This window comes from Nerophis lumbriciformis, linkage group LG17, assembly GCF_033978685.3.
Source record: "Nerophis lumbriciformis linkage group LG17, RoL_Nlum_v2.1, whole genome shotgun sequence".
In the NCBI taxonomy this organism is placed as follows: Eukaryota; Metazoa; Chordata; class Actinopteri; order Syngnathiformes; family Syngnathidae; genus Nerophis; species Nerophis lumbriciformis.
In genome coordinates, this window is record NC_084564.2 from 23,341,216 (window position 1) to 23,629,573 (window position 288,358).

Below are 288,358 nucleotides of genomic sequence, written 5' to 3' on the forward strand. Positions count from 1 at the left end.
GCGTTGTATGTGTTCCTTATGTCAGATGTATTCATGAACCCTAAGGGGGTCCACAGGGGTGTTGTAAGGAGGTTTGGGAAATTTTGGGTGATTAGACTTTTTTTAATACATTTTTCAATTTCCCCTACAATTTTTCCACAAATTCAAATGTCTTTAGATACATATTAACATTAATCCAACACACTGTAGTGTAGTTAGAAATGGCGATGTAATGGTCCCCCTACTCAATATATTTAGCAGGATTAAAATAAACATGTGAATAAATAATTATGTTCATGTTAGCATTTAAGATAGCTAGCGATTAGCGTCCCAGCTGCCAGCTGGCGATTAGGGCACTATTTGCCAGCTAGTGATTTGCATGCTAGTTGCCAGTTAGCTAAATTAGCACACTCGTTGCTGGCCAGCTATATACTGTAGTATTTGAATATTTTTGTATTGCACAAAAACAAGATATCTTTAGGACCAGTTTAGTTAAAAACATAATTTTATAAAATATATTTAAGTTGGAGGTCCCTGCTCCATCTCTATCAGTTTGAGGGGCCTTGGCCTGGAAAACATTGAAAAGACCCCTACCTTATATGATATTGTGGAGCTGTGCGATCGATGAGACAGGAGTCGAAAGAAAAAGTTCATCAATCCTTTACTTTCCATTTTGACAGTTACAACAGGAAGATATCAGTGGCCCGACTCAGGGTTAACCAAATGTGAGTGCGGTATTGAAGGTCTGTAACTTCAGTGGATTGGTCCCTTTGGGTAAAAACACATGGAAAATTCTGTCCCCCTCAATAACCAGAGCCCGGTAATGTTTGGTTGAACAGAGAGGAGTGTTGGCTAGCGTGGTGCGCACTGCTGCCGGAAGCTGACGCAAGAAGATATGCACAAACAGGAACTGCACAAAAACAGGGTACCTGGAGGACCAGTTTGATTTAAAACATAATTTAACCCGTCCCCACCCACCCACCACAGAGAATCCACCAAGATTAACAGAGAGAAGCAGACCCCCACAGAAATCTACATATTAAAAAGGTTGAGAAGGCTTTATATGACAGAACCTTTGCCGCATTAACTCTGGCTGAGACAGCTGTGCAGTGGTCCCCTTGGGTAAAAAGGTATGGAAAATCCTGTCTGCCTCCATAGCCAGAGCCCAGTAATCTTTGGTTGAACAGAGAGGAGAGTTGGCTAGCATGGTGCGCACCGTTGCCGGAAGCTGACGCAAGAAGATATGCACAAACAGGAACGAGGGATCATCAGAGCCCAGCACAGTCAGCATTCTTTCCATCAACTCAGAAGGTTTGCTATCGCCGAGGCCATTCAGGGACAGCAGGCGGTCTGCCTTCTCGCTCTCCGACAGCTCAAAAATCTGCAAAAGGAACGCCATGAGCGCGTCGTACTTGCCGTCCTCTGGAGGATCCACCAACAGCGCCATTGCTTTAGACGTCGTAGATGCATCCAGCACGGCCACAACATGGAAGTATTTTGTCACATCCTGTGTAATCCCTCCCAGCTGGAACTGGGCTTCGATATGTTGAAACCACGAGCGTGGATGATCCTGCCAAAATTCGGGCAACTTGATTGCATTTATGGCGCCGACATTAGCCGCACCGCCAGCATCGGGCGGTGCACGTCCAGCTGCGTTGTACCCGCTGTTGTCGTTTGGCATCGCTCACGTCAGTGTCACCAATGTGGAGCTGTGCGATCAGTGAGGCAGGAGTTGAAGATAAAGTGTATCAATCCTTTACTTTCCACTTTAACAGTTACAACAAGAACATATCAACGCTCGACTGGCAACTTCCTTGTCACGCCCTGACCCGAAATAGGTGTTGTGCCAAAAAGTGACTCACTGCCAAAAATGCATTCCTGCCGTGGGAGCACAGACCTCTTGTAAAGCTGCACAACCAGTTATTTGTCTGTAATAAAAAGTGATTAAGAATAATATTTCTTTCACTCTAGGAAAAAAAAAAAAAGAAGAAATAAAAAGTAAAAAAGTAATACTTTGAATAACTTTGGGCCTGCTCAGTGCCCTTGTGGTTAGAGTGTCCGCCCTGAGATCAGTAGGTCGTGAGTTCAAACCCCGGCCGAGTCATACCAAAGACTATAAAAATGGGACCCATTACCTCCCTGCTTGGCACTCAGCATCAAGGGTTGGAATTGGGGGTTAAATCACAAAAATGATTCCCGAGCGCGGCCACCACTGCTGCTCACTGCTCCCCTCACCTCCCAGGGGGTAGAACAAGGGGATGGGGTCAAATGCAGAGGGTAATTTCACCACACCTAGTGTGTGTGTGACTCTCAGTGGTACTTTTTGGCATGCACCATGTTGTGGTTTAAGGAGGATTTCAACTTTTTAAAGGGTACTTCAACAAGTAAACAGTACAATATGTACTTTATGCTCAGAAAATATGTCAATATTAAATCATTGCTATTTTTCAATCTGGTGAAACCAGATGGAAAATACTAATACTAATCCTGGTGTATTACTATGTTGTTTTCGTGAAAACCGAATCCATCTTATTTTTGGCCGATTGACAAACAATTATTTATTGTTTTGGTGTAATTATGCTCCTTAACCACCAAATAGCGCTAGAAAACAAGCATAATTCTTGAAGCTTTTATGAGCGTAACTGAGTTGAATTGCAATTAAACGTCTGAAATGCAATGGAAATGATTTAGGACAATTGGATACGACATGGCAGATATGTATATATAAATATATACTTGTGTGAATTAAATAAACTCAACTAACTCAACAGCCACAGACAGTAGTGGACTTTACGCCCCCCCCAACGGTCCCTTCACCCATATAATGTTAACACAATACATTTGCAACACAACAATCGCAAGAAAAAATATAAGCTATTTAAATTATTTCCCTGAGAAAACAATAACTAAAACTTCTAAATGTAGTGCAATTGACCATTGGTTGCTAGAAACTACCAAGCGAGCGGCATATATTATTCATTTGGGGTTTTTTCTGTCACTAATCCCAACGTTAATTGTAATTCAGAGAAATCAGCTAATAAAGTGCAAACATTTTTCGAAAAACATTTTTTGCTTTGCATAGTTGGACCGGATATAATGTGTAGCGTTATTGTTGTGATGGCTGGAAGTGGCAGTGTGTAAAAAAAGAGCTCTTGAGGGTGATCATGTAGGAACAAGACTCTTCTAGACAAGGCTGTTGACAACAAAAAAGTGCCTCTCAAGTTTTTGCTTAGTTTCCACTACATGTTGCAATACTTTACTATTTGGATGGCTTTAATACCTACTTAACCTACGACACAGGAAGTCCTTCACACCGACAGCCAGTAGACTGTATAATGCATATGTTCCTTTTTGACTGTACTTAAATGTATAATAGACTGTATTTATAGTATTCACATGTGAATAATGCTGTATAATAGACTGTATTTATAGTATTCACATGTGAATAATGCTGTATAATAGACTGTATTTATATTATTCACATGTAAAAAAATACCTAAGTGTTTATTGTTTATTGTGAGTGAACTGTGGTGCTGAATTTCCCCCAGGGATCAATAAAGTACTTTCTATTCTATTCTATTCTGATTGCGATGAAAAGTCTCACTCTCCAGTACAGCTCTGCATGTACAGGCAGCAATGCTGCTGCTGTTGTAAAACACCTAATTCGCTGTTACTGAGAAAAAGCTTGAGAGTTGACACACAAGTTAGTTCTTATACAACTGTTTTCTTCTTGTCGTCACCTCTTCTGCGCTTTATTTTGTTGTAAAAACTCTTAAAAACGTGCCACTAGGTGTTTCGGAACGTTTTCCGCAATCAAGTCTGCGCATGCGCAGGAACATAGTTTGCAGCGTGAGAAGGGAGGGCGAGCTGTCGAAACAATCAGGACTGATTGAGCATTTTGATGGATTTTTAAGCCCACAAATTAAGACAAAAATGAATAAGGTCACGTCTATGCAGAAGTTGAGGTAATCCGTGAGTCAGCCCATCAATGTCCTCACCATGTGGAAGCAGCACATCCCAGTCTGTGGTGTTGTAGCAGTCCCTGAGGGCATCTTCCATTTCAGGGGACCACCTCCCCACAGAGCAAGTGTTAACAGGTTGTCTTTGGACCACGGGGGTGTATTTTGGCTGCAAATGAACAAGATTGTGGTCAGACTTCCCTAGTTGGGCGGGGGGGGTGACCTTCTATGCATCCCTGACATTAGCATACAGCAGGTCTAGTGTCCTGTTGTTTCTCGTGGATGGGCAGCATGGCGTAGTGGGTAGAGCAACCGTGCCAGAAACCTAGGGGTTGCAGGTTCGCTCCCCGCCTCTCACCATCCAAAAATCGCTGCCGTTGTGTCCTTGGGCGGGACACTTCACCCTTTGCCCCCGGTGCCACTCACACCGGTGAAATGAATGATGAATAATAGGTGGTGGTCGGAGAGGCCGTTGGCGCAAATTGCAGCCACGCTTCCGTCAGTCTACCCCAGGGCAGCTGTGGCTATGAAAGTAGCTTACCACCACCAGGTGTGAATGATTGATGGGTTCTACATGTAAAGCGACTTTGGGTACTTAGAAAAGCGCTATATAAATCCCAGGTATTATTATTATTATTATGGTGAAAGCCCTAATTTCCTTGCAATAGCTCGTTGAGGAATGTTGTTCTTAAACTGTTGGACAATTTGCTCACGCATTTGTTCACAAAGTGGTGACCCTCGCCCCATCCTTGTTTGTGAATGACTGAGCATTTCATGGAAGCTGCTTTTATACCCAATCATGGCACCCACCTGTTCCCAATTAGCCTGTTCACCAGTGGGATGTTCCAAATAAGTGTTTGATGAGCATTCCTCAACTTTCTAAGTCTTTTTTTGCCACTTACGCCAGCTTTTTCGAAACATGTTGCAGGCATCAAATTCCAAATGAGCTAATATTTGGACATCGATAAATTACCATGTCTGTGTTTGTTTTCTTTGTTTCTTGCTTTCAATCAGGGTGCAAGAGGGTTCACTCTGTACATCACCCTCAGCACCTGAACGCGTTTATCCATGAGCAGAATTAAATGAACAGAGTAAACCCTCTTGTCAGTCACCCACAATCTTTGTCTCTGTGAGTGGAGGCGGGACTGCAAGGTAACAAAAATCAGGGGAAAAAAAGATGATTGCAAACCCAAATGTCTCGTTGTGGGAATATTTTGGTTTAAAAAACGAATGAGAAAGATTCAGCAGGCAGAAAACGTTAAAACAACATTGAGAACTTGTTGAATTCGGTCCTGACATTGAGCAACTCAATATTTAACGTTCAAACAAAATGCTTTTTGACAACGTTTATTCAATGTCAGGTTGTGACGTTGATTTGACCGTTGAAATTTAGTCATTTTCCCAACCAACAACGTGAATCCAACATTGGACATCAACATTGTCTCCATTTACACATACAACTATTTTGTTTCAAAGTCACTTTTAAAGGACACGTGTGTACAATCAATGTTGTATCAATGTCTTGTGCCTGTTAATGTTAGCCTTTCAACACAGACATTGTTACTTTCCGTCGGTCTTGAACCCAAAGATGCGGGGACGGCTGGCATAGTGCAGGTGAACATATTTGTTGTCAAAAATACAAATGAATAGTGCAGCTCGGAAGTGCACAGGAAATCTAAACCCGAGCAAAACAATGATCTAGCCCTGTCTGCAGGCTGATGCCTGATTGGCAAACCGGTCAGATGGTAGAGCGGCCGACCAGAAACTTAAGAGGTCCTGGTTCGAACCCATGCAGCTTTCATCATTGCCCTTGTGTCCATGGGCAATACACTTCACCACCTTTCTCCCATTTCCACTCACACTGGTGTAATTGTAAGCTTAAATGTAGATAATGGATTTCTTAATGCAAAGTGCTTTGAGTCACTAGAGAAAATAAATAAATACTAGAATCATTCCACATGACAGTCATGACAAGTATGGGGCGGTATAGCTCGGGTTGGTAGAGTGGCCGTGCCAGCAACTTGAGGGTTCCAGGTTCGATCCCCGCTTCTGCCATCCTAGTCACTGCCGTTGTGTCCTTGGGCAAGACACTTTACCCACCTGCTCCCAGTGCCACCCACACTGGTTTAAAAATGTAACTTAGATATTGGGCTTCACTATGTAAAGCGCGTTGAGTCACTAGAGAAAAGCGCTATATAAATATAATTCACTTCACTTATGCTGAAAGTGATGGCAACAAAAAAAGCACCCTACTCAGTTTTCTCACTGTGGTTAAAAAAAATACTGTACTTCAAGGTGCAAATTTTGCTAACAGATTTAAAGTCAATTTTATTTTTTTTTGTTTACCTATTTAAGATAATCTAAAGTTATTGACTTTCAATTTACAATGGCAAAAAATGTAAATGAGAAATGTTAAAAGGGTTACTTGCATTATTATTATTATATATTGTATGATTACTTTAATGATCAAATTGGACTCAAAATAATGCTGACAATAATATAAATTTTTGGCAATAATTTGTGGGACAATTTTTCACGTTATTATTGTGCACGTCATATTTTACTATATTGATATACAGTGTTGGGACTAACGCATTACAAAGTAACGCTTTACTGTAACGCCGTTACTTTTGGCGGTAACTAGTAATCTAACGCGTTATGTTATATATTCAGTAGCTCAGTTACCGTTACTACATGATGCGTTATATTACGTTATTTTTTATGTAGTATCGGCTAGAAACTGAGAAGATCTGAGTGTGTTTTATTGGAGCGCTGCGGAAGAGGTGCGCTGTGTGTGTGTGTGTATGTGTGTGTGTGGGAGGGGTTGTGTTTACAAACAAGACATGGCGAAGCCCGAAGCCGAGTTTCTTAACATGGAGGTATTCTTACTACTTTTCTTTTGTCGACCACAAAGGAAATAACATTTTAGTTAAATGTAAGTTGTGTCTTGGATCAAAGATCCTATCCTAGCAATTCAAATCTGCTGAAACAGCTACAAAAGCAACATGCTTCGACAAAGCTAGTAAAGAGAGACACACTTCACCTTCTAAGCAACAGCGGCTGGATTTTAACGAGGCACTGCGCACTGAAGGTACACACACTCTGTCAATTCTCTTATATACTGTTGCGCTTTCATTCTAGACTTTTAGAGTGTTTGATTATCACATCACTCTAAATGTATAGACTATAAAGTTCACATACATAAAGAGGGATGCTAATGGGCCAGGCCAATCTTTCCTTATCTCTAAACTAAAACTGGGGAAATGTGTAGAGTGTTCTGGGCTTCAGACATGATTTTATTTCAGAATTCCTTGAGAGAGAAAAAACGCCTGGTTAGGCTTTGTGAATGTAGTGTGTGCTTTCCTTGGTTTACAGCTATGTTGTTATTATGCTGTTTGTTACTTATGTATGTTATGTTGCAGCTATTTAAAATAGTTGTGTCAATTTGTTCTGGCCTGAAACAAATTGGCCCTTTGAAACATATCTTTGTCTTTGTATGTTGTATGTAGACCACGGTGATCAACAGATTGTATTATGCAATAACAGTACTGAAATGAAGGCTAAAAGGGCATTAAAGGGGGCCTTAAAAAAAAATATATATAAAAATAAGTAACTAAATAGTTACTTTTCACAGTAACGCATTACTTTTTGGTGTAAGTAACTGAGTTAGTAACTGAGTTACTTTTTTAATAAAGTAACTAGTAACTGTAACTAGTTACTGGTTTTCAGTAACTAACCCAACACTGTTGATATATAATGTGCAACCAAGTCAGCTGTGGTTTGTGTGTAACGATAACGATAGTACTGAAAGAAATTTAAAAAAAAGACTGCATTGAGGATTTTCCTTCATGACGTCTTTAAAACTGGTATCTCTCCCGCAGTCTGCAAAGATTGGCCCAAGGTGGCGGCCCTCCTCCCGACACGACCCCGTCTGTTGCCAAACCTGAAGGCCAATAAACTCCCAACGGATGTCAGGTTGAAGAAGAAGAGGAAGAAGCTGCAGGCGGTCACTGCGATGTCTTACCAGCAGTCTGAGAGCTCCACCAAACCAGGAGAGGAGGACGAGGGACGTTTACTTAACTGGAGGGTTTACATGCGGTACTTTATGTGCTGTTCAGTGTGTGTGTAAGTTATTGGCCTACTAACTTCGAAGTGGTTTTAAATGTCTGTTGACAAGCTGTCGTCCAAATGGAAGGAAATGGAAACAAAGTGAGGAAAGGGAGGTGAGAGGTCAGGGTGAAAAACAAAAACAGGGGTCATTATTACTCATGGCATCTAGTCTTCATTGTCATGACTGAATCGTGTGTGTGTGTGTGCGTGTGCGTATGTGTGTGAGGTAAATGAAGTGTAACAATCAATTAAAGTCACTTCATCTTTCTTTTTCAAGCTTTTTATTTCCCTTTTTTCCTTCACGTCTTGCAATTTGACCATGAACAAATATGTTTAATTGTAGTTACGAAGAAAATCATTGATGTGTTTTCTTATGAGGAATTGGAAGAGCAGGTGCCTTTTCTTACTGTGTATGATGGTAATAATAACTCTTGTCGCTAATGATAAAGATTGCTGCCCCTCCTCATAAGGAACCACCTCCCTTGTATTAGCCATGCACTTTTATATACCTGTATGATGCCTTTGTGGTGACATGACAATGGCTATCTTGTAAGTAAATATCACTTTTAGATTGAATAAACATTGTTCAGGATAGTTTCCCAATAAGTACAAGTCTTGTTTTAGTTTGCAATATGACAAACTGACATATTTAGCTGCTATTGCAGTATAGTAAAAATGTGAACACATATTAATAGTATAATTCTTGATTAATCAAATTAACATCCCATATGCTTAAAGGTAGAGAAACTTTGAAAATGGGATTCATCTTGACCCTAATTTTATATATTAAAAACACAAACTACAATTGTGTATAATGAAATGTTTGTCATTTGGCCATTTACTGCACTAAAAAGTGTCACCCAATCAGAAAATAAAGAATAAAAAAATATTCTAAATAAATGAATAATTTACTAAATTGCATGAGTACAGTTTCAGTTAAAACGTTTTCACAATAATTTCAAAGATATATACATACAATAAAATACATTTGCTAATAGATATAATATTATACATATTAAACTGAGGATAGTATATTTTAGTTCGATTTTTAGAAAGTGGTACAGTGCAATATTTTTTTGTTTTCTTCAAAAACAAGTTTTGCTTTTATTTGATCAAAAACTAATAGTTTGAAATGACTGCGCATACACAGCATATTTTTGTTAGCAAAGTTCAAATTTGTATAATGTTATTTAAAACAAACCCAAAAAAACATTTGCTTATTGAAATTTTGATATATACAGTCCAGAAATACAATAAAGCACATGGAGTATTTTTTGGAGATATAAACATGAAAACTAGCACTTCTACGTTTCAGCCACAAGATGGCGACAAAAGTCCTATGCAGTGGTCTTGTTATTCGTGTTAAGTTAAAGTTAAAGTACCAATGATTGTCACACACACAGGTGTGGTGAAATTTGTCCTCTGCATTTGACCCATTCCCTTGCCTGGGAGGTGAGGGGAGCAGTGGGCAGCAGCAGTGGCCGCGCCCGGGAATCATTGTTAGTTATTTAACCCCCAATTCCAACTCTTGATGCTGAGTGCCAAGCAGGGTCCCATTTAAATAGTCTTTGGTATGACTTGATTACCGGTTAAATAACTCCAATAAAAATGGGTATTGAATTTAAAACATGTAGTTCATAAAATATTAGTTTACTAATACATCATTGTAAATTTTAGATTATTGTTTAAAGACTGTTCCTATTCTAAATGTGGTATTTTGCTTAAACATGCCACTATCAGTGATTAAGCAGTTCTCATGTTTAACCACTAGAGGACGACAAAGGTTCAGTATCAACACGCCAAGCAAGGTCGTCATTGATAAAACTGACTTCAAAACTTGCAACGACAGGAAGAGGAAGTTGATCCATATATATTTTTTTTGTATTTAAAATTTAAAGTAGTTCAGAGGGATTTCGAATCTAATCTAGAGCACGTTCAAAACGGTCATTCGAGACGTTCCTGCGCGCACAGGCCTGCGTCGAAACAATCAAGATGTCAGTTGGATATTAGCATTGGCAACACACCAGCAAACAATGGTGGCCTATCACAAAATGTTCTGTACTTCTTTACCACTCTTGCTGCGATTTAATAACAGTGATTGAAAACGTGACTTCTTCCACGACCCTTGCACTGCACGGCATCGGCTAAGTGGGCGGGGCTTAGCCCGGTGTAAAGGCAGGCCTGGCCCCGCCCCCTTATAGTATACAGACCCCCGGTTTGCGTCGGCATTTATTGAACAGAGACGGTTTAGCTTCAAAAAATATCGAATAAGTAACTTTTTAAAAGGAACCAAGTTGCTTTCAGCGGTTCTCATGGTGGAGTTTGGGTGTAGTGGAAGAGCTGGCTGATGAATTGAATGCCACCCACAAGTCTCCATGGATTACCCAGCAAGGACCACCACCATGGCCCCACCAGTGCCGCCGCACAAAGCCCAGCCAGGCCGGCCGGGGCAGGGGCAAGAGCGGCTACTGAAGTGCGTGCTGCTCGGAGACGGAGCGGTGGGCAAGACGAGCCTGGTGGTGAGCTACACCACCAATGGCTACCCTACCAAATATGTCCCCACTGCTTTTGACGACTTTTCCGGTAAGCCAAACACATGAAATGAATGGAAACACTACGATAAAGTGAACTTGTTTTGTATTATTAACATGGGTATGCTAAGCTAATATTACCTAAAAGCAGCGGTGTCCAAAGTGTGGCTTGGGGGCCATTTTTTACCCCCAGCTCGTTTTTAATGGCACTGGCTTATTGTAAAAAAAAAATACATTCATTATTAATTACAAATACAGCTGAGATAGGCTCCAGCGAACCCCCGCGACCCCGAAAGGGACAAGCGGTAGAAATGGATGGATGGATGGATTATATATACTGTATGATTACATAACACCCTAGTTTGTTGATCACCTACAACACAAACTAACTTACACTGAGACAAACTTTAATGATCCACAAGGGAAATTGTTGTAAACTAAGATGTATTGACCTACATTAGGTTGCTTTAGAATCTTTAAAGTCCAAAAGTATTCAAAACATTTATATATACTGCACATTGAATATTGTTGTGGGTTTTGTATTTTTTGTTTGTTTTGATTTATTATGCTGCTTGTATTGCTTTTATGTGTGTTATTGTTGTTGTAGGTGTTGTGCTGTTTTTTCTGTGCTATGAATTTCCCTGGGTTTGAAATAAATGACTAATGTATATGTATGTATGTGTATATGAATGTATGTATATATGTGTATGCATTTATGTATATACATGTGTATGAATGTGTGTGTGTGTATATATATATATATATATATATATATATATATATATATATATATATATATATATATATATATATATATAGGGCTGCAACTAACGATTAATTTGATAATCGATTAATCTGTCGATTAATCGATTAATAATCGGATAAAAGAGACAAACTACATTTCTATCCTTTCCAGTATTTTTTGGGAAAAAAAACAGCATACTGGCGCCATGTTCTTTGAACTTGCCAAATAAAACAAGGAAAATGTTACAAAAATGCACACTTTTGACACCCCTGCTATAGATAATAAAAAGTTAAATCTGATAAATGTATCGATAAAAAGCAGAGCCTGACGACGCATGCGCGTTTATCACAACTCTCTCGCTCTCTCTGTCTCTGCCCCTCCCTCACGAATGCTGCTGCACGCACAATTTGTTGTGTTTTTAACCCTCTTAACCCTGAACGTACATTGAAAATACACGCAACCCTAACTCAAAATGCCGGACATCCTCTTTTGCTAGTATGCTAGCAGCTAACGGGCTACGATAGACTGACCATACGTCCTCTTTTCACCGGACATGTCCTCTTTTGCGGAGCTGTCAGGGCAGAGTTTCATAAATGCCTCAAATGTCCGGCATTTTGAGTATTGTTTACACAACGTCCAGTACGCTACTTAATATGTCCGTGTGGAAACTTGTTCCGTACACTTCCGCACCAAAACGAAACCCCCGTACCGAAACGTTTCGATACAAATACACATACTGTTACACCCCTATTATTTTGATTATTGTTTCTCAGCTGTTTGTAAATGTTGCAGTTTATAAATAAAGGTTAAAAAAAAAAAAAAAACACGTAGCCTCTGCGCATGCGCATAGCATAGATCCAACGAATCGATGACTAAATTAATCGCCAACTATTTTTATAATCGATTTTAATCGATTTAATCGATTAGTTGTTGCAGCCCTATGTATGTATGTGTGTGTGTGTGTGTGTGTGTGTGTGTGTGTGTGTGTGTGTGTGTGTGTGTGTGTGTGTGTGTGTGTGTGTGTGTGTGTGTGTGTGTGTGTGTGTGTGTGTGTGTGCAAGTAAGTAAAGGTAAGACCATAATAACGTTTTTTTTTATTAAATGTGCTTTTTTGTGTGCTACAGTTTGTATGTGTAAAGTTAAAGTTAAGTTAAAGTACCAATGATTGTCACACTAGGTGTAATGAAATTTGTCCTCTGCATTTGACCCATCCCCTTGTTCACCCCCTGGGAGGTGAGGGGAGCAGTGGGCAGCAGCGGCGCCGCGCCCGGGAATCATTTTTGGTGATTTAACCCCCAATTCCAACCCTTGATGCTGAGTGCCAAGCAGGGAAGAATGCTGGTATGAGCTTTTAAACATAACCCGTTAACTGCTGCCAATCAAATGGTGAATAAGATACTCTTTAAGGTTCATATGTTTGTAAATCTGACTGTGATGAAGTCAGTGCCTCACCAGCCATCAACCTCACCGCACGTCACTGATATATATATATATATATATATATATATATATATATATATATATATATATATGTGTGTGTATACAGTATGTGTGTGTGTGTGTGTTTGTTTATATATCAGGGTTGTCCCGATACTAATATTTTGGTCATGTATTTCGATACTTTTGAAAATAAAGCGGACGACAACATTTTTTTGTAAATTTTTGGCTTCTGTGTTTATAGCATCATCATTGATTGATACCTCCATATTGCACTTCATGCACCCTCTTTATTAACCAGTAGAATTGTGTTTATTTGCCATTTCTCTTCTCCACACTGTTTCTCCTTGTGTGCTTTGTGAGTGTTCGCGCGCAGACACACTAAACATGCTCCTCAGCTTTGTACGTATATATATATATATATATATATATATATATATATATATATATATATATATATATAAATATATACGGTACAGGCCAAAAGTTTGTCACTGAAGGCATCAAAACTATGACACCTGTGAAGTGAAAACCCTTTCAGGTGACTACCTCTTGAAGCTCATCGAGAGAATGCCAAGAGTGTGCGAAAAAGTAATCAGAGCTAAGGGTGGCTATTTTGAATAAACTAGAATATAAAACATGTTTTCAGTTATTTCACCTTTTTTTTTTATATACATAACTCCACATGTGTTCATTCATAGTTCTGATGCCTTCAGTGACAATCTACAATGTAAAGAGTCATGAAAATAAAGAAAACGCATTGAATGAGAAGGTGTGTCCAAACTTTGTGCCTGTTCTATATATGTGGCCATCAATGGAAAAGGTTTGGGCATACATACTTTAAGATCCACTTTTTAGAGATTGTGGTGCAATAAAGCTCCCAAAAGAATGTTCCTCCATCTCATTGAGGTTAATGAATGTGTTTGTACCTGTCTGACGCCATCAGAGCACCCACCCATTTTTGTTCCCTGTCCCATAACAACAACATTATAATAACATTAGTAATAAGGTGTGTTTGTCCTCCCTGATGTGGTTGCCTTGTTTCTAATTAGAATCTACTTTTCCATCCTCAATCAGTTGATTTTGGCTTACTTTGCCAAAAACGGGGCCCACTTTTTCTTATAGGTAAGGTGTAGAAAAGAAAACAATCTGTTTCAGAGTCCAGCTGTTGACTCTAATAATTGTCATGCAAGTGTAAAAAGAAGTGAACCACTGTAAAACTGTAATAGCACTGCAATAAGGGTAGGGAATAAGCTAAAAAAAAATCTAAACTAAATCTACATTTGCAAAAGTAATAAGAAGTAAGAAAAGCAGTTGAATAAATGTGGCAAGAAACCTAAAGAAAAAGTATGCCTGTGGGATTACGGCAATAAAAGCATCAAGAAAGCAGGAAAAAAGCAAAAAGTATGCACATCGTTAATTAGACTTCTTATATTACATTTTTAAAACTGCAATACACCATTAACTTTGATCACTTGTGGTGAAGCACATGGTGACACTTACTTTCTGTGTATTTTCTTCTATTTAGGAATATGTGTCTACAAAAAGCCAAATCATTTAATTTATTTTTTTGTCCTGTCCAGCTACTCGGACAAATCATATAGTTGATGTAGATGCCCGTATCGGCTGTACAAATTTACTTTACGAAAGAGAAGTGTGGGATACTTCTCTTGTTGCCTTATTTATATTTGACTTTATTAAATGTATTTATATTATTATTTGGTGCAGCCGGGCTGGAGCAAGAGGGGATAGAAAGAGAAAAAAAAGGAAGACAGAGGGGGACAAGAGTGGGATAAGACAGAGAGACAACAACAGCAAACACAACAATAATAACAATAACAACAATAGGCATCAGCAAATAGGATATGTACAAATATGATAATAAAAGTGATAGCAAATAAGCAGTTAGTGAAATAAATAATACAGAAATGACAATGAACATTATTACACTACAAATGGAGCAATACAAATACCAATATAAATAGCACTATTGATAATGAATAACAACAATAATTACCTCTATTATCAACAATACAATTGTTCAAATGCAACAATACATATGTGTAATGAAAGCATTGAATTTATTGAATGCAAGTTTTTTATGACTTAAGAAAGTTAGTATATTCTTCCAGAAACGTACATCCCCTGCAGTTGATGTTTGTGTTTTGCATTTGTTTGACTCTTTTACACAAAACAGACGTGTCCATAAATGTGTGTCGCCATGCAAATGGGCTTTCAAACCAACAAATCCCATAAAGAACACTAAAGTGTGGGAACGTACACCACAAAGACACTCTGTGGTTTCCCTCTCAGCCTGGTTTGGCTCGCACAACTCGGCCTTGTTGTTGTCAGCCATGACACAGTGGGCTCTCTCCTCCTCTGCATCTGTCCCACAAGCACATTTTGTCTTTCTTTGACGTTCCGTCTGACAGAGAGGGTTTGTGCACTTGGTGGTGATGTCACTTCGCGCAATGAATGGGAGTAACTTTTTTTTCCCCCTGAAGTTGAGAGGAGTTACGCAACACCACAGGTGGCAGAAAGGCAAGGAAGCGCTAAAGCGGGAGATGGAGATGAGAAGAAGAAGCAGTTTTTCAAAGAGTATCAGATGTCGACGGTTAGGAAATAATGACACAATAGAAGCATTACTGTGGGGCATCGTGGTACCGTTTCTATCCAATATCTGTCTTGTTTAGGCATGATGTTTGTTTGTAATCTTCCAACCAGTTTATGTGTGGTGTTCGGGTCTGTTAGACCCGTTTACATTTTTTATTAAAAGAAAAATTATACAATTAATACATTTTTCAAACTGAGACTCACTGACTTTGGCTCATTTTCTGTGAAGAACATATATCAGAATACATATTTAATGACCACACACCATACACCCCCCCTACACATTTCTATTACATATAAGATGTCCGGGTCCACTGGACCTGGGGCTAATAGAAGTGTGGAAATTGATGTTCTCTGTACCGCACGCACCCACCCACACACGCACACACACACAGCAGGCCTAGACAGGAGGAGGACAGAGTGAAGGTACACAGAACATCAGAGGGTCAAATGTGCGAGAAAATGAGAGCAGACAGTGTTGACAAACAATGTTGCAACCTTGTGTGGGAACCGCAGGTGCAGAAACACAAAAGAAGAATCCCTGTGGGATGCAGAAACTGGCAGAGAAATTTTCCGTGCAACGTTCATATTGTAGTTACTAAGCCAGCGTTTGTGGGTCTGATGGACCCGTTGCATTTTGTGGCTTTTATTGCCTCACAATCAAACACTTTTATGTTAAAATACTGAACAGATGTTTATTGGGATAAGGTAATCATCTGTTCAGTATTTTTGTGTGTGTGTGTGCAACAAAATGCAACGGGTCCATCAGACCCACAAACGCTGGCTGAGTAACAACAATATGAACATTACACAAGGGTTAATGATAAACAGTAAGAAATGAACAAATACCCTAAACCTACAATAATCCACAAAATAAAAGAAAACCCAGGTGCATGCACTTACTCATTCCCGTTCTATAATTCCTAAATCACTCCTCCCTCCTGTTAATGATAACGGTCACCCTACATCACAGAAATAAATAGAAAGATTCATCATAATCCACAAAGTCAAAGTTTACAGTACCTTTGATAAGGCACAAGCATACCCCACAGGTCATATGATGAATACATTTGCGCTCCTGGTCAGTTGTTAACAACAACCGCCAACTTCCACGATAGCGGTGAATAGAAAGACTCAAAATAATCCACAAAATCAAAGTACACTCTTATTCATGCGCATGATAAATACACTATATATGTTGTATAAGTGCAGCAAATGTAATTGCCCCGTCCGGCCAGTCATACATGATATCCAACACATTGCATAATAGAAATTAATATATTTAAAGCTGTAGGAGGCTACATTGGTGTTGATATCAACGATATCAGAATCAGAGACTGATCTTAAAGCCTCGTATCAGTTTGGAAGGAGATAGGATAGGATACCCTGATCAGCTAAAGTGAAGTAACGACAGTTTGATATTTGATGGCGAGGAGCAGTTTTCGCCGACAGGCTCGGGCCACCATGAATTGGTACTAAAAGGTACTGAGCCATCTAACACTTCAAGATGACATCATCATCATTTCTACCAATTCTGATCAAGATCTGAATTTATGCAGCTGAGTTATTAATGTTGAAAGTTTTGTGGCGAACCACCAATAATAATAATAATAATAATAGATTTTTATTTGTAAAAAGCACTTTCCATTGAGCAAACAACCTCAAAGTGCTACAGTATATTAAAAAATAAATAAAAAGGTAATAAAATAAATAAAAATAAAAACTAGAACTAGCACGCATATATCTAAAAAAAGGCTTTTTTAATAAGAAGGGTTTTTAAGCCTTTTTTAAAAGCATCCACAGTCTGTGGTGCCCTCAGGTGGTCAGGGAGAGCGTTCCACAAACTGGGAGCGGTGGAGCAGAAAGCCCGGTCTCCCATTGTTCGTAGCTTTGTCCTCTGAGGTTGTAGGAGGTTAGTCTGTCCGGAGCGGAGGTGTCATGTGGAGGATTTGGGATCAGATCAAAGTTTGGCGCCATGCCACGCCCACATCCTATGTCGTTCATTCGCAATTTATCATCGACCATCAGTTTAGTATCTGTTATTTTAACCACCGCTCATTTAGTCAAAGTCCCTAGGAGGAGTTTGTTAATGTAGGACGGAGACCAAGATGGCTGACTTCCTGTTAGTTTTTTTAGGAATGGGTCTTTGTGACTTTTACATGCGTCCCAGCACGAGAGATGTCTCTAGCGACTTTTGTGACTATACGGGAATCTGGTAGCAGCGACTAATTTCCTCTAACTTTAAAAGGGGCGCCAGAGAGTCAATTTGGAGATTTCGTGTTCGGGACCTCCAAAATTATGATTATTTGTTTCCAGACTTAATGCACTTACAACATTTTGTGAGTTTTAGTGCATGTTAAGGGCCTCAAAAATGTGATCAGAGTAGGAGAATATCAATATACAAAGCAATTTCAATAGGGCCCTAATAACTCAAAATAATCCGTAAATCAAATCTAACGGTACAACTGCTTGCTCGTGCACACGCACTTGTTCTAAATGATAACCGTCACCTTACATTATTGAAATAAAAATAATTAGGCTCCTAATACTCCACAAAGTCAAAGCCCACGGTGCACAAGCATGGGCATGCAATACATACATGTCATATAATGAATGCAGTCCTTTTTCTGGCCATTTAATAAAGATAACCGACAACTGTCATAATAAAAAGACTTAAAATAATCCCCAAAATCAAAAGCCCACGGTATAGTCTCATTCATGCGCATGATAAATAAATACACTGTGTCATATACAGTAAGTACAGAAAATGCAGTCGCCCCCTCTGGCCAGTTATAAATAATAGCCACATATCTTGCATTATATAAATATATACAACAACTCAAAAATAATCCATGAAGTCAAAAGGACTGCTTGCTCGTAGACATGTCATATAATTAATGGGATCACTCCTTCCTCCTGATAGAAATTATAACTGTCACATATTTGAAACAAAAATAGATACTCATACTTCACAAAGTGAAAGCCCACGGTACGTTTGCTTATGTACAACATACATACATATCATGCAATAAATGCAATCCGATTCCGGCTGAATAACAACAAGTGTAATATTTGTGTAATGTAAATAAACAGTAAGACTCAAAATAATCCGTAGAGTTGACATGCACACTGTAGACGTGTTATATAACTAATGTGATCACGCCACCTGCCAGTGGCAATGGCAGACCTGCATAATGAAAAAAGAAGAATGACTTAAAATAATCCTCAGCGTCAAAGAATCTTTATAAATGTTCTGAACTCCTGTTTGCATGCCGGTTTTGTAGTGGATGGTTTGCGTAGATGTTAACTTCCCATAGCTGCAGAATTAATCAACAGCGCCTCTGCTGTTTGCAGCCAAGTACTGCACTTTATTTGATCTATATTGCTTCAATGATGCAATTAATCAACGATTAATTCCACACAATGGACCGAATTCTTAACCGAAGCAGGAAGTTAACGATGAGTGGTTCTGTGCCAAGGCTTTGATCCGGTTTTGATCTGGCGTTACATGCAAGCACACCCTCTATGGTTATGGACACATGCTAAATATTTCCATATGCATGTTGATCTTTGCACTGCGCTCCCTTCCTTCCTCCTCTCCAAAAAGAACAAACAACCCCATCGTGCAACTCTGGTGACTCATGCACTTTTTCCAATGTGAAAAAACGAGGCCCGGTCAGTGGAAGAGTCGGTGAAAACACAAAAATCTGCTTTTGTTTTGAACCTTTACTGCACGACTAAGGAATGGCCTCTGTCAAAACATGGCGGAGGAGAACAAAGTGATCCCAGCCACCGACACAACAGTCGTAACTTGCAAGCTGGGTGGGCGAGACGCTGCTATTTTTTAACTGGCAGCCTTTTGTTTACACCAGAGAATATTCTCCTGTGTGTGTTTGAAACAGGTGGGGCTTAGTCTAATTTATGTTCCCTTTTTATTCCCGCAGCTGTGGTTCAAGTGGACGGAAGCCCGGTTCGACTACAGTTGTGCGACACCGCAGGACAAGTGAGTTTGATGGCTGGAATACACTCACTGACCACTTCATTAAGGATGTATAATTAAAGCAAAAACTTATGGAACTTTGGGAAAACGTCTGCAGCTACTGTGACTGAGTCATGCAGCATCAGTGCTTCCCTTTAATGGCTCTTCTTCATCTGCATCATCAGCATCCTGGCTTGTCATTGTGAAGATTATTCACGTATACAGCCCCTTTCATACAGTAACGCTTCCATACTGTACATAAAAGAGCAAAATAAGAAAATACAAAGAATTGATCCTCTCCCAAAGTACAATCGGGACCTCCCCTACTCACCAAAAACTCAAAATCACACAAAATAGAGTCATTAATAACCATATATATAATAACTATAACTATATATATATATATATATATATATATATATATATATACATACATACATATATATATATATATATATATATATATATATATATATATATATATATATATATATATATATATATGATAAATAGTAAATAGAGATTTATTCTAATCAACCATACATTTGTATATGTGTATTGAGAAGGAGTATTGTCAAATGTAAATACATTTTTTTACATTTGTTTTAAAAAATGCAATTGAAGAATGTAAAGTTAACTTTTTTTCTAGTGGGATTATATTAGTATAATGAATTAGTGTATGAATATATTACTAGATATATATGTATACATATTTATTTAAATATATATATATATATATATATATATATATATATATATATATATATATATATATATATATATAAATATATATATATATTATAAACAATATATATACTATATATTTATATTATATATATATATGATAGAGATGTATTCTAATCAACTATACATTTACATATTTTGTATGTGTATTGAGAAGGAGGAGTATTGTCAAATGTAAATAAAGAAAAATAACTTCTTTTTTAATGCATTAATAATTGCAGAATTTAAAGAGGTTTTTTTTCTAGTGGGATTATTTTTAGTTTAATGAATTAAAAACGACAAAATGTTTTACTGTTGACATTTGTATGTCTTTTCCAGAAAAAAAAACCCATTCATTCAAAAATGTGTCCAGATTTAGAATAATTTTGTGGTTAACTGCATAGATGTAACTGTATATTAAATATTAGATTTAATGACATTTGAGGTACAATTCTGAGCTATAAGTGCTAGTTTGATATGTCATAATTTCACACATCTTTGTGTCAGTCTAAACGTTGCGCCACAAATATGGAAAAATTCTCTGCGTCATCATGCCACCATACCACAATCTAGCAATCATGCTTGTGATTTTTATGTTCTCAGGAACAAACAGGCTTGTTTCATAATCCAACTTCAACGAACCCTGCCCTGGGAGCAGCATTTGATATTCACAAAGCCTGCCAGGCATCGTCAGTTGTGTATTGAGCCGCTAATGCGCCCCCAAAGCTCACAACACAAGCTGCAACACACACATTGACATGTACGGGCCAATGCCAGAAGATTAAAGTCGACAAACATTTGCTGTCTTTATGCAGTTCCATGCTGTAGGGGTCAGGTGGGGGGAAGTTACCAGAAATGACTCGGAGTGTCTCCATGCACTCTGCAGATCACATCATCTAAACTGCAGCTTGAGACTAAGAAGACTGGGGATGGATTGTAGGAAAAGAGGGATTAGTGAGAGGAGGAGTGGTTTATGTCAAGTTAAAGGAGCTTCTCATAGAGACAGGCAGACTCCTAAGTGCGCATTGTGTGCATTTTTTCTCATGATTCTATTCATTTCTTATCACAGAAAGTGGTTATCATTGATAACTGGTGGAAGGCGCGATTGCAGCAATGGACAAATTAAGTACAGGCTTTTTGCCTGTGTAAATGGTTTCTTGGGTTTATACTAGGGCTGTCAAAGGATTAAACATTCGGTAATCGAGGACTATCAACCAGAATATGTTATACAAGAATATACACTTTGTTTCAATGTGGCAGAAAATGTCCACCACTAGCATTTGTTTAGGTAGAAATATCACAGATTACATTACAAAACTGGCAGCACGGTGGAACATTTGGTACGTGTGCTTCACAATGCGAAGGTTGTGGGTTCGATCCTGGGCTTGGGATCTTTCTGTGTGGAGTTTACATGTTCTCCCCGTGACTGCGTGGGTTCCCTCCGGGTACTGTGGCTTCCTCCCACCTCCAAAGACATGCACCTGGGGGTAAATTGATTGGCAACACTAAAATTGGCCCTCGTGTGTGAATGTGAGTGTGAATGTTGTCTGTCTATCTGTGTTGGCCCTGTGATGAGGTGGCGACTTGTCCAGGGTGTACCTCGCCTTCCGCCCGAATGCAGTTGAGATAGGCTCCAGCACCCCCCGCAACCTCGTAAGGGACAAGCGATGGAAAATGGATGGATGGGTGGACATTACAAAACTTTTTTTGACAAAGCAAGATTGTAATGCAAGACGTTTTTTTCGTTGTTTAAATGTAGTCAGACAGGATGTGACATGCAGCGCTATTATTGTGAAGCCCAAAGTGTGTGATTGGTTTGAGAAGAACTGTCTTGAGCAGTTAAAGTAACAATCTACGTTTTATGTTATCAGTGTGGACTAAACTGTAATCTAAACAAAGACGTTTCTCCAGTGATGACGTCTCGCTGTGATAGTGGATAGCACATTACTCTTGTCTTGTCGGGAGAATAACCTGCCAAAAGAATATTAGCGTTGTTAAAGCGTTATCGTGTTAACTTTGACAGCCCTAATTTATGCTATGCAAGGTGGCGGTTATCATTGATAACTGGTGGAAGGAGTGATGGCAGTCATTATATGCCATGTCTACAATGCCTGAGTGAGCGCACTTCGAGGGATTGTTTCTAGTCTGCTTATTTCTATTATGCAAGGTGGAGGTTATCCCTAATAACTGATGGGAGGAGTTTTTGCGAGTAATTCTATAGCATGTCAACATTGCACGCATGCATGTTCTCGTGTGTGAGTTAGTGGACACAACAGTAGGCTTTGTTGATTGTTTCTAGTCTATTTGTATTATGCAAAGTGGAGGTTATCATTGATAACTGGTGGAAGGAGTGGTGGCAGCAATAATTATGTTGCCTGTGCCCGAGTAAGCATACTGCATGCTTCCACAAGTTATCACTGATAACTGGTGGGAGGAATAACTGCAGCAATATTTATTGCATGTGTGTGGTCATGCCTGAGCGAGTTCACTGTGGGCTTTTTTCACATTGGGGATTAACTTGTAGTGTTCTTTTCTATTCTGCAAGGTGGTGGATATCATTAATAACTGGTGGGAGGAGTAACTGCAGCAATATCTGTTGGATGTGTGTGGTAATGCCTGAGCGAGTTCACTGTGGGCTTTTTTCACATTGGGGATTAACTTGTAGTGTTCTTTTCTATTCTGCAAGGTGCCGGATATCATTAATAACTGGTGGGAGGAGTAACTGCAGCAATATTTGTTGGATGTGTGTGGTCATGCCTGAGCGAGTTCACCGTGGGCTTTTTGTCACTTTGGGGATTAACTTGTAGTGTTCATTTCTATTCTGCAAGGTGGCGGATATCATTAATAACTGGTGGGAGGAGTAACTGCAGCAATATCTGTTGGATGTGTGTGGTCATGCCTGAGCGAGTGGGCTTTTTTCACTTTGGGGATTAACTTGTAGTGTTCTTTTCTATTCTGCAAGGTGGCGGTTATCATTAATAACTGGTGGGAGGAGTAACTGCAGCAATATCTGTTGGATGTGTGTGGTCATGCCTGAGCGAGTTTACTGAGGGCTTTTTGTCACTTTGGGGATTAACTTGTAGTGTTCCTTTCTATTCTGCAAGGTGCCGGATATCATTAATAACTGGTGGGAGGAGTGACTGCAGCAATATCTGTTGGATGTGTGTGGTCATGCCTGAGCGAGTTTACTGAGGGCTTTTTGTCACTTTGGGGATTACCGGTAACTTGTAGTGTTCTTTTCTATTCTGCAAGGTGGCGGTTATCATTAATAACTGGTGGGAGGAGTAACTGCAGCAATATTTGTTACATGTGTGTGGTCATGCCTGAGCGAGTTCACTGTGGGCTTTTTGTCACTTTGGGGGTTAACTTGTAGTTTTCTTTTCTATTCTGCTAGGTGGCGGATATAATTAATAACTGGCGGGAGGAGTAACTGCAGCAATATCTGTTGGATGTGTGTGGTCATGCCTGAGCGAGTTCACTGTGGGCTTTTTTTACTTTGGGGATTAACTTGTAGTGTTCTTTTCTATTCTGCAAGGTGCCGGATATCATTAATAACTGGTGGCAGGAGAGATCGCAGTAATTATACGACACATCTACATTGCATCCATGCATGTGCTTGTGAGCGAGCATGTTGCATTTTAACAAGGTTGTCTATTTCTTCTGTATGCAGTAGATTATGTATGCTATTATGTAAGGTGACGGCTGTCATCAATAACTGGTGGGAGGAGCAATGGCAGTAAATTTATTGACACATTCATGTGCATTTTTTCACGTTTTTTCTGTGCTTTTATTATGCAAGGTAGCAGTTATCATTGATAACTGTCGGGAGGAGCAATTTCATTGATTGATACACCATGTCCAGGTGCAGGGACCCAAGTTATTTAACTGCTATTCATTGCAATACAAGTAAATAAGAATGATAAGAAGTGCGGATGCTTACCTTTTGTCTGTGTCCCCACCAGGACGAGTTTGACAAACTCCGCCACTTCTGCTACAGTCGCACGGACGCCTTGCTGCTGTGCTTCAGCGTGGTCAGCCCCGCGTCCTTCCAAAACGTCTGGGAGAAGTGGGTCCCGGAAATCCGCCGCCGCTGCCCCCTCACCCCTGTCCTCCTGGTGGGCACGCAGTGCGACCTGCGGCAGGACGTCAAGGTCCTCATCGAGCTGGCCAGGCGGAAGGAGAGGCCCGTGGCCGAGGAGGACGCCAGAGCGCTGGCCGAGAAAATGGGGGCGGTGACGTACGTGGAATGTTCGGCCCTGACGCAGAAGAACCTGAAGGAGGTGTTCGACGCCGCCATCGCCGTGGGGTTGAGGAATTCGGATAGGAGAGTGCGGCGGGAGAAGGTGCGGAGTACGGCGGATAAGATGAAGATGCTCTCCAAGTCGTGGTGGAAGAAGTATGTGTGCGTCCAGTAGAACTTCCTGTGGGACAATGGAGCAACTATACGAACAATAACTTGATGATTATGTGGCGCCAAGCTCCTCTGTCGTCACCATGACTTTAACCAGCCTTCAACCAAAAACTATGCAGCTCATCTTATTACACAGTGACTGCATACACAAATGTGAACTGGAGTTGGATGAGGGGACATGAACTCAGACTATATTCCCTTCTTGCAAACTATATCATCTATATGTGGTGTACACTGTAATTCAACTGTAACAGATATATACTGTATATGTATGTGTTTGGCCAAAATCCCAACAGGATTCATGTTGTGTCCTATTGAATGATATACAAAAGCAACATTCACATTGAGCAATGAAAAAACAATCATGAAGATGATGCAAGTTTTTATTTTTCCTAAAAAAAATATATTTCGTACAAAACACCACAACTTTGAAGGTTTTTGATTTTTAAAACCGAAATGAAAGCGTGGTTTAGCATTTTAATGTCATTTTTAGGCTTTAAAAAATGAAGCTATTTCAGGGGTGCACAATACGTCGATCGCATGCCATTAAAAAATAATAGAATTCAGCGTCAGCCCTGACGTCACACCACTGACTGCGCATGCGCAAACAACTATGCGAAACGCGGCAAAACTATTAAGCCAGTTAGCCAGGTGAAGTTAGCCTCCATTTTGTACACTTCGTTTTTTTCTCTCTAAACTTAAGAAAGGGAATACAAATGAGTGGAGGAGCTGGACCAAGCAAAAAGCCAAAAACGTATCACCTTCTTACGGAATGGGAGGACTTTTTTTTTTCACGACGTCATTTTCGAAGTGCATATGCCTTACTACCAAAGAAGGGAAATGTGGAGCGGCATATTCGGACTGTTCATAAAAACTACGACACCGACAAGCTAACTGAGGAGGAGAAAGGTGAAGGAACTAAAATGTCAGTTGTCATTTTTCCTCACAGTTAACTTCGAAAGCGAGAGCCGTCACCTAAGCATCGTTCAGCGTGAGTCATTTCATTCCATGCAGTGCAAGTCATCAGAGTGAGGGAATGACAAAAGAAAGTGACATAGTTAATTGTGTTGTGCAATATGGACTCATCCGGTTTCGCAAGGAACATTAACATAAATTGTACATATAAAGAATTCTCAATATATTCATAAATAAATGTATGTTTTGCATTTTTGGTAGATCATTTTGGCTCGGTCATTTTGTAAGTAGCTCGCATGGTGAAAACGTGTGTGCACCCCTGGTTTAGATATTAAACAAATGACGCAATGAATCTCTAAAAAGTGTCTTAAAAGGCAAATAAATCCGGTGCTCCGGTGTTGCTGTCCAGTTAAAAGCATGTTTCTCCATATTTTGCTTTTTTTTTTTAATTTTGTTTTTCCATTACTTGCTTGATTTGAATCTATTTCAAAAGTGGTAAACATCCATCCATCCATCAATTTTCTACCGCTTGTCCCTTTCGGGAATGCAGCTGATGTATAAATAAATACATGTGTTTTAAAAAGCAAATGCATCCATTAATCAGGTTGCTTTCTGGTGAAAAGCCTTTATCTCAAAACACAATGAAAAGCATTTATTTTCAAAATTTAGTTATTGTACTTTTTTTTTTAAATTTGGAGACATTTATATATATTTAAAAAAACAACTAAAATTATCAAATCAATATTGGATACTGGTAATCAAAAAAATAAAACACAAAATGCTTTTATATAATTGTTTGCACAGAAATATATATTAAAAATCAAATGGTTGCTGTTTGATAAAAAGCATGTATCTGCTAATAATTGATTTAAGGTTGGATGAATAGGACGGTGACATTTATGCTACAAATCCGTGAAATGGCCTTTGGACCAGCCGTGTTTAGCGCACCAGCTATACAAATACCTCTAGCATATTCCTTTAAATATGATGCCAAAAACAGCGAAAGAGGTTGTGTTTGCACTGCAACACAACTCTAGTTTGGATACTAACTTTCACCACACTCTCCTGTAATGAAACCACCAAAGAGACTCGATACATGTTTGCTTCTTATTTTTCAGAAGCCTGTTATTCACGCTCTGTTATCTGTTCCCAACAACTGATGTAACGAATCGCAACAAAGCAGATGCATGAATGTGCCATGTCTTTATGTATGTTACATAGTCCGATATGTCCTCTATGATGTTTGTAATGTCACCATACTTGTTTGTGTGAGTGGCTCAGTCACAAATGGTACAAAACAGTGGGGGTTGAAATGGAGCTAAATAAAATGTGAAACAAAATATGTTTTTGTTTTGCTTATGACTTTGCGTCGATACACCATCACAATGTGTTTGAACTACGACAATCAAGATGTGAATAAAGTGTAGACTTTCAGAGGTTGCACGCAAATATGGCGTGTACCGTTTTGGAAGTACAGAACAGCCATTTTTCGTAGAGAGGGCCCCAAATTTGATACATATTAAGTCAAATAACTTGGATTAGTAGGATAGAAAAGAAATCATTAAAATGTGAAATAATGTATCTCTCCATTGTATTGGGACCTTTTTTTTACTGTATAATTGTGCGAATGCTCCAAAGCGTTTTCTTTATATTCTTCTTCTTCTCCAGATTTTGGCGGGCTCTACCTTTCACATTTTTTTATCCGGTTCCAACTTCAAACTGTTCAGCCTATTCGGTAATCGTGGGCTTTCCCTTGACAAGTTCCAAAAATTCCCAGATTTCCAGGTTTTCCGGGACATTTTTCCCATTCAAAATGAATTGGCCATTTTTCAAACTTTAACCGTTTCCACATTTTTCAACCTATTCAAACCATTCCACCGTCAACATATTACAGCATCCTGGACATTCAAACTATCCTTTTTCCAAGTTCAAAAACTTTCCAGGAATTCCCAGAATTCCCATCTATTTCCACCCTGTTTTTTGTTGACTACGCCTTCGACATTTTTCAACCCACTTCAACCGTTCCACCATCAAATAATTCCTCTTAATCAGGACAAAAAACAAAAATTCCCTGTTTTCCCGAAATTCAAGGAATTCTGTAATACCATCCATCCCATCCATTTTCTAACGCTTGTCCCGTTTGGGGTCGCGGGGGGTGCTGGAGCCTATCTCAGCTACAATCGGGCGGAAGGCGAGGTACACCCTGGACAAGTCGCCGCCTCATCGCAGGGCCAACACGGATAGACAGACAACATTCACACTCACATTCACACACTATGGACCATTTAGTGTTGCCAATCAACCTATCCAATACCATTTTTCAATTAAAAATGTTACTACTTCAACATTTCTCGACCGATTTGAAAACTTCGAACACCAACCATTTAACTCATTCAGAACATTCAAGTTTTTTAGCTTTTTCTAAAAATTCCCACTTTTCCCGAAATTTCAATGAAATTCCCATTGAAAAGATTGGGACATTTTTCAAAGTTCCACAACTCCCACATTTTTCATCCGATTCAAACCGTTCTAACTTCAAAATATTCAGCCTGTTCAGGAATTGTGTGCTCCCTTTCAACAATTATAAAAACAATTCCTGGATTTCCTAGAATTCCCAGTTTTAAGGACATTTTCCCCATTGAAAATGAATTATCAATTTTTCAAACTTCAACATTTAAACCATTCCAACATTCAAACTATCCTTTTCCAAGTTCAAAAACTTTCCAGGAATTCCCAGAATTACCGTTTTTTTCAAACCCTATTTCCACCCTCTGTTTTTGTTGACTACTCCTTCCACATTTTTCAACCCACTTCAACCGTTCCATCGTCAAATAATTCCTCTTAATCAGGACAAAAACCAAAAATTCCCAGTTTTCCCAAAATTCCAGGAATTCTGCAATACCAGTTCTGAATTTAAAATGTTACTACTTCAACATTTCTCGACCGATTTGAAAACTTCCAACACCAACCATAGTTTTTTTTTAGCATTTTCAATAAAATTCCCGCTTTTCCCGAAATTTCAATGAAATTCCCATTGAAAAGAATGGGGCATTTTTCAAAGTTCCACAACTCCCACATTTTTCATCCAATTCAAACTGTTCCAACTTCAAAATATTCAGCCTGTTTAGGAATTGTGTGCTCCTTTCGACAATTATTTAAAAAAAAAAATGACCGGATTTCCTAGAATTCCCAGTTTTTAGGGACATTTTCCCCATTCAAAATGAATGATCAATTTTTCAAACTTCAACATTCAAACCATTCCAACATTCAAACTATTCTTACATTCATACTCCATTCTGTCAGCATTTCAGTTCAACTTCAGCATTGGAGCAATCACACGTAATTCCTTCAGGAATTGCCTCATCTAGTTAGTAATGCATTTATATATTTTGCAGATTTTTAATTACATTTTTGTTTTTTAAGAAAATTATTAAATTATAATTTATTTCAATGACCACAGTATTTATTTCATGAATAATTTATATATTTGGTGGCCATTTTAACATTATGGTTCAACGAGTCAGGTCATCGTCTTTGACGGGTGACTTTGACAGATTTATTCAATGCACTTACGGCATCATGAAATAAAAGGACATTAAACTAAAACATTTGTCATTTATAAATTAAAGATAACTGAATAATAATTGTAAAAATTAAATGAAATATATATACTGTAGATGACAGTAAATAAATATATATGTCATTAAACAGTTAAAAAGTGCTTGAAGTATGTCAATTAAATATGAATTAAATAAATTGGTCATGTAATACATCAGTAGTATGTAGTTTTAGTATAAATATATAATTCTCCACTGAATTAATTAATGGAGACCTTAATTAATTATTTGGCCTTTTAATGAACTATTTAATTTTTTTTAGTCTTATTTTTTTTAATTCTGAGACAAAAAACTCCATATAAAAGTATTTTGGCCGTTTGACATGCCTGTAATTTTATTTGTTTTGTTTTTAGAGCTATATTTTTATTAAAATGGCTCACAACTGCAAATCAGCTCCCATCGTTCACTTAAAAGAGCCATTCAAAAACCTCTACTCGTTCGCGAACGTCACATCTCTATTAAAAGACCTTCTTGCAAAGAAGCCCAAAATGATTAGTTTTCAAACTTAGCTTTAACGTGCACTTTGATTGGTGAATGTGTATCTTTGAACTGGAAATTATTTTGTCAACATGTTAAAAAATAAATACTAATCTGGCCAATACTTAGTCCTGTGAGATACACTAAATTGAAGGCCAGAAATAGAGTCGACGTTGTTTAACGTGAATTAAAAGATTTAGTGGCCAAGGTCTTTCTGGTACTAACACTTGGAACTATGCAAGCTTAAATCGCTTACAAAAGGCTTTACCTGCTATTCCTAACTACAGTATGGGCAAAACATCCAACAATAGGCTGTGATATGTCCTGTATGTAGCCTGTTGTCTTTGTTTATATGACTAAAATAATGTGTGTTCTCTGGCAGACGACGCATTACCACATTGTCTAAAAGTACACGTGTTGCCAAGTGGTCTAATCAAGACGCGGTCACATTCATGGCTCCACTTTCTGGCAGACACACTGTTGTTGTGAAACCATCGTAGCCATAGTGTGTCATTGATCACCTGGGAAGTCTGACTGACAGAGTAGACATGTGTTCATGTCTTCCCGCTAATTTCAAGTAAAGCTGTGAAATAGTGGAAGAATGCCCCATGAAACATTGAATGGCCTTCCAATTCTTTTTATGACAATATAATTGGGGACAAGCTTTGGCAGTCATTAGTATGCACCGTTAAATCTGCGGTTGGTGGTTAAAAGTACACCAAATTTTCCAAAGTTTTAACACATCATCACCTCTGCCAGTTGGATTTATGTTGCCAACATCTTTGTTTTGTCCTCAGCTGGGATAGGCTCCATCAGCCACGATGACCCTAAACGGAATAAATGGTAGACAATGAATGAATGCGTTGCAATGTGATTGTTTTTCTTACCAATGTGCTTGTTTGTACATCAGCAAAATAACAAAAAAAATGCAATAATAAAAACAAAAATCTAATTTCACTGTCGCTTGACTTTCTTGTGATTTAAATTATCATTATCTTAAGATTTGCACAATAAATCCTCATCTGTTGTTTGCTAACAACCCTTGACACACTTTTTTCCCTGAATCTCTTCAGGTCAATGGCGTGTGTGTGAGTGACAGGAAGAAAAGCTCTGAGAAGGCATCTTTTTCAAATTCTTATCTATGGTAAGAAAAAAAATGTATACACACACACACACATATGTATGCATATATACATGTATATATGCATATATATATATATATATATATATATATATATATATGCATATGCATATATATATATATATGCATATATATATATATATATATATATGCATATATATATATGCATATGCATATATATATATATATCAGTGGTGTGCTCTCAGGTCCAGCAAGGCCTTCTCCGCTGGCCGAACATAACCAGAAATCATGATCATAATTAAAGATAAAAACATGGATGGATTTTTTAATTTACTTTCCCTAAATATCTAAAAGTATTCATATTCTCTTCATGTCATATTATGCTCCTTCCAGTGTTGTTGTTTTTAGTTTTAATTTGTATTCAATCCGAATTCAGCTAGCTTATGTTGCCATGCTGTATGAAATCTGCATGAGGCCTTCAGAATCAACAATGCAGGCGTTCGTGCACTGTAAGCGATCAGGGACATACAGTTGATAGACAGTTGCGATAGCCAATCAGATCACGAGTTGTTGTCAGTAAGGCCTTCTAGCTGGCCAAAGATTGAACGTGACATTTACGCGTCCTGTGATTAGATACTCATCGGGACCGTTAGTGGATGAATTTGACAACACATAGAGTTGATAGACAGTTGCGATAGCCAATCAGATCACAAGTTGTTGACAGTAGCCTATCCAAGTAGCCTGATGTTAACGAGACTGTGATTGGATACACACTTGTCATTCCAAAGTGAGTATCCATTCACAAGTTTCAATTTAGCAGGAAGCGGAAAGTGTTGCGCCGTAACCAGACTGGGATAGCAGGGAAGGAGAAGAAAATGTTGAATAGGTGGCAGATTTATATTTGCAAGGCCATTTTCAAGAAGGATATTTAAAGAGAAACTACATCTTGTGAGACGATGTCGGCCAACCCCGTAAGCAAACTCAGCTGTTCTGGCGATGAAATGCTTGCCATTTCCACTCGAATAAGCCGACGACGAGAGGTACCACTGGCTTATACGGCGTTGAATAGGTCCTGTGAATTGTGAGTTCAAATATTTTATTATTTCACTTTTAATATGTTTTTTGCAATTTGTATTTTGACAGTACCACATAAGATATTTTTTAATTGCTGATGCGTTTTAATTGATTTTTAAATGCATCAGAAAATAACCTGTTTTGTACACTGATGAGGTATTTCAATGGACAGTAGTGTGTAAATGTGTTCCTGTATAGTATTTCTCCAGCAATGATCATGTTGTGACATGAATTATGGTATTTTGAGAGGTAATCTTTGAAGTCGGACATCACTGAAGGCCTAGGTGGGAAACGCACGGCCTGCCACTTATAAAGTTAAAGTTAAGTTAAAGTACCAATGATTGTCACACACACACTAGGTGTGGCGAAATTATTCTCTGCATTTGACCCATCACCCTTGATCACCCCCTGGGAGGTGAGGGGAGCACTGGGCAGCAGCGGTGCCGCGCCCGTGAATCATTTTTGGTGATTTAACCCCCAATTCCAACCCTTGATGCTGAGTGCCAAGCAGGGAGGTAATGGGTCCCATTTTTATAGTCTTTGGTATGACTCGGCCGGGGTTTGAACTCACAACCTATTTATATATATAGCGAAAGATAAGTCGCTTTGGCGGAAAATTAGATTTTACTTCCTGAAGTTTAACTCCTAAATATTCAAAATCGTTGGAATGGAGTTTATCGTTCTTTTAATCCATCCATCCATTTCCTACCGCTTATTCCCTTCGGGGTCGCGGGGGGCGCTGGAGCCTATCTCAGCTACAATCGGGCGGAAGGCGGTGTACACCCTGGACAAGTCGCCACCTCATCGCAGGGCCAACACAGATAGACAGACAACATTCACACTCACATTCACACACTAGGGCCAATTTAGTGTTGCCAATCAACCTATACCCAGGTGCATGTCTTTGGAGGTGGGAGGAGGCCGGAGTACCCGGAGGGAACCCACGCAGTCACGGGGAGAACATGCAAACTCTACACAGAAAGATCCCGAGGCCGGGATTAAACTCACGACTACTCAGGACCTTCGTATTGTGAGGCAGACGCACTAACCCTTCTGACACCGTGCTGCCCTCGTTCTTTTAAACTCCTTATAATTAAATTATATACATATACTGTATAATATATATATATATATATATGTATATGTATATATATATATATATAAATAAATGATAAATGGGTTGTACTTGTATAGCGCTTTTCTACCTTCAAGGTACTCAAAGCGCTTTGACACTACTTCCACATTTACCCATTCACACACACATTCACACACTGATGGAGGGAGCTGCCATGCAAGGCGCTAACCAGCACCCATCAGGAGCAAGGGTGAAGTGTCTTGCTCAGGACACAACGGACATGACAAGGTTGGTACTAGGTGGGGATTGAACCAGGGACCCTCGGGTCGCGCACGGCCACTCTTCCACTGCGCCACGCCGTCCCATATATATATATATATATATATATATATATATATATATATATATATATATATATATATATATATATATATATATATATATATATATATATATATATATATATATATATATATATATATATATATATATATATATATATATATATATATATATATATATATATATATATATATATATATATATATATATATATATATATATCAGTTCCGAAAACCAAATTGTACAAAAACTGTTGCAATTAAATGTGGGAAAAAGTAATATGATAGAAAATAAAATAAGGATATATATATTATTTTTTATTTTTTTTATTTTTATGAAAAAAATTGTATTTATAAATTTTTTTGGACATATAGATATAAAGATTTTTGAGCGCCGTGTATAATCTTCTATATTCTCATTGGACCATTTAAAGTTTTTGGTGCTGTTTACTGGCGTCATCTTGCAGTCTACACATATCCTCTGTGTGACTGCCATCTACTGGTCACATTTATCATTACACCATGTATCAAATAAAACTACAACCAGAATTATTCCGTACATTAGGCGCACCGAGTTATAAGGCGCACTGACAATTTTTCAGAAAATGAAAGGATTTTAAGTGCGCATTATAGTCCGAAAAAGACGGTATATATATATATATATATATATATATATGTGGTACATGCATAATACAAAAGCCTCATTTTTACCAAGTACTTAGCTTGAGTTCAGTATCATACACATCATTTAGCATTTTGATTGTAAAAAGTTCAACATGCTTTTGGTAACTTCACGTTACATTGTAAGAATTACACAATATCTCTTATAACAGATTAAGGTTCCATAAGGTTCTGGAAGCGTGTTTGAAATATAGTCAAAGTACTAACAGAACCTTAATTGAAATCCTTAGCGCTCATGATCCTCGATGCTAGCTATGGCTGTTAGCAGTTACTGCTGAACTCTTTCCCCCCATCTGACATAAACCATTGGTTTTACGTAACTTCTGAGAAGGGTTTCAGGGACGACCGTACCTCGACTCTTTGGCATGAAAGAGCTGTTTGGTAATCTGCTTTGACGTTTGAGAGTCGCCGAGGGATTTCTTGCAGAACCCCCCTTAGATAATTGCCAGCATAATGACTCACTGGGTGGGATTATTGAGGGACATGAACTATGTAGACTCAGACTGTAGTCCACTTTGTACATTGTATTTAGAATTAAGGTTTACCCAAGCTCTTTGTAATGCGATGCCATGTGTCTGGGGCTCTGATTAAAGACAGCTACGCAGTGTGAATATTTCATGTAAATAACCTTTCCAATATATTTAGAATATTTGCCTGTCTTTTAGGGAAATTATGCTAATGTAATGTGTTGCTCTACTGTAGTTGTTGTTGACTATTTGCTGCTAGCAAAGCATGGCAATCCTGTCTGTAGAGTGTTGCTAGCAGGATTATGTTTTAATAAGCTTATATAAACACCCCCTACCATTCAGTCTCATTACTGGAAGTGAAGTAAGTCAGCTGGACCTCCTTTACAACAGCTCTTTCTTTCGTTTTTTTTAATTGTTTAGTGTGTTTCCTCTTGTCTTTGGATTTCCTGACTGCTTCATGCTACACTTGCTAACAAAACAGTAGTTGTCCATATAGTTGAAAGGTGTTACACTATCTTATCTTTTAAATGGTAATTAGAAATGTTAGCTTATATGTTTATACTATCTGGAGTCTTTAGTGAGTAATTTTACCCTACCTACCTCCAAGCTGTTCAGTGATAACCAGCAATGTTAGCTTAAACTGCGTTACTACATATGTTTAAGTTCATAAGTTAAGTTAAGTTTAAGTTCATAAGTTCATCGCAGTTAAATAGCAATAAAGTATTTGGGGAGTTTAGAAGAGTACTGTATATAAAAATGTTGGATTCATATTTTGTTTCAATTTTTTGCTCAATCAACTTGAGTCCTAAATAAGAATAGCTATATGTAACTATGTCAGTACTTTTATTTTGAAAGAATTAAATAAAACTATGTATAATTAGTTGTATTACTAATCTTATGTATATTCAGGCCTGATCTTTACCCCAGCAACCCATCCCTTTAACATTTACTGTATGGATAATAACTCATTTTATGCATTTTTTTTTTCAAAATAAAAACATTGACATAATTAGGTAAAATGGGAATTCAAGGGGTTAAAATAATAAACAAAAACAAGACATGTTAGCTGTTTTTTTTTTAGGACTGATGTAAATAATTAATGTTATTTCCCAGTAAGAATCTAAAATCCATCCATCCATCCATCTTCTTCCGCTTATCCGAGGTCAGGTCGCGGGGGCAGCAGCCTAAGCAAGGAAGCCCAGACTTCCCTCTCCCCAGCCACTTCGTCCAGCTCTTCCTGTGGGACCCCGAGGCGTTCCCAGGCCAGCCGAGAGACATAGTCTTCCCAACGTGTCCTGGGTCTTCCCCGCGGCCTCCTACCGGTCGGACGTGCCCTAAACACCTCCCTAGGGAGGCGTTCGGGTGGCATCCTGACCAGATGCCCGAACCACCTCATCTGGCTCCTCTCGATGTGGAGGAGCAGCGGCTTTACTTTGAGCTCCTCCCGGATGGCAGAGCTTCTCACCCTATCTCTAAGGGAGAGCCCCGCCACCCGTCGGAGGAAACTCATTTCGGCCGCTTGTACCCGTGATCTTGTCCTTTCGGTCATAACCCAAAGCTCATGACCATAGTTGAGGATGGGAACGTAGATCGACCGGTAAATTGAGAGCTTTGCCTTCCGGCTCAGCTCCTTCTTCACCACAACGGATCGATACAGCGTCCGCATTACTGAAGACGCCGCACCGATCCGCCTGTCAATCTCACGATCCACTCTTCCCTCACTCGTGAACAAGACTCCGAGGTACTTGAACTCCTCCACTTGGGGCAAGATCTCCTCCCCAACCCGGAGATGGCACTCCACCCTTTTCCGGGCGAGAACCATGGACTCGAACTTGGAGGTGCTGATTCTCATCCCAGTCGCTTCACACTCAGCTGCGAACCGATCCAGTGAGAGCTGAAGATCCTGGCCAGATGAAGCCATCAGGACCACATCATCTGCAAAAAGCAGAGACCTAATCCTGCAGCCACCAAACCAGATACCCTCAACGCCTTGACTGCGCCTAGAAATTCTGTCCATAAAAGTTATGAACAGAATCGGTGACAAAGGGCAGCCTTGGCGGAGTCCAACCCTCACTGGAAACGTGTCCGACTTACTACTGGCAATGCGGACCAGGCTCTGGCACTGATCATACAGGGAGCGGACTGCCACAATCAGACAGTCCGATACCCCGTACTCTCTGAGCACTCCCCACAGGACTTCCCGAGGGACACGGTCGAATGCCTTCTCCAAGTCCACAAAACACATGTAGACTGGTTGGGCAAACTCCCATGCACCCTCAAGGACCCTGCGGAGAGTATAGAGCTGGTCCACAGTTCCACGACCAGGACGAAAACCACACTGTTCCTCCTGAATCCGAGGTTCGACTATCCGGCGTAGCCTCCTCTCCAGTACACCTGAATAGACCTTACCGGGAAGGCTGAGGAGTGTGATCCCACGATAGTTAGAACACACCCTCCGGTTCCCCTTCTTAAAGAGAGGAACCACCACCCCGGTCTGCCAATCCAGTGGCACCGCCCCCGATGTCCACGCGATGCTGCAGAGTCTTGTCAACCAAGACAGCCCCACAGCATCCAGAGCCTTAAGGAACTCCGGGCGGATCTCATCTACCCCCGGGGCCCTGCCACCGAGGAGCTTTTTAACTACCTCAGCAACCTCAGCCCCAGAAATAGGAGAACCCACCACAGACTCCCCAGGCACTGCTTCCTCATAGGAAGACGTGTTGGTGGGATTGAGGAGGTCTTCGAAGTATTCCCTCCACCGATCCACAACATCCGCAGTCGAGGTCAGCAGAACACCATCCTCGCCATACACGGTGTTGATAGTGCACTGCTTCCCCTTCCTGAGGCGGCGGATGGTGGTCCAGAATTGCTTCGAAGCCGTCCGGAAGTCGTTTTCCATGGCCTCACCGAACTCCTCCCATGTCCGAGTTTTTGCCTCTGCGACCGCTGAAGCCGCACACCGCTTGGCCTGTCGGTACCTGTCCGCTGCCTCAGGAGTCCTATGAGCCAAAAGAACCCGATAGGACTCCTTCTTCAGCTTGACGGCATCCCTCACCGCCGGTGTCCACCAACAGGTTCTAGGATTACCGCCACGACAAGCACCAACTACCTTGCGGCCACAGCTCCAATCAGCCGCCTCGACAATAGAGGCGCGGAACATGGTCCATTCGGACTCAATGTCCAGCACCTCCCTCGTGACATGTTCAAAGTTCTTCCGGAGGTGGGAATTGAAACTCTCTCTGACAGGAGACTCTGCCAGACGTTCCCAGCAAACCCTCACAATGCGTTTGGGCCTGCCAGGTCTGTCCGGCATCCTCCCCCACCATCGCAGCCAACTCACCACCAGGTGGTGATCGGTAGAAAGCTCCGCCCCTCTCTTCACCCGAGTGTCCAAAACATGAGGCCGCAAATCCGATGACACAACTACAAAGTCGATCATGGAACTGCGGCCTAGGGTGTCCTGGTGCCAAGTGCACATATGGACACCCTTATGTTTGAACATGGTGTTCGTTATGGACAATCTGTGACGGGCACAAAAGTCCAATAACATAACACCGCTCGGGTTCAGATCCGGGCAGCCATTCTTCCCAATCACTCCTCTCCAGGTTTCACTGTCGCTGCCAACATGAGCATTGAAGTCCCCCAGTAGAACGAGGGAATCACCCGGGGGAGCACTCTCAAGTACTCCCTCGAGTGAATCCAAAAAGGGTGGGTACTCTGAGCTGCGGTTTGGCGCGTAAGCGCAAACCACAGTCAGGACCCGTTCCCCCACCCGAAGGCGGAGGGAAGCTACCCTCTCGTCCACCGGGTTGAACTCCAACGTACAGGCTCTGAGCCGGGGGGCAACAAGAATTGCCACCCCAGCCCGTCGCCTCTCACTGCCGGCAACGCCAGAGTGGAAGAGAGTCCAGCCCCTCTCGAGAGAACTGGTTCCAGAGCCCTTGCTGTGCGTCGAAGTGAGTCCGACTATATCTAGCCGGAACTTCTCCACCTCGCGCACTAGCTCAGGCTCCTTCCCCCCCAGCGAGGTGACGTTCCACGTCCCAAGAGCTAGCTTCTGTAGCCGAGGATCGGACCGCCAAGTGCCCTGCCCTCGGCTTCCGCCCAGCTCACATCGCACCCGACCTCTATGACCCCTGCTATGGGTGGTGAGCCCATTGGAGGGGGGACCCACGTTGCCTCTTCGGGCTGTGCCCGGCCGGGCCCCATGGGGACAGGCCCGGCCACCAGGCGCTCGCCATCGTGCCCCACCTCCGGGCCTGGCTCCAGAGGGGGGCCCCGGTGACCCACGTCCGGGCAAGGGAAATCTGGGTTCCTTGCTTGTTTTCTTCATAGAGGTCTTCGAGCTGCTCTTTGTCTGATCCCTCACCTAGGACCAGTTTGTCTTGGGAGACCCTACCAGGGGGCATAAAGCCCCCGGACAACATAGCTCCTAGGATCAATGGGACACGCAAACTCCTCTACCACGTTAAGGTGGCAGCTCAGAGAGGACAGAAGAATCTAAAGAAGAATCTAAAATTAAAATATTAAAATAGAAAATAATAACCCCTTGTAGGGAAAAAAAAAATAATTAAATAAAGGGTTAACTACTTTAGTTTTAGTAATCTGTTGACCTTTACAAAAGCAATTCTGTAAGAAAAAATAACAATGTAAGACATATATTTACTTAATATAGGTACTATCACTTAAGGTAACTGCCTTCTGGCAGGACGTAGCTCTTCAACGATAAATAGCAAAGTTATCTTAGCTGTTAATAACAACATGTTTTAATTTAGTTGTATTTTCAAATTAGCTTTTGTGATCCCCTGTCCTTTATAAAGCAGATTATGTTGCCTTTATGCATCCATTAAAATAAATATGTGTCAAGGTAGAAAGTGGCTGGCCTCCGGTGAACTTAATTCCTCAATGCTAATTAGCAATGTTAGATTTACTATGTTATTGTTTCCCATTATCAAAATCATGTGAAAACTATCTCTTAGTTGTAGTTTTGATGCGTTATTATATCATACGACAAGTTAAATTAGCAGGGCTTGTTATCAGCAGAAAAAAAGCAGTTGTTTTTATTGCTCCATTCACAAATCACATGTATCCCATATTGTTTATAAAATCAGCGGAAACGAGTGTCATTTCCTCTTCATCTCCCACTCTGACGTGTAATAGAAACTCTCTCTGTTGAGATTATAGTTAATACATAACTTGATTTATGTCAGAATTCTGTCTGTTCTCTTGAAGTTTGGCTGGACATTAACCACACGCTTCTTGATAAGAAAAGTACCGCTGTTTGCAAAGTGCAGTACAGAACTCAGTTTCGGTGTTAAGAGCCACATTGTATATTGGGCATGTTATTCAGCAACCGTATCCAAGGAAAGTGTGAAAAACAAGCCACATTGAACGCCTCTGTCTGAATGAGACATGTAGAGGTGGGCAATACTATGAATTTTTGTATCATTCCGATACCAAGTAAATCTAGGGATGGTATCACTGAAACTGCTATTTTTCAATAACATTTAATGATTTTTGTCTTTATTTTGTTAATCATGATTATAATCAAAATGAATCAACTGACAAATATTTTAGAGTAAAAAAATAAAATTCTGCGTCTTACAAACATTGTGTGTAACAAACTGGTTTTCTACTGGGTATGACTGCAAAATAACCCACCAAGACCAAAGAAAGCTGTAAGTGCCAGCACTTTGATAAAGAAGGTGAGAAACACTGGTGAACTTAGGTTCAAATTTTTACTGTAGAAAAGTACGAAGGTAACTTCCCAATGTGTCTCCCCTCATTGCTGTCTTCACCAATAAGGGACTTCAATGAGGTAATTTATTTATTAGTGATACATTTATATATTTCATTACAACTATGATTATTATCCATTAAATGTGCTTTGTGTTCATATTTTGGGATGTTTGGAACAGATTATTTGAATTTACATTATTTCTTCTCGGAAAAAGTACTTTTATTTTATTTCTTTATTTTTATTTTGTATCATTTTATTTTTTAATCTTTTTTTTTTTTCAAATTTTAATTACAAAAGTTTTCCTACGATTTGGTTTTCGGTTTAACTTTCTGAACTGATTACTAACATAAAATAAGTTACTGTATTGCGCATAATACAGACAAACGAGTTTGTCACTGTTAATTGGTTTAGAGCGGTGGTCAGCAACCCGCGGCTCTCGCATGCGGCTCTTTAGTGCCGCCCTAGTGGCTCCCTGGAGCATTTTTAAAAAAGGATTAAAAATGGAAAAAGATGGGGGAGTAATAATTGTTTTGTTTTAGTATGTTTTTTGTTTGAGGACAAACATGACACAAACCTTCCCAATTGTTAGAAAGCCCAACGTTTAATATGTTTGTGTGTATGCTTCACTGATGAGAGTATTTGGTGAACATCGTTTTGTCCTACTAATTTCGGCGGTTCTTGAACTCACCATAGTGTGGACTGTGACGCAACAGTTTGTTTACATGTGAAATCTTCCACTCCTTCTTTGTCTCATTTTGTCCACCAAACGTTTCAGGCTGTGCGTGATTGCACAAAGGTGTGCTTTGTTGATGTTATTGACTTGTTGGAGTGCTAATCAGGCATATTTGGTCAGTGCATGACTGCAAGTTAATCAATGCTAACATGCTATTTAGGCTAGCTGTATGTATATATTGCATCATTATGCCTCATTTGTAGGTATATTTGAGCTAATTTAATTTTCTTTACTTTTATCCTCTTTGTATATAATTTATATTTGCATTTCTCATGACACATTATCTGTATGGCTGCATTTCAGATAGTTGTTTGTGTGCCATGTTGTTCCAGACCACAGCAAACATTACCTAGCTTGCCAAAGATTGTAATAAATATATTAAAAGAAGACAGCCTGCCGTTTCCTTTAACTTGTACACATACATCTATACCTTTGGCCTACAAAAGCCAGTAATTTCCAGGAGTTATCTCACCTTCTGAGTAGCCTCTGATTTACTAATGGTTTCTACTGTTGTAAAAATGTGTAGAATAAATATTACATTTCAACGTTTCTGTCAACGAAGATTTGCTTCAGCCTGCGACACATAGTCATTTTGATAGTAGGCTATTATAGCTAATATAGACACTTACGTCATGTGTTGCCTTCACTATACCACTTATATATGGCTTTTCTTTTTTTGCGGCTCCAGACAGATTTGTTTTTTGTATTTTTGGTCCAATATGGCTCTTTCAATGTTGTTGGTTCCCGACACCTGGTTTAGGTTCTGACCGTAGTGAATTAATTTCCGTAAAGTAGGAATGATTAATTACAAATCATAGCCCGATAATTTAAAACAAATATTTACGAACTTTTAGATATGGCCATTAACAATATGAGAGCTCTCGAGACATGAAATCAATCAATCAATCAATCAATGTTTATTTATATAGCCCTAAATCACAAGTGTCTCAAAGGGCTGCACAAGCCACAACGACACCCTCGGTACAGAGCCCACATAAGGGCAAGGAAAAACTCACCCCAGTGGGGTGAGTTTTTCCTTGAGAAATGACACACATATAGTGTCACCTTCACGCTCCTCTAATCTAATATAGTAATGCTGCCTGAAATTGAGCCAATCGGTGACCACGATATTGAACAGCGCTGCAGTACAATGTAAACTAAAACAATCAAAGCTAAGGTATTGCAACAGGGTAAGCTAATGTTAGCAGGTGTTAGAAACAGTAATTTTGCCAGCGGGCAAATTGTGTGTTGTTGTTGTCAAGACTAAAAAAGCAAATTTACTTTCTCAGCTTCAAATCAGCTGTATTAGAAAACAGCGTGCATTTCTTGAAATTTCCCAGTGCACCTAAATGTGTCACAGCCAGTCAGGTGACATTGCTCTTTTCTCTTATTGGTCAGCAGTGGGCACAAGTACAGAAACCAGGAAGCAGGTAAAAGTGCTGAACTAAACTAATAAACACAACATGGAGTTGTAGTAGTCCTTTTTTAATAACAATAACGACAATCTAGCAGTACAATCAGCACTGTTAAGCGACGTTACAAGCTATTTGTTTTATTAACATGGTGCTTTTCAGAGCCATACTAACTCATCGGCGGTCACTCGAACGAGTATGACGATCCTCCTGGTAGGGGTGTATCCCTTTTTGGAGGATGCCTGTGCGTGACTTTGTTTAACATTGGGAGACTGGTACACAGACAGTCACCACATAATCGGGTCAGGGTCCAGTGGCATGGGGTCCAAGACAACTGGGGACCCTTTTCTGCTGCAGCCTTCTTCCGCCGTTGTGGTAGTTCTTAAATCTACCGTCTTCCGCCTGCTCCGCCGTTGAGGTCTTCACCGTATCCCTAGCTAAGGGGCAGTCAGGTACTAGGCCTTTGCCAAGGACCACCAGGGGTAACAGTAGTAAAGGGGTTAACCTCCTATGGCCCCAAGACCCCATAGAGGAGCCTCCACTGCCGAATGCACTTAAACGTCATGCCCAGGACTAAATGCTAACTACATACCAAACAAAGGTACCACCGGTAAGCCATCTTTCTACTAGCTGTAAGCATGTCAACATTTGGCTGTTTAGGAATAGTAAGTAGTTGCTGTTTAAGTTTATTTCAAACATGATACAGCTACATTATGGTACATCTAGGGCTGGGCGATATATCGAGTTTGTAAGATATATCGATATATTTTAAAACAAGATATGAATTAAGAAAATATCGTAATATCGATATACCGTAGTTTATTTCACGTTAAAATTCTGTTCTTTGTTCTCTCCCGCTTCCCCTCCATGGGCTACTAAACCCCTCCCCTTCCTCCTTCCAAAACATGCTTGCACGTATAAGAACATCCATGATTTGTTGGTTGTTTACTATGATGAGTCACGATTGGTTACGGACAGGCCAATCAAAGGCAAGATAGGGCGGGTCATCGAACCAGGAAGGGAAATCACAAAGTGCCTGCCTGCAAATGTTTTTTTTTTTATCTGAGTTTGATACATTTTGTATTATTTGTTATTTGTTTACGTAGAAATAATATTTTTCTATTTTATTTATGTTATGTAATCCTGTACTACTTAAACAGTTTATTTTCTGTGCTGTTAATACCCATCCTGACTAACTGGGTTAATAAAAGTGCCACTGACTGTTTACAGTACAGTTGTCATTCACTTCAATTTCACTGAATATCGCTCAAAAATGAATAATGTTATGTATACTTTCACCAAAAAATATATTGAGATACTGTATATATCGAATATCGAGTTTAAGTAAAAATATATCGAGATATACTTTTTCGTCCATATCGCCCAGCCCCAGGTACATCACATATTTCCAATTTTTCATTACAACATGTCTGAAAAAGAGTAGAAAGAAGCAGAGCAATCCTACAACTTTTCCACTTCATCGCAATTACTAACACATTTGTTCACTTCCTGTTCTGAATTTGTAACCCAATTTAAATGAATGACTGATAAATAATACATACAACAGTTATCATAAATAAACAGTTAAAAAAAGCTATGATTCACATAGTCGAGATTATTAAATTTTCAATAAGCTTCAGAATGTTTATCAGGATTGTTCTTCTTTTAACTTTGTAAACACTTTGAGTTTGAACAGTTTCTTAAAGTGGATTGTATTAGTTCTTTGTTTGACTTCTGTGCTTAATCCGTTCCATAATTTAGTTCCATATACAAATATGCTAAATGTGTTGTACATGCATACAAATGTTTTTAGTTAGATTTTTCCCCAAGAATATATTTTATTGAGAAGAATTCTTGTACATTTTTGGGTAGCAGGTTATAGTTTGCTTAATTAGTACATATTTTTAGCTGTTTGCTAATGCACCAACTCATTGATTTTAAATTTTTGAGTCATTACATAAAGTTGTTTACAATAGTGTAAAAGGAGCAGAATAAGCATAAAACATTGTTAGTATTCTGTTATTTTCTTCTTTTAAGCATTAAATAAACTATATTTTGAAGCGAAGTTTGCCTTCCTCGAATGTATCACCTTTTCAATCAAGGACACATTTAGTTTGCATGGCTTTTCTTTATCGCGCTTTCATTTTCTTCGTCCGTCTTTATCAGTTTATTTTCCCTCGCTCTGTTTGATTGCTGGCAGCTTGCTGTGCTTTCATCTCATATGGGACAGATAAGCCGACAAAGAAGTCTGCATGGCGTTGTTTGTGCTGTGGGATCCATACGCATACAGAGACAGCTCTATAAGTCCTCCTTCCCTGTTTGGACACGTCAGATAATTCTAGAGACTCACTCATAGGTCAAGTCACGGCAATCATCAACAAAGAGTGATTTTTATTCAGGGAGTAAACAGATGCCATCGAAATCGGTCCGAGGTTTAGAGGTCGTTGATAATGTCAGAAGTGCATAGCTGATTATTTACTCTGCCGTGTGACTTGTGTGACGACACCGCCGACGGGCCAAAGTACTTCTGCCGCTAGGCGACATCATACGCAAATACGGTGTTAGCTTTCATTGCTATGCTGATGACACCCAACTCTACATGCCCCTAAAGCTGACCAACACGCCGGATTGTAGTCAGCTGGAGGCGTGTCTTAATGAAATTAAACAATGGATGTCTGCTAACTTCTTGCAACTCAACACTAAGAAAACGGAAATGCTGATTATCGGTCCTGCTAAACACCGACATTTATTTGATAATACCACCTTAACATTTGACAACCAAACAATTACACAAAGCGACTCAGTAAAGAATCTGGGTATTATCTTCGACCCAACTCTCTCCTTTGAGTCACACATTAAGAGTGTTACTAAAACGGCCTTCTTTCATCTCCGTAATATCGCTAAAATTCGTTCCATTTTGTCCACTAGCGACGCTGAGATCATTATTCATGCGTTCGTTACGTCTCGTCTCGATTACTGTAACGTATTATTTTCGGGTCTCCCTATGTCTAGCATTAAAAAATTACAGTTGGTACAAAATGCGGCTGCTAGACTTTTGACAAGAACAAGAAAGTTTGATCATATTACGCCTATACTGGCTCACCTGCACTGGCTTCCTGTGCACTTAAGATGCGACTTTAAGGTTTTACTACTTACGTATAAAATACTACACGGTCTAGCTCCAGCCTATCTTACCGATTGTATTGTACCATATGTCCCGGCAAGAAATCTACGTTCAAAGAACTCCGGCTTATTAGTGATTCCCAGAGCCCAAAAAAAGTCTGCGGGCTGTAGAGCGTTTTCTATTCGGGCTCCAGCACTATGGAATGCCCTCCCGGTAACAATTAGAGATGCTACCTCAGTAGAAACATTTAAGTCCCATCTTAAAACTCATTTGTATACTCTAGCCTTTGAATAGCCCCCCTTTTTTTAGACCAGTTGATCTGCCGTTTCTTTTCTTTTCTCCTCTGCTGCCCCCTATCCCTTGTGGAGGGGAAGACACACAGATCCGGTGGCCATGGATGGGGTGCTGGCTGTCCGGGGTCGGGACCCGGGGTGGACCGCTCGCCTGTATATTGGTTGGGAACATCTCTGCGCTGCTGACCCGTCTCCGCTCGGGATGGTTTCCTGCTGACCCCACTGTGGACTGGACTCTTACTGTTATGCTGGATCCACTATGGACTGGACTCTCACAATATTATGTTAGACCCACTCGACATCCATTGCATTCGGTCTCCCTAGAGGGGGGGGGTTACCCACATATGCGGTCCTCTCCAAGGTTTCTCATAGTCATTCACATCGACGTCCCACTGGGGTGAGTTTTTCCTTGCCCTTATGTGGGCTATACCGAGGATGTCGTTGTGGCTTGTGCAGCCCTTTGAGACACTTGTGATTTAGGGCTATATAAATAAACATTGATTGATTGATTGATTGATTGTGCATCGATACAGCCATCTGCTGCCCACCACAACAGGGGCAGCTGATTGCTTGCACCTGCGCTGATTGGAGTGGCGGCAGCCAATCCAGAGGGCGCTTAAAGTCAGCTGACATGTCATCTTTAAAGATGTCATGTGTGATGTAGGTTGCTATTGTGACACTCAGTGGACACATCTAGAACAAGCAGTTTATTTCATTAAAAAAATGCAGCTAATTTTTATATTTAGCAAACTGATCCAGATTAAATTTGTTCATGGGCCGTACGTTTGACATCCCTGGTCTAATGATCTCATTGGTCATATTCCAGGTGCGTTTTGTACCCTAAGGAGACTTATTTCCTTTTAGCGCAGATTAATGTATTGTTTTTCTGGTTGACGTATGCGTCACACCAAAACAAGGCATCTGTTCGGCTCCTCACCAGTCAACAGCCCAGGTCTTGCTGTACCTGATGTCGGCTGTAATATTGGCACAGATAAGAAATATTATGTCTCTAATAGCTATTTGGATGTGAAATAGCAGACAGCATCAAGAAATTAACCTAGGGGGCGCCACAAACATGAAATTACTACCAAGAAGGTCCTTTCAGAGTTGCTGCATGCGGGTCGGAATCAAAGACTGGTGGGAGAGAGTTGTTTTGAAGGAATTTTTGGACGAAGGATGGAAAGAAAATTTTAAATGTCGTGAAGTTCATTCAATTTGATCTGTGGATTAATGGAAGGAGTTTTAAGTCCGAAGGACAAGACCGGTTGGTTGTTCGTGCCCCGATATCGCTTCAAATGAGGGTTGCTATTGTTCTGTACAAGCTTGCCATTTGTGCGGAATACAGAGTTACTGCTAATCAGTTTTGAGTGCACAAATTAAACATGAAGAGTTTTGTGTAGCCTTTTTTCTTTGCCTTGTAAAATACCTGCTTCATTCTCTTCCATCTCACTCATATTTGTTCTGGAGTCCGAATGAGGCCGGCATTCTTTTTTTTCTCCCATCGATGCACTTCAAAACGTTCCGTTCTTTTAATTTGTGAAGCAAATAAGCAGTCCCTTCTTCATCCCAGCCGTTGCCTATGTTTTGATTAAATGGGATTTGCTTCCGGGTTTAAATCCCGCGATATGAAGGGTCCCCCTTAGCACTCACACCCACTCGACAGATCTGGTGTTCTCTGCATAATCTAGGTGTGTTCGAATAATTGAGGCAAAAGGAGCTCCAACCAAGTATTGAGTATTGTACATGCTCATATTTTTCATTTTCATACTTTTCAGTTGGCCAACATTTCTAAAAATCCCTTTTTTGTATTAGCCTTAAGTAATATTCTAATTTTGTGACACACGGAATTTTGGATTTTCATTTGTTGCCACTTCAAATCATCAAAATTAAATGAAATAAACATTTGAAAGCATCAGTCTGTGTGCAATGAATAAATATAATGTACAAGTTACACCTGTTGAATGCAATTACTGAAATAAATCAAGTTTTTCAAAATATTCTAATTTACTGGCTTTTACCTGTATAACGGGACCGCTGAGACTTATTAAATAGAATAATATGGCACTTTAGGATCTATAAAGCTATGGTTCATGTTCAATTTTGTACAATGCACAACAATTCAGTGTAAAGGAGGCCTATCAAGATTAGTATGATTTCTAATGGGTTGTTTTGGCATTGTTGAATTGTTGGGTTAGTTTTGATTGTTTTGTTCTGTTACTGCTGTGTAACGTGTTCATAGGATTATGAATGGAAAAATCCATAAGCCTTTCATATAACGCTATAAGCCAAATGACAGTACTGTAGATGAAGGCAAAAAAAACTGTTGTCCATATACGGTAAACCGACACTGACCATTACATTAATAAGTGACAGAATCCTTTCATCCACAACATTTTAAGGGAGATGGTGTATTAATCATGTGCTTTGTGTAATTTTCTACTTAATTGCCCGTTTTGAACCTGCACTTTTTCCACATCTTTAACCCTTTATCTTGCAATGACGTATTCAAGACACACAGTTTACCTCATGCTGATAAATGGTAATGAGCGGTCACAGTCTCCAAAGTGTTCCATTCCATCATCACTTGTTTAATTCAAACTGTTTGAAATGACTAAGTGGATCAGTGTGAGTGAATGTGGCTTTTTTCTCTCTCCCTCTTGGCCTTGGATCAGAACACAAGTTCAGCATAGGGGAGATTCGTTATGATGGGAAACAGAACCAGTCGTGTCCAGGGTCTCTCAGTCCTTCTCAAGTGCTTACCGACAGACACATGACATCTGGATCGGCACCCAGAGAGGCTTTAGCTCGAACCCCGCCAGCTGTTGGCAGTTTGTGGAGCCAGTTATGTAAGCCTGACCCGCTCTCCTTTCTGCCTCACGCCATGCTGTGCACTTTATCAGTAAGTGAGATAACACCTGCAGAAGTGCTGCACTTCTCTGATCCAGGCACACACACACACACACACACACACACACACACACACACACATAAACACACGTCAACATGATCCAACTTGAATCTTTCAGAACTCTTCAGAACATTTTGTTACAGGCTTGTAACTTTCACGTCTTTGTCTCGCTTCACACTCTTGGCAGCGTACTCTTTTGTTTTGTACACACCCACGCTAAATCTCTTTCTTTTCACAGAGTTGCTCTTTTCTCCCGCTAAATAACTACGTTCACGTTCTCAATGTGGAAGCACCACACAATTACTTATTCTCAGGGCCCGGTGCCAAAAGATTGACCTGAGACACCAATGGGGTGTTTTTGTTTTTGTCATGTACTGCAAAACCAAGTTTTATTACCTGTTGGTACATGTTTTTGAGTATTTGGGATCCCTACCTGTACCGAAATTTTTAAAATCATGTTGGAGATACTTATAAGACAATCTTGCCTTCTTCCAAACTTGCCCCAATTGAGCCGTTTGGAATTTGAGACTTCAGTGATGTATTTTACCTTAGTTATATCAGTGGGTATCTCGCCATGTATGGTTGAGGTTTACCAAAATAACTTTGCACGAGTCCGCCATTTTAAAATGTTGCTAGCATTATTAATTAGTTGGAAACATCCAAGTTGCACCTTAAACATTGGTACTTATTTTATAGTTCTGGACCCAAAAATACGTCTACAAGTAAAATTCCCCTCAAAATAGACACAGTAGTGATTTTGGCGCGTTTCTATTGTATTTTAGCACATTTTAAAAAGCCTACTTTTAGCTCCAAAATGTGGGCGGGCCTGCATCAGCCTGCTGACGTCATCTACAGAAGATGTGTTTTGGTAGAATCTTCATCCGTGATCATGATATTTTCGCATAGAATTTGAAGAAATTATCAAATATTCCTGCCAGATGTATTGTTGCAGGTTGTAGCAATGATGGGAATATGAGGAAAGTATGGACGGTTGGTAGAGCGGCCGTGCCAGCAACTTGAGGGTTACAGGTTCGATCCCCGCTTCCGCCATCCTAGTCACTACTGTTGTGTCCTTGGGCAAGACACTTTACCCACCTGCTCCCAGTGCCACCCACACTGGTTTAAATGTAACTTAGATATTGGGTTTCACTATGTAAAAGCGCTTTGAGTCACTAGAGAAAAGCGCTATATAAATATAATTCACTTCACTTCACCTCTCCAGTCAAAATGACTTGCGCAAAATGGGACGGACCAAGCAAGAGGAGTGTAATTTTAATGATTGTGACTTTGAAGAAAGGTTTTGGTTTGAGTTTGGATTGGAAAAAATGTAAAAGACTCAAACTAAATGTCATCCCAAAAATCAGGAGCACCCTTGATGGGAGAAAGACTGAGTAAGAACCTGTGGCCAAATGGAAAAAGAAGAGCAGGGTTAAAGCTCAAAAACAAGAGAAAAAGAAGGTATTTATTCTGTATTTTGCGTCCTCTTCTACTGATGTCTTTCTCCAGAGCATGAGGAAAAAAGCTATGGTGTCTGTGAAAGAGGAAATAGAGGAGTAGAGAAGTCAGTATCAGTTTTGAGATGATCATTGACATGCAAATAAGTGATCAAAATTCTAGTTTTGCCATGCCTTTATCCACACTTTCTATACTTGGAAAAGGGCTTCAGTTCTGTTGATGACGTTACACGCGCATCTCAAGTCTGCTGATGGAAAAGGTCTACCGATTACTCAAAAACTATTTGATTTTATGGGAAATGACTGCCAGATGCAGTTTCAGGGGCAAAAAATACATAAAGAAAACTTGTTAGGGACATTTCAGTCATCTAACCCTTTAAAGCAGGCGATAAGACAGTCTTATGATTGTTCCTCTGCTATCAATCATTGGTGTTTGATAAAAATAGAACATGACGTGTTAGTTGTTTTCAGTTATAAATGTTTATTGTGGAAAAGCGGATCGTTTGACTTTGAAGTTGATGGTACTCTTTAGAAGCTTGTAAAGCTTTTTTATTATCAGGGAACTGATTACGAAACAATTCCATTACTTTGGTGTGTTTACAGTTGAAGGTGCCTTCAAGGAAATCTTTTTACATTGTTGCATTCAAGCACATCTGTGCAATTCAATAATTTTGACCTAAAAGCTGCAGCATGTCAAGAAAGTACAAAGGCAACTCAAGTAGCTGTTTTTCTGTAATGTGTCAAACTCAGCATTTCATAGCCAGAGTATAGTTGTTTAGCACTGTATTCCTTTTTTTTGGTGTTTGGAAAATGCAGTAATTTATCAGATATGGGTTACTGAAAATGGTAAATGGTCTAAAAGAAATGGTATCTCTCCTGCCTCGCAGGAGCACCGTTCTCAATAGTGGTCCTGTGGTGTTGCCTCCATAAACTACAAGGGCCTTTTCCGCTCCGCCATCCATCTTCCACAGTCAGTTGCACTTCCACAGACACACCCTAACTCACACTCCTCAAGCACTTTTATTCCAGTGAGCTCATACTGAGGTTGTGTTTGTCCACTCAGGCTGAAAAAGCTAAGCTGCCCTCAATTGTTGATTGCCGAGAAAGAAAACATTCTTCGATGTGCTGCACCACACAGCAGGTAAGGAGGCCCTAAAGAAGGGGATTCGATCTTGTGAATGGACATCATCACTGCCCCCCCGACAATCTTCCACTTCAACAAGAGGTTATAACTGCTTCCATTTTTAGTGTTTAATTGCGGAAGCCATTACCGTGATGTGCAACGACACAGCGGCCCTAACTAGAGCTAAACTACCCACAGTAACCCCCACGACCTCGGCCCCCGAGCAAGCTTTGAAACCTGAGAAAGCTGTCCCGACCTTTGACATTCAGGCTCCCGCCTCTCACGGTAAGAGGAGCCCACCGGCCCCTCCCGTTCTCCAACCCTTTCGGACAGGATGTGACCTATGAGGAGGGCTCTGCAGGAGGGCCTTGACCCCAGACACTGTCCAGACTACGTGTCTGGACCCAACCTGGGTCGATCAAACCTGATAACAAGATGTATGAGTTGGAAAAAAATACACACATATATATATATATATATATATATATATATATATATATATATATATATATATATATATATATATATATATATATATATATATATATATATACCGTTTTAGGTCTGTCAAACGATTATTAAAAAAAAATAATAATCTGATTAATCACACTCTAAACCATGATTAATCACAGGTTATTATTTGCTTGCATAAATTAAATTTGCTGACGAAAATACCCTAATATTTGCATACAAATGCAATTGTGTAGTAAGAATGTCAAACAGGAACATTGAAAAAAATATTTTACTGAACTGCAAGTCAAAACTATTAAGCTGTTCTAGTTTTTATTTTAATTTATTTTATTTTATTATCTTTTGCTAAAAAAATTCCAGGATTTCAGTTCATCTTCAGCATTGGAGCATTCACACGCAATTCCTTCAGGAATGGCCTAATCTAGTTTTAAATGTTTAATAAAAAAAAGGAATATAACTACAAAAAAGATACAACAATTTTATTTATTTTTTCCTTTCCTTTCCCTTCTTCTTTCCTTTCTTCCCCTCCCTTTCCCGAGGGGGGGGTGTCTATAAGTTATGATTCAATTTATGTCAGTAAAGGCTTCCAGGTTAGTTCCCATTCGTTCATATTTGTAGAGTTTATAAATGTTATTTTTTCAAGAGTCATTACGTTCACAAGTTAATTTAACCAGTTCCTGAAGTTCGGTGCAGATGGGGTTTTCCACTCTTTGAGATGGAGCCTTTTGGCCAAAACCATCCCGAGAAGCAACACATCTGTAATATATTTTGGAAGTTTATATGTTTGCACTTTGCTTTATTTTGTGAATGCTCCAAACATTCACACATATGGTTTTGTACACCAAAATGCATCTATTTTGTCTTCTTCTTCTTCTTCTTCTTCTTCTTCTCCATCTCCAGATTTTGGCGTGCTCTACCTTCCACATTTTTCACCCGATTCAAACCGGTCCAACTTCAAACTGTTCAGCCTATTCGGGAATTGTGGGCTTTCCCTTGTCAAATTCCAAAAATTTCCAGATTTCCCAGAATTCCAGGTTTTCCTGGACATTTTTCCCATTCAAAAAAGTATTGGCCATTTTTCAAACTTTCACCATTTCCACATTTTTCAACCTATTCAAACCATTCCACCTTCAACACATTCCACTATTCTGGAAATTCAAACTTCCCCTTTTCCAAGTTAAAAAAAAAGTCCAGGATTTTCCAGAATTCCTGCTTTTCCAAAGCCCTATGTCCACCCTTTTTTCTGGCGACTACTCCTCCCACATTTTTCAACGTATTTCAACCGTTCCACCATCAAAACATTCCTCTTAATCAGGACCAAAAACAAAGTTGTTTTTTGAACTGGAAAAATTCTGGGTTTCGTTTCCCTGCAATTCCAGGAATTCCGTAATACTATTTCTCATTTCAACATGTTACTACTTCAACATTTCTCCACCGATTTGAAAAATTTCAACACCAACCATTTCAACTCATTCAGACCATTCAAGTTTTTCACCATTTTCCAAAAAATTCCCGCTCTTCCCGAAATTCCCAAATGTTTTGGAAATGTTAGCATGTTAATGTTTTATGCTAGCTTTTTTACCTAGTTTCGTATTGTTTTACCTAATAAACATATATTTTGTTACTAGCCTCCTTCTTAGAAGTATGTTAGCTCTTCATTTATTTGCATGCTAATGTTAGCAAGCTAATGTTTTTTTTCATGCATTTTGGCTAATATTGTACATTGTAAACCTAATACTCATGGATTTCATTACTTGGCGCCATGTTACAAGTAGGCTCGCTGTTAGTCTGTTAGCATGCTGAGTTTTTATGTCAGCATTTTAGCTAATGTGATACATTTACAACTAAAATATATAGATTATGTTACTTTGATAGATTATGTTACTTTGTAACGTTTTGGAGTATGTTAACTCTCCTAACTATACCAAGATTCATAGCTTCTGCTTTTCACCTCTCAAACCATTTTAACATTCTATTTCAACTTTCAAACTATTTATATATTTCACTAATATTTCAGTTTAGCGTCAGCTTTTCAACATTCAAACAATTTTAATAGAGATAACATCAGCCTGCCGATATTATCGGCCGATAAATGCTTTAAAATGTAATATCGGAAATTATCGGTATCGTTTTTTTTATTATCAGTATCGTTTTTGTTTTTTTTGTTTTTTATTAAATCAACATAAAAAACACAAGATACACTTACAATTAGTGCACCAACCCAAAAAACCTTCCTCCCCCATTTACACTCATTCACACAAAAGGGTTGTTTCTTTCTGTTATTAATATTCTGGTTCCTACATTATATATCAATATATATCAATACAGTCTGCAAGGGATACAGTCCGTAAGCACACATGATTGTGCGTGCTGCTGGTCCACTAATAGTACTAACCTTTAACAGTTAATTTTACTCATTTTCATTAATTACTAGTTTCTATGTAACTGTTTTTATATTATTTTACTTTCTTTTTTATTCAAGAAAATGTTTGATTTATTTATCTTATTTTATTTTATTAACATTTTAAAAAAGGACCTTATCTTCACCATACCTGGTTGTCCAGATTAGGCATAATAATGTGTTAATTCCACGACTATATATATCAGTATCGGTTGATATCGGTATCGGTTCATATCGGTATCGGTAATTAAAGAGTTGGACGATATCGGATATCGGCAAAAAGCCATTATCGGACATCCCTAAATTTTAACATTCAAACCATTTCAGCATTTAAACAATTTCAACATTCAAACCATTTCTACATACATCCTACATTCCATTAGCATGTCAGTTCAGCGTCAGCTCTTCAACATTCAAACCATTCCAACATTCAAACTATTCTTACATTCATACTACATTCTGTCAGCATTTTGGTTCAGTTCAACTTCAGCATTGGACGCGTTGAATGCCACTGGAACTGGCAAGGTGGGCTACCACGGAACGGCCACATTAGTGGCCGACGAGGAGGGGGTCGCGCAGCTGGCGGCGACGATGATGACAGCGTCGTCGGTGGATCCGCTGCCAACCATGAAGATGGCGGCACCGTGCAGAGTCCCGCCGGTGATGCGGAAGATGTCCGCGCCGTGCGAAGGCGCGCCAGAGAAGATGATGGTGGCGGTGCCGTGGGAAGGCCCGCTGGAGACGAAGAAGGTGGCGGCGCCGTGGGAAGAAACGTTGGCGGGGATGACAGCGGTGTGTGCTTGGCTGCACCGCTGCTGGTAGTAGTCCCCCCTCCACTAGTCGGATGCCAGACGCCGTCCACCACTGGGCGAAGGAGTTCCGGGTTGTCGGTGCTCCCCTGTTCAAAAACCCGGGACGGGCGGAAGGGGGCCAGGAGGAGGGACTACGACACGTCCCTCGCCGGACTGGCAGGGTGAGCGGGTGCTGGCAGGAAGAGCAGCCGTGGTGCAGCTGCTGGAAGCCGCCTTGGAGCAGGAACAGGTGCTGGGGGTTCAGCCGGTGTTGGGCGTTGTGGCGCTGCGACCCGTGTAAGACGAGGGGCTGCGACCGGCGTGCGACGCGGTGTGGGAACCGGTGGTCGAGGCGCCGGCACAGGAAGTGGCACAGCAGGCGACGGGGAAGATGGTGGCGGTGGCCGCGCCGGTCGGAGATCCGGACCCGGCGGCCGAGCCGGGAGGAGTGAAGGCGGCGGTGGCCTAGTTGGTCAGAGAGCCGGAACCGGCAGTCGAGGCAGAGGGAGAAAGTCCGAGCCTGCTGTGGGCTGGTACCGCACAAACCTGGCTTTTAAGTCCTTGATGAATTGTGCGGCCCAGAACGTCGGCTGTACATCGTCGAAAGGGGTTCTCGCGAGGTAACAAGAGTCTGGCTCGAAGATCCTGTTAGGAACTCGCAAGGCTGCCGTTTTTGTGACCCCAAGATGCAGGAACCAGGAGAGCAAAGAGGAGGTAAGATGAGTTTTAATCTCATATAACAGAAAAATGAAGCAGTCTTGTATACAAAGGTTCCAAACTTAGAGTGTGATCTTCGAGCACTGAGGAGTGCTCGAGTGAAAACATAAATAGACATATGCTGATTGGCAGCAGTTGTGGACCGGCTGCCAATCAACGGCAGGTCAGTGAACGAACAGTGCTCAGCGGAAGTGGAAACCAAAACAAGAGCATTCAAAAACAAGGAAACAAACAGAAATGAAGTGACCGATCGTCACAATGTCTATTTATCTACCTAACCTATCCATCTAATTTATCTATGCTGTGTTGAAAAGAGCTTAAAAATGTGCACACTAGACCTGAACAACGACAAATGTCAGGTAATTTAACACTATGGTGGCCAAAACATGCAACTTGAAACTCTGAACAATGTCCAAAACACACACAAACAGTTGTAGCTCTTTAATGCTGTTTAAAAGTATGTTAAATATATACCACCTCAATCCCACATACACGTCTTCCTATGAGGAGGCAGTGCCTGGGGAATCTGTGGTGGACTATCCTCTTTCTGGGGCTGAGGTTGCCGAGGTAGTTAAAAAGCTCCTCGGTGGCAGGGCCCCAGAGGTGGATGAGTTCCTTAAGGCTCTAGATGATGTGGGGCTGTCTTGGTTGACAGGACTCTGCAACATTGCGTGGACATTGGGGGCAGTGCCAATTACTTTCTTTAAAAAGGGTTACCGGGTTTGTTCCAACTATCGTGGGATCACACCCTATTCAGGTGTACTGGAGAGGAGGCTACGCCGGATAGCCGAACCTCGGATCCAGGAAGAGCAGTGTTGTTTTTGTCCTGGTCATGGAACTGTGGACGGTTCTGTTTATAACTTTTATGGACAGAATTTCAAGGCGCAGCCAGACCTTTGAGGGGATCGGGTTTGTTGGCTGCAGGATTAGGTCTCCGCTTTTTGCAGATGATTCAGTCCAGCTGGCTTTATCTGGCCAGTATCTTCAGTTTACACTGGATCATTTCGCAGCTGAGTGTGAAGCGACTGGGTTGAGAATCAGTACCTTCAAGTCCCAGTTTATAGTTCTTGCCCGGAAAAGGATGGAGTGTCATATCTGGACTGGGGAGGAGATCCTGCCCCAAGTGGAGGAGTTGACGTACCTTAGGGTTTGGTTCATGAGTGAAGGAAGAGTAGATTGTGAGATCGACAGGCGGATCACTGCAGCAGCTGCAGTGTTGCAGACACTGTAATGATCCGTCGTGGTGTAGAAGGAGCTAGGACGAAAGGCAAAGTTCTCAATTTACGGGTCGATCTACATTCCCATGAGCTTTGGGTTATGACCAAAAAGACAAGATCACGGGTATAAAATGAGTTTCCTCTGTCGGGTGGCAGGGCTCTCCCTTAGAGATAGGGTGAACTCTGTCGAGCTCAGAGTAAAGCCGCTGCTCTTCTACATTGAGAGGAGCCAGATGAGGTGGTTCGGGCATCTAGTCAGAATGCCCCCCGAACGCTTCCCGAGAGAGGTGTTTAGGGCATGTCTGACCGGTAGAAGACCACGGGGAAGACCCAGGACATGTTGGGGGGACTATGTCTCCGAGCTGGCCTGGAAACAACTCAAGAACCCCCGGGAGTAGCTGGACGAAGTAGCTGCGGATAGGGAAGTCTAGGCGGATAGGCTTCTTTGCTTGGGCTGCTGACCTGGCGACCTGATTTTGGATAAGTAGAAGAAAATGGATGGATGGAAATACAAAAAAATTACCTTTTTACTCCAGTTACCGCTCATGTATTTGTACATCCCTCTGATTTCCTACTTGCATGCTAACTACAGAAGGCCAAATGGGACACAATTAAATACAAATAAACAATTTTGAAATAATTACTTAAATGTGTCATTAATTAATTAAATCATGAAATAATTAAATCAATAATTAAAATGATTAAATATATTTTATATTGAATACATTATTGACACACAATACATTATTATATAACACATGTATGTATTTGTACTGTAACGTATTATTTTCGGGTCTCCCTATGTCTAGCATTAAAAGATTACAATTGGTACAAAATGCGGCTGCTAGACTTTTGACAAGAACAAGACAGTTTGATCATATTACGCCTATACTGGCTCACCTGCACTGGCTTCCTGTGCACTTAAGATGTGACTTTAAGGTTTTACTACTTACGTATAAAATACTACACGGTCTAGCTCCGTCCTATCTTGTCGATTGCATTGTACCATATGTCCCGGCAAGAAATTTGCGTTCAAAGAACTCCGGCTTATTAGTGATTCCCAGAGCCCAAAAAAAGTCTGCGGGCTATAGAGCGTTTTCTATTCGGGCTCCAGTACTATGGAATGCCCTCCCGGTAACAATTAGAGATGCTACCTCAGTAGAAGCATTTAAGTCCCATCTTAAAACTCATTTGTATACTCTAGCCTTTAAATAGCCCCCCTGTTAGACCAGTTGATCTGCCGTTTCTTTTCTTTTCTCCTCTGCTCCCCTTTTCCTTGAGAGGGGGGGGGCACAGGTCTGGTGGCCATGGATGAAGTGCTGGCTGTCCAGAGTCGGGACCCGGGGTGGACCGCTCGCCTGTGCATCGGCTGGGAACATCTCTGCGCTGCTGACCCGTCTCCGCTCGGGATGGTGTCCTGCTGGCCCCACTATGGACTGGACTCTTACTATTATGTTGGATCCACTATGGACTGGACTCTCACAATATTATGTCAGACGCACTCGACATCCATTGCTTTCGGTCTCCCCTAGAGGGGGGGGGGGGGTTACCCACATATGCGGTCCTCTCCAAGGTTTCTCATAGTCATTCACATCGACGTCCCACTGGGGTGAGTTTTTCCTTGCCCTTATGTGGGCTTTGTACCGAGGATGTCGTTGTGGCTTGTGCAGCCCTTTGAGAAACTTGTGATTTAGGGCTATATAAATAAACATTGATTGATTGATTGATTGATTTAATTCCAATTATAATCAATTATCCACACATATAAAGGGGTCATATAATGATTTTATTCTACTTTTAAATCCCTTCCTTGTGGTGTACATATAATGGAATGGGGGTTATCTGGTCAAATGTTGCATAGATTATGTTTTACAGACCATCTTCAAGTCGCTTTCTGACTGTCTCTTCAGGATGCGCAATTTTGTGGGCGGTCTTATGTGCCTCAACTTTGACTGTGCCTTCTCCCTGTGAGCCATGTTGTAGTTTTTAGCGCTTCCATATGGAGTTTACTGACAGATATAAGTTAGAACTATGCAGTACTTTGTATTGGAAATGGTGAACAGCGGAGGATGCATGTGCATGTGCGAGCCAGTCAGCCCCACAACAAAAGGATATAAAGAAGGAACTTACTGACTACAATGGCAGACTCATGGGAAAAACGTCACAAATTGGTCAAATTCTACTACTAAACCTCATCATATTATTAATAAAAACTCTTTTAAACCGTTCAATGATTTAGTAGATCAATATAATGTACCCAGAGATCATTTTTAAAATTTTATTTCTTTAAAACACGCTGTAAATAAATGCATATCCTCTGAAAATATGTCTCTAAATAGCCATGAACTGGAAGATGCACTTTTTAATCAAGATACAATTAAGAAATAAATTAAACTATTTTATGGAATAATAAATTAACACCATACTAGAAATGCTAATGATGCATGTGTTCGGAAATGGATGGTGGACTTAAACATTTTAGATGAAAGAGACATATCCATCCATCCATCCATTTTCTACAGCTTGTCCCTTTATGGGGTCGCAGGGGGTGCTGGAGCCTATCTCAGCTGCATCCGGGCGGCAAGCGGGGTACACCCTGGACAAGTCGCCACCTCATCGCAGGGCCAACACAGATAGACAGACAACATTCACACTCACATTCACACACTAGGGCCAATTTAGTGTTGCCAATCAACTTATCCCAGTCTTTGTATCATGGAATGATATTTGGAAAAATGTCAATCAGCCCTTTAGAAGCATTAAAGATAAGCTGACTCAATTTAAGATCTTGAATAGATTGTATTTTACATCTCCTCAGCTGTTTACAATTGGAGTAGTAGATAGCAAGTTATGTATGAAGTGTCTTGTTCATTTATTGTGGGAATGTTAAAGAATAAAAGAGTTATGGTTGAAAACAACAAAAGAAGCAATCACATTCCTTAATATAAATATCCCAATGACACTGCAAACTTGTATTCTTGGGGATCTCCATCAATTTAGTAACGTGTCATCAAAGAGTAAAAATGCATTTCTTTCAATATGCATAATAACAAAAAAGGTCATATTAAAAAAATGGATAGATGTTGATAGTCCAACACATTCTGACTGGTATACACAAGCTATGGAGATGATATCAGTAGAAAAAACTGCAATTAGTTTAGATAATAATGAGTCATATATTGGAATATGGGATCCATTATTTAAATATGTTTTAACTATTAAATGAACCAAAAATATTACTTATTTAATCATTATATTGGACAAAGTGTGTTGTCAAGCTTATGAGATGTGATGCAACTGTAAGCCACTGTAACACTATTGTTCTTTTTCTTTTATTTATTTTTTATTTTTATTTTTTTATAAATGTCTGTAATGATAAGGTCAATGAGGGATTTTTAATCACTGCTATGTTGAAATTGTTACTAATATTGATACTGTTGTTGATAATATTCATTTTTGTTTCACTACTTTCAGATTGTTCTGTGTCATGTTTGTGTCTCCTCTCAATTGCTCTGTTTATTGCTATTCTGAATGTTGCTGGGTCGGGTTTGGTTTTGGAATTGGATTGCATTATTATGGTATTGTTGTGTATTGTTTTGTTGGATTGATTAAAAAAAAAAAATCCAAACGGCTCGTTTGGAGGGCGTATGAAAGAGCATAAATACTGCCATGTCTACATGGTTTGACTTCAATTCTTTTTAGAATTTTGCAGATCCCAAATACACGACAGCAGGTACCCTTTAAGTAATTACCCAAAACAATTTTTTTGTCGTTATTTTGCTCCATTTGGTCTTTTATAGCAAACTTCCGGTTCAATCGTACTTCCATTGTGTTTTCCTCGTGTTGCATGTGATTTAGGGATTTTCGTTTGTTTTGGAAATTTCTGCGCGTTATTCCCGTCGACCATTGTACAACAAACAGCTAAAAATCCATGAAAATCAAAAACTAAATGGCACAAACCGTTAAGGGGTAATAATATTGTGTTGGTAAGAATTACTTTTACTTTCCTCTGTCATTTGTTTTTAGTGCAATTTTTTTGTCTTGTCAACCTCACAAACGAAACAAAGTAAAAGCTGTGTTTTACTCTGCATTGTAAAATTTGGGTTATCACCCAGTGATGTCGATCACTGCGCATAATGAAATATGTACAATCTAATAAAGATACAAATATGACAAATATTTTTGTTCCAGTCCTCCCCTTGACATTATGAATGTGTCCAGTAACTCCCACTCAAGATTACAACAGTCTCTCAAACCGCCTTTCACTTTCTCTGTCGATTGAAAAGAAAAAAGAAGAATTAAAAGCTCGTTTTCAGGTTTGACCATTAACTCCTTTTCAGTAAAGCTGAGCTGTTAAGCATGCCAAAAAGGGTTAGTACCTGTCAGAAACGGGGTCATGACGTCTGCTGTGAGTCAGCGCCAAAGCTGCTTTTCACCACCAGAGAGAACAGGAACAAAGAGCTGCTGGGCAACCTTTTAATACCTAATTAAACCACACAATTTGTCATAAACAACAACAAAGCACTCTTGGACTTTATGAGGTTTCCAGAATAAAATGTTCTCATTAGATGAGTTACAGTTAAATGAGCCAGAACTATGGTACATTCCCTTGTTGAAATGAAAGTTAATAGACACATGCTAGGTGGGGACTGTGTGTGGTTTGTTGCTAAATCCCTATCGTGTTGCCATAACAACAGGACAAACAATAGCTATACTGGGAAATAGGGCTGACACGAAGACACAGTTGGTAGGTAGCCTTGTGGCTTTTGTAGTGTGACTGTTGTATAACAATTAGCCTGACCATAAGATGGCTCTGGTGGGACTCAAACCCACAATCTTTGAATAAGTTCTTATTATTAGTTGAGTCCAAAGCATTAACGATACTGTTCAATTAATTTAATATGACTTTCTTTGTTGCATTTTTTGTTATTTATCCATTGCCGTTCTTGTTTAGTTTACGTGTTTTCAAGTGAAATAACATTCATGACGGCCGTTTGGCGAAGGTGTAGATGGAGAATAATCTGGTGGGACTTGAACCAGCCAAAGTGCTGTCCATTGTGCCACACGTTGTGTGCCATTCACGGCGCCTTTCACTCCAATACAGCCGATTAAAAATGCATTTTTCTGCCTTTTTTCAGTCTTTTTTGGCTTTTCTGCACAAACAGCATAATCAATTATTCAGCCTGTCGGTAACTATAAAGTGACTTAACTACAGTTTCAACTTCCTTGCACATCACATACAAAATGCCAAAGGACTGTTCATGGCAGTGAGTTTGGCTTTCAGACATTTTCTTAAAGAAAACATGGACTGGGGACAAAATTTCCGCTCTCGAGCTAGCATCAGAATCATAACAGAAGTGGGACATAGGCTTTGTGAAAAGGCAAAAGTGACGACTCTGGTGGGACTCGAACCCACAACCTTTGAATTACTTTATCACACTAGAAGTCCAACGCGCTATCCATTGCGCCACAGAGCCATATATTAAACGTGATATTGCTGTTGTGGTGCCAATCAGCTTATTCCAATAGGTCCTTGAACACTGAAAGACAAAGAGAGCAGTGTTTGAATCACGGACACGGCTGAGTCATAAATACAATTTTGTTTCCTTTCCTGCAACAAGTGTGATGCGTTACAACATTTGTATCACAGATTGCGGCGAGTTTAATCCATTTTTACTGCTAATAATGTAACTTTAGTTAATCATATTGTATATAGCCAATTGGTATCAACTGTCATCATATACTGTATAGTGTAAAATACATCTATATTTATCCATAGTATAAAATATATCTGTATTTATCTAATCATGATTTATTTTACCTTGCATGCAGCTCTGTATAAACATATTGCATGTACGTATATTTACTTACTTTTTTCATAAAAATGTCCTTTTTTATTAAGGAAAGGTTTTTTTCTCCTTATTTTCGATTAACAAACTCAAAAACAACAGCCCTCAAACCATGTATAGCAAAGAGAAAATAAAAATAAAAGTTGCATGTTTTGTTATACATATAAAAAATAACACAAAATACAACCTATATACATAGATTTACAACATCCAGTAATATATGTATAAAGTAAATGTACACAAATATACATATTTATAGAGAAAATGTTACATTACACACCATTTACACTATGTATAAAACCAAAGCCGAGTAATTGGGAATTTTTGTGAAAATGGAATAAAACCATGTAATAGGCTTTCAATATAACTTTTGATACAAATTGTATCACTTTTGTAGGCAGCTGTTACCTGAGTGCAAAGTGATAATTCTTAGACAATACTACAATCAAAGTGAGGGCAAAACTAAAACAGCATATGTTTGTTGGATAACTATGGAGCAACACTAAGAAATAGGTTACTTACAAATAAGGCAAAATTGATCAACACAAAGGCTTTTACCTTTCAATTCACAAATGATCGCTTTGGAGGTGGGACAAAAAGTTTGTATTGGTGCTGTAATTAGGCAGCCAAAAGATGGAGTTGGAAATTAACGATGGACCCATTGCGCGATTGGCCACAGAAAGATGCACTTAGCCCGGTAAAAGGTTTAGGAAAGGTGGGCTGGGAAAGACAAAAACGTTTGTATGCACGCTGTGATTGGGCGGCCAAAAGATGGAGCTGGGTTTTTGTTAGGCTTTTGGAAAGATGGACCCGGTTGCGTGATTGGCCACAGAAAGATGGACTCTGCCCGGTGATGAGTTTTGGGAAGATGGACTTGCGGAGATGGTTGGCTGGCACGTACAGACCCCCAGCTGCTGGGTAGCGCGAAAGTGCCATGTCACCGACATAATTCATGGCTGTCATGGCGCCATTCATCTGAACCCTGCAGGTCCTTTTACACTGCCTTTAAAAAAACCCCATCATTTTACTTCCTTTTGTTCCATCCATTTTGTTGTTCTGTACATATGGTTCTCTACAGTTTGTCGGATACTATAAATCTACCCTGGTAGGACTTAACTTGCCCTTATAATTTTACTACAATTTCAAATTGCAATACAATGTGAAACATGCCAAAGAACCGTTCATGGCATTGCTTTAGTTTTTAAGACATTGTTTTGAAGATGCCTCAGGATGAGGGCTAAGTTTCTACCTTCTTGCTTGTATCAGAAACAAATGTAGGACGTGGCCCTTTTGTAAAGGCAAGAAAGACGATTGGTCATACTCAAACCAAAAAAACTAAGTGACTTTTTGCTCTTAATTACCTAAAAGTCCAATGTGCCTCTCATTTTTCAGTACCTCTACTGAATGCTGTGCATTACTATCAAGGCAAAACTCAGTGGGATCTTTTACCCTGTCTGTAGTAACCGGCATTTTCTGCCTTTTGTAGTTCAGTACATCTGTTCATCAGAAAACAGATTTGGGATTTTGTGTGAAATCAAGAAACACAACACTGGTGGGACTTGAACCCACAACCAATAACTGTCCTTTTTATCCCAACTGACTAGAAGTCAAATCTCCTATCCATTGTACCACAGAGCCATTTGACCACTATCATAGGGCAGTTCACCTGAACTCAGAAAGTTATTTTACACTCCCTGGAAAGAACAGCATTTTTCAGTACAGTTTTGGGACATAGCCTTTGCGTGAAGGAAAGGGAATCAACTCTGGTGGGATTCGAACCCACAACCTTGAATGTCTTTATCATGTCAACTGGCTAAAAGTCCAATGTGCTGTCCATTGAACCATAGAGTAAAAGTATCGCTGCTACACATTCATGGTTATCAAGGCACAATCCACCTGAGCTCGATAAGTCATACACTACCTGTAAAAAATGCATTTTTCTTTTATTCCATCGGTTATAGTTAACAAGAAAGAAAGACGCCTGGTGGTACAAGAACCAATAAATTGTGAGGGACTTTTTTCTTTTAATTATCTAGAAATTCAAAGCGCCGCGCAGACCTATTTACTCAATGTCATGCATAGCTATCATGGCACAATTCACCTGAACTCAATAAGTTATTTTTACACTGCTTGTAAAAAACAGCATTTTTCTGCCTTTTGTAGTTGAGTACTTCTGTTTATCAGACAACGTAAACGATTTGGGACATGGCAAAGCAAGAAATTCAACTCTGGTGGGACTCGAACCCACAACCTTTGAATGTCTTTTGTTAATGTGTAATGCCTAGAAGTCCAATGCGCTGTCCATTGCGCCACAGAGCCATGTCACTAAAGCCATTGATGCCTATCATGGTGCCATTCACCTGAACTCAGCAGGTCCTTCGACACTGCATTTTGCTGTCTTTCGTTCCGAGTTTCCATAGTCTTGCTTGTATCAGAAAGGTAACAGAGGTGGGATTATGTCCTTGTGCGAAGGCAAGAAAGACAACTCTGTACTCGAACACAGAAAGTTTGAATGACATTTACTCGTTTACCTAAGAGTCAAATGCACCAGAAAATTACATTCTATCATTGGGCATTTAATCTGAATTGTCCTGAACACCTGTCTGGGGTGAGTTGGCTTTCTATTATTGGTGAAATGCGGTTAAGTATGAGTCTTACATAAATATGCATGTGGTACAAAGGAGGCAGATTATGTGGTAGTTCTTGGTGGCAGCGACCAAATCCCCCGGTCCTACCCGGCACCGATTCACGTAAAACGATTCCATCTTTCGGAATTGTTGGTTGCCAACTCAGGCGGCTCTTTGCACTTTGACACTTGACGATCACTCCAGTAGCACTGACAGCGAACACAGCCAAACTACCTCTAGGTAATGTTGCAATTTCCAATGCCATCGAAGAAATTGACTCAAAAAAACGCTTCAACCTATGTTAAGTAGGGCTCTACCTTTCCAAAAACATGCTAGCTTGATGCTAAGATACATTGGCTTTGCAATTAGCATGCTACTGATTAACATTAATAATTTTACCAGGTGATTTCAACACCTCCAAATGTGTTAGTGAAAATTATAACAAACATGCACATTATAGGGCAGCACGGTGGAACAGGGGTTAGTGCATGTGCCTCACAATACGAAGGTCTTGAGTAGTCCTGAGTTCAATCCCGGGCTTGGGATCTTTCTGTGTGGAGTTTGCATGTTCTCCCGTGACTGTGTGGGTTCCCTCCGGGTACTCCGGCTTTCTCCCACCTCCAAAGACATGCACCTGGGGATAGGTTGATTGGCAACACTAAATTGGCCCTAGTTTGTCTGTCTATCTGTGTTGGCCCTGCGATGAGGTGGCGACTTGTCCAGGGTGTACACCGCCTTCTGCCCGAATGCAGCTGAGATAGGCTCCAGCACCCCTGCGACCCCGAACGGGACAAGCGGTAGAAAATGGATGGATGGATTGATGCATGTTAGAATCAAACAGCTGTTGCATAAGAAATACAATACTTACAGTATTCATATTTTCTAGGGGGCAACAAAAAACGAAACAACACGTTATAAATTACTGTATTCTTCATACATTGGACTCATTTTATAAGTTAGTTTTTACGGCATCCTTTTGTAATGTGCCTTTTAGCAGCCTTCCATAATAATTTAGTAAGCATATTGTATTCATTCACTTCAGTTGGTTTGTTGGTTATTGTGTTCTCTTTTTTATTGGTAAATATTTGCCAATTTGCTTTCCGTAAATTAAATCTTTGTAGATGTTTAGTAGTCATTGGTTTTAGTGCTGGTTGAGATTCTACTAAAATAGGTCTGTGTTGGGATTTTGGAATGTGATCTAGTACTGTCCTTTTGAAAAGGTTTGATCTTTCTGATGATACAAACACAAAGTCTGGATTGTAGCCTCTTTTTCTCTTCTCCTCTTGCCTTGGTTTGCTCTTTGGGTCGTAGAGGAGTGTTAGGGCATTGGCCGAGCTCCAGAGAATGGCCGACTCCCCACTTTGGTCTTCTTGTTCATACCCCCAGAGTGGACTGTGGCTGTTAAAATCTCCTATTTTCTCTCATGAAATAGGGCTTCCATATGTCTGGCAAGGAATGTCCACTGTGAGGTGCATTCCACGGATTGCAGGTGGGCAAGAGTCCCGGTGGGTGTCTTGCAAGCAAATTATGTCTACTTCTAGCTGGGCTTGGATACTTGTGTTCTCCTTTCGGAAGCCTCTTACAGTGGAAACTCAATTTACAGACGCCTCTATTTGCGACCTTTTTCTGTTCTATCATATTGTAAACCGTATTTCTGCTGTACCATTAATAGTGAGCAGTAAAGGGGAAAAAAATATTAGCTTTATACTTATTTATTTATATTTATAATACTTTTGACTGTGAACATTACATGTGGACATTAGGGGTGTAACGGTACGTGTATTTGTATTGAACCGTGTCGGTACAGGGGGGTCGGTTCGGTTCGGAGGTGTACCGAGCGAGTTTCAACACGGACATATTAAGTAGCGTAGCGCACGTTGTGTAAACAATGCACACCGAGGCACAACACACGGCATGCTAGCAGCTAACAGGCTACGATAGACTGACCATACGTCTTCTTTTCACCGGACATGTCCTTTTTTGCGGAGCTGTCAGGGCGGAGTTTCTTAAATGCCTCGAATGTCCGGCATTTTGAGTTAGGGTTGCGTATATTTTCAATGTGCGTTCAGGGTTAAGAAGGGGTTAAAAACAAAACAAATTGTGCGCGCAGCAGCATTCGTGAGGGAGGGGCAGAGACACAGAGAGCGAGAGAGTTATGATAAACGCGCATGCGTCGCCAGGCTCTGCTTTTTATCCATAGATTTATCAGATTTAATTTTTTATTATCTAAAGCAGGGGTGTAAAAAGTGCGGCCCACAGCTAATGTTTTAAAGGCCCACGGCACATTCTAAAAATAATATTAAAATAAACAAAAACATAACAAAAGTGAAATAAAAGAAGCTTAAAGGTTAAATGTAATTTAGAAAAAGGTGCAATGTTGACTAATAAAACAAGGCTGTTTTTTTTTCTTTCAAACTGTCATTGCTCAAAACATAATATTGAATCAAAATCAATGTTATTATGAATTATTATAATGATAATAAATAAATGGGTTATACTTGTATAGCGCTTTTCTACCTTCAAGGTACTCAAAGCGCTTTGACAGTATTTCCACATTCACCCATTGATGGCGGGAGCTGCCATGCAAGGCGCTAACCAGCACCCATCAGGAGCAAGGGTGAAGTGTCTTGCCCAAGGACACAACGGACGTGACTAAGATGGTATAAGGTGGGGATTGAACCCCAGTAACCAGCAACCCTCTGATTGCTGGCACAGCCACTCTACCAACTTCGCCACGCCTATCCAAGGTTCCGATTACTTCACATCAAATATTCCAGTGAGAAAAATATTTTTGGTGGAAGATTTTGCAAATTTGGTAAATAAATAACCCACAAATTTATATTTTGTTGTTTTCTTACTGTACCGAAAATGAACCGAACCGTGACCTCTAAACCGAGGTACGTACCGAACCGAAATTCTTGTGTACCGTTACACCCCTAGTGGACATATAGTTCCCAACCAAGACATGTAGTGTAAAAATGGCGGATTGCATGATTTGCATGCAAATACCTGTAAAACTGAAACATAAAAGTCTATGCAGTTATTGTCATGCCAACAGTAGCCAGTATGTTGACAGCTGGTGTACTTTGATTGACCGTATGTGTTGGAGCCATCTAAAGAGAAACTACAAATGACGCTTTTTTTATTTATTTTGAGGGGTGACGCAATCAATGCAGGCCCGAGCCAATCTGACACAGGTGCGCGAGCTGCACACAAGAGACGCCAGCAGAAATAGTTTTCAACCACTTGGTACAGGTCAGCATTGAACCTTAGTTTTGAAACGAAAAGAAAGTACAAAGCGTTTAAGTGACACTGTTTTGTTTTTGTTTTATTGATTTGGGTTTGAGCCAACAGTTTGATGCATGCATCGGCTTTGAGTTTGTTTGTTTACTTTGACCATACACTCCCAACACATATTTCATTAGTGGCTCATTCAAACACTCACCCACTACAACCTTGCGATCTTCAAGCAAAACGACAACAAGTAAGTGATACCGCAGCGCGTTGAGAATTCCATCCCGATGCGTCCTTCAGGTTTATATTTGTTGAAAACAATCTGAATAATTATTTCCTTGATGGATGTAATATATGGAATATATTGTCGGACATTGATGATGACCGCTGCATGGAACTTCAGAGCAGCTCCCCAAGTTAATGTGCTTTACATTCTGCAAGTGACGTGCGCATATTTGCGCTTTTGAGTTGCCGACAAAATGTCAATTGAATATAAAGACGCCAGTATTGTGGTTGAATATGAAGAACGTGATGCAAATGTGGTTGAATATGAGGAATGTGATGCAGATATGAAAACCTAAAGAAAGAAGCAAGCCAGAAGAAGTTAAACCTAAAAAACAACCTAAATTAACTGAAAAGGGTTTTGCAGCTGAAGTGGAGCAGTTACAGTTTTTTCCATTTGCTTACACACAATCTTACTGTCTTTTTTCAAAAGGATATACTCACTTTTCCAAACACCACATAAAATTTTCTTAATTCCTAGATTATTTGCAAAATGACACTTCGGTCAAAACATATGCCCATTCATCAAAATAGAGCAAGCATTTGTAAAAATGCAGTTTTATTTTCATCTCACTCACACAGACTTCAAATGATAAGACACTATTGGAGTGAGTTACCCAGAACAGTGATAAATACAAAACACATTTGTAAAAACCCTATTTTACTATAAGAAATCACATGTTTGGGGCATTTTGCCTGACCTTTTTAGCATATGTGATGAATGATTACTGTAACTTGACAAAATGTATTGGCAAATCCATAGCAATCGTCATTGTTTACTTTGAAGTGGGCCTACACGTAAGAACATAAAGAGAAAGTAAAAATGTCCTGTAATCTTTTCAAGAACTGCTCAACAATGATGCTGCAAACTGCAAATATCTATTTTTACCTCAGTCAGGTGAAGTAACATATCACAGTAGTCAACAATGACATGCAGCTGTTTAAAATTGGCGTAGTAGATAGCAAGTTATGTATGAAGTGTCGGGCAGCTGAGGGAACTCTTGTTCATTTATTGTGGGAATGTCAGAGAATAAAAGAGTTATGGTTGAAAACAACAAAAGAAGCAATCGCATTCCTTAATATAAACATCCCAATGACACTGCAAACTTGTATTCTTGGGGATCTACATCAATTTAGTAACTTGTCATCAAAGAGTAAAAATGTTTTTCTTTCAATATGCATAATAACAAATAGGGTGATATTTAAAAAATGGATAGATGTTGATAGTCCAACTCATACTGACTGGTATACACAAGCGATGGAGATGATATCAGTAGAACAAACTGCATTTAGTTTAGATAATGAGTCATATATTGGAATATGGGATCCATTATTTAAAATTGTTTCAACTAATAAATGAACCAAAATATGACTTATTATATCTTTGTGGAAAATGTTGGACTTATGGGATGTGATGCAAGTGTAAGCCACTGTGACACACTATTGTTCATTTCTAATTTTTTTAGTATTTTATTATTAATGTTTTTAATTATGATATCAATGAGGGTTTTGTAACCACTGCTATTTTGAAATTGTTACTAATATTGACGCTGTTGTCGATAATGTTCATTTTTGTTTCACTACATTTGGATTTGTGTGTCCTCAATTGCTCTGTTTATTGTTGTTCTTAATGTTGCTGGGACGGGTTTGGTTTTGGAACTGGATTGCATTGTTGTGGTGTATTGTTTTGTTAATTGATTAATAAATTCATTAAAAAAAAAACAATGACATTCAGTACAAATTAAAATCAGAGACAAATAAAAAGGTTTGGAAAAAAATCTGGAGATAAAGATGTGTGTGTGTGTAAAGTGTGAAAATGTGTGTATAACAATAGTTATCTGTGTGCAAGATGTGAAGATGTGTGCATCACAATCCTTATGTGTGCAAGATGGGAAGGTGTGTGTAATGTTTCTCAAAAACTGTGAAGCAGAGTCTATGCCTAATAATAGGCAAATCTGCACAGAGGTTTTGCTTACTGTGTGTAGACTTTTGTTAACTGTGTGAACATTTAAAATTTAGTGTGTAAGCAATTGGAAAAAACTGTAAACCAAAGAGACAACCTAAATTAGTGGAGCAGGTAATTAAGTCAAGAAGTGCTAAATTAAAGCAGCTGACCACAAAAATAAATCAAATTGAATCACTTATGGTGGAATATGACAACCTGGAGGTTATTTCACAAATGTACATTAACTTAAACCTTGTCAAGTGGAAACAAGTGTTATTATTTGACAGAATAATTTAATTTTGAGACAGTGTGTGCAGAGTTTGATTGATTGATTAACTGAAACTTTTATTAGTAGATTGCACTGTACAGTACATATTCCGTACAATTGACCACTAAATGGTAACACCCGAATAAGTTTTTAAACTTGTTTGTCGGGGTCCAAGTAAATCAATTCATGGTAGAAAGATGTGTTCTATTTGAAAATGAAAAATTTGTACATATTTAACAAAATGTGTTTTTGAGAAGAAAATTATCCATTTGGCCAATTGTTTCGTAGGTGTAAGTCTGTGTTAAGAGTTTAGAAAAAATATCTGAAGTATTGGTAAGCACTTGTTAGCGATTGAAAACAACTGTTAATGTTTGGGAAACATTTTACTAAACAAAACCAGTTTTTTTTTTTTCAATAATTTAGAAATTGATCAGAGCTGTTTATCTTTTTTTTTTATGGAGGAATGTAGTAAACCATAGAACTGGCACCTAAATTTGTTAAAGTATAGATTTTGAATCGAAAATCGATTCTGAATCGAATCGTTAACCCTAAGAATCGAATCAAATCAAGCGGTTTCCAAAGATTCACAGTCCTAAAATCTATATTGTTATAAGTTATATGTATACTATGTTACGGTATCAAATGTCACGGTACGATATTGTCACGGTGGTAAGGGCACAGTACCATATTATTCTGTCCAAAGAAATACTTTAAAAAAAGAAGTGGCATGAATGTTTCGGATAAAGTGAACACTAACGGAAGACAAACATAATGCTAAAAAATGTGAATTATATTTACTATTACAAACATGAATTTTTAAGTGCAAATAATTGTGCAGGGACATCCACTGTTTCAAGCATTTTTTTTTTTTTTTTAACTTACAGTTGCGTGTCTTTTAAAGTGACAATGTAAACAGCTAGTTAAAACAATCAAGTTAACTTTAGTGTCTTTCAACTTTTACTTTCTGAGAAGCAGTGTCTTCTGCAGTTGACATATTTATATCAGTCTGGAATATGCTGTTCCTCAGGAAAGTTAACAAACAATTTAACTTACATTAATGTAAATACCTCACAAATTGATATTTGGCTTCACCGGCTTCAAATATATTTCCTGGATTACAGTTCATGAGAAGGCGACGTGTCCAGGGTGTAAAATGCCTTCCGCCCAAGTGCCACTGACTCCAGCCCCCGCACTACATCGAGAGAGACATGGGTGGATAGATTGAGGGTTTATCAAGTAGTTTTTCAATTTCCTCATATTTCCTGCGTTGGAAATTTTTTTGGGGGCGATGTGACGTGACCGTCTGGCACTGTGTTGCCTTGGAAACGCTGGAGACTAAGGCCCCTTCTACACTAAGCCAGCTAAGGTTATCCAGGGTAAATCCCACCTAACCTTATCCTCGTCCACACACACACACACAATGGTCGTTTAAGCTCCCCTCCGTCCACCGGCGCAGCGCAACCTAGTACGCATGCGCGGAAAATGCGCACGTCATAGTCACCTCCAGTGTTGCTTTGTGTGCAAGTTCTTAAATGTAACTTATCTGAACAACATCCAGTGTTGTGGTATTTAAATTACCTGGAATCCAGTGTGCTGTGGGGCCCTATTGTAGTGAATCACACCTGAGCCATCATAAATTAATCAAATCTTTAATGGACACGTGAAAGTAAACAATGTGATAAAGAACATTTTACATCAGTCAGTCTAGAGATCTAGATATCTGGTCAGGACACTCCTCCCTCTTTTGCCTTCACCTTCATTGTCCATTCCTTTTTGGTAACTTTATATACTCTGGACCTAGACGTTGAGTCCGCGACATACATGGCGGAGAATAACTGATACAGTCTGCTTTGCCAGTCCAAATGCATTCGTCGTTTTCCGTAGTCTTCCCTCGACGGCCAGGTAATACAAAGCACACGCTACCTTTTTATCATATTCTCGTTGTCTCTTCGACAAATAGACAAAGTTTTTCGGTAAGTAGAATCACAGCTGACCTGGACATTCGAAAGTTATTTTGCCGTCTGAGAAGTTTTGTATCCGAAATAGCTGCAATCGCTTTTTCTTAAGGTATTCATGTGTGATTTCCACAAGCGTCTGTACGGACGGAAGAAGAAACACGGGCATGTCTGGATGACTCGCCTCCATATTTCCAGTGGTTAGCTCCGAGTTACGAAACCGCTTTATTATGAAGCTGGCTGACGTCACTTCCTGTGTGGGGCGCGGTCTTTCTTGCGTCACAAGAAATAGACGGCGCACTTACCCGTGTAAAAAATTATCCAAGGAGGGGAACCTTAAACGATGATTTAGTGTGGCCGAAACTGGGCTTAGGCTAAATAATTAATCGTTTAAGGGGTTATCCGGCTTCGTGTAGACATAGCCTAAAGTGGCACGCATTGCTTTGCAGAACGCAAGCTTTCTTACCTCCGCCAGGGTTTTTGTCTGTTTGTTGATTTTCAAGATGTTCAAGATCCAATTAAGTTCATAAATCGAGGTTCCACTGTATGTTAAAGGTCACTATCTTGAGGTCTTACTTTAAATGTATTTTGAACGTTGTTGCGATCCAGGCCGAGAGTTGATCCTTTTACCACCCGGATCTTCACTCTGGATGTTGAGTGTCTGATTGATAATGTTGGAATCGGTCTGATCACTATGGCGCAAGTTAGATATTTCATAAGGCATCATTGGAGGCAGGGCAGCCCGGTGTTACAGGGGTTAGTGCATGTGCCTCACAATACGAAGGTCCTGAGTAGTCCTGAGTTCAATCCCGGGCTCGGGCTCTTTCTGTGTGGAGTTTGCATGTTCTCCCCGTGACTGCGTGGGTTCCCTCCGGGTACTCCGGCTTTCTCCCACCTCCAAAGACATGCACCTGGGGATAGGTTGATTGGCAATACTAAATTGGCCCTAGTGTGTGAATGTGAGTGTGAATGTTGTCTGTCTATCGGTGTTGGCCCTGTGATGAGGTGGTGACTTGTCCAGGGAGTACCCTGCCTTTCGCCCAAAAGGGACAAGCAGTAGAAAATGGATGGATGGGATCATTGGAGGCCTACTCGGTTCCAATTAGCTTGTGGTTTGGGTGGTCTTATACGAGTCCGCTCATGGTAGCAACGGGCAGAAAAATTCCCCAGAAGAATGTTTATTGTTGTCAACATTTTTTGCAGATGTTTAAAAAGGACAAAGCGAGGCTTTATCCTTAAAAAAAGAAGATGAAGAATGAGAGAAATTGAATACTCCTCCTTTGCTGCAGCCTCCTAATTGGCCTCATTACGGTCTAACTTCCCCGCTCTGACCTTGGCCTTTGAAATCTAGAAGCGCGGCGTCTCGAAGCTGGAGGTCGAGGAACAAGCGCTCTCTCTGTGCGAATGTTTTTTGTGAGTGTAAAAGAGCGGTATGTATGCTCAGTGGTGCGATTGTGTGTCGACATGCTGGCATTTGAAGGCGTTAGCGGCGAGCCCTCTGACGTAAATCTTGTATGCTATCCCACTTAGTCTCTGTCAGTCCTATTGAATTAGACACACGGCAAAATAAACTTCACATCAAAATCTGCCTGACTGCAAGATCGTCGGCATTCTAATCTGTCTGGTATAGATTGATCTTTGTTTCACTCAACTGTGTGTCTACTTTTATGGAAAGTGGATTGTTGTTGTTAACTTCTTCTGAAGTTGACTGCTTGTGTAAGTGATGGAAAAATGGGACTGACATGTGTTGAAGCAGAGTTGTCATCGCAGTCAGTCTCCCGCCCGGGGGTCTGCACGGATAACAATGCCGTCTTTTTTTGTGCCAAATTGTTTCGTACCATGATGTAATCAACCCAAGTCTGGCACTGAGCGTGGAGACATGGTTATTAGGAGGTGTGCTGCACCATAGAGATTGTTTACATCACCTTAAGTTTGTCTAGTAACTACTCTAACCTACCGTACATTTATATTACTATGCACCTGTGTCTACTTTTGCGGATGTTGCTATCCGTGCAAAAGCATGTACCTACAGATTTTGTGAGTTTTGCAGAAAATTAAAAAATGTTTTAATGCAAAAATAAATACAAAAGTGACTCATAAATTAATAAAGTAATAAACATATGAATGCAAAGTTTATATATTTAAATTGTGTCAGGTTTGAATTTTTATAAATTTATACATAAATTATAAAATATTAGCAACTAACAAAACAAACAAAAAATATAGTATAGATAAATGGAAATACATATCTCAATATTATTTATTTCCAACAATGGAAAAACTAAAATATTAAATAATAAATAAGGAAACTTATTAACACTTAAGATATATATAAATTAGAGATGTCCGATAAATGCTTTAAAATGCAATATCGGAAATTATCGGTATCAGTTTTTTTTTTTTTTGTTTGTTTTTTTGTTGTTTTTTATTAAATCAACATAAAAAACACAAGATACACTTACAATTAGTGCACCAACCCAAAAAACCTCCCTCCCCCATTTACACTCATTCACACTCATTCACACAAAAGGGTTGTTTCTTTGTTATTAATATTCTGGTTCCTACATTATATATCAATATATATCAATACAGTCTGCAAGGGATACAGTCCGTAAGCACACATGTTTGTGCGTGCTGCTGGTCCACTAATAGTACTAACCTTTAACAGTTAATTTTACTCATTTTCATTAATTACTTGTTTCTATGTACGGTAACTGTTTTTATATTGTTTTACTTTTTTTTTATTCAAGAAAATGTTTTTAATTTATTTATCTTATTTTATTTTATAAATTTTTAAAAAAGACTATCTTCACCATACCCGGTTGTCCAAATTAGGCATAATAATGTGTTAATTCCACGACTGTATATATTGGTATCGGTTGATATCGATATTGGTTGATATCGGTATTTAAAGAGTTGGACAATATCGGATATCGGCAAAAAGCCATAATCGGACATCCCTAATATAAATAGAAATATAAAATGTATGCAAAATAAATGCAACAGTAATACATAAACTAGAAAATTTTGATGGGCCTGCTATCTGTGCCCTGGACCTCTGGCCGGGGGTCGCCGGAAGCCGCCGTACTTATCAGATGGTGCCGAGTGTCTGAATCCGGGAGTTTTAGGTGTCACTGTACAAAATGAGCCACAAAGCTAGCCTAAAACAGTAGCATGTTGACACAAAAATGATAACACGTAGCTTGTGTGCTAAAGATAGCATGATAACAGTCGGCATGTTTCATATACCAAGTTATGCGACTCAAAGGTATATGGCTGCAGAAATAGAAAAAAAATTACTATAATTAAAAGAAAAAGTTAGCATGGTTAAGTTAGCTTGCTAGCAAGCTATCGTTTGCATGCTAACAGGTAACAAGTGTCAAATACCAAGTTTAATGACCCTGGGTGAAACAGTTGCAAAACTAGCTAAAAAAGTTAGCATGCTAATGTTAGCAAGCTAACGTGAGCATTAGAATAGTTAGCTTGTATCACATACCAAGTTTTATGACTCTAAGGTGTATAACTGGGGAATTTGAGAAACATTAGTACATTTAGCAAAGAAAGTTAGCACTTGTTAGCATACTTACGTACTTACAGTTTACAAGTGTCACGTACCAAGTTGAATTGATTACGTGGACCCCGACTTCAACAAGTTGAAAAACTTATTGGGGTGTTACCATTTAGTGGTCAATTGTACGGAATATGTACTGTACTGTGCAATCTACTAACAAAAGTTTCAATCAATCAATCAAAGTTATATGACTCCGGGGTAAACGGTGCAAAACTAGCTCAAAAAGTTAGCATGCTAATTATTGCATGTTAGCAAGCTAATGGTAGCATGCTATTATGAATCAACGGTATAACACATGTGAGGGTACGTTGGCCGGTTCGTCTCGTATTAAACAAAATAGGTGTACTTATTCAATTGGCCCATTTTTCCAAAATAAATTTGCTTTTTTTTTTGTTAAATCGTGAATAGCGTCGCCATGGTAACTTCAAAAGATGCGCTTATAGCTGGAAAGTACACCTTTCCGACGGTATAACATATGTGGGGGTTCGTTGACCGATTCGTCTCGTATTAAACCCACGCGAACCTAATCAATTGGCCCATTTTTTTATTTGTTCGTGAATAGCGTTGCCATGGTAACACAAAACGTTCCCAATTGTGATTTCCGCCATCACCGCAAGTGGCACCTTTTCAACGGTATAACATATGTGGTGGTTCGTGGGCTGGTTCGTCTTGTAGTGGCGGTAAGAGAAACGTGCGGAAAAAGAATAATAGTTAAAAAAGTTAAAGTACCAATGATTGTCACACACACACTAGGTGTGGCGAAATTATTCTCTGCATTTGACCCATCACCCTTGATCACCCCCTGGGAGGTGAGGGGAGCAGTGGGCAGCAGCGGTGGCTGCGCCCGGGAATCATTTTGGTGATTTAACCCCCAATTCCAACCCTTGATGCTGAGTGCCAAGCAGGGAGGTAATGGGTCCCATTTTTTAAAGTCTTTGGTATGACTCGGCCGGGATTTGAACTCCCAACCTACCGATCTCAGGACGGACACTCTAACCACTAGGCCACTGAGTAGGTAATAATAATGAAGTTAGAAGTATGAGCAATAACAACATGGGCTGCTTGCATTGCAGCAGGCCCATAATTACTAAAATTGTGTACGTTTTGTTTTTTTATTTACTTTTGCATGGTATATGAATAAATACCAACTAAAAAAACAAACACAACTAAATCAAATATACATGAACAAAAATTAATACCTCAAAATGTTGTGTTATTTATTGCTAATAATTAAACACGTATAAATTAAAAAAATCTAATTCTTGATAAATAAGAGACATAAAAAAGTTAAAGTGCCAATGATTGTCACACAAACACGAGGTGTGGCAAAATTATTCTCTGCATTTGACCCATCCCCTTGTTCACCCCCTGGGAGGTGAGGGGAGCAGTGAGCAGCAGCGGTGGAATCATTTTTGGTGATTTAACCCCCAATTCCAACCCTTGATGCTGAGTGCCAAGCAGGGAGGTAATGGGTCCCATTTTTATAGTCTTTGGTATGACTCGGCCGGGGTTTGAACTCACAACCTACCGATCTCAGCGCGGACACTCTAACCAAAATAGGGATATATTATGTTTGCAATATAAATACAACAGGAATACACAAAGAAATACAATTTTTTTTTTTTTTTTTTTTAATAAAATTAATTTACTTTTGCACACTGAATCACTAATAGATTAATAATAACACAGTAAAATTATTCATACATGAGATAGGTACAAATACATTTATTTTACATTTCTGCAGACTAAATAAAGTACTGTAGCACATACTAATACAATAAAAGTCTTTAAATACATAATTATACTTATCTCCAAAGTTTCTAAGTTTAAATATGTTATTTATTTCTGCGTAAGACATGATTGATACATTAATAAAATAGTCAACTTTAATATGTTGAATTAACACAACTGAGTATATGATCTTTGGCATGTTTTACGGTATATTGGCCAAAATCTAACAGATTATTTTTATTAAGTATGAAAACATTTATTTCAAAATTCCAAATGGGATGAATTGTGTTTTGACCTTTGAAGTTCCATTGGGTCTTTGCCTTACTTTGGTAAATGTTCAAAGTTAAATGTTTTATTGTGTGTGACGAGGGCTTATGTGTTGACGCTGAGCATACAGTCTGTCAAAGAGTTGTATTGATGACTCGTGAAGCCCCGTAGGGACAAACATTCTCCTATGCCAGCATGTCCGAGCACGGAAAAGAGGGTTTACTGTGCTGTAAATTGGCCCTTATGCATTACTCCATCCTTCCATCAGCTGGCTGTTACATAAGCTGCCTCAAATGTAGCTGTTATTCACACTTCAGTGAAACAATCTTAAAAAGCCATATTTTTTTACAGTAATGCCATTAAGAGGATTCGAGCATAATTTAGAAAAAACTCCTCTTGATCATTTTGATTAAACAGACTATATATAAAATGGGGGTTTAAACACACCTGAGCAGCCTATTTAATGTTAAGACATTTTTGGAGAGTTTGAAAAGTAGGGCAAGGTAAACAAAAGAGAGACACCTTGAGTGACGATGAGCTGATGGAAAGTAGGCCGGATGAGTGCTGTTTTATGACCCCATGATTGACGGGAGCCCCTCGGGGGCTGCAGACGGAGAGTGTGACATAATTGGGAGGATGTAGAGGAGGGACGTAATTGGCAGTGTGCTGCAAGGCGAGACGCTCATCTTGAGGGGGGGCAGGAGAAAGATGACATAGTGGAGAATACAGTGTGAGGAAAGCCAACAAGAGGAGGCGAAATTAACTGATAAGGGTGGAAAAAAAACAAAAACTTTAGAACATGGGGGTCATAAATTTACTGCAAGTAATATCAGCTGAAAAGACCGGTTTAGTGTACTCAATGAAGTAGAAGTTGAGTAACGATCCCAAAAGTTGTGACGTGAAAGCTTATCAAGAGAACAGGGTAATTCCTGGAAGCACACACACACACACAAAGATAAAACCATGTGATTAAAACTTGTTTATTTAAGTTAAGTTTACCCACACACAACACTACAGATGTGGTGTGACGCAATGGACTTTGGCTTTAACTGTGTGTGTCGGTGTGCACGCGAGTGTGTTTGTGTGCTCAAGTGTTCATGTGCTGAATGTTTTGGTGATGCGAGAGATAGGCTTGAGTGCTTTTTTTTCATGTATTTGGTTCAGAGTGGGGAATAATGACTTCTTGATTTAAAAAAATGACTTTTTGGTGTAATAGTTTCATTTTATTAGAGATGTCCGATAATATCGGCCTGCCGATAAATGCTTTAAAATGTAATATCGGAAATTATCGGTATCGTTTTTTTTATTATCGGTATCGTTTTTATTTTATTTTTATTTTTTTTTAATTAAATCAACATAAAAAACACAAGACACACTTACAATTAGTGCACCAACCCAAAAAACCTCCCTCCCCCATTTACCCTCATTCACACAAAAGGGTTGTTTCTTTCTGTTATTAATATTCTGGTTCCTACATTATATATCAATATATATCAATACAGTCTGCAGGGATACAGTCCGTAAGCACACATGATTGTGCGTGCTGCTGGTCCATTAATAGTACTAACCTTTAACAGTTAATTTTACTCATTTTCATTAATTACTAGTTTCTATGTAACTGTTTTTATACTGTTTTACTTTCTTTTTTATTCAAGAAAATGTTTTTAATTTATTTATCTTATTTTATTTTATTAATATTTTAAAAAAGGACCTTATCTTCACCATACCTGGTTGTCCAAATTAGGCATAATAATGTGTTAATTCCACGACTGTATATATCAGTATCGGTTGATATCGGTATCGGTTGACATCGGTAATTAAACAGTTGGACCATATCGGAATATCGGATATCGGCAAAAAGCCATTATCGGACATCCCTACATTTTATTAAATGAAAATATAAATGATCATCAAACAAATACAAATTTGGCCTTGAAAAAAGTTTTTATAGTATTATTCCAAAGTATTTTTGAAAACTACAATGACTTCACATAATATAACTATTGTCGGAATGTGACAACTTTTATCTCTTTAAATTACAACAATATTGTCATAACATTACAACTTTCTTATAGGCACTGTAGGACTTTGTTTTTCTAACTTTATGACCTTGTATCGTAACGATATGACTTTGTTCCTGTGAAATTACAACTTTAAATATTACAGTTTTTTTCTAGCAACATTCCAACTTTGTTACTCTTCCATAGCAACTCTTTTTCCTCACAACAATACAACTTTGTTTGTGTGCCATAGCAACCTTTGTTGTTGCAACATTACAATGTTGTTCGCGTTCCATTACAACTTTTTTTTGGTCACATTACCATTTTTGTTCTGTTACAACTTTTTTCTCGCAACAATAGAACTTTGCTTGTCTTCCGTTACAACTTTTTTTCTTGCTACACCACCATTTTGTTCGCTTTCCATTACAACTTTTTTTCTCGCAACATTAAAATTGTGTTTGTGTTCAATGTTTTTTGTTACAGCAATACAACTTTTTCATGTTCCGTCCAACTTTTTTTCTTGCAACAATGCAACTTTGTGTTAAGTAGCAGCTGTTTTTGTCTCAACATCACCATTTTGTTCACGTTCCTTAGCAACTTTATTTTCTCGTAACTTTACGATTTTGTTTGCGTTCCATTACAACCTTTTTTTCTCGCAACAATACTACTTTGTTTGTATTCCATACCAACTTATTCTGTCTCAACATCACCATTTTGTTTACGTTCCATAGCAGCTTTATTTTCTCGTAACGTTACGATTTTGTTTGTGTTCCATTACAATTAAATTTCTCGCAAAAATATAACTTTGTTCCCGTTCCATTGCGACTTTTTTTCTCGCAACAGTATAACTTTCTTCATGTTTTGTGGCAACTTTTTTTTCTCGAACAATTCAACTTTGTTTTGTTTTACCCACAGTATTACCAATTTGTTTGTTTTTTATCGCAACATTACAACTTATTTTGCGTCGATAGCATATTTTTTTTCACAACATTACAACGTTCTTTACAATCTATTTGTCACAGTCGGCTTTGGAGTAGGACCCCAACGCAGAGAAGAAATTATTAGAATTTTAACAAAAAAGGCACTCAAAAAGGGGTGAGGAAAAATAACTATAAGGATGCATATACAAGGTGTGGAGAAACAGAAAACGCACTCAAAAGATTTATAGCGGAAACAATTAACACTACACAGAACCACAGGTACGAGAAGCGTGAGTGGAGCCAAAGCAGAGGAGATGAACACGACTGGAAGTGTATCCCATCAGGCATCTACTTGTGCCGAGTGAGTGGACTGGAGAGCTTAAGTAGTACAAAAAGCAGACATGCGGCAGCAGAGCTGCTCGATCATGACGCCATTACAAAATTTTTCTTACAATATTACAGCTTTGTTCTCAAAAAAATTAGGATATTACTTTTTTGACCTCCTGACTCGTAATTGTGATGATCCGTTGCCCGGATCATAGTTTGTGTACGTGTTGATTCACTTGTTGTTTAAGTTCGGTTTCAGCACCCCTGCTTTGTGTTTTAGTTGCCATGACGGCAGATTGTTTTCACCTGCCTCTGATTAGTGTTTGGGACGTTCACCTGCTTCTGGGCACTAATCAGAGAGCTATTTATTCTGTCCTCTCGCCTCACTCGGTCTGGTGCTTTTGTTTGCCTACATGCAACAAAGTTACGTTTTGGTTCCTGCTCCTAGTTCATGTTTTTGACTAGCATCCTTTTGGCTAAGACATTCTTGTTTTCCGTGCCGTGGGCACCGCGCAGCATATTTTTGTCTGCATGTAAGAATAAATCATTCTTCTTACCTGCAAGCTGCTTCTTGACGATTCTTACCTATCATGGAAAGACGACCTTTGGCATCACCATGCCTCGCGTTCGTAACATTACAACTTTTTAACTCACAACATTACAACTCTGTTTCTCGTTCCATTACACTTTTTTTTTTCTCAGAATACAATTTACTGCCACAAATAAATTAATGTATGAAATACACTGTTTTTATCATTGTTACTTTACAACTTTTTTCCTCTGATACATTTTTTTTTCTCCACGTAACTTTGCAAAGCTTGCTGAGTGGTCTTGTGATTAGAGCAGTGTTTTTAAACCTTTTTTGAGCCAAGGCACATTTTTTGTGTTGAAAAAATGCGGAGGCACACCACCAGCAGAAATAATGAAAAAAAGAAACTCAGTTGACAGTAAAAAGTCGTTGTCGCAATTGTTGGATATGACTTTAAACCATAACCGAGCACGCATTACTATAGCTCTTGTCTCAAAGTAGGTGTACTTGACTTATTTTGAGTTTTTTTTGCTGTTTTCCTGTGTGTAGTGTTTTAGTTCTTGTCTTGCGCTCCTATTTTGGTGGCTTTTCTCTTGTTTTGGTATTTTCCTGTAGCAATATTTCGCGCATCTACTTTGTTTTAGCAATCAAGAATATTTCAGTTGTTTTCATCCTTCTTTGTGGGGACATTGTTGCTTGTCATGTCATGTTCAGATGTACTGTGTGGACGCCGTCTTTGCTCCACAGTAAGTCTTTGCTGTCGTCCAGCATTCTGTTTTTAATTTGTAGTCAATTCAGTTTTAGTTTTGTTCTGCACAGCCTTCCCTAAGCTTCAATGCCTTTTCTTAGGGGCACTCACCTTTTGTTTATTTTTGGTTTAAGCATTAGACACCTTTTTGCCTGCACACTGCCTCCCGCTGTTTCCGACATCTACAAAGCAATTAGCTACCGGCTGCCACCTACTGATATGGAAGAGTATTACACGGTTACTCTGCCGAGCTCTAGACAGCACCGACACTCAACAACAACACATCATTTGCAGACTATAATTACTGGTTTGCAAAACATATTTTTAACCCAAATAGGTGAAATTAGATCATCTCCCACGGAACACCAGACTGTCTCTCACGGCACACTAGTGTGCCGCGGTACAGTGGTAGAAAAGCACTGGATTAGAGTGTCCACCCTGAGATCGGTAGGTTCTGAGTTCATACCAAAGACTATAAAAATGAGACCCGTTACCTCCCTGCTTGGCACTCAGCCTCAAGGGTTGGAATTATGCAAAAGGTAATTTCACCACACCTAGTTAACTTTAACTTTATTAGCATTCTCATTACATTTTTATAACTTCTTGGTTTATTCTACAAAATACAGTATTTTGTTAATCTTTTTGTATGAAATGGTGCTATTGATTCCTTGTCATTTGAATATGAATACCAGCAATACCAATAGTGAATATTTTGGCGATCTGCTCAATTTAAAGCTCAGCAAAACTTCTTTATTCTTTAAAACAAACAAAATGTTACACAGGGTAATTTGACAGTCCATCTCTGGTGTTGTCTAAAAAACATCAACTGTAAGTCAATTAGTTATCAGTCAAATGTTATTTATATAGCCTAATCACTAGGGCTGCGAATCTTTGGGTGTCCCACGAGGCGATTCAATATCGATTCTTGGGGTCACGATTCGATTCTAAATCGATTTTTTTTTTTCCCGATTCAACGCGATTCTCGATTCAAAAACGATATTTTCCCGATTCAAAACGATTCTCTATTCATTCAATACATAGGATTTCAGCAGGATCTACCCCAGTCTGCTGACATGCAAGCAGAGTAGTAGATTTTTGTAAAAAGCTTTTATAATTGTAAAGGACAATGTTTTATCAACTGATTGCAATAATGTACATTTGTTTTAACTATTAAATGAACCAAAAAGATGACTTATTTTATCTTTGTGAAAATATTGGACACAGTGTGTTGTCAAGCTTATGAGATGTGATGCAAGTGTAAGCCACTGTGACACTATTGTTCTTTTTTTTAATTTTTATAAATGTCTAATGATAATGTCAATGAGGGATTTTTATTGGGAATGTGTTGAAATATGTTGAAATTGTAACTAATATTGATACTGTTGTTGATAATATTAATTTTTGTTTCACTACTTTTGGTTTGTTCTGTGTCGTGTTTGTGTCTCCTCTCAATTGCTCTGTTTATTGCAGTTCTGAGTGTTGCTGGGTTTGGTTTTGGAATTGGATTGCATTGTTATGGTATTGCTGTGTATTGTTTTGTTGGATTGATTAATTTAAAAAAATAAATAAATGAAAAAAATTTTTTTTTTAATTAAAAAAAAAGATTTAAAAAAAATGAGAATCGATACTGAATTGCACAACGTGAGAATCGCGATTCGAATCGATTTTTTCCCACACCCCTACTAATCACTACTGCTTCAAAGAGCTTCACTAACTCACAACAACATCCCCTGATCTAAACCCACATCCGGGCATGGAAAAACTAAAAAAAAAAAAAAACAAGATGGGAAAAATAAACCTTGAGAAGGGATTGCTGAAGTAGTGATAGGTGACCGGCTGCAATTGATGTGGAGTCCTTCATCCTACACAGTACATGATGCAAGCCATTAACACCCGCCTGCGCAATTACTGTACATTTTGTATGAGTTGAATAGCAACCAAGGATATTTACTGTCTCCTATGTCCCCATGACACGCAGCAGCTCAGTAAGCACTTTCATTGTTTCCACTATCACACCACTTTCTTTGGAAAAATAGAGATTTCCACAGCTGCTTTCCTGTGTGCGACGTCACCTCCTGTCGCCGCACAAACCTTTCTTGCACTGTCATCGCCTGCCCTTGCATTGATGCAAGCATAGGCGCCCTTTTACATTTCTGCCAGTGGGTGCTCGGTGTGTGTGTATTAGTGTTGTTCCGATACCAATATTTTGGTACCGGTACCAAAAGTATTTTGGTACTTTTCTGTATTTTTCTAAATAAAGGGGACCACAAAAAAATTCATTATTGGCTTTATTTTAACAAAAAAATCTTAGGGTACATTAAACATTTGTTTCTTATTGCAATTTAGTCCTTAAATAAAATAGTGAACATACAAGACAACTTGTCTTTTAGTAGTAAGTAAACAAACAAAGGCTCCTAATTAGTCTGCTGACATATGCAGTTACATATTTGTCAAAATTAGTAAGGGTAAGTGGTAGAAAATGAATTATTAATCTACTTGTTCATTTACTGTTGATATCTGCTTGCTTTCTCTTTTAACATGTTCTATCTACACTTCTGTTAAAATGTAATAATCACTTATTCTTCTGTTGTTTGATACTTTACATTAGTTTTGGATGATACCACAAATGGGCGGTATAGCTCGGTTGGTAGAGTGGCCGTGCCAGCAACTTGAGGGTTCCAGGTTCGATCCCCGCTTCCGCCATTCTAGTCACTGCCGTTGTGTCCTTGGGCAAGACACTTTACCCACCTGCTCCCAGTGCCACCCACACTGGTTTAAATTGTAACTTAGATATTGAGTTTCACTATGTAAAAGCGCTTTGAGACACTAGAGAAAAGCGTTAGATAAATATAATTCACTTCACTTCTCTTTGGGTATCAAACCGATACCAAGTAGTTACAGGATCATACATTGGTCATATTCAAAGTACTCATGTGTCCAGGGACGTATTTTCTGGGTTTATAAACCTAAAATACATTAAAAAAAAAAACGAAAGAAGATTTTGTGATGTTAAAAAATATTGATGTAATCATAGTAGTATCGACTAGATACTACTAGATGGTATCATTACAGTGGATGTTAGGTGTAGATCCACCAATGGCGTTTGTTTATATTGTAGCGTCCAGGAAGAGTTGGTGCTGCAGAGAATTCTGGGAATTTGTTCTGTAGTGTTTGTTGTGTTGCGGTGCAAATATTCTTCCAAAATGTGTTTGTCGTTGTTGTTTAGTGTGGTTTCACTATATGGCACATGTTTATGACAGTGTTGGCATTGTTCATACTGTCACCCTTAGTGTAACATGTATGGCTGTTGAGTAAGTATTCCCTTCATTCACTACAGTGCAGTGTGTTCAAAGTTAAGATTATTATGTCATTAGTTCATTGTTGGGTACATTGTAATATTTGTTGGGCTTTGTTAATTATAGGCCATATGAATTGTGACTAATTTATTATTTTAATCGGACTAAACTCACCACAAAATTAACAACAAAATTGTTTTTTCAAAAATGATTTTAAAGATAGAAAGTTGCCATCTAACCCACGTGGGTGCTCGGCATTGTCCGTGGGTGCTCGGGCCCCGAAGCACCCACGGGATCGGCGCCTATGGATGCAAGGACACATAACGAGAGACAAATGTAACAGTCAATAACTCCCAGCGCGGTCATTGTGATTTTCTACATCCTTCAGTGTAAATCTTCCGGTATAAAGTGGCATGCTCTTGCACAAAGTGCCAACAAGTGTTGCGTGCACTCATGTGTCATGATGTACAAGATAAAAAAGAAGACATGGCACCTGATAGGAGTGCACAGGGCTCCCTCCTCATATCACCTTGCATTTAGTGTGGGAGTCATCTCGCAACTGTTATCTCTGTGCCACAAATATGTCCACTCTGCTATCGTGTGTCACAAGCTGGCAACGCACATTTGATGTGCAAAAATCACCCACCCAACTGCAGTGCAGGGTCACAGTCTGTGACCCACGTCTTGTGTCACTTTGCGGACACTCGTATCGGGTTACACTGAAACATCTGCCATGTTTGACATACTTCTTCTCACTGATAGAGAAAACAGCAAACATCAAATGTAGATGTCATAACTAGATGTATCCATTTGCCACAAGTCCTTATTTGGTATTGTAGAATGTAAAGTACACTCTATGCAGATGGATTTCCATCCATCCATCCATTTTCTACCGCTTGTCCCTTTCGGGGTCGCGGGGGGTTTCATTCAATTAAATCCAATCCATTGTAAATCATTATAACTAGTATTATTTTGTATTTATTATTATCATTGTATTTTATTTGATGGCATTTTTTGATTTAGATTTTTTATAAAAATGGTAACAATACAAAAAATACCAAATACCTCCATATTGTGCTTTATTAACCAGAAGAATTGCCTTTTAAATTGCAAATTTTCCTCTCCTCACTGTTTCTGCTTGTGCGCTCTGTGACTGTGTGCGCTGTCACACTCACAGCAAGAAAGATCAAAATAAATTGGGTGATAATCCGCGTTGATTAATACATGATTAATGCAATATTTTTTGTGATTAATCAGATGCGTTGACAGCCCTAATATATATATTTATTTATATATATATATATGTGTGTGTGTGTGTGTGTGTGTGTGTGTGTGTGTGTGTGTGTGTGTGGATATATATACTTTCTAAAATGTGAACATGCTCTATGTTAAAACATAATTTAGCGAAAAAGACATTTTGAAAAGAAAGACAACTGTTTCACTAAATGTTGGTATATATATTGATATTAGGAAAGCGTGCATTCATAGCAGTATCATTTTGTCCTACATATGTTTTGCATGTTCATTGATACATACTTACACATGTCTCTTAATTATTTGCTCTATTAAAATGTTTTTAATATAACCTTTAGTAAAACCTTTTAAAAAGGCTCCTTCAATGTCTGTACTATTTTGCTGTTCCTTGATTCCTCCTCTACTTTGTGCTGTTTTGCTGAAAGAATGGTGCAATCATTCAATTCACGTCTGACTTCTAATCAACAGCCGCGAGCCAAGTGTCTAAATGTTGTATATAAATATCATAGGATAAGATAGATTTTTCTTTATCACGGAATGGGGAAATTGTATGGTTGCAGTGCAGATTTGTACAGCAACAAAAGTCAAATGTAATAAAAAAAACTAAAAATGAAATAATGACGACCTCATTGACATGTTCTCTCTCTGTTTCTAAATTATGTGCCAGAACTTGTGTTAGTGCCATCTTGGACAGGAGTGTAATTACAGAGCAGGTCGAGCAGCTTTGCACAACTAAATGTTCTCTTTCTATCTTTTTTTTTTTTAGAACGTCAGAAGACTGAAAGATTGCCCCCCGTCTTATCTGCATGTCCACTGTGGACATACACGCATGCATTCCAGTGCATTTGTGAATGGCCGCCATTGTTTCCGCTTTCTTTGAGGCATCGAGCAGGTAAACCAATACACACACACACACACACACACACACACACACACACAGAGCACTTCTATTGTGTTGTGCTTCCCGGGCCCCTTTGCAGCACTACCTGCCGGCACATTCTTGCCCAGCCATGTCCAAAAGTCTTTGTGTTCACACTCCTTTGTTGCTACTGTCACTCTCCTTGTTGGCGTATTCCTCCCGCCTGTTATCTGTTGTCTTCTGCACTCATCAAACACAATGAGTTTTTTACAATAATTTAAAAATGTATATCGTTTCTTATTGTGATGCTGTTTTACTGTTACTATTATCTTAATATAAAATAAAAAATCTAAAGAAAATACTTAATATATGAGACCATATATTTTTATTGCTATTGTAGACCTACAGTATTTCATTACCTTAACGTAAGTATTGAAATTGGACATTCTCCATGTTAACCCATGTTTACCCTGAATACAAGACGACAGATTGTGTCTATTAAATGAGCAAAATAAGGAGCACAATCAATTTAACATGTCTCCGCAGAATATATGCTGATGATCAGAACACACACAATACTCGGATGAGAAGATGCAAATATAATCATTTAGCACTCACAATGTGATTTATCAAAACTATGCCCCAACCGGAATTCTCCATCTCACCCTTTCCCTCTTCTTCTTGACCCTCGCCCTTGGCCTTTAGAATCTATCGCAATGGCGAAGTGTTGAAAATACGCCCCTAGGAATTCGGTCAAGTCTTGCTACGTCATCAACCCTCGTATGAATGTTTACTTTCTTTTTTTCCGCCTGTCTACATCGAGAAGAAAACCGATCTTTTTGTTGTCGTTTCTGAAGCAGATCATTTGACGCGTGTCCCTGTGCCCTGGGGGAAAAAAAGGCATCCGATGGTTACGCCGTTATACGTTGGTCTCACGAGTGTTTCCAGACACAAACCAATGACGAAAGGGTACAGGGTACTTTTCACAAACAGGTATCATGTTACATTACTGATTAGGCAGATAAGAAAAACAAACAGTGCAATATTTGGAAGCAATAACCTACGGTTGTCATGACCTGTCACAGCATGTCATGTCTTGTGTTTGTTGTTATTATTCTCAGTTTGGTGTTTCTGTTCGGTTCTCAGTGTTCCTTTCTGCCTTGGTTCACCTTCTTTGTTGCTAAGGGCGCCAAGTATACACACCACACTCTTGATTATTGATTAGTGTCCCTACCTGCTGCCGACACTAATCACGCCCCTTAGACCCCTTCTACACTAAGCCGGATAAGGTTATCCAGGGTAAATCCCACCTAACCTTGTCCGTGTCCACACACAACTATGCCACCGTTTAAGAGCCCCTCTGCCCCCTCCGTCCGCCGGCGCAACGCGACCTAGTACACATGCATGAAAAAATGCGCGCGTCATAGTCACCTCTGACCTGGAAGTGTATCCTTACACTGTATTTCAATGTAGACTATTGCCAGAGGTGGGTAGAGTAGCCAGAAATTGTACTCAAGTAAGAGTACTGTTACTTTAGAGATTTATTACCCAAGTAAAAGTAAGGAGTAGTCACCCAAATATTAAATTGAGTAAAAGTAAAAAGTATGTTGTGAATAAACTACTCAAGTACTGAGTAACTGATGAGTAACCTGTTTGTTTAATGGTGACGGCAACAAATAATATATTATATATACATACATTTATATATACAGTATATAATTTATATTTATTTATTTTGGCGTTGTTGTTCACATGTTAAAGGTGTTTTAAAGGCCTACTGAAATGCGATTTTCTTATTTAAACGGGGGATAGCAGGTCCATTCTATGTGTCATACTTGATCATTTTGCGATATTGCCATATTTTTGCTGAAAGGATTTAGTAGAGAACATTGACGATAAAGTTTGCAACTTTTGGTCGCTGATAAAAAAGCCTTGCCTGTACCGGAAGTAGCAGACGATATGCGCGTGACGTCACAGGTTGTGGAGCTCCTCACATCTGCACATTGTTTACAATCATCGCCACCAGCAGCGAGAGCGATTCGGACCGAGAAAGTGACGATTTCCCCATTAATTTGAGCGAGGATGAAAGATTCGTGGATGAGGAAAGTGAGAGTGAAGGACTAGAGGGCAGTGGGAGCGATTCAGATAGGGAAGATGCTGTGAGAGGCGGGTGGGACCTGATATTCAGCTGGGAATGACTAAAACAGTAAATAAACACAAGACATATATATACTCTATTAGCCACAACACAACCAGGCTTATATTTAATATGCCACAAATTAATCCCGCATAACAAACACCTCCCCCCTCCCGTCCATATAACCCGCCAATACAACTCAAACACCTGCACAACACACTCAATCCCACAGCCCAAAGTACCGTTCACCTCCCCAAAGTTCATACAGCACATATACAGGTAAAAACCAGTAAATTAGAATATTTTGAAAAACTTGATTTATTTCAGTAATTGCATTCAAAAGGTGTAACTTGTACATTATATTTATTCATTGCACACAGACTGATGCATTCAAATGTTTATTTCATTTAATTTTGATGATTTGAAGTGGCAACAAATGAAAATCCAAAATTCCGTGTGTCACAAAATTAGAATATTACTTAAGGCTAATACAAAAAAGGGATTTTTAGAAATGTTGGCCAACTGAAAAGTATGAAAATGAAAAATATGAGCATGTACAATACTCAATACTTGGTTGGAGCTCCTTTTGCCTCAATTACTGCGTTAATGCGGCGTGGCATGGAGTCGATGAGTTTCTGGCACTGCTCAGGTGTTATGAGAGCCCAGGTTGCTCTGATAGTGGCCTTCAACTCTTCTGCGTTTTTGGGTCTGGCATTCTGCATCTTCCTTTTCACAATACCCCACAAATTTTCTATGGGGCTAAGGTCAGGGGAGTTGGCGGGCCAATTTAGAACAGAAATACCATAGTCCGTAAACCAGGCACGGGTAGATTTTGCGCTGTGTGCAGGCGCCAAGTCCTGTTGGAACTTGAAATCTCCATCTCCATAGAGCAGGTCAGCAGCAGGAAGCATGAAGTGCTCTAAAACTTGCTGGTAGACGGCTGCGTTGACCCTGGATCTCAGGAAACAGAGTGGACCGACACCAGCAGATGACATGGCACCCCAAACCATCACCCAACCATGCAAATTTTGCATTTCCTTTGGAAATCGAGGTCCCAGAGTCTGGAGGAAGACAGGAGAGGCACAGGATCCACGTTGCCTGAAGTCTAGTGTAAAGTTTCCACCATCAGTGATGGTTTGGAGTGCCATGTCATCTGCTGGTGTCGGTCCACTCTGTTTCCTGAGATCCAGGGTCAACGCAGCCGTCTACCAGCAAGTTTTAGAGCACTTCATGCTTCCTGCTGCTGACCTGCTCTATGGAGATGGAGATTTCAAGTTCCAACAGGACTTGGCGCCTGCACACAGCGCAAAATCTACCCGTGCCTGGTTTACGGACCATGGTATTTCTGTTCTAAATTGGCCCGCCAACTCCCCTGACCTTAGCCCCATAGAAAATCTGTGGGGTATTGTGAAAAGGAAGATGCAGAATGCCAGAGCCAAAAACGCAGAAGAGTTGAAGGCCACTATCAGAGCAACCTGGGCTCTCATAACACCTGAGCAGTGCCAGAAACTCATGGACTCCATGCCACGCCGCATTAACGCAGTAATTGAGGCAAAAGGAGCTCCAACCAAGTATTGAGTATTGTACATGCTCATATTTTTCATTTTCATACTTTTCAGTTGGCCAACATTTCTAAAAATCCCTTTTTTGTATTAGCCTTAAGTAATATTCTAATTTTGTGACACACGGAATTTTGGATTTTCATTTGTTGCCACTTCAAATCATCAAAATTAAATGAAATAAACATTTGAATGCATCAGTCTGTGTGCAATGAATAAATATAATGTACAAGTTACACCTTTTGAATGCAATTACTGAAATAAATCAAGTTTTTCAAAATATTCTAATTTACTGGCTTTTACCTGTATTTCCCCAAAGTCCCCAAAGCATGCACATAGCGGCACGCACGTACGGGCAAGCGATCAAATGTTTGGAAGCCGCAGCTGCATGCGTACTCACGGCACCGTGTCTGCGTATCCAACTCAAAGTCCTCCTGGTAAGAGTCTCTGTTGTCCCAGTTCTCCACAGGCCAATGGTAAAGCTTGACTGTCATCTTTCGGGAATGTAAACAATGAAACACCGGCTGTGTTATCCGGCAAAACTGTCAGGGGGTGCATTCTACGGCGGAGGTGCGTTATCCGGCACAACACCTGCCGCAATACACCGCTACCCACCTACAGCTTTCTTCATTGCTGTCTCCATTGTTCATTGAACAAATTGCAAAAGATTCACCAACACAGATGTCCAGAATACTGTGGAATTTTGCGATGAAAACAGACGACTTAATAGCTGGCCACCATGCTGTCCCAAAATGTCCGCTACAATCCGTGACGTCACGCGCTGACGTCATCATACCGAGACGTTTTCAGCAGGATATTTCGCGCGGAATTTAAAATTGCACTTTAGTAAGCTAACCCGGCCGTATTGGCATGTGTTGCAATGTTAAGATTTCATCATTGATATATAAACTATCAGACTGCGTGGTCGGTAGTAGTGGGTTTCAGTAGGTCTTTAATGAATATACATGCATGTTTAATATAGATTTCTTTCTTTCATGAAGACAAGAATATAAGTTGGTGTATTACCTGATTCTGATGACTTGCATTGATTGGAATCAGACAGCAGTGATGATAACGTCCACGTTTTCAAATGGAGGAGAAAAAAAGTTCCTCCTTTCTATCTAATACCACATGAATGTGGTTGGTTTTTGGCATCTTATTTGTCCATCTTCCATATTCGTATTTATACACTTTACAAGAAATACATTGGTGGCAAACTCCGTAGCTTGCTAGCTTGTTTGCGCTGGCTTTCGGAGACTCTTATTTTGTTAGCGCAGGCGCGATGGAGCGGCACTTTTATTGTGAAGACAGGAACCGTGCGGTCAGTCTTTAGGCTTTTGATGGGAGGTACGGTTGAAATAAAAAAGTGTCTTTTTTCCTTCACACTTTTGATTGATTGATTGAAACTTTTATTATTAGATTGCACAGTACAGTACATATTCCGAACAATTGACCACTAAATGGTAACACTCCAATAAGTTTTTCAACTTGTTAAAGTCGGGGTCCTCGTGTGACGGTCATGTGACCGCCTGGCTCTGTTTGATTGGTGAAACAGAGTCAAACGTCACCAGTGACTGCATCTGATTGGTGAAACGTCACCAGTGACTGTACTTGGTGAAACGCAGGCATGCAATAGATCCTACTTTGAAGGTCTGTCTGACAAACCAAAACAAACAAAGCGTGCATTAATAGATCGATAAAAATTAGTAGCGAGTAGCGAGCTGAATGTAGATAAATGGAGCGGAGTAAAAGTAGCGTTTCTTCTCTATAAATATACTCAAGTAAAAGGAAAAGTATGTTGCATTAAAACTACTCTTAGAAGTACAATTTATCCCAAAAGTTACTCAAGTAGATGTAACGGAGTAAATGTAGCGCGTTACTACCAGAGGTGGGTAGAGTAGCCAGAAATTGTACTCAAGTAAGAGTACTGTTACTTTAGAGATTTATTACTCAAGTAAAAGTAAGGAGTAGTCACCCAAATATTTACTTGAGTAAAAGTAAAAAGTATGTTGTAAAAAAACTACTCAAGTACTGAGTAACTGATGAGTAACATACACACACATATCATATATATATATATATATATATATATATATATATATATATATATATATATATATATATATATATATATATATATATGTGTGTGTGTGTGTGTGTGTGTGTGTGTGTGTGTATATATATATATATATATATATATATATATATATACACACACACACACACACACATATATATATATATATATATATATATATATATATATATATATATGTATATATATATATATATGTATATATATATATATATATACATAGATATATACAGTATATAATTTATATTTATTTTTTTTGCCGTTTTTGTTTACATGTTAATAGTGTTTTAATGAATATACATGCATGTTTAACACATATAGATTCCTTTCTTTCATGAAGACAAGAATATAAGTTGGTGTATTACCTGATTCTGATGACTTGCATTGATTGGAATCAGACAGTAGTGATGACAAACGTCCAGGTTTTCAAATGGAGGAGAAAAAAAGTTCCTCCTTTCTGTCTAATACCACATGAAAGTGGTTGGTTTTTGGCATCTTATATGTCCAGCTTCCATATTCGTTTTTATACACTTTACAAGAAATACATTGGCGGCAAACTCCGTAGCTTGCTAGCTTGTTTGCGCAGGCTTTCGGAGACTCTTATTTTGAAAGCGCAGGCGCGATGGAGCAGCACTTTTATTGTGAAGACAGGAACTGTGCAGTCAGTCTTTAGGCTTACGGTTGAAATAAAACATGGTCTTTTTTCCTTCACACTTTTGATTGATTGATTGGAACTTGTATTAGTAGATTGCACAGTACAGTACATATTCCGTACAATTGACCACTAAATGGTAACACCCCAATAAGTTTTTCAACTTGTTTAAGTCAGGTCATGTGACCCCTGGCTCTGTTTGATTGGTCCAACGTCACCAGTGACTGCATCTGATTGGTGGAACGGAGTGAACGTCACCAGTGACAGTATTTGTTGAAACGCAGGCACTATGAAGGTCTGTCTGACAGACCAAAACAAACAAAGCGTGCATTAACAGATCGATAAAATTAGTAGCGAGTAGTGAGCTGAATGTAGATAAAAGTAGCGGAGTAAAAGTAGCGTTTCTTCTCTATAAATATACTCAAGTAAAAGTAAAAGTATGTTGCATTAAAACTACTCTTAGAAGTACAATTTATCCCAAAAGTTACTCAAGTAGATGTAACGGAGTAAATGTAGCGCGTTACTACCCACCTCTGGTTACTACCCACCTCTGACTATTGCCACATTTCTTTTAACAGTAAACCTTGCTTGCCTCACCATCAGCAGCTGTTAGACTATTGTAGTGAATCACACCTGAGCCATCATACATGAATCATATCTTTAATGGACATTTGAAAGTAAACAATGTGATAAAGAACATTTTTACAACAACCAACAACAGGACACTGTTGTTGTAGGCTGAAATTGGCGGTCGTACTTGACGGCTACAACCACTTCATGGCTTCACGATAGTTACGAAGTACAAAATTAGACGTTGAATAATCTCTCGACATACATTGCGGACAATAACTGATGCATTCGCTATTTTTCGTAGTCTTCCCTTGTCCACAGAACTTTTCTCCAAAAGGTCTTATCTTTGTTAATGTGATGTCAGATGAAACAAAAATTGAGCTGTTTGGCCACAATACCCAGCAATATGTTTGGAGGAGAAAAGGTGAGGCCTTTAATCCCAGGAACACCACGCCCACCGTCAAGCATGGTGGTGGTAGTTTTATGTTCTGGGCCTGTTTTGCTTCCAATTGAACTGGTGCTTTAAATGGGACAATGAAAAAGGAGGATTACCTCTAAATTCTTCAGGACAACCTAAAATCATCAGCCCGGAGGTTGTGTCTTGGCCGCAGTTGGGTGTTCCAACAGGACAATGACCCCAAACACACGTCAAAAGTGGTAAAGGAATGGCTAAATCAGGCTAGAATTAAGGTTTTAGAATGGCCTTCCCAAAGTCCTGACTTAAACGTGTGGTAATGCTGAAGAAACAAGTCCATGTCAGAAAACCAACAAATTTAGCTGAACTGCACCAATTTTGTCAAGAGGAGTGGTCAAAAATGTAACCAGAAACTTGTGGATGGCTACCAAAAGCGCCTTATTGCAGTGAAACTTGCCAAGGGACATGTAAGCAAATATTAACATTGCTGTATGTATACTTTTGACCCAGCAGATTTGCTCACATTTTCAGTAGACCCATAATAAATTCCTAAAAGAACCAAACTTCATGAACTTTTTTTGTGACCAACAAGTATGTGCTCCAATCGCTCTATCACAAAAAAGTAAGAATTGTAGAAAGTATTGGAAACTCAAGACAGCCATGACATTATGTTCTTTACACGTGTATGTAAACTTTTGATCACGACTGTATATTGATGTAATCATTGCAGTATCGCTTGAAAACGGCTCTTGTACTTGATATTGGCACAATCGATCTGTGTAGACCACCCTTTTGTTTACATTCAGAAGGGCTAGCTTGAGGTTAGCGTTTAGCTATTGTATTCTCCTACGGTGTGTAGTGAAGCATGTTTAGCTATTTCTCGTCCTGCAGGGAGGATACTTGTAATGAACATAGTTTATTTGTCGTCATTGAGGCGAGGATTAGTCATTTAGAAGTAGCTAAAACACTACCGGGAGACGTTAGCCGCTCGTTAGCGATTAGCTAGCCTTGTTCTTCAAGCGGCGCTTTAGTGTTTATAGTTTGACCTTTATCGTTATGTTTTAAAGCCAAAACACGTCCATTCTCCCACTTTTTTCTCCACACTTTTTCTGCTTTCAATTACCGTGTGCGTGTGGTGGTGCATGTGTTGTATGCCAGTGTTGTCACCGCGATGGAAAAAAAGAAATGTATTTTTTTCAAAGGCAGTATACCTTTTTTAATTCATAAATACCACAGTACTTTATTAGCACCAGTGTACCGTACAACCCCAGTATAGCCTAAAAAAGTTGGCACATATTATATTTGTATGGTGCATGTCAACAATTTGACACAACGCCACAGTTTGGACCATATGATGCCATAAACGTGGAGGAAAATGAGTGTGTCCTTGGTGACATCAGGGATGTACGCAAAAATGTCATTTAAAATAAGGTGATCTGCACCACTTTTGCACTTATCAATTATACACGCATTCTTAATAGATCACCTGCAACACGCCCACTAATAGACCACTAAAATGTTATAGTTTGCACATGCGATATAGCATTTATTTGGATCTTGGTAAATCATGGCCAAAGTGTGTGTGAGTGAATGCAGCTGAGATAGGATAGGCTCCAGCACCGCCCGCGACCCTGAAAGGGACAAGCGGTAGAAAATAGATGGATGGATGCTGTGATATCACAGTTTTTGGATGCAGGGCTTAATAGGACTCAAATAAAAAATATATATATATTTAAGTAAATACTTAAATTGATTAACTATGTTTTGAAATAAATAATGTCATTAATTTATTTAATGTAACATTACATTTTATTATTAAATTATTTGAACAATTATTGATTTACTAAGAAGTGATCTACTAAAAGGCAAGTTGTCTTGTATGTTTACTAATTTATTTAAGGACAAACTTTACCATGAATTGGTTAACGTGGACCCCGACTTAAACAAGTTGAAAAACGTATTCGGGTGTTACCATTTAGTGGTCAATTGTATGGAATATGTACTGTGCAATCCACAAATAAAAATGTCAATCAATCAATCAAAACTTGCAATAAGAAACAGATGTTTAATGTACCCTAAGATTTTTGTTAAAATAAAGCCAATAATGGAATTTTTTGTGGTCCCCTTTATTTAGAAAAGTACCGAAACGTATCGAAATAATTTTGGTACGGGTACCAAAATATGTATATGTATATGTACAGGTATATGTATATATCTCTCGACAACTGGTCTGTATTAGACGTTTTTTGAGTTTTTTCGTATTTTTTACTTTATTTTTATTTATTTTTTTACAGTATTTAAAAAAAACCACAAAAAAAAACGAGTGGAAATAATTGGTCACTTGCAGGCCATAAAGCCGTTAAAAGCAAATAAATGTTTAGCACCTCTCAAATCCGGGTCAGAGTTGAAACAAGAGTGCTGGAAGATAGAGACGTTGTTGACGCAGCCTGCTCGTGCTCTGTAGCTTAACAAAAAAAAGTGTCAGCTCACTAGCTCTATCTGAGCTTATGGGCTTCCTGCCTGCCAAATAATGTCCTATAGGACCCTTACTTTGGGGGAGTTTGGGAGTGGGTGATAAAGAGAGATTTACAACAGAATCTGACACTTAATCACTCCTCTTCACTCATGGATTCATGTTATCACTTAAAGCTCCTCAGCCTCAGGAGGGACTGAGAGAGCGATCTGATTGTAGATGTTGCGTTTTCACCGCCTCACTGCTGATACCTTTAGCCCAAAATGACCCCCCAAAACCTCCCTTTCCCCCTTTTCTTCCCCCAGCCTCCCCAATCTTTGATCTTCTTCCCTTTCCCTAACCCGCCTTAATGCTACTCCCTCCAAACCAAGCACCACATCCCTCTGCCATCTTCTCCTCGGGGGGGAGGCCTTAACAGCTCAGGCTGGGTGGTCCCCTCTCCCATTCCCCCCATCCGCCTTCTTCAAAATCACCCTTCCCCCTCTTCACTGGGGTCAAAAGTCAGAGGTGAACCCCGACAATGTGTGGGAAAGGTGCTGTGTAGCGAAGGAGGAGGAGGAAGGGCTTGCGGTTGCGCTGCTTCCCTTCTTCAATGCACCATCATGGCTCCTTAATGGGGCGGCGGGGTCAACAGGACAGGGAAACACAGGCGTGTTGCTGCATGGTGTCGCTTACACTTTTGATTTATTGGCCCAATTTCTTCTGCAAACGTGGCTTTGTTTGGATAGCGAGGGAGGAACAGCAGACTGACTCAGCGCTGCGGGATTAACAAAGACGCCTTACTGGATGATGCTGTGTTTGTAAATATGTCTCTAGCTAAGACACAACACATGCTGATTTGGTCCCATTACAAGTAGTGGAAATAGGAATATTCAGTTCCACGGTTCTTTTTTTTTTAGCTATTAACTTCCCAGGCAATGAGCAAAATGCTTTTTTTTAAAACCTTTTTTTCCCCCATTGTTCTTGTTCTTCTTTCTCAGTTTAACAGCATATCGCCACCTACTGTACAAGAGTGTGCAATGTATAAGTTACGGAACCCCTGAAGAGGAAATTAATTGGAATTTACAGTCATTTGCTGTGATATCGGCAGCACGGTGAGACAGGGGTTAGTGCATGTGCCTCACAATACGAAGGTTCTGAGTTCAATCCCAGGCTCACGATCTTTCTGTGAGGCATTTGCATGTTCTCCCCGTGACTGCGTGGGTTCCCTTTGGGTACTCCAGCTTCCTCCCACCTCTAAAAACATGCACCTGGGGATAGGATCGGCCCTAGAGTGTGAATGTTGTCTGTCTATCTGTGTTGGCCCTGCAATAAGGTGGCGACTTGTCCAGGGTGTACACCGCCTTCCGCCCGAATGCAGCTGAGATAGGCTCCAGCACTGCCCGCGACCCTGAAAGGGACAAGGGACAAGCGGTAGAAAATGGATGGATGCTGTGATATCAGTTTTTGGATGCAGGGCTTAATAGGACTCAAATAAAAAATATATATATATTTAAGTTAATTATGTTTTGAAATACATAAATAATGTCATTAATTTATTTAATGTAACATTACATTTTATTCAATTATTTGAACAATTATTGATTTCAATATTTTAATAGGCTCCAGCGCCCCCCCGCGACCCCAAAAGGGAATAAGCGGTAGAAAATGGATGGATGGATGGAATATTTTAATGATTTAATTAATTATTTCACGATTTATATATTAATTGATTACATTTTTTGTGATTAAATTATTTATTTCATGATTTAATTAATTAATGCCATGTTAAAGTAATTATTTAAAGATATTTATTTTAGGGCTGTCAAAGTCAACTATAAATTTTAATATTGGCACACAATTTTTTAACCGGCTATTAACACGAACACTTCCTTTTTGCTGTGCCGTAGCGGAGAAAATTGGCTGCAGTTCACTTGCTACTGATGAGCCACAAGCGAGCAGAAATGGACAAAGGAAAGGCTACCTTATGGAGATATTAGGTTCAAAACCATGGCGAGTTGTTCTCTCGAAAAGAAAGGAATATTTTTTGCCGTGAGAAGAGACAACTTCCCTGCTGCAAACACCTGCTGCGTGTGTCGTTCTAGAGGTGGGTAGTGCTTCACTTCCGTGTTCAGATTATGGTTAAGGTGCAGTGATAACATAACATTTAGATTGTTACTGTGATTGATTGATTTAGTAAGTAAGATGACACAAAAGCTCAACAGAAATTAAATACGGTCGTCAATATGTTGAATGGAGACTTTTTTTTTTATTGCAAACAGTCGATCCGACATTAAAACATGTGAAGACACTTTCTCAACCCAATCACACACTTTTCTGTCTTCAAAATAAAAGCGATAAGCTATACATCCAGTTTAACTATGTTTAGGGTTTCTCTTTAATGTACAGGCTTCATATTAGCCGCCACACCTAACAAAATAAAGTAATATAATGTATTGTAGCGTCCAGGAGAAGAGTAAGTCTGACACTCATTTTATGTTATCAGGCTATGGCTATGAGTTTTTTTTTCCTTGGCCTCAGTCTGGACCCCCTCTCTCCAGGGGCCCAGGCTTAAACTGATTTTTTATCCAGCGTTTACCTGTTTCTCACCTTTTTTGTAAGGGCCGCCGGAAGTTGGCAGACCCGTCAGCGATCCTGTTCTGTCTCCTTGTAATGTTTGTCTGCTCTTAAATAGGATTTTGCTGCAAATCTTAATTTCTCCTCGGGGATTATTAAAGTATTTCTGATTCTGATTCTGATATATACAAATCCGCAAGATCACGTTTGATCATGTTTGGCTTGTGTGCATGCTCAGGCGTACAACCCGTATGTGTCGAGTAATTAATGCAATCGCTGCAGTCATTATTGGTAACTGTCTCCGTGCACAGAATAAGGACTACACAAGCTACAAAGTCAGGAAAGTTGCATTTAATACAATGGTGTTGTGATAACACATGACATTATTGAAGCACAGTGTGAGTGCGGGACATCACGGGACAGTGTTCTATCTGTCTACACTTGGCGTTTTAAGGATATCATTTTGACAATCGCAAAGAGAAAAAAAAACAGGGAACACACTGTCCCGACAGGAAATCAAACCCTTATGCAGCTTTGATTTCCTTTTTTTCCTCTTTTTTTAAACTCTTATTAATTCAATCCCGGGCGTAAAGAAATGAGACTTGAGAAAATAGAAAACTACACGCAGCTGCTCTGAGTTACGACGCATCCCAGTGTGCTTGTGTGCAAACAATACCACACATACTAGTACAGTACTTCTGAGACGAAACGTGCACTCATTCACTGTGGCGCCTACGTGCTGACAGATTTGTGCGTCACCTCATGTGGTCATGTCTCCACCCCCAGCATAAACATGTGTACATTTTGTCATCTCGGCTGTATGGTGTTGTGTTTGCTACATCTTAAAATAGTCACATCATTTGTTTTCCGAACATGAAATTATCCAGGTTTTTGGATCGGGAGCCAAAGGCAGTAAAGTAGTAAAAGAAAACATCCATCCATCCATTTTCTTCTGCTTATCCGAGGTCGGGTCGCGGGGGCAGCAGCCTAAGCAGGGAAGTCCAGAATTTCATCTCCGTAGCCACTTTGTCCAGCTCCTCCCGGGGGATCCCGAGGCGTTCCCAGACCAGCCGGGAGACATAGTCTCCCCACTGTGTCTTGGGTCTTTCCCGTGGCCTATTACCGGCCGGTCGGACGTGTCCATAACACCTCCCCAGGGAGGCGTCCGAGGGGCATCCTGACCAACAAGATGGCCTTTATGTGGTTCTCCCATCCTTCAATAAAAGGCAAGGGTCATAGTAAATGTTCATTTTTACATTTCTTTTGTCATTTATATCTATTCAACATTACTTTCTGCATGGAAAAAAATAATACATATAATTTTTTTATTTTATTTAAGCATCGTGTGTTTATATTTTTGGCTGTACGGAACATATTATTTTGGATTTAAATTATTTATAATGGGAAAAATGTCTGACATTTTGGAACGAAAACTGAGTTACCATCATATTATATTTTTAAAAAACAAGATTAATTTGTGTGCAGAAAATTAATGCACTGTAATTGTTTGTATTTATTTCATTCTTGCTTATTCATTCAACTAAAACAGTGCGCTTGTGTGGTCTGCAACAGGACTATTTTCTGGAGTCCTTAATTGCAAAGTGATCCCTAATGTTGCCGGAATAGACGGCACAATATCTGTTATAAGATGGGATGTTTTGATGTTTTTCAAAATGTTTTGAGACATTTTTTTATTGTTAGTTTATGTTCCCCTGGTAGGTGCGGTAGAAAAAAAGATAAAACATTTCACCTCTCATCCAAGTACGCTTCATCAGTTCATGCTCATGCTCATAGCGCAAAAAAGCCGCTGCCTGACCAGGGCTCAGAAAATTTGCAAAGACTCCTCCCACCCCCACCAAGGACTGTTTTCACTGCTGGACTCTAGAAAGACGTTCCGCAGCCTCTGAAGCAGAACCTCCAGGTTCAGTAACAGCTACTTCCCTCAGGCCGTAAGACTCTTGAACGCATCATAATTAAATTAAATTATCCCCTCAACTCCCCCCAAAATGGATTAACTCGCTGGAATAAAAAAGACAACATACATCCATAAACGTGGATGCATGTGAAAAAGTGCAATATATTTATCTGTACAGTAATCTATTTATTTATATATTTATTTATTTTATATGTATATTTATATATTATTTATATTTATTTATTTATTTATTTATATATGCACCTTATTGCTTTTTTATCCTGCACTACCATGAGCTTATGTAACGAAATGTCCTTCTTATCTGTGCTGTAAAGTTCAAATTTGAATGACAATAAAAAGGAAGTCTAAGTCTAGACCTAGATTGGTCAGGTCTAGTTTTAGACTTGGGCCCCTTCTACACTAAGCCGGCTAAGGTTATCCAGGGTATATCCCACCTAACCTTATCCTTGTCCACACACACACAGAGCCACCGTTCAAGACCCCCTCCGTCAGCCGGTGCAACGCAACCTAGTACGCATGCGCAAAAAAATGCGCGCGTCATAGTCACCTCCGACCTGGAAGTGTATTCTTACCCTGTGTTTCAATGTAGACTATTGCCACATTTAGTACAGTAAACCTTGCTTGCCTCACCATCAGCAGCTGTTAGACTGGCCCTATTGTAGTGAATCACACCTGAGTCATCATGCATGAATCATATCTTTATCGGACGTGTGAAAGTAAACAATGCGATGTATAACATTTTACAACAATCAATCTAGGGATCTAGATATCTGGTCAGGACACTGTTCTTGTAGGCTGAAATTGGCGGTCGTACTTGACGGCCGCAACCACTTCATGGCTTCACATTAGTTATGCAGTCCAAAACTAGAAGTTGAGTAATTGCTCGACATACATCGCGGACAATAACTGATAGTCTGCTTTGCCAGTCCAAATGCATTCGCTGTTTTTCGTAGTACTCCCTCGTCCACGGGAGCCCGCATTCTCGTTGTCTCCCCTTCGACAAATGGACAAAGTTTTTCGCTAAGTAGAATCACAGCTGACCTGGACATTTGGAAGTTCTCTTTGACAAATATATCCCACTAGCGTGCCGTTCTTCCAGGCTTATCCAAGACCATCGCCCAACATTTAGGGGTGTCCGATAATGGCTTTTTGCCGATATTCCGATATTGTCCAACTCTTTAATGACCGATACCGATATCAACCGATACCGATATATGCAGTCGTGGAATTAACACATTATTATGCCTAATTTGGACAACCAGGTATGGTGAAGATAAGGTCCTTTTAAAAAAAAAAAAAAAAAAAAAAAAATAAGATAAATAAATTTAAAAACATTTCTTGAATCAAAAAGAAAGTAAAACAATATAAAAACAGTTACATAGAAACAAGTAATTAATGAAAATGAGTAAAATTAACTGTTAAAGGTTAGTACTATTAGTGGACCAGCAGCACGCACAATCATGTGTGCTTACGGACTGTATCCCTTGCAGACTGTATTGATATATATTGATATATAATGTAGGAACCAGAATATTAATAATAGAAAGAAACAACCCTTTTGTGTGAATGAGTGTAAATGGGGGAGGGAGGTTTTTTGGGTTGGTCCACTAATTGTAAGTGTATCTTGTGCTTTTTATGTTGATTTAATAAAAAAAATAAAAAATAAAAAAAAAACGATACCGATAATAAAAAAGATACCGATAATTTCCAATATTACATTTTAAAGCATTTATCGGCCGATAATATCGGCCTGCATGTAAATTTTGACTTCAAACACAAATATACAATGAAACATTTTATATACTGAAAACTGATGCACCAGCACTTGCATATTCCATTAAAAATGATCTTCTTCTTAGTTAAGACAGGCAAAAAATTATAAATAAAAAAAAAGAGCGCAAGCATGAATTGTACCATGAATTGATTAACGTGGACCAAACAAGTTGAAAAACTTATTTGGGTGTTACCATTTAGTGGTCAATTGTACGGAATATGTACTATACTGTGTAATCTACTAATAAAAGTTTCAATTAATCAGTCGATCAATCAAAGCAAAGCCGAACATCCCGTGTGACGGCATCTTGAAAATAAACAAACATGTGTCGCATCTGCCTTAACGTCACTGCTGGCAATTGGCAAGGGTTGCTGACGTAGAAAGACTCGATCGACATCCGTATGCATAGGGGCGTATTTGCAATACTTCGCCATGGCACAAGAGCCAAGGGGGAGGGTCAGGTAGAAGAGAGGAGGGGAAAGAGGGAGAATTGAAATTGAGCCTTAGATTGGTCAGAGCTCGTCTAGCGGCTGGTGACAAAACCCCAAATATTTATACTTCAACACCAGGAGGGTGTGCCTCGGCAAGGCTGGTTCTGCCCTTTTGTAGTGAGAGAAAACCACTCTTGAGATGCAAATAGTTTTTCAAGAAAAATAAACACCCCTTGACAGAGGAGGTGGTCTTCGACACCACCTGTCTCCCACATACAACACTGTCCTTTCAAACATTGCTAAACGACTCTACATTTTAGCCTCCAAGCCTCCAAGAAATAACAGGAGTTAGAAACATTCTGGTCACAGATGCTCCTTTTGTTTACAACTGAATGAAATGCAATAAAGTGGGTGATTCCGACTTTTTTGGGCTGATAGTGGTTGATCCGCAGCGATCGTTCTGCCACACGATACCTCACTGCTAACGAGGGGAAATTATACTTCGACTGTTGTTGACGTCGACAGTAGAAATGATAGTTTGCATCTCATCAGTTGTTTTTCTCACTATAATATAGCGAAACCATCCTTGCCCAGGCATTCTGTTGGAGTATACATTTTTGGGGTTTTGGCACCAGCCGCTAAACTAGATCTGACAAATCCAAGTCTAAGAGCATGAACTGATGAACGTCTTCTAAAACAAACCAACAAGTCCAGTTGTGATGGATTGAATGCCCTGAGATTACAATGACCTGGATGAATGAGAACATTCATAAACAAACAAAAAACTGTTTTTCCAAACATGCTTAGCTAACTTCAATCATGTTTAAAGGCAAAATATATATAATTTTTGTTCCAGTTAAAAAATGCCATAAAATATCCCAACTGTACAGGATGTCCATAAAGTCTCAATTGACCAAAGTAATGACAAAAAATGAATAGTACTTGATGTATGTTTTGAGGCCATATCTTCAAGATTTGGTTATTTGCATATAAAGACACACAATTTCCTAAAATTTCTATTCCTCACAATTGATAAACTATCGTCTAAATTAAATGGTAGTGAACATAAATATTTGATTAAAAAATAGAAATTATGTACGTGAATTTGATCAAAATTAATGCACTTTTTGGTTAAATTAATTGGGGGGAAAAAAGAAACTGTTAATTAAATTACTCTTAGTATTGTTTCACCGACCACATCTATTTCCTGTTATTCAGTGAGAAGTAAAAACAGACAAAAGAAAGAAGAGAAACTGTCGAAGCCACAGACAACCTGCTTTTATAATAGCACACTTAAAAGCAGTACAGTGTTTTGTGAGACACACACACATCTTATACTGCCTCTTATATCATCATGATTAGCTCTAAAAACTGGTCACGCTTTGTCAGCAAACTTGAGACTAGGAAAGTGACATCATGGAAAGTCATTTCGGAGCAAACAAAACACCAAAACCTGCAGCAGCCCCCAGGTGGGTTCCATGATTAAAAGATTATTAGCGCGGAAATGAAAGCGCTTCACGCTAATACCCATTGTGTGTGTGTGTGTGTGTGTGTGTGTGTGTGTGTGTGTGTGTGTGTGTGTGTGTGTGTGTGTGTGTGTGTCTGTGTGTGTGTGTGTGTGTGTTTGTGAGTGTGTGTGTGTGAGTGAGTGAATAAGTTAAGTCGAAGTAAGAAAGCTAGGTCATCAGGGTTGTCTGAGGAAGGTTTGCCTTTTATACAACACCACCAAATGTACAAATATCAAATCAGTGTACTGTATAATAATCCTGGAGGCCACCATATTGCATTGCATTGAGAGACGATAATGTCGTCCACATCTTCAAAATGGATCCCGTTAATGACCTCTGTGAGTTGGGGTGGGGGGAAGCAACAAATCACATAAAGTAGGGATGGGTGCCTTCCACATTTGAACCGATACGGTATTGATTTGGTACCTTGGAATCAATACCGGTACTCAACGGTACCAATGTTCGGTACTTCTGTGTGTGTTCATGTGTTTAATAAAAGTTAATTTGTTTGATGATAAAATGTTATTTTTTTATTTAATATTTAACAGATAATGATTACCGTGTCATCCAGTTGTTATAGTGTCACTTCTGAGTCTCATTGACAAGTACCGTATTTTTCGGACTATAAGTCGCAGTTTTTTTCATAGTTTGGCCGGGCTCCAGTGCGACTTATATATGTTTTTTTTCCTTTTTTATTATACATTTTCGGCAGGTGCGACTTATACTCCGGTGCGACTTATACTCCGAAAAATACGGTATTATATGGTAGACTTTGCATGCAGTTGCAATTCCAAAACATTAGAGGGCAGTAGTGTATTGACTACGGTGTGTTGTTGTAGTCAGGAAGTAGTCTTTGTCATTAAGTTTGTCTTTATTCGTTTCCCAGGTCATGTTTTTGGTTTCGTATTATTTTTTTGTCCGTTTCTGTTTTCGGCGCTCCTTCATTTGTCTACTGTGTGGTTGCTAGGAGCGCTAATTAATTCTCACCTGCCTCTGGTTAGCGATCAGGAAGCTTACCTGCTTCTGATCGCTAATTAGAGAGCTTTATAGACCAGTGTTAGCTGCCTGCCCTCCTCGCAGGTTCATTGTTCGCCATTTGTGACAGTAACATTTGGTGCCAGCCTGCTGCTAACGTCAGTTTTTGTTTTTGCCGACACTTCTCTTTTGTTGTAATTCTATGCTAAGTACTTTAAGTTTGTCTATGCTTGCCTTTGGCACGCTACTTTTTGTATGTTTTGTTTCATGTCCGAAGATTAAATTAGCATTCTTACCTGCACGCTGCTTCTGCTGATTCCTTACGGTACTTTTGCATCCTGGGAAACACAACCACCGTGAGGACGCGACCGGATCGTAACAAAGATGAATCTTGTTTTTTTGTGCTCAAAAAGTGTTTGTACTCTAAGTATTTATTACACCCCAGCTTTTTGATTGCAACATGCATCTTAGTTGTAGTTTTCATTACCAAAGACTTGGTCTTACTTGCGAGCATTATCTTAAAGCTAGAGATTGAAATACAATTTCAAACTATTGAAAAACAATTTTTAGCAGCTGTCTGGCTTCCACAGCCTTATAAACCGACGTCCACCCTCGGCTCAGCTTCTTGCGCACACCTGAAGCTGCTCTGGGTGTCCAGGGCGGACTATCGTGCTGCTATGCTACAAACCAGCGATGTATCCGATCCCGCATCTGTCCAGCCTGCTGTAATTGTAACCCTCCCAACACTTCATTTTAGTTATCCTTAGACTTCCGCAGAAGTTGTTGGGGCGCACTTAAAGGTGATTCCGCCAGCTCTCCCTACTTGTTTCTGTCCTCCACTGCCCTTAGGTATTTTGTCAGGTCTAATCCAGTCCATTCTCAAACTTCTGTCTTTCTCTTCTGCGACTTCCTTGGACTGTTCTTTGCAGGATAGCCTTTGCAAGGCCTAAGGAGCGGGAAATATACCCGTACCAGCTGTGAGTAGCTCATCATGGGGTCCGATTGCTTCCTTGATTTTTCTGCGGATCTCATCATTTGTAACGAGGTCTGTGTAGTGCAGGGGTCGGCAACCCGCGGCTCCGGAGCTGCATGCGGCTCTTTAATCACTCTGATGCGGCTCAGCTGCATACTTGCCGACCCCCCGATTTTTTTCGGGAGGTTTCCGGATTTCAGTGCCTCTCCCGGAAATCTCCCGGGGCCAACATTCTCCGATTTTCACCCGAACAACAATATTGAGGGCGTGCCGTGATGGCACTGCCTTTAACGTCCACTACAACCTGTCGTCACGTCCGCTTTTACACCATGCTATCTGCGTGCCGGTCCGGTCACATGTTGTATGCGGCCTCTGGGTTTGGTGGTAGCGGGGGTGTATAATGTAGCCCGGAAGAGTTAGGGATGCATGGGATTCTGGGTATTTGTTCGGTTTATGTTGTGTTACGGTGCAGACGTTCTCCCGAAATGTGTTTGTCATTCTTGTTTGGTGTGGGTTCACAGTGTGGCGCATATTAGTAAGAGTGTTAAAGTTGTTTAAACGGGCACCCTCAGTGTGACCTGAATGGCTGTTGAACAAGTATGCCTTGCAGTTACTTATGTGTGTCTGCAGAAGCTGCATACAACATGTGACTGGGCTGGCAAACTGTTTGTACAGGTTGTAGAGGGCACTAAAGGCAGTGCCATCATAGCACGCCCTTATTAATGTTGTTAAGGTGAAAATCAGCAGACATTCGAGAGAAAAGTTGCTCTGAAATACTGGAGTCTCCCGGAAAAAGTGGGAGGGTTGGCAAGTATGACGCTGTCAAGCGGCATTCATATAAAACTCACGGACCGCACTAACATTACATTTTCATATTAAGGTGCGGACTTCGTGTCTGAGACGCCTGGTTTATACATAGCACAAAGCAAAAAAAAAAACTTTGTATGCAGTGTTATTTCATTTTTAAATTTCAAAAGAGTTTTGTGGCTCCCATTGTTTTCTTTATTTTGTGAAACGGGTCAAAATGGGTCTTTGAGTGGTAAAGGTTGCCGACCCCTGGTGTAGTGGATGCCCTAGATCTTTCTGTAGCATCACATTTCCATTGACAAAATCTTCTTTTCAAGTTCTGTGGTGAGTGTCCAGGTTTTGCAGACATATAAAACCACTGGCAGGTCACAAGACCGCATCAGATAGATGTTCTTGAGTTGTTTGAGATCCTTGACACAACTTCAGGTTTGGAGCCTTTGATGGATGGAGCCCAGATATTCGAGGGTACTTACTGTTTCCAAGGTTATCCCGCCCACTTGGATTCTAGAGCTGATGCCTTGGGTGATTGCGGTTTGCCATGAGTTCGGTTTTCGCAGCGTTGATTTCCATGTCGTAGAAAGAGGCCACTTTGTCGAGACGGCAAACCAAGCTGACCAGCTCCTCTACATAGCCTGCAAGGCCATCAATGTCATCTGCAAATCTGAGATTTGTGATTGGTTATTGATTTTCCTCCAATAGAAACTTACTGAAAAAGCGTCCATTCTTCTCCACCATTAATTTGATTGTGGGAGGTAGCATAACTAAGAATCTCTGCTTTTTCAACGCCATTTTTGCTGATATCGCAGCCTTATTGCACACTTCGGTAACTTGGCTTGTTTTACATGTTGGATCTTATGAGACAGGAAGACGCCAATCAGAACAGACTGAAAAGTCTTCTCCGGTATGCTGTAAGATAAAAATGCTTAACAATTATTTCATAAATCTACTGTATTCGTTTGTACTATTTTGTAGTTATTTAAATGATAAATAAATAAATGGGTTGTACTTGTATAGCGCTTTTCTACCTTCAAGGTACTCAAAGCGCTTTGACACTACTTCCACATTTACCCATTCACACACACATTCACACACTGATGGAGGGAGCTGCCATGCAAGGCGCTAACCAGCACCCATCAGGAGCAAGGGTGAAGTGTCTTGCTCAGGACACAACAGACATGACGAGGTTGGTACTAGGTGGGGATTGAACCAGGGACCCTCGGGTCGCGCACGGCCATTCTTCCACTGCGCCATCCTAGATCAGACCTGAGCAAATTAAGGCCCGGGGGCCACATGCGGCCCGTTAACCTTTTTAATCCATCCCGCCGGACATTTCCGAATAATTTCTTTAGATCTTTAAAGGCCTACTGAAATGCGATTTTCTTATTTAAACGGGCATAGCAGGTCCATTCTATGTGTCATACTTGATCATTTCGCGATATTGCCATATTTTTGCTGAAAGGATTTAGTAGAGAACATCGACGATAAAGTTCGCAACTTTTGGTCGCTGATAAAAAAGCCTTGGCTGTACCGGAAGTAGCAGACGATATGCGCGTGACGTCACAGGTTGTGGAGCTCCTCACATCCGCACATTGTTTACAATCATGGCCACCAGCAGCGAGAGCGATTCGGACCGAGAAAGCGACGATTTCCCCATTAATTTGAGCAAGGATGAAAGATCTGTGGATGAGGAAAGTGAGAGTGAAGGACTAGAGGGCAGTGGGAACGATTCAGATAGGGAAGATGCTGTGAGAGGCGGGTGGCACCTGATATTCAGCTGGGAATGACTAAAACAGTAAATAAACACAAGACATATATATACTCTATTAGCCACAACACAACCAGGCTTATATTTAATATGCCACAAATTAATCCCGCATAACAAACACCTCCCCCCTCCCGTCCATATAACCCGCCAATACAACTCAAACACCTGCACAACACCCTCAATCCCACAGCCCAAAGTACCGTTCACCTCTCCAAAGTTCATACAGCACATATATTTCCCCAAAGTTACGTACGTGACATGCACATAGCGGCACGCACGTATGGGCAAGCGCTCAAATGTTTAGAAGCCGCAGCTGCATGCGTACTCACGGTACCGCGTCTGCGCATCCAACTCAAAGTCCTCCTGGTAAGAATCTCTGTTGTCCCAGTTCTCCACAGGCCAATGGTAAAGCTTGACTGTCATCTTTCGGGAATGTAAACAATGAAACCCCGGCTGTGTTATCCGGCACACCAGTCAGGGAGTGCATTCTACGGCAGGGGTGCGTTATCCAGCACAACACCTGCCGCAATACACCGCTTCCCACCTACAGCTTTCTTCTTTGCTGTCTCCATTGTTCATTGAACAAATTGCAAAAGATTCACCAACACAGATGTCCAGAATACTGTGGAATTTTGCGATGAAAACAGACGACTTAATAGCTGGCCACCATGCTGTCCCAAAATGTCCTCTACAATCCGTGACGTCACGCGCAGACGTCATCATACCGAGACGTTTTCAGCAGGATATATCGCGCAAAATTTAAAATTGCACTTTAGTAAGCTAACCCGGCCGTATTGGCATGTGTTGCAATGTTAAGATTTCATCATTGATATACAAACTATCAGACTGCGTGGTCGGTAGTGGTGGGTTTCAGTAGGCCTTTAAGATGGAAACTGCAGCTGCCATTATGATGTGCAGTGATGTTTACAAATGACCATAAGTCTTGAACTATACAAAGTATTTCAATGGTTGGAATCGGCGCTTTTGCCGAATATCATCATAATGATTCCCGAGCGCGGCCACCGCTGCTGCTCACTGCTCCCCTCACCTCCCAGGGGGTGGAACAAGGGGATGGGGTCAAATGCAGAGGGTAATTTCACCACACCTAGTGTGTGTATGACTGTCAGTGGTACTTTAATATACTAGTTACTATGGTAATCTAATCAGTTACTATGGTAATCTAAGTCACAGCAGCTCAGACGAGGCACCAAGCAGTGTGGGTGGGGAGCGTTTCCACAGAGTGTTTCCAGAGCGACCAGCCTGAAATGCGGGTGTCAGGGACGGACGCGGAAGGAGATTTTTACAAGAAAGTTCTAAAGCTTAGTGATACATCAGATTGTAGGTGGGTTTTTTTTTACCCTTTGCGGTCATATTTCTCTGTTTTTTGTATTTTTGTTGCATTTTGCTTGATTGTAAAATATGTCAATCGGGAGGGTGTGTGACATTCATATGTTGTCAATATTCGGTGTTTTATCCTACATAGTTAATATTGTAAACCCCACATTCTTTATTTTCATGTACATTCTAGATGTATCATTCAGTAAAAAAAATTGAAATTCCATTACGTATTTTAAGGCGGTCTGTCATAAAGTTTTTAGCATTCAATCTAACATTTTTGTGAGGTTTTGTATTAGTGTTCCTAAAAATAGATTTACTGGCCTCCAGACACATTGTTTTCTCTACCGGTACATGTGGCCCCCGATTCAAAATAATTGCCCAGGCCTGTCCTAGATAGACATATTTTTTATCTGTAGAAAAAAATATTGTTTTCAAACAACAAAATAGTATCAATTAATCAATCAAAGTTTATTTATATAGCCTTTAATCACAAGTGTCTCAAAGGGCAAGACAAGCCACAACGACATATTGTACAACTTAATGCAAAATTTTGTCCAAATATTGTACAGCCGTCATGCCAAAGTCATCCAACTATTGTACAATGATCTTGCGAAAACCTATAAAATATCGTTGAAATCCTTTGATACCGTGTTATACCTATAACTTATAGGTATAACACGGTAGCTGTGTTATAGCCCTTGATACTGTGTTATACCTATAGGTATAACACGGTATCAAAGGCTGTAACACTGCTTTGATTTAGCAAATACTGAGTATCGTTTATGCATAAATGTATATATTGCAAATATTGTCCGAATAGCATTTAATTAAAATATTGTCCAAATATTATAAAACTACCATGCCAATGTTGTACAACTATTATGCAAACATTGTGAAAATATAATCTAAATATCGTATAGCCATCAAGAAAATATCGTCCGAATATTGAACGACTAGCATGCAAAAATCATGAAAATATAGACCAAAATCTATTTAAAAATTGTGCAAAAAACCCTGCCATAATTGTGCAACGATGAGTAACTTTGTTAAATATCTTCCGAATACCATGTAACTATAACGATAAATATATCGCAAAACTATAATGCCATTATTGTGTAACTATTATGCAAACATCCTCAAAATATCTGGTGTTAATACAATGCCACCAAATATTGTGAAATATCATCCAAATATCGCAAAACTATTATGCCAATATTGGTATATTATTAATATATCATAGTAGTACAAACCTGACTTTTTTAAAAGGCATGTCATGACTTGTCTGTCAGGTCATGTTTTGTGCTTGTTGTGTTTCTCCTATGTTTGAGTCTGTTTCTGTTTACGTTTGGATGCTCGGTGTGCTGATTTTCTTACACACCAGTTTCTGTTCAGTAATTAGTGTTCCTACCTGCTGTCATCACTACGCACTTATATACTGGTGTCCCTCTGCCTTCGGTTGCTGGACCAACGAACACTCTATGCACCTGGTACGTTAGTTTTCTTGCGTAGACAGCTTTTCTTTTGTTCGCCATTGGCAACAGTTGTGTGCTTGTTACCTCCCCGCTATACATCTTTTGTTTTTACCTGATTCCCCTGCGCCTCCGAGTGACGCTTGTCGGTTTCTGTATTTTTGCTTCGAACATGAAATTAAAGAAATATTAAATGCATGCTTTTCTGCTGCTTCCTGTCCTTTTCCGCATCGTGAGAACATCACCATCACATCAATGCAAGCAGAACGTGCAGTGGTGTGCTGTCAGGGCCAGCAAGGTCTTCTCTGCTGGCCTAACATAACCAGAAATCATGATCATAATTAAAAATAAAATTATTTTTTAATTTACTTTCCCTAAATATCCAAAAGTATTCATATTCTCTTCATGTTATATTATGCTCCTTTCAGTGTCGTTGTTTTTAGTTTTGGTTTGTATCCAATCAAAATTCAGCTAGCTTATGTTGCCATGCTGTATGAAATCTGCCAGAGGCCTTCAGAATCAACAATGCGGGGACATACAGTTGATAGACAGTTGCGATAGCCAATCAGATCACGAGTTGTTGTCAGTAAGGCCTTCTAGCTGGCCTAAGGTTGAACGTGACATTTACGCGTCCTGTGATTGGATACTCAACGGGACCGTTAGCGGATGAATTTGACCACACATGGAGTTGATAGACAGTTGCGATAGCCAATCAGATCACAAGTTGTTGACAGTAGCCTATCCAAGTAGCCTGATGTTAACGAGACTGTGATTGGATACACACTTGTCATTCCAAAGTGAGTATCCATTCACAAGGTTCAATTTAGCAGGAAGCGGGAAGTGTTGCACTGTAGCCAGACCGGGATAGCAGGGAAGGAGAACAAAACGTTGATTAGGTGGCAGATATATATTTGCAAGGCCATTTTTAAGAAGGATATTTAAAGAGAAACTGCATCTTGTGAGACGATGTCAGCCAACCCCGGAAGCAAGCTCAGCTTTTCTGGCGATCAAATGGGGAAATGCTCAGCATTTCCTCTCGAATAAGCTGACGACAAGGGGTACCACAGGCTTATAAGGTGCTTTAAATTCCATCCATCCATCCATTTTCTACCGCTTATTCCCTTTGGGGTCGCGGGGGGCGCTGGAGCCTATCTCAGCTACAATCGGGCGGATTGATTGTGCTTTAAATTGTGAGTTGAAATATTTTATTTTTTCACTTCTAAAGTTTTTTGCAATTTTAATTTTGACAGTACCACATAAGATATCTTTTAATTGCTGATGCGTTTTAATTGATTTTTAAATGCGCCATAAAAATAACCCGTTTTGTACACTATTGAGGTGATCAATGCTCAATAGTGCGTAAATGTGTTCCTGTGTAGTATTTCTCCAGCAATGGCCATGTGGTGACATGAATGATGGTATTGTGAGAGGTAACTATTGAAGTCGGACATCACTGAAGGCCTAGGTGGGAAACGCACAGCCCGCCACTGAGAACGTAACAAGGCAGGCCACATGTTAAAATTGTGCTGTTTAAATTTCAATTCATTTCGATGTGCGGTGCTGCTTTGGAATGTTTTGAGGCAAGAGTTTGGTCTTAGAACCAAATGAGCTCATTGGTTGAGGTTAGAGATGTCCGATTATATCAGCCTGCCGATATTATCGGCCGATAAATGCTTTAAAATGTAATATCGGAAATTATCGTTTTTTTTATTATCGGTATCGGTTTATTTATTTATTTTATTTTTATTTTTTTCATTAAATCAACATAAAAAACACAAGATACACTTACAATTAGTGCACCAACCCAAAAAACCTCCCTCCCCCATTTACACTCATTCACACTCATTCACACAAAAGGATTATTTCTTTCTGTTATTAATATTCTGGTTCCTACATTATATATCAATACAGTCTGCAAGGGATACAGTCCGTAAGCACACATGATTGTGCGTGCTGCTGGTCCACTAATAGTACTAACCTTTAAAAGTTAATTTTACTCATTTTCATTAATTACCGTATTTTCCGCACCATAAGGCGCCCTGGGTTATAAGCCGCGCCTTCAATGAACGGCATATTTCAAAACTTTGTCCACCTATAAGCCGCCCCGTGTTGTAAGCCGCATCTAACTGCGCTAAAGGAATGTCAAAATAACAGTCAGGTCAGTCAAACTTTAATAATATATTAAAAACCAGCGTTCTAACAACTCTGTTCACTCCCAAAATGTACGCAAATGTGCAATCACAAACATAGTAAAATTCTAAATAGTGCAGAGCAATAGCAACATAATGTTGCTCGAACGTTAATATCACAACACACAAAATAAACATAACGCTCACTTTCTGAAGTTATTCTTCATTCATAAATCCCTCGAATTCTTCTCCTTCGTTGTCCGAATTGAAAAGTTGGGCGAATGTGGGATCCAAAATGTCGTCTGGCGCTGTCTCCCTGTCTCCCTGTCTTGGTGAACGTCACGTGTGTTCGCCTTCTGTCATCCATTGTTCCCACGCAGTTAGCAGTCTAGCTTCGAATGCCCTGTTGACACCAATATCTAGCGGCTGGAGGTCTTTTGTCAATCCACCCGGAATGACGGCGAGTATTGAATTAAGCGCGTAAGCGTGTCTCTTAATGTGATGTTATGAGCTAGCAAATATAACAACTACACTACCCAGCATGCAACGATAGTGACGAGCATGCGCGGTAGCCCTGAGAAGCGTTGTTGTATGCTGGGAGTTAGAATGTGGTTATGAGCACGCTGTGCGTAAACGTTGAGAACTCAGTTAACACGCCTCGTCTGCATTATTTATAATTAGACAGACAACACACTTAATAGGAGCCATTTTGGGGTCTTTACATAAACACACAAATGGAAATGAAACGTCACATATCCCAGCATGCACCGCGCGCTTCTTCTACGGGGAAAAAAGATGGCGGCTGTTTACCGTAGTTGCGAGACCGAAACTTTATGAAAATTAATATTAATATTAACCCATATATAAGGCGCACCGGATTATAAGGCGCACTGTCAGCTTTTGAGAAAATTTGTGGTTTTTAGGTGCGCCTTATAGTGCGGAAAATACGGTACTAGTTTCTATGTAACTTTTTTTTATATTGTTTTACTTTCTTTTTTATTCAAGAAAATGTTTTTAATTTATTTATCTTATTTTATTTTATTATTATTTTTTAAAAGGACCTTATCTTCACCATACCTGGTTGTCCAAATTAGGCATAATAATGTGTTAATTCCACGACTGTATATATCGGTATCGGTAATTACGAGTTGGACAATATCGGATATCGGCAAAAAAGCCATTATCGGACATCCCTAGTGGAGGTACTTAGCAGTACCTCCTTTTGCCAATGGAGAAGTAACATAGAGCCATGTTGAGCCAAGTAAGTACCACGCAGTGGAAAAAAAAAAAGCAATTAGTATTTTGTTCCCCTTTCTAACCTTTCGCTGTTGAAATGAGAAAATGGGTACCATACTTGTAAAGTTCCAAAGCTTTGAAGCCTCACATGAAGACCGTACTGTATTTACACAACAAAGCAAGAGGGCCTCACGGTAATAACTTAGGAGGTATACGTTACCACATGTTGTCCACATGCCCTCGCAGCATTTACACGTTGAACACCAAAAAGACTCTCCTACACACCTGCCTCCAGTTGCTCGGGCGCGGGAATGTAACCGACCTCCCGCTGAGCACCAGTGGAGTTTGCCTGGAGGGGGCACAGGGGAGAGGCGGGTGTGTGCGTTGTGAGCGTCTGGGGGTCCCCATGGAGAAGCTGTCATAGCCCGGAGGTCGACTTTTGTCACAGTAATGAGCAGCCTAATAAGAAGTTAAGCATGCGAAAGCCGGTAAATTAATTACTCTGGGGGATGAAAGCGGCGGTGAAATCATAGCAGCGGATTATAACATGCTTAGACTTGTTTGTGTCGAGACAAAAGGTGCAACATCGTTGCCGTGGTAACTAAAGAAGGCCTCAACCAAACCGCCACTTCCCCAGGTAAGCTCCCCCTCCCCAAAAAAGGCCTCCTGACCCCCTCACAACTTGTCACTTCCCACAAAGGCTAATCCGTCCTCTCCATTGTGTCCTGTTCACTGTTCACTCAGCATTCAGGCCCCTGCAGGCCAGACGCTGCTCTAATGTAAAGCCAGGATTGTAAAGACCTACTGTTGGGCCCAGGCTTTAACTTTATTAACCAGCTCTCCTTTTGAGGTGAACAAGTCAGCCTTGACTCTTTACAAGTGGAACCAGTCGTTATGAAATCATCTTGGGTGGAGACAGTCAGTGGCTTTTTTTGTCGTCGTCCCCCCCCCCCCCCCCCCCCCCTCAAAGTCTGCTTTCTGTGTGTGCACAAGCGATGCTGAGGGTTGATGAAAGGTTGTTGATGGGCGCAGGGTGAGCAAACACAAGAGAGACACACTCCTGCTGGAAATGAGAGACACTCTTGTTTGCACAGACTCATTTGAGGCAAGTGAGAGGGAGTAAAGACGAGGTTGGACTCAAGACCTAGTTTAGACTTAGTTTAGTGTTGATTTGGTCCTCATGAAAAGAACATCCATGTTTGTTTATCGGACACCTCTCCTTAGACGCATCCTCGCTCATCCATGCAGACTGGACACTGGCTGAGAGTTAGTGGGCGGCCGAGTGGTGGCTTTGTTGGGTCTGCTCCTGTCTCTGGCCATGCTCCACGATGGCGTGGAACACCGCAGAGGCCACCACAGTGTATGTTTATTTATTTATTATTAATTTTTTTTGTAGCTGTATGTATAAATGGCTGGTTGTATCATCACTGTTCTTTTAATGTCTTTAATTTCCTTTGTGTTCTTTGATGTTTGATGTTTCCCTCTTACACACACACACACGTGTGCTATGGCTATGAGGTTTTTTCCCCCCTTGGCCTCATTATGGACCCCCTCTCCAGGGGCCCAGGCTTAGACTGAACTGCGATCCTGTTCTGTCTCCCTGTAACGTTTGTCTGCTCTTGAATGGGATTGTGCTGAAAATTTAAATTTCCCCTCTGAGATTAATAAAGTATTTCTGATTCTGTTTAGTCACCTGAACCCAAACATTCCAGTGCAGTGTTTTTAATTCATAATGTATTAGTTATATCTTATACCTTATTTATCACAATATTTATAATTAATAGAACACTGAAAAACCACGACCGTAGATTTTAACGTTTAAAAACTGACAGCTCCGATGCCAGAATTTTACGGGGGTTTTTTTTTACATCTTTTGCTGTAAATTGATGAACGAAACCCCCGTTATTTTTCAAGTAAAATTCTGGCAACTCTTCTGTTTGTGTTTACAAAAGTAGTACTGTATTTAAATTCGTAATGGTTGAGCTATGTCAATGTTTTTGTTTGTAGTACATAACTTTTAGTTTCCTAAAATACTTGGCATAAGAGCATGATCATAATTATTTATTGAAGTGATTTTGAAAATATTTATTTGAATATTTTTGATAATATATTCTAATATAAACAAATATTGTTTTCATAGTTTTATACATATAAATATTTCACAAAAATTTGTGAGGTTAAATTTATTTCATAAATTATTATTAGTAGTAGTAGTAGTATAGATTAATATATTATTTTACTGTACATTTGCACTGGTGTTTAACACAAGCCGAGGTAGATATTTGTAAGTTTTTATTACTACTTATTAATGTTGTCTCGATACGAATATTATACTTTCGATATTTTTCGTTATTTTTAGATGCTTTTCTAAATAAAGGGGACCACAGAAAATTGCATTATTGGCTTTATTTTAACAAAAAATCCTAGGGTACATTAAACATATGTTTCTTATTGCAAGTTTGTCCTTAAATAAAATAGTGAACATACAAGACAGCTTGTCTTTTATTAGTAAGAAAACAAAGAAAGACTCCTAATTAGTCTGCTGACATATGCAGTAACATATTGTGTCATTTTCCATTCTATTATTTAGTCAAAATAATTAAGGACAAGTGGGAGAAAATGAATTACTGGTACTTTTCAGAGGCGGTGTAGTACCGTATATGATTCATTAGTATCCCAGTACTATACTAATACCGGTATACCGTACAACCCTACTACTTATAGATATCCCTTATTTTATTCCTACTGTTTACGTTTTTTTGGTCCAGGGTGTACCTTGCCTTCCTCCGCCTAAGTGCGGCTGGGAGAGGCTCCAACCCCACCACCGTCCCCAAAAGGGACAAGCGGTAGAAACTGAATGGATGGATGTTTTTTTCACCATTTTATTGTTTTGTACGTTTAGCTGTGTATTTATAGCCTCGGCTGTACTTACTTGGATTATAATGTTTTTGTTAGTATAGCACTTTGGGGCAGTAATGGCTGTATTTAAAATTGTGGTGTGTAAATAAACTAAACCTTGACCATGACATATACCGTATATTAATAAATAACAGCTTTTTTTTTAGAATTAATATAGATCAATTCAATTTATAACTCATTCATTCATGATTTTATTTGAGTGTCACCTTTTTTGGCTGATGAAAAATTCTTATAATTACTCTGAATATTTGTTTTATTAAATATTTATAAATAATATTTCTACAATAATTATCGTTACTAATCAGGCTATAGAAATATCACACGGTTTTACAGCGGGGTCAATTTCGATTTCGATTTAAATACATACAAAATAAAAGTAAAAAATGTTTTTGTTCAATTCTGAGTTTTTTCCAGTTTTTATGAATGAGGTCAACATTTCAACCACATTATTACTGACAGAATCAAAACATATATGAACTCCCAGTTATGATGTCATTCCACCTTAAGAGGCCAGAGGATAATATGTCTTTTAGGAAGTATTTCGGGGAGGATGAGAGCACAATTAGAGGAGCTTAAAGGAGGCTTGGGGGTAGACGGTGAGTCAAACTCACCACCTTGAGATTGAGCCGACCTGAGCACAGGTGTTGCACACCTGGGCCTTTGGGTGTCACCTTTTACCCTCACCTGAGTGAGGGTCAGTGACCCTCTTCTCGCATAGTGGGGGATTGTAATGGTGGAATTAAAGCACATTAGAAGGCTTAAATAGATAAGTAGCTAGATACTGTAGGTAGATATATATAGTAGATATAATAGTTAGATATAGACATAGGTACTGTCGGTATAATTAGACATGCAGAGCAATGATTGCACGAGACAAGGAGGACGTGATGGCTGATTTGTGTTGGTCTGATGTGGAGGTCACTGATGTAATTCATCACGACTGATGACATCATCCTCCAGGGCCGACTGTCTTCTCTCACTGACACATTAGTGCACGGCCGGCTGAGGGCAGGACGCAACTTGCAAAATATACTTGGAGGGAGGGTCATGTGTGGATTTCATTACATGTGAGTTCCACTGACCTACATACATAACACATGTGTGCATGTGGGACACATTATGTGAGACATGAAGGTTGCACACATTTTTCTCTTTGGTATGGAACAGTTGCATAATTCATGATGTAATCATCTTTCATTGTTATTTTTGCTTGTGTGGTACAGTGGAACTTTACTGCCGATCCACCTCCTTTTATGTAACGTAAATTAAATCAATCTGTCGGTTACCATCTAAATCTAAACTGATGTGACACAAAGTTTTTTGATGCTTCCCATACTTGCCAATCCTCCCAAATCTTCCGAAAATCTCCCGGGACAACCATTCTCCCGGATTTCTCCCGATTTCCAGCCGGACTTAAGGCATGCCACCTCCAGGTCCATGCGGACCCGAGTGAGGACAGCCTGTTGTCAGGTCCGCTTGGCCAACCAAAAAGTAACCACAGAACACTATAACGGTTTACGTTGTATTGCGCACCCTGACTGCAAGTGTGGGAGTCTTTTTTTAATTTATTTTTTTTTTTTTTTCAAAACCTTTATTTACAACATTCAACATTTACATACAATCAAAAAAAAAAAAAAAAAAAAAAACAAGTACAGAAACCGTACAGAAACAGTACAAAACAGCACCAGGGGGTTTGTAAACTCGATAAAGCAACTAAAGAAGAATGCAAAATATATATATATATATATATATATATATATATATATATATATATATAAATGTGTGCGTGTGCGTGTGTGTGTGTGTGTGTGTGTGTATATAAAGCCATAGGCTCATACAAGTTCTGTAAATAATCCAAATTTGGAGCACAGCATCATCGTTTTCACAGCTTTTTGGTTGTTTGAAAGAAGTTTTGAGTGTTTTAATGTAGAGTTCTAAATCTTTTTTAAAGGCACAAAACACAGGTCGGGTATTGAGAAACTTACATTTATGAATATAAAACTTAGCCAATAGTATAATGAGGTTGCTAAGGTAAAATTAATTTTCAATTTTTTTTCATATAGTGTAAATCCAAATATCACATCTTTTAAAACAAAGCACAAATTTGTATGAAGTATGAAGTAAAGAGACGTAACTTCATCACCTCGCCTGGTTATTGACTCCCACCCAGAATATTACACTGCCCGTACCTATGCTCCTTCAAAGGCTGTGCTACTGGCTGCAAAGCATTGCACTTTCAAATACAACAATGAGTAGAGAGGAGTGTTATGTGTGTGTATATGTGTAAATAAATGAACACTGAAATTCAAGTATTTATATATATATATATATATATATATATATATATATATATATATATATATATATATATATATATATATATACATATATATATAAAAGCTAGAATTCACTGAAAGTCAAGTATTTATTTTATTTTATAAGTTGACACTAAATTGGCCCTAGTGTGTGAATGTGAGTGTGAATGTTGTCTGTCTATCTGTGTTGGCCCTGTGATGAGGTGGCGACTTGTCCAGGGTGTACCCCGCCTTCCGCCCGATTGTAGCTGAGATAGGCTCCAGCGCCCCCCGCCACCCCGAAGGGATTAAGCGGTAGAAAATGGATGGATGGATGGAAGAAATACTTGAATTTCAGTGAATTCTAGCCATTAATATACTCCTCCCCTCTTAACCCCGCCTCCCCGGCCCCGCCCACCCCGACTTGTTGTATTTATAAGATTAGATGTAGATCAGACAGTGGTGTTGGCCCAACATAAAGCATGATCATAAATTGATAAAAGGTAATTTTATTTTTAATACACTTTCTGTAAATTTATAAAAATATTCATCATATTCTCTTCATGTCCTATTAGGCTCCAGTGTTGCTGTTTTTACGTTAAAGCTTTTATCCAATCAGAAATCCGCTAGTGGCGACTGTGCAGTGTATATGAACGGAGGATGTTCAGTTGATAGACAGTTGCGACAGCCAATCAGATCACAAGTTGTTTTAAAGACTGTGATTGGATACACACTTGTCACTCCCACGTGAATATCCAATCACACGTTGTTTTTGCGAAAGCAGGAAGTGGCTCCGGAGCCAAAGCTGACTGGCAGAGAAATCACCGGTACTCACTTTTTTAACCCACAAAGAAGGAGAACAAAACGTGGATTCGGTGGAAGATATATATTTGCAAGGCCATTTTCAAGAAGGATATTTAAAGAAAAACTACATCTTCTAAACAAGGTTGGCCGACCCCGGAAGCCGGCGAAGCTGTCCTGGGAAATGGTTTGCCCGCCACTTCCACTCGATTCAGCCAACCACGAACCGTACCACCGGCTTATACGCCGTCGGATGGGTGCCACAAATTAGGAGTTCAAATATTTTATTTTATTTTTTCACGTTTAATATTTTTTTTTACAATTATTTTCATTTTGACAATACCACTTAAGATATGTTTAACTCGCTGATGCGGGTTCATTGATTTTTAAATGCGCTGAAAAATAGCCTGTTTTGTACACTGTTGTGGTGATTTCAATGCACAGTAGTGCGCTAACGTGTTTCTGTATAGTATTCCTCCAGCCGTGGTCATGTGGTGACATGAATTATGGTATTTTGAGAATTATTTATTGAAGTTGGACTAAGTAGAACATCACTGAAGGCCTAGGTGGGAAACACACGGCCCAACACTGGGATCACAATGATTTCAACTTACATAAAAAAAACTCTACTGGTGTGAATTATTTTGAAATACTGACTATATTTTTCTTCTTGCACTAACACACCCCCATACCATCACAGATGCTGGCTTTTGAAGTTTGCGCCTTTAACAGTCCGGATGGTTCCTTTCTTCTTTGGTCCGGAGGACACGACGTCCACAGTTTCCAAAAACAATGTGAAATGTGGACTCGTCGGACCATGGAACACTTTTCCACTTTTTATCCATCTTAGATGAGCTCGGGCCCAGCGAAGCAGGCGGCGTTTCTGGGTGTTGTTGATTAATGGCTTTTGCGTTGCTTAGTAGAGTTTTAACTTGCACTTACAGATGTAGAGACAAACTGTAGTTACTGACAGTGGTTTTCTGAAGTGTGTTCCTGAGCCCATGTGGTGATAGCCTTTACACACAGATGTCGCTTTTTGATGCAGTACTGCCTGAGGGATCGAATTCTTCGGCCTTGCCACTTACATGCAGTGATTTCTCCAGATTCTCTGAACCTTTTGATGATATTACGGACGGTAGATGGTGAAATCCCTAAATTCCTTGCAATAGCTCATTGAGAAATGTTGTTCTTAAACTGTTCGACAATTTGTTCACGCATTTGTTCACAAAGTGGTGATCCTCGCCCCATCCTTGTTTGTGAATGACTAAGCATTTCATGGAAGCTGCTTTTATGCCCAATCATGGCACCCGCCTGTTCACCTGAGGGATATTCCAAATAAGTGTTTGATGGGGATTCCTCAACTTTCTTAGTTTTTTTTGCCACTTGTGTCAGCTTTTTTAAAACATGTTGCAGGCATCAAATTCCAAACAAGCTAATATTTGCAAAAATTAACAAAGTTTACCAGTTTGAATGTTAAATATCTTGTCTTGCAGTTTATTCAATTGAATATATAGTTTGGAAGGGATTTACAAATCATTGTATTCTGTTTTTATTTACCATTTACACAGCGTGCCAACTTCACTGGTTTTGGGTTTGGTATATAAAAAGTATAAATAAAAATATACAATTGAGGACATAATAAAAATTTGACTATAAATTGTACGACCCTACTTGGTGTGTGTACGCTTGAACTATGTTAGATATCCACGCTGATTAATTTTTTGTACTCCAGTCGCCAGTCAGGTTTTTACTTTAAAAAGAGCGGTTTAAAAGACTCGGTTCGTTCACAAACGTCACATCCCTATGTCACAGTCAGTACACAACACGTAAGGGGAGGGCGGATCGATCCATAAATTGGTGGTGTCGACACAAAGCGTAGTATCAGTATATGATCGATACTAGACTGATCAAGTCGACATTTAAATTTTTTCTAAATAATTTTTTTGTTGTCTTTGTTCATTTTAACAAACTCAGGGAATAATTCCCTGGAGGAGGACTTTGAGGGCAGAAACCAAGAGTAGTAGATGGCAGTTTTTGCTTTTGTCTAGCTATTGTGTTTGCTCACACAATGGTATGTAATAAAAGAGAATAAAGGACCAGTTTAAAAAGGGTGTTGATATTGTTAAACTGTCGATTGAACTAATCACAAGCACATTGAAATATTTACAGTTAGTACATCTGATCGGTATCGGTATTTGTATTGGCCGATCGCAGTCATGTATGATCTTTATCAGCAGCATAAAAACCCTGATTGGAATTGAGTTTTAAGATGGGACTTAAATAATAAATTGTCCCTTTGTCCAGATTTTCACATGTCCTTTGGACTCTCTACCAAAATGGTTTTGCAGTTTTACTACAATATTTGTGTCTGTACTGCTAATATTACTAAAAAATAGCCGCAGTACTGCAAGATCCACTCATGTTTTACGGTTGTCATCGCACTTTTACTCTTGAAAACACATCTCAGTGTCCACGTAGCGAAGTTTCCCTTACATAAGACGGATGAGGCAATCCTCATTTTCCTGTGTAGAGGATTAATCACAAGGGCTTGAGACAGGTGTGAGAGGAAGGAAACGAATAGAGAGATTTTTGGGGAATGCGTTTGTGCCTGCAGGGAAGCTACGTGAGCCTGCTGTCACTGTGAGAGATGAACCTTGGAGAGATGGGTGTGTCTTGAAGAAGAATCATTTTGAGTGTGATGTTTGAGTTGGGCGGAATAAATGTTTTGCGCACATTCTTCTGTTTTTAGCCAACCTGTGTCGTCTGGCGAGTTCCTCAAAGACTTGATGTTGTTTCCATTCAAAGGGGGCATATTATGATTTTCTTCTATTATGAAAAAAGGCGCTCCTTTCTCCTGGAGACCTGCTATGTGACCTTCCCAACACTATGAATTCCTTTCATTGTGAGTGACATCATACACAGATTCCTCGACAAGTTCCATCCAGCAGAGAAGCTCGCATGTGTCAATGTGTTTTGACATGAGATGCAAATATGTGATTGATTATTTCACCTGGGTGGAGATAAGACACGAAACATCAAAGCACGGTTGATTTAGCAGCTTTTATTCAACTTTTTTGTCACCTCCACAATGGATGATCCCTCTTTTGCATACTTATTCAACTGTTACCGCAGTCTACAGTATATGTTAAAGGTCCCCTGTTATGCATAATGTCAGAGAGCGTGCATACAACAGGAGTGCGCTGCTTTTTCAAGAATCTACTGCAAAAAAGTTAGTCAAAGATCCTGGATACGACAGGCGCATACTGCTCTTTTGAAGAAACTACTGCAAAAAAGCTAGTCAAGGAGTCTTGATATGAAAGGAGTGCTCTGCTTTTTCAAGGACTTACTGCAAATAAGCTAGTCAAAATCCCCTATTTGACAGGAGCGGTCTGCCTTTTTGAAGGAACTATTGCAAAAACGGTAGTCAAAGATCCTCGATATGACAGGAGTTCTATGCTTTTTCAAGGACCTATATAAAAAACGCTGGTCAAAGATCTTCGATATGACAGGCGCATTCTGCTTTTTCGAAGGAACTATTGCAAAAATGGTAGTCAAAGGTCCTTGATATGACAGGGGTTCTATGCTTTTTCAAGGACCTACTGAAAAAAACGCTGGTCAAAGATCTTCGATATGACAGGAGTACTCTGTTTTTTCAAGGACCTACTGCAAAAAAAAAGTACTCTGCTGTTTTGTATTTCAAAATGTGCTCCTCAAAAATCTTCTATACAACAAGCATGTTCGTCTTATTACGAAAGAACTACTGCAAATCTGCGATCTTTATTGTTGTATAAAGATAAAGTTAAAGTACCACTTATAGTCACACACACACTACGTGTAGTTAAATTACCCTCTGCATTTGACCCATCCCCCTTGTTCCACCCCCTGGGAGGTGAGAGGAGCAGTGAGCAGCAGTGGTGGCCGCGCTCAGGAATCATTTTGGTGATTTAACCCCCAATTCCAACCCTTGATGCTGAGTGCCAAGCAGGGAGGTAATGGGTCCCATTTCTATAGTCTTTGGTATGACTCGACCAGGGGTTTGAACTCACGACCTACCGATCTCAGGGCGGACACTCTAACCACTAGGCCACTGAGCAGGCTTAATTAGTAATCTTACTCTTAATTTTAATCAGATTCAATAATTATATCTTTTTTTTTCAATAATTATATCCAACCTACTTAGTTTACAACCTTATCAAATTATATGAAACCATGTGATAATCATAAACATTATTATTTATTTAACCTTAGGCTTAGGTCAGGCTGATTAGAAAATTAAGTACTAACCAAATGTTCTGCATAAAAAGGGACTCGTATGTAACTGACTAAAAATACATTTGCGTACAATAATGCTGTGCTAAAATTAAACTCAATTAATAACGAATATGTTTCTTCACTAAAATCTCAATAAAATTAAAGTGCAAATAAAAATACAGCTTCTGATAGGAAAGGATAGACTTTCATTTTTCCCAGAATGGGGAAATTATGTTGTTGCTGTGCAGGTTTTTACATACAGTAACAGAAGTAAAGCGTAATGAAAAACAAATGACACTAATCACATAAGTGCAGTGGTAAGTCTTATGGCTGTGGGTAGGAAGGACCTACGATAGCGCTCCTTCTTGCACTGTGGCTGTAACTGAAGGAGCTACTCAGGGCCTCTTCAGTGTCGTGCAAAGGGTGAGAGGGATTGGACATTATGGATGTCAACTTCTGTCAGCCACCTCCTCAATGCTGTCTCGTGGGCAGCCTAGGACGGAGTCAGTCCGCTTGATCAGTTTATTAAGTCTGTTCCTGTCTCTGACCCCAGGAAACGACGGCATAGAACACGCAGAAGCCACCATAGTGTCGTAAAAGGTGCGCAGGACTGAAGGACTTCAGTCTCCTCAAGAGGTGTAGGCGACTTTGACCCTTCTGGCACACAGCGTTTAAAAATTGCGCGTCCAGTCCAGTTCATTGTTGAGGTGAACACCCAGGTATTTAAATGAGTCCACTATTTCTATATCTGATATCTGAGCTGACCGCCGTAAGTCAATCACTATTTTGTTTTACTGACGTTCAAGTTCAGGTGATTTACGTGTACACCGGTCAACAAAGCCTGAGATGACTTCTCTGTATTCTTGGTATACCACTGCGGAGTCGTCTGAGAACTTCTGCAGATGGCAGTGGTTGGAGTCATGCCTAGAAGTCTGAGGTATAGATTGTGAACAGGTAAGGTGAGAGCACCGTCCCTTGGGGAGCCCCTCTGCTGCAAACTACCACGTCTGAAGAACAGTAGGCTAAATGCGTGAAGAACACGCCTGTCGATGAGGTAGTTAATGATCCATGCAGCCAGGTGATGGTCCACTCCCGCCTCTTCCAGTTTTACCCGCAGCAGTGCCAGCTGGATGAAGTTGAAAGCACTGGAGAAGTCAAAGAACATGACTCTCACTGGCATCATCCACCCCGATGCCTTGACAGTAAGCAAACTGCGAGGGGTCCATTGCTGACATTGTCTGTGCGCATAGGTGCTTGAGCATTATCCGTTCCATGGTCTGCATGATTTGGGAAGTAGTTCGGCTCCTTGGGATGAGGTGTTTTAGGGATTGGAACCACACATGAGGTCTTCCAGAGCTTTAGGGACTTTTTCCAGGCTTACATTGGAGGCAGACACCACAATTGACATACTTCACGCAAAAGTATTTCTCCATAATTGTTGGTCCAACGCTAATGAAGATTTTGGCAAAATGAGGGTAATACGTTCATTTTTGGTTGTTGTGTATTTTCTGACGTACATTTGCCAGCGGGAGCGTATCAGAGAGCCGCTGGTCACTAAACACTGCATGAATGTAGCGGCGGAATGCATCACAAATGGCCACAAAATTGCCCCAAAATTATTATTATTATACAAATATGAAATAAAAGCATGTTTTATTGTAAGTTTATGAGCGGGAGTATATTTAGAACTATACTGAAACGTATTGTTTTGGTTTACTTTGTCAGGAAAACTAATGGTAGAATGACTGCAATTGAATGCTTCCGGGCACAGCTGCACACGTCCTTGGTGTCCAACATGGTGCCTCTTGTTTAGTTGTCCATACACTCTCTATTTCTTGGATTTACATGACATCACGTTAAATTGAATATGCCTGGTGGTCAAGCCAGCGTCTGTTCACTATGGGTACTAGACGCAATTTAGCCTTTCTCGAAGAAAAATGCCCAATGCTTGTGTTGTTTTCGGCTGTACAAGCCGTTCAAATTGCGAAAATGATAAACACATCTTCAGAGTTCATCGAGAGGTAATCCAGGAGGGCGGAAGAGTGCAAGATTTTAGGTAAACGTGTCACGGCGCGGGCTCAAACCCACTTTTCTCCTGCAGCTGGGTCTGCCAGCACCTCCCTTGGCAGCACGCCAAGACACGCCCCTGCTCGATCGCCCACGCGGCAGCGAAGCTGCAGGCGATCGCTCATCAGCGCACCTGGGATTAATGAGAGGGAACAGCATAAAGACCAGCGGACACTAGGAACCTTTGCCGGAACGTAGTTTCACTCTCGCAGTAAGCATCACGTCTCTGGCTTCCCTCCCCCGTACTTGCTCGCCTTCTCTGTGGCCTTCCTTGTTCCCTTGTTGATGTCCTTTGTGTCTTCCGCAGTTTATTCCCCGTCTTCCATGATCAAGTTGTACATCTCGACTTCCATCTGGTTTCCTGACTGCCTTCCCCGATCCTTGACCCCTGCTTGGACACGGACATCGTTGCTTCTCTCCTGCCCCCGACCGCTTGCCTTCCCACGGACCGCCTTGCCCCCTTGGTTCCACGAAAGATACATCCAACCCGCACAGACAACAAAGCCTGGTAACATTTACATTGTTAATTCTGCACATCGCCTTACACCAGTCACTTGAAGTAGCATACACACCCTACACACTCATCAAAAGGTTTAATAAACCTGTTGAATTCAGTTCTGCGGTGGTGTCGTCTACTTCCACGGCCGTACACAACAAAATGATGACGAGGAAAAATGGCCCTCACTCCAGTCCAAGGGAGCAGAGTCGAAGAATGCACACGTTTGCTGTTATCACTTCGTTAAAGGTTTGCTTGATATACTTTTAATGTTAAATATTTCCTATTTAAGTATTATCTTGATATTATTTGTAATTCTTCAAACACATTTTTGCTACGGGTGTTTTTTTTTTAAAAGCACCAAGTCAAGAGTTAGGTTTCAGCACATATGCAATAAAGATGAGGAAAAAAAATACTGCTGAAGAGTGCGTGCAACAACAACAAGGCAACAAAAATGGCTGTAGACACAAAGTTAAATCATGAATTACAACCTTACCCTGAGCAAAAACGATGCATGATATATCCGGGTAAGTCTTGATACCAATTTCCTTGACCAAGCCAAACACAAAAAAGTTGTAGACCTCCATGTTTTTACAAGTTTGCATCTATTTTGTCGTGTAGAATGACGTCTGGAGCATGAGATAGTTCGATATGTCTGAAAACTCCACCGACGATTAATCCTTGATATCACTCGAGACATCTTTTTCTGTAATGATAAAGTATAGGGATATATTCCTCTGCATAGTTAGATTTTTTGGTCATGTCTACTTCTTGCAGGAAGATCTAGGCCCTTTGTGTACTCAGAGAGTTTGCGTGCTGCTTGCTGCACAACAGCCATCTTGGCTTGGTTGACTGCCACTGATTTTTACTTCCGGGAAGAACTCGCGTGACGGAACAAAAGCAATACACTCTGGTTTGAGATTGTCATTACTGCCACAATGTTGGAAAAGTGTATTACAACTAACTACCGCTGTGGCCCATATGACCCCAGCTGAGACACAGATATTTTTGGCGGCCCTCTAGTGGGCGCTCGCGACCCAACAATACATAACAAATTAATTCAAATCAAACTTTATTTATAGAGCGCTTTTCATACCCCGGTGACCCATATCCCCCATTATCACATACGTACGCACGGACACAGATACCAAACACAAACACACACACACACATATGCAACTATATGAACAAATGATTGCATGGCTGAGTACAGAGGAGACATGTGCACCAGGAGGTCATCAGACCAAGGCCACCAGGACGCTGACACAAAAGAGCCCCCACAAGCACGGCCGATAACCCCTGAGGCAGATGGCTCATCTGAGGAACGTTGGAAAATGAAAATAATACAACTTGTAACCTGCTCAGTGGCCTTGTGATTAGAGTGTCCGCCCTGAGATCGGTAGGTTGTGAGTTCAAACCCCGGCCGAGTCATACCAAAGACTATAAAAATGGGACCCATTACCTCCCTGCTTGGCACTCAGCATCAAAGGTTAGAATTGGGGGTTAAATCACCAAATCACCACCGCTGCTGCTCACTGCTCCCTTCACCTCCCAGGGGCTGAACAAGGAGATGGGTCAAATGCAGAGGTTAATTTCACCACACCTAGTGTGTGCGTGTGTGTGTGTGTGTGTGTGACAATCATTGGTACTTAAGCTTTTAACTTTTAAAATAGTTTGAACCATGAGTAGAGATAAAGAATAAAACACAAGTAAGACATATGAAGATTAATAGAGTAAAAAAAAAAAAAAAAAAAATTACAAATATAAAATTTTATTAAATATACAGTTAATAAATAAATAGAACTAAATATAATATTGCATAACTAATAGGATACAAAGTAAAATACCAATGACTTCAATAAAATAATTAATATCAGGTAAAAGCCCAATCAGGAATCTGCTCTTTTAAAGGAAGTGCGAAGAAAGTACTGCAAAAAAACCTGACCAAAAAATCCTCAATATGACAGGAATGCTCTGCTGTTTTTTGCTGATGTACTGCAAAAAAAAAAAGATATTCAATGCAACAAGAGTGTGATGCTTTTTAAAGGAACTACTGCAAAAAGACTAGTCAAATGTCTTATATATCATATTTTTAAGAAACTACCAATAAAAAAAACACGCCAGTCAAAGATTTTCTATACATGACAAGAGCACTGTTTTTAAGCACCTACTGCAAAAGACCTTACATAAACCCTGAAACTCACTGACCTCCATTTAGAGTTTGACGTCATCTCCCTCCTTATCAGTTCTTCCTTGTGACCACTACAAAAAACACATGCGCTCGCAACAGGATCAAAGATCGTAGGTCGGTTGAAATCTTGACTGAAGATGTCAAATATGTCAGTTGACGCTGGCTAATGAAAGCAACACTAAGCATGTACACAGTGGATGTTTGCTGGAAGACACGTGTCTCTGCATGGTGTTGTGGGGTACGTGTGCATGACTCACGGCCCTGTTGCTCTTTTAGCAAAACTTAGATCATCATTGTTCGAGACACCCTGCTTTTTAATAACCCCCGGCGCCTTTGTTTCCTAGTATAAAACAGCAGGGCATCTCTTTGTTCGACGCCGGTCAACGCGCCATCTTTAATATCAACACTGACGCCAGGTAACCACTATTTATCACAAGACGTGATTCATTCCACTGACTCATTGTTTGTAGTAAACACTGTTATGATCACTGTAAACATGCTTGGCGTCTCCTCTTGCTGCATGTCATTTCCCCTACACGTGAGTCCATATAACATGGGTTTTTCCACGCACACACAGAAGCACCACCTTGTTTGGCCTCCCGCATCTGTCATGATGATGACATCTGCACTGCTTAAGAGGACAAGAAAGACAGAAGACAGACAATGAGTGATGAAACAGCCACTAAAGGTAAGAAAAGTGACGAACACAAGGTTTTTTTTTCCCGGCCAGCTGCACACCTTTGAGGCCTCCCTTTCTTGTAAGTCGGCTCACCTTAGGAAAACATCCTTTGGCCCCCACACGATGCTCTGCCTTGTGTTTCCTCGCCCCTGTCTTTAATCTCAGTGAAAAGACCTTTTAACAGTGTCAAAGTGGAACAAAAGCAGGGAGGAACAAGGAGTGATGTGAGCAAGAAGGCTCTGTAATTTGTCACCTGTTGCCCTTTTAGGCAGCCTCTTACATACAGTACACATTACGCCAGGGGTGTCCAAACGTTTTCCATTGAGGGCCGCATAATGAAAAATTAAAGCATTTGGGGGCCATTTTGATATTTTTAATTTTAAAAAACAATAAAATATATATTGTAACCATGAGGACTCCCCTCAATTTTGGTGAGTGTTAAAGGTCCCAGTCATTAGTGTTAAAAAAAAAGGTTTATATTCATATTTTTTTACTTTCCACACCTAAATATCTATAAAGCAATTTCAGGTCTATTCGTTGACATATTATAAAGTAAAAACATTATTGTCTTTTAAGCCCTTTTTTGTAAAAAAAAAAAAAAAAGATGTTTTTTATGAAAAATTCCCCCTTGCCTCCGCCCCCAAAATGTTTAGAATATTAGATGTAAATAGGTCAACAATTCATAACAACATAGCTGTTAGTTCATTATTGTTTTCTGAGCATTAACAGTTTGAAAATAAAAGGTATTGGGTATCCAAAAGGGCCCCACTCATAAAAGTGTTAAAAAAAAAAGATAACATTAATTCCAAGTGGAATATTTTAACAGGCCAATAACTCATATCAACATTAATTTAATTTAAAAAAATTTTTTTACAGTTTACTTTATTTTATTATTGTCAAATCTGCAAAATGCTTTCATTACACCTGTTTGCTCTTGTATTTAGTAGCATTTTAAAAGGCCCCACTCATAAAAGTGTTAAAAAAAAACAAGATAATACATCAATATATATTATTTTTACTTTCAACACTTAAATCCCTAGATCAACTTCAGATCTATCTGTCATTTATACGTTTTCATAATTCTTTGTTTTCTTATATTTTATGCCCTTTTTGTCTAAGAAAACCTTGTTTTATTTATATGGCAATATGTAATATTTTCCCCAAAAAAATATTTCAAAGTGGAATATTTCATGTGAAGTAATCAGAGCCTTTAATAGGCCAATAATTCATACCAACATTAATTTAATTGAAATATAATTGTTTTACAGTTTACTTTATTCTATTAGAGTCAAATCTGCAACATTTTCTCATTACACCTGTTTGCTCTTTTATTTATTTTTTATATATTTTTTGGGGCTTCACGGTGGCAGAGGGGTTAGTGCATCTGCCTCACAATACGAAGGTCCTGAGTAGTCATGGGTTCAATCCCGGGCTCGGGATCTTTCTGTGTGGAGTTTGCATGTTCTCCCCGTGACTGCGTGGGTTCCCTCCGGGTACTCCGGCTTCCTCCCACTTCCAAAGACATGCACCTGGGGATAAGTTGATTGGCAACACTAAATTGGCCCTAGTGTGTGGATGTGAGTGTGAATGTTGTCTGTCTATCTGTGTTGGCCCTGCGATGAGGTGGCGACTTGTCCAGGGTGTACCCCGCCTTCCGCCCGATTGTAGCTGAGATAGGCTCCAGCGCCCCCCGCGACCCCAAAGGGAATAAGCGGTAGAAAATGGATGGATGGATATATTTTTTTGGTCGTTGCATTTTTAAAATGTGCTGCGGGCCGCCGGGCCGCACTTTGAACACCCCTGCATTACGCCCTGGGCTTTGTGTTACCATGTCTTACTATGTGCACAAAGTCGAAAAAAAGAATGAGCATCAACACGAGCCACTTTAGTTTGCAGTGAGAGATCAACAGGGCATCTCATTTCAAATAATTAGTCTGAAAATTGTGTTTTGTTTACTAGGAATAAAGTGTCTTTGTACCTATGCCAGCAACATTTAGCATATGCAGAACAATTAAGGCAGGACGTACATAATTAACCTGTGCATCCATCTGTCAATATTCATACATTTTGGTTTGGTTGTGTTTATTTGAAATATGTGTAATACTAAGCACTGATTCTCAAAATGTGGTATGGATACCATAGCTGGTACACCGGCTCCATCTAGTGGTATTAGTGGTAAGATTTTTTTTAATGAAAATAAAATAGAAACATTTAAAATTGTTGCAAAGATTCAAATTAAAACTTTCTTTTTGATTTAAATATTACAGTTGAACTCATGCATACTACATACTCAAATCTCAACCGTGACGGTTAGCTGTAGTAAGTGATGTTTGGAAATTAAATATGAATATTTTTAAGGCGGTACATGATTTAAAAAAAAGTTTGGTCAAGTGTGCTTCTTGACAAATGTATTATTTTTTATGAAATATTACGTATTCTTTTTTTTTTTATTGACATCCAGCATCAGACATTCCTATCCATTACATCATATTCACATACATCATACATCTATTATCTGCCCTAAATGTCAAAAAAAATGTTTTTGTTTATATCCCAACCTAAATGTTAAATCTAAATATACATGTTAAATCTCACATCTGAATGGTAAATCTACACCTAAAGGTTAAATCTAAATCTTAAATCTATATCTTAAATCTAAATGTGAGCGCTAAATGTTCATTCTTAACCTAAATGTGGAATATAAATGTATATCTTAAATCTAAACCGAAATGTTGACTCTAAATTAAATCTAAATCCTAAATATGAATGTAAGCACCAAATCTTAAATCTAAACCCTAAATGTTTAATCTAAATGTGAAATGGAAACCTGAATGTTAAATCTAAATCTCAAATCTGAGTGCTATATCTACACCTAAATGTTAAATCTAAATCTAAATCTTAAATGTATATCCTAAATGTGAGCGCTAAATTTGTAATCTTAACCTAAATGTAAAATCTAAATGTATAACTTAAAGGGACAAGCGGTAGAAGATGGAAGGATGGATCTAAACCTAAATGTTAAATATAAATATAAATCTTAAATATGAATGTCAGTGCTAAGTGTTAAATCTAAACCTAAATGTTAAATCTTAATCTAAATCTATATCTTAAATGTACATCTTACATCTAAATGTGAGCGCTAAATGTTAAATCTAAATCTAAATTTAAATCTCAAATCTAGATCTAAATTTTAAATCTAAATCTAAATGTGAGCTCTAAATCTCTCGCCAAATGTAAAAATTATTTTTTTTATAGAATGTCATTATCCCACCAATCTGAGACCTCTCAGCTGCAAAGCCGCGCCCACATCGCTGACTTTTAGTGCACGACACTCCTACAGAAGAAATCATGACAGGTGATCAATGACAAATTAATGCCAATTAAGTTGATGTTTTTAAAATGTTAGCTCCAAACGAGTGAGTGAGCGAGCATGGTGTGTTGCATAAAGACAAGACGCTCAAACACCTGATCGCTTCTCTTATGCGTTTGACAATGAATGGAGTTGATTTTTACACAGGCAGTGTGCATTAATACACCTATTTCTCTTTATATGTGTTTTTCATCATTTCGCTGCGCTGTTACTTCATGATTGTGTCACATATGAACATTACTTTGCTGTAAACAATGCGATCATGATCTTGTTTTGTTGCTGTGGCAGTCAGTTGACATGCTCACTTTGGATCTGTTCTAAGGAATATATGTCCTAATTGTGAGCTGAATGGTAAACACATGATCATCATTTTAAAAGCTTCTGTCCTGTTTCCATCTTCTGCACTAAGAAAGATGTAAGAGTGTCGTACACTGAGAGGCAGAGATGTGGCTGAGAGGCCTTGGATTGGTGAAATATTGACAATCTATGAATATTCATCTTTACATTTGGCGATAGATTTTGTGCTCACATTTAGATTTAGATTCAAGATGTAGATTTACATTTAAGATTTAGATTTGAGATTTGGATTTAACATTTATTTTTACATTTAATGCTTGGATTTAGATCTGAGATTTAGATTTACCTTTAAGATTTAGATTTAACATGTATATATAGATTTAACATTTAGGTTAAGATTGAACATTAAATGCTCATATTTAGATTAACATTTCGAATTAACGTTTAGGTTTAAATTTAACATTTAGATTTAGATGGCCTAGTGGTTAGAGCAGTGGTTCTTAACCTTGTTGGAGGTACCAAACCCCACCAGTTTCATATGCGCATTCACCGAACCCTTCTTAGGTGAAAAATAAAATGTTTTTTTTTTTTTTTCAAATTGAAAACAAAGTTATGTTTTTGGTAACACTTTAGTATGGGGAACATATTCTAAGTAAAAAAGACTTAATTTAGAGTTATTTGGTTAGGGTCAGGGTTAGAGGGTTAGGTTTATAATAAGGCCATGCCGAATAAGGCATTAATAAGTACTTAATGACTAGTTAAGAGACAATATGTTACTAATTTGCATGTTAATAAGCAACTAATTAATGGTGAATATGTTCCCCATACTAAAGTGTTACCATGTTTTTTTACTTGTGCACAAAATGAACCGTGCATGAACATCACCTTGTTCAAAGAACAAAACCAACACAGTGCATAAACTCACAACAAATTACACACCTGCAAATCAGTCTGACTTCTGCTGTTGCCGTATCCGTAATACGCCGACAGGGAGAAGTTTTTATTTACACGATGAGTCGGGTGTGTTTTGACCTCCGCCGAACCCCTGAGCTCGACTCACCGAACCCCTAGGGTTCGATCGAACCCAGGTTAAGAACCACTGGGTTAGAGCGTCCGCCCTGAGATCGGTAGGTTGTGAGTTCAAACACCGGCCGAGTCATACCAAAGACTATAAAAATGGGACCCATTACCTCCCTGCTTGGCACTCAGCATCAAGGGTTGGAATTGGGGGTTAAATCACCAAAAATTATTCCCGGGAGTGGCCACCGCTGCTGCCCACTGCTCCCCTCACCTCCCAGGGGGTGAATAAGGGGATGGGTCAAATGCAGAGGACATATTTCACCACACCCAGTGTGTGTGTGACAATCATTGGTACTTTAACTTAACTTTAAATTCAACATCTAGGTTTAGATTTAACATTTAGGTTTAGATTCTAGATTTAGATTTAACATTTACATTTAGATTCAGCATTTGGGTTTAGATATAACAATTAGATTTAGATTTAGCTTTTAGATATGTATTTAACAGGGCAGCACGGTGGAAGAAGGGTTAGTGCGTCTGCCTCACAATACGAAGGTCCTGAGTAGTCGTGAGTTCAATCCCGATCTTTCTGTGTGGAGTTTGCATGTTCTCCCCGTGACTGCGTGGGTTCCCTCCGGGTACTCCGGCTTCCTCCCACCTCCAAAGACATGCACCTGGGGATAGGTTGATTGGCAACACTAAATTGGCCCTAGTGTGTGAATGTGAGTGTGAATGTTGTCTGTCTATCTGTGTTGGCCCTGTGATGAGGTGGCGACTTGTCCAGGGTGTACACCGCCTTCCGCCCGATTGTAGCTGAGATAGGCTCCAGCGCCCCCCGCGACCCCGAAGGGAATAAGCGGTAGAAAATGGATGGATGGATGGATGGATATGTATTTAACATTTATATTTACCATTTAGTCGTGATATTTAGAGTCAAAATTTAATTAAACTTAAATGTGATGAAAATTAGCGAAATGTGAGAAAAGTGTGTAAAATGTGAGTAAAGTGAGCTGAATGTGAGAATACGCTAGAAAAGTGTGACTGAACTTTTGCATTCGGCACCATAGTATCATACAGTATCAGTCATTTTTATCCCCTCAGAGTTGTGTATAAAGAGAGTATGGCCAACTCGGTTTCAGGCGATCTCCTCAATGATTGGTCAAAAGTCAGTCACGTGACTACAGGGCGCCATGACTGCTACCAACTTTGAGCTAATGCTATGTGTCTGCGGCGTTTCCTCGTTAGTTTTTCGACGTGTAAAAATGCCGCGTTGTGCACCCATGAGAATTGTGTGGAAAGCTTTTACATCGCTTTCCCCACAACCCGGAAAGAAGACAAGTATGTGAAGTGAAGGTCCGCGAACAACACTGCAGAGTCACACACTACAGCGTCTCGTGTGAGGCAAACACTCGACACAACGTTTGCGTTTTGTTCAGGATAGAACACACAGATGCTAATAAAAATAATAACAGAAGAAATTGATCAATTAAAAAGACGGTTTGACAAAAACAGACTCTTTGAAACTCAATAAAACTCAATTTAATGCAATTCGGTAGCAGCAGAAGAGAAAGTCAAACACAAATATAAATAGACGGACATTGAAAGAGTGAAAGAAACCACATTTTGGGTGTAATAATAGATGAAAAATGAACTGCAAATCTCATTAAAAAAATGTTTTTTATGTGGACCTATGTCAATAATATATCAAGCAAAATCTGTTCTGGACCAGAAATCACTCCATATTCTCTACTGCTCGGCAGTGTGATATTGTGCGGAAATAAGTACAAAAGTACACTTAATCACTTAACATGTTACAAAAAAGAAAGATCAGTTAGAAAAATACATAATGAGTGATACTCCGGCTTCCTCCCACCTCCAAAGACATCAATCAATCAATCAATCTTTATTTATATAGCCCTAAATCACAAGTGTCTCAAAGGGCTGCACAAGCCACAACGACATCCTCGGTACAAAGCCCACATACGGGCAAGGAAAACTCACCCCAGTGGGACGTCGATGTGAATGACTATGAGAAACCTTGGAGAGGACCGCATATGTGGGTAACCCCCCCCCCCCCCCCCCCCTCTAGGGGAGACCGAAAGCAATGGATGTCGAGTGGGTCTGACATAATATTGTGAGAGTCCAGTCCATAGTGGATCCAACATAATAGTAAGAGTCCAGTCCATAGTGGGGCCAGCAGGACACCATCCCGAGCGGAGACGGGTCAGCAGCGTAGAGATGTTCCCAGCCGATGCACAGGCAAGCGGTCCACCCCGGGTCCTGACTCTGGACAGCAGGCACTTCATCCATGGCCACCGGACCTGTGCCCCCCCCTCAAGGAAAAGGGGAGCAGAGGAGAAAAGAAAAGAAACGGCAGATCAACTGGTCTAACAGGGGGTCTATTTAAAGGCTAGAGTATACAAATGAGTTTTAAGATGGGACTTAAATGCTTCTACTGAGGTAGCATCTCTAATTGTTACCGGGAGGGCATTCCATAGTACTGCACCTGGGGATAGGTTGATTGGCAACACTAAATTAACCCCAGTGTGTGAATGTTGTCTGTCCATCTGTGTTGGCCCTGCGATGAGGTGGCGACTTGTCCATGGTGTACACCGCCTTCTGCCCATGTGCAGCTGAGATAGGCTCCAGCACCCCCTGCGACCCCGAAAGGGACAAGCGGTAGAAAATGGATGGAGTGATACAGACAGTGTTTACAAATACATTGGAGGCAGTTGACACACTCCACACAAAAGTCACGATTTCGCCGTAATTGTTGGTCAAAAGCTAATGAAGACTTTGGCAAAATATGGGTAGTAAGGTTTTTTTGGTCATTCTGTGTATATTACGTTTATTGCCTCGTTGTGTGCGTCTTATAGTGTGCCTGCTGGTCACTAAACACTGCAGGAATGTAGCAGCAGAGTGCTTTAAATACGGCCGCAAAATTCTATTTTCACAAAATAAAAGCATGTTTTGTTGTAAGTTTATGTTTAAAACTATACATATACGTATTATTTGGCTTTATTTAATCAAAAAACTAACATCAAACGACAGTAATTGCAGGCATCCGGGCGCAGCCGCACACATCTTTGGTAGCATTAATGGCGCCTGTTGTTCAGTTGGCCATGTCTCTTTGCACACGGCTCTGTATCCCCTTATCTTTGTCTGCCATCTTGTGGCTATAAGGTGCACATACACTACAAGTGTATTGGTATTAATTTATTTAAACCGTTTATAATCTATCCGTACATGTTTCTACCGTCTGTCCCTCTTGGGGTCATAATGTTGGTTCAAATTATTATTATTTCATTAGTAAAATCATATTTCTAGTCGGTGTGTAAATTAATTATTTACATTTGAAGTCGTTGTCCTGCATTTAAAGGATTTTTCCAGATGGTGCTTTCGCCGTCTGTAGGTAATCACCTATCTCAGGTAGAAACGCCTTCTTGACCCTTCAGATAAATCACCCCAAAAAATGTATTTTAATTATGTTATATCTCTAAAAGAAATGCACTGCACAGGAATTGTTCTTATTTGTTGTTGCCAAGTTGCCAAGTGACGTAGCCGGGACCCAACCTAACAACGAGTGCGCCCTCTAGTGGCCTATCTAATAATGTATAGGAGTAGGTTAATAAAAGATTTGTAAAAAATGGATGGATGGATGGCTACGATACCACGAATTACAAAAGTGTTTATCCAATAGTTTGAGTTAAACCTACTAGATTCATTTAAAAAACTCAAACATAATTTGTATCCTATCATTTATCTTCAATGGCCCATCTATGGATGTCCTCTATTCAGTGTTTTTCAACCTTTTTTGAGCCAAGGCACATTTTTTTCATAGAAAAAATCCCGAGACACACCACTAGCAGAAAACATAAAAAATATGAAACTCAGCAGCTGATATTGACAGTAAAAAGTTGTTCTCGCAATTGTTGGATATGACTTTAAACCAGGGGTTCCCAAATTACGGCCCGCGGACCGGCCCCGGCCCCCCAGCATCCAAAATCCGGCCCACAGGAAGTCCCAAGTTGAAAAAAACAACCTTTTTTTTATTTATATATATATATATATATATATATATATATATATATTTTTTTTTTTTAATCTTTCCTTTCTAATCCATTTTCTACCGCTTGTTACTCTTGGTGTCTTTTAGCCGCTCATGCAAATCCTATTGTCTAAAAATGAATTTTTCCATCGATAAAATCATATTGTCTAAAAATGAATCTTCCCATCGATAACGTGACAATGTTAAATGTTGATGAACATCAATGTTAATCAGTGTTGGGTTAGTTACTGAAAAACAGTAACTAGTTATAGTTACTAGTTACTTCATTTCAAAAGTAACTCAGTTACTAACTCAGTTACTTACACCAAAAAGTAATGCGTTACTGTGAAAAGTAACTATTTAGTTACTTCTTTTTTTCTTCTTTTTTTTTGAAAGCTCCAATTAATGCCCTTTTAGCCTTTATTTCAGTACTGTTATTGCACTGGAGAATAATACAATCTGTTGATCAACTTGACATACATTTGTATCACTGAACTCTGCTAAGCAATGTGGTCGACATACAACACACAAAGACAAAGATATGTTACAAAGGCCAATTTGTTTCTGGCCAGAACAAATTGACAAAACTATTTTAAATAGCTGCAACATAACATACATAAGTAACAAACAGCATAATAACTGCATAGCTGTAAAGCAAGAAAGGCACACACTACATACACAAAGCCTAACCAGGCATTTTTTCCTCAAGAAATTCTGACACAAAATCATGTCTGAAGCCCAGAACACTCTACACATTTCCCCAGTTTTAGTTTAGAGATAAGGAAAGATTGGCCTGGCCCACTAGGATCCCTCTTTATGATTGACAGAGTGTGTGTACCTTCAGTTCTGAAAGATGAGCAGAGGCAGAGTTAATCCTTACATGGTGAAGTGTCATTGGAGTCTCTGTCTCTCTTTACTAGCTTCGTCGAAGCATGTTGCTATGTAGCTTGTTTCAGCAGATTTTAATTGCTGTTTTGGGCAGTAGATGGGATCTTTGATCCAAAGCACAATTTACATTTAACTAAATTGTTATTTTCTTTGTGCTCGACAAAAGAAAAGTAGTGAAAATATCTCAATGTTAGCAAACTCGACTTCTGGCTCCGCCATGATCAGACACGCCCCCCTCCCCTCTCTCCTCCCTCCACACACTCACACTCACACTCACACACAGAGCGCATGTCTCTCTCTCTTCTCCGACTTGTGACACAAGAAGAATCAGAACGATGACACAGCAGCCCTCCGATAAAACACACTTTATACTACAAAAAAAGTAACGTAAAATAACGCAGTAACGCATCATGTAGTAACGGTAACTGAATTACTGAATATAAAAAAATAACGCGTTAGATTACTAGTTACCGCCGAATCTAACGGCGTTACTTTGTAACGCGTTAGTCCCAACACTGATGTTAATTGATGTTAAATGACAAAACAGATTATAAAGACAATATATATATATATATATATATATATATATATATATATATATATATATAGCCTGGCCCCCGGCCAATTTTTTTTCACCCAATGCAGCCCCAGAGTCAAAAAGTTTGGGGACCCCTGCTTTAAACCATAACCAACCATGCATCAATTTAGCTCTTGTCTCAAAGTAGTCTACTGTCACGACCTGTCACATCACCCCCTGACTTATTTTGAGGTTTTTGGTGTTTTCCTGTGTGTAGTGTTTTAGTTCTTGTCTTGCGCTCCTATTTTGTTGTTTATTGTCATGTCATGTACGGATGTACTTTGTGGACGTCGTCTGCTGCTCCACACGCTGTAAGTCTTTGCTGTCGTCCAGCATTCTGTTTTTGTTTACTTTGCAGCCAGTTCAGTTTTGTTTTGCGTGGCCATCCTTAAGCTTCAATGCCTTTTCTTAGCGGCACTCGCCTTTTGTTTATTTTTGGTTTAAGCATTAAACACCTTTTTACCTTCACGCTATCGTCTGCATATTGTGATCACGACAAACCATGTTTATTTATTTATTTATTTGAATTAGGACAATGCATATTCATCAACATAGAGCAACAATGTAAATATGCCGGAGTTAGCACAATAGCTCATTTTTATCTGTTGTCCTAAGGCAGGTTAATACAGTAAACATTCAACAGGTCATGATACAAAATAATACATAAATCACAAAACAGTACACATTACAAGCATACCATAAGCACTGACTATGGACAAACAAATAACATTAAAATAAAAATTTAAAATAAAATAAAAGAAACAAAAAAAAACATGTGAATAATCTAATTATGTGTGCATGTCTGATTAGTTTTGTTCCTGACATCTACAAAGCAATTAGCTACCGGCTGCTACCTACTGATATGGAAGAGTATAACATGGTTACTCTGCCGCGCTCTCGACAGCACAGACACTCAACAACGGCACATTATTTGCGGATTATAATTACCGGGTTGCAAAAAATATTTTTAACCCAATTTGGTGAAATTAAATCATTTCCCACAGCCCACCAGACAATATCTCACGGTACACTAGTGCAGTGATTTTCAACCATTGTTTTTTTGATTGATTGAAACTTTTATTAATAAATTGCACAGTTCAGTACATATTCCGTACAATTGACCACTAAATGGTAACACCCGAATAAGTTTTTCAACTTGTTCAAGTCGGGGTCCACGTAATCAATTCGTGGTGTGCTGTTACATACAGTCTTGTGTGCCGTGGGAGATTATTTCATTTCACCTATCTGGGTTAAAAATGTTTTTTGCAGACCAGTAATTATAGTCTGCAAATGATGTGTTGTTGTTGAGTGTCGGTGCTGTCTAAAGCTCGGCAGAGTAACCGTGTAATACTCTTCCATATCAGTAGGTGGCAGCAGGTAGCTAATTGCTTTGTAGATGTCGGAAACAGCCGGAGGCAGCGTGCAGGTAAAAAGGTGTCTAATGCTTAAACCAAAAATAAACAAAAGGTGAGTGCCCCTAAGAAAAGGCATTGAAGCTTAGGGAAGGCTATGCAGAACAAAACTAAAACTGAACTGGCTACAAAGTAAACAAAAACAGAATGCTGGACGACAGCAAAAACTTACTGTGGAGCAATAAAAAGTACATCCGAACATGACATGACAATCAACAATATCCCCACAAAGAAGGATAAAAACAACTGAAATATTCTTGATTGCTAAAACAAAGTAGATGCGGGAAATATTGCTCAAAGGAAGACATGAAACTGCTACAGGAAAATACCACCAAAATAGGAGCGCAAGACAAAAACTAAAACGCTACACACAGGAAAACACCAATAAACTCCAAATAAGTCACGGCGTGATGTGACAGTTCATGACAGTACACCTACTTTGAGACAAGAGTGATAGTGATGCATGCTTGGTTATGGTTTAAATTCGTATCCAACAATTGTGACAACTGAGTTTCGTTTTTTTTAATGATTTCTGCTGGTGGTGTGCCTCTGGATTTTTTCAACGCAAAAAATGTGCCTTGGCTCAAAAAACGTTGAAAAACACTGCACTAGTGTGCCGCGGCACAGTGGTTGAAAAGCACTACTCTAATTTCCCACTACACGTAAAGCCATCAGTGGGCGACGTATGACGTCAGCACGCAGCTACACCGTCTGGCAGGGGCGGAAACGAAAGAAGCTTCGGTCTATTTTCCAGCATCATACATAAACACTGTTGCCAAACCACAGCCTGGTTTCCGAGTCTGCCGCGAAACTGGTCCTATTATCGAGCCCTTAACGCGTCGAGGGCCATCATGTCCGAGACATACGGTACGTGTGTTTTATTGGGGCTTCAATTGCTTACCTGTAAATGTTACTTTCACACTACTGCACAGCTCCGAGCAAGAAGCTAACATGCTAACTAATTGGCTAGCATACAGCAGCTGGTTATCATACTGCCTTTTCCCATAACCTTACTAAGGATGTTTGTCGCCGGAGTTCTATTCTTTTTAAGACGAGTTCTGCTCGGTAAACTGTCACTTTCGTTTGAGGATGTATATCCGCTTCCGTATCAATGGCAAAAAACTGATGGCGCTACATTAAGTTGGTCAAACTTGAGATACATTGAGTCATTGTCATGTGTAGACATGAATAATTACAGCACTGACACTGAAATAAGCAAAGATGCAGGTTGTTTATTTACACTACAGAGGTATCTAACGTTGGTGGCCGTCATAAGGAAGTTGGACAGCTATGTTTTGTTTGGTTTTGCCTGAGGATAAATGCCTGAGAGATGAATAACTGCGAGAGAACATAATGCACAATAAGTCAGGGGTGTCCAAAGTGCGGCCCACAACTTGTTTTACTTAGGCCTGCAACACATTCCAAACACGGAATAAACACGTACCGGACCAGAAAATTACGCACACAAACCAAATGTAACTGTTCTGTTCATAACCTTTATGGACAGAATTTCTAGGCGCAGTCAAGGCGTTGAGGGTATCTGGTTTGGTGGCTGCAGGATTAGGTCTCTACTATTTGCAGATGATGTGGTCCTGGTGGCTTCATCTGGCCAGGATCTTCAGCTCTCACTGGATCGGTTCGCAGCCGAGTTTGAAGCGACTGGGATGGGAATCAGAACCTCCAAGTCCGAGTCCATGGTTCTCGCCCGGAAAAGGGTGGAGTGCCATCTCCGGGTTGGGGAGGAGATCTTGCCCCAAGTTGAGGAGTTAAAGTACCTCGGAGTCTTGTTCACGAGTGAGGGAAGAGTGGATCGTGAGATCGACCGGTGGATCGGTGCGGCGTCTTCAGTGATGCGGACGCTGTATCGATCCGTTGTGGTGAAGAAGGAGCTGAGCCGGAAGGCAAAGCTCTCGATTTACCGGTCGATCTACGTTCCCATCCTCACCTATGGTCATGAGCTTTGGGTTATGACCGAAAGGACAAGATCACGGGAACAAGCGGCCGAAATGAGTTTCCTCCGCCAGGTGGCGGTGCTCTCCATTAGAGATAGGGTGAGAAGCTCTGTCATCCGGGGGGAGCTCAAAGTAAAGCCGCTGCTCCTCCACATCGAGAGGAGCCAGATGAGGTGGTTCGGGCATCTGGTCAGGATGCCACTCGAACGCCTCCCTAGGGAGGTGTTTAGGGCACGTCCGACTGGTAGGAGGCCACGGGGAAGACCCAGGACACGTTGGGAAGACTATCTCTCCTGGTTGGCCTGGGAACGCCTCGGGATCCCCCGGGAGGAGCTGGACGAAGTGGCTGGGAAGAGGGAAGTCTGGGCTTCCCTGCTTAGGCTGCTGCCCCCGCGACCCGACCTCGGATCAGCGGAAGAAGATGGATGGATGGATGTTTTCTGCTGGTGGTGTGCCTCTGGACTTTTTTAATGAAAGAAAATGTGCCTTGGCTCAAAAAAGGTTGAAAAACACTGACAGTACAGGCCAAAAGTTTGGACACACCTTCTCCTCATTCAATGCGTTTTCTTTATTTTCATGACTATTTACATTGTAGATTGTCACTGAAGGCATCAAAACTATGAATGAACACATGTGGAGTTATGTACTGAACAAAAAAAGGTGAAATAACTGAAAACGTGTTTTATATTTTAGTTTCTTCAAAATAGCCACCCTTTGCTCTGATTACTGCTTTGCACACTCTTGGCATTCTCCCTATGAGCTTCCTGCACATCTGTGAAGTGAAAACTATTTCAGGTGACTACCTCTTGAAGCTCATCAAGAGAATGCCAAGAGTGTGCGAAAAAGTAATCAGAGCAAAGGGTGGCTATTTTGAAGAAACTAGAATTTAAAACATGTTTTCAGTTATTTCACCTTTTTTTTTGCTAAGTACATAACTCCACATGTGTTCATTCATAATTTTGATGCCTTCAGTGACAATCTACAATGTAAATAGTCATGAAAATAAAGAAAATGCATTGAATGAGAAGGTGTGTCCGAACTTTTGGCCTGTACTGTATGTTGTAAGTTTTTGAGTGTGCTAAAGCCCTCGCAAGGGTTTTAGATTAAACATTAAACTAATTTGCTTTGTTACCTCACAAAACTAAGGTGTGGATATTTGGTAAATCAATTAACCGAACGATAAATGAAAATGAAGTTGGTAAGTCTGCCAGCCTTGATAATTGCCATATGCATGCGTTGTTACGGGTACGAGAGTGGTCACTCTTTTGCATTGGTTTAAGCAGCTGCGGGCGTTTGTGCTACAAATAAACAGTGGTAACGATAATTGCTGTAAAGCTCCAGAGGTTAGTATTACCTTATTGACTTAAACTGATCAAAAACTGTGATTGATAACCCTAGTTGATAAAATGATGGAGACTACTAGCGTTAGCTTGCTCGCTATTATAAATGCCCATCCATCCATCTGTTTTCTATTGCTTGTCCAGGGTGTACACCGCCTTCGGCCCGAATGCAGCTGAGATAGGCTCCAGCACCCCCCGCTATTTGAAATGCTTACATGTAAATGATAGCAAATTTTGACACCCCTAAAATGTAGGCAAATGCATGCTATCTTTTTGTCAAGTTGCACACATTGTCCCCACCCTTACTACTGCCTTCATCTCTTGTATGAAACATCATCCCAGTGTGCAGTATTTATTATGTAAAAGTGCTGGTGATAATGGTTACTCGAGTAGCCATTAATTGATTTCTGAGGGTTTTTTTACAATGTGTTTTTGTAGTGGAGGAGCAGCAGTGGAACCTTCTAAAAGGCTAAATAAAGATAAAATTATTAGTTTTCTATCAAAATATATTGTATAACTATATGTGTACTCCACATATTGTATTTAATTACATATATTTCTTGTGTAGACTTGCATTAAGTTGCATATAACTCATTTTGTCAATTGTTTTGTATTGGATCTGATCATGGTGTGCAGGTGTCCCTAATATTGTGGTTTTGTGTCAGTGTGGAACATTGATTTACACAGCATGTTTTGATTTCACCCCCATTAGTCAATGTATTTCCTATTTTCCACAAGGCTGAATGTTGACAGTTCAATGGTATGATGCAAAAACCGCACCGCATCCTGATAGGCCGCTGTTAAGATGGCATCTCCAGTGTCTTGTTTTTGACATATTGACAGCCTGATTGCTGTACAAGGGAATATGGGACGTCTGGGAAGTTGCTGTTGAGGCAATCTTCTAGAAACAGAGCTGTTAGCATTTCGATTCTGTCAGCTGGGCTGTCATGGTGGTCGACGACAGAAGGGGAAAAAGTGTGTATGCACATTGCCGCCTACAGAATAGGATATAAGTACGCCGTCTGCTTGTATAGATGCTAAGTTGTTGATGTTTGTGTCAAAGTTGACATTTTACGCTCGATACACTCATCCTTTTTGCATTACTGCTGTTGACTTTGAGCACTGTTAAATTTTCAAAGGATCACTTGGCATGTCATGCTATACCATCTCGTCCCAGCTCAAGCTGGTTCTACAGAGAGGAAGGTTTAAACATTATTAGGACTAACATCCATCCATCCATCCATTTTGCCATTTGTTATTCTTTTTGCACATGCACGCATGCGCACACTCATGCTTTGTCTCAACCAGTAGAACCTTAAAGCTCAAACTAGTTTTTGTGGCACACAGGTTGACCATATTATCCAGTAGCGATTCATGGTAATAGAATAATCTAATTCATTAAAGGAATCATGATTTTTTTTTTCTACACTTAAAACACTTCCTTGTGGTCTACATAACATGTACCGGTAATAGTGGTTCTCTTGTCAAAATGTTGCATAGTCTTCAAGCCGCTTTTTGACCGTCTCTTCAGGATGTGCCGTTTTGTAGGCAGTCTTATTTACGTGCCTCCACTTTGACTGTGTCTTCTCCCCGTCAGCCATATTGTTGTTTTTAGTGCTTCAATGTCGAGTCTAATGACAGATATCAGTTAGAACTATACGCTATTTTGTATTAGAAAAGGTATTAGCGGAGGATGCATGTGCATGTACGAGTCAGTCTGCCCCACAACAAGAGAAAAGGTAAAAAGAAGGAGCTTATTGACTGCAACGTCAGACTACAATGCCGGACTTGTGCAAAGCTCTTGGGGGTAAATCTGTACTACATATGGAGATATCCGCTGACGTCAGCAATTGGAAAAACGTCACAAATTGGACAAACTATAATCTGCTCATTTGGAGGACGTATGAAGGAAGGTAAGATTGTGTTATAAATATCTCTGCATTGCCTCCATGGTTTAATATAACATTTTTGGAACTTATGCAAATCCCAAATACACAAAAAAAACATTGGTTTTGCATAATAGGTCCCCTTTTAAGGGGAACTGCACTTTTTTGGAATTGTACCTATTGTTCACAATGATTGACAAGAAAAAAATGTTTTACCGGTAAATGCATTCTAACTCATAAATGAATGTCTGCTTACAATTGAGTCAATGGGAGGTCGTCTATTCCGCCCATAGATTCCTCTAAATAACCATTCAAAAAGCGCCTACAATACAAGCGCTAACGCAGACAAACAATTTTTAGCGACGCATTGTCACAGCACTAACTAGCTTGTTGCTGCTATATTGACGTTGTGAGCTGCTTTCTTGCCTCGGAGCTGGTGAAAGTTTATTCTAGATCATAAATAATGTCTCTCACCTGGATAGTAGAGGATGAGGACATAATCCGACAAGTTGGTACACTTTGACATCCAATTTAGACACAGGAATGGCGAGAAAGACACGAAAAGACAATTGGTTCCAGACCCTTTTTTTTCTTTTCGAGGATTATGAGTCATTCTTCATCTTAACGATAATATATCAACATCCCATCAGTCGACATCCTAATGACAGCAGACATTGTACAGTAAGTGGTTGTTTTATTGTGTTTGTTGGCTCATGAAGTCTGCAGTGAGTGAATCAGTGATGTTGTTGAAGGAAAAAGCGAACAGTGAAAGCGTTTGTGAAATTAATGTGCTGCCGTATGCTTAAAATGAGCAAAATACGTAAATATCATTACAGATGTGCCTAGATTACATATATACTTACAGTGTATATATAAAACCTTAATGGAGATGTTTGGATGTTTTTTAAGCATTTTATAGAGAGAACAGAGCGACTCCCATAGGTTCCATTGTAAGCAGACATTTGATCACAAAATGTATTTACTAGTTAGAATGCATAAAACAGAAAAACATATGTATGCTTGTTTTACATAAGGATTGTGAATGATAGGCAAAAATCCAAAACAAAGTACAGTTCTCCTTTAACTGTACATTAACATTTGTAACCTAATTCTAACTGTCTAGCAGCAAGTCTAGAAAGAATTGAACCTAAAACCGTGCTACCGTTTTTCCATTTTCAGTAATACATCATAATAACAAGAAAGGTAGATTTTACTGTTAAAAAAAACACAAAAACTGTCAGCTTGGTCACCATTTTATTGTTAGCAATAGTACCATTGGTTAGAGTGTCCGCCCTGAGATCGATAGGTTGTGAGTTCAAACCCCGGCCGAGTCATACCAAAGACTATAAACATGGGACCCATTACGTCACTGCTTGGCACTCAGCATCAAGGGTTGGAATTGGGGGTTAAAATCACCAAAAAAGATTCCGGGGCGCGGCCACTGCTGCTGCTCACTGCTCCCCGCACCTCCCAGGGGGTGATCAAGGGTGATGGGTCAAATGCAGAGAATAATTTTGCCACATCTAGTGTGTGTGTGACAATCATTGGTACTTTAACTTTTTAACTTTATTTTTCCATCGATTTTTTTCCAGTGTAGAAAAAATATATATAAAATAATGAAATGCATTGGCAATTATGAAACAATACCATTAGGCAAATCCTTATAAATTACATTTATATTCATATAATTTTAATTCTTACAAGGGGGCCCTAAAAAAACAACTAGTTTGGCACCAGTGCTTTATAACATTGATGACAGTCATACAAGTAAAAAAAGTTAACCACTGTTCGTAAAACTTAAAAATGTGGCGGCAAATGTGCAGAGATTGCTGGATGTGCCTGTGAGGGGAGTCTCGTCACATCAAGAAGAAACAGCAGTGTACAAGACTATTATTTATTTTATTGTTTGCTTATTGTCGCTTTTAGCCAAGAAATATCACACACACAATATCCACGTTTTGTGAGATTCTAGCGGTGCATTCTTCCTCCAAATGTTGCCATTTAAGGCATTCAAATGTTGAGATTGTAATTTAACTATTTAGCTTCACAGTTTACAAAAGCATTCACTAGCCCGCATACTAGGGCGGAGTGTGTGTTCTCCTCAATAACAATAACATCTGTACAAGCAGCTGCTCATAGCTTTGTGACATCCACCCTAAGCCATGCTTAATAGCGGCCTCGACGCATTAAGCACTGCTGCTTCTTTTTCCCTCGCAGTGCTCATCAAATTAGGAAAGAGAAGCGGCGTGTTGTGAGGTCTCAGTGATTAGTGGGTTAATTTGGGGCTCTCTGGTAGCTGTGAAAGTAGTAGCTCAAATGAGATTAAAAGGATTCTTAGTCTTAGGTCAGAACCGTCAAGTGCAGCAGGTTCACATTCTCCCCCGACATTAACTTAGCATTGATCGCTCTCTCTTTCTTTTTCTGCTTTGCTTTCAGACTTCCTCTTTAAGTTCTTGGTGATTGGCAGCGCCGGGACGGGGAAATCCTGCCTCCTCCATCAATTCATTGAGAACAAATGTGAGTTTTGATGGGTTGTCGAGGTAGGGATGCAGTTTGAGCTGTGGTTTCATGAGTTTTGTATTCCAAAACTTCAGTTTTCACTTTCTGGTGACTTTCTTCCAAGTTAACTCAAACCCAAAGGACCATGATGATAATAATTATGTTAACTAGGGATCAACATTTTTGGCTTAAGACTTGATCCAATTCAAGTCCTGAGCAGATACTTCGACAATAGATTATCGAATTGAACATGTTTTATACCAAGTAACTAAAGTAAACACATTTTTACAAAGCTTATCTTATTAAATTCAGAATTTGCTGGTATTGTTTTAATTAAATGATGTAATAGATTTGCGATACTAAATGCTACATACCTTTATTTTGTTAAAACAAAATGGCTTGTACACAATAACTAAACAAAAGCAAAAACAGCGATTGGCTCCCATTTAAATCATTTGGGGTTTACCCTCAAAGCCTTCCTGTATCCAGAGACTTACTCTCTGAGTTAGTAAACAGTAACAAAAACGACCGAAAAAATGGTTGTGTAATAATAAGAAAAAGATAAATATTCACATAATAATCACTTTAGCATTTTTTATATACTGATACTGTACTAGTTATCAATAGTATGGACATTTGGATCGCTCACCCCTACTTTATGTAGAAGCTTTAGTTGTAAGCTTCTTGTGTTGTCCAGTGATACTGATACATGGAGAAAACGTAGTTTATTTTCCGCCGTGGTGGTGAGGATTAGTATCGTAGAAGCAGCTTCGCACTGTGGATAGACGATGTGTTCGTTGCAGTTTGCTCTAAAATTCTAGCCGGTGTTCTCCTGGAAATCATACAACTCCTGCATTTGTGTAACAAGGAATCAGGAAATGTAATTGTATCTTCCTTAGCGTGTATCCCTTTTTGAAGGAATCTTTCACATGAGTAAAATGTTTAGCCATGTTAACACTGGGACACCGCTGCGATAAAGGTTATCAGTCGATCGCCGATCAGTTAAAAAAAGGCAAATATCGGCTACCAACCCAAACCCAGGATTGGGATGGGGGACATCTCTATTGTTAACTTAGTTCCTCGCTGATAAAAGCTGAGCATGATTGTCATGCAGCTGACCATCATCTCTCTCTCTACTCACTCTGACGGCAGTCAAACAGGACTCCAACCACACCATCGGAGTAGAGTTTGGTTCCAGAGTGGTCAATGTCTCTGGGAAGACGGTCAAGCTGCAGATCTGGGACACTGCTGGGCAGGAGCGGTTCCGGTAACTCTCCACAATTTCATATTTTGACCATTAATATTATGTTATAACGCCATTACAGCATAATTTCAAATGACTTTTGCATTTACAGTTCTGTGACACGCAGCTACTACCGCGGAGCAGCAGGAGCGCTTTTGGTCTATGATATAACCAGGTAACATTTCTTTCTGCCTTTCACATTTCAGAAATCATTTACATCTTCTCAAAGGACAATTCAATATAAATGAAACTTTGGTATACTGTAGAGTTTTCAGTGTACAGCTTGTAAAAGGTATAGACTACAGGCTGGATTATTCTCCTCCATAGTTGCTACGCTGTCTTGTTCTTTTTTTAGCTCGTTGGCTTTGTTCACACTGCAGATCATTTCAGCATTGTTCATGTCAGTGTAAACAGTACAGCTCAGAGTCCAATATATATATTTTTTCAAATCCGACCCAGGACTCTTTCGTATGTGGTCATAAATCCGATATGTATCCGATGCAACTTCAGTCTCAACACTCAGGTCAAATTTATCCAACCTATACGTCATAAAAAAAGTGTCAACTTCATTGTCCCACCACTCTTAGCTACGACTCTTCATCCACACGCTCCTCAGAACAGATATCGAAACAAGTGCCCAACAAAATGCCACAACTAAAATTCTTGTTCTCTTCCTTCTTATTGTCCTACACGAAATAATTTGGTTAAAAAAACGTTGACTGCAGTAGCAATAAATTCACGAAAATGCCATAAATGCGGCAGGACTGAGACCCATGTTTACATTCGTAAACACTGCAGCACGTGTGATGTCATGTTTTGAGTGCAGGCAGGAACACAAAAAGCCAGGCCATTAAGCATAACACGGACCTGGTTGATCAAAAATCGCTTTATTGCTAAACTACCTACTGTTGGCTATAATCAAGACAAAGCAACAAAAACAAATATTCTCTCACTCACTCTAACACACACTGAGTTGAGCCTCTGATGCGTTAATGGCCACAGAAACAGTCAGACTAAACAAACTCCCAATCTACAGAAATATGTGGCTCAGGATTTTAGTTGAAATAAGTCTGTTTATTATTTCTGAATAAGCAGAAAAAAGTTTTGAACAAACAACAAAATACCAAAATCTGTGAAACGGACAGATAATTTTTATTAAAATAACTTATTTATAGAGGCACTTTGTGTATCACACTCTTGGTAATAAGAGCAGCTTTTTGTTGTAGGAAACGTGTTATGGATCGTTCTGTATATATTTTTTTACTTTATGTAATGAATGCCGACAAATATGCCTTTTTCAAAAATACATTTTGAATGTGGAAAAATATTATTGATAATCTTGATAAGTAGGGATGTGAAATCCACCGCCAATCGGTATTGGCTGATTTTCATGAAAAAGTATGTGATCGACCATTGCCAGTTTGTCTTTTATTGCCGATCACAAACATCGATCTCATCAGACAGACACTATTTTTGGTCCCCCCAACTGACAAGCGGCCAGTAGCTAATTATTTGTCACCATACACAATGTAGAAAAGAAAGGATTTAAATGAGTAGTAGATAGTAGTTTTGCTTTTGTTTAGTTATTGTGTACTACTGTCTTTGTTTTGCTTAAACTATTGTGTGTGTTATAAAAGAAAATAAGGAATGAGTTAAAATAGTGTGACATTGTTCAACTGTCAATAGCACTCAACATAAGTGAATTGAAAAATGTACAGGTAATACATTGGCATTAGGGCTGCGAATCTTTGGGTGTCCCACGATTCGATTCAATATCGATTCTTGGGGTCACGATTCGATTCAAAATATTTTCTTTTTTTTTCGATTCAACAGGATTCTCGATTCAAAAACAATATTTTCCTGATTCAAAACGATTCTCTATTCATTCAATACATAGGATTTCAGCAGGATCTACCCCAGTTTGCTGACATGCAAGCAGAGTAGTAGATTTTTGTAAAAAGCTTTTATAATTGTAAAGGACAATGTTTTATCAACTGAATGCAATAATGTAAATTTGTTTTAACTATTAAATTAATCAAAAATATGACTTATTTTATCTTTGTGAAAATATTGGACACAGTGTGTTGTCAAGCTTATGAGATGTGATGCAAGTGTAAGCCACTGTGACACTATTGTTAATTTTTTTTTTTTTTTATAAATGTCTAATGATAATGTCAATGAGGGATTTTTAATCACTGCTATGTTGAAATTGTTACTAATATTGATACTGTTGTTGATAATATTCATTTTTGTTTCACTACCGTATTTTCCGCACTATAAGGCGCACCGGATTATTAGCCGCACCTTCAATGAATTACATATTTCATAACTTTGTCCACCAATAAGCCGCCCCGGATTATAAGCCGCGCCTACGCTGCGCTAAAGGGAATGTCAAAAAAACAGTCAGATAGTTCAGTCAAACTTTAATAATATATTGAAAACCAGCGTTCTAACAACTCTGTCCCAAAATGTACGCAAATGTGCAATCACAAACATAGTAAAATTCAAAATGGTGTAGAGCAATAGCAACATAATGTTGCTCGAACGTTAATGTCACAACACACAAAATAAACATAGCGCTCACCTTCTGAAGTTATTCTTCATTCGTAAATCCTTCGAATTCTTCGTCTTCGGTGTCCGAATTGAAAAGTTGCGCAAGCGTGGGATCCAAAATGGCCGGTTCCGTCTCGTCGAAGTCATCGGAGTCAGTGTCGCTGTTGTCCAGTAGTTCTGTGAATCCTGCCTTCCGGAAAGCTCGGACCACAGTTGTGACCGAAATATCTGCCCAGGCATTTACGATCCACTGGCAAATGTTGGCGTATGTCGTCCGGCGCTGTCTGCCCGTCTTAGTGAAGGTGTGTTCGCCTTCGGAGCTGTGTGAAAAAAGCCACCCGGCCTCTTCGCGTAAACTTCCCTTAACCACTCGCTCATCTTTTCTTCATCCATCCATCCCTTCGAGTTAGCTTTTATGATGACGCCGGCTGGAAAGGTCTCTTTTGGCAAGGTCTTCCTTTTGAATATCACCATGGGTGGAAGTTAGCATGGCAAGCTAGAACCACAGTGAAGGATGACTTCTCATTCCCTGTGGTGCGAATATTCACCGTACGTGCTCCCGTTCCACAGTGCGGTTCACAGGAATATCAGTTGCTGTGAAATACGGTAGTAATCCGTGTGCGGATGGAGAGATTGCGTCTTTTTATGAACCGGATCCTTTTCGCTTAGTAGGAGCCATTTTGTGGTCTTTACAGATGTAAACAGGAAATGAAACGTACGGTGATATCCGCGCGTTTTTTCTTCTTCTTCCGGGGGCGGGCGGTAGCTTACAGTAGAAGAAGAAGCGCTTCCTGTTCTATGGGGGCGGGTGCTTACCTTGGCGGTTGCTTGCGTAGAAGAAGAAGCGCTTCCTGTTCTACCGGGAAAAAAGATGGCGGCTGTTTACCGAAGTTGCGAGATCGAAACTTTATGAAAATGAATCGTAATAAAGCGCACCGGGTTATAAGGCGCACTGTTAGCTTTTGAGAAAATTTGTGGTTTTTAGGTGCGCCTTATAGTGCGGAAAATACGGTACTTTTGGATTGTTCTGTGTCGTGTTTGTGTCTCCTCAATTGCTCTGTTTATTGCAGTTGTGTTGCTGGGTCGGGTTTGGTTCTGGAATTGGATTGCATTGTTATGGTATTGCTGTCTATTTTGTTGATTGATTAGTTTAAAAAAAAAAAAAAGATTTAAAAAAAAAAGAGAATTGATTCTGAATCGCACAACGTGAGAATCGCGATTCGAATTTGAATCGATTTTTTTTTTCCCACACCCCTAATTGGTATTATTATTGATATCAGCCAATCTCACTCGTGGATGATCCTAATCAGCAGCTTAAAACCCTGATCAGAAATGTAAATTATTCACTGTAATATGCAGCCATGAAGTGGGGGACGGTGTGGCTCGGTTGGTAGAGCGGCCGTGCCAGCGACCTTTAGGGTTCCTGGTTCGATCCCCAGCTTCCGCCTTGAAGGTGGAAAAGCGCTATACAAGTATAACCCATTTACCAAGTGCCTAAGATATCACACCCCTATTTACTGTGACGTATACTTCAGTTCAGTTCATTTTATTCCAGGCATGCATACCAAGTTACATTTGCGCACAAACTTGGGTCAACAGTTTTTATCTCAACATGTCCGAAAAGGAGTAGGAGGAAGCCCAGCACAATTCACATATCCCACTGCCCTCAAGTGCGAGCCAGACGGCAAAACCCACAAGGCGTGTGCCATGCCTGGACCAACAAAACTGAATTGGCACTTCAACCAGTTCTTTTTATCATGTCCGCCACATATTAACATCTTGGGACCAAGATTGATGTGCATCGATCCTCAGTTCCTCACCATTGCAAGGCTTCAAACAGGTTGCTCCCAGATGGATGCGGCCACTGAGCACAGAGCTTCATTCAGTGTCAGCAGTAGGCAGTTGTGGTACGCGCCGCCCTGCCATCCACCAGAGAACAGCGAGAGACGCAGAAAGCACCAAACCCCGAACAGCCCAGGCCCTTAGGAGGTTCACATGCTGTCTGCTATTTAGGCAATAATGACTGTGTAGGTCTGGGCCGATAATTAATTTTGCTGTCCCACAGATTATTGCCGATAAACAATATTATTGTCAGCATTATTTTTAGACCATATTATATATAATAATAATAATAATAATGCAGGTATTCCTTTATAACACAATACATTTTTGATTTTTCCAATTAGAATTGTTTTTCCATTTCTATAATTACCTTAAATATGTAAACAACAAATAAAATGGACTCAATTTCTGACACTTCAATAAATCCTGAAGTGCGGATTTTTCCCCAATTTAAAGAACTGTCAAGTGTTTTTTTGTTTTGTTTATCACTTTACAACAAATTGGGCATGCTTGCTTGTTTGTCCGTGTTGATAAGCTCATCTTGCACACACTGGGACATTTGACTTTGTAATCTTATTTTTTTTCCTCTTAATTTTTGTCACCTCGCGGTGCTTCTCACTTGCGAGTAACGACTGGCGAGCAACGAGCGAGGCTCTCTGTGCATCCTGTCTGTGTGCCGACTCCAAGACAAGCATTGATGGCTGACAAGAGGATTCACTCTGTTTGTTTAATTCTGCTCTTAAATAAATGCGCACAGGTTTGCGAGCGAGAGACAAAACAAACAGACGGCATGGCAATTTATTGATGACGGCAAAGTTATCGAGTTTATTTTCATTTAGCGTTTGATTAATTAAGTTATTATTATTAGCAAATTATTATTATTGGGCCTATGACTGTGCGTTGGATCATTTTTTGCGGATAGAAAATATTTACTCCTATACAAGCTGTACACGGACTACTCTATACCTGTTGTTGACTTTGGACGACATCAAGGCCGCGGAACAGAAACATACTGCATGCTTACCAGAGATGCGCGGTTTGCGGACACAACCGCGGAGTCCGCGGATTATCCGCGGGTCGGGCGGTTGAAATAAAAAAAAAATTAGATTTTATCCGCGGGTCGGGTCGGGCGGTTTAAATAAAAAAAAATTAGATTTTAAATAGATTCAGGCGGGTGGCAGTTAAACCAATTCGGAAATATATATACATAGTTAAATGTTGTTACCCACATACGAAAAACGAGCAGGCCCCTGCAGCATATGCCACAACAGAAGAAGAAGAAAAAAGAGATGGACACTTTTACGGAGCGGAGAAGGGACGCCTCGCCGGGGTCCGGGACCGAGGCCCTTTCCCCCGAGAGGGCCCCACCGGGAGCCGTAGTTGAGGTGATCCGCGAGAAGGGCCCGACACACGTCCAGGGTCACCACCGCGTCCACCGCACCGACACCCCGCCTCGTCCGCCTTCGCCGCGGCCGGCGTCACGCGCAGCAGGTAAGCAGCTTACCTGCCCGCCACCCCCGTGGCCGGGGGCTTGTAACAGGGGTCACTCCGCGCGCTCACCTGCCCGCCACCCCCGTTGCCGGGGGCGCGTAACAGGGGTCACTCCGCGCGCAGTGCGCTCACGAAAGAGGTGGGGCTCACCCTGGTGAGCCGAGTGGGCCACTTTTGGTAAGCAGAACTGGCTCTGCGGGATGAACCGAACGCCGGGTTAAGGCGCCTGATGCCGACGCTCATCAGACCCCAGAAAAGGTGTTGGTTGATACAGACAGCAGGACGGTGGCCATGGAAGTCGGAACCCGCTAAGGAGTGTGTAACAACCCACCTGCCGAATCAACTAGCCCTGAAAATGGATGGCGCTGGAGCGTCGGGCCCATACCCGGCCGTCGCCGGCAGCGAGAGCCGCGAGGGCTAGGCCGCGACGAGTAGGATGGCCGCCGCGGTGCGCGCTTAAGCCTCGGGCGCGAGCCCGGGTGGAGCCGCCACGGGTGCGAGGGACATCGCACCACCACGCGCTTGGAGGTGCGCTCAGCGCGGCTCCCAGATGATTGCGCACTGGTGTGCGTCTGGGCCGTGACAGCGTGGCACGCATTATGTCTCTGCTGCATTGGATCAGTCTCCTTTCTTTAACAGGCAAAAGCTTTACAACCTAACAATGCCTTGCATCGTCTATATTAGATATATAACAACGGGCGGGTGCAGTTCTGATTAAATGTTAGTTCGGGTGGATGCGGATGGTTGACGACTTTTGTGATGCGGTTGCGGATGAAATAATTGCCTATCCGCGCATCTCTAACGCTTACACACACGTGCATCCACAAAAAAATATACGCCACACACACACCCCACCCCCAATCCAACGCCCTCGACACAAATCCCATAGGGGTGTTGGAAGGATGGTCAGCGCCTGAGAGCTGCGGCCTACCACCATGACCCCCCACTCCCTCCCCTCTGTTGTTAGATATCTCTAGATGCACGTTGTAATATGTAAAGGTGTGCTTTGCTATGGAGTTGCTTTCCCCACTCCAGACTGGGCCCCCTTAGAAACCCAGCCTAGATTGTATTTTTTTACTCATCCTTCCCCAGCGTTTACCTTTTTCCCATCTTTTACGGAGCGCCTTGTGGCGACCCATCAGCGTTCCTGTTCTGTAACCCTGTACACTGTTTGTTTGTCTAATCTTGAACGGGTTTGTGCTGAAAACCAAGTTTTGTTGTACTTGTGCAATGACAATAAAGACCTATCCCATCCTACCCTATATTTAAGTTTATTTTGTATAGTCATTTTGAAGATATAATGTAATACAAATAGATATACTCACTTTAGTGCTATACTGCAGCAGAACTACTACCATTGCTTTGTAAAACTATCAAACAAGTGTGTTTTCGTATCTCATTCATATTCATTTCACCTTTTAGTATTTTTCTCAGGATAAGAGTTCAATAGATAGTGTGTCCATCTTACAGCCGAGAGACGTACAACGCGCTGACCAACTGGCTGACGGACGCACGCACGCTAGCGAGCCCCAACATCGTTATCATTCTGTGTGGCAACAAGAAGGACCTGGAGGCAGAGCGAGAGGTCACATTCCTGGAGGCCTCGCGCTTTGCTCAGGAGAACGGTATTTACACACACAGTCTTGGAGAACATTCGCCCCGCTTACTCGCTATCGCACCAACTTTTCCCACAGAGTTGATGTTCTTGGAGACCAGCGCTCTGACGGGGGAGAATGTGGAGGAGGGTTTCCTCAAGTGCGCGCGCACCATCCTCAACAAGATAGACTCGGGTACGCTCACCTGTTTGTTATGTAGCCGATCTGCTTGGTGTGCGTCTATAATCTCCTTCCCTCCCAAGGTGAGCTGGATCCAGAGAGGATGGGCTCAGGCATCCAGTACGGGGACGCGTCACTGCGGCAGCTGCGACAGCCGAGAGGCAGCACGGCACAGAACAAGCAGCAGTGCAGCTGCTAGGAACGTGGCCCCCTCCCTTAAAGACCTCCCATACAGGTCAGTGTTACTGCTCCAGTTGTTTTGGGGTGTCCACACCTCACAGCACCTGGATGAGTGGAAATCACTGACCTTTGACCCTCCGGTAAGACTTATTTATGCGTGCCGACACACGCAGGGATTGTTCGGTCCTTACCAGATCGTAGTGGACACGTCTAGGCGCTGTGTATTCATGTTTTTTATTTCATACATGCGCTCCTTGTTCTGGTTTTATAACATTTGCACTGCTTTTTGTCCCTAAATTATTGTTATTGCCTTTTTTTTTTTTTTTGTCTTTTAAGCATTTAAATATTCACTGTGGCTTTCCAGTGTCCAAATGCTACACAGCAAATGTTTGGAGGAGGTTTAAGAAGGTGTCTCATAGCTAATTCCCACCTCGCCATCCTAAATGCACTTTTAGCGGGACTGCTGGCCTTAATAAAATGCACCTTGGTGGATGAACGTCCTTCCCAGGCCCTTTGGCTTCTCTGTTGATTGCACAGCTTTAACTCACTGGACATATGCAAAAGTATCACTTTTGTGTTGGACTAATGATCCACCATGCTGACACACAGAGGCTGCCAAGTTAGCATAAATTAAGCACAGAAGTTAACGTTTTTTCCACTAAAATGTCACCACTCACGCACATACACTTTATGAACCGAAGTATTAGGACACGGTTTCATTGTTGGACAAGACCTATGCTTTTTACGTAGTAGCAAGAGTGTAGGAAATACCCTATTTAAGGCCTTTCCAGTAAGCGAAGCAAGGGTCATAAAAATATGCTTTGTTAAGTTTGGTGTGGAAGAAAAAGCCCATCAAACACCTCTGGGATAATCAGTAAAAATGCCAACACACACCCAAAATGTTATACTTTGCCATATATTCTTTAAGAAAACCCAGAGCGGATATTTGGTTTTAAATTGTCATCAAAACGTTTTTAAATAAGGTAAAAACATTTAGGATTTTTTTTACTTGCTCAACCTGCAGTCATAAAAAAAACAAAAAAAAAACCATCCATCCATTTTCTATCGCTTATTCCCTTCGGGGTCGCGGGGGGTGCTGGAGCCTATCTCAGCTACAATCGGGCGGAAGGCGGGGTACACCCTGGACAAGTCGCCACCTCATCGCAGGGCCAACACAGATAGACAGACAACATTCACACACTAGGGCCAATTTAGTGTTGCCAATCAACATATGATGTTTATTTTGACCCGTTTGATTATGTAATGTCACAGGTGTAAATGAGGTTATGCAAATGCATACTAATTGTCAACTGGGACATCATTTGATCAAAAGGCCTTTAAAGGGTATATAAAATAATTTAAAAAAAAATGTTTAGGGCTGAGTTTTGTTGAAAGAATTAAGCAACGAAAGTAAAAAAAAAATCTCAAATGTTTTTTGCACCTAGAAAAATAAAAAACTTTGTCCTGTTTTGGAGTATTGTGTAGAAACTGGCAGTTTATCGTACGCCTGTGAAAAAATTAGACATTACAATTTGTACATTTAACATTAAAAAAACCCTCTTAGAAAAATATATATAATGGATTAACACTGCAAAAATTAGATTGAGCCAATCCAATATTGATATGGGTCCAATATTCGATATCAGCAAAAAAAGAAAATATCAGATGATATCGGCTTGCATCTAAACTCTCCCATACAAGCAGTCCTGCAGCGTGTTCACTTGTGCAAAGCTGAACAGACAGTTAACATGTAAATGTCCTTCTATAAGCACACCAGTTAGATATTTTAGTGAAGTAATTTACTAAAGGTAAACATGGTAGACTCTAGGCTACTAGGAGCTAGCAGCTACACGACAGCTAAGCGCACACATGCTCGACGTATGTAATAAGGGTATTTAATTGAACAATATTGCAGTCTAAAACATCACATTTGTCAATATAAACAAATCCATCAAATGATTATAGTTGCATATTACTCACACATAGAAAGTCTCTGGCAGAAGAAGCGTATTCCAAAGTAACACAAGTCAACACTCCACTTCAGAAGCGTAAATGTGTCGTAAGATCAGTGTGTTCATACCTAACATTGTTCTCCGAGTAACTTCACTTCGTCAAACCTTTTTCTAACATTACACACGTCATAATATTCAAAGTATGCTAATATCGACGTTTAAGAAAATGGAAGTTTATATTATTTTTTGTTACAAAAAGGCTGATTTGGTCACAAAAGTGTGACAGACATTTTGCTATTAAAACAGCAAAGGCTATGCGAGACCACAAAATATTTTATTTTTCCGTTGACATACTATTTTTGGTCACCAAATTAGGTGTTAGAGTTTGCTTCAAAAAGCTATATTATGTCATCAAAACAGTATAGTTGGTCACATTAAGGTTATGTTAGACCGCAAATGACCTCTGACCTCTCAAATGAACACACACTGATATGTTGAAGGTTGAAAGAGTGTAAGTTGTTTTAGTTTCCACATCGCATTTACTTCCTGTAGGTGTCCTAATACTTCTGTTCGTATGTACAGCATAGTCCAGTGTGTGATCAAAACCACATTTAATGTCCTCACGCAGCTTCATCATGCTTGTCCTTGTTAAGATCAAATGTTTCTTCCCTCCCCAACCAAAGTGATGTGAGAGAACTTGAAGTGAGGACAATTTCCACTTGTGAAGCTTTTTATGTTCCACTTTGTCAAACACTTCCTTTTGTGTCTGCAAACTGACATTTTAGGTCTGCTAATAGTCCCACTTGAAACAAACACACACACACACACGTGTTTAACAGTCAGCGAGAAGGTGACAAACAGGTTATCTTACAGCTAAATACAACAGGCTACGTTCTTTGTGTTTGTGTACAAAAGAGTATCAGAGCCACACTTTTACAAAAAATTGTTTCAAAAAGAATATTCACAGAAAGGTTCAATCTCTACAAACTGTTTTATTTGACAAAAAGGTCAGGTTAGATGCTGGATGTCAGTACAGTATTGTATACTCCTAATATTACAACTTACTTTTTTTCTCAACTGTATACTTTTTTTTTTTACAACTTTATTGACATAGTTCAACTTTGTTTTTTAAATTGCAACTTTTTCATGTCAGTTTTTTTGTCTGGCAAATAAAAACGGTCATGTTTAGAATTGATTCTCCTTGACAAATTATAGGTTCATATTTTGACTTTTTTTTTCTCAATATGACAACTACTTTCTCATAATTTAACTTAAGTTTTGTGAAATTACAACTAACTCATATTTAGACTATTAAAGATATTTTTCTCAAATCATTTCAACTTTATTCTTGTAACATGCCCCTTTTTTCATATAATGGCTTACAATTACAACCGTTTTCCTTATGTGGAGTTACGCTTGAAAAAAAAAAAACTCATTTGCTGTTGTTTTCTTCTAATTATAACCTTTTCTCATAATTCGATTTAAGATTCTTCAAATGTGTACTTTCGCTCATATTTAGACTTCATGTTGTTCAATTTTAAAAACATTCTCTCATTTTACACATTTTTTGTTGTATCTTTTTCCTCATAATATCTAGACTTCATTACGACTTTTTTCCTACATACAAATTTCTGTCATATTTAGACCCTAAAACTTGATTTTTTTCTTGTATAAAAACTATTCGAACATTGTTATATAATTACCAAATGTTGTCATATTATGACCTAATTCTCAAAATGTGCAAGTTTTTCTCATAATTACAAATTGATATTTTTCCTCATAATGTTGCTACTTTTAATTGCCAGATTCAAGCTTTATTCTTGTCAGTGTGGCTCTAATAATACTCCTTTGCACCTTCTGCAAGTGCACTTTTACGAAGTTTTGTTAATATGCTGTAACTATATAGAACTGTACATTTGATTTTACTTGAACTGTAATAAAAGATTTTAACTGTACCAATTCTTACTAAAGAACAACTGAGGGCTTTTGCTGCTGACAACTGCTCATATCGTAAGGAATCAAGCATCAAGGGCACCCCCATTGTGTCTGTATATTGACTTTGGGTTTGTATTGGACCAGCCACTCATAATAAACCAGCCTTTATGTCATATCAACAATTCAGTTGTTGCTTAGTAACAAATGTCACATACTCTTAAATGACTGTACATGTGAATTAATGTGTGTTGTAAATAAGAGTTGTCCTTAAGGGTGATTGTTGTTTGTTGATTGTAACAATTATGCAAACTCTTGTCAAAGCTGCTTGGGTCTTTTTTCATTGAAAAATCCAGCATGATATAATGCTCACTTTTATGACAGCAACGTGTGAAGAGCCACGCCCTGAAATGTAGCAATGGATCATGTTCATATCAGATCATAGTTTTTCTCTTCAGGAGGCAATGGTGCAAGGACTTGCACAATGAAGAGTAATAGGCCGCCGTGTCTAAATCGGTTTGGTTTGCCTTCCTGGGTCACTTCAGTTACAGCTTGAGTGGTTTTATGTTGTTCAAGTGGATCCATCGACTGATTTATTGATCCTGGGCAGGCTGTCTGGATGACCTCATAATTGAATTTGCAGTGACGTGTAATGCCCACAGTCTGACACCAGAGGGGGCTCAGTCACTGCACTGCAAACCGTGATGTCGCAAGTAATAAGAGGCTAAAACTGCTCACGTACTTCATCTTGTATTTATTTATTTACATATAATAGGACAATTTGTGGGTATTTGTGCTGGGAGACAAGACTAATAATAAAAAAAGGTGGACAAAAGGAAGCAGTACATATTCATCTAGTCTACTCAAAAAACACCTGAAACCACATTTGATAGAATCTGGTTAGTGTTTAAAAAGCCAAAAGTAATGCCTTGTACATTTATTCAACAGGGAAATACTGTGTGAAGCACACACATAGCGTGCTGCTGGAATGATATTTAACATTAAGACACATCGCACAGATCATACCAATAAGAACACGTCACAGTACTGCTTCCTAAGATGTGCAACAAACGAGCACCACCTCATGATAGTTGAAATGTCTTTGTGAAGATGCAACCTTCACCTGTACAGTTGTATCAACACACACTCATGCAGCTGCCACTCCATCTTAATGAGTGTGTTATGACATCACTGGCAGGTTTTAAAAATCCTGTTTGAAAAGGAGGCACTGATCATGATGGTGCTTGTTCATTACACAAGTGCTGATTGGAGGACAAGAGATGTCTCACTTCTGGTGCGAACACGGGGCCTTAAATATTGTTAAAAGTCCCTGAAATGGACAGCCTTCATGAGCAGTGCAACAAAATGACAATATATGAAGTTCTATTGGTTGGATGTCCTCTCCTGGGACCTTTTGCTTTTCTACTCCAGCGACTGCAGCATGAGCAGCTGCTTGAGGACCTTAGTCTGACTGGTCTCCCTGATCTCTCCGGCGAGGAACATCTCATCCACCACCGTGTACACCTGCAGGAAGACAAGACATGTTTACAGTAGATCAGTCACAGTTCCAAAACCACAGAGTGAAAGGCGACTCATGACATTATCTCCTTCACTCCCCAAATAAAACTTCCTGGAAAGTTGCCTCACGAAATGACAAGTTGACAACTCATCACATCATAAAAATAGCCACAGGTTAACAGAAGAAAATGTAAAATATCGCTGAGCTTTCATAATTGTAATGTCAATTAGCAGAGTGTGGGTGGATGTGACAGTTGGCTAGGGAGCCTTTTTTCTCTCTAACAAAAAACACTTGGTGTTAATTACACGTGGGTTGCTATGGCATCTCACTTTCTTCATGTGTCTTCTGTGCTCTCTTGACACCTTTGGTGTGTTAACTATTCTCACCTTGTAGAAGTTGAAGACCAGGTCCAATTCACACACGTTGTGGAAGTACTCATTCAGCACCTTGCAGGAGACGTACACACAATGAGACAACTTAAGAGGGTCATGACATTTGTCACATGTGTGTTAGTGATAGAAAATAGCTGATTATTTAGAAACAGGGTGAGATAGCTTCATTTGTAAAGCAGGGCTGTGTCTTGGCAGTCAAATATCTCTATTACAAGACTACTCTGCTCAAAGATCCTTATTTTGACAGAAAAAACTCTGCTATTTAAGTACCTTTTGCTAAAAGGCAAGTCAAAGAGCCTCTATAAGACAAGAATTCTCTGCTGTTATTAGTGTTTCCCACAAATTGGCAATCTATTTGTGGCAAGGGTGGGTGTAGCCAAGGCAGTGTCAATAAGACAGTGTCATTTGCATAATTTGCGATTATTGTTTTTTTTTGTTTTTTTTAAGACTAAAAACAACGTTAGCATATATATAAAGACAGTTATCAGTGTGAAAATATCTTTATACCTTACATTATATAATTTTGCTGTATTTTTTCTATTGTTGCTGCCTATTTTTTCACTACAATGTAAGACAGGCTGCACTTAGTTTGTGCACTCCGAGTTTATTTTCATATATTATTCTGTCCAATCTAAATGTTAGATTGTTAGTTACTGTAAAACTCAGCTAAACTGTACCTGTCAACATTTACATTTCAAGGTATGAGAAATTTCCTGTGGAAATGGGTAAAAAGGGGTTTTAATCACACATCTTCATTAATCCATTCATTCATTTTCTATTACTTGTCCCTCTCGAAGTAACAGGAGTGGCTGGAGCCTATCAAATCTTTTTTAATTAATAAATAATTGTAGGTCCACTATACCATCCGAGTCACTACCATTGTGTCCTTGGGCAAGATACTTTACCCACCTGCTCGCAGTGCCACCCACACTAGTTTAAATGTAACTTAGATAATGGGTATCACTATGTAATATATAGTGGGGGTAATAAGTGTTTGGTCCCCTGATGTTATTTGAAAGTTTAAGTAGGGAAGATAACAACACTAAATATCCAGAAAAAACAAGAATATTTTTTATAAGTATTTCGATTGAACACATCTTTAAATAAGAGGCTACTTTATACATATTTTTCCACTTCCAAAGGATTCAGACAGACATACAAGCCCTGTTGTAGAGGATTGTTTACTTGAGAATGTATGCTCAAAAAACTAAACCACATCTTTGGTTATGATAAAATCTTAGACTAGACTTGTGTACAAAAATGTTCCAATAATGTGCAGCAAGACAGAAGAGGACATGTTTTTTTAAGAAGACAATTATTAACAGACATTCCTGTAAACAATCAGACCGTAACAACGCAATCATCATAGTTGACTTGCTGAGCAGCATTACCGTATGGTTAACATCATGTGCTGGGAGTGTGCGTGCGTGCGTGCGTTACCTCTACAAAGTTGTGGATTCCTTCCAGATATGCCAAGTTGTTATCAGTCACGTCCACACAAATACAGAAGTAGAGTCCAGCATAGCGTCGGTATATGATCTTAAAGTTTCGGAACTGTGGAAAAACAAGCAGAAATGGGTCATAATTTGGACAGATGCTAATTTCAAGCAATTACAACTAGTGTTGTACATTGTAATGAATTACAGTACTATACTGCCTTTTCTCTTTTTTTCATATACATGCTGGTGCCATGGTGACGTTACTGGTAATCTAAGCCGAAGCGCATGTTGAGTGAGTCAACACACAGAGCACATACGAGGGGATACAGTGTGAAGAGGAAAAATGGAAGAAACAGAAATTTTACTGGTTAATATGGAGATACTTTGGCTTCAAAGCTGACTATAAAGGCAGCGCTATAAACATGGAGCGCCACTCGGCAAGCAGTGCTTTAACACATGCCTCGCCAAAGGTGGCAATACTTCAAACTTAGATAAACATTTTAAGGACAATCATCCAGACCTGCAGAAGGAGTTTAATGCGTGTCAGGTCAGAATGTAGTTGACCAGCTCCCCTGTTGTGCCTATATTGATACGTAGAAGCCGCATACAGCTGGATGGCCCGTTGACCATTTTTAGGGGCGTCAAACCCGCCCACGTAGCATAAACTAATGCAAGTAAATTGACTGAATTTCATAACGAATTCCGTCGATTTATGTTTTATATTCAACAATGTGTGTTTTACCTGCTACATGTCTTACTTGTGCAGCTTTAGCCATAGTATTGTTTTTAGTATTTACTAATGATTGTATTTGTCTTAAAGCACAGACCAAGAGTGGCAGTTATACATCATGCAACATGTAATACAATGTCAAAACTTTCTATTCTAATCTAACCAAATCCCAGAGTATGGCAGAGTAGGGCTGGGCATCGCACAGAGAAACTAGGGTTTGACTCTGTGCGATGCAGAAAATGACTATTTCGTGAGTATTCAAGTATAGGTTTTCAGGTGGAATACACATTTAAGAACACACATGATTGTGGCAGACATGTGATGACTTTTGCTACAGTATAGCCTGTCTAAATGCTACATTTCATTTTCATTGGTGTTTTACAACAAGACAGTAACTAACATTTTGTTCATAATTTCTACTCTTTATATTTCAACATTAAATAGTTGAATCATTTTGAAACAAACAATATCATAGTCGCACAATTAAGTCAAGTCACTTACTTGGCGCTGACCACAGACATGTGGTCTAGTAGGACCACAGAACCGTACGTGTGTGACAGTCCATTACATCGTCTACTGGGAATTAAAAAGTGCCTGCAAAATTATTTTTTATCTGAGTTGGAAACATTTTGTATTATTTGCACAGCTGTGTTATTTATTTTATGTTATGTAATTCTGTGCTACTTAAACAGTTTCTTTTCTGTGCTGTTAATACCCATCTTGACTAACTGGGTTAATAAAAGTGCCACTGACTGTTTACAGTACAGTTGTCATTCACTTCAATTTCGCTAAAAAATGAATATCTTTATATAAATATTTTCACCGGAAAATATATCGAGATGTATAGAGTTTAAGTAAAAATATATCAATATACTTTTTCGGCCATATCGCCCAGCCCTAAGGCAGACTATACGCAATATGTAAAATTATATATCGTTCTTTCAGTATAATTTTTAAAAAGCTGAGTATGTTTAAAGTTTTCTTATTTAAGTCCAGTCTTCTAAAATTATTATTTGGGTGCAATAATAAACATATTTATTATTTAATTTTTTCTGTTAAAATAAAGCCAACAATCAGTGGTCCCCAACCACCAGTCCGTGACGCATTTGCTACCGGGCCGCAGGGAAACATTAAATTTATAAACGACTGCATTTTCTCCGACTTAACTTTCGCCTGTCCCACTAGACACACCAATAAATAAGCTTGTTTATGCTGTAGATGTACAATAAAACTGATAGGAAGTTGCCATTTGTTATAACTTTGTGACATGTGTCACATTAATGAACATATAAAATATAAATGTGACAGATTGTAGCCAAAGGCTGATTTCCATCTGCATTTCATTGAAAAGAAACAAGCCAAGGGCTCCCACTAATTCAACGTTTGTTCAAACCCCGGCCGAGTCATACCAAAGACTATAAAAATGGGACCCATTACCATACTTGCCAACCCTCCCGGAATTTCCAGGGGACTCCCGAAATTCAGCGCCTCTCCCGAAAACCTCCCGGGACAAATTTCCCCCCGAAATTCATGCGAACCTGAGTGACATGTCGACAGCCTGTTTTCACATCCGCTTTCCCACAATATAAACAGTGTGCCTGCGAAATCACGTTATAACTGTAGAATGATAGAGGGCGAGTTCTTGGTCTCTTATGTGGGTTTATTGTTAGGCAGTTTCATTAACGTCCTCCCAGCGCGGTAACAACACACAACAGCAGTCACGTTTTCGTCTACCGTAAAGCAGTTCGTCGGAGGTCTCAAGGTTGGCAAGTATGCCCATTACCTCCTGCTTGGCACTCAGTATCAAGGGTTGGAATTGGGGGTTAAATCACCAAAAAATTATTCCCGGGCGCGGCACCGCTGCTGCCCACTGCTCCCCTCACCTCCCGGGGGGGTGCACAAGGAGAAAACCAAACCAAAACAAACAGGCTAAAGAACAGCTTCTTCCCCAGGGCCATAACCATCCTGAACGGACTGCCCCATTGTCCCTCATAACTGCCTTCTCTTCGGTGCAATAACCCATTCCACCAACCACCCTGTTTTTGTTTTGTTTTTTCATGTATATATTCATTTCACACCATATTCATTGCACTTCTACATTTTTTATATTTTTATATATTTGCACATTGTTTTTTTTGTTTTTTGTTTTTTTCTAGCATGCACACATCGCACTGTATGGAATGGCCTCAATCTCGTTACCTTGCGTAATGACAATAAAGCTGATTCTGATTCTGATTCTGATGGGTCAAATGCAGAGGACAAATTTCACCACACTTTGTGTGTGTGTGTGACAATCATTGGTACTGTAACTTTAAACTTTATAGTGAGTTGTATTTTTCATGCACTTTTTCTGTATTTATCTGGCACATGTGGAAAGCCTGAAAATAATACCTACATTAAACCGGTCCGTGATGCAAAAAAGGTTGGGGACCACTGCCAACAATGACATGTTTTGCGGCCCCCTTTATTTTGAAAAGCATGGCAATACATATTGGTACCTATACGGTAACGACACCACATAGAAAACGGTATTTCAATGCATTTTATTTATTGATGCACATTTTACTCACCTCCACAAAGTTGGTGTGCTTGGCATCCCTGACGGTCACCACAGCATGAACCTCTTCAATTAATTTCTGCTTCTCGTCATCGTCAAACTGCATGTACCATTTGGCCAGTCGAGTCTTCCCAGCTCGGTTCTGGATCAGGATGAAGCGGATCTAACGACATCAAATCACAATAGTCAGCGTCCATACATTTCTGTGGAGGACTATTTGCCTAAATGCTAAGTGTTAGCACGGGTGGACGATCTCATTCAACCGCACACTTCCGGTCAGCATTGTTAGCCACCGTGTAAGACAAGAGCTATTAAGATGTGAACTTGGTTAGTTGTGATTATATTCATCAGCAAATGTAGCTTTAGCAATTGTAAATGAGCAAAGCAGCTAATGGTAACATGGCTAGCGGTGATACGGCACGAGAGCTAAGCATAAATAGCATGTGCTGGGTTCATTGTTGACATATTTACCATTTTCGTCTCCTAAATATACACCTTTGACACTTCACAGAGGCTCGTTCTTGGACAGTTAAACAGTTTTTCTACACAAATACATCAGTAACACTTCCGACCGCTCGTCTGCTATCTTTTCAGGGCTATTAGGAAGTGAAAGCGGAAGTTGTCAGCATCGCCTGGCATGCTGGGTAATGTAGTTCTTTTATACTCGATAGAAGGCAAAGTAATGATTTTCTAAACTACAATAACCGTCGTTCTTTAGTATGGCATTTGTTCGTGCCTTGTTTTTGATCACATGACAGGCACGTTTAATGTCAGTGTCGAGGTTAAAGTGTCTTTATGGCCAAATATTTTTTGGACATTACATTTTTTCTTGAATATTGTGAAATTGATTTTTTTGTATCAAATGATGCTGACAATTTCATTGAATATTAATTTGTGCGCAACGTGTGTGTTTAAAAAATGTTTGTTAAAATTCAGTGTGTAAAAATTCAATGTAAAAAAAAAACAGTGTATAAAAGTTAAGTGTAATAAAAAATACATCTAAAAAAAAAAAAAGTCCATAAAATGCAGTGTATAAAAATTGTGTAACAAAAAAAATATTTGTGCTTCAAAAGTCAAGACCCCTTCCATGTAAGTTAAGACCGAAGCACCTCATTTGCTGGTTCTGAGGCAGGATCCATTGCTCCAGTCTTGAATTACCAGAAGTCAGTGTGAATGTTGTCTGTCTATCTGTGTTGGCCCTGCGATGAGGTGGCGACTTGTCCAGGGTGTACCCCACCTAGCGTTGTGGCCTTCAGCAAGACACTTCACCCTTGCTCCTGATGGGCCTGGTTAGCTCCGTGCATGGCAGCTCCCGCCATCAGTGTGTGAATGGGTGAATGTGGAAAATAGTGTCAAAGCGCTTTGAGTTCCTTTAAAAAAAAGGTAGAAAAGCGCTATATAAGTAGAACCCATTTACCGCCCTAATGCAGCTGAGATAGACTCCAGCATCCCCCGCGACCCCAAAAAAGGGACAAGCGGTAGAAAATGGATGAATGGATGGAGTTTTAAGTTTTAAAACAAATGTTTTTCTGCCCTGAATTTTAAAACACTGTATTTTCAAAAACGGAATTTTTAAACATACACATTTTGCTCACAAATTTGTATTCGATGATATTGTCTGCATAATTTGATGTAAACAATTTCAGTTCACAAAATTCATATGCAGTTACATACTTTCAGTGTCAAAAAAAAGCTTTTGCTATAAAGACATAAATTAACCGCCATACGTAAGGTCTGAAAATGATCAAACATTGATGTGGAAAAATAAGATTTAAAAAAAACATTTAGAAATTAAATACAATAATGGTTTATTTTCTATCATCTTTATTTTCTACCATGTTAAAGGGCAAATGTTACAATTAGATGCCTTATATCAATATTATGATTATAAGTAATTATGTCTGAAATATTCCATACTTTTGTATTGTAAACTAGTACAAGTTTGGACACTATTGGTCGCTCTCTAAGCATTGATAGGAATGAAATATGATGGAGTAACTCGGACTGTCACAGATTGCACAACATTTGTGGTACTTTTTTCACCAAGTACCACCTCAGAAAACACTTGGCTCTCCAAGTACAACCATACTGACCAACATTGAAATACAGTAGCGTAGTAGGCCTAAGTATTCATTAAAAGGAAGGCAGAGGTTTTATTTAACAAGTATGTTTAATATGTTTGGTCACTGTAACATTACATAGTTTGAACAGTAACATTGTGTTTGAATAAATTAAATGATAACATACTACCAGTAGTGGTACAAACACCATAGTTTGCGAATCACTGGAGTAGAGGAATGTTGTAGCCCTTCATGTGACCTACAAGTATCTCTCCTGCAACTGACAGTAGGATGAGTTAAAATGGGAGGAAACATCAATGACAAGGAGCAAAAACCAAGGCAAAAAATATGATATGGATGCGAAACAGAGGCAGCTTATTATTATAGTAGAAACTTTGACCCCTGCTAATCTTGTTTTGTGTGACCGGGGTCATGCAAATATGGCAGAGAGAACAGAGTGTGATTGGACATGAGAGCGTATGTTTATTTCAACAAAGGTCAGTGCTCTTTCAACACAGCCTGACTGTATTTATGCAGCATCATTGGGGAAAACTAAAATGAGCATTAGGAACAAGCAGAGTGCTTTATTGGTAAGTAATGGTGCATCTGTGCTACAGCCAAACACATCTACAGTACTCACAACTATTTAGGAATATAAATTAAGCAACAACATGAATAATAATACAGTACTTATGTCAATGGTATACCCTTTTTAAGCCATTGTGTCTCACCTTTTTAATAGTTGTTAATACTACTGACACTATGGACTAGAGTGGCTGAGAAGTACAAACACAACATGCTGTAAAACATGTGGTTCCCAAAATACGTGTTCAATAATGCTTGTGGTGTCCCCCAAGGGTCCGTGTTGGGGCCAAAACTGTTTAATGTATATATTAATGATATGTTTAATACATCCAAAGTACTGAAATGTATACTATTTGCAGATGACACAAATATATTCTACAGTAGTGATGACTATAATGAGCTCATAAATACAATAAACACAGAACTAAACATAGTAAAAAAATGGATGCACACAAATAAATTATCTTTGAATATAAATAAAACTAAGATAGTGATGTTTGGAAATCGCAACATTACGTCTGAACAGAAAATAAGTATTGATGGTACCCAAATTGAAATCGTAAATGAGAATACATTTTTGGGAGTAATAATTGATAGTAAACTGTCATGGAAACCTCATGTCAGACACATTAAAACAAAAATCTCCAAAAGCCTCTCAATTATAAACAAAGCAAAACTATACCTCAATGAAAATGCACTCCGTACTCTATACTGCACCTTGGTACTCCATACCTTACATACTGTGTTGAAGTATGGGGGAATACTTACCACAACACAATTCATCCTCTGATCATATTACATAAAAGAGCAGTGCGGATCATTCACAACGTTGATTATTTAGAACATACTCATAATCTGTTTATGCAATCAAAGTTGCTCAAATATGATGACCTTGTTAAATATAATACATTAATAATCTTATATAAAGTATTTCACAAATTATTGCTGCCTAATCTACAACGTTTTTTTATAAGACGAGTGCAGGCTCATAACCTGAGAGGCTTTGGATATTTCTTATTGCCGAGAGCTCAAACCACTCATAAATGTTTTTGTGTGTCTGTATGCAGAGTAAAACTATGGAACAAACTGGACTTACAACACAAGCAATGCCAAACTATTAATCGATTTAAACTATTATACAAACATGGGGTCTGGTTCAAATATAGAGATGAGGGTCTTTAATTTGACCTGCTGATGTACTCTGTCTCAAAGTGTTAACATGTGCTCAATGTTTCCTTACCATTATTGCTATGTTGTCTATTACCATTGTTGGTATATTCATTATTCCTACATGGTTGATACAAATTATTGTTACAGTGTAATAATTATTGTTACCTGTGGTAATGCCACTATGATACAACATCTGTATTATAATCCTTGAACAAATTAAGAGTGAAACTCATGTGAATAATAACTGAATGGAGAACTGGGGGTGGGATTAAATAATTTATCTTCTTCCCACTCCCTTTCAGGCAAAACTGGACAGACAATCATGTATTACATACTATACTATATTACATACTATACTATACTTTTGCACTATATTAATTTATATTATTATGTGTTGTCAACTTTGTACTTTTTTATGTCATTGCCTGAAATAAATAAATAAATGAAAATAAAATAATAATGAACATAGTATTAAAGATTTGACTTTCTAATCTCATAATTGTGTCATCTTGTTTCATAATTTCGAATTTTTATCTAATTTTTTTGACTTTATCTCATAATTATAACTTTTTATCTATCATTTATATTTTTAAAATCTCATAATCCTGAATTTGTAGCTCATAATTTCAATTTTTTATGTCATAACTATTCTATGAATTTTTACTTCATAATTAGGAATTTTTCCTCATAATCATGACTTTTTTTCCCCCATAATCTCGATTTTCTTCATTCATAATTTTGACTTTCTCCTGACCTAATAACTTTTCATCTCATAATTTTGACTTTTTATCTAATATTTATGACTATTTATATCATAATTTACATTTTCATATTTCATAATAATGACATTTTATATCATAATTCTGACCTTATCTCATAAACTAGCCTATGACTTTATATCTAATAATTAATCATCTCAAAATTATGACTTTTTATATCCATAATTTGGACATTTTTGTCATAATTGTGACTTTTTAATCATATTATCGACTTTCCTATCTCATATAGATTTTTATGTCATCATTGTGACTTTTTTGTCCTATAATTTTGACTTTTTAAATTCAGAATTATGACTTTTTATCTCAATCATTTTGACTTTTTATCAAATATTTCACAATTTTCATCTTCGTATCTCATAATAATGACATTTTATATAATCAATTTTGACTTTATCTCATAATTTGCATGGCTTTATATGTAATCATTTCAACTTTATTATCTTATAATTTTAAATTTCTCATATTTTTTTAATCTTATACAATAATTCTGACTTTATGTCGCATAATTATAACTTTTTATCTCCATAATTTTGACTTTTTATCTAATATTTATGACTATATATTTCATTTTCATATCTCATAATAATGTCATTTTGTATCATAATTCTGACCTTATTATCTCATAATTAGCCTATGACTTTATATCTAATGTCAACTTTCTAGTCTCAAAATTATGACTTTTTATATCCATTATTTGGACTTTTTTGTCATAATTGTGACTTTTTAATCATATTATTGACTTTCCTATCTCATATAGATTTTTATGTCATCATTGTGACTTTTTTGTCTCATAATTTTGACTTTTTTAAATTCAGAATTATGACTATGAGATAAAAAGTCATAATTCAGAATTATGACTTTTTATCTCAATCATTTTTACTTTTTATCGAAAATTTTATAGTTTTCATATCTCATAATAATGACATTTTATATCATAATTTTGACCTTATTACCTCATAATTAGCCTATGACTTTATATCTAATCATTTAAACTTTCTAACCTCAAATTATGACTTTTTATATGCATAATTTGGACTTTTTTGTCATAATTTGGACTTTTTAATCATATTATTGACTTTCCTATCTCATATAGATGTTTATGTCATCATTGTGACTTTTTTTGTCTCATAGTTTTGACTTTTTATCGAATATTTCAACAACAAAAATTTCGGATCTCATAATGACATTTTCTATCATACTTTTGACCTTCTTATCTCATAATTAGCATGACTTTATATCTAATCATTTCAACCTTATCTTATCATTTTAAATGTCTCATAATTTATTTATTTTTTAATCTTATACAGTAATTCTGACTTTATATCGCATAATTATAACTTTTTTATCTCCATAATTTTTACTTTTTAGGGTTAAAAAAAATGTGGCCGGGGGGCCGGGCTGTATGTATATATATATATATATATATATATATATACAATGTATATATATATATATATATATACAATGTATATATATATATATATATATATATATATATATATATATATATCCCACCTCCAAAGACATGCACCTGGGGATAGGTTGATTGGCAACACTAAATTGGCCCTAGTGTGTGAATGTGAGTGTGAATGTTGTCTGTCTATCTGTGTTAGCCCTGTGATGAGGTGGCGACTTGTCCAGGGTGTGTCCCGCCTTCCGCCCGAATGCAGCTGAGATAGGCTCCAGCACCCCCCGCGACCCCGAAAGGGACAAGCGGTAGAAAATGGATGGATGTGTATACATATATATATATATATATATATATATATATATGATGTGGTCCTGATGGCTTCCTCCGGCCAAGATCTTCAGCTCTCACTGGATCGGTTCGCAGCCGAGTGTGAAGCGACTGGGATGGGAATCAGCACCTCCAAGTCCGAGTCCATGGTTCTCTCCCGGAAAAGGGTGGAGTGCCATCTCCGGGTTGGGGAGGAGATCTTGCCCCAAGTGGAGGAGTTCAAGTACCTCGGAGTCTTGTTCACGAGTGGGGGAAGAGTGGATCGTGAGATCGACAGGCGGATCGGTGCGGCGTCTTCAGTAATAATGCGGACGCTGTATCTATCCGTTGTGGTGAAGAAGGAGCTGAGCCGGAAGGCAAAGCTCTCGATTTACCGGTCGATCTACGTTCCCATCCTCACCTATGGTCATGAGCTTTGGGTCATGACCGAAAGGACAAGATCACGGGTACAAGCGGCCGAAATGTGTTTCCTCCGCCGAGTGGCGGGGCTCTCCCTTAGAGATAGGGTGAGAAGCTCTGTCATTCGGGGGGAGCTCAAAGTAAAGCCGCTGCTCCTCCACATCGAGAGGAGCCAGATGAGGTGGTTCGGGCATCTGGTCAGGATGCCACCCGAACGCCTCCCTAGGAAGGTGTTTCGGGCACGTCCGACCGGTAGGAGGCCACGGGGAAGACCCAGGACACGCTGGGAAGACTATCTCTCCCGGCTGGCCTGGGAACGCCTCGGGATCCCCCGGGAGGAGCTGGACGAAGTGGCTGGGGAGAGGGAAGTCTGGGCTTCCCTGCTTAAGCTGCTGCCCCCGCGACCCGACCTCGGATAAGCGGAAGAAGATGGATGGATGGATGGATATATATATATATATACATATATATATATATATATATATATATATATATATATATACTCCGGGCACAATGATGTCACGTTATCGATGGGAAAAGGCATTTTTAGACAATATGATTTGCCTGAGCGGCTAGGAGAAAACGAGAGTATCAAGCGGTAGAAAATTAATTAGAAAGGACAGATTTAAAAAAAGAATATTTAGAAAAATTAAAATGTGGAGTTTGCATGTTCTCCCAGTGACTGTGTGGGTTCCCTCCGAGTACTCCGGCTTCCTCCCACCTACAAATACATTGAATTTGGCCCTAGTGTGTGAATGTGAGTGTGAATGTTGTCTGTCTATCTGTGTTGGCAATGTGATGAGGTGGTGACTTGTCCAGGGTGTACACCGCCTTCCGCCCGAATGCAGCTGAGATAGGCTCCAGCGCGCCCCGTGCCCCGAAAGGGACAAGCGGTAGAAAATGGATGGATGGAAAATAAAAATAAAAAGGACGCTGGTGATAATGATTATGAGTTAAAACAGGGGTCCCCAAACTAAGGCCCGGATTCGGCCCACCAGCATCCAAAATCCGGCCCGCGGGCTGTAGTTTGAGGGCCCCTGTTTTAACTCATAATCATGACTTTTTATCTCATAATTTTGACGTTTTATCTCAAATTTTGCCTTAAATATTTCAATAATAATGATCTATTACTTTGTATCTCATAAGTTTTTGATTGATTGATTGATTGAAACTTTTATTAGTAGATTGCACAGTACAGTACATATTCCGTACAATTGACCACTAAATGGTAACACCCGAATAAGTTTTTCAACTTGTTTAAGTCGGGGTCCATGTTAATCAATTCATGGTAAGTATAACTTTCTATATATAATAATTGTTACTTTTTATCTCATATTTTAGACTATTTCCTCTTCATAATTATGACCTTTTTATCCTACAGTTTCGACGTTCTTTTCATAATCAGGCTATGACTTTTTATATCATAATTTCGAGCTACCTCAAAGTTAGGACTGCTCATGTCATAATTTCGACTTTTTACCTCATAATCATAACATTCTTGTCTTATTATTTGAACTTTGTCATCTGAATGATTATTTCCGTGAAACCGTTTCTCTCCCATAGAAGAAAGTAGAAGTGAATAGTAATTAGGGGTGTGGGAAAAAATCGATTCGGAATCGAATCGCGATTCTCACGTTGTGCGATTCAGAATCGGTTCTCATTTAAAAAAAAAAAAAATTTTAATTAAAAAATTTTTTTTTTAAATTTTTTAAATGTATTTATTAATCAATGCAACAAAACAATACACAGCAATACCATAACAATGCAATCTAATTCCAAAACCAAACCCGACCCAGCAACACTCAGAACTGCAATAAACAGAGCAATTGTGAGGAGACACAAACACGACACAGAACAAACCAAAAGTAGTGAAAGAAAAATGAATATTATCAACAAAAGTATCAATATTAGTTACAATTTCAACACAGCAGTGATTAAAAATCCCTCATTGACATTATCATTAGACATTTATAAAAAATTAAAAAAAGAACAATAGTGTCACAGTGGCTTACACTTGCATCGCATCTCATAAGCTTGACAACACACTGTGTCCAATATTTTCACAAAGATAAAATAAGTCATATTTTTGGTTCATTTAATAGTTAAAACAAATTTACATTATTGCAATCAGTTGATAAAACATTGTCCTTTACAATTATAAAAGCTTTTTACAAAAATCTACTACTCTGCTTGCATGTCAGCAGACTGGGGTAGATCCTGCTGAAATCCTATGTATTGAATGAATGGGTGTCAAACTCTGGCCCACGGGCCAAATTTGGCCCGCCGTGTAATTTCACTTGGCCCTTGAGGCGATATCAAACTAACCCTACAGCTGGCCCGCCGATTATATATTGCGGCGGTGCCGTGGTAACACCGCTAATTCTAATACTTGCCAACCCTCCCGGGAGTCTTCCAAACTTCAGCCAGCCAGCCAAAAGAGTGCTGGCCCAGTTACATAACATGTGCAGCTTCTGCAAGCACACACAACTGAATGCAATGCATACTTAATCAACAGCGATACAGGTTACACTGAGGGTAGCCGAATAAAAAACTTTAACACTGTTAGAAATATACGCCACACTGTGAATCCACACCAAACAAGAATGACAAACACATTTCGGGAGAACATCCGCACCGTAACACAACAGAACAAATACCCAGAACCCTTTGCACCACTAACTCTTCCGGGACGCTACAAGGTGTGTGTGTGTGTGTTATTGTTATTATTATTTTATTTTCAAATGTATTATTAGCCTGTGGAAAAAGTGTATTTTGATATTTACCTCAGAAGGCTGCACATAGAAAAGAGGCATTCAATTTTTATTTACATTTTATTTGATATGCCATTGATATTTTTGAATTATTATTATTATTATTTGAAACTTGATTTTGCATGTCACTATAAAGTGTGGAGTTTGCATGTCCTCCCCGTGACTGCGTGGGTTCCCTCCGGGTACTCCGGCTTCCTCCCACTTCCAAAGACATGCACCTGGGGATAAGTTGATTGGCAACACTAAATTGGACCTAGTGTGTGGATGTGAGTGTGAATGTTGTCTGTCTATCTGTGTTGGCCCTGCGATGAGGTGGCGACTTGTCCAGGGTGTACCCCGCCTTCCGCCCGATTGTAGCTGAGATAGGCTCCAGCGCCCCCCGCGACCCCAAAGGGAATAAGCGGTAGAAAATGGATGGATGGATGGATGGATATAAAGTTATATAAGCCTTGCTTGTTCAATATTCAATGCAAAACTTGTTTGGGTCTCTATTAAAAGGTTAATTTGTTCAACCTTGGCCCCCGGCTTTCTATCCATCCATCCATCTTCTTCCGCTTATCCGAGGTCGGGTCGCGGGGGCAGCAGCCTAAGCAGGGAAGCCCAGACTTCCCTCTCCCCAGCCACTTCGTCCAGCTCTTCCCGGGGGATCCCGAGGCCTTCCCAGGCCAGCCGGGAGACATAGTCTTCCCAACGTGTCCTGGGTCTTCCCCGTGGCCTCCTACCGGTTGGACGTGCCCTAAACACCTCCCTAGGGAGGCGATCGGGTGGCACCCTGACCAGATGCCCGAACCACCTCATCTGGCTCCTCTCGATGTGGAGGAGCAGCGGGTTTACTTTGAGTTCCCCCCAGATGACAGAGCTTCTCACCCTATCTCTAAGGGAGAGCCCCGCCACCCGGCGGAGGAAACTCATTTCGGCCGCTTGTACCCGTGACCTTGTCCTTTCGGTCATAACCCAAAGCTCATGACCATAGGTGAGGATGGGAATGTAGATCGACTGGTAAATTGTTCTTCACCACATAGGATCGATACAACGTCCGCATTACTGAAGACGCCGCACCGATCCGCCTGTCGATCTCACTCGTGAACAAGACTCCGATATCTGGAGCCTACCCTAACATGTTGACGCTTTGTTCAGTTTTAAATTTTGGCCCACTCTGTATTTGAGTTTGACACCCCCTGGAATAGAGAATCGTTTTGAATCGGGAAAAAAGTCGTTTTTGAATCGAGAATCGAGTTGAATTGGAAAAAAAATCGATTTTGAATCGAATCGTGACCCCAAGAATCGATATTGAATCGAATCGTGGGACACCCAAAAATCCAAAGCCCTAATAGTAATAATTGTATTGAATAATGGAGACTGTGTGTTGTAATGGTGCGTGTGCGCCACTGGGCGAGACTGTCTCTCTGTGTTGGCGGTGAAAGAGGAGGGGATGCTGCCGCTTGGAGTCGGGATAAAAAAAAAGGGGGCCGCCATTATTGGGAAGCTGACCAAAAATAAGACAGAAGAAGCGTCACATTTGTTTGCGGCTTACCAGGACTCGACATCACCAACGAAGGCGGGCATGGTCGCTTCCTCTCGGCTCGTTTCGAAGACACCACATCTCCATCGCCCCTTTTGTTTCCTCTTATTTTTGGACACAACAAAGGAAATAATACTTGCTCCAACCAACGTGGTGGCGAAGCAAGAACCACTTGTTAAAAAGAGGCATTTTTAAAAGCAGGAGCAACAGCGGCACCTCCATTTTTCTCTCTCCTTGTTTTGTTGAAGAAGACTTTTTTTGTGTGCCGCATTTGCTCGCTTGTGTCCTAACTAGCATGTCTGCTAGCGTGTGTCCTAACTAGCATGTCTGCTAGCCCTCCCGGAACGCGGAGGCTAATGTGAAAACTTCCCCAGTCAGCATAGAAAGTAAGAACAAATCAACATTTAAAACGTTTTGTTTTTAAAGAAGATAAAGCGGATAATAAGTGTTGCTGGGAACTGCTTTTGTTCTTTTTTTTTTATTAAAGAGAAAAAAAAAAAAAAGACTTCCCAAGAGAGAAGAAAGGAGTGGACCGAATTCGGACAGGAAGGAATGTTATGGTAAGGTTTTTTTTTTAAATGATTAACATTTGTCTTTTTTGCTTCTAAATAGTGTTAAAAATAACAACATTTGTGGCATTTTTTTAATAACAACGAACAGGGAGTCAACCCCAATCCCCCCAGGGTTTGTGTGATCCTACCCCATTACTTGTAATGATCCAAAAAATATTATTATGTTTTAAATTAAATTAGCAATCTTTGTAAAGTAATTACATATCAAACTAACAGAGTAGAGAGATTTAAAGCAATTGTCTGCAGCACAACACCTGGAATGCATTGGTCAAGCCTGGGGAAAGTGCACACAAAATGTGTTGGGTTGGATTCTATTGTATCAAATCACCCCAAATGAACAACAATATACATATTAGTGCAGTTTTAAGTTGCCATGTTGACTCATTTTTGTGTTTTAAGGAACATAGATCCTTACTAGTCATATAACAACTGTATTTTAATATTATTCTGTCTATTTAACATACATTGTATCCTATTTATTAAGAATGTTAACAGTTTACGTGAATATATAGTCTGTGTTACGGCTACATTTCACTGCAAAGTGGTCAGTGATCCCCCCCCCCTTGCCAGGCCAGCCACTCCCTTTCTTTGCCTTCCCTTCTGTCTGGACATTCGGCCACTTCATTCCAGGAGACGTGTCTCTACTTCCCTGCCACCCTGATTTTTAGATAGATGCTGACGGATTGAAAGTGTGAGAGTGGTGGCAAAAGATGTGGTGTAGTTTGTGTGTGTTGTGTGTGTCTGTGTGTGCGCACTCACTGCTGTGTCATTGCCGTATAGAGAAAAAAAAACAGGCAGGAAGAGGTTGTTTTTTTTTTACACACTGTGGCATATTTGTAGTACAGTATATTTAGCGTGTTTGTATGTTACACATAACTGATCTTTGCAAGCGTAAGAATATTTACACTAACCCTATTATATATACAGTCGTGGTCAAAAGTTTACATACACTTGTGAAGGACATAATGTCATGGCTGTCTTGAGTTTCCAATCATTTCTACAACTCTTATTTTTTTGTGATAGAGTGATTGGAGCACATACTTGTTTGTCACAAAAATCATTCAAGAAGTTTGGTTCTTTGATGAGTTTATTTATTATGGGTCTACTGAAAATGTGACCAAATCTGCTGGGTCAAAAGTATACATACAGCAATGTTAATATTTCCTTACATGTTCTTTGGCAAGTTTCACTGCAATAAGGCGCTTTTGGTAGCCATCCACAAGCTTCTGGCAAGCTTCTGGTTGAATTTTTGACCACTACTCTTGACAAAATTGGTGCAGTTCAGCTAAATGTGTTGGTTTTCTGACATGGACTTGTTTCTTCAGCATTGTCCACACGTTTAAGGACTTTGGGAAGGCCATTCTAAAACCTTAATTCTAGCCTGATTTAGCCATTCCTTTACCACTTTTGACGTGTGTTTGGGGTATTGTCCTGTTGGAACACCCAATTCCAGGTTGTCCTGAAGAATTTGGAGGTAATCCTCCTTTTTCATTGTCTCATTTACTCTCTGTAAAGCACCAGTTCTGTTGGCAGCAAAATAGCCCCAAAGCATAATACTACCATCCCCATGCTTGGCGGTAGGTGTGGTGTTCCTGGGATTAAATGCCTCACCTGTTCTCCTCCAAACATATTGTGGCCAAACAGCTAAATTTTTGTTTCATCTGACCACAGAACTTTCCTCCAGAAGGTCTTATCTTTGTCCACTATTATTAAACCCCGGAGTTTGACCCGGATATCATATTTTTTGGAGTACAAGTCGCTCCGGAGTATAAATCGCACCGGCCGAAAATGCATAATAAAGAAGGAAAAAAAACATATAAGTCGCACTGGAGTATAAATCACATTTTTGGGGGAAATTTATTTCATAAAACCCAACACTAAGAATAGACATTTGAAAGGCAATTTAAAATAAATAAAGAATAGTGAACAACAGGCTGAATAAGTGTACGTTATATAAGGCATAAATAACCAACTGAGAACGTGCCTGGTATGTTAACGTAACATATTATGGTAAGAGTCATTCAAATAACTATAACATATAGAACATGCTATACGTTTACTAAACAATCTGTCACTCCTAATCGCTAAATCCCATGAAATCTTATACGTCTAGTCTCTTACGTGAATGAGCTAAATAATATTATTTGATATTTTACGGTAATGTGTTAATAATTTCACACATAAGTCGCTCCTGAGTATAAGTCGCACCCCCGGCCAAACTATGAAAAAAACTGCGACTTATAGTCCGAAAAATACGGTAATTAAGTTGGATTGACTTACAATTTCCCACAAAGCTCAATTTAGCTCTACAAAACACCCACTGTAACTTTGGGGTGTTAAGTTGAATCATGATGAAATTTGGTGCAAATGGTACAGTTAATTAGGGACTTATTTTGTCATTTTTGACTTCTCATTGTTGGATACTCATGTTAAACAACGCCAAAGTATCAAATAATAAGGTTCATGCATTTTGGCATGAGCTTGTATGCAGTTTTGGATGTTTCTGAACACTGTGTTTTACAGTCTAGCACAGGGGTCGGCAACCCAAAATGTTGAAAGAGCCATATTGGACCAAAAATACAAAAAAAAAGTCTGTCTGGAGCCGCAAAAAATGTAAAGCCTTATATAAGTGTTATAATGAAGGCAACACATGATGTAAATGTCCACATTAGCTGTAATAGCCTACTATCAAAATGCCTATGTATCGCAGGCTGATGCAAATCTTCGTTGACAGAAATGTTGAAATGTAATATTTATTCTACACATTTTTATAACATTAGAAAACGTTACTAAAACTGAGGCTTTTCAGAGGGTGTGATAGCTCCTGGAAATTACTGGCTTAGAATGGCCAAAGGTGAATATGTGTGTGTTCAAGTTGAAGGAAACGGAAACTACAAATAAAATGACCTCAAATATATCTAAAATACGAGGCATAATGATGCATTATGTACACACAGCTAGCATAAATAGCATGTTAGCATCGATTAGCTTGCAGTCATGCAGTGACCAACAATGTCTGATTAGCACTCCACACAAGTCAATAACATCAATAAAGCTCACCTTTGGGAATTCACGCACAGCATAAAATGTTTGATGGACACATAAAGACAAAGAAGGAATGGCATAAAACACGTCTTTCTGTGGCAGCATGAAGGAAAGTAGTACATGTAAACAAACTACAGTGCGTTCAAAGACTTCCGAAATTAGGACAAAATGGCGCGCGCCAAATACTCTCATCAGTGAAGCATGTTTAATGTAAACAGTGGGATTTCTAACAATTAGGGAGCTTTGTGTCATGTTTGTCCTACAGAAACCATATTAAAACAAAAACTTTTTTTTTTTTCTAATCCTTTTCCATTTTCATACATTTTTGAAAAAGCTCCAGGGAGCCACTAGGGCGGCGCTAAAGAGCCGCTTATGTCTCGAAAGCCGCGCGTTGCCGACCCCCGGTTTATTGCCAAATCGGTACTCTGTAAACTCTGCCAGTGCTTAAATGGTGCCTGAGATTGTACTTAATGGGGAACTACACTATTTTTGGAATTTTGTCTATCATTCACAATCCTTATGTGAAACAAGTATTGGGGGTGTAGCGATTGATCGATATATCAATAAATAAATGTGTAATTCTACATTTCAAGTATATCAATCTGTGCCTTTGCCTTCTGGAATATATGTTTGGATCGAAAATCCTTTTTAAAAGGGAATTGATCCCTTTTATCAATACTAGAAAAAGGAAAACATAGGTTTCAAGAACAGCAGAGCAGTTTAGCACTTTTAATGACAAGGACGCTAAATATTAAGTCTGTTTGTTCGTCTGTGGCTTCATCACAATGTCTCAAAGGGCTGCACAAGCCCCAACGACATCCGACATCAGACCCCACATCAGGGCAAGAAAAAACACAACCTAATAGGAACAATGTGAAACCCTGGAAGGGACCGCAGATGTGGCATCCATTGCACCCCCCTTTGGGTGACCGATGCAATGGATGCCGAGTGGATACGGTTAATAATGTGAAAGTCCAGTCCATAGTGGGGCCAGCAGGAGATTCTCTTGAATGCAGACAAGTCAGCAGCGCAGAGACGTCACCAACTGATGCACAGAGGAGGGGTCCGCCCCGGGTCCCGACTTAGAACAGCTCGCGCAACCTCCGTGGAGGCTTATCCATACCATAACTTTGGAGGTGGTGACACCCCGGACAAGGACTAGGTCTATCGTATTACCGTTGCGATTCCTGGGTTCATTTATTATTTGTGTAAGACCACAGCTATTAATTATAGTCTAAAGCGCCACGCACGGAGGGTCTGACGGGGTATTCATATGGATATTATAATCCTATATTATCTGTGTGCGTCACTAGATCAGCGACAAACTCTGAAAATTCACTGATAAAGTCCAAATAGGGCTCAGGGGCGCGATAGATAACAGCCAGATGGAGAGGTCGCGGTGTGACGGACCTCATAGTAAGCACCATAAATGATTTATATGTATTACTTAGGTTAGGGCTAAGGTTAAGGTTTTCATTGGATATTAGTGCGACCCCTCTACCCCTGTTAAAGGGACGGGCGGGCAAAGGGCCCCTTCCCCTTTTTTTATAAAAAAACCCCAAAACCTTTTCTTGTGGATTTGTGTGACATATCAATCAATCAATCAATGTTTATTTATATAGCCCTAAATCACAAGTGTCTCAAAGGGCTGCACAAGCCACAACGACATCCTCGGTACAGAGCCCACATAAGGGCAAGGAAAAACTCACCCCAGTGGGACGTCGATGTGAATGACTATGAGAAACCTTGGAGAGGACAGCATATGTGGGTAACCCCCCCCCCCCCCCTCTAGGGAGACCGAATGCAATGGATGTCGAGTGGGCCTAACATAATATTGTGAGAGTACAGTCCATAGTGGATCCAGCATAATAGTAAGAGTCCAGTCCACAGTGGGGTCAGCAGGAAACCATCCCGAGCGGAGACGGGTCAGCAGGAAACCATCCCGAGCGGAGACGGGTCAGCAGCGCAGAGATGTTCCCAACCGATATACAGGCGAGCGGTCCACCCCGGGTCCCGACCCCGGACAGCCAGCACCCCATCCATGGCCACCGGACCTGTGTGTCTCCCCTTCCACAAGGGGTTGGGGGGAGCAGAGGAGAAAAGAAAAGAAACGGCAGATCAACTGGTCTAGAAAAAGAGGGGGCTATTCAAAGGCTAGAGTATACAAATGAGTTTTAAGATGGGACTTAAATGCTTCTACTGAGGTAGCATCTCTAACTGTTACCGGGAGGGCATTCCATAGTACTGGAGCCCGAATAGAAAACGCTCTACAGCCCGCAGACTTTTTTTGGGCTCTGAGAATCACTAATAAGCCGGAGTTCTTTGAAAGCAGATTTCTTGCTGGGACATATGGTACAATACAATCGGCAAGATAGGATGGAGCTAGACCGTGTAGTATTTTATAAGTAAGTAGTAAAACCTTAAAGTCACATCTTAAGTGCACAGGAAGCCAGTGCAGGTGAGCCAGTATAGGCGTAATATGATCAAACTTTCTTGTTCTTGTCAAAAGTCTAGCAGCCGCATTTTGTACCAACTGTAATCTTTTAATGCTAGACATAGGGAGACCCGAAAATAATACGTTACAGTAATCGAGACGAGACGTAACGAACGCATGAATAATGATCTCAGCGTCGCTAGTGGACAAAATGGAACGAATTTTTGCGATATTACGGAGATGAAAGAAGGCCGTTTTAGTAACACTCTGAATGTGTGATTCAAAGGAGAGAGTTGGGTCGAAGATAATACCCAGATTCTTTGCCGAGTCGCTTTGTGTAATTGTTTGGTTGTCAAATGTTAAGGTGGTATTATTAAATAGATCTCGGTGTTTAGCAGGACCGATAATCAGCATTTCCGTTTTCTTAGTGTTGAGTTGCAAGAAGTTAGCGGACATCCATTGTTTAATTTCATTAAGACACGCCTCCAGCTGACTACAATCCGGCGTGTTGGTCATCGTAATTGAAATACTTAAACTAGGAATCTAACGATAAACGGTAATAATGATAACCGCAGTAAAACTCCCGACAGTTAGTCTTATTGTTTAAAATTCAAATGATCTGAAAACTGTGATTTATACAGCCCTTTGATAAACTCCTGGACTGACTGGCGCCAGTTTGCTAGCTTAAAAACAAGAAACATTAACGCCTTTCCCCATTAAGAAGCAACACACACCAATCTAAACTTACAAAAACACATTGCTGTCTTGGCAACTAGTATATTCAATTGTGTACATTGAACCTACAAGCTGTGCTCTCTTAGCACACAGTGATCGTACCATACTCAGAGGAATATGAGACGCAGGTGTTTTTACGGTGTGTTCAAGGTCTACTGAACAGAGTAAGATGCCACGCCAACCACTCCCTCCAGAAATGATTAAAAAAAATAACAATAGATTTTATTTTTATGCAACTTTCATTTGAATAAATCTTTTAAGTGCTACAAGTCAACCATGATTTAAAACAATAAAAGCTTTGCCATTAAAACAGATAAAGAACTAAGACTAAAACACTATTAGCAAAGACACACAGAACATGCAAAATAGTGAGTTTTCCAACACTGTGTATTTATTTTAGTTATTTAGAAAAAACTTTGTTAAAAGATTTCAGTGTGCGTATAAGTACTTTTTGAGCATATTCAACAAAATTGTGATGATAATGATAACCGTGATAAGTTTGGTCACGATAATCGTGATATGAAATTTTCATATCGTTACACCCCTAACTTCAACTCTTGTATCGTACCGTAATATCCGGGCTATAGAGCCCACCTAAATGCATCACCCACCTTATTTTTGGACAACTATTATTTTGCACATATTGGCCGCACTCGTCTGTGAGCTGCAGGTGTATACATTGAGTCATGAAATATCTATACATGCTCTTGTATTAATTTACAAATGCAACACAAGACTTTGCCTGCAACACGACATACAGTAGCCAAGTCCTCCAGTGATAATGTTACTTGACAATAATACTAGATAATAAAATACTTAAGATAATAAAATACTTACAAATTCAGTTTATTTGCAGTAATGGAGGCGATTAGTATTAGTTTAGGAGAGCGTCTTTACACTGTGTAGGGAGACACATCAATAGCTGCTAGCCAATTGTCAGCCCGGCCACTAAAAATAGATACACTATCAGCCAAAGGGGACCTGCATTTGTGATCGGCATTAAAAAGCATTAATCGGCAATGGCAATCTTGTACTTTTTCGTGAAAATTGATTGATGGCCCAACGATCGGCACATCCCTACTTGCGGTTGTTAATTTTCCTAATGGTGAATGAAATACATTTCTCTAGTATAGTTGTACTTTTGTTGCCCCTCTTCAAGCGGTTACTTTAGACTCACACACCTCCAGGAGAAGGGTTTTTTGATGAGTCACTGACTTTAATCAACTGCCCTGGGAGGACAGTGCTGCAAAGGAAGTCAACACACACGCACACAATAGTGTAGTTTGATGGTTTGCTTGCAGGTAAATGCATCAGCAGCTGTCAGCACTTCTGCTTTTCCCCTGATTGGACCCACTGCAGCTCAAAGCCTCTATCTACTTCAGGGATATTTAATCGGCGGCCTGCGGGCCAAACCTTTTCATTGACGTTATATACAAAATAGTGAAGGGAGATGTCTGTCCCCTCCAATTCTTAGCTTTTTGACCGTTTAGTTGAATAGCCTGCTGTTCTGCCTTTAATAACTGTACCATTTGTGTACCTACCTACCCCTGTACCGTCTGCCACTGCAGCTCCAGTCCTAGGATTGGAAGCCGTTGCTGGGATTAAGTGGGAGGAAGGCTTTGCTTGTCCGGCTGTAGGCCAGATATTTGTACTCTGATTAGGACACTGAACGTGAGATTAAGTCCCCTCATTATCTGGACATTTCAGAGTTTGACAGGCTTTCTTGCAAGGAAATAGAAGGGGTGTGTTTGGTAATCAAATGGATGCACGAAGCCCATTGAGAGCATGTTATTTTGTATTGTGAGCAAAGTGGTTTTAGGTTCAAGTACCACCCAATTTCAAATATACCGTATTATTTTCATGTCAACCCAAGCTTTTATTGCCATAAACCGCCGTGAACGAGGCCTGTCACCTGCTCATTTGCAAATTTTCTCCCACGAGTCGACCTGTCAATGCCGGCTGACTTCATACGCCGCTCATCTAAAATTGCGTCTCTTCACTAAATCGCTCTCACTCATGTTCCACAGCAGAGGCTCGCTTGTAAGTCAGTGTAAGCCTGTGTTTGATGGAGAAAGGAGCTAATTATAGCAGGCAGCTTTGGTAGAGTTTGGTGGTCCAGATTACAGTCACTCTCTGCTCAATGGTGGCTTTGTTCTGGTGACTGATTATTAGGCAGTGAGAGGTGCATTCTGGGATGATTACATCTGAATTTCCATTAGAAAGTGTGCCTGCCTTGGTTGAAATAAGGTTCAACTTCTTTTCTCTCCCTAGTGTGCGTTCAACCCCTTTGCGTATTGTACTGATGATACAAAACCCCTCTGTAGTTTGCCCAGATTCACTGTTTAGAGGTACCTCAGCAGGATGTGCAAGAGGACTGACCTGAAATCAGCAATTCTGGAAACAAAATGCTTATTAGATGTTGCCTACATGCATTGGCTTTAAAATAAATGGCTCATCGAAGAACTTTGAATGAATCGTTAACAAAAAATACTTTTACCACGTCCCTATATTGGTATTTTTTTCCAATTAAAATGGGGATTGTTGGTAGTTTTTAAGGCTTTTAGGTATGATTAATGGTTTAAATGGTGGCTCTGAGAAAGTAAAGGTGATTAAAGTGGCCTTTAAGGAAAAAAAAAAGAATCCACAGAGACGGTGTTTGGAAGCCTGGTCCCCATGGAGATGAAGGACCAGGATGTAAGCCTCAATGGAATGATGAAGATGCCTGGATAGTAGCAGCTGTGCTAAATACAATTACTGTAGCTCACAAAAGTGAGGGGATCCCCCTCTCTAAGGGACAATACTATAGAAAGTAAAGTTGGATATATTCCGTGTCCAGCTTTCATTGCAGTATAGAATTTCTGTCCACTAAAAATGACTGCACACAACCATTATTGGCTGTAAATATTATAGTTGGCGACGTAAGTAAGGATGGTTACCGAATTTGCTACTTTTATAGGCACCGACTGAATTCCGCCAGTACTACCAAGTATTGATTTACGCAAAATCAAAATATCCATATTTCGATACCTTTGTTGCATGTGACGTCACGAACAGTTGCAGACTTGGCCAGCTCAAACAATCACTCAAGCAGGACTCAGAACCAACTCAGTCGGACTGACTCAAGGTTTGAGATGGACAATTACTCTAATTTTGATTTCGGTTTCAATTATGGCTTCTCACAATGATATAATAATAGAAAAAAAATACGATTAACGGGCCGTGCAATGTGCTTGCAAATTCCGGAGCTTGTGACGGTGAAACGGATGAGGAGCGAATGAATGAAAAAAAGAGCACGTCTCTCAGAAGTTTGGAGTGTCACCCTGGTTGATACTTTTTATTAGACACAGTGCTAGTATGCCTAATCAATAATCACTAAACTCAACAAAAAATTAAGAAATATGATTTCCGCGTTCACGACAGAGTCACATAATTCGCCAATAAAATGAAATCCGCTTTAAAATCCAGAATATCAGGGAAATTGACATAAATGTAAGTGAAATGTTGTCATTGTGAGGAGATGGAACATTTGTTTGGGAAAATAATGTGTCCGGTACTGCTCATTCATACCCGACACACTCACCCACACCGTCCTAAACTAAACAATGTCAAGACGTTCATTTGAAACAGCGACTAAACTAAGAAGGTAAAGGTAGCAAGAACAATTTATACGCCCGCAACACATCTCATCTGCTGGTGTTGTTGCGAACAACATCATCAATGTAAGATTAATGTGCAAACAAGGCAGCAGTCACAAAAAGGAGAGGCTTTCTCTTTTTTTAACAGCCTCAAGTGAGTCGCCTCTTTACTTGTCAAAATGAGAACAGCACAGCACACTTTGCCCTTCACAATAATAACGCGGTGCGCCATTTTCGGTCTGACTGCACTAACAAAATAAGCACAATGTACTCAAAGCACTTACTAATACCTTTACAGAATTATTATGCTTTGACCTAAAATACTGGTCAAAATTGTCCAAGGATGTATTGCACCAATAAATGTGAGGATTGTTGCATTTAATTAACAAACATTTTATACAATGTTATTTGGCACAAAAAGCACACAGTCAGGTAAAAAACTGAATTAAAAACAATCACAACTGAATTTTATTGTTTTTTACATAGCTATTATTACATTTTTTTGTTATGATTTTTTTGTTACTAATTTATATCCGTTTTTTTAACTATATTTAGAGTTAAGTTTTGGTTGTACAAAAAATATTAATGTCTTAAAATTACTAAATAATCGTGTAATTCATTGTGATTACAATATCAATCAAAATAATTGTGATTTTTTTTTTTTGCCATAAACATCCATCCCTTCTGTAGGTAATGTTGCAATTTTCAATGCCAACAAAGCAAGTATGCCTGACAGAAAACACGAGAGTGTAGAATCCAAATGCACTGGCTTGATGCTAACTCGCATTGGATTTGCCATTGATATCCTACTGATTAGCATTAGCCATTTTACATGGCAATTTCAACACCTCCAAATTTGCTAATGAAAACTACAACTAAAATATATGTTGCAATCAAACGGCTGGTGTGTAGTAGGTACAATAAATACATACAGTATAGAGCGGAACAAAAAACTAGATTCAGCGTATTGGCAAAGACTACTCCCTGACTAGGAAACACATCTAATGTCTTGGAATTGCAAAGGCATGCAAAGTCTACTATATATTACTTGCAAATGAGACTCAGAAGTGTCAGAAATCAAGATAATTAATTAAACAGATCAAACCTTGTCAGACTAACACAGATAAGTACTGAAAATCAATACTGTTCAGTACCAGTATCGTTATTGGTATCGTATCAATTCAAATGTGAAAGGTACCCATTCCTACACACAAGTGAGCAACCTTGTGGTGGTGGTGGTAGTGTCATGGGGGCTGCATGAGTACTGCCGGCACTGAAAGGATTATGGTTCATACTCTGATCAATATTTAAACAAGTGATACAGTTTCCTAAAGATGAGTATCAAGCTCTGCTTCACAATGCCACAGTTCATGTTAGCATTCATGTTTCACCCTAATGAACCGCAGCTCCCCCAGTGCCGGCAAAGTTGGTAGAGTGGCTGTGCCAGCAATCGGAGGGTTGCTGGTTACTGGGGTTCAATCCCCACCTTCTACCATCCTAGTCACGTCCGTTGTGTCCTTGGGCAAGACACTTCACCCCTTGCTCCTGATGGCTGCTGGTTAGCGCCTTGCATGGCAGCTCCCGCCATCAGTGTGTGAATGTGTGTGTGAATGGGTGAATGTAGAAATACTGTCAAAGCGCTTTGAGTACCTTGAAGGTAGAAAAGCGCTATACAAGTATAACCCATTTATCATTTATTTATTACTATGATGCTCTTGCCACAGTGCTTGACTGTAAGCAAGACACAATTATTTTGTTAAGCACTTGTGTTGCCAGGTTTTTTAGACAATAATGAGTGTGTTGATTCATTTTCAGTAGATAATAAATCCATGCTATACAAGCTGTAGACTGACTGTTACAGTAAAGCATATCTGAGTTTCATATATACTCTATAATACTTGACAAGTACTTTTGAGAACATTTGTGTATCCTTGTTGGCCCTGGAGAAGGTAGAACCCAATAATTAGTCCTAGGGGTTCACTAGTGTAGTTTAACTGACAGATATTGACTCTGACAGCACCTAATTCGGTCTTTGCAGGAGCAGGAACAGAAAGAAGGTGTTTCCACAAAGCAGGTATAGTTTGTGAAAAAGTGGTCAAAGATAAATAAAAGAGAGGGCGAGCGTCTAAACTGCGGTTGGCTTCTGCTTCAGGCTGTGCTCCTGCTGGTATGTGCCCTTTCAGCTTTGCACTCCCGGGATCAACCAATCAATGGCAGCCATAAGTAAACCTGCTGCTTGGCTATTGGCCACAGCTAAATTCCATGACTCAGCGTGTCCGTAGATAAGATGTTATGATTGACCGGCTGCCAGTAAAATGAGGCCACTGCTGCCTGGAGTTCACTGGGTTGGATTGGTGCTGCTCCTAATGGGTCACGGAGTCCCCCCAAGGGATTGTCAGGAGTATTTTAACATTGATCATTATGCTTATAGTAGTCTCGGGTTGTTTTTTAGCTTTGAAGTGAAACCTTTGAAGTCTTATAATAATGGGTATTGTTTGGTGTCTTTACAAGTCTGGACTTCTTTCATTAATTATACAGTAGTGTATATCGCAAATGTAATTTCCAGTAACTTGCTATTTCCAACGAGTACATTATGTATGTTTTTTCCTTAACTTTGTTAGGAGCCCTTTGTGGCATTTTACTTTTTTGTAACATCTTTTACATAAACCTGACCGTGTGGCGCCGATGAAATGTGAGTTGTTATGAAGCTATTATATTGCATATTACATTTTCAGCCTAAATCCCTGCTGTTCGCTTTATTTACATTCTGCTGCACTCGCAGTCCGTGTTGCCTGCATGTCTCGAGCCTTTGTTTTGATAACTTGTAGTAAAGTTGCTGCAAAGAAAAAATTAATTCACTGTTCCTGGGGCATCTAGTTTTATGGAGAGTTAATACAGTTTTAGTCTGTTGCGTCCTCACCCTATCACGTGGTTTTAGTCCTAATCACGGGCTTCTCCACTTGAATGATGTCATGCAGAATGTCTGCGAAGCGCTTACAAGTTGTGGTAAGCAATGTAATCAAATATGGCTGCCTCTGTCATTGGATGTGTCACTTTAACTTCCTGGAGGTAATTAAAGCTGGCCAGTGGTCACATAGTCTACATGGAAAATGGTCCGTAGACAGGAACTTCAGGCCTGAAATAAACCAAGTTTTCACTTCTCTCTCTTTCTGTTTCCCTTTTTCCTTATTTATTTTCCTCACGTCTTCATCAGCTATTTTAATGTTTCCATTTTCGAGGGCATGATGCAGCGTAATTGTCAGCCGCGGTTAAGGACACGGAAAGGGCGCCGCCTTGTCACCCGATGTTTGTCTCAGACGCCACTCCAGGGGATTTTGACCACAGCGGTGGCCTTTGGCATGTCCCCCTGTCTCCTACAAAAACATGCAAAACCATGTAGTGTGTTTATTGTTGTTGCTCCTCTCATTTGTTGTTTTGGCGTTATCTGTATTGTGCAAGTATTTGCGGTTGATACTTTTTTTAAAGACTTTGGTCTGGTGGATTAAATGTCCGGATACATTCTGGTCTAGTAAATCTAGTGTGTAATAAAAGCTACCACGTATTGACATTTTCCTGTGAAAGAAGTCTGAAAAAAACCAGTTGATTCAAACCAACCCAAGCCGAACAACGTTTTCCCAAGCAGGTCAGAGTTTTTCTTCCTGTCACACAGTTGTGACCTGGAGAGATGCAACTGGGATATAGAGACCCAATGAAATAAGGGGGTTGGGCAAGTTCGCAAACAAGAGAGGAGGATTTATGATTTGGGATACTGTGTAATCCGATAACATTAAAAGAAAGCTCAGATAACCAAAAAAAAATCAAGCGATCAAAAGAGGTGACATTACTACCAATACTGTGCTGTAGGTGGGTTAGGGATAACAAATCAAGCGTGCATACCTGGTATGTTGATGAAATCGTGCAACTTTAATTAATATAAGCAAAGTTATTAAACAACTGTCGAGCAGCTAACAAACATGAAATATATTTAATTTTGTCATGGATTTTGTTTGAAAAATTATATTTTCAAAAATGGGTCTTAACAAAGAGTGTATCTCATATTCAGGGTCGTCTTGTACAGTGGTACCTTTACTTTTTTGTTATTAGTCAGTTCCAAATGGCCTGTTGACGACCAAATCGTATGAAAACGAAAACACCTTTTCCCATAGGAAACAATGTCAATCCGGGGTTTCCCCCAGATTGCAGATATACCGTACATGTAGTGGTGGGGGCGTGGCAAACATGACGTCGTCAAAACTACGTGATTAATTTAATCGCCGATTATGCATGTCATTATTTTAATAAGGCTTAACAAATGTTATACATAGATTTTAAAACAAATCTGTACTATTAGTTATTACTATTAACATGCTTTTGTTGTATCGTTTTGCTCTATTTTTCAATTGTTGCCGCTTATTGCCCAATGTAACAAAGGCTGCACTATATTCTGCCCTCCTAGAATGATGGAATTTAGTTTTCCAAATATGGTAACAGTCCTGTGAATTAGTGATGGGGAAAAAAAAACTTAAGGTGGTTTATTGATATGCTCACGGAAAAATTAAGCATTATGGAGTGCACATACATGTAGGAATCACTTTAAATTAATAATACAGTTTGGAATGAACTGAAAAACCCCCTCAATACAATTATATGGAATAAAGTTTGGCTCTAATTGACTTAATGCTAACATACAAAGGACCAGCTCATCAACAAGCTAACGGAAATTAGCAGTGCAAATCGCAGGGCACATATAGACAATTATTCACACTCACATTCATACCTTTTAAACAGTTTAGTCTCCAATTAACTGAAAATGCATATTTATGGAATGTGGGAGGAAGCCGGGATACCCGGAGAAAACCCACAAACGCTTGGCGAGAAAATGTACACGCCACATAAAGATGTCCAAATGGATGTTCAAAGACACACCCAGCATAAAGTTAGACGTTACTGTCAAAATTTGTGGAGTTTTCACAGTCTTAAATACGAAATGCACTAGTTAACTTGAAATACCTTTCTCTTGAACTTTCACTCCTTACTTTTGCAGAGTGCCAACTCCTTTTCAGGGTTGATCAGATGCGAGACTAGCTGTTGCGTTTAGGCTGACAGGCGATCCAGATGCATGTTTAAAAAAAAAAAAGCTTAGAGGAACATTTATAGGATATTTGAGATGTTTTTAAAACAAATTGAGGCCAATAGTGCATAACTATTAAACTATATACATTCATACAATATATTACCTAAACTTGTTTTCATGTAAAAAAAACAAAAAACCTAATTTTTAAGGTGTGGCGGCTTTTATTTTGCCGTGGCGGTGCGCTACGATCATTTACATGTAGGGGAGACCCTGCAATCTCCAGACACACAAAAATGTTAACACTTAACACTTTTAAAGTGAATAATTATACTCTGGAATCAATGCAAAATTCATTAAAATAATGAATGCAATGGAAAAATGAACATTTAACGTCACTTTTACTTTCATGGAAGATTTGTAACACCGTTGAGCGGTGAGCACACTGTAATGGAAACACAAGCCCAGAACATTAGAAACCAAAGTAACCTATAGAAACAATCAATTTACTGATGCGTCACATACGTTACAACCTTTAATTTAAAACAAAGCTAAAATAGTATTCTGTGGAGATGTTTACTGGGCTGTACTTGGTCTTAATGTTCTCTACCTAATCTGACCTGGGTAGTGTCGCAGTCAGATTGTTTCTGGCCTCCGAGCGGCGGCATGACAGCGGCCATCATATCCTCTTTAAGGTGAGAAGATAAGGTGGCGGCGCACAATTACGCATTAGATACAGTATCACGGGCTGCAAAGCCTCGACACTCGCCATCACTTATCTCTTTAGCCTTGACGACACCTTATGGAAGCCTCAGGCTGGTGACTAAGCACTGCTCAGGCCGTGGATGGTTGAGCCGTGGCCTTTTATCGATCGCACCCTGTCATCTCGCCACCACTTAGCTAATGATGTCCACGCTATTGCCCCACGGCTGGATGAGCGGGCCATAAAACAGTGCAGGGACAAAAAGATGAAGAAACTCACAGAAAAAGCTTTGACCCGAGCCTTGTTCTTTCAGTAGGAATGGTAATAGCCTACTGATTTCCTGCTTTCTCTGTGCTGGCAGCTGTCTTTGTGGTGTTGGTGGGTCCGCCGGCATGAAACTGCCAGTCTCTAAGTTGGCCCGAGGTTGACCTTGTTACTCTGAGACGTTTTGTTGTTGTCGTCTGTGCTCAATGAATGCTTTCAGTGATGAATCACCTGCTTAAAATGAGAGGAAATAAGCAAAGGCTGTTATGTTGTGACCACGGTCAACATGTCCATTTTAATGGACATTGGGATTTTATGTGTTGACTTAATGCCACAATTTCCCAGGATGCACTAGGTCTATAAGCTCTAATGTCAAAGTTCATTTCCCGCTGCGGTGCTCTGGTGGATCCACCATTTTGTTACATTCCTGACTCCTGATGAGGTCCTGGACTTCTCTGCAAGCTAAGACTGTGCTTTAGTAGTCCTATTAGAGTGGATATCCAATGTAAGGTTAGCCTAGTCAAGCTAACAACAACAGTAATAATCTTGTTGTGCTACTTTTGCCTTTCTTGTTGCCCTGCTGACTTGCATGTACAGTATGTCATAAGTTGTAGAGATAAAACTCTGAGAGTTTTGTGTTATCACAGTTGTCGAAGAGAACAGAAACCTTTTATTTATTTATTTATTTATTTTAATTAAATTTTTTGCCCACTGAGGGAAAAGGTCATTGAGAATGCTGTTTGTCAGGTCAGGACTAGCTGGGCCTGTTTTACCTTAAAATCCACGTGACTAAGATAGAGGGAAGGGGTGGGGGGAATAAAAACAAGGTGGGACGAAAAGATGCTTGTTAGGATATGTGTACGGGTTCTCTATGTTGATCATCTCAGATATTGTTTGTGATAAAGCCTGACATTGTTTATTGATGTCATGCTGTCAGTTGCTTAAAAAAGCTCATCATGCAGTAAGAATACTTTTTTGCATGTTGTTATATGTAAACATATTTGCTTCCTATTTAACCAACAGGAAGCAAGATGTGAAGATGGGTGAAAATATGTCAACACGGCTAGATATATCTTGTGGTGTACCCCAGGGATTAATACTGGGATTGTTTAATCTTTATATAAACATTTGTAAAGTTACAAAGGACTTAAAGTTATTTTTATTTGCAGATGACACAACTGCTTTCTGTTCAGGAGAGAACACACAGAAGATAATACAAATAATAACCGAAGAAATATGGTAGCACGGTGGAGGAGGGGTTAGTGTGTCTGCCTCACAATACGAAGGTCCTGGGTTCGATCCTGCACTCGGGATCTTTCTGTGTGGAGTTTGCATGTTCGCCCCGTGACTGCGTGGGTTCCCTCCGGGTACTCCGGCTTCCTCCCACCTCCATTGACATGCACCTAGGGATAGGTTGATTGGCAACACTAAATTGGCCCTAGTGTGTGAATGTGAGTGTGAATGTTGTCTGTCTATCTGTGTTGGCCCTGTGATGAGGTGGCGACTTGTCCAGGGTGTACGCCGCCTTCCGCCCGAATGCAGTTGAGATAGGCTCCAGCACCCCCACGACCCCGAACGGGACAAGCGGTAGAATGTGGATGGATGGAACAGAAGAAATGAACAAATTAAAAAGATGGTTTGACAAAAACAGACTATCTTTGAATCTCAGTAAAACTAAAATAATGCTATTTGGTAACAGTAGTAAAGAGCATCATACACAAATACATATAGATGGAGTAGATATAGAAAGGGTAAAAGAAACCAGATTTTTGGGAGTATTAATATATGATCAAATGAACTGGAAATCTCATATACAAAATATACAACATAAGGTGGCAAGAAACATTTCAATAATGAATAAAGCAAAATACGTACTAGGCCAAAATTCACTTCATATTCTTTACTGCTCGCTAGTATTACCATATCTGAGTTATTGTGCAGAAATATGGGGAAAGAACTACAAATGTGTTAACCGTATTCCAAAAAAGATCAATTAGACTGATACATAATGTTGGATATAGAGAAAATATTAAAGTTTGATGATTTGGTAAAATTGCAAACCGCTAAAATGATGTACAAAGCAAACTATAACCTGCTACCAAATAATGTACAACAATTCTTCTCAACTAAAGAGGATAAATATAACCTTAGAGGAAAATCTAATTTAAAACATTTGTACCGGTATGCACGTGCAACACTTAGAACCTTCAGCATATCAGTATGTGGAATTAAATTATGGAATGGATTAAGTAAAGAAGTTAAACAATATACTGATATGATCCAGTTTAAGAGGTTGTTCAAATTAATAGTACAAAGAATAATAATTATGAGAAACATTTTCAACCATATTGAAAATAAGATATTCTTCATCTCAGTATGTGTATCATGACTGACCTAATAATATATTACAAAAATGCTGTATTACTCATTCACGGATGTCATTTTGCTATAAAAGAAAGTCAGTAAATGAATGTATATATTTGTAAACGCTCTGAAGCGGGAAAACAGTAGGATTAAATAAGCTTTGCTTCTTCCTACTCCTTTTCGTACATGATGTAAAGTGAAATGATAGTAAATTGTGTGATGTATTATGCTGTAAGTGTGTTCCTGTTCGAAATACACTAAATACAGAAAGAAAGAAAAGACATAATGGAAATAAAAGTAATCAGTTGCCGTCATAAAACCAATTGACTGTACATTTTTAAATAACATGAATAATTAGCAGTCATACCAGTTTAAAAATAAGTTAATCGCTGCCAAAACATGCAAACATTTGAACGTTTTCTTGAAATTTGCTGAAGGCCTTATGGGTGGTGTAGTTTGTTGCGTTACAAATAGGGCCTCACGCATCTGGCTTGTAAAGATTGTTGTAAGTGTAAAAATAAGTTAACCACTGTAAGACATGAAAACAAAGAAATGTGCTCCATTTTTAATTTTAGCAACAATTATCTTCCTGTGTGTAATTGTTTTCTTCTTCGTGAACCACTTACTTTTTTTTGTTAAGGCTGGTTATTTTTTGGAATTGTCATTAAAATGCCAAAGAAAAAGGCTCGCTGTCGCTGAACTAAGTATTGTCTTCACGGTACAATAAAGTAAGATATTGTGTAATGTTATCCTCCATCATTTTGGTGTAGGGTGATTGCAGAAAAACTAAGAAAAAACAGAACACACGCCTGGATTTACTCCTAATTGCAATTTGTAATCAGGTTTGCTGGATAGGAGAAGACTTTTGACAGTAATGCTTCATTGGATTATGTGCACTACACAATACATCTTCATTAAATCAAGTATATATGCAGCAGCAATGACTACTGTTAAGTGAATACTCACTTACCCGCACTTTGTAGTGGAGACGAAGCATTTGGGTTTAGTTTATTGCTGGTGGCGCAGATCCATTATGCAAACAAACCTACATAGACTGTATGCATGAATCCTTAATATATAATTCCGTCTATGTGAATCCTGTTTTGGCATTATATAGTTTATCAATGCATATTTATAGATATTAAAGTCTCATTCCTCAAATTGGCTTTTAATCCTCTTGGTGAGAAGGTGCAGCAAAATGGTATTATATATTGAATGATGCGTTTCACAAAAAACACTTTTATATGGCTTGTGTCGGAAGAAGATGGATGGGATGGATGGATGGGTGTCTTAGTCACCGTAAACAATTAAATGCACAGTTTTCAGTTTGTACTAAATACATGAAATTATATCGCATCTCTTTTATTTGTAGCAGTCAAAACATCAGCTTAGAGTTTATAGTTTTTCTAGACAGCAGTAGAGTGTTGATTATCTTAAAATGTGTTAAAAAACGGTGTTCGTTGCTATGTCGAGTGGCGCTTTTCATCATTTTCAGCAGACTGCATTACAAAATGATCGTCCTCTCACGCGAGATCCACCCAAGAATGGTGCCATATGAATCTTTTCCCTACTGTAGATACTATATATCACAAACAAAAACAAAACATTAAAGCAGCGGGGCAGGAGGACAAAAACGTTAGCACCATTAGCATATCCAGCTGAGTTAAATAATGATAAATGGGTTGTACTTGTATAGCGCTTTTCTACCTTCAAGGTACTCAAAGCGCTTTGACACTACTTCCACATTTACCCATTCACACACACATTCACACACTGATGGAGGGAGCTGCCATGCAAGGCGCTAACCAGCACCCATCAGGAGCAAGGGTGAAGTGTCTTGCTCAGGACACAACGGACATGACGAGGTTGGTACTAGGTGGGGATTGAACCAGGGACCCTCGGGTTGCGCACGGCCACTCTGCCACTGCGCCATGCCGTCCCGTTACTATGCTAACATTGAAATCACACTCTTAACAGTAACATCGTGCTAGGTTAGCCTATTTGCCGAAGAAAAACAACAACAATCCAACCTCGAGCTCTGTAGATGATTGATGAATAGTAGATAGGGTTTCAGGCTTTATTAGGATGTGTAGCGAAGCCTGCTTTCTCTTTATTTTTCAAGTTTTTTCAACAGCATAGGTCATTTTCTGTCCATGACGTGATTTAATCAATGCTTGGTGGCCCAAAAATGTATCTTTTACAGAATCCCTGTAATTGTGGCAAACGGCACTTAGGCTGAGTTTATAGCTTTTTCAGTCAAATGTGCGCCAGAATGACACACAGAACTCTCATTGTGGGAATGTTGATGTTTCATTTATGTGTGTCTGGGAACTAGTACCACGAGTCCATAAAAGAGTGGAATTACAAGAGAAACAAATCATCTACATGATTCTATCCAAACCTTTTTTGGCATAGGTGTGACATAAACGGGTCAAGTGGATTGAGTCATGCTGCTCTGATCACGAAGAATGTCTTGTTTGTGTGCGGTTTGGTAAAAGGAACCAAACAAGATGGCTTTGACTAGTTTAACCTGCCCATGAACCACATAGCTCAGCCTCGGAGCATACTTACTGTCAGATACCACGGAGACTCCCATCCACAGTTTTAGCTTGATAACTATGTAAATATATCCTCCGGTTGTCCCCTCTTTTTCTCTCTCTTTCGGTGTTTGGCCACAACAGATCCGATTCTGGGAAGTTGTGCAACACTTGAGTGTTCACGTGCAGCTCCCAGACCACAGAGCTTCCATCGAGGTTCTTTTTCCCTCCCCCTGTTCCTTTTGGGGTCATAGTTGAGAGGAGACATGGTTGGATGATGTCAGCCTCTCACCTCAAGGGATCACTTGGACCCCCCGCCCCCAATTTTACCCAAGGGCCTTTTGAGGTTGGGCACCAGCTCCAAAGCAAGGACGGGAAGCAGTGGTGGCAGAGACTGCAGGAATGAACGACTCACTGTTTGTTGTTTCATAATGAGAGACACAGGATGTGGACGGTCAGCACGTCCCGGCCAAGAACAGTTCATTTCTTGACCGGCCCTTTGTGTGTATGCAGTAGGCTTGTGGAGGCATTTCGTGGAAACGGCGGTGTTAAGCTTTAAAAACTTCTGACGTTTTACAGGAGGCTATGTTTTTTTAATAGCAGGATTTCACAAAAATGATGTAACCAGAAAACAGATCCTTTGATGCCTTTTAGCAGAAATACATTTTTCAAGCAACATTCATTCACCTGTGTGAATTTGGCCCCTCTTATCATTGCATCATTTTTCCCGTTACATTTTTTTAAACGTTATTCTAAAATACATTTTCTGACTAGTGACGTCATCCCGTGCCCTCAACTTTTCAAAATATCTCCAAACTATCAAATTTTTGTCTCTTAGTTTATCTAATATTAGCGTTTTATTGTTCATAACCAACCCCTCCCTCCCCCACCTTGTCAATCACCCAAAACTCTGTCTAAATATCCATTCAACCATCCATTTTCGACCGCTTGTCCCTTTTGGGGTCGCGGGGGTTCTGGAGCCTATCTCAGCTGCATTCGGGCGGAAGGCGGGGTACACCCTGGACAAGTCACCACCTCATCACAGGGCCAACACAGATAGACCGACAACATTCACACTCACATTCACACACTAGGGCCAATTTAGTGTTGCCAATCAACCTATCCCCAGGTGCATGTCTTTGGAGGTGGGAGGAAGCCGGAGTACCCGGAGGGAACCCACGCAGTCACGGGGAGAACATGCAAACTCCACACAGAAAGATCCCGAGCGCAGGATCGAACTACTCAGGAACTTCGTATTGTGAGGTACATGCACTAACCCCTGTCCACCGTGCTGCCCCTGTCTAAATATATGAGGTTTTATGTTAACGTTGTATAGATGTATGTTACTAACGTTTTATTATTCATAACCAGTAAAAATGTAATCGTCCAGTGAACGTATGGTATATGAGCAGTCTCTTTCGGGGTCCCGGGGAGGCTGGAGCCTATCCCAGCTGCACTCGGGCGGAAGGCAGGGTACAACTTAGACAAGTCGTAATCCAATCCAATATATTTGACACATGTGGCGTATCCTGCATTCAACAGTCAAGGAAAGGAAATGTGCATCTTTTCCTCTCTTCTTACCCCTTCGTCTTCTGCTGCAATGGCTGCAGTGAGTGAGCGAGCGAGGGACAGAGAGAGAGATGAGATTTTTGTTGTTTGATCTGCCATTGGATCGCCACTGCAGTAAATTACTGTTCCAGGCTAGACCAAATCCCTTTTATCAGATAGATCGCCCCCATCTCCCTCCTTCCTTTTCCAACTCTTTCCTACGTCCATCAAGCTTTGACTTTATCTCTCTATCGCTACCTTGGAAGCTGTTCTTTACTCTGTGTAGCGGTGTTTTGCCTTTTACGTTTGTTGTTTGCTTCATCCATCGCATAAACACTTCAAATTGTGCCGGATAACTCATTAAAGGAATAAGTACTTAGCCTAAGCCCCGTTTTGGCCACACTAAATCATTGTTTAAGGTTCTCCTACTTGGATAATTTTTTACACGGGTAAATGCGCCGTGTATTTCTTGAATCTCCGGCTCTTAGCTTTGTATGGACTCATTGATCGTTTACAAACATGAGTTCGGAGAGGAAGTGACGTCAGAAAGAACGCGCTACAGCCAGCTTCATAATAAAGCGGTTTCGTAACTCGGAGCTAACCACTGGAAATATGGAGGCGAGTCATCCAGACATGCCCGTGTTTTTCCTTCCGTCTGTACAGACGCTTGTGGAATTCACACATGAATACCTTAAGAGAAAGCGATTTCAGCTATTTCGGATACAACACTTCTCAGACGGAAAGAGAACTTTCGAATGTCCAATGTTGAAAAACTTGTTGAAGGAGAGACAACGAGAATGCGGGCTCCCGTGGATGTGATTTAAAAAAAAAAAAGGTAGCGTGTGCTTTGTATTACCTAGCTGTCGAGGAAAGTCTACGGAAAACGGCGAATGCTTTTGGACCGGCAAATCAGACTGTATCAGTTATTCTCCACCATGTATGTCGCGGACTCAACGTCTAGGTCCAGAGTATATAAAGTCACCTAAAAGGAATGGACTATGAAGGTGAAGGCAAAAGAGTGAGGAGTGTCCTGACCAGATATCTAGATCCCTAGATTGATTGATGTAAAATATTCTTTATCACATTGTTTACTTTCACGTGTCCATTAAAGATTTGATTAATTTATGATGGCTCAGTTGTGATTCACTACAATAGGGCCCTACAGCACACTGGATTCCAGTTAATTGAAATACCACAACACTGGATATTGATCAGATAAATTAAATTTAAGAACCTGCACACAAAGCAACACTGGAGGTGACTATAACGTGCGCATTTTCCACGCATGCGTACTAGGTTGCGTTGCGCCTGCAGACGGAGACGGCGAGGGGGGGGTCTTAAACGGCGTGTGTGTGTGTGTGTGTGTGTGTGTGTGTGTGTGTGTGTGTGTGTGTGTGTGTGTGTGTGTGTGTGTGTGTGTGGACAAGGATAAGGTTAGGTGGGATTTAACCTGGATAAGTGTAGAAGGGGTCTCAGTCACCCTGGTGCATCTGTACTTGTTAAGAGGAACCAGGGCGGCCATCTTGCCTAATCACACTAGAGCTACTATGACATATGCTTTACTTAGAATACGAATAGGAAATAGTATTTTTGTTTTCATGCCCGAGGTGGGGAAAGTAGCCCAGCATAAAAGCCGAGCGGAGCCAAACTCACAGTGACCTCGTGTGTTGTTGTTGCAGCAGCTAGTCTTGACCCCGCCCGCCTGCGTAAAACTGACAACTTTATTATGGCTTTAGAGCTGACATACGGCAACCGGCGATGTCACACCAACACCGCTTTCCCATTGGCTTGGAGAGAGTGAGACTGCACTCCAGTCTAGTAACTATGTTAGAATAAACAGATTTGGAAGTCCAGTGTGGAGGGACCACATGCACACACACACGCACACACACACACACACACACACACACACACACACACACACACACACACAAAGAAACACAGACGCTTGAAGTATTTAAACATGATGTGTTTAAAGGTGTTTTTAATGTTTGCAGCAAATGTCTGTTACATGAAAACATTAGTTTTAAGAGAAAACAAAGCTAATTTGAAATAGCCTTTTTTTTTTTTAGAGAGAACACACTAATACGCTCAACGGGAGCTGGAGACACCTTTTTCGAATAAATACCCGTCAGTGATTCCCGCAGAGTCCTCTTCCCCCGAAGGCAACTGCCAGATGTTAGAACATGTTTGAGAGTTTCTTGTCCACTTTTTTTTTCATAATTTAGTGGCTAGAGAGTTCTACAAGATTGTGCAGCTGCAGTAACAACACTGTCAATTTTGTCAGTTTTCTGTTTGTTTTTTTGCTATAATTTCAACTGGTTTATTTGTTTTGCAGATGCTTAACGAGTCATATGTTTACACTTGCACATACACAGATCTGAAAAGGAGTCAAATGAAGCGTAGCTTGTTTAATCTTGTCCCTTCTCCATGTCTTACTAATAGTTGGGTCCTTGTTCTGGTTTTGGAAAAAAAGAAAACATTTTCATATTTAAAATACAGTGGAACCTCTATTTGCAAACATAAATGATTATTTGTAAATAGAAACGTTTGTTTATTGAAGTGTGCACATCTATCCATATGAAGCAATGTAAACATAGGGCTGGGTGATATGCCTGAAATTGTATGATAATACAAGTTTTTTATATTGGGTGATATTGATAATTAGATTTTTTATGACCTCTGGAAAATATGGAAGATGAAAAAATAGAACAAATGTTAACATTTTTATTTGAAATGTAATTTTCCTCTGTTTATAATCCCCTATAAGGAAATGTCAACACAAGCATGGAAACACTCAAAATCAACCAAATTGTAAAATCAGGATAACCTTAACAATAACCTCTTTAAGGTTCGAAAATAAGGAATATGTAAGAAATGCTTAAAGTGTAAGAAAATTGTGCAAATTGTAAAAATGTAAACATAAAAAAAAACTAAGAACAACAAGTATTTGCAGGTTTACAGCCAGGAATTTACGAGTCTGTGTTACATTTAATTTTGTCTATTATTCTTATTCAAGTAATCTAAATGAATTTGTTTTACAGTAGTTATTATTTAGATAATATTTAACCAAATTATTGTTTTAAAGTAGCACATTTCTCATATTCTGTTATTTATTTTAGTTATGCACTTTAGTTTCTACCTGTTGTTTCCGTACATCTGAAAAGGGAACGGATGTCGGGTGAAAAGAAAAGATGAGCGCGGCAAAGGCAAAAGTGCCATACTGTCGAGGTGACTTCTCCTTTATCAACAATTGCTTCGCTCTCTACAGCACTCCCCTTTAGTTTCTCTTTTCACTCCGGCACGGAATTGACAGCGCGCTGATGCAACCAAAACTTGATGTTTCATTCTGTTACACGATTGACTGTTTAGCATGTCCCTCCCAATACTCCTTGACCTCTTCCTGATTGGCTAGCTTACCAAACGCGAGTGCCTTCGTTCATGCAACCAACCTTGCTTCATTCTTTCCGGTTTCTTCCCGACCCAGAAAATATACATTTATAGAAAGTTTTAACAATCTGATTTTATATTGATATAGATAACACTTCTATTGCATGACATAAGGAGGTGATGGATCAACTATCTCTTTAGTAATAATAAACTACCGGTACACAAAAACAACAACTAGTTGAACTGTCCTCCAATGCAGCTGCCCTGCCGATACACACACACACACTGTGGTGTACTCACAGTTTAAAACAACAAAACTCTTTGAATTCCACAGCCAGGTCGCTACAATGATTAGTAAATTTAAAAAAATACACCTTACCTTGTCGGAGGGGGGAAAACTGTTTCGACAATGCTGTGGATACTTCCTGAATGTTTGAAAACATACATCGCTTGCCCATTGCTTTCTTTGGACTCACATTGCGTTAGCAAAACAAAAAAATTTTTTGCCAAAAAGTAAAAAAAAAAAAAAAACACATACAAAGCACAAAAATGAGCACAGTATCTAACAGCAGCACTCCGCTGACTCAATGAGCAGTGAGCACCGAATCATATTTTATTATTTATTTGTATTTAGTGTGCGGTTCATAAAACGAAAATGTTGTTCAATGAGGGGTTCGTAAATCCAGATTCCAATGTAGTCGTATAAACATATAAACATTAAAATGTCTAACAGGACTAGAGCAACGGATGTTAACTGTGGTGAAGCTAATTCCGCCACTGATCTTTTACTCTCATTATGGTACACATCTGTCTCATTTAGCGGCCATTTAAGATGTCTGCTCGTTAAAAAAAGCTTAACTGGTTGTTTATGTGCATGCTAACATACAGAATCTCCTAATGTAGATGCTAATCCAGCAGTGGCGTACCATGGGGGGGGGGGCACATATGTTTGCCTAGCCCCGCCCATTTTTGGCGTCCTTAGTATCCCAACCTGCTATCATGGCGGCTGCTCGCTACTATCCTGCTTGCAAGGATGCCGCAGCCGCTAATCTCTCCCTGGCGTGAAAAGCCATGCAAAGAGAATTTATGTCCGCCTGCCACAGGAGGAAAAGGGGAAGTGAGGAAGCGTTTGGGTTGGCAGATAAGGCTCTTGTGCTGTCTGTGTGGTGCTTTTTAAACCATGTTAAGCTGCTTAATTAGACATAATCTACGGGCCCCAGACTGAGGCAGAACTAATGAAGTTCAAAGACTCAAATCCCAAATCCTGCCATCACACTCCCCTCTACCCGCCGTCATCATCTCATAGCTGCACTGTCTTCTTTCTTACCTTTTAACCTCTTAATATCATCCACCGTGGCCTCATTGTTGTTCTCGTTGTCATTATATCATCATCAGCTCAGACATTTCCCATCAGTCAACATTGAGCTTTTGAAGGTGAATTCCCAATAGTGGCCATAGTTGTAGTCCCAGTTTCTCTGTTTCTGTCTCTGTAGATCTTATCTTGTCATATCGTATATCATACATCGCAGGGCTGGGCGTTAAAACAATATCAATAGCTACCGAGAATCGATATCAGTAAAAAATGTGTTTGTCGGAATAAACCGGAAGTTGCAAAGAAAGGTTGGTTGCATGATCAAATGCACTTGCTCTCTGGTAACTCAGCAACGCAGGAACTGATCACTGATTAGTGGGCGCGACACGCTAACAGCCAGTCAGGTAACAGTATCAACTATCAAGTTCGGTTCTGTCCTCTTGTTGTCTCCTTGAGTTGCTGCATAGAGCGAATAAATTGTCGATGAAACAGGAAAAGTTGCTGTGACAGTATGGCAGTTTTTTGGATTTTTAAAAACGGACTGCAGTTGCCACCAGGACCAATAATACCCCAACACCTTAGCTGCCCTCACCCAGAGCAGAGCAGTAACTACCTGGCACTAAACAGGCAGAAAATAGTTCTTCTCAGGTTGCTCTATTTACATTTTCACACATTGCATTATTTCTTACTTAGTCTTTATTTTTTCACCTTGATTTTAAGATGCTATTGTTAAGTGTTCAATTTGATTTGAGAATTTAGTCTACAGTGTTTTCCATGGTTGTGTTGACATTTCCCTTCCTTTTTGCCTTGATAGGTGAGGGGATTATAACGAGAGGAAAGTTACATTTTAGATACAATTGTTTACATTTATTATATTTTTCTCCTGGTCCTTATTTTCAATAGGTCATAAAAATATAAATAATTATAGATATTGACCAATACAAAACTTTCTATTATTATAGTTTTCAGCCATATCGTACAGTCCTAATACATTGTATCCCATCACATCAACCCTATTGATTTTGTTACCTGAAACAATGGTATCTGAATTAAAAAAAAAGCTTAATTGATAATTGTCGTGTTTTCCACAAACTATAGTTTCTGACATTGTCTTCAAATTTTCCACAATTATTGCTCCTGTTGAAAGAAAGAAATCAACTGATCTTGATTGATATCAGATACTGAACAGCACAAGCTGAAGAAGAACTCAGTACTACTATGTCTTTTTAGTGACATTCCAGTGATTATTTCTCTGTGTCAAAGCAAGAAGTTATTGATTTTAAATTACATCACACTAAGTGGCAGAGGTATCACAGGCTAATGGGCAAATCTACATTTTCTTTCGATCACTGACATCGTCTTCAGATACTTTGTGATGAATGCTGTGTGTGTATGTCAAAACACTCAAAAGCTGAGGTATTTGAGGCTAAAAGAAAAATCTATCCCTTTTTTTTTTTTTAAATGTATGTTCCTGGATTGTTGTGATGCAACAAAGCAAGATCCCAGTTGATTTTGGATACTATGCACTATTAACGAGTGTCATGCTATCATTGACTGAGGTATCTGAGACTAAAAGTTTACTTAAAGTACTTTTTAAAAAGAATCCATTGGTACATACTTGTATCGAGTATAGGGCTGCAGCTATTGATTATTTTAGTAATCAAGCGATCTAGCGATTATTTTGTTTGATTATTCGAATAAAACACACGTTATGGACTCAATGCGTATTTTAGGGAAAATTGTTGAAATAAACAACTTTTCTGCTTGCCGTAATCTTTATTCTTTTTTTCTTATAAATGCACATCACTAACATTGAAAATGTTCACTTTTAACATGTGTACATTATTTTAAAACAATCTCCGCTGTTTGCTGCGACACCACCGCCCCTATGTGCAGTCTGCGTATTTAAAGTCCTGTGCACTGCATGCGGTCCGGATTTTCTAAATTGCAATTTTTCCACTCGTTAAATGATTAATCAAAGCAACAGAAAAAGCTTTTTTGGAATCAAGGAAATCGGTTAGTCATTTCAGCCCTAATTGTGTTACGTCAAATCAAGGACCCAGTTGAATAATATCAGACACTTGATAGCTAAGGCATCTTAGAATGAAAGAATATCTGTACTTTATTTTTTCACAAACTGCTGTTGTTTTAAAAAAATTCCTGGATTAATGGAACAAATTAAGATGCCCTGTTAATTTTGACTACTGTCCACTATCAATGGCTGAGTTACAGTAATCGAGGCTAAAAAGCAAAACTTGTACTTTTTTTAATACCAAATAATTTGTCTTAAAACCTTCCGGGATTATTGTATTGAATCAAGTTGTACACAAAAAGGGGGGCTTTTTAATATTTTAATAACCCCCTAATCTTAATAGCTGAGGTATCTGAGGCTTACAGATGTACATTTTCCTTTCAACAAACTTACCAGTCAGAATCGTTTTATTTTTAAACCTCCCCAGATTAATGTTCAATTAAAGCAAGAACCAAATTGATTTTCAAGTGACAAAAGATGGCAGTGGCAGCTGAGGACATAAACCACTCAGGGAGACATTCCCGTGGACGAGCCACATTGCGTTCAACCCCTTCATCTTTCTGTTCTATGTCAGTACAAGGTCATTATTGATTTTCCTATTCATTAATGCTTAAGGTAGCAAAAGTCAATGGTGTGTCTGCGGTGATTTTCATACAATTTTCCGAGATGCACGCCAAGTCCAAAGACTGATTAAATGTCCGCCCGCTTGTGATTAGTTTAATATAATATTAATGTATGATAGTGGCGCAGTGACATTTGTAGAATCCTGAATGAACAATAAATGTAGTGGAAGATGTCTTACTCAGCCACTGAACTTGATGAAAATCTCACACACACACACACACACACGTGTGCACACACAAAACACAACACAACACAAAGCAAACATGTGAGGCTATAATGATGGCTTTGTCAGGCCAGGCGCCTCATCACCGGCTGCTGCAGCAAGCCATGCAAATTCCTGACTCAGAACGTTGGGGAAGTGGTGAGCATTACAACAAGTTAATTAAAGAGTTTTTTTTGCCTTTTAGCACATTTCGCTCCCTGCTGCTGTTCTGCTTCCACAATCTCCCCTGCCCTTCATTCCAGACACCCAAATATTTTGACACAAAATAAATTTATAGGAAAATCTTATAACTTTACATGCACAAAACAATGCAAAATACAAACCCCGTTTCCATATGAGTTGGGAAATTGTGTTGGATGTAAATATAAACGGAATACAATGATTTGCAAATCATTTCCTACCCATATTCAGTTGAATATGCTACAAAGACAACATATTTGATGTTCAAACTGATAAACATGTTTTATTTTGCAAATAATCATTAACTTTAGAATTTGATGCCAGCAACACGTGACAAAGTATTTGGGAAAGGTGGCAATAAATACTGATAAAGTTGAGGAATGCTCATCAAACACTTATTTGGAACATCCCACAGGTGAATAGGCAAATTGGGAACAGGTGGGTGCCATGATTGGGTATAAAAATAGATTCCATGAAATGCTCAGTCATTCACAAACAAGGATGTGGCAAGGGTCATCACTTTGTCAACAAATGCGTGAGCAAATTGTTAAACAGTTTAAGAAAAACCTTTCTCAACCAGCTATTGCAAGGAATTTAGGGATTTCACCATCTACGGTCCGTAATATCATCAAAGGGTTCAGAGAATCTGGAAAAATCACTGCACGTAAGCAGCTAAGCTTGTGACCTTCTATCCCTCAGGCTGTACTGCATCAACAAGCGACATCAGTGTGTAAAGGATATCACCACATGGGCTCAGGAACACTTCAGAAACCCACTGTCAGTAATCTATAAGTGCAAGTTAAAACTCTCCTATGCAAGACGAAAACCGTTTATCAACAACACCCAGAAACGCCGGCGGCTTTGCTGGACCTGATTTAATCTAAGATGGACTGATACAAAGTGGAAAAGTGTTCTGTGGTCTGACGAGTCCACATTTCAAATTGTTTTTGGAAACTGTGGACGTCGTGTCCTCCGGACCAAAGAGGAAAATACCGGTAACCATCCGGATTGTTATAGGCACAAAGTTGAAAAGCCAGCATCTGTGATGGTATGAGGGTGTATTAGTGCCCAAAACATGGGTAACTTACACATCTGTGAAGGCGCCATTAATGCTGAAAGGTACATACAGGTTTTGGAGCAACATGTGTTGCCATCCAATCAACTTTACCATGGACGCCCCTGCTTATTTCAGCAAGACAATGCCAAGCCACGTGTTACATCAATGTGGCTTCATAGTAAAAGAGTGTGGGTACTAGACTGGCCTGCCTGTAGTCCCGACCTGTCTCCCATTGAAAATGTGTGGCGCATTATGAAGCCTAAAATACCACAACAGAGACCCCCGGACTGTTGAACAACTTAAGCTGTACATCAAGCAAGAATGGGAAAGAATTCCACCTGAGAAGCTTAAAAAATGTATCTCTTCAGTTCCCAAACGTTTACTGAGTGTTGTTAAAAGGAAAGGCCATGTAACACAGTGGTGAACATGCCCTTTCCCAACTACTTTGGCACGTGTTGCAGCCATGAAATTCTAAGTTAATTGTTATTTGCAAAAAAAAAAAAAGTTTGAGTTTGAACATCAAATATCTTGTCTTTGTAGTGCATTCAATTGAATATCGGTTGAAAAGGATTTGCAAATCATTGTATTCCGTTTATATTTACATCTAACACAATTTCCCAACTCATATGGAAATGGGGTTTGTACACATCAAGTGGATAAATGAACTTTAATCTTTTTTGAAGACTTCTTTTGACCTCATAATGGGTTATTTTGCAGCCATATTCAATTAAAAAAGCATAGAGATTTGTGGCGTAACTCTGTTAGTTTGCAAAAGAACGGAGGAGTAAGTTATAAAGACATGTTACGAACACAGTTGGACTCACACAATGTATTGTTACCACAAGAAAATGGAGAAACCGACGCGTGGGATTCTTTGTTTGCGCACTAAAGTCTGCAGAATTAATCTTTGCAGCCGTTTGGACGTACGGTAACTGAGACAGCATGCATAAACCAGGACAGACTTCTGTCAAAAATGTTTGTTAAAAGCTAAATGCTATGAAAATTGGGGTGAAGGAAAACCGAGGTACCATTGTATTTTATTCTATTGACTACTATACTTTTAAAATATACTTTTTTTCCAGCAGTCAGTGTACAGCAGTTCAGATTTACTATCCACTGAAAAGCACTGTTTTGAAGTCTATATCCAAGTTAAAATTTTAATAGCATGGTCCCTTATGAAGATGTACAAGTTTTAAAAATGGATGCTGAAATGTGACTCTTTTGAGATAATATATGGCAATGGTAAACACAGGATTAGTTGAGTCTCTTAAGGTAATTTGCCTCTCTCCATAATTCCCATTCTCTTTAAATTCTACCCTTCCACCCTCCCTCTGCTCCTTGAATTCCCTCAGCAGAGGTCCGCTATCAGCGCACCGTTGAGTGGCTCTGAGGCCTGCTGCAGTCTGGCCGTGCTTGATTAGCTACGGTGTGATGCCCGCAGGCAGCTTGGTTTAGCACTCCAACTGGTCTGTTGTTGCACTAAGAGCATCGCAGTAGACGACAACTAGGAGATGGAGGTGGATGCTGAAAGGGGAAGATAAAAGCCACAAAGGGGAAGGACGTGAGAGCAGGTGGGGAGGAGATAAATGAGTTGGGAGAAAAGGCTAAGGAGAGGAGGAAGAAAGGTGATGAGAGGACGGTGATGCTAAGGAAAGGAGAGAGGGGAAAAAAATAAATGACCTTCTGTGCAGAGTGGAGATAACTGTTCAGAAATGCTGAGGTGGACAAAAGGCATATCTTGGGTTTAGCACAATCCCCAGTGTTTGCACACCTTTAATTCACACATTTTAATAGGTCTTGTAAATAACAAAGCCTTCCCATATTTTTTAATTTATCATCAAACCGTAAAAAAATGTGTAATTGAAATTCAGTTGTTAATTCATGTTCACTGTTATTAGCTCTAACATTGTTTTACCACCCAAACCTATTCATGCAGAAATAAAATATTACAGCTCAAACAGATTGTTAAATCTGTGGGACGGCGTGGCTCGGATGGTGAAGCGGCCGCGCCAGCAACTTGAGGGTTCCAGGTTCGATTCTAGTTTGCGCCATCCAAGTCATGGCCGTAGTGTCTAGGCAAGACACTTAACCCACCTTTCTACCAGTGGCACCTACACTGGTGTATGAATGTGCAGGACTCCTTTGAAAAATACATTCTTAATCTCAATTGGACTTTCCTGGGTAAATAAAGGTTAAAATAAATAAATAATAACTTTGTGTCCCAGTTAATACATAATGCATACGGTACATGCTATTGTGCATAACTGGAGTAATAATGTAAAGTCAATTCTAGTGTTGCAAAAGTTTAACATTTTGCAGAACTGTCATTGAGAACCTCTAAAGTAAAACAAATGTTAAGAACTGGTCAAGGGGGTGACCCCGGGATGGCAAGTTTGAATAACAAAAATGAATACATTTAATAAGTCCAAAAAGTGTAACAAAAAGCGATGGGGCAGAAATGCACACCATGAATACTAACTAAAACAGAGTCCTCAGTGGTCGACAGGGGAAAAAACCAGGGCGCACTCAGCACAGCATAATGTCCTTGCTGCCTCAAGGAGGCTAGGAAACAAACACAACAAAGTTAGAAATAACAGGACTAAGGAAAAGCAACATACCAGGACTGACAAGGTGAAGTAGGCGCATGCACATGGGAGGTGCAGGATAAAATAACCGGCAAGACCCAGCTGTGGGTGACGAGCTTAAATACCTCTGAAGAAATAGGTTGCAGGTGTGCCTTAGTGTCCGCCCCTCGCTGGAGACTAATGAGCTGAGGAAACACATCACAATAAAAGAGAAGGCAGGGAAATAAAAACACAACAACAAAAATGCATCAAAATTCGACTTGCTAAGAATCGTTTTGTCTTTTTCACTGTCCTCAGTCTCCTGTTGAATAAAAATGTTTCCAACAGCCACATGCTAAGAAGTAAGCAAATGCTACAATAATTCAGTATATTGCATATTTTCCACTTTGTGGCAGCGCTCATTTTTCTGGCTGCCCTTAGTCTCCTCTAGAGGTGGGAATTTTTTGGCACCTGACGATTCGATTAAAAATGTATTATTAATGCATCTTTAATTTATGTACAGTATGTTGATGCAGTTTTACATTACTTTTTGTTTCACTAAATAAGCATTTATCACTTGCAAGTTGCAACTTTAAAAAAAAACAGTGCATTTGTAATAAGAAACAGCTAAATAAATTCCCACATTTATTTAATTAATGGAAATGTGTTAAAAACTGGAACATAAGTGCCCTATAATAAAGGAGGTGGCCGGATCTCTCGGTGAAGTAGCTTGTTGCAGTCAGCCAAATTTTAGAATCGTCTGCATTACTTCATTTACATTAAATAAATCGATTATCGATTATTGATGTTTACTAATCGTTTTTTACAATCGTCCATGTCCGAATTGCGATGCATCTAAAAATCGATTATTTCCCCCACCTCTAGTCTCCTTTTGGAGAAACATAGTTCTAACAGCCACATACATAAAGTACCGGTGAGAAAATATTACAGTATGTTCCACAGTCTCCACATTGTCGAAAATGCTCCGTTTTTTTGCTGCCCTTAACTTCCTCTTATATAAACATAATTCCAACAGCCAAATGCTAAGAAGTAAGTAAATGCTGCAATATTAAAGTATATTCCACATTTTCCACTTTGTCATAGCGCTCAGTTTTCTTGCTGCCCTTAGTTTCCTCCTGGATAAAAATAGTTCCAACAACCACATGCTAATACTGTAAGTAAGTAAATTCTGCAATATTAGACTTAGACAAACTTTATTGATCCACAAAGGAAATTGTTCCACACAGTAGCTCAGTTACAAAGGATGGAAAGGATAATGCCGGTATAACGTAGACTAAAAATGTACCATAGTAGCTATATATATATATATATATATATATATATATATATATTAAAGTATATTCCACATTTTCCACTTTGTCAAAGCGCTCTGTTTTATTGCTGCTCTTAGTCTCCTCTTCGGTAAAAGTTGTAGAATAATCTAAGCGCAAGCCAGGAAAATGTGTATTTCTCTCTAGTCAGTGTGTTTCTTCACGTGTCGCTGTGGGTGAGATTTAGTCTGCTCGTGCCATCGTGTTTTTTTGGTTTTGTGGAAGCAGACCGACATGGAATTGCGCCCACTGAGAGTGTTGACAGTGTTAGCTTGTTATTGCTGAAGGGTTGGATGAATGCTGAGCGCCATGTGCTAAGAACGGGAGGCCGATCAGCATGTTTCTTCGTACTGTACAAGCAAATGTCTCCTGACAAAATCAAAGTTGCGCACATGGATGAAAAGACGACTTGATAAGCCCCGCTCGTCCTCCCGCACCTCTCAGCCTCTCTCATCCGTACCTTCTGTTATGCCTTTGTCTCATAACTGATTTCTTTTCCCCCTTCCCATGTCCCTGAGACGCTCTAACGTATTTTATGTCTCGCTGTCTACTTCCCCGTCTATTTCCACTCCTCCCTCACCCTACAAAATGGTCTGTTTGCCAGACGATGGAGAGAACACACACGTCTACACATCCATTCACACGAAAGCAAGAGGCAGAAATAAAGAAGGCCTTATCTCTCCTACCAGACACTTTGTTCATGTGATTGCATGCTAATGAATAATATATGTGGACACACACTTGCACGCACACACAAGAGTCGCACTATTGGATTGGTGCTGATGCTGACATGGGTCCTTGTACAGTGCTTTATGTGTGTCTGAGCTGCAGAGTGTTGTCACTGTGAAGGGATGAGGACTCTCCAGGGATATGCTGATGAATGGTAGGGTTGTCACCAGTCAGGTCCAGCTGCCTTTGTGCTGCCTTAATGCTGCATGTTCTCAACAATAATTTAGTAAGAAAACGTACTGTTGCCCTGTATTATGTATAAAACTATTCTATTTTCTAGCAACACGATTGTGACAGCGCCTGTTTTGTCAGGTCCTCCTAGCAAACGCTTTACTGCATATGCTTTATTTTACCAAATGGTTACGGCGGGAGTCGGCAGCCCGCGGCCCTATAGCTGCATGCGGCTCTTTATCGCCGCCCTCGGGGTTCGTTGGAGCTTTTTTTAAAATGTATGAAAATTAAAAAAGATGGTGGAAAAAAATGTATTGTTTGTTTTAATATGGTTTCTGAAGGAGGACAAACATTACACAAACCTTCCTAATTGTTATAAATCCCACTGTTTGTTTTAAACATGCTTCACTGATGAGAATATTTGCAAGTGACGTTTTTGCCTACTAATTTTGGCGGTCCTTGAACGCATTGTATTTCGTTTACATGTAAATTTTTCTCCGACGCTTCCACGTGTTTTATGCCCCTCATTCTTTGTCTTATTTTGTCCACCAAACTTTTTATGCTGTGCGTGAATGCACAAAAGTGAGCTTTGTTGATGTTATTGACTTGTTGGAGTGCTAATCAGGCATATTTGGTCACCGCATGACTGCAAGCTAAACGATGCTAACATGCTATTTAGGCTAGCTGTATGGACATATGTTGTGTGTTGGTGTATTTTAGCTCATTTAATTTCCTTTACTTATGTCCTCTGTGTATTTAATTTATATTTGCATGTCTCATGACACATTATCTGTATGTAATATCGGCTACATTTCTGATAGTTGTTTTTGTGCCGTTATAGACCACAGCGAAAGTTACCGAGCTTGCAAGGATTAATAAATCTATTAGAAGAAGACAGCCTGCTGTTTCCTTTAATTTGGACACACACATCTATCTCTTTGGCCATTCTAAGCCAGTAATTTTCAGGAGTTATCTCACCTTCTAAGAAGCCTCCATTTTACTAATGTCTTCCAATGTTGTAAAAGTGTGTAGAATAAATATTACATTTTAACAGTTCTGTCAACGAAGATTTGTGTCAGCCTGCCTTACATAGGCATTTTGATAGTAAGCTATTATAGCTAATGTGGACACTTACATCATGTGTACCTTCATTTTGACACTTATGTAAGGCTTTTAATTTTTTACGGCCCAACAGTTTTTTTTTTTTTTTTTGTTTTTGGTCCAATATGGCTCTTTCAACATTTTGGGTTGCCAACCTCTAGGGCAACTGTCCCCAAACTTTTTCTGCTCAACAGACCAATTAAGTAACAACGAGCAGCCATTTTTTTTTAAATAAAGTTGGATAAATGTGAAAGTGTTTTTATTTCGACCTACTAACAAATGATTCTTGACCCGGTACTGGGTTGGAGAACCATGAATTACGACGTACAGTGGAACCTCAGAATTTTAACATACCATACACACCATAAAGCTGTAATTATCACATGTTTATTTACCTAAAACACAAGGACAACAGGGCATTTAATTGTACAATTGTAGAGAGACTCTGTATCACGGCCAATTTCCCAAATAAAATCAATTTCGATTCATAAGGTTCGAAATCGATTAATCACGATTCGATTCTATCCACTCTTATTTACCTAAATATGAAAAAATGTTTTAAAACTGTTGAAAAATACAAATATACTTTTTTTCTCTTTACCATAAACATCTTTTTTTGATTGTTCAGTTCAGTTTATTTCGAGCATGCATACAATACATAATAATGAGATAAAAGATTGTAGAAATATATTCCAATTAAAAATATATATAAAGACAGAACAATAAGATCATATGTAAATGTTTACATTTTGCTTTATATTTATTGTTTTACTTATTTTTGGTTTTGTATTTGTTTTGTATCATCCCGTGAGGTGTATATTATTTTTTGTTCGGTTTGTACTTCATGAAGTTTTTGCACCTGTTTTTTTTGTGTGTTTTTTGTCTGTTTTCATTATATTTGGATGTATTTGTTTGGTTTGTATGCTTGTGAATCTGGGCTATCCATTAACTACTTATTATGTTGAAGGGGGCAGGAAATATACAATTTTCTTCATCCTGTTCCTTCTCAAGCATAGGTGTGTAAAGACGTGGTTTGTTGTTAGAGTTTAATTGTCTATTGATCAAAAATGTACATCAATGAAGGAGATAAATAAAAAATGAATGAATGAATGAATACAATTACAATGTAATCCATCACATATTTCCAGTTGTTTCATTACAGCATGTCCGAAATGGAGTAGGAAGAAGCAGAGTTTATTTAACCTCACCCCTTTTTTATATCATAGCAGTTTTATCCTATTTGTGTTCTCTGTTTAAATGAATAAATAATAAATAAATAAACCACAAGTAAATAAACAAATATTATATACATAATCATTCCCTTAAAAAAAAAAGTTTCAAGATATTTATGCTAAATGTTTTCTTTGTTCTTTGTGAACACTTGTAGTTTGAACAGTCTCTTAAACTTAATAATAACAGTAAATATGTAAGCTATTCTTCGGAGTTTCTTAATTTGTCAGTGCAGTCAGACAGGATTCAATGCACATTGATTTTATTGTGAAAGCCAGAAGTGGGCGCTTGTGTTTTTTTGGCGCACTTGACGACAGTGATGTATGCAGGGAGATGAAGATGTAAACAAAAGTACCTCCCAAGTATGGCTGCCATCTTTTTTCAGTGGTTATCTTTCAAGACTATTAGTTACAAATATAATCAATATCACGATGGGCCGATATTTGACATTAACTCTTTACCGCAGCTGTCGCAGTGTTTTCATGGCTAAAGATTGTACTCGCGTGAAAGATTCCTTCAAAAAAGATGCACACTCAGTGAGACACAAATACATTTCCATATTCCTTCTTACACATGCAGGGGTTGATTTAATGAATTCCAGGAGGGTGCATGTTTTGCCAGGACACCGGCTCGAATTTGAGAGCAAGCTGCATTAATGACAAATAACTTATAAACCTTGCGAAGAAAAAATTGGGTTGAAACCAATCATCTTTTCGTGTCTTTCTCGCCATTTCCAGGTCTAAATTGTCTGTCAAAGTTGACCAACTTGTTTGAATTTGTCCTCATCCTTCTAGTATCCAGGTAAGAGGCATTATGTATGTTCTCGAACAAACTTTCGCTAGCTCCGAGGCAAAAAAGCAGCTCACTAGCCGATGATGTCAACATAGCCACACAAGCTATAAATACTTTGTCTGCGTTAGTGCTTATGACAGTGCTTCTCAAGTATTTTCTGTTACCCCCCCACCCCTCCCAAGAAGAAGAAAATATGCTCTCCACCGTGACTATAAATAGTATCATTTGTCTATAAAATTGTTATACCTATACCTATACCGCTGCATAATATTGTGCGCTTATTAACAGTGAAAGGAACAACACACCGGTCTTTCCTCGTCTCCCACCATAGTTACAGTGAAGCTAAGTGTTAAATACGTTTCATCACATTCTGCTACGACAAAAAAAAGCATGTTCCCCGTGGTCACGAGCGCCCCCTCTGGCATCGTGCCACCCCACGGGGGCCCGCCCCACTGTTTGAGAGGGACTGGCTTCTGACAACAATATCACTTATACTTGGTCAATACTCAAGTCACGAAATGTAAATGGAATATTGTTGGCTGTTTTTGGACAATTATTTAGAGGGCTTTATGGGCGGAATAGAGGACCTCCCATTGACTCTATTGTAAACAGACTTTTATTTATAAGTTAGAATGCATTTTAAAAAAGACATCCGTCTTCTTGTCTCTCATAATGGCCGATGGGCAAAATTCCATAAAAGTTCAGTTACCCTTTAAGTTGGTAGGCTGGGGTAAAAAAAACAAGTTATGTAAAGATGAGCATCACGTTGCTTATCATGGTTGAATATGCTTCACTATATTTATGTCTCTAAATCACTATTTTGCCATAAGACCGGCCTTTTATATTATTTTCTTCTAAAGTATGATCATGTCACTTTTTACTCCAAGACAGTGCATTGTAAGCTGATGCTCTGTTCCCTGACTGATATTTGTCTTAATTAGAGATGTCTGATAATATCGGCCTGTCGATATTATCGGCCGATAAATGCTTTAAAATGTATTATCAGAAATTATCGGTATTGTTTTTTTTATTATCGGTATCGTGTTTTTTTTATTGTTTTTTTTAAATGTTTTAATTTTTATTAAATCAACATAAAAACACAAGATACACTTACAATTAGTGCACCAACCCAAAAAACCTCCCTCCCCCATTTACACTCATTCACACAAAAGGATTGTTTCTTTCTGTTATTAATATTCTGGTTCCTACATTATATGTCAATACAGGTAAAAGCCAGTAAATTAGAATATTTTGAAAAACTTGATTTATTTCAGTAATTGCATTCAGAAGGTGTAACTTGTACATTATATTTATTCATTGCACACAGACTGATGCATTCAAATGTTTATTTCATTTAATTTTGATGATTTGAAGTGGCAACAAATGAAAATCCAAAATTCCGTGTGTCACAAAATTAGAATATTACTTAAGGCTAATACAAAAAAGGGATTTTTAGAAATGTTGGCCAACTGAAAAGTATGAAAATGAAAAATATGAGCATGTACAATACTCAATACTTGGTTGGAGCTCCTTTTGCCTCAATTACTGCGTTAATGCGGCGTGGCATGGAGTCGATGAGTTTCTGGCACTGCTCAGGTGTTATGAGAGCCCAGGTTGCTCTGATAGTGGCCTTCAACTCTTCTGCGTTTTTGGGTCTGGCATTCTGCATCTTCCTTTTCACAATACCCCACAGATTTTCTATGGGGCTAAGGTCAGGGGAGTTGGCGGGCCAATTTAGAACAGAAATACCATGGTCCGTAAACCAGGCACGGGTAGATTTTGCGCTGTGTGCAGGCGCCAAGTCCTGTTGGAACTTGAAATCTCCATCTCCATAGAGCAGGTCAGCAGCAGGAAGCATGAAGTGCTCTAAAACTTGCTGGTAGATGGCTGCGTTGACCCTGGATCTCAGGAAACAGAGTGGACCGACACCAGCAGATGACATGGCACCCCAAACCATCACCCAACCATGCAAATTTTGCATTTCCTTTGGAAATCGAGGTCCCAGAGTCTGGAGGAAGACAGGAGAGGCACAGGATCCACGTTGCCTGAAGTCTAGTGTAAAGTTTCCACCATCAGTGATGGTTTGGGGTGCCATGTCATCTGCTGGTGTCGGTCCACTCTGTTTCCTGAGATCCAGGGTCAACGCAGCCGTCTACCAGCAAGTTTTAGAGCACTTCATGCTTCCTGCTGCTGACCTGCTCTATGGAGATGGAGATTTCAAGTTCCAACAGGACTTGGCGCCTGCACACAGCGCAAAATCTACCCGTGCCTGGTTTACGGACCATGGTATTTCTGTTCTAAATTGGCCCGCCAACTCCCCTGACCTTAGCCCCATAGAAAATCTGTGGGGTATTGTGAAAAGGAAGATGCAGAATGCCAGACCCAAAAACGCAGAAGAGTTGAAGGCCACTATCAGAGCAACCTGGGCTCTCATAACACCTGAGCAGTGCCAGAAACTCATCGACTCCATGCCACGCCGCATTAACGCAGTAATTGAGGCAAAAGGAGCTCCAACCAAGTATTGAGTATTGTACATGCTCATATTTTTCATTTTCATACTTTTAAGTTGGCCAACATTTCTAAAAATCCCTTTTTTGTATTAGCCTTAAGTAATATTCTAATTTTGTGACACACGGAATTTTGGATTTTCATTTGTTGCCACTTCAAATCATCAAAATTAAATGAAATAAACATTTGAATGCATCAGTCTGTGTGCAATGAATAAATATAATGTACAAGTTACACCTTTTGAATGCAATTACTGAAATAAATCAAGTTTTTCAAAATATTCTAATTTACTGGCTTTTACCTGTATATATCAATACAGTGTACAAGGGATACAGTCCGTAAGCACACATGATTGTGCGTGCTGCTGGTCCACTAATAGTACCGTACTAACCTTTATCAGTTAATTTTACTCATTTTCATTAATTACTAGTTTCTTTGTAACTGTTTTTATATTGTTTTACTTTATTTTTTATTCAAGAATTTTTTTTAAATTTATTTATCTTATTTTATTTTATTAATATTTTAAAAAAGGACCTTATCTTCACCATACCTGGTTGTCCAAATTAGGCATAATAATGTGTTAATTCCACGACTGTATATATCAGTATCGGTTGATATCGGTATCGGTAATTAAAGAGTTGGACAATATCGGATATCGGCAAAAAGCCATTATCGTATATCCCTAGTCTTAATTCACAAAATTAAATCAGGTTTGTTCCCTAATATGATGTGCTAAAAAGGCTCTTGGAGCGTTATTCATGCTTGTTTGCTGTACGTTTATACAATACTTGCACCTGTGTACTCGCCTCGCAGTTCAGATGATGCATGTGCTCTGTTAATTTGGCTAATTGTGTGCCAGTTGCGGCAAGCATGCGCATGAGTGGGGTGTCTCCAGTGTGTGTTTGTGCCCTGAAAAGAAACCTGCTGTCACAGCAGAAACTAAATAATTTTCCTTCAGAGGCATTTGCGTTTCGGTGGTGACGTACAGTATGTGCATTAATTTAGCCCAGCAGAGCTGATATACGTTTTTTTAGTGTGCGGGGTATCGCAAAGCCCATAGCTCACTGCTGTTTTTCTTCTTCTCCCTGCTGTTCTGTACATGAATATTAGCCCCGCTGGGATGTCTTGTTAAAAACAGGAAGCACATGTACGAGAAAGATACAAGACGGCACACTTGTCTATGCAGAAGACTCCATTTGTGTTCTCTGTACTAAACATGAACATTTGTTTTTTTTGCTGGACACTTCATTAATGCTTTAATTATATTACTTTTTATATTTACTTCAAACAGTATTGCAAATGTATCTGGTCTGATAAATCACTTTTTTGTTTACCTTATTATTATACAAAGAAAGGATTTATTTTGGTTATCTCTTAAAAGCACCAGTAGAGTGGGAACAACACGTTTACTTTATATGCTTAATTGTGTTTCGTTGTATCAAATAAACCATATCCAACTGTATTTACAAAAACATCCAAAAAGCGGCAACAATAGTCCATTTACATGTCGTGACCTGCATTCGCAATATTGTTATTATAAGCACTAATGCAGACAAACTACCTTTAGCTGCGCTGTGATCACTGATGGCTAACGGGCTAATGCTGCTATATTGACATATTAAGCTGGTGAGCCGCTGCATCATCTCTGAGCTTGTGAAAGTTCATTCCAGAGTATAAATCATGCCTCTCACCTGGATAGAAGAAGGACGCGGCGAAGTTTGTAAACTTTTAAATCTAACTTAGACCTGGAGATGGCGAGAAAGACACAGAAATATGCTCGTTTGCAGCAATGTTTTAACACTCCATGAGAATTATTATTAATTCTTCATCTAAACAGAAAAATATGAACATCGCATTGTCACAATCCCAGTGAGATCAGATATTGTACAATAAGTGACGGTTTCTTATGTTTGTAGTTTGTATTTATTGTTCAGCACTTAGCAATAAAGCTTAACCTGTTTTGCACAAAGCTTTTAAAAATTGTTTCTCCTCCTCCTTATATTCAGGCTATAAGTTTCTGGATCATAGTTTGTCCCCAACTAGTCTTTGTTGTCTCAACTGTAATTGTGTTGTTGTTAAAGAAAAAAGTGAACATTGTGATGCATCTGTGAAATTATAACGCCGCTGTATGCTTAAAGTAAGCAAAATACGTAAATATTACATGTTAGTATGAATGTACCTGTCACTACATTACATATATACTATATGTATGTAAAACCTTGGAGGACTTTGGATGTTTTTAGAGCACTTTATAGGTGGAATAGAGCGACTTCCATTGGCTGCATTGTTAACTGACTTTTGATTGCGTTCATTTACCAGTTAGAATCCATAAAAAAAAAAACATTTGTGTTTTTCTCTTCCATAAGTGTACAGCTCTGGTAACCGGTACATTCGCACCCACCTGCACAAAAGTACTTCAAAATGTAACGATCAAAATAAATATGACTTTTTTTTTTGTTTACTAGGGCATACATATATAATATGCATTAGTTTGACCATTTAAAATCAACGATAATAAAAAGGAGATGCTTGGAAATAGCATAAAAATGCCCCAAAAACTTGGAAAAATGCGATTCATAGCGTTACTTTTAGGTGTAACCATCATGAGCGTTCTGTTCAGGTATATTTCTTTTATATTTTGATAAATCATCATATTTATGTATTACTAAATCTAAATAGGTATTGATCAATCTTTAAGCTGTGTGTATTTAATTTCAGTTTGCTTTTGACGTCTTATTTAGCATTGTAGTTGAAACTTTTACAACCTTGTGTTGCGCTCATGATGGCTTAACCAAACTAGATTTCATTTAATGATCTTATTTTGAATATGTATTCCCTTTTTTACATTTAGTATATTCAAATATTAATTCATAAACATTGAATACATTTCAAATATCAATAAAATGCAATTGCCTTCATCTTATAGGGTAATGTTTAGTTACACTAAGCTTAACACCAAGCTTCATCACTTTGACTTGTAATATCTCTAATTCTGGTGGTGTTTTATGCTTTTTTTTGGAACATGTACTATACATATAATACAATAAAGTCCCATATAAAATGATGTTTCTAGCAATACTTTAATTTTGCCTTTGAAAATAACACTCCAAAGTCCATTAGTGGAGTTGTACACAAAAGGATTGTGACTCATAGGCAAATTTCCAAAATAAGTGCATTTCCCCTTTAAGAGGTCCTTAACTTCACTCATAACTGCTGTAAAAATATTATATATTCAAACAAATATTATATTTTTAGGAAAAAACATCCCAAATGTACACACATTGTTGCACATCAATAGCAACATGCACTTGACATTTTGCTGCATGCTTTGAGTGGGGGCAAACATGCTGTCTGGTGGACATATATACAAATGTATGTTAAAGGATTGCATTAATATATTTTAAGAGGAATGTATTAATTGGTTTCCCTGAGGAATTTTTTTCATTAGGAACAAATCTCAGCTACAATCCGCCCGATTGTAGCTGAGATAGGCTCCAGCGCCCCCCGCGACCCCAAAGGGAATAAGCGGTAGAAAATGGATGGATGGATAGGAACAAATGTGTTTTGCTTTTCAGTTTAACACAGGCAAAATGTCTTGAAAATATGAAAAACTGAATGGCACAAAATGCTTGCAAAATGATCATAAATTGTCAATTGGGGAATGCTAAAAATTGAAGGTTAACATCTTGTCTTAGATAACCTTCAAAGCAATCAGGTTTTTGCTTTACTTAACTTAAGTGTATAATATATTCTTAGTCTTCGCATGTTCCTAACACAGCATGTTGAGTCTGGTCCTTTTTTCAGAATGAATGCTTTAAAAAAGCAGAATAAAAATAAAAATACCTGATTTATTCTCAGGCAATCTGCTCATGCAATGTGACATAATGTAGATTCCCCCAAAATGTTGGAGATTTTTCTGAATTGTAAAACTTCCAAATACTGTATAATATGGATTGCATCATGTTGAAACAGGTTTGCTTCATTGGTTTATTGCGTGCCGGCAAACTATGTTAATCCAAATAATAACTTCACTGTGAGTTGCAATTATTTTGAGTCAAGTCAATGCTTGATTAGCCCTTGGAGACACAGTTTATATTTCAACTTTAGAAGACAACTGATGTGCGTTGGAAGAGTTTATTTTGACAGGCATTTATCGGGCTAAATGAACACACACACACACCCATAACATGCTGTCACCGCCATGTGTGTCTTCACTGATCTAAATGGGAATCTGACTGGAGGTTAGCATGTCAGTGTGCAGAGCGGCCTTGCAAACACACCTCCTGACAGGCCAATTAATGAGGAGATGGGTGGATAGGATTTAATAGGCAGGGCGCAGAGAAGGAAAGGGGACAATATTTACCAGTCTGGTCAGGGCCCAATCGGGTTAAGATTGCACTGGCTGTTCCTCGCTACACCATTTGTCTTCTATTTTTTTATAATTTAATTAGGCCCTTGTTTTGTTATCAAGCGAGTTTGATTTAGCGTCTGTCAAAGATTGTTTCGACTCGGGCAAGAGGCTCACTCAAAAAATCCAAACATCAGAGTAGATTGTGGGCCGCGAGCCAGGTGCCGTCCGCTGTTGGTGCCATGTGCTGCAGCTTGTGATTAATGCTCAGATATGTTCAGTTCATTAATTAAAAAGCCGTAAATTGATTCTGGTGCTTGGATTGTTGAATGCATCTTTGTACCAAGAGATGTGACTTAAGGATTTGTTTACTTAAGAATCCAGTTGCAAATAAGCTTTATTTCCTCACGTAGTGACCAAAGGCTTTTTTTTTTAAACTTAACTTATATATCCTTTTTTTTCTTTTCACATTTTCAATGAATACTTTATTTTTAATGAGATACAAGAATGTTAGAATTTTCAGAACTCGTATTTCGATGCCACTGTTTTATTAAATAATGCTGCTATATTGCACACTCATTGAGACTCAATCTACACTGCACTACCTTTTATTATTACACACAAGCAACATCATTTTGACGGATAATTAGATACATTATTTTATAATAATACAAAGAGATGTAACGATATGATAATATCATATCACGGCTATCGTGACGAAAATGATCACAGTTATCATTACCAAAGCGGTATTTTTGAATGTGCTCAAAAAGTACTTACTGTATACACACACCAAAATATTTTGGCCAAGTTATTTTAAATAACTAGAGTAAATAGACACACTGTTAGAAAAAAATATATTTTTACGTGTTTTGTGTTTATGCTTCACTGATAGTGTTTAAGTCTCAGTATTTATCTGTTTTAATGGCAAAGGTTTTGTTGTTTGATATATTGCTTCACACTGTAGCACTAAGATTTATTTGAATGAGAAGTGCGTGACAAATAATCTATTGTTATTTATTATTTCTGGGGATGTTCTGGTGTCTGGTTCAGCAGTCCGTAAACGCACCGTAAAAACACTTTCATCTTGTATTTGTCTGAGTATAGAAAAATCACTGTTTTAAAAGAACGCCATATTTTAGGTTTTGCACACATTGATATCTTCATCCCTCAGACGAGCAATGTGTTCATAGAAGTTTAGAGTGGAGTACGACGTTGCTTAATGGTAAAGACAATAATATCTCTAGTTTTCATGTTAGTATTTAAGCTGGTGAGCTGGTGGCAGTCAGTCCATGAGTTTATCAAAGTGCAGTTATCAATCACGTTTTTTTTCGCTAATTTTTATTTAAAACAGTATAACTAACCGGTGGGAGTTTTAGCGTAGGGAGTTTTATCATAATACCGTTTATCATTACATCCTTAATTTGCATTTTCATTAATGGTTTATACATTGAACAGAATATAAGACATTTTCTGAATTTATTTTACTACAACAATGTAAAACTGCATGTAGATTACAACAGAAAAATAAATCTTAGCTGATCGACAGTTGTTAAATGACTGCTTCATTGATCAACATTAACTTTCAAAGGCACACACTCATGCGTTTTGAGCTCATGAAACCTCTTTCAATTGTATTACTTATGGCAGTGTTTTTCAACTAGTGTGCCGTGGGAGATTAGGCAGTTTCACCTACCGGTATTTGGGTTAAAAATATTTTTTGCAAACCAGTAATTATAATCTGCAAATAGTGTGCCGTTGTTGAGTGTCGGTGCCGTAAAGTACAAAGTAAACAAAAACAGAATGCTGGACGACAGCAATGACTTACAGCGTGTGGATCAGAGACGGCATCCACAAATTACATCCGTACATGACATGACAATCAACAATGTCCACACAAAAAAAGATAGCAACAACTTAAATATTATTGATTGCTAAATCAAATAGCGCTTTTGGGGCGGCATGGCGTAGTAGGTAGAGCGGCTGTGCCAGAAACCTGAGGGTTTCAGGTTCACCCCCCGCCTCATGCCATCCAAATCGCTGCCGTTGTGTCCTTGAGCAGGACACTTCACCCTTGCCCCCAGTGCCGCTCACACTGGTGAATAAATGATGAATGATAGGTGGTGATCGGTGGGGCCATAGTCGCAAACTGGCAGCCACGCTTCCGTCAGTCTACCCCAGGGCAGCTGTGGCTATGAAAGTAGCTTACCACCACCATGTGTGAATGAATGATGGGTTCTCACTTCTCTGTGAAGCACTCTGAGTGTCTAGAAAAGCGCTATATAAATCTAATCCATTATTATTATTACTATTAAGGAAGACATAAAACTGCAACAGGAAAATACCAACAAAACAGGAAAAGCCACCAAAATAGTAGAGCAAGACAAGAACTAAAACTATGCACACGGGAAACAGCAAAAAAACTCAAAATAAGTCAGGGGGTGATATGACAGGTGGTGACAGTACACCTACTTTGAGACAAGAGCTATATTGATGCATGCTTGGTTAATCTTTAAAGTCATATCCAAGAATTGCGACAACGACTTTTTACTGTCAACTGAGTTTCGTTTTTTAATGATTTCTGCTGGTGGTGTGCCTCCGGATTTTTTCCAACGCAAAAAATGTGCCTTGTCCCAAAAAAGGTTGAAAAACACTGACTTATGGTATTAACTTATTACTTACTTTTGCTACTTCTGTTGTTTAAAATGTAAAAAATGGTGACAGGGTAAAAAGTGATCATACCTGTGTACATTGTTTTATTTGATATAAACAAATAAAACTAGTGCTGATAAAGCTTAGTTGTGCTTCACCTAATGTTGTTGGCATATAATGTTGTTATAAGTATATACAGTTACATGTTTATGCATACAAATTTAAGGGTCAGAGCTTTTAGGAGCCATTTTAAAGTTGTATTTTCTAAGAATTTTTTTGTATTAACCACAACCGATAAATGTTAATGGTGGATTGTTGAGATTTTTTGATATTCTGGGGTAAAAAGAACAACGTACACCAAACCGAACCGTTTCACATCCAACATGTGAGTGACAGGAAGAAACGCTCATTTGGAGAAGTCATGGCACCAACTGTTGCTTTTACGTGCATAAATCTCTAGACCCCGAGTATACATCCTCTCTTTTTCAGACTGAAATAAATTGCTATATTCAGGGTAATAAGGTATTTTGAATATATTGTTTGAATGTGACACAGTGTCTATTACACTAGAAAGAAATATGTATTTGTTTACCGATTGCTGTGAATTTTCTCTGGTTTTGGAGCCAATCTGCCTCAGTAGGTGAGTTTTCTTACTAAACCCACTCAAGGTCATTTGGTCAATATGTCACTGGAGGTTATTCCTACTCAGCTCACACATACAAGCCAGTCTTAATGACTGACTCGCCCTTTCTCCCCTACTCTCTTTGCTACAATCCCCATGGAGACGAGCGAGAGGCAGAAAAGGCACAAAGTAAGAGATGGAGGACGAGAAAACAATAAAATAACCCCTTGTCTTCACGCGACAATCAGAGTAATGACCTTAGCCTGCTCTTCAATAGATAGAGCTGCATCTTTTTTTTTTTTTTAAATATCGCACAGGTGGGGTTTGTGACACTGTGTGCTAGTGAATGCCGTTGGGATGAAGGATTAGAAGGGTTTAGGGATGCTGAATGTGCGTGTGCACGGTGAGAGCTATTGCAGATGACGTCAGCGCTGATAATGAATGGTGCTGCATGCTGTAACTGTATAATATTGTGAATAGTTAGATTTTGAAAGAGGATTATTCTCTTTTGAGGCACTTTAAGTGAAAGCTTTTGCATTTCTAAATATTTACTAAGAGGTCGGACCATTGTGAAAGAGTGTTGTGAATAATTGAGAACTCTGACCAGTTGTCCCACGCAAATGCACCTGTTTATCTGTACTTGTAAGACACCTATATTGCAAATAATCATTGGTGGTTATTGTTTTTAGGTATTAATAATTATACACAACTTTTCCATTATGTTTATTTACCCTACACAGCCTGCGTCCTGACAGTTAGTTGCTATAGAAACCAATAAAAAGGTCCTAATTAACGCTGTGGCAGGTATAGTTGTTTTTGCTTTTCTGCAGTGACTCATTTATTCTTTCATGGCAGCTTTCTTCCACTTTATGTGAGCTTTAATGATTTTCATTTTACTTTATACAGCCTCAATAAGGTTATTCTCTAGTATTGCGCTTATAGAGGCTTAATTGTATCATGGGGTGCAGTAGTGATTGACAAGTGACCAGAGAACAATTACGACATGCATAGGAGTGGAAGGGCTATTGACAAAATGTGCACGTACCTACTCAACTAGACACTGGCTAGATAAGGCAGTTTTCCACACAAAAATCTGAAACTTTAAGTTCCTGGAATCTTTGGTTCCTGGGACTATAGGTTCCTGTGTACATGTGTGGTTTGTGTTCCCACCACATTTTGCAGTTCACAGTAGTTTATACAAAGCATAGGGGAATGGTACCGTATATTTCTATATTGATGCCATGTAAATGAACAGAAAATAATAGGTCCGATTTCTTTTACTACAGATAAGTTAATAAAATAAAAAGCAATAAGGTACATAACAATATGATTTAAAAACAAAGTATACCACATTTTGGTAACACTTTAGTATGGGGAACATATTCACCATGAATTAGTTGCTTATTAACATGCAAATTAATAACATATTGGCTCCTAAATAGTCATTATTAAGTACTTATTAATGCCGTATTCTGCATGGCCTTATTATACAACCAGTTATTATGTAACCCTAACCTTCTAACCCCAACCCTAACCAAATAACCCTAAGCCTAACCAAATAACTCTAAATTAAGTCTTTGTTACTTAGAATATGTTCCCCATACTAATGTGTTACCCAAACTTTACATAAAAAGTCTGGCTTTTGTTCACAGTGTACAACTGTCAGAAAGTTGTCATTTCAGTAAATTATGAATTCATGAGGGTCAGGTGAATCTTTTTTGTGGTCCATTTTAGCTGTAAATAACAGTGCATGAAAAATAAATGACTGTGTTTATCTCACGGCGACAACACAAACACATCAGATTTAACGTTTAACATTCAGTTTACATGGTTTAGGCTAATAACTACACAAATTGCGTGTCGCTGACTACTGTTACAGCATGTAAGTAAATAGTGTATATTTGATGTGATTTACCTTCGTTTCACTTGTTTACTGCCACCTCTATTTTACATTATCCTTCAAACAACAAAGTCGCTTGAGCAGCTGGAGTTGCTGTTTCGAAATTTGGCTGCATTTCTAATATTCTTCAGTTAATATGCTCAAGAGTCCGTCCACTTCTCGTAGCTTTGCGTATCGAAATTAATAAACAACATTAAACGGCAAACAAGTTTAAAAACTACGGCAGAGTAAAAACACTGCAAGATTACTCCGCTGATCAGTGTTCTTCAGCACTCAGATGTCCCATAAAGGTTTCTGCAATTTGAAAGTTCCCTTCGTTCTTCTTTCTCTCTGTTTTAAGTATCTTAAAATAGAAATACACAAGAAATAAGAAATAAACAAGACATCCACACATATTGTAATGGCAGCGGAAATTTTGAATTCAACGTTTTAGACTGTGCCGTACATTGCGACTCGTGACCAAATTAGGTTCTTGTGGAATAATTGATGTTTTTCCAAAAACAGGCACTATAAGGTACTATTTCTAGTACCTGGTGGACACTCATTAGTCAAGCAGATGTGTCATTCCAGCTTGGACACACTGCTAGAAATGTAAAAAAAAATAAACACTTGCATAATGCTTTTGTTGACTTATCCTGTTGCTCCACAGTCTTCACTGTGGTAAGTTTTCTTGCTGTCCGCAGTCTCCTGTTTGATATACTTTGTTCACCGTGGCCAATTGAAAAGACCTTTGTTCTCCTACATTGTGTTCTCTGTTACTGTTTTCTCTGAAACCGTCTTCCTCAGAGATGAACAGAGCTGAGCCGAGTCAGTACGGTGTCGTAGAAAAGTCTAAGAAAATGACTAAGAAGGCCATATTTTGCAATGCTCTTTCAACCTGATGCACACCAGAATTCAATTGAATTGTCTCATGTTCCACTCCTCAAAGTCTTTAGAGAAACTATTTTATTTGTACTACTGTTGACCCTCAATTGAACGAGACGTCTAAAAGGTTAAAAATGAACAGTAGTTGTCTGGTATATGGAGACAAAAAGAGTAGAGAAAGTCATTGTGCATGTTCCATTTTTTCATTTCAAGGGTTTACTTCCTACTTGTTGAGGCTTGTCAGGGCAGCGGCAGTGAGAATTGAAGCTGAGTGATGGTTAAGTGGATCTGCCAGTATACTATTAACTAACTACAAGTGCTAAAGTACTTAGCAGAAGCTGCCTGTGTTAACCTTCTTTCTTCCTCTTCTTCCTCTTCCTCTCCTTCAACCCTTTCAACTCACTGTGCTTTAAATTCATCCTGCTCCGTAAGTGTTTGCTCCGCTTCATTTATGATCTCAGGTCCCTCACTAAACTATTTCTCCTTTAACAAAGTCATTATTTTCTTTTCACTCGTTTCACTTGAGTAGCGTGTAAGACTTTGGCTCCTAAATGGCTGCAGTTGCTGTTAAAGTATCATTGTTTCTTACAATTGAGAGTTGCGAGTGCTACAACAACAACAACAACAAACAATCTTGTTTTGGTATTTATTTACATCATCATCAACATGTTTCATCCACAGTTTGCAGGTTGAATACAATGGATTGCCATTCCTCTCGATCTTGTGCCTTTCTGACGCTGAGCATGGTCCAGTCTTTGATGTTAGTAGTCCATGTTGTTCTGGGCCTCCCTTTTCCTCACTTTCCATCCATCTTTCCTTCTAATAGCCGTCTTTGTATGCCATCTTTCCTGATTATATGGCCAAAATACTATAGTTTCCGTGTTTAATAGTAATTTGTTACACTTCATTGTTTGTCTTAATTGACTTTTAACATTCTTCCGTGTAACCAGAGCTCAAATGCTTCCAATTTATTTGATAAAGTTTTTGTTAAGGTCTATGTCGCAGATGCATACAGTAGGGTAGACCACAGATAGCATTTTAGCATTCTTTTCCTTGTTTCAATATTTATTTTGTGTGATGTTTGTAGTTTTGATATATTTTCATATGATTTCCTAGCAATTTCAATACTTCTTTGTATTTCATTGTCAGTTCTTCCATTTTCAAATTGCATCTGACCAAGATATACCATATTTGATACTTGTTCATTAGGTCTGCCATCTATTGTAAGGAATATTTGTTTTTTTGCTCACTACAATTGCTTTGGTTTTATTCACATTCATTTCCATTCCATATAGTTTGCCTTTATCATTCAGTGCAGTTAGTAGTTGTTTGAGGTTATGTGTTTAGTCCTAACAAAGATGGATTATCAGCATAATGTAAGTTGTTTATTGGACTTCAACATTCTCTCATAGATGATACTTAAATTGAGGATCCCTTTTCGAGTAGTTGATTTATATATAATGCTGGAATTGAAAAGCGATCTGTAACTTCCATATCTATTATGATAATTGTTGTTTCTTTCTAGTTAAATTGATCAGATTAATTCGACTCAGCTGCATGTTTTCTTTGCTGGACGTTTGCTCCTTGTTAGCAATTTAACGTACATAAAACTATGTGCACCTGTAATGGATTGGTTATGTAAGAACTTAATAGTTATTTTCCATTTTATGTTGTTTTTGGGAATGGTCTATAAATCTTGATGACAAAGATGCATATGCATCAAGTAGGGTTGCGTGATATAGACAATATACGATTTAAATAATATACATTTGACAGACGATAGAGATTTTAATGGTTATATTGTGACCAGTGTTTGGAAAATTACTTTTAAAAAGTAATTCATTATAGTTTGAATTATTGAATTAGTAAAGGAATTAAAAAATTTAATTAATTATCAGCGAAAGTAATTTTTGTCTTACTTTTTTTTTTTTTTTTTTTTTTTTTTTAAGAAAAATTTAAATGTAATTGAAAAGCAGAGCGTGTGTTTTTTTAAAAAGTGGTGCCTGAAATGATTCCCGGGCGCGGACACCGCTGCTGCTCACTGCTCCCCTCACCTCCTACTGGGTGAACAAGGGGATGGGTCAAATGCAGAGGACACATTTCACCACACCGAGTGTGTGTGTGACAATCACTGGTACTTTAACTTTAACTTAACGTGTGATATCAGCTAAAGAATACCGTATTTTCCGCACTATAAGCCGCCCCGGGTTATTAGCCGCACCTTCAATGAATGGCATATTTCAAAACTTTGTCCACCTATAAGCCGCCCCGGACTATAAGCCGCGCCTACGCTGCGCTAAAGGGAATGTCAAAAAAACAGTCAGATAGGTCAGTCAAACTTTAATAATATATTAAAAACCAGCGTTCTAACAACTCTGTCCCAAAATGTACCGCAAATGTGCAATCACAAACATAGTAAAATTCAAAATAGTGCAGAGCAATAGCAACATAATGTTGCTCGAACGTTAATGTCACAACACACAAAATAAACATAGCGCTCACTTTCTGAAGTTATTCTTCATTCGTAAATCCTTCGAATTCTTCGTCTTCGGTGTCCGAATTGAAAAGTGTGTGTATAAGGTAAGACATATTATCTGGCACTTTGTTTCGCAATATTATGCAAACACAACTTTTCTTACCTTCTGGTACCTGCTGATCTGTATTTGGGATCTCTATAAATCCTGAAAAATTGTGCGAGTCCGCCTTTGTAGTCCGTGACGACACCGTAGTCTATAAGCGTCTTTTCATGAACCGGAAACACCAAGAAGCACCACCTTTAAAATCATCCAGGTGAAGTTCGCTTGCTAGCGTTGTTGCCTTCATTCGAATAGTGATGGTGCTGACACTTCTGCTTGCTGCTCTCTGCTCAACAACCCACTGTTCGAGTTTGTCCTCCAACAGTTGCCATCTTGCTTTGTTCCCTCGGAAACTCTGTTTTGTCTTCTTTACCTGGCGCAGGTCATCTTCTTGCTTCCTCCACCTACGCACCATTGATTCATTTATGTTATATTCTCTTGCTGCTGCTCTATTTCCGTGTTCTTCGGCATGACTTATTGCCTTAAGTTTAAATTCTGCGTTATACGCGTGTCGCTTAGTAGGAGCCATTTTGTGGTCTGGTCTTTACAGATATAAACACACAAAGGAAATGAAACGAAAATCCGCGCCCTTCTTCTTCTTCCGGGGGCGGGTGGTTGCTTACAGTAGAAGAAGAAGCGCTTCCTGTTCTATGGGGGCGGGTGCTTACCTTGGCGGTTGCTTGCGTAGAAGAAGAAGCGCTTCCTGTTCTACCGGGAAAAAAGATGGCGGCTGTTTACCGTAGTTACGAGACCGAAACTTTATGAAAATGAATCTTAATATTTATCCATATATAAAGCGCACCGGGTTAAAAGCCGCACTGTCAGCTTTTGAGTAAATTTGTGGTTTTTAGGTGCGGCTAATGGTGCGGAAAATACGGTAATAATGATAAATGGGTTATACTTGTATAGCGCTTTTCTACCTTCAAGGTACTCAAAGCGCTTTGACAGTATTTCCACATTCACCCATTCACACACTGATGGTGGGAGCTGCCATGCAAGGCGCTAACCAGCAGCCATCAGGAGCAAGGGGTGAAGTGTCTTGCCCAAGGACACAAAGGACGTGACTAGGATGGTAGAAGGTGGGGATTGAACCCCAGTAACCAGCAATCCTACGATTGCTGGCATGGCCACTCTACCAACTTCGCCATGCCGTCCCCAAGAACCAGACGTAGCAGCATTAGCTCAGCTGTGTTTGTGAGCTCTTGCGGGATGGCTCTGTTGAATCGTTTCACTGGATTGTGTTACCTCCTTGTTAATAAAGAGATGTGCCTCCATGGCTGTCCACAAACAGGGTATTGCAGGATTGCAAGCTTATCACTTCTATCATTGATGTGTTTTTCATTATTCCCTCGTAGTTGTGTGAGTGTATGTATTTGGGTGTTGTTTGTAGTGTGATGTTGCCTCTTTCTATTTGATATCAACGATATTTAATTCCATTTGTTTACACTGCCACTTTAAATCCAATGTACGGCACCTTTAACTGTAGCAGTCTGCATTGCAGCGTCAAATTGTTTGCTGTTTTATTAGCCTTCAACAGAGCACATAAGGACCAAGCCCACTAAGTGGAAGTGGCACCTATTGGGCCGTATGTCGACTTAGCACTACTGCCAGGATGAGATGATGCTGTTGGAGGTGCTGCTGCTCATGCCTTCCCAATAGCACCTGGGCTCTCCACACATGAGAACATGACAAGGACATCCCCTGCACAACATTCACTGGCAGTTTCAGCCTGTGCACACATTCTTAGAAATAGCCTTACACTATCTTTTACTCCCCTCGAGAGCCATCCCCCATTTCTTTCTCATTTAATTGGGCTCAGGGCTCAGCAGTGCATGGGAATTACTCACGGTAGAGAAGGAGGGACGTGTTTTTTAAAGCAGAATTTATTTAAATTCCTTATTTAGGCAGAAAGCAGAGAGGTGTGAGACGTTGAAGGGGCAGCATCTATTTTGTAGCAGAGGGCGTTTTTTTTATGTATGGGAGGACCATCTGTCACCTAACCGTTTGGCTGAGCGCATGTGAATGCAACATCCTCTTGTAAGGGGCATTGAACCTGATTGTGTGCAAATGTTCTGCTCACAAGTCCAGACGAAACGGCCTTAGAGACATAACTTGTTTACTTTGAGGAATGAACCAAATGTTGGTCAAATTGTCCAGTCTTTCTGTACCTGTGAGGCACCATTGTATCTGCATCACACGACGCGCAGCCAACTTCCGCGGCATGCAGCCAAAAACCTCCAGACGCTAAACATTTATCCATAAAAATATTGAGAAGCTGCAGATGCTGTGTTTGATGTGTCCCGTCGGAACATCACCTTTGTTACACAGACATACTGTGCATATGGGTTATTGTCAACTCTGACATTTCCGTCCCGTCACTCAAATACTTTTGTATGGAACATAAAACCGTGATTTCGTAGTTCAAGCAGTACATAGGAGACACTCACAAAATTCTGCTCTCCAAGGTTAATACTGAACACTATTGTACCATTAATTCATAAAACTACTGTAGTTGTTTGTAATACATGGTATTGTAATGTTTTTTCAAACAGTATTTATTTTCGAAAAGTTTCTTTTTCTTTTTAAAAGGAAGGTTGAATGTTAAAAATGTGGTGTTTTGGGAGGACCAAGCACGGACTAAACATGTCAATTAATTTCAATTGGCAGGGCTTATTTGAGCTACAAATGGTCATGAAATGCAATGTTTTTGTAAGTTATAGTACTATTGTACTTGTTATTAAATAAGTATGTTGTGAGCTGCAGCCACTAAATGAACTTCTCGTAGTTATGCAAACACACACAATCACATTATTGTCGTGGCTCATTCAAGTGAAGCCTCCCAAACACCTTTGGACTAAAATAAGTTGTCATTCTATGATAGCATTGTGTATGCGCTTGGTATCTCTCGCACTTTATACCCTCTGCTGCATTGTTTGTCCTACATATTTGCATACACGTGTTTGCTGCCGTTAGAGCTGTTTATGTACACAGGCCTCAGGTTACACCGGGAGGATGAAACATCTCCACTGGATGCTTGCCAGATGTGCACATACAATTGTTTTAATGGTGAGAAAATGTCAAGCTGCGATCAAATTCCTGCTTATCTCACCAGAGTGCACAAGACATAAATGTTGGGGGTACTTAATAAAATAGGGTCATGAGTGGAAAGGCCTGCGATGAGCTGGCGACTTGTCCAGGGTGTACCCCGCCTACCGCCCAAATGCAGCTGAGGTAGGCTCCAGCACCCCCCGCAACTCCGAAAGGGACAAGCGGTAGAAAATGGATGGATGGATGGATGGAGTGGAAAGGCCGACAAATGTAAATTTTTCCTGGATGAAAACACCGTTATAACTCATCTTGTATGCACTAGTTTGTTTAATGTTGTCAAACCTGTAGCCCAGGTTCTTTAAAAGCCTTTAAAAGCTCTTCATTTACGTTCTCAAGTACATCTTTCCAAAGGCCAGAATTTTTCTGAGTCGACATAGAAAGGGCCAATGTTGTAAAAAATAAAAATGAAAAAATAAATATAATATAAATATAATTATATTACAAATGTATTCGTGCTATCAAATGATTACCGTATTTTCCGCACCATAAGGCGCCCTGGGTTATAAGCCGCGCCTTCAATGAACGGCATATTTCAAAACTTTGTCCACCTATAAGCCGCCCCGTGTTGTAAGCCGCATCTAACTGCGCTAAAGGAATGTCAAAAAAACAGTCAAATAGGTCAGTCAAACTTTAATAATATATTAAAACCAGCGTGATGTGGGCGCGCATGGAATCGTATATCAACATGGACGAAGCTGCGTGAAAAAAGCCACCCGGCCTCTTCGCGTAAACTTAAACTTACCTTAACCACTCGCTCATCTTTTCTTCATCCATCCCTTCGAGTTAGCTTTTATGATGACGCCGGCTGGAAAGGTCTCTTTTGGCAAGGTCTTCCTTTTGAATATCACCATGGGTGGAAGTTTCTGGCCATTAGCATGGCAAGCTAGAACCACAGTGAAGGATGACTTCTCATTCCCTGTGGTGCGAATATTCACCGTACGTGCTCCCGTTGTATCCACAGTGCGGTTCACAGGAATATCAGTTGCTGTGAAATAGTAATCCGTGTGCGGATGGAGAGATTGCGTCTTTTCATGAACCGGATCCCTGTCGTTTAGTAGGAGCCATTTTGTGGTCTTTACAGATGTAAACACACAAAGGAAATGAAACGTACGGTAATATCCGCACGCTTTTTCTTCTTCTACGCGGGCGGGTGGTTGCTTACAGTAGAAGAAGAAGCGCTTCCTGTTCTATGGGGGCGGGTGCTTACCTTGGCGGTTGCTTGCGTAGAAGAAGAAGCGCTTCCTGTTCTACCGGGAAAAAAGATGGCGGCTGTTTACCGTAGTTACGAGACCGAAACTTTATGAAAATGAATCTTAATATTTATCCATATATAAAGCGCACCGGGTTATAAGGCGCACTGTCAGCTTTTGAGAAAATTTGTGGTTTTTAGGTGCGCCTTATAGTGCGGAAAATACGGTAATCTATTTAATCAGAATACCGTATTTTCTGGACCATACTGCGCGCCTTATTATAAGGCGCATTAACGGGGTCATGTTATGATTTTTTGTCTACATTTTAAACATTTCCTTGTGGTCTACATAACATGCAATTGTGGTTCTTTGGTCAAAATGTTGCATAGATTATGTTTTGCAGACCATCTTCAAGTCGCTTTCTGACTAGCTCTTCAACATGCGCTGTTTTGTGGGCTGTGTTATTTACATGACTCCACTTCGACAGCGTCTTCTCCCCTTCATTTTTCTTGTATCGGTATTTTTTAGCGCTTCCATAGCGAGTCTACTGACAGCTTTAAGTTAGAACTGTACACTACTTTATAATAGAAATGGCAACAGCGGAGGATAAATGCCCCACAACAAAAAGATAAATGAAAAATAGGAGTTTATTGACTACGGTGAGGACTACAATGGCGGACGCGCACACAATTTTGGGACTTATGCAGATCCCAAATACACATCATCCGGTACCAATAGGTAAGAAAAGTTGGTTTTGCATAATATTGCGCCAGATAATGTCTCCTAATAGGTGCCATTTTGGGGTCCTTATACACATACCACAAGAATACCCATATGTTGAAGCACAGTACATGTGACAACGGTAGTTGTAATGCTCCGCGTTCCATCAAGCAGTGCGACTTTGCAGCTTACCAAAGTCGGAATACATTTTGACAGATTGTTGAGCGCCGTGCGTAATGTTTTATATTCTCGATGAAACATCAAAGTTTTGGTGTTGCTAGTGTCATTTATTGAACAGGGGTCAACTTCAAGAACATGTTTTTTTTTTGTTTGTTTATATATGCATACGATACATCCATCCATCCATCCATTTTCTACCGCTTATTCCCTTTTGGGGTCGCGGGGGGCGCTGGAGCCTATCTCAGCTACAATCGGGCGGAAGGCGGGGTACACCCTGGACAAGTCGCCACCTCATCGCAGGGCCAACACAGATAGACAGACAACATGCACACTCACATCCACACACTAGGGCCAATTTAGTGTTGCCAATCAACTTATCCCCAGGTGCATGTCTTTGGAAGTGGGAGGAAGCCGGAGTACCCGGAGGGAACCCACGCAGTCACGGGGAGAACATGCAAACTCCACACAGAAAGATCCCGAGCCCGGGATTGAACCCAAGACTACTCAGGACCTTCGTATTGTTACATATAAACAATAATATATACAAACAATAATAATACTATATGTACAAAAATAAATTAATAAAATAAATACATATATTATTTTTTGTGTGTGTGTGTGTATACTGTATATATATATATATATATATATATATATATATATATATATATATATATATAGTATTGTATAGTATGTGTATTGTGTATATGTATACATGTTAGCATTCACCTTGACTTAGATTTAATTTAAACCCTGATCCCATTTTTTCATCATTTACATTGAATCATCCAGACACAGTATAACCTCCAATAAAGAGCAGTTTTCTGTAAAACATTTGTGGGCCGGATTTGAGGACACCTGACCTCGGACATACTATTAAAATATTTTAAAACACTGGAGCCTCTGTGTTTTTAGAACAGCCTTTGCTGTAGTAGTAGTAGTCATAGTACCGGTAGTAGTCGTAGTAGACACCCTGTCAGTCCTTTTTAGAAGATTGTGCTAAGCTGAGAGGATTTATAAGACAGTAGTTTCCAGCTGTCATAGTCTAGCGGCACATTATATTTAGCTGTGCTATCAGCTGTAGTAGAAGAGGTTAAACCACTGTATCACACACTTTTTCTGCCCCCTCTTATCCCTACCCTTCTCCAAATAGGATGTTCATTATTTCCAGAAGCCCTCTTTATCTTACTTACAACCTTGCACTCTCCTCTGCTGTGAACATGGTCGCCTCTGCCCTCTTACCTCCTGTCTTTTTCCTGCATTCTTAGTTGTGTGTGTGTGTGTTTGTTTACAGTCTTTGTCCCGCTTATCCTTTTTGTACCCTCATCCTGCATCCTTCCTCCCTCTGTCTGTCCGTCTGCCGTTCTCCTCAGGAGGTCTATCGGCGTCTGACCCCCTATCGCCGCATTGCCAGGCGGGCGGACGGAAGAGGTGGAAGTGAGCGAGGGCGGAATATAAGTAGAAAACGTCCGATAACCAACAAACTATATGTTCTGTAACAAATACAGGACTGTCAGTAATGTGCTTCATGTCCATATGTGCTCTGTGGTACGGCAGACTTGAGGGGATTTTCTTACCCGTGACCGCAGCCTGTATTCCCGTGGCTCTTTTACTGTGCAATCGGATAATGCTTAGGGACAGAGAGCAGTGTTTGAGAACCTGCAAATGGAAAAGTAATGCAAATAGCTACAGTTAATCCACAAAGTGTCCGTAATCCTACTCACAACACTTGTGGATCAGAACATGGATGTGTGTTGGCTTCTTCATCTCTATGTTGACATGTTTTTGTATGTGGGCGTGGAATATACAGTACATGAAAAGAAAAAGGTTTTGACACTGCCAGTCGTACACCACTGCAAACTACAGTACCAAACATATTAAATCAACAGCATTAGACTACACATGTATGCATGTTGTTTACTGTAAGGATCAAATATGAGGCCTTTTTCTTATATCTGTCAGTAGACTCGATATGGAAGCACTAAAAACTACAACAAGGTGATGGGAGAAGACTCAGCCGAAGGGGGCTTGGTCTGGTGGAGGACTTCTGCACAAAAATAAGTCCGCCCACAAAGCGGCGCATTCTAAAGAGACGGTCAGAAAGCGGCTTGAAGATGGTCTGTAAAACAAAAACTATGCAAAATGTGGACCAAAGAACCACCATTACATGCTATGTAGACCACAAGGAAGTGTTTTAAATGTAGAAAAAAATCATGATAAGCAGTAGAAAATAGATGGATATAATAATAATAATAATAATAATACTGCGATGAGGTGGAGACTTGTCCAGGGTGTAAACCGCCTTCCGCCCGATTGCAGCTAAGATAGGCTCCAGCGCCCCCCGCGACCCCGAAGGGAATAAGCGGTAGAAAATGGATGGATGGATGGATAATAATAATAATTAGCTTTATTGTCTCCGAGGAGAAATTTGTCTTAGACATCAAGACACAGCGTTTTACATACAGTACATACAGTTCATCCGACAATACATTACCGGATATATAACCCCTTTACCAGTTGTGAAAAAAATACATAAACCACTACATTTTATTGTAAAAGTTTAATAAGGTTATGTTTTACCTTTTATTTATTAGAAAAGTGTAAACAAGAATTGAAAATGTAAGATGCTTAGAGCATTTGCACCAATGGCACAGATTTAATAACAAGTGACAGTAGTTCCCCTCAACCTCCTGTAAATATATTTGGTTCCTTCGTTGTTAAAAGCTGCTCTTTTTGGAATAGGCCAAAGAAAATGCAAAATGACAATCTTTCATGCTGGCTTAGCTGACTTCTTGTGCGATAATATGCTGACGAATTCTGAGGTTTTTGTGTGACTTCAAAAGTGATTTTTGTTCCCCTAAAAATCACATTTCAAATTGTATGACCTCAGAAGCGTCAAACAAATATGATCACGGTTAATTTTTCCATATCATCGATTAATATCACAATTGTTTTTTTTTAAATTATTATTAAAAGCGGGATGTCCCGTGCAGGATTATACCGAGTATCGTTGCATCCCCACTGTTTACTACTGATGTATCTTGTGACATACATTTTCGCCATGTTTGATCGATGTAATATATGATACCAGCAGACAACTATCATTTTGTTCATATATATGATTGAGTTTATTGGAGTTGCAATGGTACAGGTAACCCACACTACGGTTTGTACCTTGGTTTTAGGGCCACAGTTTTGATGATTTTTTTGGTACATTTGTGGGGGCAAAGAGAACAACTTTTTTTTTTTTTTTTCTCAAAGGTTTTTTTTTTTTTGCTTGTCATGATGTTAGGGTGAACATTTGCTTGTCATTATAAACTTCATTCTGCAGTGAACAAAGTATCAGTGGTGTACTGAGTACTATAAGACTTTTATTTTAAGTTAACATTTACAAACAACACTTTCAAATAGTAAACTATTATTTGTATTCTTTGATTGCATGCATACATCAGTGCTTCTCACCAGTGGTTTGACAAACGGCAAGCAATGACCCAGATTGTGTAGTTTAAAAAAAAAAAAAAAAAAAAACTTTAGCTGAGAGAAAGCGTACACACAGGGCAGGATAGACAAATGTCACCAAGCAGTGACTAAGTTTGTGGTCAAAAGCTTGCACCCGTTTGCTACACTAGATGCTCCTTCGCTAGGTGAATATTCAAGTGTACATTTTCACTCCATCAGGTGGAAAAGTCCATTCATGTCAGCAATTCATCTTCAAATGTGAAACTAATATGTGATATTACAATTTCATTACATTCAAAGTGAGACATGTCAAGCATTTATTTATTGTAATTTTGATGATCATAGCTTATATTTTTGGAAAACCCGACATTTTCTGAGATTTTTAACTCAAGGTTTTCATAAACTGTAAGCAATAAACATCAACAATGTATCAAAAGAAGGTTTGAAATATTTTGTGTTGCATGTTATGAGTTTGTCATATATCAGTTTCACCTTGTAAATCTAAAAAAAAACATTTGCACAATATTACATTTGTTTTAGTTTCACGAGTATATTTTCCAGGGAGATGACAAAGATTCTTAAAAAGTTTAAAAAATGTTACTAAATGTTATATTATTTTGTTATTATGTTTTATTATGTAAATTTGTCCGAAAGAATATTAAAAAAAATAAATAAATAAATAAAATGTCTATGCTATGTGCCTCTTAAGACATTTGTAAGGTAATTGTACCTCTAAACTAAACAAAATTGATGATAATCCACCTATTTGTGGGGGTTTTTTCCAAATAAGAATCGATAAGAGACTCAATAAAGAACCAAATTGTTAAGCAGAATGGAAAGTGGAATCGGAACCGGAAAAATCTTATAAATTCCCATCCCTATGCATGAGTGATGCCGGCACCAGACAGATGTGGTTTATTGAACGTGAGCTGTGACATTCTAAAACACATTTTTCAGAGTTTATATTTCATTGAATATTTTTTTAAAGTAAGGGCAGAAGTAAACCAGGAAGTATAATAACAGTACAAGCAGTGTCTCTATGCCAAGGGTACCCAAACGTTTTGCGTCCAAGGGCCAAAGTGAAAATGTGCCATTGGCTCCATAGGACAAACAGCAATTTTTACCATGCAACAGCACCACGAGTGAGGAATTTAGCCTCATATCGGCAATAATTAATTATAAGGTAGTAGCTAAAACAGTTAGCATGCAACTCTGCATATTTTATGTACATTTTTAACCTCAAAATATTAAAAAGGTCATTTTCTGCAGATGTTTGCTATTTCATTGTAATCCCATTGGGTTGAGTTTTTTCTTGCCCTGATGTGAGATCTGAGCCGAGGATGTCGTTTGAGACACTTGTGATTTAGGGCTATATAAATAATCTTTCATTGATTGATTGACTGATTGATTGATTTCCAGGTGTTGTGAAGACTTTCAAACTTTACCCAGACAGATTATTAGACATATGGAGGAGGCTAAATTTCAAAGCGTTTAGGTTTTCAGTATAGGAGGTGGGCGAAGCATGGTGACCAAGATTATCCTTCTCTATTGAGTGTCAAAAAGTCACAAATATACCCTAAAGCAAGGGTCTCAAATTAAAACGCAACGAGTTAGCTTGTAAAAAAAATACCTTTAGATATTAGGGCAAAAAAAATGGCAGCTCAGTCACCAGAATTTTACCATAAAATAAACTGTTTACACCTGATTACTGTAAATTGAAAAACTGTACCAATGTTGTTTTATGTAAAAATTCTGGTGTCTGAGCTGCCAGTTTTTTACCGTAAAATATATGGCCGTTTTGTTTTACAGTGCATTACTGTAAAATGAAAAACCGTACCCCTATTTTTTTAGGGTAAAATTTTGCTGACGAAGCTGCCGTTTTTTTGTTTTTTTTATTGAAAAATCTGCGGTCATTTTTTACAGTGCGTTACTTGACATTGAAAAACAATACCCATTTTACATTAGCCGCAAAATTCTGGCAACCGAGCTGCTGCTTTTTTACCATTCCTACGTTTCTATGTTCTGTTTTTACCGTGCATTGCTGTAAGGGAAAAATGGTACCACTGATGATTTTAAGGTACATTTCCGGCGACTAAGCTGCCAGGTTTTTAACAGTAAAATCTTCTGACTTTTGTACAGTGTATTCTTGCAGACATACCATTAATGATTGTGCAGCCTGAAATAGGTCAGTACGAATGTGTATTAAATTTGGCGGGCCAAACGAAATGACACAACGGTCCAAATTTGGCCCGCTGGCCCCACTTTGGGCACCCATGCTATATGAAAAAGCGTCTATTGCCTGCCCTCAACACATCCCCTGGGACAGTGGGGGGAAAGAGTGCGCCATAGGGTGATGACTGGAAAAACAAGTCTGACAGATGGGGATATGAAATTTATAAGTTGAAGATATTATTATTATAGGATGGATTTGGGTGGGTAGCACATGAGGCAGAAAAACAATGAGTGTGAGGTGGGCAGAAGTTCTTGCATCATGCAGGAGTGAGGGAAAGCAGCAAATGACAGTGCTAGGAAGAGTGTCCCCCCTGCCATCATCAGTGTCGCACTGCTTCATGACTATTTCATGATCCTGTCAATTCCCAGGCAGAAGGCTGGTGAGGGCGAGCACCTTTCATTACAAAATAAGTGTGCAATCAGCAAGAATATCAACTGCTTTTGTCATTATGGAAATTATTTATTTGGAGGAGCATCCAAGGGATATATGAGGGATTAATCGGAACGCAGTATTCACAAAATCTACCAATGTTTTGCTTGAGTAGTTAACATTAATTAGTTTCCTTGAATAATCGTCTTGGATTTAAAGTCCGTCATTGCTTTTGCACTGAATAGGTTGGAGTGATCATTTTTCTTTCAACGTTACTTGATTTTCTCAATATTTTCCTCCTAACTCTTGTTAGCTGTGTAATAAGAGAAATACAACAACCCCAACAACATTCCTCCTTATGGACTGTGAACACAGCCTCATGTTTTCGTGAACGTCACGCCCTGCTGACTTTCTTCCAGTCTTGGCCTCTCTTGTCCTTTCGACTGGGAGTGACCTAGAATGTGGTATTCTTGTTACATGCATGTTTTGACTATTTGAATTGGTAAGAAGAATGTGCTCAGGAAATAAAAATAATGGTCCTGATTTTTACACTATTAGGTTAAATAGTGTCCAAACCTTTTTACATAGCTGTATGTTTTATGTATGTAGGGAGTACTTTTATAGACACCAACCAAATTAGATATTAATTAAATAAAATAAAAATCTAACCATGTTTCTTTATCTTTGTTACATGCAGACTCAGCACTGGCTCAAGCATTATGCGGGGAAACAAGCACTTAAGCAATCAATGTGGACTCAGTCGGACTGCCTCTAGGAAATTTGGCAATTTTTCATGCTAACAAAACAAGCGTAACGGAGGACAGCAAGTATGGCTGTGTCATTTGTAGGTTGATACACATTTCTGACAACTACAAGAGTAGTGCTGGCTGTCGAGTTGATAGCCCGGGCTTTTAGCACAATAGTCAGCACGCTCGCTTTTCATGTCGTCAACCTGGGTTTGTGCCCCGGGCGCAGCAATAGGGAAAAACAACGCAGCCGAACAGTGAGTACACAATCGCTACATTGGTGCCGTGACCCGGATGAGAGTTGGGTTTAGAGGGGTGAGTGTAGTGGAGGCTGGCCAGTATGGCTGTGCCATGTGTACATTCGTAAACCTCACTCCCTGACAATTTCAAGAGTAGTTCAGGCTATCATGTTGATAGCCCGGACATGTTTGCTTCTCACGCCAGCGACCTGGGTTCGAGTCCTGAGCGCGAACAGTAGGGCAAAACACAATGCAATCAAACGAGTGAGTACACAACCACTACACATGTCCGCCTGATAGAAAGCGCTTAAAAGTACAGTAAGTGGAGACTTTTAAAAATGTGATAACTTGATGCTAATTTACATATTGGATATGCCATATACAGGCTACCGTTTAACAATTTTTCATGGCAATGACAAACAATTCCAATTTTGTTAATCATAATTACAACTGAGATGCACATTAGAATCAAACAGGTAATTTGTAGTAATTAAAATATTAACATTATAAACACTTAGTAGGGCTTGAAAAAGACAACTTCATGGCTGAAACTATTTCATAAATGCGATGTATGATGTAAAGCGCTTTGAGTATCATTCCAGGTATAGTAAAGCGCTATATAAGTACAGACCATTTTCCTATACACTACTGACATCCAACATCTCCGAATTGCAACACCATGCAAAGTCTACTATTAATTCTAAAAAATAGATTTAGAAGTGTAGAGTAAGAAAACAAGACATAACTACTGGACAACATAGATATCAGTGTCACCTCAGCGTTAAATGTTAAATATATATATTTTTAGATGTTATTATCAAACAATTAACATTTATTAAGACATTAACACACACTTAAGTAGCAAAATTAGGTATCATTGACTTCCAGGTATTATTTCCCAGGCTACCGTATCGGTTCAAACCTTAAAGGTTCCCATCCCAATATGTATGTGTTTGTAAACTATTCTACCCAGGGCCGGCTCTTGGCATAAACACTATGCGGTCGTTTAGGGCCCCAACGACTAGCGGGCACACATCGTCATGGCGACAGGTCACTTCAGCAGCTGATCATCACCATGGTAGTTGTGCTCTGCAGCTGTGGTGCTTCTTCTACTTCGATGGACTGAATTACCTCATGGATATCATCACATTTTGTCTGTGCTAAACTTTTACTCAGCTGTGAGTCAACGTGTCCTTCATAATAGTTTTAGTTCGGTTTAGCAGCATTGTGGCCGTGCTAATTCAGCATAACTTCAGTTCAAACACTTTAACCGTTACATATATACAGCCATAATTTTAAAATGGCCTTCTATTAAAGTCTATTGTAGCCGAACCTTTTTCCCAAATATATATCGTAAGTTTTTAAATATTTTTTGCCCATTTATTGTGTTTTGTTTACTTTTTCAATTAATGTGTTTGGACTATTTGTCTCATGATATTACAAATTCGAGGTTATCTGTATTACGTATATCTTCTAAAGCGTTTTGAGCACAGTCCGTAGGGGGCGCCACAAAAGTCATTTACAGAGATAGAGTGATGTTTTCAGTGTTAGACTTTGACCCTTAACTCATCCAGGCTTTACCACGCCCTGCCCCTTCTTTCCTGAGGGGATTCCAGAGTGCTGCTCACATGGCCCCGGCCACTGACCCCTCTACACTTCCTCTCAAAACCATTCTTCTCCAGACCCCCATCCTCTCCGTGTGTGCTGACTTCCCACCTTCTGCGTCTTCCCTCTAAAGTGCCTTTCACTCTTTCCTGCCTATTCCGTTCTTTTTCTGCTTATTCTCCTAATTTACAGTCATAGACGAGCATTTGCCTCTCTCTGTCTTTGCACTGAGACGTGGTATGTATATTGGACAAGCACACCAGTTGACCGGCCTCAGGGCCCTAACTCTAAAAGGCCCCTTCCACACAGGGTAAATCCAACCTAAACTTATCCTTGTCCACACACACACAATGGTCGTTTAAGAACCCCTCAACCCAACCCCCGTCTGTCCGCCGGCGTAACGCGACCTAGTACGCATGCACGGAAAATGCGCACGACATAGTCACCTCCAGTGTTGCTTTGTGTGCAAGTTCTTAAATTAAATGTAACTTATCTGAAAAATATCCAGTTGTGGTATTTCAATTACCTGGAATCCAGTGTGCTGTGGGGCCCTATTGTAGTGAATCACACCTGAGCCATCATAAATTAATCAAATCTTTAATGGACATGTAAAAGTATACAATGTGATAAAGAATATTTTACAACAATCAACTAGGGATCTAGATATCTGGTCACGACACGCCTCACTCTTTTACCTTCACCTTCATTGTCCATTATTTTTGGTGACTTTATTTACTCTGGACCTAGACGTTGAGTCTGCGACATACATGGCGGACGATAACTGATACGGTCTGCTTTGCCAGTCCAAATGCATTTGATGTTTTCCGTAGTCTTCACTCGACGGCCAGGTAATACAAAGCACATGCTACCTTTTTTTTATCACATCCACGGGAGGAAGGGACAAAGTTTTTCGGCAAGTAGAATCACAGCTGAACCGGACATTCAAAAGTTCTCTTGCCGTCTGAGATGTGTAGTATCCGAAATGGCTGCAATCGCGAGTTTCCTTCACTTAAGGTATTCATGTGTGATTTCCACAAGCGTCTGTACATTTTGAAGAATGAGAAACACGGGCATGTCTGGATGACTCGCCGCCATCTTTCCAGTGGTTAGCTCTGGTTGTTATGAAGCTAGCTGTGGCGCGTTCTTCCTGACGTCACTTCCTCTCCGAACTCAGTTTGTAAACAATCAATGAGTCCATACAAAGCCAAGAGCCGGAGATTCAAGAAATACACGGCACATTTACCCGTGTAAAAAATTGTCCGGGGAGGGTAACCCTAAACGATAGATTAGTGTGGCTGAAACGTAACCCTCTAGTAAGGTGTGGGCAGAGTCTTGAAGGTATACCCTAAAGAGAGAAAGTCTTACCCAAATTTAAACATCTACATTGTTTTTCTTTTAAAAGACACAGATTTGTGAAGTTTTATTGTCATTCATGATTTTTGTTCTATTAGTTTGGCTTAGAGGGCCCAACATATGTTTATTTTCCTCCATTTGCCATAAAATGTTTGCATCCTTGCAACTTATAAAGTTGAGTTGCTTCTGTCCGGGTCCTTCAGACCTAGTAAAACAATAAAACTTTATTTTCAAATCTTTCATAGTGACACAATGCAGCATTGGTAACATAGTTTACGCTTGTGAGCAGGAGCAAATCATCTGTGAGTGTTGGGCATCCTTCAGTGGTGACCAGCTTTATTTGATCACCGGTGATGGTCTCCAGCATGTTGCTAAAGGACATCATGATCCGAGCAGTCTTTGTGTGCACATGCCTGGGCATGTTTGCCTAAGCAAATATACAGGTCACTTGTCTAAAGCAGGTCGAAAGTAGGAAGCTTATTTGCCACTCTAACATCTTTATGATTTTTGAAATTGTCATAAAAAGTTTCTCCCAAAAACTTGCTGTGCTTCTCAATAGATATAAATGTTGAACATGGTGTCTGTAAACCCTATATCAGTGGTTCTTAAACTGGGTTCGATCGAACCCTAGGGGTTCGGTGAGTCGGCGTCAGGGGTTCGGCGGAGGTCAAGACACACCCGACTCATCGTGTAAATACAAACTTCTCCCTTATCGCCGTATTACGGATACGGCAAGGGCTGACTGATTTGCAAGTGTGTAATTTGTTGTGAGTTTATGCACTGTGTTGGTTTTGTTGTTTGAACAAGGTGATGTTCATGCACGGTTCATTTTATGCACCAGTAAAAAAAAACATGGTAACACTTTAGTATGGGGAACATATTCACCATTAATTAGTTGTTTGTTAACATGCAAATTAGTAACATATTGGCTCTTAACTAGTCATTATTAAGTACTTATTAATGCCTTATTCGGCATGGCCTTATTATAACTCTAACCCTGACCCTAACCCTAACCAAATAACTCTAAATTAAGTCTTTGTTACTTAGAATATGTTCCCCTAGTGTCCAAATAACTCTAAATTAAGTCTTTGTTACTTAGAATATGTTCCCCTAGTGTCCAAATAGCTCTAAATTTAGTCTTTGTTACTTAGAATATGTTCCCCTAGTGTCCAAATAACTCTAAATTAAGTCTTTGTTACTTAGAATATGTTCCCCATACTAAAGTGTTACCAAAAACATATAACTTTGTCTTGAATTTGAAAAAAAAATTTTTTTTTTAATTTTTCACTAAAGAAGGGTTCGGTGAATGCGCATATGAAACTGGTGGGGTTCGGTCCCTCCAACAAGGTTAAGAACCACTGCCCTATATGCTTGGTGCTAATCTGCATACAGTGGTACTGTCTTCTTACATTTTATTATGGATGAATATGTTGACAACTCAGCACAAGCTATCTTAAAGGGACTAAGTCTATTGCTTGCTGAACTATTGGAACAACACATCATCGGTAGTGTAAAACTAAACCACTAATAGGGATCGTGTGCTGGCTTTAGACCGTCATGGATTAGTTTTACCCTACTGATGATGTTTTGTTGCAATAGTAATACTTTTTGATTATTATGATTCCCTCTGTTTCTCCAACCTGGTAAAACACTGAAGGGGGATTCTGTATAATTGTATTGCTTTTTTCAGTTTATTCCAAACTGTTTTGTTTAACGTGATTCATACATGTATGTGCACTTCATGTGTGTATATATAATGTACTTTCCTTAGTGTGCTTAGTTTGTAGAGAATATCAATAAACCACCTCAAGTTATTTTCCATCTCTAATTCAAAAGACTGTTTACATATTTGGCAAACTAAATTCCAACATTCAGGGAGGGCAGAATATAGTGTAGCCTGTGTTACCTTTTACAATAAGCACCAACAATCAAAAAATAGAGAAGAACAATATAATAGAAGAAACAAATCCATCCACCTATCTATTTTCTACCGCTTGTCCTTCTGTTATTTCTACTAACCAGTAATACAGCTTTGTTTATAGATATACATTACATAATACAGATTTGTTTTTAGATGTACATAAAACATTTATTTATCCTTTTTAAAGAAAATATAGCCTTCATTGCCAACCAAAATTCTCATGATGCCCTATATATGACAATGTCATATTGACCAGCCCCCTCCACGCCCCTAGCCACAAATATAATGGCAATCTGAGGGAAACTCTGGAGTCATTTGAGTAAAGTTTCAAAACATGTTTTTGATTTTGCGACAAGTTGGCAAACAGGCAGTGCATGCTTTTAAAAAGCAGATGGCTTTCCCTCGTTGGCCAATTAGTACATTGAAACTCTTATTTCCGTTCATCTATTTGTTATGCATGTCTTTCATTTGGGGCAAAAAAGTTTGATGTGCCACTTTTCACGTTGTGTGAGTGTGATGACTGACTGTGTATTATGTACATTTTGTGTTTGTTTTCTGTGACAGTGGCAAAACCATATAACTTTCATGTTCGGCCGCTGGTAAGGATAAACGAGATTATTGTAATACAGCATATCATTTCGGAAGCCAAAATATAGCAGGAATAAATGAAGGCGGCACCAGTGTTTGCAGTACAATCCTGGCAGTGTTGATACCATTGGCAAGTGGGGATAAGTAATTCCTGCAGCTGTGCTACTGGCCTCAGTCTTTCAAGGAAACATTTATTGAAGTAGTGGTGTCACAAATTAAACATAGTTAGCAATACACTATACAGTGAAAAACATCACTTCTCATTTTAATGTGTTTTGTATAATGTTTATAATTCTACATTTATTCTCTCTCTTTGTCTCGCAGGGTCAACCCCGATAGTGAGAACCTCTTGCATGGGAACCCTGAGTCCTTGGCAGCCTCCTTCTCTCTCTAGAGCTTGAGGCAAGCATGGCAGGATGAACCTCCGCCAGCGATAATGATGGCCAAAAAGCAAGATGTCCGGGCGCCCATCTACAACCTGGTCGTGGTTGGGCTGTCCGGTACAGAGAAAGACAAGGGCCAATGCGGAGTGGGAAAGTCCTGCCTGTGCAACCGCTTTGTTCGGCCAAGCGCTGATGACTTCTACCTGGACCACACCTCTGTTCTCAGCACTAGTGACTTTGGAGGACGTGTAGTGAACAATGACCACTTCCTCTTCTGGGGAGAGGCTGGTAGAACTGTGGAAGAGGGACCAGAGTGTCGAATGAATGTGGTGGAACAGACAGAATTCATTGATGACCAAACATTCCTGCCGCACCGGAGCACGGCGCTGCAGCCATACATCAAGAGGGCTGCCTCCACTAAACTAGCCTCAGCTGAGAAGTTGATGTACTTTTGCACAGACCAGTTGGGGCTCGAACAAGACTTTGAGCAGAAACAGATGCCCGAGGGCAAGCTCATGGTGGATGGATTTTTACTCTGTGTGGATGTGAGCAGGGGCATGAACCGCAGCTTTGAGGATCAGATGAAGTTTATTACAAATCTGTACAACCAACTTGCTAAAACAAAGAAACCTGTGGTACTGGTTCTTACCAAATGTGATGAAGGAGTTGAGCGCTACATTAAAGACTCCCACACATTTGCTCTAGCGAAGAAAAACCTGCAGGTGGTAGAAACATCAGCACGCTCAAATGTCAATGTTGACTTAGCCTTTCTAACACTTCTTCAACTAATTGACAAAAGTCGAGGGAAGCCCAAAATAATCACTTACTTTGAGGCACTAAGACAGCAGAGTCAACAGATTGCCTCAGCAAAAGACCGCTATGAGAGGCTTGTCAACCGCATTGTAAGGAACCACAATGAGACTTGGCTCTCTGTCAGTCACCGTATGCAGTCCGCACCAGAGTACAAGGACTATGTCTTCCTTGAGGGGACAGCTAAAGCCAAGAAGCTCTTCCAACAGCACGTGCACAGACTAAAGCAAGAGCATATAGAGAAACGGAGGAAGGCCTATCTAAGTACTTTACCACAAGCCCTCTCTGTACTATTACCGCAATTGGATGAGATTGACCATTTGAGCTGGTCTGGAGTTCAGAAAGTACTGGAAACAAAGAGAGACTTCTCCCAGTGGTTTGTTGTTTTAGACGACACACCATGGGAGACCACGCCGCACATTGACAAAATGGAGGATGACCGCATTCCCCAGGACCTCCTTGAAACTCGCACAGCTGAGGATATCTACAAAACTCACCTGGACCAGCTAAGGGAAGACCGAAAACGAGCAGAAATGAGATGGGAATTCAAGGAGAAGCTGAGTGTCTCGCCTTTCATTACTCCAGGAAAACCCTGGGAGGAGGCTCGCAGCTTCATAATGAATGAAGACTTTTACCAGTGGCTGGACGAAGCAGAGTATCTGGATATTTACAATAAGCACCAGAAGGAGATTATCGACCGAGCCAAAGAGGACTTTCAGGAGCTGCTTCTTGAATATTCTGAACTTTTTTATGAGCTAGAGGTGGATGCAAAGCCAAGTAAAGAAAAAATGGGAGCAATTCAGGAAGTTTTAGGTGAGGAACAAAGGTTCAAAGCCTTACAAAAGCTGCAGGCAGAAAGGGATGCTTTAGTATTGAAACATATCCACTTTGTTTACCACCCAACAAAGGACACCTGCCCCAACAGTCCTCATTGTGTGGACTCTAAAATTGAGCAGATCCTGGCTTCCAGATTTCCCACTCGCTATGCATCACCAGATAGTTTAAGACTGGATGGGGGTAGGGCAGAAAGGATAAATCTGGTCATACTTGGTAAAGACGGGCTTGCCAGAGAAATGGCAAATGAGATAAGGGCATTGTGTACCAGTGACGATAGGTACGTGCTCGATGGAAAAATATATGAATTAGCTCTTCGGCCCATTGAGGGCAATGTACGCTTGCCAGTCAATTCCTTCCACACACCAACCTTTGCACCTCATGGTTGCCTGTGTTTGTATAACTCAAAGGAATCACTCTCATATGTGGTTGACAGTTTAGAAAAGCTTAGAGAGTCAACCATAGGTAGAAGGGACAGAGAAAATGTTTTAACCCAACTGCCACTTTTTCTCCTCCTTGTGACTAAGCGTGGGGTGGGTTCTATAGGGGACATTGGGGGGGAAACTGCTCAGACTCTTATTCATCAAGGGTTGCTTGTGGCTGCAAAGCTGCAGTGTTGTTACCTGGACCCAGCCTCGCCAGGCATGGGCTATGGGCGCAATGTCAATGAGAGGCAGCTCAACCAGATGTTGAAGGGCCTTTTAGAGTCCCGTAGAAGCCTAAGAAGCGGCTCACCACCTTTACCCTCTTCATTGTCCACCCTCAGAGACTCTCAGTCCCAGCCAGTACTAGAATCAGACTTGAAGATTGTCATGTGCCTCATGTGTGGAGACACGTATGATCTAGACCAGCTCCTTGCTCCCTTCTTGCTGCCCCAGCATTGTCGCCCCGCTATCAGCCTCAACAGTGGAACCTCTGTCCTACTGGATCTAAGTATAGGTGGTCAGAGACAGACAATTGAGTTGTCTTTGCTGTCCTTTCATTCTTCATTCTCTCTCCGCAAGACTCGGCTGGTCCACGGCTACATTGCAGTGTACTCTGCTCGCAGGAAAGCCTCCTTGGAAACTTTGTGCGCTTTCCTGTGTGAGGTTCAAGACATCATTCCAGTTCAGTTGCTTGGAGTTGGGGAAAGCCAAATGGAGCTTTCAGACTCTGAGTCAGCAAAGGAACAGGTCAGTCAGGGAGAGGAACTTGCTCATGAAATTGAGGCAAGGTTTAACACAGTAATATGCGGGCATGGAGGAGTTGTAGGCGGACTTCATAAGATCGACCTTTTCCAAACTTTTCTCAAGGAAATAGTGGAGAAGCGCACTATTATTGAGGCAACACACATGTATGATAACGTGGCTGAAGCCTGTACCAATGAAAGCACCAGCCCTCGTTGTGGCTCACCAAGTCCAGTGAATCTTATGGACTCCGAAGACGACATTGACCCATCACCACCTTCTTATCCGACTTTGAGGGAAGATGGAAGTCTGTGTTCCCATCTTGGAAGCTTAAAGCTAACAGATTTAGATTCAAGTGACACATTTTCCGTTATTTCTGAACTCAGCACATTTGAAAGCAAGTTAAACAACAAGGTGCCTCCGCAAGTGAAACCGAAACCTGTCCGAAAGGTCAATCTAGGCCCTTACATGGACCAGCAAGTTGGCACCACCCGCCGCTCTTTGCCCCAAGCTGTCACCTGGGCTCCAGGTAGCGATGGTGGCTACGATCCCTCCGACTACGCCGAGCCTATGGATGCTGTGAGCAAACCTCGACATACAGAGGAGGAGAGTATTTACTCTGTCCCTCATGACAGCACACAGGGCAAGATCATTACCATCCGCAATGCCTACAAAGGTCACGCCAACGGGAGCGCTGGGGGGAACGGGTCCGACAGTGAGGCGGATAGCAGCTCGCTGGAACGGAGAAGAAAGTTGTCGGCCATTGGAGTAAAGCCTAGACTTTACAGGGACAGATCCAAACGTCTTGGAAAATTCAGCAGTTTTAGGACAAGCTTTTCAATAGGCAGCGATGATGAGATGGGGGGGCCACCCAAGGCTAGTCAGGATGATGGAGGAGCCCAGAAGGACAACTCCATTGAGGAAAATGAGGACCCCAAAAGGAGAAGTATCCTGAAGAGCTTGCGCAGAAATACAAAGGTCAGTGTTTGTGCATCATCTCATCACTGTCATGTATGTGTACTAAACTGAAAAATCCACTACTAATATATTAGGGGCCACACATCCCCTGCTCTACGTATTGCGCATGGCAGAAGGATCACATTGATTTTATGACACGTTGTTTGACGGAGTGTTATAAAGTGTTTTTAATTTCTTGTAATATTTGGAGTATTTCTACTGATTTATTTTAGAAAATGATGATTATCATATGTAATTGTTGAGGAGCAGGCACACTACAGTCATTCCAAACCTAGGGTACACACTTATTTTTAGATGGATTATTGTGTGCATTTACTAATGAACCCTAGCATTAGAACTAGATTTAAGGGGCGAATCCTCTCCCAGATAAAGTAAACGCTTTTACATTTATTTTATTACATATTTCCCCATAGAAAGTGTGTCTTATCAAATGTTTTGTCAAAAATGCTTCTTACAAATTGTATCTAATGACTCATGCAACATTACACAATGTTTTGCACATGCAGTTTTAATTAGGTTTTGGCTGAGAATCAACACCTGCATCCTTTGGTGGATATCTTATCGCTGAAGTTAAAGAAGACTAATTAGTGCAATCTCTGCTTTCGGGAAGCTTTTGCGAAGAGAAAAAAAGACTTTAGAGGATCACCCCTAAAAGGATGTTTGCTATGTTGTCCCTGACCGCTCTGTGGGAGCCCTCGAAATGAGCTCATTATCGGAGTCTGTATTTAAAAAAGTTCAGTCATTACACTCCTGACAGCAGATGAAAGAAAATCTAAATGGATCAAGAAAGAATCACCAATACTTGTTTTTTTTCACCACATATTTTGAAAGGATCACCTTGTATTTTAATAGACTGGTTACTGAAGACAGACTAAGACAACATCAAGCAAAATGGTGCGTGTGTCATTAGTATGGGTTTTACGGTACATGTAGTTGTAGTCTGAATGTTTTGGTATAGAACATGTTGTATGGTACATATATTTTAGCCTTTTGTTATAACAATATATATCACAATATATTATTTGTTGCGTAAATGATAATAGGACCATTTCAAATATGGGTTACAAAGGCTCCTAATTTGGCTGCTGACATATGCGATAACATTTCTGGCTATATAATTTTTTCAAAACTATTGTTAATCTACTTGCTCATTTTTGTTAATATCTGCTTGCTTTCGGATGTAGCATGGTTCTATCTACACTTCTGTTAAAATTTACTAAGCACTTATTTTTCTATTGTTTGGCTTACTTCACATTATTTTTGGATAATATTACAAATGTAGGTATTTATCCAATACCAAGTAGTTATAGGGGCAGCATTAATCATACCGATACTTCAAATTTTGAACATTATTGAATGGTAACATTTTTGATCACCATTATATTCAGACAAAACACAGGATGATGTTGTAACAATATCAATTAAATATTCAAAATGTTCCTACTATTGCCTCTTATTTATATTCTTTGGGTTTTGCTCTTAAAGTCTTCCAATGTCCAGTTACTTAGTTCCTGAGTTTTTAAACAATAACAGACCGACATAAGATTTTTGGATTGATCAAAAATAAGAATAATGATAAAGCTAAGCAGTTTTTTTGCTGTGCATTTTGTTACCTTACTGTATCAAAAATTAACTGAACCGTGACCTTAAAATTTCCGAAACGTTATTTTGGTTTGCCATTAGACCCCTAGTCATTAGTCAGTTAAATTTGTGGTTAATAAAGCTGTTGCGCATACTAATTTACACTTGAATGGTGGAGTTTTTTCCCCTTTTACTCTGCTCTCTAGCTTGCGCCTCCCCTGTGGTGATGTTTCTGACCTTAAACTGTTTATCAGTCCTGGTATGCTGTTCATTCTCTTGCACGGCATGGTACAAAAAGGCCTGTGTGTACGTTGCACTTGTGTGACGAATACTATGCTTGGTAGTAGTGTGAAACAGGTTTTCACACATTCAGTTTCGAGGTCGACTGGAAAGGCGTCTGCGTCTTTTATCACTTCACATCTTTCTTTGGTCTGTAACATGCCTGCTACGTGCAACGACAGCTTGAGAACTGTAAAGGTTGTTTACTGGCTTTGCTATCAATACAGTGGCCCAGTAGTCTATGACCTACATAAGCATGCTTTGCAGGCTCCAGTAGCTCTGACCCTTCCCCTGAACTCAGTGCTCTGTGACCCTGTCCTTGAAAGGAGTGGGTGTAGAATTAAGATCAATAAAGTACCATGTGACAAATTTTACAGTTACTAAAGGTTTCTTTGCGAGCAGATTTTTTAGATGCAAGTTATTAGTACCACGCTTATCATTAATGATTACCCCAAAGCAGAGATCCTCAGTTTAAAGGAAATTTTCAGTTCTGTATTTGGTAAAGAGAGGTTTTTGCAGCACATTCTTAAAAAAAGAGCAGGCAACTCATATAGAATCTTTGACTAGTGCTTTTGCAGGATGTCCTTAAAAACCTTAGGCTGGCCATTCAATGGCCATGGTACTGAACAGCGTGATCCGATTGGTTTAGTCTCATCTCGCGGCCAGTACTACTGTATGATGGTTATTTTTAGTTTATTTAGCCATTTTTTATGTTTGAAAGGCTTAATTTAGTGCAGAATTGTTGTATAATGTGGTTTAAAAAACAAAGTTTTTATTGCTTATTTGTTTATTTGAAAAGGATCCCCATTAGCTGATGCCATGGCAGTCAGCTAGTGTTACTGGGGTCCACACAAAACATCACATACTACGAAACTGTTTAAAACGTTGCAAAACACATTAGGTAAAATAAAAATACTACTAAAAGACATGAGTTCACAATATAAATTAATCACTATCAATATGCATAAAATATGTAAAAAAAAAAAGAAAAAAGATTCAATTGTGTCAATCAACATGAAAATTAACACAGGTACAAACAACACATGAAATAACACAAATTAATTTAGTTTAATGTTATTTCCTCAACTGTGGTCATTTCCATTCCAGTAGATAACCTTTGCACTTTTTTTTTTAAAGGCTGATCTAACTTTTATTAGACGAATATCGGGTGGTATATCATTCCAATGAATTACTGTTTATTTTATTGGGTTTGCCTTTGAATTAGGTACGACAAGATTAACGTTAATAGCATATCTTGTATTGCAATTATGTGCATCAATACAATAGTCGATCTGGTCGAACATAAATAACACAACAGAAAAATGTGGCCAAACTGAAGATATCAGACCATGAGAGGCTTGAATGCATTTTATCAATACTAGTTTCTAATAGAGCAGCACAGAGCAAGCTTAGCAGCCCTGTTTTGAGCAATCTGTAATTTAACAAGATTTGTATTAGCTGTGGATGACCATACTGTTGAGCAATCATCCAAGTGACACAAAATTAATGATTTACAAACTTGACCCAGGATGTTAGAATGTACGTAGGAAGAACATTTTCTTGTGACTGCTATACCACGACCCATTTTGCTAACCATTGTATTTATATGCTCAGTCCACGATAGTTGACAATCTAGAACAAAGCCCAGCAATTTTGCTATGTCTACCTGTTGTATGGATAGGTTAAGTTTAGGTGTAGAAACCAATTTATGCTGCGACCCAAAAACAATACTCTTAGTTTTGCATATATTTAAGACTAATTTGTTTTAATTCAATCATAATTTATTTTTCAGATCGCTAGACAGAACTTGGTTTGTTTAATTGTTGGATTATTTTCTTGTAAATTAAAATTTTTTTTGTCAAGAATTATATTTATTGGCTAAGTAATAGAGATCGAACGATTATCGCCGCCGATATTTGGTTTTTTGATTGGTATCGGCTTTTTTATTGTATTTTTTTACAAAACTACCACATACAATAAATACACATATTATACCATCCATCCATTTTCTACCGCTTATTCCCTTTGGGGTCGCGGGGGGCGCTGGAGCCTATCTCAGCTACAATCGGGCGGAAGGTGGGGTACACCCTGGACAAGTCGCCACCTCATCGCAGGGCCAACACAGATAGACAGACAACATTCACACACTAGGGCCAATTTAGTGTTGCCAATCAACTTATCCCCAGGTGTATGTCTTTGGAGGTGGGAGGAAGCCGGAGTACCCGGAGGGAACCCACGCAGTCACGGGGAGAACATGCAAACTCCACACAGAAAGATCCCGAGCCCGGGATTGAACCCAAGACTACTCAGGACCTTCGTATTGTGAGACAGATGCACTAACCCCTCTGCCACCGATGAGCTAATATTTGCAAAAAATAACAAAGTTTACAAGTTTGGACGTTAAGTATCTTGTCTTTGCAGTCTATTCAATTGAATATAGGTTGAAAAGGATTTGCAAATCATTGTACTCTGTTTTTATTTACGATTTACCACGTGCCAACTTCACTGGTTTTGACTTTTGTACTTTTTAGAATAATACATAATGGTATTTTTAATTAGTGAAGTAGATACTGCTATACCAAAAAATTTTTCTCAAGCAAAAAAACTTCCCTTTTTTCCTGGAGCCCTCTTTTTTTATTCATTTCAAAATTTTTAAAATGTACACACAAAAAAAACTTATGGCCTTGTCCATCTGTTAACTGACGTATACTTGCCATGTTTAGCCAACTTTTACTGCAAATTAAGATTTTCTCCAAATATCAGTTATCAGCCTCCTTAACTACTAATGATCGGTATGGGCCCACCGTACCCTACCATTACACACCTAGTGGCAACATATTGTTTTGTTGTATTTATTTATAACTTTATTCCTTTCATCATATCATTTACTGAATTACAATTCCAAAAGTTAACAGTCTTGCGATGACATTATACAAAAACAAAAATAATGATGTGGTTGCCAGCCCCGAGCTATCTGAAAATGTGGCGGCCCAATTAAGTTGACTAGCCCAGACCTAGAGCGTGTATGGATATCTACATTACATTGCGATCAGGTTCCATCACAGTCCAACACAGCTCTCTCCAGTAAAAAACACTCAAGTTTCAATCTGCTCCATGCTGGAATCCCCTCAGGGTAGCTGACTGTGGATGTTTTTGAGTTATCCAGTCATCTTGGGAAGATATATACGTGAGGGGAGTTTTCTATGCTTTGACTTTTTTAAGCAGTCAACACATCTGAGATCCGCTGTGAGCCTGAGGGTGGCGTCAACTCTGAGTTGTGACGGGCAGCAACAAATAATTGAAACGGCTTTTTCAGTCCCCCCCATTTACCTCAGGCGGTGACAAACTGTTTTGCCTGTTACACCCTCTCTCTCGCTGAAAGGCCGGAAACACTTCCCTCGCTCGCCCCCCTTCTCTCCTGCAGCTTCTTTTCATTTGTCCGCAGCCAGCAAATGGAATGTTTTAAATTCCTCTTGTCACCTAGCTCTACTTGAGTGTCCACAAGTGAGAAGTTGGAGAGGGAGAGACAACACAACCCTGCAAGGAAATTAAACTTAGCTAAGAAGAGCTTACAATGCTCCTTTTTTATTGTCAATGTAGTTGTATGTGTCTGCACTGCACAGTGCCAAAAGTTGTCATGTGTTGTTATTACAGTCACACTCCGAATTTTAAATACCCCACAGGTTAAGACAGAAACCGAGCAACATTTTCGAAAGGAATATGCCTCTCACAAAGACAGAGGACATTACCAGAAGTTTCGTGACTCACGTTCTAAGCACTAAGCCCCCAGTGTGTCCCTACGGAGTGTCCAGCGTTACCAAATATTTCAGTTTCATGCTAAGATAATAATCCCGGTTTGCTGTGTGGAAGAGAAAGTATAAAGAAGGCTGCATTTCACAAGCTTAAACTTAGACTTCCTTTATTGTCATTCAAATGTGAACTTTACAGTACAGATAAGAACACAATTTTGTTGCATTAGCTCATGGTAGTGCAGGATAAAAGAGCAATAAGGTGCAGAGTGTTTGCATTTACAAAAGAAGGTGCAGATATAAATAAATTCATTACTGTACAGATAAATATATTGCACTTTAGCATATGCATCTACGTTTACGGATGTATGTTATATTATCTTTATAGTACAGCGAGTTAATCCATTTTTACGGGGGAATTGAGGGATTATTATGATGCGCTCAAGAGTCTTATGGCCTGACGGAAGAAGCTGTTACAGAACCTGGAGGTTCTGCTACGGAGGCTGCGGAACCTCTTTCCAGAGTCCAGCAGTGAAAACAGTCCTTGGTGCAGCTTCACAGCTGCAGTGCACTTTGTTGCTTGTCGAATGATTGTCATTTGACCCATCCCCTTGTTCACCCCCTGGAAGGTGAGGGGAGCAGTGGGCAGCAGCGGTGGCCGCGCCCGGGGAATCATTTTTGGTGATTGAATTCCCAACTCCAACCCTTGATGCTGAATGCCAAGCAGGGAGGTAATGGGTCCCATTTTTATAGTCTTTGGTATGACTCGGCCGGGGTTTGAACTCACAACCTACCCATCTCAGGGCGGACACTCTAACCACTAGGCCACTGAGTGTTGTGCATCAGCATTAATGGATAACTTATTTTTATACTTAGGGTCTGATTTACTAAAGGTTTGTTTGTACTAAAACACGCTTAAACTTGATACGCAAAGCTGATCTAATAAACGTGTGCAAAATAGATTGAGTCTGCCAAGTGAGCAGAGTAAGGCGTGCAGTCCATTTTGCGTCTCTGTCTTTATTATTATGCAAATTATATGCTGATCATCAAAACACCCACAATAGCGGGAGGAGAAGATGCAAAAATAATTATTTAGCACGCGTAATGTGATTTGTCTACACTCATCACCGTTTTGCGAGCACTATTTTGCATTTTATTTAGCAGGTGTGAGAAGGATGTCCAAATTGACAGCTCCACACACGGCTGCAGGATCAGTGCTCACCTTGTACAGACAGATGTCCTTTTTGTCAACATTTTGGACACTCAGGAATAAAAAATATTAGACATACTGTCTATTCAGAAACATCATTTTACAATTTTATAGCTGCTAGAGGATTTAAGGACCTACTAAAACAAATTCAGTTTATGCGCTTCGGCATTTAATATTTTCTAAAAGGGGATTTGCACTTTTTTTGGGAAATTTGCTTATTGTTCACAATCATTATGAAAATACAAGGCAATGAATGCATAATGCGTTCTAACTCAAATTAAACGTAATTAATAGTCCACTTCGGCCTGGACCGATAACAAATTTTGCTTGACCATATATTGACCTACAAATTATTGCCAATAAACGATATTATTGCTATTCTTTTATGAAACCAAATTACCATTGATGTAATGATAATGCACAATGATAATACATGTATATCCTTTCAAATGCAATAAACTTGTGTTTCTCGTGTATTTTAACATTGTAATTGGAATGAAACAATTTAAATCTTCAATTTGAATAAAACAAACGATAAAAATAAAATATACTTTGTCTGTTAGCACAATTTTGCACTTGAATAAACATTACAAACAAAAGCAATAAAATATCTTAAGGAGGGGATGGGGGGCTTAAATATACAACCATAACAATAAATAAAATAGCTAAATAAAGTATTGACGAACAAAGTTGCACTTCAATGTAAGCAGAGGTTCTAATGACAGCAGACATTGTACAGTAAGTGATGTTTTATTATGCTTGTTGACTCTCATGCAGTCTGTAGTAAGTAGTCATCAGTGATGTTGAAGAAAAAAGCAAAGTTCGGGATGCGTTTTTGAAATTATTGCGCCGCGTATGCTTAAAATGGCGTTTGTTACATAAAAAGTAGTACATGTCTCCTGCATATTTAAAAACATTGCAAAATCCAACAGGTGATAACATGAATGTGCAGTAAATGAGAGTGTCTTCGTGGGAATGCCCTGTATAGTACACGCAAAATTCTCATTTAAATAAGGTGGCCTGCAGCACTTAACAATTGCACACGCAGTCTTAGTAGATCACACACAACACGCCCACTATTTTATATATTGCACACACTGTGTGGTATTTGGGTCTTAGAAAGTCATGCCCTTGGTGTGTTAAAACATAGTTGCAGCTCATTAGTCATTAAAGTTAAGCTTTTAGGTTTTTTTATGTTAATGATACGATTAACTGCTTTTTACATGTGTCAATATGTTGGAATATTATTTACATATGTGTACAAATAATTAGGGCTGCAGCTATTGATTATTTCAGTAATCGGGTAATATATCGATTTGTTTGTTCGATTAATGGAGTATTCGAATAACACACGCTTTCCATCCTCGATGCAACTTTTAGGGAAAATAGTTTTAATAAACAAGGATTTTCTGATGACCTCTCATTCTTTCTTCTTATAGATGTGCATAGCATTAGAATTGCGCCTCTGCTAATGAGTCAAAGCTGAATGGCATCAGAACCATTATGCTAAGAGTAGTTTTTATAAGGGGTGCACAAAAAAATCGATTCACATTTAAATCCGGTTCTTATTCATCCTGATTCTAAATCGATTTTTTTTAAATACATAAATAAAAAATTGTTAAAACATTTTTTTTAATTTTTATAATTATAAATACCAAATAATACATTGCGAGAATCGGTTTGAAATCAAGAATCGATTCTGAAAAAAATCGTTACCCCACAGAATTGAAATCCGGTCGAATCGTTGGGTACCAAAAGATTCTTACTCCTTGTTTTTATGGCTTCCAAGTAGGGCTGGGCGATATGGCCTTTTATTAATATCTCGATATTTTTAGGCCATGTCACGATACATGATAGATATCTCGATATTTTGCCTCAGCCTTGAATGAACACTTGATGCATATAATCACACCAGTATGATGATTCTATGTGTCTACATTTAAACATTCTTCTTCATACTGCATTAATATATGCTCATTTTAAACTTTCATGCAGAGAGGGAAATCACAACTAAGTCAATTTACCAAAACTTAAACTTTTAAACTTTCATGCAGAGAGGGAAATCACAACTATGTCAGTTTACAAAAACTGTATTTATTAAACAGTTATTAAGCAGTGGCACAAACATTCATGTCATTTCCAAAACAGAAAGTGCAAGATTGTCAGAGACATTTTAAAACAAGCTATTAGTGCACTTTTGGGCATGATGTCACTAAGATGACATATCAAAACAACACTAAATTAAAGTGCACTTTTTGTGCAGAGCGCCACTACAATAGTTTAAAACAAATAAAGTGCACTTTTGTGTATGATGTCACACAAGATATTTCAAAAACTGTTAAATAAAAATTTGCTGCATAATTTGAAATCAAATTGTGTATGTCCTTTGCTACGTGGTAGGCTACTGCGGACGTTATATCCTTCTGTTGTTGACTATTTTTTTCATACGGTGTTGATGTGGAAATGGAACACGCCAGGCTCATTTGGGTCAGTGCTGGTTGCTTCGGCGTTTTGTTGGGTGTGGCACCGGCCGGAGATGTTGACATGCAGAGTTTCAAGCACTCTTCATTCTCTAGCGGGTGACTTTTCAAATGATGCTACAAATTAGTAGTGCTGCTACTTTTTGTAGCAACGCTTTTGCCGCATACTTTACATATTACGGTTGTCTGTTCAACATCTTCCCGCTTGAAGCCAAACCACCGCCAGACGATGGACCGAGTGCTGTTTTTCTTGGGAATTAATTCTTCCTCCATTTGTTACCAGATTGGCACCTTCTCTCTCTCGTATTACCACTCGCACCGCTCCGTTAGCACCACCTGCTACAGCTAACTTTACCATGCCACTACCTCTCTGCTCCGCGAGGGCGTATGACGTTGCACACGCGACAGTATGTGACTTATGTAACAAGGTGCACTTGTTTTATCTCTCTGTGAGAAGGAGAGACAAGAAAGAGTGAGAAAAGCCTGTAGTGTAATGCCCACAGCTGAAAGCAATCGCATGAGAACGTATACTCGAACTCTCACGAAATAGTAATTTTCTACATCGCACAGAGACAAACCCGCGATATATCGAGTATATTCGATATATCGCCCATCCCTACTTCCAAGCTTCTTCAGCAGTGATGGTTTCCAGTAAATCTGCCATTTTGGCTGCTTTATGTGCAAGTGATAATAGTACCATGCAGGGTGTTACGGGCCGAGTGTGGCATCACTGTGAATAGAAACCAGATGAAAAACAATCACTAACAATAAGTCTAATTGAAGGACAACTTTGATTATGTTTATTCAACTGGCAGCGCAGCAAATGCACAGGTCAGCCTCTGTTCAGCTTCTCAGTCTTAATTGGTGTTTCTTTGCTTGTTTTTTCTGTGTGTATTGCTGTTTGACTGTGTGTATGTGGAAGTAGGATCGAAAACCTTCAGTATAGCGCAGTCCGTGAGGCCAGTATCTAGAGCAGAGGCCACTCTGGGCTCCGTCTCTCTAATGAGCCCTCCTCCATTCTTCTGTCAGGGTTGCTCTGCTGCTGCAGTCTATGTGCCCAGCCGACCATACATATACTGTATCCTCTGGTGGTCTGGCCCCACCGCCCAGCCTGCCAGGACAGTGCCTCGGGGGCCTGACAAACTTACTGGAGATGCAGGGCTTGGAGGCCTTCAAAACATGCCCACCCTACACCAATAATGCTTGGTACAATTACTGCTGATGTCATAGCCATAAGAAAGCAGGCAGTAAATGTTTGGAAGTGCTTATTGTGTATACAAAAGCAATTAATCAGTGGGATCTTTAATCGGCACCATGTTAAAAACAAATAACAGCTGTGGCTGTAGGCAACCCCCTGATATAGTCACAGCAGAGATTAACCAGCAAAGAAGAAAAAATCGCAAATACATTATTAAGTCAGGAAAAAATGTATTTTGTTCGTACCTTAATTTTTTCCTTAACTAAATTTGTTACCTTATTTTTTTTCCCTATAGAGCGCACTGGTATATAAGCCGCACCCACTAAATTTTAGAAGGAAAAAATATATTTCTATATGTTACCTGCACTGGACAATGACCCCAAACACACGTCAAAAGTGGTAAAGGAATGGCTAAATAAGGCTAGAATTAAGGTTTTAGAATGGCCTTCCCAAAGTCCTGACTTAAACGTGTGGACAATGCTGAAGAAACAAGTCCATGTCAGAAAAACAACAAATTTAGCTGAATACACCAAGAGGAGTAGTCAAAAATTCAACCAGAAACTTGCCAGAAGCTTGTGGATGGCTACCAAAAGCGCTTTATTGCAGTGAAACTTGCCAAGGGACATGTAACCAAATATTAACATTGCTGTATGAATACTTTTAACCCAGCAGATTTGATCGCATTTTCAGTAGACACATAATAAATTTATAAAAGAACCAAACTTCATGAATATTTTTTGTGACCAACAAGTATGTGCTCCAATCACTCTATCACAAAAAAATAAGAGTTGTAGAAATTATTGGAAACTCAAGACAGCCATGACATTATGTAAACTTTTGACCACGACTGTAAACGTTGTTAAATTAGTTATTTACACAGAAAATTTTGTAAATGTTAATTTTGCTGCTTAATTGTTTCTAATTAGTGTCTGTAACACGGCAGTAAAACGGATGATCAAACAAAACAGAAGTCATTGTCATGGACCCACTAGCTGCGGAAGCTCGCTCTCCAATCAGCTAAAAAGACTCAATAGCTCTACGATGACGTTTTGGTGAATTTACTGAGGAATTTCTGAAACTGAAACAATACAAAAAGAATGCCATTGTAAGTTATTAATACTAACACAGACACTTGTAAACGTGTTAGCTTATTAGCTAATGCTAATGACACTTGCTTGATTACATTATAATAGCACGTACAAATACTCGTTTGAAAACACTCCTAAAGACATCACACATTGGACGCTTTAGTTTGAATGAATAGTTTAAATTATATTGTAAAACTTGCAAACGTTGTGTGGAGTGACGAATGAAGAGTCCATATGAGTTAAAACGCTATGGAGGACTAGAAGATGGAACGGCACTTGTACTTTTCGGTTGAAAGCACTAAACAGAAGGAACTACTGTAGACGTTCACCCTGCAGTAAGCGAACCTGTCCAAATGATGGCGCCATAGCACAAACAATAACACACATTTTCAGTGTTTTTGATTGTGTTTTTTGAAAACTATTTGCATCTTCGCCGTCAGCGAAGAAAAATCCCTAAATTAGCCACACCGTTTTATAAGCCGCACGGTTCAAAGCATGGGGGGGAAAAAGTAGCAGCTTATAGTCCGGAATTTACGGTACCTTTTTTTTTCTTATAAGCCTGATGCAAGCCTAAATTTTGTGTGTTAACTAAAAAATAATAATTGCGATGAACACATAGTTATTTGACAAGATTGTAATCTGTGCTTAGGTTAGTTATTTTGTGCTACACTTTATTATTATTGAATATAATTCAAATCAAGAGTGAGATTACTAATGCAGTGTTAATGGTTGAGTGGGACCCCTCTGTAGTGGGAAAGTTGGACCCCGAGATCAAAAAGGTTAAAAACCCCTGAACTAAAGAACACTCTTGGAAAATGACTTCCCAAAAGAGTGAAAGCTATTACCGATGCGACTATATTTTTTTCTTTATATGTCCACTTACTGTAGCTGCAGTGAGCAGACTTTTGTCTGTTGTCTAGCTCACTGACACACACATTGAATGAAGGCAGGATCGTGCAAATGATCGCTTATCATATAAGCTTTGAAGGAATGTGCGGGATGGTCAGGTGCGTGCGCTCAAGTATATACTTGCAACCATAACACCCAAGCTGACCCTTCTTCACCCGATCAAGCCCGCGCTCCAAGTCCTATTGTCCGTGTCAATCAAGCGAGACAAAAGACCTCAATTGTGATTCCTCCCATCAATCTTTTCTTTCAGAAACCGCGATCCAAACCAAGGCATTCTATATCCAAACCTATTGAGAGCAGCTACTTCGGAGTGCCGCTGGTAACCGTGGTAACTCCAGAGAGACCCATCCCGGTGTTTATTGAGAAGTGTATACGATTCATTGAAACAACAGGTAAGAAACTACACCACATGCACTATATTTCAGTCATTTGTTCAAACCTTTTTAGAAACTATACACAGCCTGTACATTTACGTAAAATTGGGCTTTCCTCTGAATCATTATTATTAGGATATAAAGGTAAATAGATCAAATTACACATTTGACTTAAGTACATTGTGTGGGATTTACAAATACAGTAGCGCCTCAGAGGTTGAACACAATTCCTGACACTGCTTCAAGTCCTATTTGTTTGAATTTAGAACCACATTTTCCCATAGAGAAAAGAGCAATTGATTGAATTATTCTTAAGTGTGATATAAGTGTAACAAGAAGCTAACCGCTGTATATAATCTCCAAATCAATAAATTGTGTACTCCCGATTAACTGATGGACATGCTTGCGAATATTGCATATGCCTGGGAGGCCAGTCTCCTCACACAATGTGACTTTGCGTTGTCTTTTCTGTTTTCCTTTCCTTGTTATTGTCCACATATGATCAGTTTTACCATATATACTGAATAGGAGGAGTGCTGGAAAAAAAATGTTCACATCCAAATCGCAATTCTAATTTGTGATTCTAAATCGATTCCAAATTTTCAAGCATCGTTTTCTAAAAAAAAAAAAAGTTTTTTAGACCATCTCTGCGCTTACTCGCTGCCATAAGAGGAGCTTTTTGTAGCTTACCTTGAAAACCGAATAGACTTAGACCTAGACAAACTTTTTTGATCCACAAGGGAAACTGTTCCAAAAAAGATAAGTGATAATAAAAGCAAGAAAAGTTGAGAATAATACCAAAAATAAAGTAAAATAAAGAAAGTCAAAGGAGCTACTGTGACTCCTTCAGACGCATCAAAGAAAAAAGTTTACCGTATTATAAGAGATTGTATACAAAATAATACATTGCGAGAATCTGTTTGATTCTTGAATTGTGTCGAATCAAGAATGGATCCTGAATCAAAGCGTCATCCTAAGATTTTAAATCCAATTGAATCGTGAATTGTTGAAAGATTTACATCCCTCCGAAACAGCCAGGACAGACATGTATGTACCACTTTGCTGTGTCACGATATGTTCCCTTTTGGGTTATCATCACTATTATCACAAAATAAACTTGATTGAGGAAACAACCAAAATTAAGACAAGTAGGCTTGTTTTAAAAATCACTTCCAAACCTGATGAACTATTAAAGTAAGGTTTAGCTCTAGGTTCAGTAATTAGTACCCTGACTTTTATGTTAAACTGCCCATTTGAAATATATTACATAAAAACGGTTTTGTGTAGCTGTCTATTCATCTTGGTAAAAATATAAATATATATACCATATCCAAGCCACATTTTAGCATGTGAGGTCATCGAAAACATCTCTGCCACTTTCTGACATTCCCGCGCATTCCGCCTTTAATCTCTCTCTGCTGTTAAAAGGCTGCATATGTGTGGATTACTCAAGCCTTACAAAACATCCAGCGACCGCCCGCCTGCATGCCAGAGAGTGGAGGCAAGTCTGGGGGTAATAAATAAGGCGTCACGTTGGAGTGCACCTCGCCCTGTTCACATATGTAATGGTGCAGTTACCGCACAACATCTAGGCAAAATAGAGTGGGAAATTATTATTTATGTACGCACTCCTCCAGAGGTGTTTTTATTGCATCTTAACATCCTCCAGTGTTTCTTTTATTCCCGTCTTTGTCCTTCAGTCCCCCTTGGTTTTCTACCTCTGAGTCACTTCTCCTCCTTCCCCCTTCAGTCTCTTTGAGTACTTTCTAGCTGTCAGCTTTGATTTCCTTCATCTATCTCTTAACCCATATTTCCATTTCTCTGCAGTCTTATCACCTGTCTCCCTCCCATATCTCCACATCTTGTCCTTCTCCTTCAGTCAATTCCTTTTGTGTGTGTACTCAGGGGTTTTGCAAGGTAATGTTATTCCCCACAGCTTAACACTACACACCTGTACTACACGTTATACACAAACTATTAGCATCTACAGTCAAATTATTAATTGTAATGTTAAAATAAAAACCTAGAAATGTATGGTTGAAAGTGACCACTATGTATCCCATTAGGTGTTCTTCAAATGTTTCAAGGGTGGGAATCACAATGTAATTATCGCGATTGTATTTCCAAAGGTGACAATATCATCATAACAAAGCAATTTACAGTAGATTGGTTGAAAGTCAGTTGTGATGCATCATGGAAGGAAAACACTTTTGAACATACAAATCTGAAAAAATATATACCTAAATATAAAGATGCTGAAAAAAAGTAATTCTTATTCAAATCGTAAGTCTCATTTATTCCGATTCTAAATCACGTCATCATTTTCAAGAATCGATTTTAAAAGACAATTTTTTGTTGTTTGAGGATCCATTTTAAATATACGTTTCTAGGTCATTTCTGCACCTACTCGCTGTGTGTATATGTCAGCAGCCAAGAGGGGCTTTTGAGAAGGTTTTATTATCACTTTTATACCGAATTATATATTGCGAGAATAGGTTTGCAATAAAAATACATTCTGAATCGAATCGTCACCCTAAAATTTTGAATCCTCATTGAATCGTGAGTTGGTGTAAGATTCATATCCCACCAAAATATATTCATTTTTCATATTTTCATTTCATATCATATTCACCTACTCAGTGGCCTAGTGGTTTGAGTGTCCGCCCTGAGATCGGTAGGTTGTGAGGTCAAACCGCGGCCGAGTCATACCAAAGACTATAAAAATGGGACCCATTACCTCCCTGCTTGGCACTCAGCATCAAGGGTTGGAATTGTGGGTTGAATCACCAAAAATGGTTCCTGGGCGCAGCCACCGCTGCTGCCCACTGCTCCCCTCACCTCCCAGGGGGTGAGGGGAGCAGTGGGTAAGGGGATGGGTCAAATGCAGAGGACAAATTTCACCACACCTAGTGTGTGTGTGACAATCATTGGTACTTTAACTTTAACTTTTTGGTGAGAGAAAAAAAACTGTTCAGTTGAGTATAATGTATTTCCTAAAAATACAAGACAAACTTTAGTTAATTTGAATATACTTTATTTTTTTATTTAAAATCTAACATTAGTTTTTCAAGATTGTTTGCACTTGGTTCATTAAAAAAGTTACCGGTACTCCATTCAGCGCCATTCGTAATGGACATTAAAATGGATTTACATGTAATATTAATTGTATAGGCATGCATCTATTAATCCAATGTATCCCTAATTTTACTTGGTTTTGGTTTCAGTTATTTAACTACCATGAATAAGGATGTCTCTATCAACATTTTTTCCCCTCTCGTTCTGATCGGGTTTCGAGTCCTGATCCGATACTTTCACAATTGATTATACAACTGAAAATGTGATATATCAAGTAACTAAAGTAAACACAATAACACATTTGTACTTATCAAAGCTACGAACAATGGGAGACCGGGCTTTCTGCTCCGCCGCTCCCAGTCTGTGGAACGCTTTCCCTGACCACCTGAGTGCACCACAAACTGTCGATGCTTTTAAAAAAGGCTTAAAAACCCTTCGTTTTAAAAAAGCCTTTTTTAGATATATGCGTGCTAGTTCTAGTTTTTATTTTTATTTATTTTTATTATCTTTTTATTATTTTTTTAATATACTGTAGCACTTTGAGGTTGTTTGCTTTTTTAACAAAATAAAGTAGCTAGTGCACAATAACTAAACAAAAGCAAAAAACTACTATTGACTCCCATTTAAATCATTTGGGTTCTGCCCTCAAAACCTCCCTGTATCCAGGGACGCACTCAAAACAAAATGGTCAAAAAATGATTTTGAACTAATAAAAACAAGAAAAATAAAAATATCTTATTCTTTTAGTATTGTTTACAGTATATACTGATAGTACACTAGGTATTGATAGTGTCGACATTTTAGTGGTTAGCTTCTCGTGTTGTCCTGCTCAGTGTGTGTGTGTGTGTGTGTGTGTGTGTAGCAGGCTTAGCCATTCCCTTTCCTCTTGTCCTTCAGTGATACTTGGAATAAACGTAGTTTATTTTCCGCCACGGTGGTGAGAATTAGTATCTTGGAAGAGGGTTCACACTGTGGATAGACAACACGCTCGTTGCATCTTGCTCTCAAATTCGAGCCGGTATTCTGGCTAGACACGCACCTTCCTGGAATTCATGCAACTCTCTTAGTATTGTTTTAATGCCATAAGATATCAATAGTTACATTGACGGTATATACTGTATATTTTTATAGTCATAACGAAACATACAAGTGCACTGCTTTGTTAAGTCAAAATGTGCTAGATTATACAGTATACTTCAGGTGTACCTTATTAAGTGCCCAGTGAGTTTATTTCCCCTTTCATACAAGTGCATGCTCACAACACAATAGAACACAGACGGAGCGGAGGTGGAAAGTGGGGGGAAATGAGTAACAATGTATTATGAGGGTTTTTTTTGTAGCTGCTGTAAGTCAGACTTACGTATCTGCGTCTGCAATCTGCTGCTGTAATGGTGCTTACAGGAAATTACGGTACTGCGCTGACACCATGTTTGTCTCTTTAGTGCTACTTGATAATGAGGGAGCATTGTGAAGCTAACCATGACCTTAGCGGCTTTGAATCACACCTTACTGTAGTGAAGAAAAATACCTTCAGGCAAGTTGTATCTGTAAAATTATCTTTAATAATTGTAAGAATTGTGCGATCTTCTGCCAGATCCAATGTAGTCCTTTAGACCAGGGGTAGTCAACTGAATGATTTTGGGGGCCACATTTCCAGAATGCCAAGGACCGTGGGGCCGGACTTCTCCCTTCAGTATTAGTCTTATTTTGTATATTCTGTAGAAACAGCGTCCTCTTCAGTGGACATTTGATTTTGGTCTATTTACTTGGTCAGAGTTACAGGAGCGGTCTGCTGTTTTTAGGGACATACTGTACTGCAAAAAAGGTAGTCAAAGATCATTTCTATGACAGCACTTTCAGAATCTGCGGCAAAAATGTTTATTAAATGAAACTCACGGGCCACTAGTTGAATAATAGCCCAGATGAAAAAGAGAGGACCTGCAATAGAACCTTGAGGAACAACACTATTATAACTAATGACGTTGAACAAATGACTACTGACTGCGTCTGAAGCAAACAAGCTACAATAACACCTTAGCTACATAAATCTAATTATTATGAAAAATAACTGCCAAAAAAGGAGAGGACTTACAGGGGTGCCTTGAGGTGATGTGCATCACAGGTTTGACTCTAATACTCCATGTTTGCTGATAAGGTTAAAATGTCAATGCAAGGATCTGCCAATGTGTTTACAGTGGTCCAAGTTTCTCTTTACAACAGAAGCACTCAACTGTTGTTAGGAATTTACTGCAAAAATGTTTGTCTTCCAAGTTTTGAAATGAACTTAGGGGTCAGTATGGTGTCATTCCCGGGCCGCCAGTTGAATAGCTTTGCTCTCGACTATTATTACGACCAATTATTTCTTAATTAAATATTTCTTAAGCCTGCTCAGTGGCCTTGTGGTTAGTGTCCGCCCTGAGATAGGTAGGTCGTGAGTTCAAACCCCGGCCGAGTCATACCAAAAATTATAAAAATGGGACCTATTACCTCCCTGCTTGGCACTCAGCATCAAGGGTTGGAATTGGGGGTTAAATCACCAAAGTTATTCCCGAGCGCGGCCACCGCTGCTGCTCACTGCTCCCCTCACCTCCCAGGGGGTGGAAGAAGGGGATGGGTCAAATCAAAGGATAATTCCACCACACCTAGTATGTGTGACTATCAGTGGTACTTTAACTTTAATAGCGGAAGCATGTTATGACAGTACACAGGGTACTTTTTTTGTTTGTGTTTTTTTAAATATAGGCACCATGCCCTGTGTCCTTGGGAATATTTGGAACTATTACACAAGCAAGGTGTATAAAATAATCTATGCCACCTTGCTTTTATTTGCCCTCATTTCTCGGCTTTTGCTCAGTTTGAGTGCCAGGGTGGTGTGCGCCTGGCCTGTGCGGGCCATGGGAGCCTCGATAGTGACACAAAGGCCAGCACCCAGTGACCCGCCTGTTGCCATGGCAATAGATGAACTCAGCCTCCAGGCGGCTAAGCCCATAGAGGGATTCTCTGGAATCTGGGCTGATGTGGGATCAGCTGGAGCGTCGTCCCATTGTGACATGTGGCGGGGGCGCGACGAGTTAACCTGCAGGTGCTTTGATGCCATAGACTTCATGCCTTTGCTGGTTTATAGTTGCAGTGTGTTGCCTTTATTTACTCAATTACAGCCAGGGCTAGGTCTCTACTAGGGGTGAGGTTTAATAGAGGGATGGCCTTCATTTTTCTTAATGATTTAATTGATATTAAATGCAGTTATAAATAATATTGTACTCTACCGGTTAAAGTTTTAGAACACTTCGTTTACTGTTGCAATGTGGCAATATGTTCAAACATTTCTGCGAAATTGTAAATTTAACCACAATTTTTACATTATTTGCTATCAATTTTATTATACTAGGGATATAACCAGGGGTCGGCAAATGTTGAAAGAGCCATATTGGACCAAAAATTTAAAAAATCTCTCTGGAGCTGCAAAAAAATAAAAGTCTTATATAAGTGATTTAATGATGGCAACACACGATGTAAGTGTCTATATTAGCTATAATAGCCTACTATCAAAATGGCTGTATTGCAGGCTGACGCATATCTTCGTTGACAGAAATGTTGAAATGTAATATTTATTCTACACATTTTTACAACATTAGAAAACATTAGTAAAACGGAGGCTTCTCAGAGGGTGAGATAACTCCTGGAAATGACTGGCTTAGAATGTCCAAAGGTATACTGTAGATGTGTGTGTCCAACACAGTGGTTTCATATGCACCATGGTGAATATTAGTACCTTGGTATTAGTACCCCTCAATCATTTTTCCAATAGATGCATGTCTTTCACTCCCACACCCAACTGTCATTCCCGTCCTTGTCTGTTTTCTGTTCCCGTTTAGCCCCCCATCCTTTCACCACTCTCGTTCCCTCTCCTTTTGTCTTTTTTCAAAAGCTTTTGTGGATAATTGATTGGAAGACGATGAAGGAGGAGGTCGATGGCGTACGCCTTGACTGAAAGCTCGCTTATTTCCTCCCTGCCTCTGTCTCACCCCTCTTACCTCTCTCCTCATCACCTGGTTCGATTCTTCTTTGTCTCCAGCAAAAAGTTTGAAACGTCGATATCAAGGATGGCAGGTGGATGGTGGCGCGGTTGGGAGAGTGGCCGTTCCAGCAACCTGAGGGTTCCTGGTTCGATCCCCAGCTTCTACCAACCTCGTCACGTCCGTTGTGTCATTGAGCAAGACACTTCACCCTTGCTCCTGATGGGTCGTGGTTAGCGCCTTGCATGGCAGCTCCCGCCATCAGTGTGTGAATGTGTGTGTGAATGTGAAAATAGTGTCAAAGCGCTTTGAGTACCTTGAAGGTAGAAAAGCGCTGTACAAGTGTAACCCATTTACCATTTACCATTTTTAAGTTGTCAAATTGTGAAGAAGCTAATTTCATTTTGTGGTGTGACTACTCAGCAGACTCAGCTCTGCTTTCACAGAAATAAAAGAGACGTTCTTACATAGCAAAATAACTGTAAGAAGTTATTATATTGAAACTTTGAGCTGATGGCCATACAATGTTGTAATTTTTCGGAAAATGATGCCTTAAAAGTCTTTAAATAACGAATACCAACAGTTACTGTATTTGCCACAGAAAAGATGAAGAGTCGTTAGCTTGATGCTAGAATGCTTTCTTCAATTGTTACTTGTTTAGTTATTTTTATTTTTATTTTTTATTTTTTTTGAAAGTTTTTTTTACCACGGTTACTGTTTCTTTATTATGTTTATAAGGTCAGGAAATATGTCCCTGGACACATGAGGACTTTGAATATGACCAATGTATGATCCTGTAACGACTTGGTATCGAATTGATACCTAAATTTGTGGTGTCATCCAAAACTAATGTAAAGTATCAAACAACAGAAGAATAAGTGATTATTACATTTTAACAGAAGTGTAGATAGAACATGTTAGAAGAGAAAATAAGCAGATATTAACAGTAAATTAACAAGTAGATTAATATTTAATTTTCTACCACTTGTCCTTAATAATTTTGACAAAATAATAGAATGGAAAATGACACAATATGTTACTGCATATGTCAGCAGACTAAATTAGGAGTCTTTGTTTGTTTACTTACTACTAAAAGACAAGTTGCCTAGTATGTTCACTATTTTATTTAAGGACCAACTTGCAATAAGAAACATATGTTTTACCCTAAAATTCTTAGTTAAAATAAAGCCAATAATGCAATTTTTTGTGGTCCCTTTTATTTAGAAAAGTATCAAAGTACCGAAAAGTATAAAAATAATTTTAGTACCGGTACCAAAATATTGGTATCGGGACACCACTAGTACAGACACACATTAGTACACGTGAGTTGGATTACAGACGCACAGATTGAGATGCACGTTTTCAAATAATTTTGCTACAATAATACTTCCATAACATTCCTACTAGTGTACATGCAACAGGCTTTTTTAATAACTATTAGTTTTAGAGTTCTACAAATGCTACATAGAAATGATATGAATACATTATTGAACATGAGCAAATAGATTGTGAAAATTACAACTGTTTTTTGAGTATTTGGTTTGTCGGTCGTAACTGGAAGAACGTCGAACAAAATGTTTGCTGTTAAGTTTCCTGTAGCCTTTCATGTTACTCCTGGTGCTTTTCATGTGCTGTCAGCAGGTATCAAAGTCCCAACAGGGACTGCCTTAATAAGCGTTTAACATAAACCTTCAGACATCACTCTTGACTGTGCCTTTCGTGTGCCAGTAAACATAACAGTGCAAGCAGATGGCGAGGGGGGGAAAGCCAAGGTGGAATGTATTCGGTAATAAACATGAGGGATGGGAGTTTTTCCTCACCGCTGGTTGTGTGCACCTCAGGTTCCAGTGCAGCCTTGAATCAAACATAAATCCCTCAAAACATTCTAGTAAACAAGCACAAGTGGGTTAAAAAAAGTACTCACGGCCTCTTGTGCCTTGTTAATATCGTGTGCCATTCAGTTAGTTTGTCACTTCAGGAATGCTTTACGGCTTGGATGAATAGCGCTACTAGCGTGTTAAGCACAAAAAGGAGATTTTGATAGGCCATTAGAGCAGCCTCGACCTTCTTCTTAATGCCTCAGCGTATTCTACACACCACACTGCAAAAAGTCAGTGTTCAAAAACAAGGAAAAAAATTACAAAAATTTGGGGTATTTTACTTGAACTAAGCAAAAGTATTTGCCAATAGAGCAAGAAAATTTGGCTTGTCAAGACTTTCCAAAACAAGTAAAATTAGCTAACCTCAATGAACCCCAAAATACCTTAAAATAAGTATTTTCTCACTAATAATAAGTGCACTTTTCTTGGTAGAAAAAACAAATATGAGACATTTTTTCTCAGTATGTTGAAAAATATTCTTAAATTAAGTAAATGCCAGTGCCATTATCTTGACATAATGATATGCGCTCGGCATTACATTTCTTGAAACCAGCAAACTTACACTAAAAACTAGTTTATTTTTCTTAATGGAAAGGCAACAAGGCAACCGCTTGTTACATTCGGGGTCTACGAGCCGCTCAGGCAAATTATGTGGTCTAAAAGGCATTTTCCCATCGATAACATGACATCATCGCGCCAAGTGCGTGCTCTTTCAGTCAATTAGTGCGCAAGGAATATATATATATATATATATATATATATATATATATATATATATATATATATATATATATATATATATATATATATATATATATATAATTGTAATTTTGAAGAATTTACCTGAATGTGCATGAACTATTTCTGTTCAAAATAGTTTGAAATTTTACATGTTAAATGTTTCAATATTAACTGTCAGTTTACTGTACTGTGCCAACTGTACTACTATATGAGTACATCTTTTCTATTGTTGCATTGAAAATAAAACAGCAAAGTCCATCATCAAGTGTCATCTGTTTTAATTATGAGACACAATTGTGTCAAAGTCATGATTTTTTATTTCATGCTTGAAGTAAGTAATTATTACTTTAATGATAAATAAATGATAAATGGGTTGTACTTGTATAGCGCTTTTCTACCTTCAAGGTACTCAAAGCGCTTTGACACTACTTCCACATTTACCCATTCACACACACATTCACACACTGATGGAGGGAGCTGCCATGCAAGGCGCTAACCAGCACCCATCAGGAGCAAGGGTGAAGTGTCTTGCTCAGGACACAACGGCCATGACGAGGTTGGTACTAGGTGGGGATTGAACCAGGGACCCTTGGGTCACGCACGGCCACTTTTCCACTGCGCCACACCGTCCCTTAAAAAAGTAGTTTTATACTTGTGAGTGTTGATGACACAGCTTTGCATCAGTTGATATTCTAGTTTCAAGCATGTATCTTACTGAGATAAATTAGGACCAAAACGCTTAAAACAAGTGAATTGAAGTGAATTATATTTATATAGAGCTTTTCTCTAGTGACTCAAAGCGCTTTTACATAGTGAAACCCAATATCTAAGTTACATTTAAACCAGTGTGGGTGGCACTGGGAGCAGGTGGGTAAAGTGTCTTGCCCAAGGACACAACGGCAGTGACTAGGATGGCGGGAGCGGGGATCGAACCTGGAACCCTCAAGTTGCAGGCACGGCCGCTCTACCAACCGAGCTATACCGCCGCCCTCTAACATAAAATCTGCTTAGTGAGAAGAATTATCTTATCAGACAGAAAATAAGCAAATATCACCCTTATTTGAGATATTTAATTTTACTTAGATTTCAGTTTTTGCAGTGCACACATTGCAAAAAGTCAGTGTTCAAAAACAAGAAAAAGAAATACAAAAATGTGGGGTATTTTACTTGAACGAAGCAAAATTATCTGCCAATAGAACAAGAAAATTCGGCTTGTCAAGACTTTCCAAAACAAGTAAAATTAGCTAACCTCAATGAACCCAAAAATACCTTCAAATAAGTATATTCTCACTAATAACAAGTGCACTTGTGTTGGTAGAAAAACAAATGAGACGTTTTTGCTCAATATGTTGAAAAATATTCTTAAATGCTAGTGCCATTATCTTGACATAATGTTATGCGCTTGGCATCATGATTTTTTTTTCTGCTTGAAGTAAGAAATGATTACTTTAAAAAAGTAGTTTTATACTTGTGAGTGTTGATGACACCGCTTTGCATCAGTTGATATTCTAGTTTCAAGCATGTTTTACTCAATATAGGTCATAACATCTCAGCAACAAGCTGTAATATCTTACTGAGATCATTTAGGACCAAAACACTTAAAACAAGTAAAACATTTTAATATAAAATCTGCTTAGTGAGAAGAATTATCTTATCAGACAGAAAATAAGCAAATATCATCCTTATTTGAGATATTTAATCTTACTTAGATTTCAGTTTTTGCATTGCAGTGAAAGTAAACGACTTGCATACTTGACTCGACTAATCCCTAAAAATTATGTACTCTGTTTTACCAGGCTTGAGCACGGAGGGCATCTACAGGGTCAGCGGGAACAAGGCGGAAATGGAGAGCATGCAGCGTCAGTTTGACCAAGGTATGGATGGAGCTATGTCATTTATTCTAGCATTTATACACATTTCTGTATCAATCTTGGTTGACAGCTAGAATCCTAATTATTTAAGCTATTCTGAAGGCATAGGTATTACATATATTGTAAATCTAAAAACTAGTGCATTTTCAGTGACCGAAAATGTTAACTTTCATCACCAAAGCACCATTGCCGAAATTGTATGATGTGATAAGACAAGCACCTGGGGATAGGTTGATTGGCAACACTAAATGAGCCCTAGTGTGTGAATGTGAGTGTGAATGTTGTATGCCTTTCTGTGTTGGCCCTGGGATGAGGTGGCGACTTGTCCAGGGCGTACCCGGCCTTCCGCTCGAATGCAGCTGATGCTCCAGCACCCCCCGTGATCCTGAAAGGGACACGCAGTAGAAAATGGATGAATGGATGGATGTTGTAAGCAGGAAGCCCACACTTGTCTGGAGTGGAGGCAACATGTCTGATGTGTGGAAGTACTTCAGTGTGTCCGAGAAAGACTTGCGGATAGCAATCAGCAAAATGTGCAATATGGAAATATTAACATGCAAAGACATTCTCCAAAAAATTTTTTTTTGCAAGCTGCAACGGTTAATCGATTAATTCGATCAGACAAAAGTTTAGATTTATATTCTGTTGCCTTGATTAATCGTTTGAATATCACTGATAAAACTGTATAAAATCCAGACCACATGGACTGCCTGGAAATGGATTAGTTTTTGCACATGAGAGTGGAGATCTGTGGGTGCGTGATCTAAACAGCAGATAATTATTTTTTTAATAATGCACACATGTTAAAAGTGCAATTGTAGTGGTGATGATGTGCAAAAGAATGAAGGTTATGGAAGCAGAAAAATCTTTATTTCAACTATTTACTCTAAAATACGCATTAAAGCTATTAAGTATGTTTTATCCGTTTACTCGATTAATTGAAGAAACTGATCGTGTGAATCTTTGGACAGCACACGATTCGATTTTGATTCTTGGGGTAACGATTTGATTCAGAATCGATTCTCAATTCACAATCATTACTTTTTAATAACAAAGGGTGCTAGTTCTATTATTAACTAAATACCTCCGTAAAATAGACACAGTTGCTACAGTATGTAGCGTGACGCTTTTTATCATTTTCAGCTTTGATAAAAATGTTTATATTGCTTAAAAGGTTTAACAAAATGCTGATTTAATCATGTGATCCTAAAATTGTAAATACACGGAGGCAAATTTAGCTTAATTTAGCTTACCTTGCAAAATGTTACATTTATTATAAAGCAGTCAAATATTTAGTTACAAAGTTTAACATTTTAGTAACCTAAAAAACAAATTAGGATTTGAGATTTGTTGTAATTTTATTTACAACAAAATATATAAACGTTTATATGTAACAATAAACACTTCTGTTATTATTAGCTTGCATTCAATTGGCACAGCATGGAACATTAAATTCATATTGGTGGCTGTGTAGTTCACTTGTGTTTGTAAAACGCGTGACTATCTGCAACTCTCCTCTGGAAGTCCACGCATTATCAACACATCATTACTTTATTTTTTAAACGATAAATATTAATTTGCAATTACAGTTTTAGTGAAGTTTTACATACACTGTAGGTTGGCAGCTATCGATTATTTTAGTAATTGAGTAATCTATGGATTAGTTTGTTCGATCAATGAAGTAATCAGATAAAACACACTTCATAGCCTCAATCCGTTTTAGAGAAAATGGTCAAAATAAAATTAAAAAATTCTGCTTGTCCTATTCTTCATTTTTTTTATAAATACACATCAACACTGAAATTGCATTTTTAACATGTGAGGACGCTTTTTGTCATCAAAGAGATGATGGCACCCGTCGCTCTCATACATACTTGCCAACCTTGAGACCTCCGATTTCGGGAGGTGGGGCGGGGCGTGGTCGGGGTGGGGGCGTGGTTAAGAGGGGAGGAGTATATTTACAGCTAGAATTCACCAAGTCAAGTATTTCATACATATATATATATATATATATATATATATATATATATATATATATATATATATATATATATATATATATATATATATATATTAGAGATGCGCGGTTTGCGGACACAACCGCGGATTATCCGCGGATCGGGCGGATGAAATTAAAAAAAATAAGATTTTATCCGCTCGCGGGTCGGGTCGGGCGGATTAATTAGATATTTTTTTTGTTTTTGTTTTTTTTGTTTGTTTTTTTGCGGGTGGCAGTTAAACCAATTCGGAAATATATATACATAGTTAAATGTTGTTACCCACATACGAAAAACGAGCAGGCACCTGCAGCATATGCCACAACAGAAGGAAAAAAAAGAAAAGAGATGGACACTTTTACGGAGCGGAGAAGGGACGCCTCGCCGGGGTCCGGGACCGAGGCCCCTTCCCCCGAGAGGGCCCCACCGGGAGCCGTAGCTGAGGCGATCCGCGAGAAGGGCCCGACGCACGTCCAGGGTCACTACCGCGCCCACCGCACCGACACCCCGCCTCGTCCGCTTTCGCCGCGGCCGGCGTCACGCGCAGCAGGTAAGCAGCTTACCTGCCCGCCACCCCCGTGGCCGGGGGCTCGTAACATGGGTCACTCCGCGCGCTCCGCCCGCGCAGCTTACCTGCTTGCCACCCCTGTTGCCGGGGGCGCGTAACAGGGGTCACTCCGCGCACAGTGCGCTCACGAAAGGGGTGGGGCTCACCCTGGTTGATATAGAGAGCAGGACGGTGGCCATGGAATTTCATTTAAGGTTTGTGATAAACCATCAAACTCATTCGTTAAAAGGACTCTATAGTAATATAAAGCGAAATTTTCTGGACATTATCATGCAAGAAAGGTTTATTTTTGGGATCGCGATCACCGCGTAATGATTTTTAAAGGTTGCATTACAAACATTTAACTGTCCCATGTGATCAGCCAGTGCGATTGGAAGTCCATGCTCAATTATTGCCTCCGTAAATAAAACTTCGGCATTTATCACATCCAAAGAATCTGTTTGGGCGACGAAAAACGTTGAAAGTTTTCCACTTGTATCGCTAGCAACGGCATTAGACTTGTGTTTTTTTGTCCCAACGTGGTCTTTTACATCGCTAATTCCTCCGTGTCCGATCGAAAAATTTTGTCTGCACAAGATGCAATTCGCGTAGTTTTCACCCTTTTTTTTTAATTTTTATTAATATTAGATATATAACAACGGGCGGATGGCGGGCGGATGCAGTTTTGATCAAACGTTACATCGGGTGGATGGCGGATGGATGACGACTTTCTGACGCGGTTGCGGATGAGATAAATTGCCTATCCGCGCATCTCTAATATATATATATATATATATATATATATATAAGAAAACCTTGACTTTCAGTGAATTCTAGCTATATATATATATATATATATATATATATATATATATATATATATATATATATATATATATATAAGAAAACCTTGACTTTCAGTGAATTCTAGCTATATATATATATATATATATATATATATATATATATATATATATATAAAGAAATACTTGACTTTCAGTGAATTCTAGCTATATATATATATATATATATATTATATATTTATATATACTGTATGTGTGTGTATATATATATATAAGAGAAATACTTGAATTTCAGTGTTCATTTATTTACACATACACACACATAACATTCATCTACTCATTGTTGAGTTAAGGGTTGAATTGTCCATCCTTGTTCTATTCTCTGTCACTATTTTTCTAACCATGCTGAACACCCTCTCTGATGATGCATTCTGCTTTGTCTCCTTGTTGTGTGCACTGCACTCTCTAAAAGCCCTAGATGTTATTGTCACATATGCATGTACAGTAGATGGCAGTATTGCCCTGTTTAAGAGTGTCACAACATTGCTGTTTACGGCAGACGAACTGCTTTACGGTAGACGAAAACGTGACTGCTGTTGTTGTGTGTTGTTACCGCGCTGGTAGGACGTTAATGAAACTGCCTAACAATAAACCCACATAAGAAACCAAGAACTCGCCCTCGATCATTCTACAGTTATTACGTGATTGGGCAGGCACGCTGTTTATATTGTGGGAAAGCAGACGTGAAAACAGGCTGTCGACACGTCACTCAGGTCCGCCTGAATTTCGGGAGATTTTCGGGAGAAAATTTGTCCCAGGAGGTTTTCGGGAGAAGCGCTGAATTTCGGGAGTCTCCCGGAAAATCCGG

At 39.3% G+C, this 288,358-nt stretch overlaps 5 protein-coding genes and 2 non-coding genes across 12 annotated transcripts in view; 4 read left to right on the top strand and 3 right to left on the bottom strand.

Annotated features, from left to right (window-relative positions):
- rtn2a (reticulon 2a) overlaps positions 1-8,654 on the top strand; it is a 47,773-nt gene extending 39,119 nt beyond the window's left edge. For all 3 annotated transcript variants that reach the window (XM_061972907.2, XM_061972908.2, XM_061972910.2), the window contains one exon: positions 7,820-8,654. In XM_061972907.2, coding sequence (XP_061828891.1) covers positions 7,820-7,895 — 76 coding nt within the window. In that variant the 3' untranslated portion in view covers positions 7,896-8,654. The remainder of the gene's footprint in view (positions 1-7,819) is intronic.
- A 1,610-nt stretch (positions 8,655-10,264) lies between these two features.
- On the top strand, positions 10,265-26,742 carry rhoub (ras homolog family member Ub). The gene is made up of 3 exons (XM_061972797.2): positions 10,265-10,631; positions 19,319-19,377; positions 24,039-26,742. Exons 1-3 carry the CDS (start codon positions 10,424-10,426, stop codon positions 24,489-24,491), a joined length of 720 nt encoding a protein of 239 aa, XP_061828781.1. The 5' UTR covers positions 10,265-10,423; the 3' UTR covers positions 24,492-26,742.
- Positions 26,743-30,593: 3,851 nt separating this feature from the next.
- On the top strand, positions 30,594-161,651 carry rab4b (RAB4B, member RAS oncogene family). 4 transcript variants are annotated; one of them, XM_061972914.2, is made up of 16 exons: positions 30,594-30,640; positions 48,211-48,437; positions 50,788-50,870; positions 50,964-51,041; positions 88,190-88,315; positions 129,447-129,623; positions 129,720-129,920; positions 130,028-130,157; positions 132,444-132,515; positions 132,677-132,787; positions 152,005-152,085; positions 153,220-153,334; positions 153,423-153,485; positions 160,667-160,821; positions 160,891-160,986; positions 161,055-161,651. In XM_061972914.2, exons 10-16 carry the CDS (start codon positions 132,763-132,765, stop codon positions 161,168-161,170), a joined length of 651 nt encoding a protein of 216 aa, XP_061828898.1. In that variant the 5' UTR covers positions 30,594-30,640; positions 48,211-48,437; positions 50,788-50,870; positions 50,964-51,041; positions 88,190-88,315; positions 129,447-129,623; positions 129,720-129,920; positions 130,028-130,157; positions 132,444-132,515; positions 132,677-132,762; the 3' UTR covers positions 161,171-161,651. The 4 variants fall into 4 exon arrangements, with proteins under 4 accessions (XP_061828898.1, XP_061828897.1, XP_061828899.1 ...); XM_061972913.2 differs by lacking the exons at positions 30,594-30,640; positions 48,211-48,437; positions 50,788-50,870; positions 50,964-51,041; positions 130,028-130,157 and adding an exon at positions 68,364-68,580; XM_061972915.2 differs by lacking the exons at positions 30,594-30,640; positions 48,211-48,437; positions 50,788-50,870; ... (2 more) ...; positions 129,720-129,920; positions 130,028-130,157 and adding an exon at positions 68,364-68,580.
- On the bottom strand, positions 62,012-62,097 carry trnar-ucu (transfer RNA arginine (anticodon UCU)). The gene is given in 2 exon segments: positions 62,012-62,047; positions 62,061-62,097. It is a non-coding gene; the product is annotated as a tRNA-Arg (tRNA).
- On the bottom strand, positions 64,693-64,788 carry trnar-ucu (transfer RNA arginine (anticodon UCU)). Its single transcript has 2 exons — positions 64,752-64,788; positions 64,693-64,728 (listed from the first exon to the last, which is right to left on the bottom strand). It is a non-coding gene; the product is annotated as a tRNA-Arg (tRNA).
- Positions 161,652-165,774: 4,123 nt separating the features above from the next.
- On the bottom strand, positions 165,775-172,310 carry ap2s1 (adaptor related protein complex 2 subunit sigma 1). Its single transcript, XM_061972917.1, has 5 exons — positions 172,144-172,310; positions 171,686-171,835; positions 168,387-168,500; positions 166,941-167,000; positions 165,775-166,559 (listed from the first exon to the last, which is right to left on the bottom strand). The coding sequence occupies exons 1-5, from the start codon at positions 172,144-172,146 to the stop codon at positions 166,458-166,460; spliced, it is 429 nt and encodes a 142-aa protein (XP_061828901.1). The 5' UTR covers positions 172,147-172,310; the 3' UTR covers positions 165,775-166,457.
- Positions 172,311-182,575: 10,265 nt separating this feature from the next.
- The window catches only part of arhgap35a (Rho GTPase activating protein 35a), a 118,351-nt gene continuing 12,568 nt past the window's right edge, over positions 182,576-288,358 (top strand). Inside the window, exons 1-5 of the mRNA XM_061972918.1 lie at positions 182,576-183,082; positions 183,186-183,256; positions 255,846-259,692; positions 272,437-272,578; positions 284,069-284,146. Of these exons, the coding sequence (XP_061828902.1) occupies positions 255,958-259,692; positions 272,437-272,578; positions 284,069-284,146 (3,955 nt within the window). The 5' untranslated portion in view covers positions 182,576-183,082; positions 183,186-183,256; positions 255,846-255,957. The remainder of the gene's footprint in view (positions 183,083-183,185; positions 183,257-255,845; positions 259,693-272,436; positions 272,579-284,068; positions 284,147-288,358) is intronic.

What these genes read in the sequence shown, in the direction of transcription:
- ap2s1 (XM_061972917.1), bottom strand. An exon ending in GAATCCACAACTTTGTAGAG is followed by an intron (nt 167,001 to 168,386) that starts GTAACGCACGCA and finishes GTCTCCTGCAAG; the next exon opens with GTGCTGAATGAGTACTTCCA. An exon ending in TGGTCTTCAACTTCTACAAG is followed by an intron (nt 166,560 to 166,940) that starts GTGAGAATAGTT and finishes GTCTTCCTGCAG; the next exon opens with GTGTACACGGTGGTGGATGA.
- rhoub (XM_061972797.2), top strand. Translation starts at nt 10,424, where the DNA reads ATGGATTACCCAGCAAGGACCACCACCATGGCCCCACCAGTGCCGCCG. An exon ending in TGCTTTTGACGACTTTTCCG is followed by an intron (nt 10,632 to 19,318) that starts GTAAGCCAAACA and finishes TTATTCCCGCAG; the next exon opens with CTGTGGTTCAAGTGGACGGA. An exon ending in TGTGCGACACCGCAGGACAA is followed by an intron (nt 19,378 to 24,038) that starts GTGAGTTTGATG and finishes TGTCCCCACCAG; the next exon opens with GACGAGTTTGACAAACTCCG.
- rab4b (XM_061972914.2), top strand. Translation starts at nt 132,763, where the DNA reads ATGAGTGATGAAACAGCCACTAAAG. An exon ending in TGATGAAACAGCCACTAAAG is followed by an intron (nt 132,788 to 152,004) that starts GTAAGAAAAGTG and finishes CTTTGCTTTCAG; the next exon opens with ACTTCCTCTTTAAGTTCTTG. An exon ending in TTGGTCTATGATATAACCAG is followed by an intron (nt 153,486 to 160,666) that starts GTAACATTTCTT and finishes TCCATCTTACAG; the next exon opens with CCGAGAGACGTACAACGCGC.